At 39.9% G+C, this 205,000-nt stretch overlaps 17 protein-coding genes across 18 annotated transcripts; 13 read left to right on the top strand and 4 right to left on the bottom strand.

Annotated features, from left to right (window-relative positions):
* The first annotated feature begins 5,244 nt into the window (after positions 1-5,244).
* Positions 5,245-7,672, top strand: otx5 (orthodenticle homolog 5). Its single transcript, XM_053320878.1, has 3 exons — positions 5,245-5,344; positions 6,610-6,761; positions 7,034-7,672. Exons 1-3 carry the CDS (start codon positions 5,245-5,247, stop codon positions 7,670-7,672), a joined length of 891 nt encoding a protein of 296 aa, XP_053176853.1.
* A 16,751-nt stretch (positions 7,673-24,423) lies between these two features.
* LOC128360853 (histone H3.3A) lies at positions 24,424-31,452 on the bottom strand. 2 transcript variants are annotated; one of them, XM_053321384.1, is made up of 4 exons: positions 31,377-31,452; positions 26,989-27,132; positions 26,539-26,692; positions 24,424-25,952 (listed from the first exon to the last, which is right to left on the bottom strand). In XM_053321384.1, the coding sequence occupies exons 2-4, from the start codon at positions 27,114-27,116 to the stop codon at positions 25,824-25,826; spliced, it is 411 nt and encodes a 136-aa protein (XP_053177359.1). In that variant the 5' UTR covers positions 27,117-27,132; positions 31,377-31,452; the 3' UTR covers positions 24,424-25,823. The 2 variants fall into 2 exon arrangements, with proteins under 2 accessions (XP_053177359.1, XP_053177358.1); XM_053321383.1 differs by lacking the exon at positions 31,377-31,452 and adding an exon at positions 28,031-28,188.
* Positions 28,977-31,476, bottom strand: h3f3b.1 (H3 histone, family 3B.1). Its single transcript, XM_053321382.1, has 4 exons — positions 31,377-31,476; positions 30,312-30,455; positions 29,984-30,137; positions 28,977-29,898 (listed from the first exon to the last, which is right to left on the bottom strand). The coding sequence occupies exons 2-4, from the start codon at positions 30,437-30,439 to the stop codon at positions 29,770-29,772; spliced, it is 411 nt and encodes a 136-aa protein (XP_053177357.1). The 5' UTR covers positions 30,440-30,455; positions 31,377-31,476; the 3' UTR covers positions 28,977-29,769.
* A 580-nt stretch (positions 31,477-32,056) lies between these two features.
* Positions 32,057-38,977, top strand: nop53 (NOP53 ribosome biogenesis factor). Its single transcript, XM_053320813.1, has 12 exons — positions 32,057-32,301; positions 32,983-33,059; positions 33,674-33,776; positions 34,423-34,625; positions 35,485-35,540; positions 35,809-35,904; positions 36,150-36,251; positions 36,351-36,512; positions 36,966-37,141; positions 37,331-37,397; positions 38,450-38,526; positions 38,658-38,977. Exons 1-12 carry the CDS (start codon positions 32,099-32,101, stop codon positions 38,716-38,718), a joined length of 1,383 nt encoding a protein of 460 aa, XP_053176788.1. The 5' UTR covers positions 32,057-32,098; the 3' UTR covers positions 38,719-38,977.
* Positions 38,978-43,459: 4,482 nt separating this feature from the next.
* Positions 43,460-65,636, top strand: LOC128360627 (gap junction delta-2 protein). The gene is made up of 2 exons (XM_053321096.1): positions 43,460-43,530; positions 64,787-65,636. The coding sequence occupies exons 1-2, from the start codon at positions 43,460-43,462 to the stop codon at positions 65,634-65,636; spliced, it is 921 nt and encodes a 306-aa protein (XP_053177071.1).
* Positions 65,637-97,363: 31,727 nt separating this feature from the next.
* dmac2 (distal membrane arm assembly component 2) lies at positions 97,364-99,550 on the top strand (the record flags this gene model as incomplete). Its single annotated transcript, XM_053321061.1, has 5 exons — positions 97,364-97,590; positions 97,758-97,838; positions 98,192-98,331; positions 98,500-98,662; positions 98,764-99,550. Coding segments are annotated over 5 exons (786 nt in total), but the record flags the coding sequence as incomplete, so codon positions are not given.
* Positions 99,551-101,251: 1,701 nt separating this feature from the next.
* sirt2 (sirtuin 2 (silent mating type information regulation 2, homolog) 2 (S. cerevisiae)) lies at positions 101,252-108,040 on the top strand. The gene is made up of 16 exons (XM_053320626.1): positions 101,252-101,399; positions 101,535-101,581; positions 101,763-101,808; positions 102,659-102,769; positions 102,912-102,953; positions 103,082-103,188; positions 103,497-103,553; positions 103,664-103,732; positions 103,932-104,061; positions 104,169-104,228; positions 104,341-104,396; positions 104,488-104,564; positions 104,682-104,733; positions 104,842-104,909; positions 105,806-105,872; positions 106,776-108,040. The coding sequence occupies exons 1-16, from the start codon at positions 101,384-101,386 to the stop codon at positions 106,914-106,916; spliced, it is 1,146 nt and encodes a 381-aa protein (XP_053176601.1). The 5' UTR covers positions 101,252-101,383; the 3' UTR covers positions 106,917-108,040.
* A 1,718-nt stretch (positions 108,041-109,758) lies between these two features.
* Positions 109,759-121,214, top strand: rinl (Ras and Rab interactor-like). The gene is made up of 11 exons (XM_053320849.1): positions 109,759-110,084; positions 110,344-110,509; positions 114,024-114,135; positions 114,686-114,758; positions 115,025-115,113; positions 115,279-115,361; positions 115,993-116,224; positions 117,110-117,784; positions 117,958-118,275; positions 118,414-118,545; positions 119,937-121,214. Coding segments are annotated over exons 1-11 (2,259 nt in total). The 5' UTR covers positions 109,759-110,082; the 3' UTR covers positions 120,314-121,214.
* Positions 121,215-131,849: 10,635 nt separating this feature from the next.
* On the bottom strand, positions 131,850-141,993 carry meis3 (myeloid ecotropic viral integration site 3). The gene is made up of 12 exons (XM_053320827.1): positions 141,982-141,993; positions 137,461-137,600; positions 136,916-137,090; positions 136,767-136,817; positions 136,622-136,672; positions 136,328-136,477; positions 136,044-136,152; positions 135,405-135,550; positions 134,624-134,700; positions 133,588-133,646; positions 133,391-133,477; positions 131,850-132,049 (listed from the first exon to the last, which is right to left on the bottom strand). Exons 1-12 carry the CDS (start codon positions 141,991-141,993, stop codon positions 131,850-131,852), a joined length of 1,257 nt encoding a protein of 418 aa, XP_053176802.1.
* An 8,322-nt stretch (positions 141,994-150,315) lies between these two features.
* LOC128360414 (thymus-specific serine protease) lies at positions 150,316-156,824 on the bottom strand. Its single transcript, XM_053320844.1, is given in 12 exon segments — positions 150,316-150,940; positions 151,179-151,333; positions 151,539-151,998; positions 152,192-152,356; positions 152,529-152,648; positions 152,740-152,787; positions 153,102-153,179; positions 153,891-154,014; positions 154,756-154,885; positions 155,358-155,457; positions 156,060-156,235; positions 156,764-156,824. Coding segments are annotated over 12 exon segments (1,689 nt in total). The 3' UTR covers positions 150,316-150,868.
* Positions 156,825-159,261: 2,437 nt separating this feature from the next.
* On the top strand, positions 159,262-160,155 carry LOC128359807 (lysophosphatidic acid receptor 6-like). The gene has a single exon (XM_053320131.1). It carries the CDS (start codon positions 159,262-159,264, stop codon positions 160,153-160,155), a length of 894 nt encoding a protein of 297 aa, XP_053176106.1.
* A 5,556-nt stretch (positions 160,156-165,711) lies between these two features.
* LOC128359806 (lysophosphatidic acid receptor 6-like) lies at positions 165,712-166,608 on the top strand. The gene has a single exon (XM_053320130.1). The coding sequence runs from the start codon at positions 165,712-165,714 to the stop codon at positions 166,606-166,608; it is 897 nt and encodes a 298-aa protein (XP_053176105.1).
* Positions 166,609-170,600: 3,992 nt separating this feature from the next.
* LOC128359805 (lysophosphatidic acid receptor 4-like) lies at positions 170,601-171,947 on the top strand. Its single transcript, XM_053320129.1, has one exon. The coding sequence runs from the start codon at positions 170,601-170,603 to the stop codon at positions 171,498-171,500; it is 900 nt and encodes a 299-aa protein (XP_053176104.1). The 3' UTR covers positions 171,501-171,947.
* A 3,739-nt stretch (positions 171,948-175,686) lies between these two features.
* On the top strand, positions 175,687-176,604 carry LOC128359804 (lysophosphatidic acid receptor 4-like). The gene has a single exon (XM_053320127.1). It carries the CDS (start codon positions 175,687-175,689, stop codon positions 176,602-176,604), a length of 918 nt encoding a protein of 305 aa, XP_053176102.1.
* A 9,246-nt stretch (positions 176,605-185,850) lies between these two features.
* On the top strand, positions 185,851-186,753 carry LOC128359803 (lysophosphatidic acid receptor 6-like). Its single transcript, XM_053320126.1, has one exon. The coding sequence runs from the start codon at positions 185,851-185,853 to the stop codon at positions 186,751-186,753; it is 903 nt and encodes a 300-aa protein (XP_053176101.1).
* Positions 186,754-188,782: 2,029 nt separating this feature from the next.
* On the top strand, positions 188,783-189,700 carry LOC128359802 (lysophosphatidic acid receptor 6-like). Its single transcript, XM_053320125.1, has one exon. It carries the CDS (start codon positions 188,783-188,785, stop codon positions 189,698-189,700), a length of 918 nt encoding a protein of 305 aa, XP_053176100.1.
* Positions 189,701-199,544: 9,844 nt separating this feature from the next.
* On the top strand, positions 199,545-200,559 carry LOC128359800 (lysophosphatidic acid receptor 6-like). The gene has a single exon (XM_053320124.1). It carries the CDS (start codon positions 199,642-199,644, stop codon positions 200,557-200,559), a length of 918 nt encoding a protein of 305 aa, XP_053176099.1. The 5' UTR covers positions 199,545-199,641.
* Positions 200,560-205,000: the final 4,441 nt, after the last annotated feature.

Below are 205,000 nucleotides of genomic sequence, written 5' to 3'. Positions count from 1 at the left end.
GCCTCTCTCTCTCTGCTTCCACTTATTTCTGCCCTGTTTTATCATCATGCTCCTCTACTCTTCCCTGCTTCCTTCTACCCCACCCTGCCCGTAACTTTCCACCCAATTTCCACCAGTAAGAATTTCAACCTCCAGAACCAGTGCCTCACAACAAATGCCACACGTCTTCCTCCTAGTCTGTCTGTTTCTAAGCCTCTATCACACACTCACATACACCACTATGGCCTGTTCTATCAACGCCACTACTTCCGCTGTCCCATAATGCTCAGTTACCTTATCAATAGTGATCAATCCAGCCACAGAACTGAAGGTCCTGCTCTCTGTCCCTCTGCAGCGAGCGCTCGGCTCTCTCCATCCACCCTTCCTCTGTCAATCTGGCCACAAACCCCTCTTTCCTCCCTTTATCCCGAGGTAAGATACTTACTTTTCAGATAAAGCATATTATGATAAATCGGCTGAACTCTGTGCGTGTGTGTGTGTATGTGTATGTGTGAGTGTGTAACTGTCACACACACAAAACACTACAAGCACACACAGTGTGCACACAGACATACAAAAATACACTGTGTGTATCGAACAACATGATGTCAGAGGTACTTAACAGCTGGAAAAGTGCGTATGTGTGTGTTTGTGTGCAGGGTTTGTGTGTGTGTGTGTGTATATGTTTTGGGTCTTTTGGGCGTGATGGTTTTTCGTCTATGCCCTGCCATAAATCACTCAGTAATGGACACATGGATGTAAATTTAGATTAGTAATCTTTCCTCTTTACATGTTTTCACTGTCATAAACATCACACACACACACACACACACACACACATACACATACACATACACATACACAAAAAGTCTGCATCAGATACATTCAACAAAGACTGGACAACCAGCACCCAAAAGATGCTATACATTTTTTTTTCATTGTTCTCAACTTTCTGTAAAACACAATAGAAAAAGAAAAATCAAAGGCCCAATTCTATGTGTAAAAAGGCCCTGGAAATACACAAGAGTATGATGACCATGGAAGCCACTCAAACTTAATTTCAATTTCAATTCAAAATCCTGCTTTCATTTTTTTTTTTTTTTTTTGGAGTTATTTGACAATTTAATAAAAGAAAAAGATGAAATATTCAGTATCACACAGATATGCACTCTTGCACTGATCATACAGATAAGGAAGATTGTGTGATCATTTTTTTCTTCTGCTTCTTCTATAGCAATTGTATTGAATGAATGAGTTTGCTTTTGGCCTCTTAGTTCATTGCAGTGAGCGTGGATACAGGTCTGCTAATGAAATTGCATGAGAGAAATAACAGAGCATATGGGCAAACGTTCTCCAGCAAAGTGGGATGGAAGTTAAGGTCAGCAAGGGGAACAAAAGAGTTTGGAGAAAATGAAAACTAAATGAAAATACAATGGCTGTGTTTGCCTCTGGGACGTGTATGCGTGCTTGTTGGAAAATGGGATGTTTATGAAATGCTGTGTGTGTGTGTGTGTGTCTGTGTGTGTGTGTCTGTGTGTGTGTCCGTGTGTGTAGGAGTATAGATTAGATGTACTAAGCCTCTTATGTGCTGGTTGTCCTTAATTTGCTTCAGCTCTGGGTCCTAGTGCGTCCAAACTACCAGCAGTCCTTCATCACAGAGCAATTTGCACACAAACAACCCAGAAAACATCACGTCATGCAACAAGAAAACACATCATCTTCATCTTAAAGAGTATTAATATATAGTACTTATCTGGCATGCATACAATCATGTATGTACCCATATTTAAAAAAAACAAGATTAAAAATTTCAAGTGAAGTCACAAATAACTGAATAACAAGACAACTTAAATTTGTGATAAGAAAAGAAAAAAATGTAATTACTGATTGTGGGTGATAAAAAACACCTGATGTTATGAGGAAATCTCTGTTTTATACCTCCACTATAAGAACTTACAGTATGTGAGTGTTTCAGTGCTTATTGTACATGGGGTGTGACTAAAGTATTACTATAGGAATTTAGGGTGTAATTTACAATGATATTTGCACAGTAGGCCTATATCAAAATATATTATTTATCACTTTAATTCATTTAAAGTGATTAGGCTATTAGGCCTACTAAATCTCTCTCTCTTTTTAATATTGTACAATGTAACAATTTTGTCAGTGTAACAAGACAGACATATTGACAATAATTGTATCATTGTTAACTGGCATGTACAGGACACCATAGAGGCCTCTTGATTATCCAAAATTAATAAAGTGGAATTTACAAGAACTATTTTAATGGATTGATTAGGCCTATTGATTAAGTTAATTAGACGTGAGTAATTAAAACTGAGCACTATGTCTTGGTGTTTTCTACAGAAGTTTTAGTACTTTCAAAAAACAATTAAAGAGTCATTTATCATAAAAGTTAAGTGATTTGGATAGTTATTAGCTATTTGTGGTCCACAGTTGTGTTAGAGCCACTGAATTAAATTAATATGAAACGGTCAAAATAAAAAAAAAAATAAATAAATAAATAAATAGCAAATTTTATGAAAATATACGTTTAAATACCCTAGTGTAGGTGATACATTTGCTCGCGCTCAATATAAAAAAATACAACAGAAGAAGCTGGGAGCAAGTGCGTGAAGAGTGCGCGTGCACAGCACAGCACTCTAGCGCGCGCTCTGAGGCATATCTGAAGTCTCTTTCTATTCCCGCCGTTTTTTCTTTCTTTCTGTCAGTCGGAGGTCTGCAGACATTATTGTCGTCGGACTCCGTTACCTGTACCTGTTGGCGGCTAGTTTAATACAGCTGCCCGAGCAACAACAACAACAACAACAACAAAACCGCAAAAGACAACAACAAACAAACAAACAAAGCGTACCTGAATGTGAGTCAGGTGAGGCGTCCACTGGAGACAGAAGGTATCCAAACGTCTACAGCAACACACACATACGCACACTCAGGCCTCCTACACTGAAACAGCTACACACACTCACCTCAGCAGGTGAAGACATTTTATTTGAGATTTAGAAACGTTCAAACACGCCGGTAAGGTCTCTCTGTCGCTCTGTGTGTGTCTTTATATCTCCGCTTTGGCTTTACAGAGCTAGATAAACCCCTTATACAGTTTGGGCTGTAGCTACATGGGTCTGTGTATGTGTGTGTGTGTGTGTGCGTGCGTGTGTGTGTGTGTGGATTTTAAACTATAAGAAATCCGATTCAATTAACAAGCGCAGAGAATCGGCTTTGGATACTGTGAAATTGTCTCGCCGCAGAGGATGGCACAGACCAAACTAGCCGAGAGAGAGAGGAGTCTGACAACACACACGGTGTCTGACAAAAAAAAACCTGGAGGCCTCTGAGATAATACTGTGCAGAAATAACAAGACGACCAAACTAAATCACTTCACAATTACAGCTATCCTCACCTCCATCAGTGTCGTCTGTATAGAGCTGGAGGCTATAGTTATAGATTAAACGTCTGATAAATATAACTTAATAAATATAACCTAATGTTCTTTCCTAAAATAGCCTTTTCTATATTGACCTGTGGCCTGTTTCATTTCAGCTAGATATTCAAAACATAATAAATGATGTGTTCCTACATAACTTTGTAGCTATCCTACATACGTTTAATATCAAATAGTCTATGTATACGTCTATGTATGTATACATTATAAATGTAGGCTGTGCTAAGAAATTACATGAATCAATTTAAAAAATAATAATTAAGAAAATATTAGGCTTTATACATTAGTATTTATCTTAATACTATTCATTATTATTATTGCTGTTGTTGTTGTTATTATTATTATTATTATTATTGTTATTATTGTTATTATTATTATTATTATTATTATTATTATTATTATTGACCAGTGCATGAATGGACGAATGGGCCGGAGGGAGCATGTTGGGGATCAGAAGGGGATTTAATAGCAGAACAACGCGGTCTTTGTGCCGCTTTTAATCCGGCCTGTACGGCCTCCTCGGCCTTTCGGCTGCTCTGCCTCTGCCTCCGCACTCCGGCAGAGTCGCCAGAGTTTTTTTAAGAGGCCAATTCTGAAAATGGATCAAAACAATAAGGACAATATGAAAAGCATAAGATGCTTATGAGGTTTCATTTGCTGCACTTTATCTTTCATTCACCGCCCTGTGTATGGTCGAGAAGATCCTTCCGAACATGAACCGAGCAAAAAAAATTCTGTTTCATAAATTTGTGCATATTCTTTTTGAATAATTCAGTCTTAAATAATAAGTAATTAATTCATAGGTTTCTACTGCTGCAGTGACAACACGTTGCGTTCATTATACCGTTCAACAAATAAGACATAAAATAAACTCTACAAAAAGCACAATTTTGCGATAGATGATCATTCTGAATATATAATATTTAGTACCACAACCCCAACATGAACACATATTGAAAGTATATGTGTGAATGTGTGCGCGCGCGTTTGCGTGAGCGTGTCCGAGAAAGAGAGAGAGAGGGAAAGAGAGAGAGAGAGAGAGAGAGAGAGAGAGAGAGAGAGAGAGGGAGGGCTCTGCGTGTCTACTTGGGTAAGAAGTTACTTCTAATTAGCCAGCCTCTTCTTGCTCGCCTCATTTGTCCATCCTGCATGTCCACATCCTCTTCTGAGAACCAGGGACCACCAGAGGCCCTTACACTTCTCAGCACCGTTAAGACCGCAGACGGCCGAACTTTCGTGGAACTGCTGCTTTTGGCGACGTCGGTGCGCACCGCAATTACGCACGACTTGGATGGGGAAAAGACATCGCAGGGTTTCGTTTAATTAGCTTTTATCATCTTTTCATTTGGTGTCTTAATTCATAGATTTATGTCAAGTTGTCGTTGTCCTTTCTGACTGCACAGAGGAAGCATAAAACACACTCCCGGGCTCTAAGGCTGCTAGTGGTTTTACGCGTCAGGAGGTTATAACAGGTGTATAGGCTGCCGTCACTTCTGCAGTTACAGAACCGCAGGTGCCTGACTCTAAAGTCAGAATAGCCGACACAGTTAGTGAAGGAAGGAGACAACAAGAAAACATCTAAAACAACAACTCTGTGACAAACAACTCAGGGTAAAAGAAACAACTGAGAGGGAGGGGAGTGATAGAAAAAAAGGAGAGAGAGAGAGAGCGAGAGCGAGAGAGAGAGAGAGAGAGAGAGAGAGACACCCCCTAGAGACTAGCTAGGAGACCCGGCCCCCGGCCAGAGAGAAGAAGAGAGAGAGTGAGGGAGTGAGGGAGTGTTTTAAAGCCGACAGGAGGCATGATGTCCTACATTAAGCAACCCCATTACGCCGTGAACGGGTTAACGCTGTCCGGCCCGGGCATGGATCTGCTCCACACCGCTGGCGTTGGATATCCCAGTAAGTAATATCTTGCTATTGCTAACATCTGACTGTGTGCTTTTTCTATAAAGTTATACCTGTAGTGTCATTGGGTGTTTTCTTCCACGTTAAAAAGTTAATTTTGAGATTCGGGACTTGGAAGAAGAGACTGAAATAATTTTTATGTGCGTAAAATGGTCAGTGAAAAGAGAACAAATTGACTTCTATCTTTTCTCTCTGGATTCATCACTTAATTTCTGCTTCATGAGTACTGTATGAATAGATGTCTGTGATTCTTCAGCCATCAGAACATGTGTTCACTTGACCTATAAATTTAGCGGATTATAGAGTCAAAAAACAATAAAAAATGTGTGTGAATGCAGGCGCAGGCTGTTCTCACAAAGACTTAACATCAAAACAGACTCCAATCTGTTGCTCTTATCATCTAACCTATTTACAAGGGGTTGTTCATTGTGTTTTATTTTGTGCCATAATGTTTCTTTTCATGAATGAACACTTCTTATATTGTTTTGTTGGCCTGATCAGCATCTGTCATCCTTAAGAGGAGAGTTTGAATGATGATGCTGAAGATTGGCATTGATGACAGAAGGCCTGTTACAAAGCTTGGCCTTTTTTGTCTCAGATTAATTCCATATTTTAAGACCACTTTTAAAGATCAGAATCTATAATATGAAGTGGCTTTTGTTCCTTCATTTTTAATGTTTCAATTCAAACAGATTCAATTGTAAAATGTAAAAATCATAAGAGCTTTTGTTTAATTTTATTTGATACAACAAAATACATAAATCATTTACAGACATTATTTGACTCAACATCATGTCTTCTTGTATATGGCACTAAACAGCAGCATGATCTGATGAAAATTATCCCTTAGAATTTAATAAACTTCACTGTAGAGTAATATCTATGTTGGAGTTGTAATTTATTAAATGTAGAATGGAGATAATGTGAAAAATAAAAGACCTATTTGTGCTGGGAAACCAAGAGAAATCATTGAAATAATTTACTTTATTCACAAGATTTACATTTATTTCATTTTGAGGTGCTATTTATTTCATTACAGTCTATTATGAATTTTAATATGCTTTTTAATTTTATATTAGCCTGACATAATTTAAGTGTTATTTTATTTATGTGTGAAATGTTTGTACCAGCACAGATTAATGATTTTTACAGCTATATACATTTTGGTCAGAATCTTTGAAATACCAACACAAAAATCAATGCAAGCATAATATGGATAATAATTCTAATAATAATATACACATATGTTTTTTTTGTAGATACCCCACGTAAACAGCGTCGGGAGCGCACCACCTTCACGCGTGCACAGCTGGATATCCTGGAGGCTCTGTTTGCCAAAACTCGCTACCCAGACATCTTCATGAGGGAGGAGGTGGCCCTCAAGATTAACCTGCCCGAGTCCCGAGTTCAGGTAACAGATTGCAAACTATTATGTATTGATTTATTTTATTCTATTATTTTTATTTAATTAAATTGTATAACTGTGATTTCAGAAAGAAATATGTGAGCATGTGTTAGACAGAAACAGAGAGAGGAAAAGGGAAAAGAAAAGAGATAGAAATAGTACAAAATTGCCTTCTTTTACCAGTTTGATCTTTTACTGTATACCAGTTGATTTAATAATGAAACACTGACTTTATAATTAACTTAACACCTCTCTGATGCAAACCTGCCATCTTCCAGGTGTGGTTCAAGAACCGTCGTGCCAAGTGCCGCCAGCAGCAGCAGCAGAGCACAGGCCAGTCCAAACCACGGCCCCCTAAAAAGAAGTCATCTCCTACTCGTGAGGCCAACACTGAGGCCAGTGCCAACCCCACCAATGGACCCTACAGCCCACCACCCCCTCCTCCAGGCACCGCCATCACCCCCAGCTCTAGTGCTGCAAGCGCAACAGTGTCCATCTGGAGCCCAGCCTCCATCTCTCCGCTGCCAGACCCCCTGTCTGCCTCCACCACCCCCTGTATGCAGCGCACCACCACCTACCCCATGACCTACACCCAGGCCCCAGCCTACAGCCAGAGCTACGCAGGCTCCTCGTCCTACTTCACTGGCCTGGACTGTAGCTCCTACCTGTCACCCATGCACCCGCAGCTGTCAGGAACTGGAGGCGCCCTGAGTCCCATCACAGCCTCCTCAATGGGTGGACCCCTCAGCCAGTCCCCAGCCTCGCTCTCCTCCCAAGGCTACACAGCTGCCTCGCTGGGCTTCGGAGCTGTCGACTGTCTAGACTACAAGGACCAAGCTGCCTGGAAGCTCAATTTCAATGCCACTGACTGTCTGGACTACAAAGACCAGAACTCCTGGAAGTTCCAGGTCTTGTAAATATCAAGAAGTTGTGGGTCGGGAGGGTATGGGATAGGGTATAGGGGAAGATGTGAGGAATCAAATCAAAGCAGGGTGAATAACCCAAATCATTTTTGGTGTATTTTAGGAGAAGGAAGAGAACTTGGGACGCATAAATCAATTAATCATACCAGTCTGAGAACTAATGACCTGAATTAATCTCTTCATATTTACTGTTTCAGAAAAATATGTGTGGAAGTAAACTGATCTGTTGATGCTTGGCTTGGTGTAACAAAGAGATGACAGAATAGTATTTGTAAAAATGAGGCTTGAAATCAAAGAATGGCGGATGAAAACAATGTGGCAAAATCTGTACAATGAGATCACATGAGTTAGAAAGAACAGCAGCTTTGCTGCAGCTCAGTGGATCAGAAGATTGAAATACTTGTGATTTAAATGCAGTATAGCAGAAAACAAAGGAGGCTACTTGTCACATGTTGAATGCATTAAATTGATCCCTGACTCAATAGCTTTGATTAATGCGTATTTTGTACATTTGGTTGCATTCGATAGAGCATTATTCAGAAACTGTTCAACTGGCCTTTACTTGGACCAAAACAGTGCTTCTTCTTTTTTTAATTGCCACAGCACAACAGCAGTTGTACTTTCAGTAACCTACAAGTTATCTGCATCACTAATATAGACAGCCTTTAAACTGATTTAAAGTGTTAAAGTAGAATAACTGGCGAGAGCCCAAGTTTCATTTCTTCCTTCTAGACATGTCTTGTATTTGATGTCATGTATTTCTTTTATAAAGCTGCTTTTCATCAGCAAACTGACTCAAAAAGCTTTGAGCCAAACATTTCAACTCCCCCCACATAAGATACCTAAAAGAGGGGTCTTCGCAGGGTGGCCACTATAGTTTAGTACCATGTGCAAACTGTATAGCTGATGATTCCCAATAGCCTTGTGTGATACTGACCCTCTGCAGCCTGTGTGTGATACAAGCGGAGGGGGTAGAGTTAGTCACTGAAGTGACTGCAGTACAAACCTGTTGCCTTTGAGCATGGTTGAAATCATTAGCAGAATGGCTCATACATTGTTAGTTTAATAGGATCAACTCCAGACAATTTGGGCAACAATGGTCGCATTGTGGCTATTGGCAGCCGAGTACTTTCCACCACCACCACCCCCCACCACTCCATCTCACAGTGTTTGCATGAGGTAAGCGGTTGACTGATTGTTGAAGCAGTTCTTGAATCTACAAATAACTTTATAATAAACTTTTTTTTTTGCTGATAAACTGCTCCAGTGAAGTATATGATGGGAGAGAAGACTGCACCAGAGAAAGGGAAGGGACTGGGCCGCCACGCAGCCCCCCTTTGCACAGAGAGTTCGGTGCCTCTCTCAATTCCAACCTGTAAAGATGTGATGGGTACCACTATATATGTTTGATGTATCGTTTGATTTTTTTTTTGTATTAGACTTAAACATTACTGTTTCTTTTTAAAAACAATTGTGGATTCGTTGAAGTAAAAATTGTGGTAATTTGTTGAAGTTGATATTATTATCAGTATTATTACTATCATCATTAATATTATGTCTTCAGCTGACATGGGTATTGCTAATATACTTTTTTGTCGTTCTTTTGTAAATATTAAAACGTGAAAATGCAATCATGTCTGGTATCAGCAATGTGTTGTTACGCAGGCACTCCACCCGACAGAATCTCTCTCTTTCTTGATTTCTAGAAAACTGCCAACTTTTTATTTTATTTTTCTGTTTGTATTTTTCTGGTTTCTGCTTCTTTTTTTCAAACTCAGGGGTTTATCCAATAAAAGTAGCAGTAATAGGATACAATGCTGTTTATGCTTCTTAATCATTTACTGTACTTTTATCTTTTGCATTACTATAATCTTCTCTGCTTATTTTTTTTCTGACATGAATGAATCTTCTTATTTTGTATATTTCATTTGTCTTCTGTGTTTGACCAGTCTCGCACTACCATGCTAGATAGCTATGATGTTTCTGAGACATTAAACAACTTCATTAAAACTCTGGGGTCATTTTGTGAGTCATTGGACTTGAGTGTTCTTGGTTGCTTTCTGGTATGACTCTGCTGACTCAACTGTCACCAAAGAACATGGAGGCAGAGGTACCGTATACCTCTGACATGTGTTATCCTCTATATCTATGCCCTTAGGCCAGCAATAAGAGTAAAAGGGAATGTCAGACATCCACAGAGGGGAGATTGGGAATCAGTTTCTGGGAGCATTCCACTAATCCATACAAGAGGTTGAGTGGGTATAAGGCAGAGATGAGAGGGAGCAGGGCAGAGAGGACAGAAAACAGATTAGAACTGACCATAACACTGAGTCCCAATGCTCCGCCAGCCACAAACTGAAGTACGAGACATGGGCAGATTTTTCTGGATTGCTAAATGTTTCTGTGTGTAGGCCAGAGGGTCAGCTCCACCAGGGTTGTGAAGTGCACTGGATGAAAGGTTTTAGGGATGATAGTAGCTCACAGCATGCTGAGATGTGTGATACCTTGAAACAAGGGCCTTGGATCACAATGACACAATACACTCAAGAGGAGAAAATATGTTGTACTCTAGATGATTGGTCCAGCCTGGTGTGTATTACCCAGTGCTCTGCTGTTGTTTTTTGCCATGCTAGCAGCGAGGCTCTATGGATGCCAGTGTTGGTCAGTCTCTCCACCACGTCAGTCCAGACTGAAACATTCCACCAATTCCTGCATGGATTACCATAAAATATGTATATTCATGATGCAGGATGAATCCCACTCCAACCACTGTGAGGTTGTGATTTGTGGCTTTGAGTGAAATGTCTCAACAACTATTGGACGGATTGATAAACTAATGTCGGTCCATTTAACCTTCATTGTACTTTTTGTTCAGCAAATGTATTTGATTATAATGTAACATAAGAAACATCAGCATGTAGACATTAACATTTAACTCAAAACGGCACAGTGCTTATTACATCTGCACAAAGATGCTAGACTCTTGTCTTATTAAAGTATTTAAATGATGTAACTTTGTAATATGAAGCTAGTAGCAAAATTGTGCCTGAATTGATTTGATTTGGCTTTAAGTCAACAGAAAACCCTAAGTTAATAAATTACCAAAGAGTTGAGTCCACAAAATAAAATGGTGTAACTACCCACAGTATATTCTTCCTCCCTCTGTGCGTGTGTGTGTAGTCATCGTTCAATGTAATAGAATTTACTTATTTTAATAAGGCTTGCCTACAGTTCTTGAAGCCCTTTCCTAAGTTCATTAATACTTTCATTGTCCATTTTTCTGGCTCTTGTCCTGTCTTTCTCCACTTCTTCAGGACTACATCATACAAAAAGCACAGATGGTGTGGATCAAGATTACTGCAATCTTCCATATGTGAATAAAGACCTAAATATCCTAAATCAACTATTTGAAAACTGCTTCTAAAGGTATTTTATCATTAACTTTGAGTGGAAAACTACACAATGTTAACTTGCACATCTTGCACACATACTATACACGTTGTAATCTACAAAATGCTGAACTGAAATAGTAAAACAGTTAAACACAATCAGGCAGAATTTTAATGAGAACATGAGAATGACTTGGCTTTGTTGCACCTTACTCCTCCGGCTGCTCAGTAATAGCAAGACTCACCTTCTGACTGGGATTTAGCCTGAGAACACAGGCTGGGTTCAAGCTCATGGTGACACAGCAAGCCTGGCCGGCCCAAAAGCTCATTAACAAAGTGTAGGTTGACTAAGTGGTCAGGCTTTACTGGTTGTCCCTTTACATAGATTATGTGGTTTACAACATTTTACACTAAAATTACTGAAAAAACATTAACATGTCACTGATATTGTGAGTGGAGCATCAATTCAATAAGTAAGAGATTCATATTTATAAAAATGAAATATACTGGAAGTTCATAACAGATAGATGGATGGATGGATGGATGGATGGATGGATGGATAGATAGATAGATAGATAGATAGATAGATAGATAGATAGATAGATAGATAGATAGATAGATAGATAGATAGATAGATAGATAGACAGACCCCCTCCTGTGCCATGCAGGCAGTGTGGCCCTGTAATCCCCCAGCAGCAGCATATGGACTCTGAAGCACAGAGACACAGACACAGATACACTCAGGACTTTGAAATATGATTCATTTCTTTCCCCTCTCTAATCCCCTACAAACAAGCTGGTGGCCGGCCTGCTCTGGAGGCACACTGTAATCATGCCACAGGCTGCCAGAGCTGACCAGCCTCTCCATCATCATCCTCCCTTCCCTCCTCCCTCCCCTCATCCCTTCCTCCCTTCTTCCTCCCTCCTGCCTGCCTGCAGTCCAATTTCCTCTTAATCGATTCCTAATCCCAACGCCGCCAAGCATACACGCGCCGAGCACACGTCCAAACACACACACACACACACGCATGCATGCACGCACACACACACACACACACACACACACACACACACACACATACATTATTTGTACAGGAACACTTTGGCAGTCATCATCAAACACACACAAGCAAGCATACACACCCAGACAGTCGTAAACAAAAGACACACACATACAAGTCATTTACACAGACAATGGCACAGAGACACACACATGCTTAAAAAACAACTTTTTTCTGCTTTGGTTAGAAGGAAATAAATGAAAAAGAAATCCAGGATGTGTGTTATGCAGAGATAAAGTAGGATCATGTTGGAGTAGAGGAGGAACATTTCGTACTGTTCTCTGGGACCAAGACCAAGTCAGACTAAGTTACTGCAGCAATTAAGAATATAATTTACAACATGGTTTAGTTTAATTAGGAGCCAGATCACAGGTATATCAGAACTAACTTCATACAGTGCCCATACACATTCATGGCAGGTAAAGGTGTTTACACAACTTAAAATATCAATTGGACCTAATAAAGATTGATAATCCAAAATTTAAAAAAAAGCCATGGTTTTACAAGCATTTCCTACTATTGTAACAATGTGTAAGGCCAGAGAGTGTCACGACTTCCACTTATACACCTATACACTGTCCAGCCCTATATTGAGAACACAAAGACTACCAGGGAGGTTATAAAGTTAATGAGAGGAAAGTTTTAATTGTCATGGTTTTTGCATTAACAACTTTGCAGTCTAATTAGTAGTGGGAATTGATTGTGGTTATAGTTAACACAAAGCACAGTATATGTAAGGCTTTATCAAGTCAAAATATGCCAACTATATGCCAAACACAAGTTAGTGCCAGAGAGCTTCATCATCCACACAACATCGCAATCGCATTGTGAACATGCTGCTCTAAGCAGGTGTAATGCTTAACATCTCATCATCTGAGTGTGTCAGCATGCTAACACATGCTAATTAGTGTGGCTGCAGCTGATGGGAATGTTCCCAGGTATTTGGTCATAAACTGAAGTATTGGACAAATTAAAATTTTGACCTGATGATGGCAGGAGAGTGGAAATCAGAGGAACACCAAATATTAATATTAATATTAATATTAATCCTACATGGGACATGAATGTTTGCAAATTGTGTACTAAGCTATCTGTTGTTTATAAACAATAGGACTGGAAATTAATCTCATTGATGAATTTCCAAATTCATCAGGATTATTGTACAGGAACCATGAAAATCACATTTTGTTCCAAAGCCTTCCTGTAGATGTTGAGATATTTCACTGGAGAAAGTGAAACATTTGATGTGTTGGTATCAGTAGAAGTAATAGAAATGGATTAGAGTAGTGAGTAATGATTCATCCTATGGGCAGCATAGGTATCTGTCCATCCAATAGTTGTAAAAATATTTCAGTCTAGTGTTGAAACAACACACACAGCAATAGAAAAGTTTACCATTTTCTTGTGCCACTAAGAAACCTGAGAAAGTTCAACTGAAAATGAAACCCCTCTTAAAAATTGGAGTGATCCCTTCTCCAGCCTGGAGAGACATGTCTAAAGTCATTCTATTAAAATTACAATATAGAGAAAACAGAGAATTACAACACGAAGCTATAAGGAAACTACAAGGTTGCAGAGCTACAGAGATACATGTAGGCAGATATTTTCAGTTATAATACTATTTTCAATATTTCTAGGTTAACAAGAATGAACATTTTGCAACAAAATGATTCTTGAATTAATAAAATTCAAGTATATTTGTCAGAATAAGCAGTTTGAGTGCTCAATCTTCATATCAGCTGTTAAAACACTAACTGTTCCCCAACATAAAAAACACTTTTAAAATATAATAATAAGAATAAAGTAGAATTATCACCTCTCTGTCAAGGCCAACAAAAACTGACAATGTATAAGCTTCGTAAAAATAGAATTTATGGTACATCTGTTTCATTGGATTGCATTAGGCTGGACAGATGTTCCTAATAAAGCTGCAGGTGAGTGTAAGTCTATAATATACAGTATGGCTATCATCAAATTTTCACAAAATCAATAAATTATTTTAAAAAATACAATAATTTGCACAAATCATTAAATAAGATATGTAATCATGCAATTATGCTGCTAAATCACACACTGCTGCAGTGTAAGTAGGTGTGAGTGATCTGCAGCTAGTGGTGGTAACAGGATCAGTATTACAGTATGAATGGATCAACCAGCTACTGTCAACCTCAGCATACACTTCTGCTAAGGGCTTTACTGCAGATTACAACTTAACACCTAGTTAATATCTCTAATAGTAAAAGTCAGAGTTTAGAGCCACAGATTAATGATATGGTGGACTAAAACAGTTGGATTATGGGAGCACTTGGCATTTGGTGCTATTTAGGGTGCCATTGACTGAATTTTCCTGATATTGGAGGCAACAGGTGGGAATGCTTTGTGTGTCTGTATCAGTGGGTCATACTTTACTCAGTGGGTGACAACTTTGATTACCTCTGCCAATGAGATTGAGTGTTTTACTCAACAGCAGCTAATGGAAACATCAGCTGCATGTAAGCCTGTCAAAATGATTTAAATTGGCAACAAACATTTATCGCCCTAACTCTCCAATCGCAGACTCCGTTTCATTTTTTCGTGCTGCGTCAAACATCCTCTCTGTTTCTTATCTTCCTGTTTTCCTTCGTCACTTCACATGTTCCCTCCTTCATGCCACCTTCCCTCATCTGCCCCTTCCTTCGTGCCACCTCTCCCAGAGTGCCCCCTAGTTCCCTCCGCTCCACCTCTCCTTGCAGTTTGTTATTCTTGCTGATCTAATTTAGAGAATGTCCCAAATCCTCTTAGTGTCCTGCTCCCTCAGCGCAACACTAAGTGAATTAGACGGGATTACTGTCTCCCTCTTCCTCGTCCTCCTCCTCCGCCTTCCCGTCCTCCTCCTCTTCCTCCTCCGTTTCTTCTTCCTCTCTGTGCTGTCACTCTCTCCTCATCATCCCACTTCCCTTATCTCTCCACTTCTATGTCCATCTTTCTGTGGACATTTCTCTTTTCATCGGCAGGATTAGAGTCTCTCCAGATTACAAATTGGTTCCAATGTTCCCTGGTGACAGATGCTCTCGCAGGCCCAGTGCATCATGGGACATAAAGTATTGTTAATTAAACTTTGACCTCTTGTGAATAACACAGATGAAGTCCACTCAACATCAGCATGTACAACCAGAGCAGGAAGATGAAACTGCATATTTCTCATAAAACACAAGTTTCATTCATGCTGTCTTTCTGGCCTGTGATCCAGTCGTGTTTAATATATTCTCATACTTCTTTTTTTACTTCTTTCTACTTTTACAATAAACAATAATTCCAAAGGTGAGTGCTAACCACCCTCCAGCAAAAGGAGCAATGCCACAAACATGTTTTCCATGTTTTGCTTGTGTGACTGTCTGTATCTGTCCTTGGTGTGACAGCAGGCCGGGGAAACCCTGAGGCCAGTCAGGCCATTTTGTTTCCTGCTAGTATGATGTAGAATAATCTGGAGTCTGGCTCTTACTGGTTCACCTTGATCTCTGCCGTGCAATTACAGGGTCAGTTTGAGATCCCGAGTGTCAACAAGGACAGAAACACTGGGACGTAATTGAATTGTTACCGAATTTCATTTCTTGTTTCTTTCTTGATTGTGTTGTTATCAAAGACATTCTTCTGGAATATAAAAGTAGAGGGATTAAAAGCATTTCTCATTCAAGCGACTGGGAAGGTGTCTCCAAGCTTTTGACTGGTACTGGAGTTATTAACAAGCTAGTAAGAAACCACTTAGATCCTTGGTGGACTATTTGTTATCAGTCCATCATTTTTTCATGCTAATTTTGATGTATTTTGATACTACCTGGAATTAATTCACACCAACCTACTTACATCACTCAGTATTTTTGTTTAATTGTTTGTTTCCTAATCCCAATCAAACCCAACAGAAGAAACTAACATGACTTTTTCACATTTTGTGTGTAACTGTACTTTGAATCTTTTAACTTGCTACCCTTACAGATACTTTAAAGTAGTGTTTTTCAATCCTGGTCTTAGAGCACATCTGCCCTGCTTGCTTAGTTGTGTCCCTGCTTCAACACACCTGATTCCAATGAATGGGTCATTATCAAGGTTCTGCAGAGCTTTATGACAAGCTGATCATTTGAATTATGTGTTGGAAGAGGGACACATCTAAAACATAGAGGGCAGGAGAGCCCCAAGAGCAGCATTGACACTTTAACTTTATCTGCATTTGCCAGCTGTGCATTAAATATATGGAATAATGTGGAGGCACGTTCACTGTAATGAAATAATAATAATAATGATACATTTTATTTACATATTTAAGGATACTTTATAGACTTTATAGAAGTTAAAATGATGACAGGAAACAACACAGTAAAAACATTAATCAAACATTAAAAGCTGTTCTCAAATTCATATATGATATAAACTTGGAAACCAAAAGCCTGAACAATAATTGTACTTTTAGTCTGCCAAAAACATTTGAATACCAGCACAATATTTATAGTGAATCAACACAGTTGAACATTTTGGGCAAATAAACAGTATGTTACTGTATTTAAATAATTAAGAGGTACATTACAGGATACTGTAGAAACTAAATAGAAAACTATATGGAGTATTTTGTACTCTTTCACTCTCAGTTGGTGACAAACAACATTTATGTCCCCTGCTTTTTTAAAATTTGAATTACTGCATGGTGAATACATCTTTGATCTTCTGGAAAATTATTTTTTCAAATGTATTATTCTTATAGAGCTCCACTTTTGTCTACAAACACACTTTAGAAGCATTTAGAGCATCACTAATGACACCAGGACCTTTGCATTATTCAATCCCCCTTTTAGTGTAAAACCCTTGCATATCTCCATCCCCCTTCCTGCCTTCCTGAGCTTTCTCCTCTTTCTTTGTCTCAATCTCTCCCCATCTCCCATCTCTATTTTTCTTCTCCCTCGTTCTCGTCCTCTCTTCATCTGTGGGCCATCTGAACGCCCCCCCCTTCCCACTTCTCCTCCCTCACTTTCAGTAATTCCAGCGTTGCCTCTCTCTATTGCTCGCTCGCCCTAATCCAGCTCTGACCTCAATCCCGTGATGTAACGGATCATGTGATGCAGGGAGAAAGAGAGGGAGAAATAGAAAAGAGAAGAGAGGAGAGAGAGGAACGTAAAGTGGGGAAACATGGTCTAATCCTCAATGCTGGAGCCACAGACCAATCACAAACTGATGGGGTGGGGAGGTCAGGGGGTGTCTCCATTAACTTACAAAATATTAGTCAGACACACACACACAAACACACACGGCCACATATGAGCACAAACACACATGCCCCTCCTGGAAACAACAAGTCAACATGTTTGTTTCATCTTTTTGACTCAGTGGCTATTTACATGCCAGTTTGTCTACATACTGCCAACAACAGACACAACGACCTGTCTGTTTATGTCTGATAGAAAGCCTCACACTCACAAATATTTACTGTGTGTGACTGTATAAACATATGCATTTCTATAGGATTTGTTGTACACAAGCCACAGCTCTGTGTACAATACCATGGGTATCAAGTCTAAAGTCAGTTTTATATCACACATCATTTGCAAATCTAAATCCACAGATGTACATAAAATGGGGCTCATACTACAGTGGCCATATGGCCTTTTTGTCAAAATATCATAACACTTGATAGAGGCCTACATAATATACTGCATATTTTAAAACACTAGTAATAAGTAAAAACCTATGGAAGCCCATTCCTGCCACTTAAAAAACAAATATCTTGTAAAACAAAAAGAGATTAACAATGAAAATAAAAGTGTCAGGAGTTAACATAAACAACAAAACAATAAAAAGTATGAATTCAGATGCATTCCTAGGTCCTGTCATGAAAAACAGAACATTTCAGCCTATATCTATAACTTTCTTTTCTTTTTTAAACAATTGTGAATAAATAATTAATGTAATTTTGCTCTATCAAGCACAAATGATAAGAACAAATTTTATCTTTATTTTTCGCTGTTCTTGTTTTTTCCCGTTTCCTTTTCAGCCACCATAACATAACAATCTTGGACTCACTGTTGACTGTGACTCACTGTTTGTTGCCATGTATCATTTTGATATGAATTATATTTTCTAAACAAAGGAGGGGAAACACTTTTTTGCATATTGAAATGTGTTTATTCAGTGTATTCCCTTGTGTTTTTGCCAGTATTGTATCTCATGTAATACCAGTACTAGAAATTAGGGGGAGCTGTAGAGGTGAACAACCGTTCCACAGAGACTCATGTCCTCCGCTCCCTCCCCTTTTGTTTCTGGTAGCAGTGTGACTAGGAAAGCACATGGCCTGCGAGGCACAGGCCAGAACACACACACACACACACACACACACACACACACACACACACACACACACACACACACACACACACACACACACACACACACACACAACATGCTAGTACAACCCACCAAACACATCTCACAGCCACAAACAGCAAAAAGGACTAAGCATTGAAACCAAGTGAAATTCAAGTACATCCAGTGGTGCTGTCACATACATGCAAACACTTGATTCATGTAGACATGACAATTAGTTAAAGAATTTCTGGAAAAAGCATCTTCATATGTTTAGGTTTTGACCCTTGTTGCCCTAAGGCCCAGACACCCTCAGCCTGTAAGGTTTACAGTGGCCTAAAATAGAGAAATTGGAATTTTTGGTGTTCAAGTGCCACTGACAGAAGACCTGAGTCAACTCGAGGAAACACATGTGAGCAGTCTTGTTGGTGCGGCCTAGCCCAGCCAGCCTACTTCTTTCTCTGGCTAGCCACTCTAGTGGAAAACTAGAAACTTACCCTAGCATGCTGCGAACACTGAGTCAAAAAATGCAACAAACTAATTATTCTGTGTAAAAGGGTGAGAGGGTTGGTTGTATTGCTGAACCCACTAACATCTAATTATGCAGCACTTCCCTGCTTTCACCATTTAAAAAAAACCTTGCTCTCTCTTACCATTGTGATATGGCCTGTAGGCTTTACCGATTAGTGAGTTTAAATAAACCGATCACCGATCCGATCACCGATCCGATCACCGATCCGATCACGTCTTCTTTGTCCATGCTCCGTTTCTTAAACTCGACATGCTCCTCCTCGTGTTCCCTGTCCAGGTACATTTGTGGTGTTGAAACATTTTGCAGATGCTTCCCCACGAGGTACTTTAGTGTTGCACTGATTGCAAATAGCTTGTGTTTTATCCGTCTGCCCACAACACCCACATGTTTGTTTGAAACCGACAGCTAATGATTCAAGATTCAAAAAACTTTATTGTCCGTCACATCGTGACAGGGCTCAAAACTAACTGTCGGATTCAAACAAACATGTCGGGGGTGTGGAACTTCTTTGGAGTAAATGAGACAGATAAAACACAAGCCATCTGCAATATATGCAACGGGAGCATCTGCAAAAAGTTTCAACGTGACGACATTGATCGGATCTGCGAATTAAGACATTACAGCCAATCTTACAAATTGCATAAAATGCAAAATATCGGCCGATCTGATATAGCCGATCAGATCAGCGTAAAGCCTAATAGCCTGTATGGTTGAGTCTAACTCCTCTCACCAACCCAGCATAAGTTTCAAGAAGACAAGCTCTGATAGGCCAAGTGTAACTAGCTGCCCAACTGGAAGGAGAAAAAAAACTAAAACAAGTAAATATTGGATTTATAATCATCAGAAGCATAAACTCAGTGTCTACAGAATGCGTAGTCTAAACCTAACATGTTATCAATAAGAACCACATTATTATGGATCCCAGTGCTTTTCTTGGCAAGACTCTGTCTCTGATTGGCTAGAACTCGTTGCCTTTGTTGGTTGGGTTTGTTAAGTTTTAGGGTAAGAATATCAGAGCCAGAGTAGGCCATGTATGTTCTTCTTACAAAACACCATGTAGTGTTTCATTAACAGCAGGCCTTGTTAAACAGTGTGTGTGGCTGCAATGAACCCTGCTGTGTTGCTAGTTATCTACCAGGCTGTGCTAATGGCTGGACGCGGTTAATCCCTGAGAGCAATTCCCGACTCCCTCCGCACCCCCACCCTCAGGTTCCCCAGAACCCCCACCCGCCCTGTCCTTTTGTGCACTACTACACTACCATAATCTCAGTAGTGGTGTGCTCATCTAGTCTGAACCCACTCACCCCCCCTTCACCCTCCCTGTTCCCTCTTACCACTACCCCATCTCTCTCTGATCATCCCACCTAGGCCTCATTTTTTAAATTTTTGAAAAAGACAAACTGACTATCATGACCACTTCATGCAGTAACTGGTTGGTTATTTGTGGAGTGAGTCAGAGTATGAAACTATATATGTACAAACACTTTTGACTGAACAATTGGTTCCAAGTATAGTGGGGCCCTTATATTTTAGTTGCCTACACTAGGGGGGAATGTTTCTGATCAACCCAACTCTGTAGAGGAAGATTTTCATTGTGTTGTAAACCTGCAGTGCAGAACTTTTAAATATAAGCGTCTGTTATATTCAAGCACTTGCCAAACCAGTTCACACAATGCTGATAGAGCCCACCACCACAAATCTCTGTGTTTCACAGTATACAGAGTTTTTGAATCTGGTGTCGATTTTGACATTCCTGTGATGGATGCACAATGCACATGCTCTATGAGCAGAGAATGCACACCAGAGACTTCTGCTGGCCGACCAGCTAACTTCTGGTTAGCGCTCTGCTAACTTGAATAGAGATAAAATAATGTATCTTCAAATGTTATCAAACCCAATAGATTAAATTCTGATAATCAAAAGAGTCATTTTGTGGGGGTTGTGTGACACTCAAAACTATTTATCCCCCATTTTATTGCTGCAACTGTAGTGATGACGGAGGTTATGGCGGAGCAGTCTTAAACGTGTTGATAGCGAGTTTGTAATTATTCTCACTGCCAGAAGGGGGAGACAAAAATCCTGCTGTCCAGCTTTAAGGCAGGGTTATGCTCAAAAAGAAGTAGTTCATATGACATTTGGGATAATGATGCACACTGTCAGAAGGCTTCTCTAGTGTTGTACTCAGTATATCACACAAATAGTTATAGTTGTGTAGAGAATGAATAAAGAGAGCTTGATAGAGTTAAACCCTCCTTACTCTCGCATCTACACACAGCTGGCCAATCACTCCACCAAGTGGGCTGTGGGCATGAATGATGGAGTGCCAGTGTCGATAAGCTAACGAAATTGTTGGATGCAGCCTCTCATATTTCTTATGTAGAGAGGGTGTTGGGGGTGGGAATTTCCAAAGGTGTACAACTTTCTGACAATCATATCTAATGAAGCATACTGACAGCTTAACTGTACACAGACTATGATTACAGCTTCTGTTTCCACATCAAATCAATAAATGTTCAAACATTTACATGTTAAGGTGCCTCAATCTGGTCTAGTAGCTCTACAATCCACCTGTCTGTATCTCTGTTTCTCCACCCAAATACACTCATAGTCTGGTGTGTTCCAGTCATGAAGTATTTTTGGACCTGCTCATTCTGGAGTCTCCTGTTAACTCTAAGGCCCCCCATCAATGCACCCACTATATACGTCTATCCTTCTTCCCTTCTGTCTCTCTCTACTTTATGATGATAAGCCCTTCTCCCTCCTTCCCAAACACACACACACACACACACACACACACACACACACACACACACACACACACTGTACCAGTTGTGTACTAATCTGAGGGTCTGCCTGTCAACGTGCCCCCTTACAACCCCCCACCTTCCCTAACACACACACACACACACACACACATCTCTCTTCCTCAACATCCATCCACCCCGCCCCCTCCCCACCGCCACCCCCTCACCACCACCCAATCTCTCCATCTCTCCTCACCCTCAACCATGCTCCACCCGCTGTTCCCCCTCACCCCCCTCTACCAATCCCAGCACTGTGTTAATCTGGTGCTGGTCTGACGGTCAGCACTTTGAGCGGCAGACAGACAGATTGGCTGTAATCCCCTGAGTGCCACAGATGGAGCGCCACTACGCAGACCTTGGGGAAGGTGAACGCACAGTTGTGCGCGTGCGCACACACGCAAGCACACACGGACAAAGACATAAAATTAGAAAAAAATAACTATGCACGAAATTCTTTAGATGCACGGACATGTGACATTATATGCTCAGTAATTAGAGCACCATGCTGCCTCTGACTGGTCACATCATCATACTGCCACATCACACTCTAGGTTTTTAATGAAATAAACTCCAGATGTACAGATTAGAAAATATGAGAGGTTCATGTTGCAAGTAGAAGTGTAGTGGCAAATAAAAGATAACGTTTGGATCATCGAAGTATTCCTACAGTAGAGTTCAGCTACTTAAAACTTGAAAAACCAAGAACTTGGTGGGAAAAATATTTTTATTTTGTGCTTATAAGAAAATGCAATAATCATAATTCATAATTTTTCAGACTTCTTTTTAAAATAACAAAGACCTGACTCCTGTTCCAAAAGAAATGGTTCTTTGATATCCTGCCATTAATTCCTGAAGTTAGATTAGTTAATGGTTAGCTGCTTTTTAATCCAAAGAAATAAATTATTTAATTTAAAGCATTTGAGACAGGATGAGAAGAGAAGAGTATTTGCTAATAAATCAATATGCTTCACATTAGAACACCATTGTAATTTATTGTAACTCTTAGATGATAGATATTATTGTATTGATGATTGACAGAAGTACAGGGCCTTTCATCCATTGAATATTTGGATCATTGTGAATGATTAAATTTGTGATTCACCAATAACATTTGAACCTTGGATCCAAAGTGACACCGATTTTAAAATCACATTTCCAGATGTCATTCACCCTGACTGTTGCTTTATTATGTGTGTGTGTGTGTGTGTGTGTGTGTGTGTGTGTGTGTGTGTGTGTGTGTGTCTTTGTCCATACATCCATGCTGTGACGTCCATTCAAAACAACAGGATTAAAGGCTGGTGTTTGATTAGATGTTTGTTTGTCTATGTGTGTTTCATTGTAATGAGTATGACTGAGGCCACATGACATTGGTGAATGTGTGTGTTTCTGTGTGTGTGTGTGTGTGTGTGTGTGTGTGTGTGTGTGTGTGTGTGTGTGTGTGTGTGTGTGTGTGTGTGTGTGTGTGTGTGTGTTTCATTGTAATGAATATGGCTGAGGGCATGGCTTTATCCCTTTTAATCAAGGAAGTAGAAGGATGAAATGAAACACTAATGAGGGGAATGATGTCAACCCAGAAAGGGATATTAATTGTAATGCCAGAGTCTCTCATGTGCGTGTGTGATATCAGTCAGCATAATGGGAAACAGGGAATTCATAGAAGTCACTTCTAGGTAATATTTTAACATCAAACAAAAATGTGCAAAGGCCAAGATCCCTTTTAGAATTTCACTTTAAAGTGATTTAAAGACTAAGGTCAGAGATATGTGAATAATACATGTGCATGTGTGTGTGTTTCGCTGTCTAAGGTGAAAAGTTATGTCAAAATGTGCATATTTTACACAGACATTATAGGACTGATTACATATTACCATACATTAAAACTGCACCAATATATTATTCATTTCATCTAATGCACATAAGTGCTGTCCTGCTTCACTCCAAGCTTTTAACACACTGTAACATCAGCAGCAGGTCCACTCCAGAGTTGATTTTACCAACACAAACAAGGTGCTCTACTGCCATCTAGTGTTACAACTGCTAGCAGCATGAGATGAGGGCTCACTTTAGGTGCCCAATCATTTATTTACAGGCCAAAGAAAATATACTTAACTTTTTTTTCTTTTAGAATGTTTTCCATCTATAAGTATGGGCCATGTTATATGACAGTCAAAGAACCTAAGAAGAAAACGTGTTTTTGTGATCCGAGAGTGGTTTTTCCTGATGTGTGAACATGTAGAGGCATGAACCATTTCTTCCAAAGCAGGAAATAGTGACACTTATTGCTTCAGCCTGATAATAAAAAATAACTGGGGGCAATAACTGATCTTACGGCTCTGATTTTGCATTTCCTGGGTTGTTGCTGTCACAGCAATGACTTCCATATGTATTTGAATCTCAAATGTTTGTGTTTGTAATACTACATATATATAATATACATACTGTATGTCCAGTGTGGCTCAATATGTGGTTTATTACTAGATTATCGTCTTCCTCAAAGCCAACTCAATCAAAACAATTACCATGCTTAAGCTTTTATCTTATTACCTCTAACAAATAGATTGCTATAATTAAAAAAAAATAATCTTCTTTTAGTAAGAAAAAATAAAGCAAGTGTATCGACCATTGAGACAAGAGAGTGTGTGTAACATCCATTTATTACCACCTTATATGACAAATCTGGAAATTACAAACATTGTTTAATTGAAACATCATCCTCAACATTTCAAAAAAGAAAATCAAATTGAGCAAAAAAATAAAAATTAAGTTAAAAGGGTGACGAGCCAACCTGAGAAACAGTACACAGATGATCAAACTGATCTGGAGGAAAAAATAGAGGCAAAGGGGGGACGTTTACAGAAAACATGACTATTATTATCTGTCATGTAACACTGATTTACGATACATTTTCACATTTTAATCAGTTGCTTTGTTTTAAAAAATCTTGAGATCTTTTGGTTTTGGAGAACATTACAAACCTTAATGAACCTTTGTTATAAAAAGGTCCTTTATTAGAAAATGAGCCACGGTTAAAAAAGTATCTCTGACACCATGCTTGAGCGCTCGAGCTTTGGGTAAAATAATTAGATAAAACCAATTGGAACACCACAAAAACAGGTGAGGTGAAACTCTTCTGTCAGTCAGGAAAAGAGCATCTACAAGAGGATTTAAACGTTGGTGCCAGAACGATTCAGTAGCTCCACATTTCAGTAGAAAAAATAGTTCAAATCTGTTTTTTTTGTTTGTTTTTGTTCTGTTTGAATCTGATTCATCCCCCCATCTCCATCTCATCCACAAATAGATTGCAGTGAAAAAGAAATCCCATGTGTAAGTCTTATTTGGAAGAAAAAAAACTAACATGATGAATGACAGCGATGATCAATATGGTAATCTTAAATCAACTTCTCCAAAGATGCTGATGGATTGTATACAATTTACTGTGGTGATGAGAGCAAACACTCACGCAGACACATTCAGGGACAGAAAATCCAGCCCCGGCCTACAACAGATGAGACTAACAGTCACCTCTGCATGTTTGACAGCGGAGGCTGGCAGAGCATAGATAGCAGGAGAAGAGGAACAAGTAAGTTCTTGTAGCACCCTGCTGTAGAGAGGAGACAAGAGTCCCCCAGCAGACAAATACCCATCCTCTCCTCCTGTCTGTCCCTCCAAGTCTGCATTGTTCTAGTCCATTTTCCTTGTTATATCCACGCATCATCCTCTCACCCTCACCTGCGTGTCTGAATAGAAACAGTGCGAACCAGGAGATGTGTGTACTTAAGGAGATCTCATCACCAAAGAGTCGATACATGCACAGAAAGAGAGTATCCTAGAAGTCTGCTGCCAAGAGCACTAAGAAAAACACGACTATACACTTTATTCATAATATAATCAGTTTTCCTCTACACACTACTAACACAGGGAGAGAGGGAGGCGGGGAGCGGGTGAGGGGCAGAGGGATGGAGAGACAGACTGGTGAAGGAAGGGCAGGAGGAGGTGAAAAGGATCAGGAGGAGGAGGAGGAGGAGGAGAGGGTGTTTAAGCACGCTCCCCGCGGATGCGACGTGCCAGCTGGATGTCTTTGGGCATGATGGTGACACGTTTGGCGTGGATGGCGCACAGGTTGGTGTCCTCAAACAGACCCACCAGGTAAGCCTCGCTGGCCTCCTGCAGATGAGGGACACAGAACAAGCAACACTTGTCAGCATATCTGAAATGATTAGCTGATTCATTGATCAGTCACTTTTGGTTTTAGTAACTTATTTTGTCTTTACTTTCAGCACTTTCTTAAGACTTAATGTCTAAAAAATAACATTCACTGAAGTCGTAGCTGCATCTGCATAGTTTTATGAACAGTGTATGTACAGTAAAGCCTTCAGCAGACCTGCTTATATGGATACACCATGCATTTTGCACTATCTGTATTGTATATATGCTAATTTACACATTTCCCAATGTTCATGTGGTTATATTTGATGTGTACATGCAGTCAGCTTGATTGTTGTTACTGTTTTACTTTCATAATTTCTTTTTACCATGATTATTATACTGCAGACATTGATTTTAATAGTTTCCCATTGTAATTACACTTTCTTTTACTCAGTATGTGGTACTGCTCTTATCTCTTTTCTTAAAATTGCCCAGCTTTGTAACAGTATTGTAACCATGTACAATATAAAGTGCACTTGGGATTCACAATATTATCGGTTAGTAAGCAATGAGTCCATAGTATGAGTTTCATCTTAACACTGACCTGCAGAGCTCCAATGGCTGCACTCTGGAAACGCAGATCAGTCTTGAAGTCCTGGGCAATTTCTCTCACCAGGCGCTGGAAGGGCAGCTTGCGAATCAGCAGCTCAGTGGACTTCTGATAACGACGGATCTCACGCAGAGCCACAGTACCAGGCCTTCACAATACATTGAAACATTTTGTCATGTAAGGAGGATATGGGGAAACAGTACCAGGTTGTACAAAATTCTTCTTACGTAAACTGCCCTGAAACCACACTACAAAAAGCAGGGTACCTACAGTTTGTTTGATTGAATTTTTTCCGCACTCCTTTCATGTCTAGAAACAACTGATCCGTTGTTTTCCTTCTGATTTTTGCCAATATAATTGTAATGCTCATGATCTGACATACAGTATACTTTTGGCCAAAGTCAGAGTGAAACCATTTGTCTGGGAGCTTTTTTCTGGTCTGACCTGTAGCGATGGGGCTTCTTCACACCACCAGTGGAAGGGGCGCTCTTGCGAGCAGCCTTTGTGGCCAGCTGTTTACGTGGGGCTTTGCCTCCAGTGGACTTACGGGCAGTCTGCTTGGTACGGGCCATGACTACTACAGATCACCTGAAGAAGATAGGAGAAAAAAAAAGGGGGGGGGGGTGGACAAACAAATCAGTGAATTTGGTTGGATTAATGTGCACATGCTCCAAAACGTTTTGAACATCTACTTAAAACTGAATATGCAAACATGGGTAACATACATATAGCAAAATATTGTGCTCATTATTGTATTTTTAAAAGCCCGATAATTACATCTTAAGTTGACATTGCTGTTGTGAGGGACAATTAAGGATACATATTATATAAGGCTTATTAAATTTTAACAAGCAGCTTGAACTAAGTGAACTTTCAGGTTAGTAAACATACAAGTCGCTCTCTATCCGGCAACCATCAATCAAACATGAACGACGATGCTATTGGCTGCTAGACCAATACGTTCCTATAAATATAACATATCAGCCAATCAGCAAGCGGAGTGCTCAAATGGGGCGGGCTGTACGGCTGCCTTCCACTGTTGCTAGGTCCGCCTACCCCGCTCTGATGATGGCGGCGGTTTGATGCGCAAACGGGATAAAGACCCAGGGCAGAAGAGCTAAGGAGTAGCACCTAAACAACTTCAATTTTACGAATAACCGCTGTTCCAGTGTATCGGAAAATGAGAGAACAACAAAGCAGACAGTTCAAGGAACTCATAGATAGGCTTCGGGAAGCTGAACGGCCCCTAACGGCTGCGTAGTACCGAGCTGAACCGGCGCATAATTTGAAACCGAATTTTTCGTCATCTGAACGGCTGCAGGAAAGACTGCATTTCACCGTCGCTTCAGCCGTGTTTGTTATCTTCACACACACGACGGAAAATAACAGCTTTTTCTCTGTTAAATCAGCCCAGAAACGGAACAATTTACTACAGAAAAATACAAAGTTGATTCACACACAGAGTGGCGTGTGTAAAGAGGCTTACCTAGGGGGGAAAAGTGAGTAGAAGTCGTGAGAAATGTTCCGCTTGTCTCTTTATTTTCTTCTTCGTATCCACAATGGGAAGCAGCGTCCAGCGGGAAAATGGCCGCCGCGTCAATCATCTGTCCCCACAATGCAACAGCGTGCACAACATTTCTGTGGTTACTTGTCACTTTGACTCTTTTTTACTGCTCGATGCCAGTCTTTAGTAGTTTTTAAACATCTTGTTCAATAAGTCGGTGTTTGTACGTTTTAGTTTTAGTGTTTAATGGACGCGCGGCTGCTGTTTGGAGTGTTTTTAAACGCTGTGGCGACGCAGAAAGTGGTTAAAAAGTTACTATTAGTGATAGTTTCCACCGCTGTTTTAAAGCGCTGTAACCATTAATTAGATTAAAACTGTCGATCTGTTTAGAAATGGTGTGTTAAAGGATTTGGTGTTTCTTCCAAGCTGGCTGTTTTCTAACTATTTTAGACGATTTAGAGATTTTTTTTAAACTTCATTTAAAAGCAAAAAATCATGAATTGTGTTTTGCATAAGTGTTTTGAATTTAATTTACAATAAAGTGTTTCAGAGAATTTGTGTCTGGATTTTTTTTTTTTTTTTAATAAAAAGAAAATAATTATTCAATCTGACAGAATATGTATTTAGGAATATTATACTATTAACTAATTTAAACTAATTTGTCCATACATTTATTTATTTTTTTATAAAATAGTGAATTACAATATTCTAAAGTACAAGGTAACATACTTTTATTAACCTCAAAAGGCTAACCTAATTGCAAGATTCCAAACTATTAATTTTAGTATCACAGCAAAAACAAAAGAGCATTAATTAAGGGATTAATGGCACTTTGTCTTCACATTTGTAGATTATTTTCCTGTCAATTAACTAATTGAGTTGGCTTCAATGTAAATCATCAGAAGTATATATTCACTCAGACAAATCATTTAACCACAAGAATCTGTTTATTATGTTTGTATGTGAATTTCGGAGTACAAATATTTTGCTTTTAAAAATGACCGAAAAACATAAATCAAATAAACACAGTAGAAAAAAAATAGGTTATCATATCAACCTGAGAGAGGAACAAAAAGTCAAAACATTACCTGGACATAATTACGTGGCTGAAAATCATAATATGATCAGCATAGGTCTGCTACATATATGCCGCTTGTAGTCTGTCAAACCATGCAGTGTCATCATCGCACAATGACGTTTGTAATTGACAACCAGAATCAAACGTTTGGATTTTGATACATTAAACAGTAGAAATACACCATTACTGTAAAAAAAAAGAAAAACTACTACTTTTACAACAAATTTCTATTTAAAAAAATAATCAGAAGACCCATTATATCAATGTGTATGTCCATCTGATGATGAAAATGTCTCAGCCTTAATGCTATTTCCTATGCTCATTCCAAATCACGCACTATTCTTGGCTTGCAAAAACGCCTTATTCATAGAGATTACAAGGCATTCCTGTGAGCTAGCTAGTTAGAAGTGAGGAGTGTAACTGTGATTCAATGTTTCAAACTTACATGAAGATACCTCTAAGGAAGAAACTCTGCTACTAGTAGCACCAAAGAAGACATGATCACACATTTACGGTTATCACAATCATATGATATATATAGAACCTCAAACCAAACTACTAACTAAGTATAGATGAAGGAAAGGGTTGGAAAGAGAGGTGAAGGGACAAGAGAACAGCATATAATACTAAATCAGAAAACATTTTAAGCACGCTCCCCGCGGATACGACGTGCCAGCTGGATGTCTTTGGGCATGATGGTGACACGTTTGGCGTGGATGGCGCACAGGTTGGTGTCCTCAAACAGACCCACCAGGTAAGCCTCGCTGGCCTCCTGCAGATGACAGAGTCAAATATTTAGAGGTGGAATGATACAAACATATCAGATTAAGAATTTTCTGTTTTTGAGGTATACTGACCTGCAGAGCTCCAATGGCTGCACTCTGGAAACGCAGATCGGTCTTGAAGTCCTGGGCGATTTCTCTCACCAGGCGCTGGAAGGGCAGCTTGCGGATCAGCAGCTCAGTGGACTTCTGATAACGACGGATCTCACGCAGAGCCACAGTACCAGGCCTGGAGAGGAGAGGAAAAAAATAGGTGTTTGAATAGGTTATCAACTCCACCAGGGATGTTCTCCAAATTACAGTCCACCTGCACAATATACACTGGCCACACAGTAGTACAAGTACATTAATAAGCAAGCAACAATATAGCCACACTGGGTGTGTGGAGGTTTGAGGCTCTCACCTGTAGCGATGGGGCTTCTTCACACCACCAGTGGAAGGGGCGCTCTTGCGGGCAGCCTTTGTGGCCAGCTGCTTACGCGGAGCTTTGCCTCCAGTGGATTTACGGGCAGTTTGCTTGGTACGGGCCATGTCTACTACAGATCACCTGAGGGCACATAGGAAAGTTTAGTTTAGTAAAAGTACACTTTAATGTCTAATGTGGAGCAAAATAGTTCATAAATACAGGACATGAAGGATGAAAACAGGTGTATTTACACTGATTTAAAACTTTACACCAACATGACGGACACTTCTTCTCAATTTGCCGGCTACAAAATAATTCTTCATGAGGAGCCTAAAATGTTTTCAAACAGTCTCCTAGGCTGCTTATGCAATGACTGTAACATGACTGACAGCGAGGGCATCCTATCATCAAAGACCTTTTTCACGCATAAGCCAATCACCTTCTGTATTCGACCCAGAGGGGAGAGATGTTGTGGACCTTTGGACCAATCACAGCGTGATGATCCCTCAGTTAAACCCCGCCCCTTGCGCACTGAACGTGGGTTCGCTCGTTTCTTCACAGTGCGCGCCCCGGCTCAACACAAGCCTTGATTTTTTATTCAGAATGAGCTATTATACAGGAAAACCAAGCGACACCGCCCTCGCCGGCTGCCTCGTGTCCGCAAACTAACACATCTAAAGATGATGGCTGGCTGCTGGCTAGAAGAATGTAAACGGGAAGGAAAAAACCGTTGTAGCAAACGAAGAGGGTGATGATAAAAACGATCGAAGAGTATAAAAACCGCGGCATGAAAGTGGGATATACTTTTTGGAGAAGACACTAGACATATCAGGGGATCAATTGGTGAACAATATTTTGTCAGATGACCCCTCACTTTAGGCGCATTTCCGAGTCAAATTCGACCAGATCACAAGTGCTTTTTAGGTCCCTGACTCCCCGAGCAGGCAGATAATAGCTCTGCGTTTTCTTTTTCATCGAAAATAAACGAAAAAACACGTCCATCCGACAACTAACCTAACATGAAATGATAGACTGGACTTTTACAGAAATGGTGATACTTACCTTTGAAAAGTTAGTGAAAGATTGCAGCTTTAAATGAGGATTTTATTCTTGAGTGTCTCTAAAGCGTTGTTCTCGCAATAAAACGAAGGGAGGAAAAAAAAGGAAAGAACATAGGAAAGCAATAGGAGACACGTTTCCCATGATGCATTTGGGACAAACATATTACACACATGCAGCAACATGATAAACAACATGAACACACTTTGTGTTCAAAACGGGTGCAACAAGTTTACATTAACCTTGATTATTCAAAGATTTGTTAGTTAAGGTTTTTTTTGAGTTTTTAAAAATATACATATTTTGTGGTATTTTACCTGGAAAGAAAAAAGGCAGCTAAAGCACTGCCAGTACTGGACTGGGACTATAAAGTGAGATACATTCAGCCTGTCACACTTTTAATACTGAATTCACCTTTTTTTTACATTTTGATTTTATTATGTAATATATATACATAATGATAATTTAAACCACCATTAAAATTGCCTCTCATTTTTGCCTGTATCTTTCACACATGTATAAATATAATCACTCTGTTAAAAAATAAAACAAAATAAAAATGATGAATGGACAGAAAACAAGTTTCAACTTTTATTTACATGTTCACCTTTTTAACAGGAGTTACACTGTCTGACCTGCAGGTGGCGCCACCAGCTGCTCCTCACTGAAGAAGAAGAAGAAGAGACGTGTTTTTTATGTTTTCCTCCCATACCTAACCCTCCAACATGGCGGCTAGGAGGCTAAAACGTGTGGCGGCCTCTCAGCCAGGCTATTTGGGTTTAAAGGGCTCTGTGGACACCGCAGAGCTGCTCGGCGGTCGCAGAAAACGCGTGAACAAGAATAAAAAGAAAAACTGGAACAAACACATCGACGTTAATGATGTGGAGGCCTTTTTAGAAGACGTCAGACACCAGGAGAGGACCACGGGGTGAGTGAGCCTCATGTGGGGGATGAAGAAGAGCGTGATACGGGCTGAAAGTTAAACTCAGCTCAGTGAGAAAATGGTCAGCTCTATGCGGGTCACTTTGTGGATGTTTCCCGCATCTTTTGTCCTGTATCCAAACTTTGGACAGATGCTATGCTTGGGTTCAGTCCAGGCTGGTCAGCTGGTGGAGCATGAGGGCCTTCTCTGTTTTTCTGTCGGTCTGTAAAACATTTAAAACATGTAGAAACGGTTAAAATGGTGAGAAAAGCTGCAAAAGCAAACCTAGATTCCTTAGTATGTTCACCATATCATCCTGCAAATAGTTAAATTCACTCTATGATAAGTTTTTGTGTTACTTGTTGGTCACAAACTTCTGAGCATCTATTATAATCTAGCCTCTTTTGATGAGTTGTAATCCAGTTTTTAGAATCCAGGGCAGGACAACAATAAAATCACATGACTGCCATGCTCTTAAGATGTTGAGTTTTATATCTTTTAAAAAGCCAGTTTAGGGATGTGAATGACAAACCAGCCTAGGCTGTAAATGCTGTAGTCTGTGGAGTGAGTTCATGCTGTAATTAAATAAATACATTTTTTATGTTGTTGTGTGTATATATATTGTGTCATGTGAATTCCCTGAATTGTACTTTAAATCTAAAATGTAATCTTATTGATGTATTTCAGGGGTCTCCTGTCTGAGAAGCCAGATGACAGTTTGTTCTTCTTGGATGTTGGACAGCCACAGAGAGTTGAACAAAAAGGTAAATATGTAGTTATACACTACTGTTAAACACCAAATACACATTTCCTGGAACCCATTATATCTAATAATACACAACAACTAAATAAACTACCTCAAATAGGTTTATTTACATTTTAGGTATTTCTTAAGTTATTGTATAGGGACCAAGCGCAATGCATCACACTTTGAAAATCACCGGAGGGGAAAACAATCAGCACCGTAATATGCCACCAAGTGGTGAAACACTAACATAAATGTCTGTACCTAGATGAAAACATTAGCAACATTATCAACATGTCAGAAATTATTTAGTACCCTGTGTCTACCACTTTTGTCCTCTTAAAGGTTCAGTTTCTCAGTTCGTCAGCTTAATTACACTCTGTTTCTATCTAAATTGGCCTTTTAATTGCATTTGTTTGTTTTACTTTTTTTAACTAACTGTTTTACCTCATTGTTGGCTACTGTAACACTTGAATTTCCCTTTGGGATAATAAAGTATCTATCAGTAGTTGGAAGAAATTCTTGATTGGTACAGATATGTAGCCTCTGTATTTCTTCTGACATCCTCTGTAAAGAGATATGTGTTGAGTGTTGTGTTGAGTCTGAATGATCTGTTTTTTTTTCTTATTAAAGAAGAAGAACCTGTCGAGGGGAAAAGGAAGAAAGGGAAAGGGTCGGGTCCTCTGAGGATAGACCTGATCCTGCAGCATGACTCCCTCGTCCCACCTCCTAAAGAGTCAGTATCCGTCATCGTCCTTTGTGCTTTACCCTTTATCCTTTATAACTAGACTCACTCTTAACTGTAAGGAGGGGGGGGGGGGGTTCTTTACCTTGATCACGTATATGATGTATCAAAAATCAAGAATATGAAACTCAATAATGGCTATAATTGGATATAACAGTAATTGGTTTATGTGCTGAATGCATTGGAGGAACAGAGTGAGAGGTTCACCATTTCTGATGAAAATTTATATGTGATGTATCTGTTAAAGTTTTAATTTCTTTTTAAAAATATTTAAACATCAGCCTTGAGCTAATTTACTTAAATAATTGAAGACTGTGTGTGTCCAGTGATGATCTCATCCTTGCGCTCCAAGTATTTCCTTCATGGGAATGTGAAGATCAACTCAGAGGAGCTCAGGAGACAGTTGTGTGAACAGTGTCCTGGGATCTGAGGATTTGCAAACACAAACCGCAGTGTAGACAGTCTCAAATCTAACGGCTCTAAACATTCTGTGTGTTATTCGTTGGTGTATGAGCTTCACCACTTCCTCTAGATTTCTTGTGTTAACTCCTCTCCATCTTATGTCACACTACCCCGTTTCTTTCACCTCGTCCTGCCTCTGAGGATCAACTGATTGTCTTTTCTGCTCTCTCCTCAGTGTGTTGTCCTACCAACAACCAAATGCCAAGAAACTCCGTCGCATTGCCCAGAAGGCCGAGCAGCTGGCAGCTAAAGGTGTGGTGCCACGGAGGCAGAAACAGCTGCTGAACAGACAGCCGGTCAACAGGACGACCAAAAAGGCAGTGACAGAGGCTAACAACAACCCAGACAGAGAGTATTACGACATATGGGGGCAAGAGCGTGAGTTGAAATGTGTGTATGCGTGTGCCTCTTTCTCTCTGTCTGTCCAGTGATGATCCCATCCTTGCGCTCCCAGTATTGCCATTATGGTAATGTGAAGACCAACATGGAGCTCAGATGAATTGTTATGTGAACACTCATCTGGGATCTGAGGATACACGAAGAAATGAAATGGGATGTTAAATTATAACTTGGGAACAGGCAGCACAAGATTGTATAACAATTAATAGTGCAGCTCATGTGCAAATGGAGGCACATTTCTTCTGCTAAACTAAACGTCAAAGTGTTCTGGTCTCTGCCAGCTGATGGTGATCATCTTCAAAAATCCACCAGGGCTTTATTTTATTATCTGCACTTGCGGATGTTGGCTTGTTTGCAGAGCTCATTGTGATGCACATGGCTTGGTGTATCCATGTGTAGTCCTCCCAATGTAGGCCCCCCCAACCAAATGTTGAAAGGGAGAATACTGATGGGAAACTTCATAATATGGAAGCTTACAACAGCTTACATTTGAAGTCATAGTTTTGAAAATGGACTTCAGCAACAGTGTTTGTTCTCAAGGCTTATTTAACGCAAATCAAATCAAATGGGAAGGTTGTACAGAAAAAAAGTAATGACAAACATTTAAACAAATCCAAGCAGTAGTGCACTGTAGTTATGGAGTGGGCCAAAGTTCAGATTAAACAAGACTGAGAGTCTTTAGGCACTCGCAGTAAGGCTAGGAGAAAAGACAGAATCACCAAAGTCACTAGGATTTATGAATGTCTGTACAAAATTATATCTGATTCTGGACCAAAGTGCTGGACCAGCTGATACTGAAACACATGTAAATGCTTATTTAATTTTCTTTGTAAAACAGCCAAAGAAGCAGGAGACGCATGGTTCCTTCAACAGACTGGCAAGAAGCGTGTCAAGGTAAGACAAAGCCTTGATGTGTTTTGTAAGATGTTTAAGTGACGGCTTCAATTTAAAAGTTCTTTTTGTAATACAATTTGATTTAATCAAATGAGGTGCCAGCAGTGGTAGTCAGAATAATATTTGTGTGTGTGTGTGTGTGTGTGTGTGTGTGTGTGTGTGTGTGTGTGTGTGTGTGTGTGTGTGTGTGTGTGTGTGTGTGTGTGTGTGTGTGTGTGTGTGTGTGTGTGTGTGTGTGTGTGACTAAACTGTATCATTGTTCTGTCAGCGACCAGAGAAGTTGAATGAGAAGCCATCGGTGCTGCCTGCTGTGGAGGTGATCGCTCCCGGAGGTTCCTACAACCCAGACTTCTTCTCTCACCAGGTAACACACACACCTGCACCCTACAGACATACTGATGGCTGCAAGAAATGGAGATTTTTTTACAGCTCGTATAGCCTGACCTTGTCCTGGGAGCTCAGGTTGTAGGAGATTATGCTATTTAAAATAACTCAGTTGAAGATGGGAACCAACCATTACAAAAAAGTCTGTTGTTAATGTTAGTTGTTTTCATGTGCAGCTTCCTAAACCTCTCTCCTCTTGCTCCCTCCTTCACTCTGTGAACACAGGCTTTGCTGCAGGAGGCCCATGAGGTGGAGGTAAAGAAACAAAAGGCAGAAGACAAAATAGAGAGACAGCTGGCTGTCAACAGAGAAGACACAGCTACAGAGGTACAGATGATCACTTCAGCTCTTCCATCATGTTTTGGTTTATTCTCAGCCCAGCAGACAACTTACTGATTTTATGTAACGTGTTTGTGTGTTCTGCAGGAGACGATCTATCAGGAGCAGGTGCAAGGCCTGATAGAGGAGGACGAAGAAGAAGAAACGGTCCCTATTGAGGATGAGGACATTGCGGCTGTGGGAGCCATCACGGTGGCAGAAAAGAAGACTGAGAGACAGAGGAGAAAAGAGAGGGCAGAAAAATTGAAGGTACGTGCACATACACTTCAGGCATGTTTTATCTCAAATGTTCACCATTAAAGCTATCACTCAGACAAATTTGGGCTGTTATAATGATGATGATAAAGAGCAGTGGTATGATAGAGGCTGTGAATGAATTGCAAATTTCATTTCTAATGATAGAAAGCATTCCACTCTTGAAAACCTCCCATTTCTAAGAATATACTGCAGTAATTTGATGATATGACACTTCAAACCTAACAGTGCAAGATTTATTCATATCACATTTATTAATATCAAACCAAGAGCTCAGAAGTGTTGTTTGACTGCTTAAAGATGAGAAGAAGACTGCAACTTGTAACTGAAGTTTGTAGATTGTGGATGAGTTCCTTTTTAGAAAGTAAAAAGTTATATAACCTTAACTGCACACACAGTGCTTTTCATTTCCAGATTGACCTTTTCTCTTCTTTTTTCCCATTTCAGGTGCAGCGGCGGCAGGCTAACAAACAGTACACTAACCAGCGGCAGCAGCTTTTCCAGCTTCGCTCCATTAAGGCGTCCATTAAACAGCAGGAACAGCAGACCAAAGCCAATCAGAAAGAACGCCTGGCCAAGAAGGAAGCACAGAAATCTCAGCCCAGACGCCTCGGCAAACTCAAGTAAACACTTCACACTCTGCTCCCGCCTGTTTCCACACATTAAAGTCGTACTGGAATGATTTAGTACTACACTTTTCATACATTTGGAAGTGGGAAGCTTTTCTCTGGTTATTTCAGCAGGGGGCAGTATGCTGATGCTCCTCTTTATGTGCATATGGGTAAATAATTATTTTCTGTCCTTATCTGCAGATTTCAAGCTCAGGACCTGGAGGTTAAGCTGAGTGACGAGCTGGCTGGCTCCCTGCGACAACTTAAGGTATTTGAATATCTGTTGTAGTGTGTTCCCATTCATCCACTTTGACCGTTGGTGTCTTTATCTGTAATGAGTTTTGGGTTCATTTAGTTCGTTTAGTTATCTCTGTATTGTCCTTTTTTAAAGCTTTACCCTATTCCCCAAGACAGTTTTCACACGTGCAGTCTATCCCTGAAGCGTGCAGGAACATTGCCTGCATTGGGTTGTGTGATATTCAGAGAAATCTGGAACACCAATTTCCCTCCTAGATTTAGTAAGGAAAATGCTGTTAAGGCTGGGTGTGAATGAAAGTAGAACCACTGCAAGGAAAAGCACATAAAGAGTTGCGTCCATCTGACGGAGCGATTGAACCAATCACAAGACTCTGCGCGGAGATGTATTTGACAGTTGGGCAGCCAACAGTCTTAAGATATCTTTCAATGTATCGATTGCGTGATTCTGATTCTTGTCGAATGTGAAATGCATCACAAAAACATTGGCACTGGACAAAAAAAAGCCTACTTATCCGCCATGTTCCTGAAAATAAGAAAACAATAAGATGTCTTCCACTGCATTCATGTACATTCATCCCGTCCCAATCTTCTTCTCCTGTTGAGTTTTATGGTGGTTGGCATCGATAAATGTTGCATTATCACTATCTGCTGCACTGTCCCTCGCCCCATCTATTCCAGTATTGCCCAGCATGTGTGGAAAGGCGCAAGAAGGAAATGTTTGAAATGTGTGAATAGTGAAAATTAGTAGCAGTGCCTGAAAGGTTATCCCAGTAATTTACCAGGAACCATGTGTGAAAAAGGCTTAATACTGCAACAACCCACTTTCCCTACAGGGATCATTACAGCTTCATTTGATCTAATTGCCAGTAGGAAGCTCTTCTCTCTTATCTCCAGCTATTATGTCTCTGAATAATACTTAAATCGGCCTTTGTGGTGTGAATGGGATTTTATAATTTGAGTGGGGATTTCATATTGAGTCACAGCACAGTGTCACTTGTCTCACACGGATTTGTCTGGACTTGTCTCTTCCCTGTCACCTCCTGCAATGCTGTGACTCTGCAGCCAGAGGGCAGCATCCTCAAGGACCGCTTCAAGAGTATGCAGAAGAGGAACCTGATTGAACCCAGAGAAAGAGCCAAGTAAGATACTCTGCTTCACTCTTCCATAACATCTCATCAAATGGCAGCAGTAGTGCACTGCCTCATAAGGAGTTCATTGATTAAAATGTACAAATCCTTCTCTCTGCTTCCACCCTCCCCCACTCTCTTAGGTTCAAGAGGAAACACAAGGTGAAGTATGTGGAGAAGAGGGCTTTTAGAGAGATCACTTAGTGCTACAAACCACAAGAAGATGGACAACATGTGAAAGCCACAAACACAACATAATGGAACTGTATATATACAACCCTAATGACTGCTGATGGTCTGCTTGACCCTCACAGATGGTTGCAACTGCAAATTACTATGTCTCATCAATGATATAAACTGAAACAAAAAGTGCTGGTTATCAGTGTGGTGTACTTTTCTGTACTGGTTTCTATCTTGCATTTTTATATCACGTTTCACAATTAAATTAAACCGGTAATATTTCTATGTGTATTGTGTGTTATGTCATTATGACCTTATCAGGAAAAGGTCATCAGGGTTCATAGTATACAGCTGCTGAGGCCAAGTGTCAGTGTGTCACCACTCTGGTCATATATGAGTAAAGGTTTACAGCTTAGGTTAATAACAGGGTCAGTCTCATGTGTTACTATTAACTGCAGGGATATTGGTCAGCTTTATATCTGTCCGTTGTTGACGTGATCTATAGAAATACCAAATATATAAACCTTGTATGCATCCAAAATTCCTGGGAAGGGTTAGCATTAACCCCTTGACCTGTTGAAATCAAGGGGTTATCCATTAATAAAAATTTGAAAATGTTAAAATATATAAAATATATTGTTAAATAAAGTAAAGACATTTCATCAGTAAGTCAATGTGACTGCAGGTGCTGTAAGCATTTATTTAGTTTTCTTTATATTTCTTGACTTTTTGTGTGTTGATATAGAATGCCAAAACACCCAAATTTACATTAAATAACAACAACCTGTCAGACTATTAAAAAGTTTAGGGAAGTTAAGCGTTGATATAAAACTTTTTTTTAAAAAGAAGGGATTAATGGGTAAAGTGGAGTTCAGTTGAAGTAGGTTAATTATAGGCTTTATACTATATATTTTATTTGAGATTGTAAAAAAAAAACATGGTAATGAGGAAGTTGGCTTGTGATAATTGATTCCAACCTGCTGGCTTAAAACCATAATTGCCTTCAGCATCCTGCTGGCGTGAACAAGCACACACACACACACACTCCTGCTGTCCCATGGCGCCTGGAGCCATGCCAAAGCCCCTTATCCCTTAATCAGTGTCAAAATCTAATCTTTCACCTTCATAGTCCACAGAAACCTCCCCATCCACCGAGCTGTCTAAATCAGTTGATTTCCCTCCCCCCTTCACACGACATGGACCACCTCCCATTCAGCAGCTTTTCAACGTCTATGCCAACCACCTGCAGACGAATTAACCCGCAGACTCGTAAAGCCACAGTTTGTCTCCAAGGAACCAAATCCATTACTTTTGTACTTAAAGGATTTAGGGCAGAGTACACTAAAACATAGGACTTTACTGTAAGTGGGGCTCATGTGAATCCTCTATGACAGTAGTCATGCTGTTTTGTAGTGAATGTAGCAGCATGGTGATATTGAATGATTTAATGTTGATATAAACTCAGTGGAATTCCCCCAACATTGTGTGTTTTTGGACAAAACTGATTTCTTAAACCTAATGCCAATTTAATTTGTAATTTACTAATGAAACTGACATTTCTGGATATCTACATTTCCACTTCATAAGCACAGCCTTACATAAAAATGAATAAGAACCATTAAAGGACCAGTATGTAGGATTCAGAGGCATTGTCCATTCTGAGCTACTGTAGAAACTCAGTGGTGCAACATGGTGGGCTCCGTGAAAGAGGACCATTGTTATTTGATATTTCAGTCTAATGGCCATGTAGCTAGCACAAGAACATTCAAAAATAATACACATGGAAAATATATATTTTGCAGGTGCACAAGAGGAGCATAAAATAGCCTTTATAGCCAAATGACTGAGCTGCCATTCCACTACAAGTATATTTGAAGGTTAGAGTAAAGTGTTTTCTTGCTCACTGATGCCAGACAGAGGCAGATTGTAGCCAAGTTGTTTGTGTTTTTCTTTTCTCCTCCTTTTGCCTTACACTCTTCACGTGTGAGACAGTGCTGCCAGATTGTCTTGGCATGGGGTGGGACAGATTACCCGTGTGTGCAGTCGCTCATTACCTCCTTCAGAATAGATTACTCTGTTCTGGGGAGCTGGGGAGTGACAGAGGAAGCCACTAAAAGACTAAGCCTCACTGCAGGGGGATGCTACTGTCTGTATATGTGTGAGCGTATATTGCCGAATGATCCCAAGCTTGTTTGCTGCAAAGTGACAGGCTTTGGCGTGGCGTCCCAGTGTCCCGCTGCCTGTCTCACCTTATGACTGTGTCGGGGCTCACAGATATTAGTCGGGCACACAGAGAGACACGTGGACCTTAGATGAGATTTGGGCTGTAGCTAGCTGAGGTCACAAACTCCAAACTCCAAAAAGATAACATTCATACATGGAAAAATGCAGTAAAGATTGTTCAATTAATTGAATAGTCTATCAGCAGAAAATGAATGAAGTAAAAATCAATTAATTGGTCGATAATTGATTGTTTAAACTTGTAATAACCTTTTTGGGGGTGGTGGGAAAAAATCGTATAATGGTGCTATGCCTTGTTAGCAAAAACTTGCCATTTCACAGAGACCAAGCAATTTTGGCAATAATTATTGAATCATGTCTCTGGGCACCTGATGAATATAAGTCCATTAACAACTCTTTTTTGTAGCTCTGCTGCTCTAACTTTGCTGTAGCATTTTCATAGTAAACATCTGTCCAGCTGCTGCTGCAAAATACGACATGAGAGCCGTTAGAGTGAACTAAAACAGTTAAGCCGTAAACCAAAACAATGAGCTTAAAGACGCTAGAACACTCAGTAGAACAGATGACAGAAACTGCAGAGTTGGATAATCCAATCTTAGCGATGGGTTCATCCCTACTATAAAGAATATTGATTAAAGTGACTTAAATCAGTTATTAAGCAAAAAATATCAAATTTAAGTCATTTTTAGACTTTCTCTGTTTTATATCATCGTAAAAAGAATCTGTCATTTAGACTATTCTTAAAAAAACCCAACTAAGCTGAAAACCCAATCATGATCTCTTAAGAGTATTTTCATAACTATCTGACATTTTATAGACCAAACAATTAAATTACATTTTTTTTTTTAATAATTATGCGATTAGTGGATAATGAAAATAATTATTTGTTACATGGGAACTTAATCTCTTGTGATGTTCGGTCATCTTCCACAAAAAGAGGCGTGATTACAAAGTGTATATGAGAGGGTGAAAGAGCATCCTCTGAGTAATTACTCTAAATCTTGATGACTGTCACTAATTCCACCACACACACACTCATTCCATCACGTTTTCTCTCTGTCGCACACTTCCCCTGTGTCAGTTCAGTATCCTTGCATAGCCCCGGCATGGCACTGCCTCTCGTGTCTTCTCTGTGTGTGTTGGTGTGTGTGTGTAAACAGCACAAAGATCTTCCTCGCAATGAAGCATGCCTATAAATGCACATGAAGCAGAAAGAGAGAAGGTTTTAAAAAAAAGCAAACATAAATGGACAACAAAAATCATGAGGCGAGAGTGTGGTGGTAGCATTGTTGATGGTGTAGCAGTAGGAGATGGAGAGGAGAGGGAGGAGGGAGGATAAACACAGTGATGGAGAGTGAGTGAGAGGGAGCTAGAGGGGGGAGGAGCAGAGAGATGATTCCTCTCTCTAATCCTCTACACACACGCTCGGTCTGGCTGCCTACTGGCTCAGAGAGAGAGACAGAGGCAGGTGGAGGGCGCAAATAGGGAGCGAAACCAAGTGGGAAGGAAAAACAAGATGAAGGGAAGAGAAGGAAGGAGAGCTGCCTCTCGTAAAGCACGCTGAGAGAAATAGAGAGAGGAAGAGAGAGAGAGAGAGGCAGTCAGGTGGAGGACGAGTGGAGAAACCAGAGACTCTCGCACGGTTTCAAGCAGAGGGAGCAGAAGAGGAGGAGATGGTGGAGGAAGAGTAGTGCAGTGCTTCTCTCCAGCGCTGCCTGAGCCAAACCAGGAGAGAGAGAAGGAGCAACAGAGAGGAGGAGGAGGAGGAGGAAGGAATCCCTAAAAAAATCACTGGAAGAAAGAAAGAGGAAGAAATGAAGAGGATGGAGGAGAAGAGAAAAACCAGAGACGCAGATCCCTGGTTACTCCGGCTCACATGAGTGTATGGACCTGAGCCCGGCCAGAGTACTACAAGATGCTGTCAAAGAACGAGTGTGTGAGGGCGGAGTGTTAGTGTGCGGGTGATGGATGTCTGTTTGCACAAGCTGTGGCTGCTCCTCGAAACTCAGTAGAAGTAGATGAGCTCTGGTGTGTGTGAGCGTTAGACCAGTGGTGCGCTCCTGAGTGTGTGTGTATGTCAGGAGGTAAACAGTGTCAGGTGTACTCAGAGGAAAGTGGGAAGACACGCTCACGTGAGCACGTGCATGGACGAAGAATCACACACACACAGACAAACACACATTAGAGTGGGTGTGTGTGCAGCCAGCACAGACAAGCTTCAGTACAGCCATCTCAGGTGCAACTGGGTGTGTGTACAACCGTATAAAAAGAAAGAAAGGGAGCTCACAGCAGCAACGATGGGGTGTCACTGAGCTTCTTCAAGGTTCCTCTTCACTTAAGTTTTACATCAGTTTCAGCGCACCACTTAAAGCCACTCCCTACCTCGCCTAACCCTGACTTGAGAGTCAGAGTCAGAAAAAAGGGACGTTAACACCAGCACTGGTGTCCTGCTGACTGGGAAGCCCACCAGAAGTGGGGTCAGCCTTGATTTCCTGTGCCCAGTGGATGCCTCCAAACTCCAACCATGGGAGAATGGACCATCCTGGAGCGCCTCCTGGAGGCTGCTGTGCAGCAGCACTCTACTATGATCGGAAGGTGAGTTCTCATCAGAGCGCAGCGTGCTATTGTGGTCTCCAGAATAATGCTTGCATGGAGGAAAGTTAAAATGAAATAGAACAATAAGAACAAACAGCTCTTTACGTGTTTCTACACTGATGCATATTACTGTTGTTCATGTGCAGAGTTTGAAAATGCTGAACATGAATCCTTCCAGTCAGTCATTCCTGGTCCAAAGTGGCTGATGGCAGGGAGAGGGGGGCTTTAGCTTCTTTAATCCCTTTGAGTGACATGATGGGAGGGTTAGGCAACCAGGAGAGACACTATTAGCCCAGACAGAGGCTTTGGATATCACAGCTGCCAAAGCGATGTGAGGACATCTCACCTTAAAAGTCCACATTGCTTCCATTCACTATTTCCTACCGTACCTCTCAGTGCTGTTGTCTTTACTCTCCCCCCTCTCTGCTCCTCTCGCACTCTAAACATCAAGTCTGCTTTGGGAGCCATCACGTTACACAAGTGTGCCCACAATCCCCCCCTCACTCCCACCCTCCACCCCTTCCCTCCGATCTCTCTTCTCTTTCTCTCTCTCTCTCTCTCTCCCTCTCTCTCTCTCTCTCTCTCTCTCTCTCTCTCTCTCTCCCTCTCTCTCTCTCTCTCCCCCTCTCTCTCTGTCTCTCCCGGCCTAGTATGAAGTCATTTCACAACCTAAAAAATTTAGTCACCGCTGCAAGGTCACGATTTTGCATTCTTCCACGTGCCGAGATGTCTTGTATTTTAGTTTGAATAACTCATTCTCGTAGGCTGCAGAATGGGAAATTATTCATGAGCGTTTTAGCCACAGAAGCATATCAGCTCTGTTGACAGTATCAGACATGATTTTACATCCAGTAAAAGACATATTCCTGAGTTTGAGGTTTTCTTGGGACGTCTTTGAAAACAGGTTCAGCATGGGTTCATTAGAGACTGTCTGAATTAGCAGTTTAAACCAATCCCCCAAGGCTATACTGACTCACGCCTTCTCATGCAGATCTTGAATTATTGAGTGAAGAAATGTCAGCCAGATTAAGAAATAAATGATGTGTAGAAGTATTCTTTATTTTGCCAGAAGATGAGTCTACTTCTGCTGACAAAGCACTGAATGTGAATTTTGTCATTCGGACTTAGTAAACTGATGTGATTTTGAGCTTTGTTCTCAGCAGTCTGACCAGTGGTTCCCATCCTACTTCTGTAAGGAACCTCAATTCTATCACTGAGTTAACTGGCGAACACTTACAAAGTGACATATTATGAGGATATTTCATATCCCAAATAGTGAAGGCAATAACTGCAGGTTATTGTTTGTGTAAGTTTGTGTAAAATGAGCAATTTGAATGAATATTGAGCACACTATCTGAATATTGCACCAGAGATGAATTTTCCTGATATTTTTAGGAACATTTACTTTATTATTTATTTGTAATGATCATACTTGGTTATTATCATTACTTCAGACCAATTCAGTTTCTTCAGAACGAGGTTGTTTAGCAGACAGTGAATATAGCTTGTGTTGATGTCTTCAACACAAGCTTCTCTTATCCTCATTTATATCTTAAGAAAGCAGCTAAACTATATTTGGTTATTTTCCTCACAGAAATTGATGAAATACCTGTTAAAACCAACAAGAACTTGCAACCCCCCTGTGAAGCTATCATGACCTCTGATGTTGGTCAGGACCCCCAGGTTGGGAACCATTGAGTTAGACTTTCCCTTGGCATTATGATAAATGATTGGTCTGCGTGTGTTGTCCCTCATTCATGAGACACAAGAAGCACAGTGTCACTCATCAACAGGACTAGTCATACTGGCTGCAGGGTCTCAGCATGAGCGATAAAGCAAAGAGTTAAAAAGGGAGGAAAAGCACAAAAAAAGGAAAAATATAAGGGCGCTAGAGGGGGAAAAAATGGGAAATACAAGAGAGTTTAGTAGCAGAGTGGAGAGGGGAAGACTAGAAATCGACTGGTAAGAGTGCAAGATTTGGGAGACACGAAGCAGATGACGGAGAAAGAGTAAAAAGGCAGAGTGAAGGCAAAGGGAGCGAGGAGCAGTTATTCACAGACAAGCGAGCAGACACATGGCCTCAGCCTGCAGGGCGTTGGTAGGAAGCCAAGAGGACTGTCTCGTCACGAGATGGTGCAGCATGTCATGACCTAAGCAGGGCACCCAGGACACCCGGTGGCAAAAAGCCGCAGATCATCTTCACACAGATTATATCCAGACAGTTGAAATGTTCACATGATGGCAATCCACGAGCAGCGGTCACAACTTTTTCAAAATATCATTTGCATGGACGCTACCCTTCAGCCCTGTTCTGTTTCACATGCATTTGTTTAGCCTCAATACATTTGGTTTCCATTTCCGGAGCCGCTTACAGCATCATTTTAGATGTTATTATAAACAGACTGTTTCAGTCAACCAAGAGTGATAGGTTTTGAAATGTTTTCAAATATCAGTCAGCCGTTATATACAGTCTCTCTCTCTCTGAGGAAAGGGTGGTTGCACATTTTTGGAAACTATATAAAAGCTTTTTATTTGTGCAGGAAGTTCAGACATCAGATTTAGATCAACAGCATCTCTTTAGCTAGTAGATACTATTCAATGATTTTCACAAAGACACTGACTAGAGTGAACATTGGCTTGGACTAAGGTTGACATGTTAAAAGATGTAGTGTCACATACAGTACCAGTCAAACGTTTGGACACACTTTCTCATTGATGTGAATGAGAAGAAATTCATAGTTCCCAAAAAAGAACAAGAATCCTACTGATTTTGGAGATCTTTACTTTTTCTAGTGCCATGGGTAACAACCAATGACCATCATAGCTCAAAGCACCTTACCTCAGTGCAGCCTCATGTAGCTTCTAGCATACCTGTAGGATCTTAATCAATGTCAATACACAGAAGACATATATGACACTGATGTGAGCTAGACAGTGATGGAAGAAGCTAATTGTGAAGTATGCAAGTACAACTCCTCTGGTTCTCAATTTTACAGCTGTAAACTGAATTGACTGACATATTGATTGACTGTCCAATTGACCACTTGATTGATTATAGGCTCTCTTTTCTTTATAGAAGTCTTACTAACTCTATGACAATCACTTTAGTGTTTTTCATGGTCCATGAGGTATTTCTTGTATTGGATAAACTACTTAATTAATTAACTATTTGTGATTACTGATATTAGGAAATGAGCCAGTCAACCATTATAACATTATTTTCTGTGTGACAGTCTGTACGTTCCCACAGTAAAGTGCCTTCCCTGCATCTGGCTTTTCTACAGCTCAAAACCATCTAATCTGGGCCATCGTTGCTGACATGAATTTTTATAAACACACGCTAATACTCCCTCAATCCTAAAATCTATTGGTCCCTCCACTGAATTTTCATTCGTCTCATTGGTCAGTGAAGGTGCTGGCCTGCGGCGGGAGGAAGCGTTGGATAGGTTGTGTTGTGTGCATCTGTACCTGAGGCGATGCCAACATGTGTTCCCATGAGTCCACCATGACAACAGCCTGCAGCCCTGAGTCGATTTGTCATACATGAATCACGTACACATTAGTAGGAATGTAACACTTGCTGTTTGTGTAAGATTACAGACGGCTCTAGAGATTCCCTTCCACAGTCAGGGTTCGTGTGTGTGTGTGTGCGTGTGCATGTGTGTGTGTGTACATGAGCACAATGACTCAGACTGTTTGTAAAATGTGAGCTTCGGTGTGCTTTGTGGGCATATCACATGTGCTTGGATGGGTTTCGGTCCTGTCTGTAAGGTGTGTGTGTGTGTGTGTGTGTCTGTGTGTGTGTGTGTGTCTTTGTGTAGTCACCTGCTACCTTTGATTTATATCTGCTATTACGGGCAGTGGGCCAGGTGTAAATCGACTTCCCTGGGACCATCTGACGGACTGTGGGAGCGCTGTGGGACACAGCCTCCGAGGATAAACCGTGATGAAGCACTCTCTACCTAACTACTGTCAACACATCACTCATGCTGTGTCTGTCTGTGGTCCTGCTCCCATAGACTCTAGTCCCATTTGTGAACTGCCATTAGACAGAGTAGGACTGCTCAACATGCAAGTCCATCCTCCCACCTCCCTGATATTGATCTCCAATAATGGAATAGGAAGTGGAGCTTGATAGAAGACGGGGCACTTAATGAAATAGTCTTTACGCCTGTCTATTTGCAATACAAATGGACTCATAGGCTGCAGAAACTGGCATATTAAGTGAGTGATTAAATCTGTAAGTACCTCATTGACTGTTTTGCCCATTAAAATAAACCATTGCATTAATTAGCCAAATACTTATTTTGCAATATAGAAACAGTGTTTAAACACCTTAAGCACCACATAATAGTTACAGTATCTCATCTGAATCAGTGTTGCTACCATACTGGCCCAAACATGAGACATTTCTAATAATAAGATGCAGACCCTTTTCCAAAACTTGCTTTTGGAAAATGAGTTTATGATGATACACAACACTTAACAGTGATTTCCTTAAAGCTCTTCTAAAAGTGACACATGCAACACTTCCACAAAAAGCAGAACACACACACTCCTATCAGGCTCTTTGAAGCTGCTGTCACAATGATTTCCCCCCCCCGGCTGTTAACAGTTTTTCAGACTGTCTTTTTAAGTGCCTTATCATGTCATTCTGTGGCATCTATGATTTTGGGCTGCTTGATAGATTATTTGTTCCCTTGTTTGTTTCTTCTTTTATTAGACGCTTCTGCAGGAATTATGTCCTCTGTGGTCAAAGAGCATGTTACACAAGCTGTCAAAAACTGGGCTTCCGAAACTCTTTTAGGGCTGACTTAACATTAAAAGACTTGCTATAAACAGACTCAAAGAAGCTTGCTAGCCTCACAGCAAAGAACCCTAAGTTATTCTCTCTCTCCTCAGAATACATGATGTTGTCCTCAAATATAGGTCCTATACCTTTTCAAACATAATCCTTGAAATCATTTTATATTGGATCAATATGGAAATAAAAAGGCCTCAGTATGTGTCAAACCAGTGGATTGCACAATGTGTTATGTGAGCATGTCTGAAGAACATACAGTTATACATGTTTATACATAGCCACACTCAGAGGAAGGGCAAAAAGTTGGTCATCATAGCCTTTTACTGGCTGCATCACACTGCCTCTCTGATCTCTCTCTAAGAACTCATGCTGTCTTGACATGATTTATCGTACAAATGGGGATAGCGGCTGTCACTTCTAAAGCATTGATGGTGTAGCATTTACACACAAAAAGTCTCACAAGTAGAGCAAATTCAAAGTTCGCCCACCGGTTCCAGGCGCTGTTAGATGATCCAAAGATGTACCTTGCATACTGAGGTCTTAAAGCTGCTCGGTAGCAATAGATATGGAGTCACTGTTGGAATCCCTGAAGAAGAAGAGATGGTTGAACATGTCTTTGTAACACAGCATGCGTCTGCACGTGTACAACTTACAGGAGGTGATCAAGAGCTGCACACTCAATCTCAACGGAACCCAGCTTGCTCAGCATGACTTCTCAGCACGGCTCTCCTAAGTCAAATGAGGAAGAAGACAGAAGCTGTCAACTCATCTGTCAAGGAGAGCATGTGTGTGCGCCTGCAAGTGTGTGTGCACGTGTAGGTGTGTGTGCCCTATGCACCGTTTCAGCGCAGCACAACACAACGATGAGTCAAAACCAATATTTATTAGTGAACGGTGTTTACTCGGAGTGCCTGTGTTTTGTTGACAGGTACGGCTCTGTCTGTCACATGACCTTTAGATCATTAGGCTTTTATTTAGCAAATCCCCACGGAGCCCTCACAACCCGCACAGAGGTGATGGATGATTTTGTTTGTACAGTATGAGGCTTATCTAGCAAATGTGTGCGATACTGCAGGGGGAGAAAATGAGAATGAGAAGAAAGCGAGAAAAATGCTGTGATATCGCCTGGCTTGCAGCAGATTCTCCTGAGAGATTGTTGAAAAGAAACACTTACAAAAGGCCAAGCGAGACCTCCGACATTATTCATCCCTTCCCTCACTGTCCCTGCTTTCACACTTCCTCCACTCATATGTAATGACCCCCGGGATGCTGTCGGCTGTAATGTCAGTGCTTTCTTCATGCTGTCATAAGAAGCTGGTTATTAAAATGACCTCACACACTCCATAGGGAGATCATGAATCTCTCATGGGAGACAGATGCGTAGCAAATAAATATCATTCAACTACTGATAAAATGTCAAATCAGTGAACACCTGGGTAAAAATAAGCATAATGTCAAAGATATGTTTATTATTGAAGATGCTCCTTGAATGCGTTTCATTACTGTTCATGTCAGTGCTGATAGTGGGACAGATCTACTCAACATGCTATAAACATCTTGGAAATGAGCCCTGGGAGCAGGAGAGAGCAGCTCTGTAGCTGCTCACAGCCTTTCATGACTGGAATACTACAACTAGCCTCCATAGGGACCGCTGGAGATGTGCAGAGTTGTAGCTCGGGGAGAAAGAGAGAGAAACTGCATGTAATTATGTAGCGTGTGTTCTCATTTCTTTTCCACTTACACCTCACATCTACTCCCCCCCACCACCACCACCCCCACCATCCCCCTCTGTGTCTCAGCTTCTTATTCTCCCTCTCTTCATCCTCGCAATCCACATATGCTAAGGTCAGGGTTGACGCGCTGTTTACTTTCCTCATGGATTAATCGATTAAGCTCCTGTTGCAAGTGTGTCTGTGTTCATCAGACAATATGTTGTAAGATAAGCCCTATATCCTCATCTTTAAACGTGCGCGTCATCGCCAATCTTAACATCATTTTTGAGGTTTAAGGTAACAGATGTGCAATAATGAAAAAAAACTTGAGGAATCTTGTGTGTGAGGGAGATATAGAAGGGAATGAAGGACAAATCAATAATGAATTGGAAGGAAGAGAGAATGGAAATCAATAGAGGGCAATGCAGGAGAAGAACAAAAAGAGATGTGTTTTAGTGCTTTAGTGTGAAAAGAATACAACAACTGTAATAAAGAGGGAAGAAGACAAATATATGAGACGAGATAATGGTAAGACTGGCATACAATGGCATGAATGTGAATAGAGAGGGGAGAGAGAGTGAAAGATATGAATGAACACAGGTAGAGAGATATGAGCCGGCGAAAGGGTCACAGGTCAGACTTATTTCACCTTGCAGGGTCTCAGGGAAGAGCTGACTCTCTGAGTCAGTAAGGCTTATAGGTTTAGTGTTAGCACCTCGGTGGAGGGCAGAGCAGGTCAGTGTTAGAGTGATGTGGGGTTTGTTTAACCCAGGCATTATCTTACATACACACTGACACACACACACACACACACACACACATACACAGAGGAGAGCAACTGTGCAACCCTAGCCACCAGTCGTATATTCATTAATAAAGAATATTTTGTTTTTAAAGCTTTAAGTATGGCCTACTGTACCATAGGAAAATGAACTGAGACCTTAAAAATGTAATTATATATTTTATATATTTTACTCCAATTGGACAAATTTTCCTCAGATTCCTTAGATTGATAAATGAGTGTGAAACATTTGTTTCAGTTTATTTGAATATGATGCAATGAAAATCAACTTGCATCACACTTGAATTGTGATAATACACAAGTGATAATACAGTTTGAAAGCATGATACTGTTTGAGAATTCATCCCTTTTGGTGCCTTTAAGGATAGACATCACCTGCTGAGATCTATAGTATGTTGTCAGAAAAATCAATACTCCAACACAGCATCCTAATGAGCAGTCCCTTCCCTCATCTGCATTACCGCATGATGATAACAGTGATGTCAGGCATGTTTCACATCTCTGCTAGTTGATTTTTCTGCCATGTTAGATAGGCGACTGAATATGAAGACTGTCTCTAGTGGAATCAAAGTGGGGTGTTACAATATTCTACCATGGATATGTTAAACATGTAATGAAAAACATTATATGCCACCTTTATTATCAGTCCTTTTAAACATGGTCTAATAAGGCAGATAAAAGGTTTAATATTCAGTAGTATTATATTCATTAAAATGTTATTTCAAGGAAAATGTGTAGTGTAGTATATCATAAATGAGTAAGGTGAACTTATTTAGTATTGCACTTCCAATTCAATTTGGGAGTTTTAGTTCCTAGTTTGGGTAAAGCTCCAAAATCACTCGATCCTACATCTCCCATAATGCAACTGAATGACCCTTATGCCACTTCTTTTAAACCCCACTCCTCCAGTTTTCAATGCTGGCTCTCATAAAATCTCTAAGGCGAGACTAGATAACCCAGATCATCAGGGTCATTTCTACAAACTGGAAATCTTCCTTCAGCGCTACAGGAGTTATTATAAGAACTTCACATGCTTAGGACTCTTCATAAGGAGTAAAATGAACTTCATGTGTAAATAAATAGGTGGAGTGCCTTTTAAAGGTAACTCAAATCATCATCAGATACCAGTGGGGCAAACACAGTACATATATGGTTTGTTTTATTGAGACTAATGCTTCACTGGCTGTGCTCACTAATACAGAATATCTGTCTCTCTTGCGCAGAGAAATAAACTAAATTATATAAAATATGAGGGATACAATTAATACAAATTGCCAACTTTGATCTTTATTTGGTACAGAGAAATGCAGCAGCTTTTGAAGTGTTATCCGTAGAGTCTATCTGTGTGAGCTCATAGCTGTGAGCTTGTCTTATTTATACAATCTGCTTTTTTTATTACACATGACTAGCAGCATTTCTAGGCCTGGATCATAAAGCTGACGTTCTTGTTTTCTTTGATTGATCATTATGTTAGGATAAAAATGCTCCTCTACATATCTCTGCATCTCTCACTCTCTCTCTTGTTCTCTCTCACTCTGCCTCCACACTTTATTTCACTCCATCTCGCTCTTTGAAGATGAAAAGGACGCAGTCTTCTGTCATTGATTTATTCTCCTAATCCCCACCCACCTGAGCTCCCATCATTGGCTGCATTTTCACACTTTATTGAGGTCTCTAATGTATAAGGAGAGGGTGTAAGAGTCACTTAGACCTCTGTTTGTTTTCTCGAGCATGTTTGAGTGTGTGTTTGATACAAGTGTTCCTCAGAGGCAGTATCAGCTTCTGCACAAGCATGAATAAAAAACGACACAAATGCACACCAGTCAAACACCTTACACCTTGCTAAGATTTGCACCATCTACACCAGAGCCAACATACAGTAAGGAGACATCTGATTCACTGCCCTCCTCACACGTGTGCACACGCTCTCATAACCAGATGGTCATCCAAATATACAAACATGCACGTAAGCGAACTTGCAGCGTGGTTACTATATTTACTCATTACTCAGGGGCATAAACACACACACACACACACACACACATGCACACGCGCGAGCAGGTTGCCAAATCTGTCACAGTCCGTGTCTTTGCAGCTGATCATATGAGCAACCACATGAAGTGTGACAATGCGTTCATTCCTCACCACACACACACACATGATCCCATTCACAGATTCTTCAATTAAGTGGTGAAGTCGAGCCGCAGGGAGTTTATTTGACTCTCGGCAATATGCTACATTCACACTGTCTGCCAGCCAATTATGAAAAGGCTTCTTGGTAGACAGTGCTGTAATGCGAAGAAGATAAATTTAGCCTTCGCAACCTGTCGAACAGCAGGACTCGTAGTGTTGGATGCCATTTAGAAGAGGAAGCTGTATCTCCCAACAGGCATCTGTGTGACATTATGAAACAGGGATGCAGCATCTATGTCCTATCAGATGGTGGATAGAAGAGATAGAGCTTCTGAAGCTTTTGATCAAATCTCACAATTTTCCAGAGCAAGCATTTTTAGTTTGTTTAAAGATGTACATGTTCACTTCAACATTTACACTACAACTATGTGACAACTGGGAAAGTTAGTGTGGGGAGAGAGGATGTGTGATACGATCAAAAGCTGCAGAACAGCTTCTCAGTGGACTTTGTGGTGGGATTGGTGTGACAGCTGTTATTTCCATGGTCAAGAATGAACCTTGGATCTCAAATGAACTCAGTTGTATAACTTACAAAGTGTAAAATAACTGACAATGAGTTATAAAAGTCTGCAGAAATATTCAAATTATAGTAAATTTAAATGTCTTATGTCTCTTATTTAAATTGTCCAATATGATGATTCAATTCATTTATGTATATTCAAATGTTGCTTATAACATATAATATTACACCTTTACCATATTCACATACAATAATTGTTTAAGAAAAACAAATACAGCAAGATTTTAGTGTGTAAATCCAAGCTTTCTAAATCACATTTCTGATGTATTTTCTGTTGTAGCCTCTGCTGTAGGTAAGAAACACTGTATAAAATATTTTTGTCAATTGTGTGTGTTTGGGATGTTCCCTTCGCGGGCCATGTGCTGTCTGCTTGTGTGTCATGGAGGCTCCCGGCATGTGCCAGAGCGTCTGATTTGGGTTGGGGCTTGGCACCAGAGATCCGCGGTGGGTGGGGAGTTGGCATGGATGCCACGGCCCTAACTCGGGATTGTCCAAAACCCGCAGATTTAATCCGGATTACGCCCATCATTTTTCTCTCTCTCTCTCTCTTTCTGTCTCTATTTCCCTCCATTGAGCCCCTTCTCCTCCTTTCCCGCCCACGCGCTTCCTCTTTCTCCTGCTAGTGCTTCACCCCTCCATCAACACCTTACAACCGTACCCAAAAAAATACAAAGCTCCCACTGGCTGTTCTGTTGCCATGGTGACCGCTTGTGCCACTTCTTTTCATTCCTGCCATTGATCCGTTTCTGAATGATCACTCAGAGTCGATTTTAGAAAGTCTATTTTTAATGCCTGCCTTCCTATTTAACTCTTACTTGACTGCCTAATATGTTGCCAAGGTAACTGCCACAGTTATTATCAATCCCTTGCATACAGTGCACTTATCTGCCAATGCAGTGGTAGGGAAAGCGGAACACACATAACCTCTGTTAGGATCAAGCTGTTATTTGTTAGCATTTAAAAACACAATGTGAAATGATTTTTCTAATGAGTGTACATCATTTTAATTTACTCATTAGTATAAATAAAATGTTTGCATGCGTGTTCTTGTGTGTGTGCTTGCATGTGTGTGAGCTACAATTGTGTTAGACGTGAGTTATTGTGTGCCTCAGTGAGGCTGATCTTCTTCAATTTATCTCCAGAGCCAGCCAGTCAGTTCACATTCATCACCACACCACTTAAATACCTGTGTGTGTGTGTGTGTGTGTGAGAGAGAGCGAGAGAGAGAGAGAGAGAGAGAGAGAGAGGGGGTTTGTGTGTATGGATAAGTGAACAGTATTAGAATATACTATTATTAGATTTCCATTTTAGCAGCTTACAGATGCAGGATTACACACAGAGGCTATACTATAATAAATAGAACACTGTTACCAACAACCAAGAAATACATACAGTGTAGTAGTACTAAATATCCCTGTGTCTTAATGTTACGCTCCTGGGATTATTTATATGTCAGTGATTTGCCTGAACTGAACCAAACTGAACCTCCCAAACCACCTAACTAGAGATCAAAAGGTGCCAGACTAGACCTTACAGGTAAAACCATTATTACTGTTTGGTATGATAGAAATGTATCTTGATCTTCTCCTGAGAGGATGGAACTAACACTCGGCAATATCGGACACAATCGGCTTTGTGATGCCCCACAACAGCTGGAAGAGTGTGTGTGACTCTGATTAAAATGTGTGTGTGCGTGCACATGTAGATGGAGAGGTGTTCTTAGCCTGCATGAAATGAGAGTATGTGTTGTCTGTTCATGTGCGTTGCAAGCTCATATATTTGTCACACATGAGCGTGATTGTGAGTGTATGTGTGTGTGTGTGTGTGTGTGTGTGTGTGTGTGTGCGTGTGTGTGTGTGTGTGCAATGCAGGATAAAGGTCTGTCAGCAGGGGAGAGTGCAGCCCCCTCACTCCTTCTGTCACTGGCTTGAAGCACCGGAACATCCCTTCTGGGTGTGCGTGTGTGTGTGTGTGTGTATGTGTGAATATATGTGTGACAGAGAGACTAAATGCCCTTGCCGGCCTGCATCCCCAGAATGCCCTGCAGTTCGATGAAGGCTGAGCACCTGTCGAGATGGGTCGAGATCGGTTGTGAGGGATGCCAAACATTACATAACAGTAAATCTGATGCTGTAGAGTATAATTAGCCTGTACAGTATACTTACATATTACACACACATATTACAGTATTGTATTAAGTATTAAGTTTTATCGCCTTGATATAGTTAAAGTATGAAAGTAAAACTAGTGGTTTGTTCCCTATAATTAGTAATATGCATCAGTGTGTGTGTGTGTAGGTGTGTGTGTGTGTGTGCGCGTGTGTGCCTGTGTGTGTGTAAACAGCATGTCTGTATGTATGTCCTTTCAGAGAGTCAGAGAAAAGTGCTTTAAAAAGAGAAAACATAATTTTTAATCAAGAATGGAAAATCTGACCCTCTGTCTAGATGGAAAGTGTAGCAGCACATTCAGCAGATCAGGAGCAGTGAGTGAGGACACAGGAGGCATTCAGGTACACGGTTGAGCATAGGTCACCTGCATTTTGATAGCACTCAGAACCCAATATACAATAACTGTAGTTATACACATAAAATGAAGGAAATGCTTCCATGGAGAGTTCCAAACCAGTTTGTCTCATATGCTACGAGATCATAGTCATTGTTAAGTGCTGCTACAGACAAAGCACAGAAAAAAAAGCACAGCCACTCAAATCCAAAATGAAAGCACAGAGCTGATCGATCCACTTTATTTTAGGATGCACATCATTTTTTTTAAAGGACCAGTGTGTAGGATTTAATGGCATCTAGCTGTGAATGTAACTGAAAACCCCTCCTCTTCCAAACATGTACGAGAACCTACCGTGGCCGCAACACACCTCGCCAGTGTTTAGTTTGTCCACTCTGGGCTACTGTAGAAACATGGCGGTGCAACATTTTGGGCTCTATGGAAGATGACCCACTCCCTATGTATATATGAAAGGCTCAATCTAGGACTACACAATTATTTAAACATACTTATGATTATTATATTCTATTTCTGCCAAGTCTGTTCTGCCAGATGCCACTAAATTCTACACACTGCACCTTTAATATGTGGCCCTCAGTACAGGTTAAATTAAATGAGAAAAGAACATTAACTATTAGAGTATTTATTATTTATAACATCTGTGTATAATAGAATGTTTATTCCAATCAATTTCAAATCAAACGCATTAGATTGTTTAATTATTGCTACAAGCCAGCTAACTGGTGGTTAGCATAGCATAGGTTACTTCAAGTAATATTGCTCACTAGAAAACCATTATTTTTTGTGTGGTGGTAGATAAAATCATTTCCTGAGACCTGAGAAAAGTGTCATGTAATTGTCAATTTGTGAGAGCTAATCAACTAGCATTAGCTTCAGATCTATACATAGCACATCTAGCTCACGTCTTCATACCAATCCCACCACGCTATGTGCACACGGTTAGGTCCACTGACTTCAGCTTGCCTCCTGAAATTGAATTCAGTGTGAAACTGCAGTGAGAGGCAAACCCGGTTCCAGACCTTTGACTTCCTACATCCCCAATTTGTTAAAAAAACTGCAGTGCGGAGAAACTGCAGTCTGTGTTATTACCAGGATACATGAGAAGCACACAGATGTGAGGCTGTAAACAAACGATGTGAGACGGCAGGCTGATTGGTGAATATTTCAGAGACGTGGACTGAGGTTGGGGGGTAAATTACAGAGAGATACAGGTAAGAGATGTAATAAGCAGTAGAGGCAGAGCGGCGGCAGGGATAGCAGTGCAAAAGAGGGGGAGGGGAGCGTTTCGTATATAAGGCAGAGCTAAGCAGTGAGGGAACAGGTATTGATGGAGGCTAAAGGTGAGGGTCTGAAAGGATTAATATGTCATTGTACTTGTTTACATCACAGTCAAGAGCAGCCAACACACTCTTCAGCCTGTAGAGACACACCTCAGACTTGATCTTTTTGTTGCTCAAGATATTTATTTAGAGATATTTCATTTTCAGACCATATCAAAAAGAAGATATTTTCAACAACCAGTCTTTTTGGTGTTTTTTGAAAAATAATTAAAAGAGTGCCAGTACGTTTCCTGTCTGAATTGTCTTCTTAGTAACTACCACACAGCAACATAATTTAGTTTAATTTGCTGTTTCAGTGAACTCTTCTTCAGGCTTTTGCATAAAGTAAACTAACAGGCTCTTTGATGGCACCCAAGCCACGCTCTAACTGTTGCAACAAATTTGCTCCACTCTTCATTAGAAATACGCTGTTCTTTAGTTGACTTAGCTGCTAGTCGGCACACTTCTCTCTCTCTCTCTCTCTCTCTCTCTCCCTTCTGCCCCTCGCCTGTTGCCGTGGTAACTAGCAGAGGGAAGTTGAGTGGAGGGGAGATTGAAGGGAGAGAGGGAGGGAGGGGAGATGAAAGAAAAGGAAAAAGGGGGGGGGGGGGGGTGCGTTGGGTTTCTGGGTAAAGGAACCACGGATGCTCTCCTTTATTTTACTTTTTTTTTTTTTTTTTTTTTTTTTTTTAACTCTTTCCTGTTACATCTTCCAATTTCTCCAAAACATCCCGCTCCTTATCGATCCCTGGCCAATTATTTCCCATCCTCTGCCATCTCCTCATTATTCTCCCACATTTTCTTGGTTAAATCGCCTCCAACCGTCTCCTAAATTTCCATCTACATCTCCACAGAGAACAACATACTGTGACCGTTTCTGGTGAACAATATACTCCAAAATGCCTTAAAACGACAACGCACATGGGTATTTTTTTGTATTCCACTCAAAAACATGCTGTTTTCATGCTTTTCCTCACTAACCCCCAAAACCCCCCAGCTCTACCCACACTGAGCCACAAACAATTCCCATCTCTCTTCTACTTCTATTTTTACTGCTCTAATACTTTCCAATCTCCATGTAAGCAGCATTTAAGGATTCATTAAAAGAAGCTGACATTAAACATAAAGAAGGATCTTCAATAATAATATGAAGGGAACTGTGCTGCTAATGGCATTTGAATTTCTCTGAAAGTTGCATATGTAGTGTTCTGGGGCAGCAGCAACATTTTATACTGTATGTGTGTGTGTGTGTTTTTGTTTGTGTGTGTGTGTGTTTGTGTTTGTGCATGTGCATGAACATGCGTGCATATGGAGGGGGCAGATGGAACTGGATTTCTCCTGTCAGAGGCAGAGTCTATGAATATGTTTTCACGTTACTGCACATGTTTAATTTTTGACAATTAACTGCCCATCCGTAATGAGAGCTTTGAATATGACAAACGCCCCCTTAGCGCAAGATATCCGTTGTCAGATAATGAGGAAGAGAAAGAGAGAAAGAGGACGGGCTGGGGACATACTATTGCTGGAGGAGAAGAGGCGTTTTTTGAGTTGTGTTGGCATAATGTTTTTGCATAATCGTCACCGCCTGTGTGGTAACAAGGCAGCATATTAGTCAAAGGGAACAACAAACACTGTCTGCTGGGAACAGAGGGTGTGAGTGTGTTGAAATGTGCTAATACACTATATCTGCCATATATGTCTGAAGCATATGTGCACAACATAAGGCTGAGACTAATGATTTTCTTGATTATTTTTTTAACAATACTTGATAAAATATGAGGAAACAGAGAAATGCCTGTTACAAGTGCCAAGACTCAAATCTTATAATTATATTTACAATGATATGACACACTTAGTAAATGTTTTTGCTTGATAAATGACCAATCAAGTATCAAAAATGCTGTGATTTCAATTTCTGCAACACAAATATAGTGTAACTGCACGATTTAGGGAAGGCAGCTGGTGAGTGTAGAGCGTATGCACATTTTCCACACCAAAGTGTATTAAGTGGACTTTGGGATGGTGACTTCCATTTCAGTGGGAAACCACCGTGGCAATTGAATCGCCTGCTCTGGCTGTCTGCAGAGAAAAGAGGGAATACAAATGAAAGAAGAAAGATGCACTGGAGAGGAGAGAAAAACAGGTGGGGGTTGCTGTGTGGGGTATGATAATCTAAAGCTATTCGATGGCATTAACAAAAAAAACAAACACAAAAAAAACCTAATGCAAGAATCCTCCCTTGGCCCAGCCACAGATTACAGCAGTGGGTTTGCGTGTGGAAGCTATTATATAATTCATTCTCTATGATGAGATTTTCCTCCATTGCTGGTTTTCCTCACTACCCCCCTCTATCTCTTGCACTCTGTCCCAGCACTGGCAGGTTCCTCTTTTAATTTAAGGAGAAGATGTCCGAGCCACACTGGGGGTTTTTAGTGACTTTATAATCTTTTTATCCCTATCTGGAACTAATTCATCTTCAACAGCAATTTGATGTCTTTTTTAGTAGCTATGCAGTCACTTTTAAACAGTGTAATCTCACTGTCTGGACAGTGTTTTGCAGTATGGATATATGAATGAGCGTGCATGTGTGTGTCCATACAGTCTATATGCGTGTGTGTGTCTCTATGTGCACGAGTGCACACGTGCGCACATTTAGTGCAGCACTCTCTCACTCTGGTATTGTGAATTCTCTGCTCACTAAGCTCCTTAATGGAGTCACTACAAGGGCAAAAGCATTTTCATTTTTTTTGCATTTATTTTTTTCCCTCTCTCCCTTCCTCCACTTCCATGTGGCAGCTGATCACAGGTGGGCGGATTGGTAATAAGTCTTTTATTTTTCATTTTGGAGGTTATCATCAGTGACCTGCCGTTTTGATGAGAGATACATGTGAAACGCGCACCGTCAGACTCTGGAAAGGATTAACTCTGCCCTTCGACTCCACATCTGTGCCACACAAGACTGGCAAAGCCACTGTGCGATTGGTAGATTACCCTTTACACAGCCAAATGCCATCTAATGATTATCTGGCAACATCTAAGGTGCAGTGGCAAGCCCCCCCACCCCTCACTCCCCCAGAGCCACTGACCGGTCACAATGATGCCCAGTTAGACTTTTAACAGATTTCCCAAGTCAGTTTTATTTAATAAATCTGTACTGACTGTACAAAATGTGACCATCCTCTCTCCCTATAAAACACAGTGGATTGGCCTGAGGTGAATTTGATACAGTCGCTTGTTAGTTTTATCTACTAGATACAGATTTATCCAAAGGGAGAGTTGTGGGTGAAATAGAGGTTATGGTGGGACATTAAATGGAAAACTGCCTCAATGAGGCACAAGCGTACGAGAAAAGTCCCGGTTTGAGACTAAACCTGATGTGCAAACTTTTGAGATAGCTTTATCATTTTTATCACATAAACTCTGTATTGTACATTAATTCACGGCTTTTAATGAGAGCGAGGATTGTGCAGCTTCCAAAAATCTCAGAGTCAATCTTCCCTTTAAAGTGATGTTGTAATCAACAGACAGTCCTTTCATTGCTTCTTGTTATTGCTTTGTAGCGATATATGCAATAAAGCCAGAATAATCTAATTTTATTTATGTTTTTCTGGCAATGGGACTGTTTTTATTTAGACCTCTCAACCATGACACCATAACTGGTTGACTTATGGTTTACTGTTACAGTCTGAGAGGCATTTACAGTGTATTGTGAAGCTTTATCTCTTTAAATTTAAATGTTCTGTGTTATGCACGTTGACCTTTTCTCAGGAACGAATTGCTCGTTCTGCAGCATGCCGTACTGCCCATCAGCACTGTCTGCAAAGCCATTTTTATATGTCACAATCTATTGACTTGTATGCACACAAAACCCATAAATCCATGATAAATGTAATGAGGTCAGGTTTTGATGGGCTACTGTAATGGCATGTACTCTGACTTCACATGCAGTAATGACAGCGATTTATCATACAGTTATTTATGGGATTATCATTAATATAAATGACGGTGATTAGTGAGAGTTGATCTTATGCACAACTCAGCTTGAACTCCCTCATATCTGCGGTATTCAACTTCAAGGCAGCAATCAATCAACAGATTAACAGTGATGTCCACACCTGTCTACAGTGAGCAGCCTTGCTCCAAACTTATTTTAGTCATAGATTACAATATGAGACAACCAGCAGGCTCATGTAGACCACAAGAAGTAAAAAGCCTGCTATCTAAAGTGCTTGCTTGCTTGCTTTCAGATCTGAAAAATAAATGAGGAACTAAAAAACAAAGAGAAGGATGTTTGCAAGAGATGAGAGGAGAGCAGAACAGAGGGGAAGGATAGAAACCTGTCATCTATCTGCTCTGTATGTCTAGCATCGTGGGAAGCACACAGACTCACTAAGTGTACAGATATGTCAAGTCAGAACTTGTAAGCAGCATATATAGTTTGGAAGACAAACATACAGAGTGAACTGAAGCGAACCTATTTTCAGATATATAATAATCTCTTTGTCCTGCCACACCCCACTCAGAAATAGCACCTAATCTGCAAACAGGGTTCAACTCAGTCCCACCTGTTGCTAAGGCAGTGAAAGGACAGAGAGCACATGTGTTGTTTATAACAAGTCAACAACTGAGACTGAGTACTCTGTATGATTGTGTATGCAGGAAACAGATCTAAACTGAGGTTGCCATGCTAACTGAACTTAATAGTGCTGAAGAAACTAAAATTAGATGACATCTAATGATGACGTGTCATTTGTCCTCTTTTTTTATACCTGTAACACTCACATAACACAGACACACACACAAACGCAAACTTAATCTTGAATCACATAATGGGTTGTGAGTTTTGAGGACCCACAACAGCTCCACTCATATGAACAGTTTTTTCATCTCAGAGTATTTACTCTGGCTGATATAAAGGATTTGGAACTGTCTTCTTCTCTGGTTCCTGTCAGGATGAACAGTGACTAAACGTTGACACAGTGTCCCTCTCCGTCATTAGTACAGTTTTTTCCTCCTTTCCCAGCCTCTGTGACTCATTTTTTAAAATTCGATTCACCATGCCAGAATGTCAGATTAACGATATTGCCAAAGCAACAAGGATCATACAAGACTATTTTGTGATGGGAAAAATACAAGTCATGAACTAAAACAAATAAATAAAAAGAACAAGACAATTGCAGAAAACAGTAAAAAACGTGTTTTGTGTATGTGTGTGTGTGTGTGTGTGTGTGTGTGTGTTTGTTTGTGCCTGTGTGTGTGTGTTTGTTTATGTTTTTGCATGTATGAGTGGTTTTGTGTGTGTATGTATATGCATGCTTCTGTGTGTGTGTATGTGTGTGTGTGTGTGTATGTGTGTGTGTGTGTGTGTGTGTGTGTGTGTGTGTGTGTGTGTGTGTGTGTGTGTGTGTGTGTGTGTATTACAGGTCTACTGTATGTAGAAGTAATTAATGTTTGTTTAGGATCATTAAAGAAACAATTAAAAACTAAATATGAATATAAAATCACAAGTATCACATGTAATAACCGATAACGTGGAGAAGTAAGTTAAAAGGCAGAGTGTGAGTTGTGAGGAGAATAACTACAGCTGTCATGTGTTCTCTGTTATAATACTGCAACCTGACATATCTTGCTGCTTCTATGGTGCTGACAATATCTTCTCCAAGAAGATGTTGCATTTTAGTCAGAATATCAAAATCTTGGAATGTACTTTACATTTTTGTAAGGACCTTTATTCTCATGTCTTCATATGTAACACTGTAGCAGGAAATGTTGCTCCACCTCTCTATATGGACAGCTGACAGGCCTGTCTTCTCCAAGCAGACAGGTCACTGAGTCTGTACATTGTTAATGTCTTTCTCAGTTTCTGATCAGTCATGGTTGTCAGATAGTCTGCCACCATGTACTGTCTGTTTAGAGCCAAATAGCAGTGAAGTTTGCTTTTAGTTCTTGTGGTATTTCTCCAAAAGTTAATGTTATTTTCTTTAGCTAATAATATTTTGATTGGGCCAGATTGTGTGAGGGCTGTCTTGAGGCCTTGTTAGAGGAGGTGAGCTTCAGGACCAGCTGGAGGGGACTCAAAAACTTCAAAGTCCTTCCTAAAGCCATCTGCTGTAATTTTACAATTTCCTCCTTCCTCACTTGACCTTGAGTCTGACTTTTTTAATGAATATTCTGCATCCTCCATCATATATCTCCTGTATTTCCTCCCTAATTATCTTGCCCTTATATGTCCAGTAATGAAGCACACAGTTTGTAACAGTACAGTTTGTCCTATCTGGAGTAGTGTTTGATACATTCTCATTAAAAATAACTTATGGATGGATGGAAGAATGAACAACAAGAACCTGCTAATGAACTGGAAACCTGCTAATGCTAGTCAATCACAATATTTCTTCAAGCTGCTTTCTATTTTCTCTGTATTCAGCTGAGTTACTGAGGAGGGAAAAAGCTTGTTAGCTCAGTCACTAATGGACCGACATGTTTACACTGTTTATTGGAAAGGTGTTTTTTGTACCATTGACTTCTGTCTTGTAACTGTCTGGAAATGATTCCTCTTTAGTGCAGTAGTTTATATTCTAACAAAGGAGGGCTGAATAAAAGAGCTTCAACCGCTTGTTCTATTTTGGACTCTACTGCTCTCCGTTTCCTGGAAGCTCACTACTGAAAACACAGTTATTGATGGTATTCTGCAGCACAAATTTGCATTTCAAAGTTCACAAATATTTAACTCAAGACAGAATATTTATGCATGTATTTAGATTATCCCCACGAAAGAATCCACAGATTCCTTTGAAATGAATTGATGTTATAGGTCACTCTAAATACTGATGTGACCACTGACATTTTTGACACTGTGCAGTAGAGCTGAAATGATCATTGATCATTGTATTAGTCGATTGAGAGAAAATTGATCACCAAATGTTTTGGTCATTGATTCATTGTTCAAGTATTCCATGGAGGAAAAAATGATGCTGTGTCTATATAATAGCAAAATCACCTTTCTCATCAGGAAGTGATAGTTAGTGTGATGGTTACTTTTCACTATTTTCTGACATTTTACGGGACAACCAATTAATCACAAAATTATGAACTGAGAACTGATGCCCTGTTAGACATCTTTCCTCTTTTCCAAAGCTGATCTTGCAAAAGTCTAGATTAATGATCTTCAAGGTGTATACTTACATTCATCCTTCACAGGCTTCCTTATCTCTATTATTCTTATTTCCTGCTTTCTCACACTGTTCTCTAACACTCAGCACATCTTTAGAACATTTGCTGGGAAGGATATCTCAGGACATCTCATCCTTCCTAATACAGTAAATCACAAATGTCTCTGAGTGTATGAACCCCATTTATCTCTCTCTCTCTCTCTCTCTCCTTTAGGATTCTGCTGACAGTGGTTGTGATCTTTCGCATCCTGATCGTCGCTATCGTCGGTGAGACCGTGTATGAGGATGAGCAGACCATGTTCATCTGCAACACCCTGCAGCCTGGCTGCAACCAGGCCTGCTACGACAAGGCCTTCCCCATTTCCCACATCCGCTACTGGGTCTTCCAGATCATATTGGTTTGCACGCCCAGTCTCTGCTTCATCACCTACTCTGTCCACCAGTCGGCCAAGCAGAAAGACCGGCGCTATTCTTTCCTCTATCCAATCATGGAGAGGGACTACGGGGGAAGGGAAGGAACACGGAAGCTCCGCAACATAAATGGAATTCTAGTTCAGCATGGCGGAGATGGCGGAGGAGGGAAAGAAGAACCTGACTGCCTGGAAGTGAAGGAGATCCCCAACGCTCCGCGGGGCCTCACCCACGGAAAGAGCTCCAAGGTTCGTCGGCAAGAAGGGATCTCCCGCTTTTACATCATTCAGGTGGTGTTCAGAAACGCACTGGAGATTGGCTTTTTGGCGGGTCAATACTTCCTTTATGGCTTTAGCGTGCCGGGGATTTTCGAATGCGACCGCTACCCGTGTCTGAAGGAAGTGGAGTGCTACGTGTCCCGTCCCACGGAAAAAACGGTGTTCCTGGTGTTCATGTTTGCGGTGAGCGGCATCTGCGTGGTCCTCAACCTGGCCGAGCTCAACCATCTGGGCTGGCGCAAGATCAAGGCTGCCATCAGGGGCGTCCAGGCTCGCAGGAAGTCCATTTGTGAGATCAGGAAGAAGGACATGGCGCATCTGTCCCAACCTCCCAACCTGGGTCGCACACAGTCCAGCGAATCAGCCTACGTCTGATGATGAAGAGAAGGAGCTGCGCCGGTGAAGAGGAGGAGTGGAATGAATGTGCAAGAGCGAGAATGAATTAATTATGATTTTTAATTTAACGAAGACGGCATGGAGATCAAACAAAATGACGTCTCCTCTGTGATGATGGAATGAAACAGAATGTAAAAAAGACCAAACCTCCCGCTCTGTCACTTTAAGAGTCGAGAGAGTTCGAGGAGGAAGAAAATTAAAAAGCATAAAAGGAAAAAAAAGTTCTGTCGTGCAAACGAACATGATGAACATATTTTGGTCTCATAGGGAGATATTCCAACTGCCATTTTATACTTTTGTCTTTTTTTTACTAATTACCACATCCCCTGGCCCTCATTTCTTTTATTGGGAGGAATAAATCCTCAAGGGGCTGTAGAGCGAAGGACTAAAGATGAGAAGAAGAGGGGAAGGGAGAGGACAGTAGGGGAGAGGCTGTTTTGTATTCTTTGGGGATAGAAGATGACAGTGGTGTTTGATGCATCCCATGGTGCTTTTGCTCTGGACTGTGTCAGCCTCAATGTAAAAAGGAGGACAGGATAGAGGATGGGACAGGGAGGATGAGAAGCAACATCATTAAAAGAGGAACGGAAGAACTGTCAAAGTCATGACAGACTCTAGAGAATGAAGGCAAGTTTGTGAGTGCGAGAGTGAGAAGGAGGGGGACGGCACACTCTGGGAAAACATATGAAAAAACCGTGGAGGGAGAGAAGAGAGGGAACGTTTTTCTTTTTCCTTCCTCTCCTAGCCGGAGACTTGAGACCGAAGCCAAAAGAGAAAGGGGCTGCCTCTGATCAGTGTCAGCCTCTCCTCTGCTGGAAAATCGTCACGAGCCAAAACCAAGAGTAGAAGACTGATGATGTTTATGTTTTGTCTCTTGGCAAAAGATGATTTTAACACAAACACATAGCTACTACCATAAACACCTTTTTTTCTTTCCTCTTCCCCGTCTCTCGCTCTCTCTGCTCCACGGTTGGCAGCCGTATAGACTCCGGGGGCTTCGGATGACAGTAATGACTCTTGCTGCTTTCCTTCTACGTAAACTTTGGAGAGGAACTCGTGAACAAATGGACAAACAGCGTGTAAACGTCAGTCTCCTCTGAAGCACAAACCAAACGTCCCCCTTTCCAACATTCCAGTGCGCTGAGAGACGAAGGAGAGACCGAAAGAAAGGAGATGACAGAAAGGGAACGAGAGGAGAACAGATCACTTTAAACAAATTTTATAAAATATATCATCATGAGTTTCTTTTTTTTTCTTTCTTTTTTTTTGAGAAAGCGATGGTGCCATCCTTGAGATATTTAATTAATGTTGAAAAGTTATATAGAGTATATCACGGTAATATTATTTATCCATTTAGAATATATCCAGATAGATTTATTTATCTTTGTGGGTGGGTGGGTTGGGGAAATCATGTTGCTGTTTTTTCAAATGTATAAACTGTCTGTCTCTTTTTTTTTTTTCATTTATTCATTTTAAAGCATTTCTCACTGATGGACCTGATTAATGACATGTATGGGGAGGGAAGGGATAAGAGCTTTGTGAGCTTTGTTTTTGACACTCTTTGAGGCTGTGCAACAGATTTGTTTCTTTGCAACCATTTAGAAAAAAAAAGATAATTGAAGTTTGTAACTTATTTGCATTCTAAATGCAGCAGTTAGACTTAACATCTACATGTGTTTTCTACAGAGAGTCTTGGTTTTCTTCTAAATCAGCTGCACAGCTTCGGGCAATTAAGGCCTGTGAGCCATTTGAAAAAGGCATGTTTACACGACGCAATGTTTCTCGAATGATCAAACTATGTAACCGATGAGTAGTAAATCTCTAGGGACAGTTGTGTTTTTGAATCTCAGTGGTTTCATTTTGCATTTTATTTCCTGACTGGATTTCAGCATGCATGCCTTGTAAGAGAAAAGTTAAAAGAATGACATGAAAGAAGTAGAAAAACATAAAGATGACAGAGAGTGTTGCACCTTGATTAATGCAGACAAGTGGGAGAGTGGCAGACTGAAGGAACTCTTGTTGGGATAAAGGCTGTGATGTTGTTGGACACATAAACAAACACAGTATACAAGCACACACTCACACAAATGCATAATTTAAAATAGAGTGCTAACTGCAAGCCTGTGAAACCAGATATAGGGACAGTTCACTGGTCTATATGTGGTAAAAGAAAGTTGAATTATTTAACTGACATGGACACACATAAAAACTGACTGGACCAGCATCCTGTCGCCATGTTCATCAAATTAAATAATTTTCATTGATTTTGGTACAGAGAAAAAAGATATGAGGAACAGTGACAGTTATCAGCAAACTGAGAGAAACGCCACAAATGCTTTTTAAACCTACTTTAAATATAGCTGAGCATCAAAAGCAAGAACTGAACTCTGAAGCCAGCACTGCCCCAAATGCACAGAAGTCTGACAACAAAACAGATCAGTGCTCTGTGCTTTAGCCATCACATTTAGGTGTCAGCAGGGAATCTTATCTACAATCTGCAAACTGATTTGCCTTATGTAGCTCACATGAAACGTAGCGATAGCTTATCACTGCCACATTTGGGGGTTTGATTCCTAAGAGACCACCCAATGCACAAACGGTCTGTCACATAGAGCTTGACATTTTTATATATAAACATTAAACCAAATGGCAAGATTACAGTTTAATTACACTATTTTGGTTCCACTGATTCTTCCACCAGATTGGGATATCAATTCTTCAAAATGTGAAGGAAAAAAACGCCTTTACAGATATACAGTAATTTAGATGATTTCACTTTTTGTTGTAGCCACTTTCCTTCAACTTGCCTTATCTGTTTGTGCTTCAATTAGTGACTTCCTACATTTCCCACAATGCCTTTGGACAACTCACACACAGCGTTTAAGAAAGAAAATATGTTGCACCAGCACAACTAAAAATAAAGAGGGGAGTAGATTACTTTACATTCTGTCAGCAACAAATTAAACATCACCTGACTGCAAATATATCAACAATAAAAGTGCAGTTTCTATAAAGTCTCAAAGGATCTAAAGCTGATTTGATAGTGTTTTTCAAAATGTGTCATAAATACCATTTTAGCTTCACAGAAAACATGTTGCCAGGACATGTTGTTGTCGTGACCAAAAATAATACTCTGTAAGTATCTTACAATCTGTAAGCAGAGCTGCAGTAGGTCTTGAAGCTACAACAACAGCTGATGAAGCCAAAGAAATCCCCTCCCCAACTCTCTCTTTCTCCATTCACGACCACTGGTATAATCTCTGTGATTCTTACAGGTGATTATCCCCAGATTTAGACTCCTCTGAGGATCTCTATGGGGCTCAGTGGAATCGGTGCGGTCTGCAATATGAAGGACAAAGACGCTGACAGGGCACACCTCAGAATGCCTAATAATAGAGTTTGAGTCTCTGCTTCCCCCTTTAGTTACTGGGAACCTGTACTTCTAGTGAAGGCTTAAGCACTGACCTTGAGCTTAAAGGCCAAGCCGATGTCCTGTACTATACACAGTTCCTGCTGGAGAGTCACTGGTCAGTACAGCACTGATCTAATCTCCACAGAGCACAGGTCAATGCCGATGTGAGGTTTATTTTTAGTGAATGGTCAACATAAATTCATTCTAGGAAAACAAGTCAATCTGAATGTGGGAACAGCAGTTTGAGTTCAGTTTTCCTGTTGTTATGTCTGGTTTCTTTCAGGTCAGAAACACACACGCACGCACACACACACACACACAATGTGAGGACATAGAGGGCCATAAATGTGTCCTGGTTTTCTATGGTTTACATTTATCTAGCATTCATTAGTGACTCGTGAGCTGGAGTTATACAGTCCGTGGTACACAATGTCTCAAAGTAAAAGCAGGCCCCAGCTCTTCCAGCAGTCCGCTACTCTCCACGGTCTACTTTTCTATTTGTCAATGTGAAATGAATTATGCAACTTTTTTTTTCTCATTTGCTTATCTTTTTGACTTGTGGATTCATTTTGTTGTCTGTTGCTCTTTCTGTGCAGTGACATATCAAAAAAAAGAAAGATGTTTTTTTCTATGTAAAGGAACAAAAAGTTTTTATTTCAATGTGTAAATCAAGGGTAGAAAGATGAAATGTAAGACTAGCAGAAAATATGTTATATTTCCTCCCTTGCCAAAGTGATATGCAAAATTTTATTCATTTTCAAAGATTTTTTAAATGCATGTGTAATCGATAGAGTAAGCATGTTTCCATGTTTTCTTCGACAGAAACTTTTAAAGAAAGACTTTTTTAGTCCAAACTTTGGAGCGAAGCTATTATGTCCTGATGCCAAGTGTGTATATTAATGACCAAGTTCTTCAAATGGTACGGAGCCAGGCAGACCAACCAAACCATACCAACTCAGTGATGTTCAAACTACCTATTACGGTTTATCAGTCTCAGTTTCAACTCCCAAAAGATTTTGAAGACCCCTACATCCAGTAAATCTTCTACTATAAGACATTTGCACATGAATATATACCTTTAAAAGCGGTTTGTAGAAGATATTCTGATTTACAAGCTAATCAGTCAAACAGGGTACACAGGAATATAAGCGTGCAGGTTAGAGGCTGGCAACACATTCCAGGGTTTAGTCCCTAGCACAATGACCAATTAACCTACAATTTATAGCCTACAATTAACCTACACCTTTTAGTGTGTTAAGTATAGTTGAATCCTCAGTGAAACTCCTTTTGGACACAACTTATTTTTGGGCACAGTACACTGACAACAGACTCAGGAAAGAAAACAACGCTGATCTTTTACAACAATCTTTTGTAGTGAAACTGCTGTTTCTAAGTTACCACACAAGAATGCTTTTATAGAAATGGTACTAAGACATGTCAGCATACTTTCCACTCACCATCTTACCTTGTACTGTAAAACCCACCCAAGAAAAGTGTCTTCAAGCCTGATTATTTACCTTCTGGTGCTATCAAGGTTGGACCCTTTACCAAAAACACCTATTAACACACATTCCCTTCCGTCCAGCACAGTATTGTCCCACATACCACAGATATAGATGTAGCAATGCAGGTCTCCTTAAAAACAAGCTGTTACTCTTGACTGTTATTAACAAATGGGCATGTCCACAAAAGCCTACAGCGACTAGTGGTTAACGTTGTACTAAAGTACAGTAGCAAACAGCTCAATTCCTCAGGATTGCAGCATGTAATTGAGCTGTTCCATTAATCAACAGATCTCACTGAACATTACTGTTTGTACTGCTGACACAAGGACCTTAGATGACTTTAGTAATTACATTATGTAGCCAATCCTAAAGCACTGGCGGCCCTTCACCAAGTTTTGGAAACGCCCCTCTTATACATTCAAGGGCTGATACTTATTACAAGATATAAAAAGCCATAGTTTAAAAAAAAAAGATTTTAAAGTTGGTGCATCACTTTAAATGATGCATTGTGCACCTCTGAGTAAGATGATGCACATTCATTTTTAGTCAATTAGGCAACCATTTTGCATTTCAATTGAAAATTAGTAGAATTGTTTTACACGAAAAGATTTTTACTACGTTTGATGTTATGAAGGGAAAAAAAGTGAGTTTTAAAGCTCTGTCTCCCAGATGTTCAGTTTCCATTTTCATTTTATTCTATGAACTGAAATAAACTGCTTCCTCCTCCCCTCCCCTCCTGCAGCCCTGTCTGATACGGTGCTGCTGTTCTGTGGGATAGATTATAACCATTTCAGGGTTCAGGAAAGGACCTCTCAACCTCTCACTAATCTGTCATGATATCAATCGTGATTGCTTCATCTAATTACGTTGAGTGGCAGATCCATGCAGAGAGGAATTTAAACCACCATCCGGATTTAACCAAACAGCCCCTTGCATCTCTCTCTCTCTCTCTTTCTCACCAGCGCTGCCACTACCACTGGCAGCAGGTTCATGCACGTGAGATTATGATTTGACTTGGCTTTAGCCTCTGTCTCCAAAAATTCAGTAAATTCCAAATATATAAAGTTGATTCGGGCAGGTTTGATTTGAAATAGGGGATTATGCACCAATGCAACAGTGGAAAACAATGGCTTTTAGTCATACAACAAACCTCAAACCCACCTCTCACCTTTCCACAGGCACCTCATGAGCTTAGACCAAATCACCTTTATGTCCTGACGTGTGTCTGTAAACTGTGTGAGAAGCTGTTTGTTTCCATGAGAGAGATGAATGGTGGTACGTCAGGGGAGTGGGGGAGCAACATCAAGTTTAGCCAATATTTGGCATCCTAGATGGTGATCAATATTTAGGGGATCAGAAAAATTGTTAAAGATCTTAGCCCTAGAAACTTGACATAGCGTCAGCATAGCTTCTGCAGTTATCTGTGACATCTGTACGGATTAAAAGATGTGGACTGAAAACAGGAAGAATGAAACACACACTCAAACACACTCACGCTTTGTAAACTTCATCTGAAAATTTTTCGGAATGCAGATTTTATGGTATACCTGACGGACCTTTGTTGAAGGTTCACTGTATATTTCTGACTGGTGTACTGTATGTAAAGACTGAATAAAACCTTGAATGTTACATCAAGTCTGAACTGGCATCGTGCTGTTAATTCATGACCTGTAATCGGGTGTGTTCATGCATCCATGTGTGTTGTGTTCTGTACTGTGCAATGTGTGTGCAGCAAACATGAATGGGTAAGTATCTGTTCACGTGGGACTGATGTATTGACTGATTTTATTAAATAAAAAAGCTTTCTGTGGTGTGAAACCGAACAAATGTGGCTACAATACAGATCTATATATAGCTTGCTGAAAACAATATTTGTAGAGAGCTGTGTGCAGCCCAGCTGGTTGGTGTAATGACATTTCTGAACTCAATAGGTGACACTGAAACCTTTCAGCAGGATTAAAACCTTTAGACCATGGCACAGATGAGAGGAGGCGTGTGTGAGCGTGTGGTAACATTTTCTCTTAAACCCCCCTCACAGTTGGTGCACTCTTCATGTGCATGCATCAGTATGCGCGTGCCCCTGAAACACTGAAACTCATGCATGCATTATGTTACTGAACCTTTTTGTGTTATGGTGCATGCATGTTGTGTGTGTGTGTGTGTGTGTGTGTGTGTGTGTGTGTGTGTGTGTGTGTGTGTGTGTGTGTGCGAGTGTGTGTGCACACACACATGTGTGCATGTGTCCAATCCCCTCCCACCTTCTCCAGCAAGGTCACATGGTGGCTGCGCTGGACTGGGATTGAAGGCTTGTTGCTACGGCGATAAGCCAGCCGGTAATATCTCTAAGCACAGGCAGGATTAATCTGCCGACAGATGGCTGGCTGCTCAGCGTCACTTCCTGAAACACACACACACACACACACACCCACACACACACACACACACACACACACACACACACACACACACACACACACACACACACACACAGGATTCATATTCACCATCATCATTGTCCTCTTATCCTTTACCATTACCATCACATTCACTTCCCATGCATGCAAAAATCTACACACACACACACACACACACACACACACACACGCACACACACACACACACACACACACACTTACACACACACACACACACACACACACACACACAGGATTCATATTCACCATCATTATTGTCCTCTTATCCTTTACCATTACCATCATATTCACTTCCCATGCATGCAAAAATCTACATGCACACACACACACACACACACACACACACACACACATGGCCAGCAACTGCACATGACCATTATTCTCTCTTTATTATCATCTTCCTTTCACTATTATAGAAGCCACTCCCCCAGATGCATCACCTATATCATTATCATCATTACTGGAGCAGCCTTCATCATCACCATCATTACTCATCATTCTCATCATGACCATCCTCATCCTCACTCATCACTGCCACCTTTCCTCCCTGCCTCATCATCATATCCATTACCACCACTATCATCTCAAACACCATGGTCATTACCTAAAACCGCCTTCATCCCATGAGGATCAATACACCAAGCAGCTATTAAATCACCCTGTGTGCCTCTCTATGCAGCTCCCTCATTCATCAACCCTACCTCGTGATAATAGAAGCAGGACCTTAGTTCATGGTTCACAGGGCCTGCAATTCATCCACAAAGAGTTCTTGATTTACTTTCTTGAGAATTTCCATAAGCTCAAAGGCGAGTTTATGAAAATTATTACTCACTACTGAAGTGGCTGCGAATTATATTGATCTTTTATGTGATACTCCTGCAGATATTTTACCCTCCTCTCATGATTTTATTCTAGGTGCTTTTAATAGTAATTAAGGTGGCACAGTAGCCCCACTAAGATTGTAAAAGAATATCACTAATCTAACACCTCCATGGAGAGATGGAAAAATGACCCAATTAAAAAGAAACTGTCACACAGCAGAGAGAAGATGGAGAAAGAAAAAAATAACTGTCAATCACCAAATTTTCAGCAGACTATTTACAATAAGGCAATCAAACAGGCAAGACAATGGCAGTGATAACCAGAACACCCCCAAGATCCTCTCCTCAACCATCGACTGTCTGTTTTTGCAAAGTCTGGCAGTATGTCTAACAACTCCAAATGTGAAGATTCTGCAGTAACATACACACTATCAGATCAAATGTACCTCAGTCTCATTCTTGTGGATGCTGAAATGCTTGACCCAATTAAAACCAGCAACCTGTTTTTTAGATCACATTCCCACATCCTTGTAGAGGAATGAACATTTGCTTAATATTGTAAATTATTTTCTTCAGATGGGTGTCTTCCCTACTGCTCTTAGGATCGCTATAGGTAAACCACTTCTGAAGAGAAGCAATTTGAATGCCTCCAAACTTAATAACTATAGACCAGTATCCTATCTGCCATTTTTGTTTGTTTGTTTTTAACCAGTAAATGACTTTATGAACTCTTTATGACCTCAGGTCCAATATGGATATGAAAAATTCCTCCATATAAGTATTACTTGACTTAAGTGCAGCTGCTTTTGATACAGTAGAACACTCTAGACAGACTTCACAGTTTCATTGGTATCTCTGGCATCTCTCTTTTTAAAACATCTAAATTTTGGTGTTCCTTAGGGTTGAATTTTAGGTCCTATCCTTTTTCATCTTTAAATGCCACTTGGAAACATCATGAAGAGGCACAGCATCGATTTCCATAGCTAGGCTGATGACACAGCTTTACGTTGTCATATCTCCTGATGATATTTTAGATATCAAATTATGGACAACAGATAATTTTCTACAGCTCAGTCAGGACAAAACTGAAGTCCTGGTCATTGGTACTGAAGCTCAGAGAGACAAACTCAGTGTGAAACTGCATGCACTGGCACTCAGCTCCTGTCAACAGGTGAAAACTTTAGGGGTCTCTTTAACTCAGATTTTGATTCCTACACTAGAAATATCACTAAGAATGCATTTTATCATTTGAAAAACATCGCCAGAGTGTGACCACTCCTCACTTAAGCCAATACAGACACACCTGCAGGATTGTATACTGTAATACACTATTTTCTGGTCTCCCTAAGAACAATATATCACAACTATAATTGCTTCAGAGCTCAGCTGCACGTGTGTCGACGAAGACCAGAATGAGAGCACACATTAGATCAATTTTAAAGTCTTGGCACGGGCTATCTGTTTGCTTCTGAATTAATTTGAAGATCCTTTTATTGGTTTTGTAAAGCTCTTAATGGTCTTAGTGCTACCTATTTATCAGATTTGCTTTTATCCTATGAACCTTTGTAACCTATAGGTCTTCTGATAGCGGCCTTTTAATTATCCCTAAAGTCAGAACAAACCTCGTCTCTGGTCCTCATCTCTGGAACAGCTTTCCTGAAGACCTGAAGGCAACAGAGTAATTGTATTGGGGTTTTTTTTGTCTAAAGTACTTTGTGTTACATTGTATTTGTATGAAAAGTGCTATACAAATAACATAGGCGATGCAGTGAACACCCAAGACGCATTTAGCTGCTCTGTCAAAGAATCCACAAAATCAGCAGACCGTAAGGGTGCTGGCAGAGCATTTCATAGTTGGAGTGCCACGACCTTAAAAGCTCAATCACCACGGGTCTCAAGGCGGGTTATATGGGACAGACAGCAAGTGTAACATATTTGACCTAAGAGAGCAAGCTGATGAATATGGGTGCAGTAGATCAGCCACATATGCTCTGGAATGCTCTGTGCTCAAGTGAGGATGAGAATTTTAAAATGGATCTCATAATCAACAGGGAGCTAGGGAAGAGATTTAAGTATAGGGATAATATGAGATTGTTTCTTTGACCCAGTGAATACTCTTGTGGTAGCATTCAGACGATTAAGAGCAGACATACTAAGTGAGGAGAATAGTGCGTCACAGTAGTCGATCAGAGATGAGATAAAGGCATGTGTAAGCATCTCTAGATCAGCAGTTGAAACTACAGATCTGAATATACTAATACAAGTGGAAAAAACAAGAACTGGGCAGCTGCTTTACATTGGTGTCAAATGATGAAGATTGATGATTACCCCTAAATTACCCTGCTGAGGGTGAACGGGTTTATTCAGCAAGCAGGCTGTCGATTGGTCCTGTGTTTTTTTGCATCTCGCTGTACCGACTGATGCAACAAAATGCAACATGCATCAACAGAGCTGAACATCAGAGAGATATAGCAGTTTAATGGCTCTGGAGGCTAAACTGCCCTATTTGGCTGAGATGCACCAAATGACATAATAATCATTATTATAACTAAAACAAACATTATTGTTGTTCCTGCTTTTATTCATCAGTGTTATGCAGTGACATTTTTGTCTTGAAAAGAGACCAAGAACACATTTTCTTCCCTTATGTATTTCTTTTTTGTGTGTGTGAATTAACATGTCGTCAGTTAAATGTGAAATGATGTGACTTCTGTGAAAACTCCACCTATTGATAAAGACCGTGAGATGCAGTTGAAAAATCGAGGTTGTAAGTAGACCTGAGGTTAAGATTTTCTGTCACGCTTTGTCAGTTAATCTTTATTATTAAGTAGGTGATTTACTCAGCAGTTATGATTAATTTGCATGTTCCCTGAACGCTAGATCAAAGTGACTGTTTCTTAATTAGTACTAATAAATTAGTTAATTAATGTGGAGAACATTGCATGCCACTGTATTAGTAGTGTGATTACAGTATGTGCTCAGCATTATGTATAAGTTAAGGTTCATTTATATAAACATTATTAAAATTAGAGCTAATTTATAGATTAGGGTGATACAAAGGGAACTGTGCGCTCCAGATCTCATCATTCCAAGTCAATTGATTTGGATTTGTGGCGATCAGTAGATCTGCTCACAGAGATGTATTTGTGCATTTCTTTTTGTAGAGTCATTAACTTGAATGAACTATCATTACTTCAACACACAATACAAATTTGAACCATTTATCAACTTCAGACTATTTCAACGGGAATGAAGAATGGGATCCCGAAATGAAGTATGGCATTGTAATAGCTGTGTTGAACCATCCATATTCATACAGTTCTGCTCTGTCAAATATGAAGCCAAGTCAATAGAACTTTTCTCTTCATATGCATTATCACAAACAAAACTAGTCACAACCAATGACAGCCACTGCATGATCCACAACTATGTCTCCAAGCTTCCAGCAACACTGCCTTTTTTTATGGGGATGCACAAATTAATTTGCTGTATGCCTTTCAGCCACTTTTCAAAATGCCTTTTGAAAATGTACAATTCTTCCATAATATCTTGTATAAATGCCTGCACAATAAAAAAATATTATTACTGATGATATTTGTGAGCTATTACCTCAATATCAATATTGTTGCTGGTGCTTTCAAAAAATATTTAGATTTTTGATAAATACTAGTTACAACAGTCGAAAGTTGAATGAAAAGACATCACTTAACTATAATGCAACTTTTAAAATCATATGATATTACAATGTCCAATACCTAAGACATTATCTAGTCTGGCATCACAATATTAGTCTAATATAGATATACTGGCCAGCCCTACTTTGTACTAAAAATTCTTTAAGATAGTTGCATGTTAATTGTTTCTGTGAATGAAGCACGTGTACATTGTTTACAGTGACTGTGGCCTCAGAGGCAGAGAGAAAAATAGCTGAGAGCGGAAACTGAAGGAAGCTGGTTTCACATCAGCAGCCAGCCTTCAGATGAGTCAGTCAACCAGTTACTACACACTTTAACTCCAATAAGTGTTTTTATCTCTGCACCTCTTGGTTAAGTTAGCATGTTCTATTTTCTAAACTGAGGCTCTGGTCCTGCAGCCTGCTGCTCTACATGATGTGATAGAGCTGTGGGCAAAGGAAGGAGATAAGAAAGTCATTACCATAAACATAAACCCATATGTGACACTGATAAAAAGTGCATAAGAAAGGCAGGAGGAGATGAAGAGAATCGGGGAGTAAATAAAAACTGAGCAGAGCAATGGAGAGTAGTGGTGGTGAGTTGGTTTGAAGCTGTGCAGAAAGGAAGCAAAGAAGATGCGAAGGAGGAAGTGTACTGTAGGAGCCATACTGTCTATAGTGAAAATAGGGGAAAACTAGACTAGAGAAGAAGGCTTGAGGAAGAAGGAGACTGGGGTGGCCTCAAGCCATTTTTAGCAGGGTAGGAGGAGAGGGAGGAGAGATGCAGAGACTGAGGATAAAGCCCGGAGGCAAGGAAAAGGAAAGGAGGCAGTGGAGGAGGAGTAGCACAGCGCAAGGATGGAAGGAATGTTAACAAGCAGAGAAATTAATGGAGAAAGAAGAAAGTTGGTTAATTAAGAGATGATGAAGTGAGAAAGAGACCGAAGAAGGTGAAAAACAGATGGAGTGTGGAGGAAAAGGTGTATGGAGAAGTAAAGAGGGTGATGGAGAGAGAAATGGAGGGGTGTAAGAGGGCTGCTGCAGCCGCAGAGCTGGAGTAAAAGAACATTGGAACATGCTGGCTGTTCTGCCTGGCTGCCTCTGCTCTGTCTTCAGGGAGGGCAGCTGAGGAGGAGGAGGAGGAGGAGGAGGAGGAGAGGAAGAGGGTGAGGAGAAGTGGGGGTTGCTTTAGGATTGAATACAGAGCAGATAAGGGAATTGGGGAAGGAGAGGGAACAATTGAGGAAGGGTTTAAGTGAAAGAAATAAGGAGCAAAAGGCGAGGAAATGCATCATTGAGGATGATGAACTGGCTGTCAAGTTGTTAAAACAGAAGTGGCCTTCTGAGAGTTTAGAGGGGGAGCAGAGAGAGACAAATGGAGAAAGACTGGGCGGGTGTAGAAGCACCCTGAGAGGGGCACTAAAATGTAAAAACAGAAAAAAAAGGGTAAATGGAAAAGTGAAAGAAAATAGAGGGATAGAGGGAGAGGATAATGAAATGGGAGCAGAGATGCCCGAAGCAGTTTAAAGAAATAGTGAACAGTAAGACAACGAAAGACAAAGTAAGAAGGACAGTAAGTCAGGGAAGGAGGAGGAACAGAGAGAGAAGAAGAAGAAGAAGAGGAGGAAGGAAAAAATAAATAAGGAGAGGGGAGGGAATCGTCTCAGAGTGACTGTGAGACGGCGAGGCAGTAGCTCTGGGCAGGGTGAGAGGAAGTGATGCGTACACTAACAGGAAGGAGCAGATCTCGGCGGCACGCGCCAATCAAACACCAGTCCTCCCAGGCGCCATCCTTGACCGCCAGCACAAACACACACACACATTACACCAGCATGCATACACACACACACACACACACACACACACACACACACACACACACACACACACACATTATGAAGTGTTGAAGGGGATCCTGGCACAGCTACGCTTACACACACTTCCACAGACATCCACATTATACATATACTGGCAGGAGCTTCCTGGGAACTTGCATGAAGTCCTCACTCACACACACACACACACACACACATACACTCACTCACTCAGGATCCATGTCTGGCCTGGTCCTTAAGCACCACTGAGCCACAGTCACTTCAGACTCACACGCACTCTACATAACATATTAAGTGAGATCTATGCATCACACAGTGAAGAGCTTCATGTGAAGTGTACATCACACACTATGTATAAAACTGTGTAACTATGTACTTCACATGTCACACAGCAGAGTTACCATTACTGGATATTATTAGGATTGGAAGTATTACATTCAAATGTCTTGTTTCTTAAATTGCTCATTTAAAGCAGCTATAATCAATATTTTTATGATAAGAATGAGTCATGGAGGAGTTAATGAATAATTACCGTACTCGGCACATGTCCTCCAAAGCTTTTGGGTGTCTTAGAGTTTGATTTCTTGTGGTTGTCTGATCCTCAATTTAAAGTGTTCTGGTCACTCAAACTGCTCTCATACCATAGTTTCCAGTCACAGCATCCATTTTCATCCTTTTCAAAGGATCTATAGCAGCCATCTTCAACTCATTCCACAAAGGGCCATGTGGCTGCAGGTTTTCATTCCAACCAAGCAGGAGCACACCTGGCTCAATTCATTTAATCAGCTGAACTCACTCTTCAGTCAGCTGATTGGTGTGCATGTGTGCTCCTGCTTGGTTGGAATGAAAACCTGCAGCCACATGGCCCTTTGTGGAATGAGTTGAAGATGGCTGATCTATAGATATAACAATATAGATAAAGATTATTACTGTATATTTAGCTACAGTGAAGTGGAGATCTGGTTTGCTGTTCAAACAACAACAGCAGCAAACGGGAACTATAATTAATGGAAGTAAGAAGGACTCATGTTAATGTTAAATAAATTGAATGAATTATATTTGTCCTGTAATGTGAGGCTGAACCTAACAATCAGCATGCTCTGTGCAGATGTATTAAACAGCTAGTTGAAGTGTTAAAACAAATCATGTATGTATGTATAACCTGGACAGCTGCTGCCAACACATGAGCTTAAATGAGTTGTGTGTTAATGAAGTCCACGTAACAATACGAATTTGAAGTGTCCCACCCTAACATGTTTCCATGGCTTTAAATGGTAGTGTCTTCTGCAAACTGGCTTCACTACTTCCACTGGAGTGAGGTCTCAAAGGACACTAAAATGTTTAGTCCCATTTGCTATCTTTGCTTATATCCTTACCTCATAGTTATGAATTTCAGTCACTTTAAGGGAGTAATTTATGTCAAAAACACTTACTACAGTTGGTTGGCTCTGTTGGCTTTTCTCTCAGTCATTCAATTAATGAAACAGTTTAAACAGATTTTTGGTTATTAATCATTAATAAGGGAAAAGAAAGAAAGACAGAAAGAGAGAAGAAAAGTACGGTGTGACACAGAACAACCTCACATCAGAAAGGTTAACATATGCATGGTGATATTTTACATCATGTATAAATTATATTGTTGAGACTATGCCTTGCACGGGAAAACGTGAGGATGTAACTAACAATTTATTATCCTATGTACACAGGATGTGATAACAAAAAAAAAACAAAAAAAAGGAAAGAAAAAAGTTGGACACCAAAAAATAAACTAAAGGAAGTTTGTTCTGACATTGGCAACATTTAATCACTTGTAATGAAATGATGAGAAATTCCACTTCGACAAATGATCGTAAAGATCGGTCAACAATACACAACCTGTTCATCATGGAGCTGGACCATAAATGTAAACAGCAGCAGCCTGCCAGGTCCCATCACGCTTTTTAAACACTGTGTAAGCCACTTGGGACACCTTCTGTTCTCACATGGAAGCCGTGTGACTGGGATTTATTTATTTATTTACTTTTAACTCATGCTTATTGGCCTAGATTATTTAATTTGTAGACAGACTTAATAAGAACTATACCATAATATTCACATGGGATATGAAAGAAGTACTTTATCTTGCTTATTCCATTAAATCCTCTTATGTGACCTTCATGGTATTATATAGCTTCAAATGGCAGATTGGGATGCATTGCACAAATATGGCATATTCAATGTGGAATGTCCTTTGAAGCAGCCTGATTCTAAATATCTCCAACAGGCCCTTACAATGCATACTGTTCAAGTCATGAACATACATGCCACTGCCACTACTGCCACTACTAAAAACAATAGATATTTGACATAGAATTGTATGTTGTAATGTGCTGGTGAACTTAATTTGAAGCTATGACTGGCAAATTAAGAACATATTTTTTAATAAACCTTTAATCTAAGTGCCTTTAATCTTTTTGCTTCCCACACTTTATCCAGGAGCCTTACACTTCCAAAAGCTTGCTTGCGATAAATATCTTTTTTGTCATCACAGTTGTTGAAATGATTGCACAATGAAATCCAGGATAAAGTCAAAGAGCATGTTTTATAAATGAGTCCCCAGTGTTTCCTTACATAATGCCCAGGAACAGAGGGACAGTGGACATTAGACAGGAGCTCTTTATAGGACCACTGGACTTTGACTATAAGTGCTCTCAGAGATACAGCAGCAGGATGATTTACACTGACAAGCACACATACAAGCGTGCACACAGTTCATACAGAATATATACATCTGTGTAGAAGTACACGTGCATTCACCCGCCCCTGTTGCCTTTGAGCGCACCCTCCTCCCTTTCCACACATAAACAAACCGGAGAGATCCACCATCCATCTACACGACACACTCTCCTTATATAATCCTCACCACTAGAGATCATTACGGAGGTTTTAAAGCTCCAATCCGTCACTTTAACAGCATCTCGAGTCCCTGCCACTTTGTTTAGGGTAAGCTGAAGGATCTGGCACAGACAAAAAAATCTTGGAAGCTGGTGTTAACGATTGTGCCAGGAAAAGTTGCTCTCGTGACGTTATGCACACAGTGAAGTTTAATGCATTACAAACCTGTGAGAGAACACATAGATGAAAACCTGAAGGGCAATCTCTCCTCACTGCACATTTTAATCACAACATCCCATCAAACAAATCAGGGTAAGTTTTTTAGCAACACTGGCTGGCAATGGTAGTCAGTCCGACTGCTGGATTTTGATCCAGACTAAAATATCTCAATTATTGTTGGATGGGTTGCTATGAACATTCGTAGAAACATTCACGTTCCCCTGGGAATTATTCCGACTAACTTTGATGATCCCCTGACTTCTCCTCTAGCGCCTCTCAGGATGAATTGTGATCATAACTTTGATTCATGACCAAATATTTGTAGTATTAACATTCCCATCAGCCTCAACTGTACTTTGAGGATGAATGCTAATTATCAAATGTTGGCATGCTAACACGCTAAAATGGTGAACATGGTAAATATACCTGCCGAAAATCAGCACGTTAACATTGTATTGTTAGCATGTTAGCATACTCTTAAGCTGATATTATGCTTATCTGGACAAATGTGTATACATGGGTAATATGTATATGTTTTTAATGAATACTGACATGATTTATAAAGGAGAACATGTACAGTATTCATTGGAATATAAAATAAAGATATCTTGTGAAAAAAGTCAAAAGTCTAGCATGAGCTTAATTGGTACTGTGACACCATTTAAACCCATGTGTACTCCAAATAAGCCCACATCATAATTTATTTGCAAAATATTAAAAAAAATTGATTTCAAAGAATTAAAGACACAATAAAACATAATATATGTATTCAGTAACATGTTAAATATTAGAAAATGAGGGAAAAAACCCTCCTGAGCAAAATCTTAAAGGTCTGATTTCAGATGTAACCCCCTTTGTGATCATCAACATTTTCCTATGTAACTGTAGTTACATGTTTTTTATCAGTAACTGTAACCGATTACAGTTACATTTATTTTGTATTTAAATAACATAATGCTGTTACAGTACATGTAACTAGTTACATTTGACAGATGAACAAAAGGTTTTTGCATGATTCTCACATAACATACACACACATATACAACATACAACAACATTCATAACAAAATGGATTAAATTTTCACAGCAGATAATAAGCAGTTATGTGTTTAAATCATTTTCTTCCTAAAGTGGTTGGTTGTGATAGTATATGTCTCTTCAACTAAATATTTTCCCCTGAAATTTTCTAAATTAAAGGACACCAGTGGCCAAGTCATCTGACTTTGGATGTAGCTATAAGCCAAAGCTCCATCGATAATTCTCCCCCTTTAGGGCGATCAAAGTAAGACTGGATAAGCAGACAGATGGACATATGAGTCAGCTGCCTCTTCAAAAGGAAAAAGCTGAATGTCAGGAAGAACTGGGAAGCTTTTAATGATATTTGTGTGGGGTTGACCTGAACTCAGAGGTGAACACGGTGAAACCAGTCCATGTAGATTACTCGTGCATAGCTCAATCTGTCATCATATATTCCACACACGTTATACATTTATACATATTCATCTCCAAATGCTTGTCAGGCCTGAGGACAAATCAAGTGTCTCTTCACCTGAACAAAAATGACACTGTGACACTGGATGTCATGCATTATGTGATATCACTGTACAAGGTATATAAATATAATCCGTATTCGTCAGATAGAGTGATGGGAAGTGAGAAGAAATGATTGACCTCCCTACTGTAGTCTACTGAAGCCATCAAGCCTCTTCTGAATCACAGCACAGTATAGACCACCAGCAAGAACAATGCGGCACCATAGCATGACTCCACTGTCAGTCACTGGTATAGTACACATCTTCAGCATGTCTGTTTGTCCAGCAGATGGTGTGTGTGTGTGTGTAAGATGAAGAGCTGGAGATGTTGGAGTATATGCATGGATGCACACACAAGCATGTTCTGTCATATGTTTGTGTATGTGTGTGTGTCTGTAATGCTTTATGATTATTCTTCCTCAGTAAGGTCTGGTTTTACATTCACCATTTATAATATTGTTTTGTCATGAATATTTTACACATTTACATCACATTTCGACTTTGGATTTCCTCTCGTCATGTATTATTAAAAAGAGCGATGTTCTTCGGATTCAGCTGGGTTCATTTTGAAGTAACTCAGTGCACTCTTGTTTGACACGAAAAGATATAGTGACATCTTATGTCGAGTAAATCAGCGAAAGTTGCAGGGATAAGCTTGAGGGAAAAACATGGCTCTGGCAAACCTGAGTATAATAGTATGAAGTATGATATGCTGTTTGTAATGCTGTACATACATGTACTGGATGACATCTGCTTTTCAGCAGATCTGCAATTGTAAGGTAAGTATACTATTTGCTGCAGCTGTGGCCAGGGTTGAGGTGGGCTCCAGCTGTCAAGATGAGTGTGGCAACAATGGGACTGAATGTAAGTCAAGAAATCAAAGAACAACACTAAGAATTAACCAGTGAAAAACCTGTTAGAAAACACCAGTGAAAAACAGGAGAAGAGGATGAGACTTACACTCTGCTATCCCTTGTATAACACAGTTTCAACGGTTAAAGAGCTAACCATTTTTCTTACAAAACAATTTCACCCACTGTATGGGTCACAGAGAACAGGCTGCCTTTGAAAAAAGCAATTTCCTCTATGTAAATTTACATCAAGACACATATTTTTAGAAGAGATAAACATCAATTTAAATCAGTGGGAGAGTGTGTTATTCCATTTCTTCTCGCTCTACTGTCTGATGGATACACTCTGATGGCCACTGTGGAAAAAGGTTGAATAGATTTTAACTTCCAGACTGACATCAATTTCACACTTAAATTCAGGTGGTGTACAATTTAATTGACCCTTAGAGATAAGGTGCTAGAAGGAAGAGGAAGGGATGTATTAAAGTCCAATCAGACTGAATGTGAGCCAAGTAGCTCATTGTATATATGGTCAAATGTATGGTCTTTTTTTTTAGAAGAGTACACACAGGATAGAAAATCAGTCAGTCCTATCTGTTTAGGAAGCTGGTAGTGTGTTCTTGTCCCTGCAGGAGAGAAGCACGTGAGATGAGGGCGCAGGGGAGAAACAGATGATAAGGATGAAAAAGGTGAGGAAAAGGGATGATAATATCACAAAAGTCAAAACCTCAGACCATCAGAAAGCATTCAAACACCACTTGGGAACAATTATATTTTGAGAAATGCATTTTTCTGTTATGAAACATATCATCATAAAACTAATTCTATTGTGTGCATAAATTAGTGTCATGAAGAGATTTGTCTACAAAATCAGCAAAAAAAAAACCCAACAAAGAAACAGGTGGCTAAAAACAGCTGATGTCTTTTCAGGCTTGTAGAAGTGGAGAAAGTCCAGAGCACAGACCAAATGTAACTTGTAGAGACAGACGGGACAGGAAGGACAGATGGAGGTGATGGGAGATGGGGATAAAGGGAAGGACGACAAAGATGAGTAGTAAGGCTGATGGCTGCAATATGTGCTTCCTCCCTTCTGCTGTCCAACTCCTAGCTGGTGCTCGCATGACATGATGATCCTCGCTGAGCATGTATTACGTATGAGCCACATTAATTAGCTTTCAACCTCTGTGCTTTAACATGATGAAGTGGGCTCTGATTGCACGCATGGATGGATGGAGGACGGGAGGTGCAGGAACAAGAGGAACAGAGCCATGGAGGGAAAGAGACACAGGATATGCTGAATTTGAAAGCACAGAAGATGTTTCTTCATTTTTGTGTTATTACTGTGAAATGAACTCTTGGATACCTGATGAACTCGCTTTTCTAGGCGTGCTTGAACTACTGTCTGATTTCAATATGAACGAGTGAGGCAGGGAGAGTGATGAAGAAGAGGGTGAAGCAGATTAGTATTAGTGAACCACATGGATGGATGGGTGCACGGGTGGGTGAAGGATGAAGGAGTAAATTGAAGAGACATTATGGGTATGTCAGAGGGAATAAATGAGGAGAGGAAGAGGAAGAAAGGATGGTGATAAAACTGCGAGGGCAGGCGTATGAAGGACAGAGAGAGGAAGACAGACAGTGATGTTGAGAAGTGGGTCTGCACCGTAGATAAGGATTGACTTTGTTTACACTGCAATCTGTTTGTACGAGTCCAATCGTATCCTGCAACCATCATAATGAGCAATACCACGACGTGGAGTTGTTTTTCGTGTCAGAATAAGAATGAGGTACTCTGTATAATCTAGAAACATCAATTTGATGCATTGCGTTTTGTGGGGAGTTCACCCAGAAGTCAGATAAAAATCAGTGAATCACAAAGTGACTTCTTGAAGAGTAAAAATAACAAATAGCTCTCCTCCCGGCTAATATTTTCTCTCCCTCCCCACACTTTGTCTCTCCGTATTAAAAAAAACAGAAACAGACCCACATAACACTATCTGAACAGTAACTCCTCCCCCACCCCCCCTACTGATTTCCTAGCCCGTGAACTGAAGATCAAACTCAACAATGAAAATAGATAAGATGTCATCAGGCTGAATGGATTCACTTGAGGCCAGATCTGAAGAGTTAAGCTCGTCTTAGTTTTGTTTTTAGACTTCTTGAAAGTCAGTTGCATCAAAAGAGACTGCCTATTTTAAACAATGAGCTTTTTCAACTGTTTCCATAACTGTCAGCTGTGCCCCAAATTACATCCAATTTAATGGAGCTCTAATCTAATTTAGCTTTCCCCCCCAAAGAAATCTCAGCACATAGTTGTAGTGAAATCTGTCTATCTATCTATCTATCTAGCTATCTATCTATCTGTCTATCTAGCTGTATATATGGCCCTTAACTACACCATCATTAAGTCTCACTCCGGCTCTGAACAGCAAAACAGCTCCAATAAACCCACTCAACACTACCCACCCAGCACTAAATGACAAACTTAGCAAAGAGCATAGTGAAGTGTTAACTATCTAATGAGCAAAGATTTAGCAAAACTTAGCTAAATGGAGAGTGAACATTGGATTTACATTCCTCAGGTGGCTAGAAACACTCCAAATTAATGTTAATGATACTGTGACGCTCTGTTTGCTAGTGTGTTAGCCAAATAAACTTTATAAGATGTTTATATGTCCAGTGTTGTGTTTATAGCTTGCTCCACTGGACCTAGACAGTTCAAAAAAACATTCATGCAGTGTTAACAAGTAAAGTCAAGTTAAGTAAAGTCATGCCAACCATAAGCAGCAACTCTGGGCTTCACATCGGCTCCATTACAAACCAGTGGTGATGTCACACCTCGGTACCTCCATCTTTATATACAGTCTAACTTCAACAGTCTATAACTGATTTTTAAGTAGCTAAATCATTGTTTTATTATTACTTAGTGTGCTATTACTTAGATTTTAGGTTTAACCGCCAGCAGTGGCAGCTTTGCATGTTACCTCAGGTTATTTTACACTTCTTGGTTTTCTATTTCTGAGGTGTCTTAGCTTTCAGAAATGATCATACTCACCTTTCATACTCAGAATTACAGCTGAACCAGATGCTTGCAACTTCAGCCTGTACAATATGACACAAATAAATTGTAGTGGGACATTGACGAGTTGATCATTCCAGATTTGGGCAGGCTACTGTATAAAAGAAGAAGAAGAAACAATTAACTGTCAAACTTTTGACATTTGTTGCTGTGAAAATAGCACCATTTATATCTCGAGGGACTCCTCACAGAATTGTCATAGCAAAGAAATCTCAGCTGCAGCTAATGAATTGAATTATCTAAACACTCTTATAAGTCAGCATAATTGTCAATATTAGAGAAGTCAAACTAACCCACCAAGCTGCAGCTGTGTTTACCCTGCTGTGACTGTGAAAAGGGTCAGGTAGTGACATATCTTGTTATTGTTATAAAACCCCAAATCACAAGTTTGTCTCAGAGGAATTACTGACGTCACTTACAGTCAGAGCAAAGATGTTGCTGCTTTCACAATATGAGTGATGGGAAACATCCAGACAGTTATAGCTCAAGTATTTCTATCATTGGGCAGCTCCAGATGGCGACTGCCAGATTAACTTTTGTAACTGAATTAATATTTATTAAGCTATGGCTTTGCTGTTCATTTGAATGTATGAACTGTGGTTTGAGATACACCCAGTCACACTTCATTGGCTACTGCTGCAGTCAGTTACATTATGTTTGGAAATGGAACCCAGGATACAACTTGTTCAACAACTAGACCAATAAATATATTGGTGAAGTGACATCTGAACTGTAATGATACCAGCCGTGGGAAAGAATAACAGCCTCAGAAGTTTTATAATGAATATTTTATGTTATTACATGCAACAAGTTTAATCTATGAAAAACACATGCAAGTAAAGCCCAAAACTACTTTATTCTGGTCATCTCCAGGGATATATTTGATTTCAACATTAAAATGATTTTTGGGAAAAACGCAGTTGGATAATCTTCCACCAGATTTTCAGAGACTTGTGCAGTAGAATGCACTGCAGAATCAATCAGTATTTTGGACAGGGGGGTTTGGCTCAGCTTCATCAGACATCCTGCTGTCAGTGTGACAGGAGGTTGTCATCTCAGTAGTAATCAGCTTATCACCTGAAAGAGCAAAGGGTCCCGGTTTTAGGTGAGGGGTGGAGGCTTGTGGGAGGAGACAGAAAGATTGGTAGATTATGTAATAGCTGACAGTCTCCCCAGAATAGATTTAATGCATTTATCAATGGCAGTTTCAATGTACATGACACTGACTCTGATATACACACACACAGAGCTCCTACTTTCCTCTTGTTCCTGTCATTCATCTGATTGAATTCACAATGAACCAATTTCATTCTGACATTGTGGTCTTGTCCTATAAAACAGTCTTCCCATTCATACATCTTCTTCTTTGGAAACCTAAAACTAGACTCACTAAAACACACCTGTTTCCTCTGTCCTACTATGTATGGTTCAAACATAGACTTGTTTTAACCATCTCTTTGCATCCAGCTGGTTTTTATTGTTATTGCTCCAAATGCCTTATGTTTATTTTCTATTTCATTATGTATCATTTTCTTTTTGTGTTCTCTGCAAGTTTTTGAGATACTTTTGTGTGATAATGCACTTTAAATAAATTTGACTTGACTAACACCAAAGTTACATTTCAAAGTTTTTATATTAAATTTAGCTAGGGTATGAATGATGCTTCATGTAATTGTAGAATTTGCAGTTTTCATTGGCAACAAAATAAATAATATTCAGTGGTTGGCTCTCATGTTCAATAATGTTATACATTAATTTCAAACTAATGCCAATTCAAGCACACATAATTGTCACCAGCTGTAATATTTAACTAAAAGTAATCATATAAATACATCAGGATCACCAATAATGACTTTAAACTGTTAACATGTGTCATCAAGTAAAATCATCAGTCATCATCTACTAGAAATTAGAAACTAGGCTAGACTCAGACAAACTAAAAAGACGTTCTCTAAATCCAATGCATAACATTTCAAGCAGATCTGAATAACATCTTCTTATCTGATAATAATATAATATTAGCATAAAAACACTACTACTGATTAAAACACTTAAACTGGCAATTTAAGGCCCATAATCAGTGTCGACACTACCAAATCAGCACACTACAGTAAAACCCTGAAAGCATACAAAAAATGACACAACTTTATATTAAATCATTGTTGCAGTGTTTCCATCATGTTCTGTTCTCCAAAGTAATTATTGCAAAAAGTAATCAATACATTTACACACAAACATAATCAGCATTAATAGATTGTTGAGTCTTCAACCCATGTTTTTGCCTACAGTAAAGGGTCACCACCAAATACACATTACTAACACATATGATGCAAAATTTACATTTAAACTCATCAGAGCAGAAGGAAAGAAAAGGTGGCATTAATAAATTGTCAATGTCATGATCCTATTAAAGTGTCAGTGAGCCGTAACACACAGGGGACCCTGTAACAGGATAAACTAATGCCTTCATTAATATTATTAATTACACAAGTGCATTTTCTGCTGTGAGGAAGGTCTGCTGTGGTCCTCTTCCAGCCAGAAGATGCTGCAGGGCCCTGACAGCATCACCTACAGGGTAAATCCACCTGCACATATTGAGTCTATACATATACTATAACAATATAGTACACATAGTATTAAGTTTTCAAAGCCAAAAACTACACATCCCAATTCAGTTTTACACATATATTTTAAAAGTTGTAAGATTTTTACATCACAGTCACTGATCAGTATTTGGGATACCTCTGCAGTCCTGTCTGAGAAACTACAACAGTGTGATGTATAGCACCCTTGCTTGTAGCAATGAAGAGGCATTTATCGGCTAGTTTATATGAGGAGAAACATAGCCTGGAGTGAGTTAGAGCTTATTTAATCATAGTTTGAATGGAAACAGATATTGCCTGGTTGACATGCAGCCCAGAGTCCATTATCAGCTTAATGAAGCCATAGCAGAATAAAAAGACAGGACCATGATTGATGACACCAAGAACCGAGAGCCAGAATATAAACATGTTATTAGTTATTCATGATTTGCAGCTCAATCTTGGAGTCATTTTAAATCTACTGTCCCCTTTCTCTCCCGCTCTCCTTTTCTTTTTGACATTCATACACACATGTACTGTATGTACATTTATGTGTGTGTGTGTGCGTTTGTGCTTTTGAGCTGAATATGTGCTTATACGCACTACAGACTCATCTCAATATTCTGCTGACAAAGCCAGAGAGAGTGAAAGATTAGGGAAGAACGTGAACGGAAATGATAACAAATGAGCTGAATTTATACATTAAAAACCTGACTTGCAATTGTTGTTAAAGAGAAAAAATGGCTCTAGGTATGAAGGGGAAGAAGAACAAAGGAAGAGAGGAATTCTTTTTTTTTTTTTGAAGGATGTGGGAAATGAGGGAAGATGGGGAGAAGAATGAGCTGGAACAGAAAACCCTGACATGATATAACATTACTGAAATGTATAATAGATCAACCCTTTATTAAGCTACATCTATTTATAGCCTTAATGTAAAAGACGTTAATTATTTTCACTGTGTAACATAATGGATCCACATAATTAGCCTATACCATTTCAATAATCTCTCATAAATACAGACTTGTATTTACTTCCAATTAACTGAAATGACTCATCAAAACAACCCACAACAGTGAAATGCCTATACATGAATTCAAAGTCTCATTCACAAGTCGAACAGAGATGGCAATTCAAGCAGAAGATTGGAGGTTAGCGTCAGTTTACAACTTGCATATGATGTATCATAGCTCATGTAGCTGCTGTGCAGAAAAAGGCCCTTTATTTCCTCTGCATTATTCATCTGCTGCTATGTAGCTGACACTTTGAAAACTCTCTCCAACCTGATGGGAATACTCATACAGTGTGTACATATGTACAGTAACAGTTGCTGTCTTACAGTGAGAGACAGGAGAGGAAGAAAAAGATTCACATACCTCTTTTTACGTGATACCTGGAGTGAAAGGTTTATATACAGTGATTCATTTACATTTATTCAATACATTTAACACAGACAGTGCAATTTACAGGGTGTTTCATTAGTCTACAGTACATGACTGTGTGTGTGCATCAGTATCTTCAAAGGATTTGGAGCAGCAGGCAGTAACTTTTAGTTCTAGAATGAAGTCTCAGAGGAAAATCCAATCCTAACCTTGCTCTGTTTTTTTCAATGGTTCACATCATCACAGGAGCGGCTCACTCAGGGTCAGACACACACACACACACACACACACACACACACACACACACACACACACGAGAGAGAGAGCTGATCTCCAAAACTGCAATATTTAATGATGTTTGGACCTACAGTATGTCTTCATCTGATAAGATCAATTTTCTACTTGTCTAGTATGCATGTGCTCAACACCGTCTGGTTGAAGAGCTGTGATTTCAGGTGTATCAGCATTTTCCAGCTAAATGCAGTTTCTATCCTCTGACATGCTCCGCCAGCTTATGCTATTTTTGGCTGAAGTGCTATTCTGAGTGACGTCTCCCTTCAAGATAATGGTGCTGTATAATTGCACTGCATGTACTGTATAAGGACGGGGTGGGTGCGTGCAGTTTGTCACCATGGTAATTAATTCTGTCAATGGAAATTAGCACAGATGTGTGGAAAAGAGAGATAACAAGATGATGATTACGGGCTCATGTGCAAGCGCATGCTCGCACGTACACACCCGGTATACAGAGGTGTTTGAATAATGAGCGAATTTAAAAGATAAGAGGACACACATCACATTAATAGTCCGATATTGATATGGCCTGGCACTTCATTTTGCCAAGAACTCTGCGTTGTGTTTGTAGATGGTGAAGGATGAGACAAGGACAACTGCTGTCTTGCCAGCTGGAGGGAATTTATTCTTTCAGAGGCTGTGAAGAACACAATAACATCAGTACAGCATCTTCACACGTTTCAGGTTTCTACATGCACACCTCTCCTCAGCAGGGCCTGCAGCCAACTGTGTAAATGACGCGTGTGCCACTACTACGGCTGGCAAGGCAGCTGTTGTCCTCGTTTCTATTTCTCATCATCCAAAAATACAACGCAGACTTCATAGCAAAATGAAGTGTAAGGCCAGACTGGCTACACGCACTTTATTACAGAATATATGTGTGTATGTATGTGTGCATAAAGCAATTACGCTATGCTGTGCTGTGAGTAACTTAAGCCTCAGCATAGGAAAATTGGTTCCCTCACAACACTGAACCCTTTAATCCTATTAAATCATATAAATTTGACATCACATTTTCCATTAAATCCAATGTCAAGCAGGTCGACAAACTGTTCGCACAAATAAAGTCGATAAATTCTCAACTTCTACGTAGCATCATTTGAAGCATTGATTCAGTCATTTTTAGTTGCTTCTTATGCCCTTCGGTGCCCTCCAGTTGCCCTCCTGGTGACTGTCACCGTCCCTCAATGTGAGCATTAAGCAACTGGCCTAGTACGACCGCCCACTAATGGCTTTCCTGCCAAGACTGTAGAGATTTACAGACTCCGCTGGCCTTATGGGAGCTGGTCAAAACAAAGCAAGCCTGACAGCCTCTAACGGTCTTGAGAATGCAGCAGTGGTTTGTGCATGTGTATGTGTATGTGAGTACATGAATACGTGTGTGTGTGTGTGTGTGTGTGTGTGTGTGTGTGTGTGTGTGCGTGTGTGTCTTTAGGTCTGTGCAGAAACAGAGGGAAAAGGTGGAAGCAGGGAGAAAGAATGAGAGAGACAACCACCAGCTAATGGCTTTCCCACAGGGCCATCACTTATTGCAACTCACAGTAAAAAGTGGGGAGCCACGGGGAAGCAGCTATTAGAAAACCTCAGACCTCATCTCCTAACAAGACTGTGAAAGCAGTACCGCTTTTTCTGCTTAAGAGAAATAAAATAGTCTTAGTGTCGAACATCGGATGATAGCGGGCTACTATCATCTGTTCATAATTGTTCAAGCCTTCTACTCAGCATGGTGTGATACTGCCAGTATACCTCCACTGGGAACCTGTTAAACTGGCAATATTTTTATAATATAATTAAAATGAGACATTACATGAGTATTTTTACATGTGATACCTGCCATACATTTGTTGCTAACTACTTTCACTTAAGAACAATTTTGAATTTGAAATGTACTTGAAATGGAATATTTTTACAGTGTGATTTTGCTACTTTAATCCATCTATTCAAGTAAATGATCTGAAAAGTACTTCCACTACCCCTGACCGCACTATGGAAGGAAGAATGAGAAAGATCAGCAGAGCACAAAATGTATGTATGTCATTTGGAAAAACATGTCACGATCCTCTGCTTTGGCTGTGTTAACAAATCCCTAATTGGGTAGTTTTGAGGAACTGGTTCACTGCTTTTGCATTGGATGTGGATGTAAACAGATAATTCTATATAGAAAGAATTTTACCCTCTCAGTCCTTTAAGGTCTTGTGTTTGTTGTTTACATAGGAAAGAATAGGAAAGGCATACTTCATGTAATGCCCTGATTCTTTGCTTTTTTAAATACTGTTAGTGAATATTTGAAACACTACTTTCTTTATGGCACAGAATAGCAATATATGTGTTTGTAGACTCTTTAAACTTCCTGCTACTGTATGGTTTGCTTTTCAAAAAGCCATTAAGGCACAATCAAAAATTCATGAGTATAAACAAACATGTGGATATGAAGACAGGGCATCAAACCACATATAAACAATACCAACAAAATCCCCATCAATAATACACAAAGTTGGATCTCAAAGACAAAACTTTTGATCTAACCGCAGTGATATTCTTGAGGGTTGATAAAATTAAATAAATTGCCATCTCACACAGACAAAGATTGATGAGTTTCCAACCAGAACTGCATAGAGAAACAAATTATTTTCAAGCTCAAACAGATGAGAGTCGATGATCATCAATCTCAATGGATGAAGGAGTCAACACACACAAACACACCCAGAGACATACCTGTGCGCACACACACATACTGCTGCTGTCATACCATTAACATGCTGGTCTTGTAAGCAATCCATCTGTACCACAACCCATCCCCTAATCAATTCATTCATCCCCCCTGCCACTTATTCTTTACTTCATTGGTTCATATGTTCATTCGACCAACCCCTCAGTAATGTGATTTTCTCAGGCTCCACACAGACCAATCTTTCCATCACATTTTCCATAACTCCAGCTAATACCAAAAAAGTAATGAATTGACTTTATATACAAATATAAAGTCAGAAAAAAAGACTTCATATTTACATGTTAATGTAATGTTTAAATACAAATCTTCATGGTTTTTCATGTTGTGTTTATGTTGGTTACTGTTATATTATATATTGGAAACAAATTCACAGAGCTTGACAAAGCTTTCATACCAAACCCCTCTTTTTTTCCTCGTCGTCCATTTGGCTCTTCTTTCCTCTGTCACTCTTCTGCAAACATACATGAGAAGTGCTAGCCGTGAGCTCCTTTGCTAATTGTTCGTACCAGCAGGTGTGAGCCGTCTGTCACATCACACTCACTGCGAGTGGTGGGAGCTTGGGGAGATCCGTGTGTGTGTGTGTGTGTGTGTGTGTGTGTGTGTGTGTGTGTAGGTGTGTGTGTGTGTGTAGGTGTGTGTGGGTGTGTGAGAGAGAGAGAGAAAGAGGGAGAGAGAGAGAGAAAGAGGGAGATAGAAGTAATGTGGGTGTGGTGTTGGTGTGCTTGTTTTTCAGTGACACATCTGTCAGATAAGTGCTGTTTCAACCTCCCAAAGGTATTGAGTAGAGAGTCCAGATCATGTTTGGAGGAAAATTGAGCAAACAAACCATATGGGCCAAGAGATGTATTATAAGATTTTTTTTTTAAAGGCAGCAGATGAAGACCACAATCTTATGATTATGTTAGTGTTTGATATTTGATGTGCTACTCAAAATAAAACAGAATTAAAATTACTGCCGTAGTGGCATGCCTGTTATTGTGTTTACTCTGGATCTGTGGGTGCCAGACGATCATCTTTATGATACAGTTATAGTCTTGATCATGCTGACACTTTATCTCCACCAGCTCATTCATGAAAGGAGAATATTGATGTAGGCCTATAACTCTGAAAATTACAGATAAATAGTTACCCTATTTACAATGCAATAAGTAATGTAACGATTTCAATTATTTAATCAAAGTAATGTAACTTATTACATTTGATTACTTTTCTCATTTCTAATGAATGTTTTCAACTGTTGGGCTAAGTGTACCCATTAAGTACCAAAATCTAAGTTCAGGTGTTTTTCATGGATGCTGACATGATTTATAAGGAAGATAATTACTTATAAAGCAAGATTGATCTCTCATTTGAAAATATATTTATAGTTCATGTAGATTTTGGAATATAAAGTAAAGATATATATATAGTAAAGATAGGCTTAATTGGTAGATTGGTACCATTTAAGTCCATGTGTGTACCAAATAAGCCCACATCATGATGTATTTACAATATATTTAAAAAAAATAATGTTTTCAAAGAAAAAAAAACAGCAAAATATATATTCAGTAACATGTTAAAATATATTTTTTTAAATGAGGAAAAAACCCTCCTGAGCAAAATCTTAAAGATCTGACTTCTGATGTAAGTAACTGTGATTACACTTACTTTTATTTTGTAAGTAAATTACGTAACACCGTTCCATGTATCGCCTTAACATTGAACACTACTCCACTTTAATAATAATAACCATACCAGATCAGGTTAGATCAGGTTCACCTGGTCAGTATCAGAGACGCACGTGGAGCGACACCCTGTGGTGAAAGTTATGAACAACAACTGACTGCTAAAAGCGCAAGGAGGAAGCGTGTCCCTTACAGGTTACTGTTGAACGCTGCTATCATGTCGGCACCCTTGACAGTAAGTTACCCTTCAAATTTGGACTAATTACTCGAGTTACCAGACTAGTTAATATCAGTTATGTTACCTTTATTAAATGTCAGTGTATAGTCTGTTACATGTCAGTGTTTAAAGGCTCTGTTGTTTACTAAACGCTAACTCGTGTTAGCTCCAGCATTAGACTGTGCAGCTCCAGCATGCTGAAGGTATCAGGTTTATTAGATAGAGTTTAACCATATATTTAGTTTTTGTTAAACGTGTTAGTGACGGTTTTAGTGTGTATTTTTGATATCTGAAACCATTAACCTCTATGTTCAGGTATTCGTCAGAATAAAACTGTCTCTCAAGGCTTTAGCAGTGACTATAGCTTCTGTGACAGGATTTAATGAGTAGAATAAAAGGTTCAGACGTAGCGTGGTTAATATGAGAGACAGCCGGAGACTCCTCTATCTTATATTATTTACTTGCGAGTCAGTATTCACAGTAATGTCCTCTCTTCTGTGTCTCTGTCTTTTCTTCTCTATCTCTGTCTTCTCCTCTGTGTCTCTGTCCTCTCTTCTCTGTCTCTGTCTTCTCCTCTGTGTCTCTGTCCTCTCCTCTGTGTCTCTGTCCTCTCCTCTGTCTCTCTGCCCCTCTGCCCAGGCTCTACACAAGTGCTGCCAGAGGTCAGCGCTCCTCCTTGTTGCCAGGCGACCATGGAGCTCCAGCTCAGCGAGCCCACCTCCTCTACACACGAGGCTCCTGCTGTACCTCGCCCAGCGTTACTACGACGTAGAGATGCTCATGAAGTGGAGTTCAAATCTGAAAAGGAGAGGGCTTCAGAAGAAGAACGCGTAAGAAACACACACACACACAGTATATAATGCTTCATGTTTAGTGCTCTGTGATTTTTGATGTAAGGAGGCGATGTAGATCCATCACTGATCAGTGATCCCCAAAGTTACCGTCATTACCTGAAACCGTAGAGAACCATCACTGATTTTCCTTCTGTCTTTCACAGTTACTATGGCTACACTCAGAAGTTTTATGGGGGAGACATAGCAGCAGCATATTTTATCCTGAGTCTGAAGGGAAGATTTAGGTAAGTGCCCTGTTCACCGGCCTCTACACATTTTGTCGTACAGATGCATATAAAAATGTGCATCTGTATGTGCATATTTTTTAAATTGATGTTCATGTTAGCTGCCAGGCTGCACATGGAAATAAAAAATGTATAAAATAGTTTATACAGTTTATATTTTCTGTTGATCTACTAATTGATTAGTAGTAACGTATACTGTTTTTTTCATATGCAGCATTAGTGTGTCTTGTAACATGTTTTTATATGATCTGTTGTGATGCACATCAGATGTAAAAATGACAGTTTCAAATATCCCAGATGTACTGCTGTAATCCAGTTTTCATGTGATCATCTGTGCTGTATCGTGTCCTCAGGTTTCTTGGCCAGCCAGCCTGGTTCCACACAGACCAGAGGGGCAAGTTCAATTGGGATTTCTTGAATCACAAAGACACCCCTCTAGAGGAAGTAGACCTGAGCTACACAGTCATCAACTACACTGGACTAGGGAACCTAGGTACTGAGCTCCAACTCAGCCTTGTTTGTCTTTATTTTAGTTTCTTTCCTTTCAAAATCTCCTCTTCTGCTATAACCTCATTTTCTTACTCTTACTCTGTTAGACACTTTTACTGTTAATTAATTTCAATCATATTCAGTGATTGTCATCTGCTTTGTACTCCCTCAGAGCGCCAACGATCTTTGCGGACTCTGTCCTTGCGAGGGTGTCCTGAAGTAGACGACTGGTTTCTGGCCAGGCTGCATATATTCCAGGACTCCCTAGAGGAATTGGACATCTCTCATTGTCCACGCATCACTACAGGCGGCCTGGCTGCCCTGAGGAATCTCAAGTAATTCAATTATCCAAACTGTCACAGTGTAGTCTAGTGGCTGTCACCAGTCACCTCTGTTATTAAATTCTTCCTTTTTGTGTGATATGTGTATGCTGCAGGGGACTGCGGCGACTGGACATGTCATCCCTCCCAGGGATTTCCAGTCCTGGATTGGTCGCCATCCTTCTAGAGGAGATGTTACCACAGTGCCAGATCACAGCCACTGGCTACGACCACAGCTTGAAGCAGGAGGAGGAAGAGGAGAAGGAGGGGCAGATGGAAGCACAGAGGTAGGGTGTGGACGGGGACAGGAATCAGAAGAATTGAGAGATACACGCAGAAAAAGAGAAAGTCCTCCAAGGGAACTCTGCTGTTTGATCATGTGCTAGTCTGGGAGAGAGAGAGGGAGCGAGAGAGAGAGGCGGAGTGTTGATGGAGAAAAGAGAGAAGCGATGAACTGAGAAAAAGAGAGACTATTGTCCCGTGCAAGTCTGATAATTGCAGCAACTCAGCCATCAAGAATCTTTTTTCATTACCTCACCAGGCCCAGTTTAAGCTAATCACCCAGAAAGTCAAACACAGAAGATATTTAGAATTTTACATCTACGAGTCTTGGTGCTCTCCCCATAAATTAGTCTTTTATAAACCCAAATTAAATTGGACACTGAAAACATCACCAGATATCATCATGGGGAAAAGACAAAATAAACTAGAGCAAGTGTGAAAGGAGAAATGGACTACCTCAAGTTTGTTGGATTACTTGGCATCATCTCTCAAGGTATAGAGTATCACAGTCTGCTTGGTCAAGTATGTCATCTTCCCATCAACTTATTGTCAAGAATGTGAGCATTTATGATATCAAATTAACTATTTAAAATGCAAAATCATGTTTCTGTCTCAAGAAAATTGCACCTTGTCTACATGTATGGTAGTCATTTGTTGCTGAAATGTAAATATGTAAATATACTGAATAAAGATTTTATTGTCCAGAATCATAACTCTGGTAATTTTATGACATTTCTGTGAATCTTTACATTTAACACACAAAGGAAACTATAATGACCACACATTGTAGTGTGGTTGTATGTATTTCTAATCTTCAGCATGGAAGCTTATGTGAGGAAACTAAGCTCATAATCCAGTGTAAGCCTTGTACTGCTGCAGTGTCCGACCCCACAGTGGATGTGTGAAGACACCAGTTAGACTGAGAAGAAAGTGAATGAGGATGAAGGAATCACTACTGCTTTTGTATGTAAAGGCACCATCTACGTTGATTTAGGTGTTTGTTTTAATGAGAACTGTACTTACAGGAAATCTGTGAGCCATTATTATTGCCTACCTTTTAGTAGTGGGAAAAGTGCTGTTTATACATTTCTTATGTTAATCATGTTTATATACTAGAACGTGATATTTAACAGAATAAATAGGTAGGAACCAATCATGCTGCAGCAAAAAATCATCAGTCTTCAGTGTGTAGAGGAAGTTAAAGTACTAAAGTAGTGATATGTTCAGATTCTGCTGATGTAATATGAAGCATAAAATCAGGACAAACCTTTTGAGAGGAGCTCAAAAGGTATATGATCTTTATTAATTCTACAGCCACTAGGAATTAATGTTCATTTCTTTTGGATACTAGCAGATGTCGAAATGGAGGGAAATGAGGTTGCAGTTAAACTTGCTAATAGTGCATTAAACAAAAATTCTAATGATATTTTAGATATTTGTTTTGGGAGATCAGAAGCAAAACCACCAATTCATCACAGAGTAATCACATCTTGGCAAATCTGGAATAATGACACTAATGGTAGAGATTTTTTACAAAATTCAAAAGTCTGTCAGAGTGAGAAGTAAGATTAGCACATACATGACTCAGTGCTACTTTATACATCAACAAGAGGACAGTGTCAGGTTAATGTGCTGAGAGGATGTAGGAAGTTCAGTGCAGAGGAAGATGAAGGGCAAGGTGGAAGTTATGAGAGGCAGTAGAGCGTCACAGGTCTGTTAGAGACAGAGGGAAAACAATTGCAGGTTCAAAATCCTTTATTTAAATATTTAAACAAAACAGGTGTAATATCCAGACCATAACCTTTAAGTCGTGATGTTATACACTCCGGTACAGTAGGTGGCGGTAGGCACCTTTGATGTGGGTGTGTAGTCCACCAGGAAAACTATTTATGTATACATTGTTGCTGGTGGGGCTCCGTTCATTCCTATGAAAGTTGTTCAGTAGCGCACGAAGCCAAAAAAGCCATTATTCACTGTAAAGACATAAGCATGCATGATAATAACACATTGTGTACTTTGTATCCATAGAGCAAGCTTACTAGAGACTTCCGCCGGTCGAAACGGCTACCTTCCGGTTTAGCCCTCCGACTATCTAGACTGCGTATAAAACATTTAAACAGCGCTGCTCTTCTATACTTTCAAAACGTTATCACACCGACTGGAACAAACTTTGACAGTGAAACGAGTAATTTCACTGGAGCTATGACGCTCAAACAACGGTTTGACCAATATATTAAATTAGCTTCAAAACCCAGTTCACTTCCTTGTGGGCTTGGGTCAAACCAAAGAAGAAGAAGGAGAACCAATCAGCGCTGTGTGAACTGGGTCACAACAAACACGGACAAAAACAAGACGAGCTGAGAATTAGCTGTGTGGCACAACTTGTTAAAAGAGCGGAATTAAATATCTTGTCAGTCGGACCCTTGTTGTCGAAGGGTCTCAGTAGACGGATAAATGTCTGATGCAGCAGGTAAGGTGGCTGTCTGCTCTGAAAACTGAGTCACAGTTTGACGGTCGGACCGTGTTTCACCACTCTAGCTATCGTTGACGCGGAGAAACATTTGTTTAAGGTGTGCTTCTGTTTCCATTTTTTTTCCATTTGTAGGAGCTCCTAGAAGAGAAGAAGAGGAGGAAGTTACACCTGAACCAGAGGTAAGACAAACTGTTGACATACAGCAGGGAGTTCATGTTAGCAGGTAGGTGCTGCTGGCTGTCAACACACACACACACACACACACACTAAAACTCATCTGTTAGCGTCTGACACAGCACAATGACTGCGCACTGCTGCTCAATATCAATCATGACATGTCAGCATTGTTTCCTTTTGCAGGAGCAATCAGACGACAGCAGTGAGGAGGAGGAGGCTGCAGGAGAAAGTATGTGGAAACAGTCACATGACACATCTGTAACATGAAATAACATACACTCACTGACCTCTTCATTAGGTACACCTGTGAAACCTAATCCAATCCAATACAACAGCTCTGCTTTACATTCTACTTTTTTGAAGCCTATATATTTTCAATTTTTGTTGACATTGTCAAAAAGGTGATCATTCTGCTACATGATTATTATTGAGGCCATAGCGGCTGATGGTGGTGTATTAGGGTGCATTGTATTGAGTGGTGTTCCTAATATTCTGTCCACTCCATTAACATGCATGAAGGGGGCTAAATATTAGGAAGGTCATTCAATGTAATGCACCTCAGTACGCCACCACCACTTAGTACGACCTCAGTAATAAACATGGATAAACTTCAAAAAAAGGTAGAATTTAAAGCAGAGCTGTTGTATCGGATTGAATTAGATTGCACAGGTCTATCTAATGGCCAGTGGCTGTATATATGTATTGTGTGTGGGTGTGTTCCTAATATTTTGCCCCCCTCATGGCAATGGAGTGGATGAAATATTAGGAACACCATTCAATATAATCCAACAATGTCAGCAAAACCTGAAAATGTATAAGCTTTGTAAATGTAGAATTCATGGCAAAGCTGTTTAATTATATTGTTGATTTTATTTGCATGCATTATTTGTGGTCTTCAATGAAAATAATTTAAATCTTGCAGTATAACATAGCATTTCTTGTTAGCCAACCCACCCTGTATAACTGCAATGGTCATCTAGACATCAGACTTCTTTCCCCATATCTCCAAAAATAATAGCTGTGAACAACAACATTGTATATATTTTTTAACTGTATTTTTGTGTCTGTGTTCCTGCCAGTGGACTTCCTGCGCAACCTCTTTTCCAGCACCCTGGGCCTCGGCTCAGCGGAAAAAGTTCTGGATGATCTGACCCTGGAGGGAGTGGCGCAATACATTAAGAGTGGCAAATGTGAGTTCTTGTCTGCATCTTATGCTCCATCCATTCAGCTCATCTATAAGGGCTTAATGTGTGGATTGATTTAGTGCTTTCAACCCTTTTATCATAATGCAGTTACACTGGTTGAGTCAAAAGCTGCTCTGCTTCCACACAGGTAAAAACATCCTCTGCATGGTTGGAGCTGGTATATCCACATGTGAGTATCTCAGCTTTAATATCACAGCACAAAAAAGTATTTCTATAAGTATCAAACAACTTTAACTTCATTTTCATGTTTCCATTTGTTTTCCAACCTGTAACTCTAAACACAATCTCCATTCACAGCGGCTGGGATCCCTGATTTCCGCTCTCCTGGAACTGGGTTGTATGCGAACCTACAGAAATATAACCTGCCCTACCCAGAGGCTATCTTCCAGATAGATTACTTCAAGGTTTGTTAAAGATTAGGATCGCACAGTATATAAGGGCTTTCTCAGAGGAGCTATTATTTGAATTTAACCTACATGATTAAAGTTAGAACATTAATTGTATCCTGATTATTTAAAAATTTAACAATGAAGTGAGATCTTTTGGATTCATACTTTACATCAGCTTATTGCCACGAGTGAACATCATTCAATCAAAGCCCATATTTCAGTCAGGCAACTTTCTGTCATTAGAAACAAATGTTTTATGTGGCATTACTTTTCTGATCCTCACTGCCACCTTTTAAAATGTTTTTCTCCACCTTCTACCTCAGAAACATCCAGAGCCATTCTTTGCCTTGGCTAAGGAGCTTTACCCAGGACAGTTTAAGGTTTGACACCCTTCACTTACAATATCTTGAAAGTGTAATCTTATTAAAAGCACATTGAAACATTTTTGTGTAAAATATAAGTTCATGTGGTCATTTTCATTGGTGTTTAGCCGACAATCTGTCACTACTTCATGAAGATGCTGAAGGACAAGGGGCTCCTGAAACGCTGCTACACACAGGTGGGAAAAGCAGACTGGCAGACTCTCCACTTAACACACTGTACATGAAGTCACTCGACATTGATGTGTGTGTGTGTGTGTGTGTGTGTGTGTGTGTGTGTGTGTGTGTGTGTGTGTGTGTGTGTGTGTGTGTGTGTGTGTGTGTGTGTGTGTGTGTGTGTGTGTGTGTGTGTGTGTGTGTGTGTGTGTGATCATTCAGAATATTGACACCCTGGAGCGTGTTGCCGGGCTCGAGGGAGACGATCTAATTGAAGCTCATGGAACATTTTACACATCCCACTGTGTCAGCTTCTGTTGCCGCAAGGAGTACAACCTGGACTGGATGAAAGGTGTCTTTGAAGTTCGTTAACATTTACATTACAACACCAAGACCCCTAGATTATTGAGTTTTTTTTCTTGCTGTTTTTGACTTTAACCTACTCCTTTTGCCTTCTAGAAAAAATCTTTTCTGATGACATTCCCAGATGTGACAAGTGCAGCAGTCTTGTCAAACCAGGTCAGGCACACCACTTATTCTCTTTTTTTCTTTATAAAACACAACTGCTAAATATGCTATATAATATCCATCATATCACTGTCATCTGTGTTCCTCACTTCTGTTTACCCAGATATCGTCTTCTTTGGAGAGAATCTACCTGTCCGGTTCTTCACTTCAATGAAGATGGTGAGCAGATGGTTTGCAAGCGTACAGGTGTTTTGGAGTCGGTGTGATGTAATAAACTCTTTGTACTATACATTCTGTTTTTAACTTTCAGGACTTTCCTCGTTGTGATCTTCTCATCGTCATGGGGACGTCTCTGCAAGTGCAGCCGTTTGCAAGTCTCGTCAGCAGGTGCCGCAGATCAAACTTCATATTCCTGAAATCTAACAGCTAACGACATATAGCAGTCAATGAAATATTCTGTAAATGATTTTGTGTCTCAATCATTTCTGGTTTTGTGGCATTCAGGGTTTCAAAAAGCTGCCCCAGGCTGCTCATCAACATGGAGAAGGCCGGGCAGGTGAGCATCCAGGCCTACATCAACTAATTTTCATTCATGTTTTTTCTGGTGTTGGTGTGTTTCTTTGATTTTCTATACAGGATTGTGTCTGTGCTTGTCTCTGTGCAGGCTGACCCTATGATGGGGTTGCTTGGTTTTGGAGGAGGGATGGACTTTGACTCAGAAAAGGCGTACAGGTGATAAAGTGCTGCAGCAACTTCTAATTTACAGTTTTTATGTTTGTCCTCCCATCACAGTTTATATCTTATGTAAAAACAGAGCTGAATTCAGAAGGTGTGAGATGTGCTAGTCCAGTACATACAATATTATGATTTCCAAATACACTGGATCACATATTGAGGGAAAGGTTTTGTTTGATGATGATGAGAACGCTTGGCCGAAAATTGGGCCGAAATGATCAATAATGATAAAAAATAATATTTTTATATTAAAGGTGGGCGCCCTCTGGTGTATGCACCACCAGAGGGCGCAAACATAGTTCTCCATGATGCTGATTGAGCAAGATACTTGTATTCTGTACTACATTCTTGCATCAATTAACATTGAACAGTTGAATGTTACAATTAAAGTAGTTGCTCAGTAACTTACTTAAACTTACTCAATAATCACCCAGTCACTCAATAGTCATCATACAATTCAAAAGCAGTAGTTTTGCATTCATGGTGGTATTGACAAACCACCCAGTCATTTCTGACAATGCATGTCAGCAAAAAAAAAAACAACCTTTAAAACCACCATGAAGGTGAAACTGTTCACCTGCAGCAGCAGTACTGCGTTGATGCTCAAATGTGTGTCTAAAACCACACACCGAATAAACCATAGCTTCAAAGTGAAAAACATGTAACTACAGTCCAAAGGGTTAGGGTTAGGGTCATATTTTTATACACATTTCTGTTGCAAATTGTAAATGACTGATACATCAACAGCTTAAAGAAGGGAAAAATAAAAATGGGATCTGTATCCATTTTAGAGACAGTCGGTATTAAAATATTGCTATGTGCATTAGTATAGGAGTGGTACAGTGCGAAGGCTGTGCAGATTCTAACACAAGGGTCTTTACTCCTCTCTCCAGAGACGTAGCTCACATCAGTGCGTGTGATGACGGCTGTTTGGCTCTAGCTGACCTGCTGGGATGGAAGGTGAGTTACAGAGTCGTCTTGTGTGAATCCAGTGCACATTTAGGGAGGCACGTCCTGTCTTTGTTGCTTGAGCACAGTTCTGTTGACTGTAGGGGCACACACACATCAGTAGATTGCAGTTTCAGTAGAGCAGTTAATACTGTCGTCAGTTCTCAGTCAAGAGTTATGTAGGCCCAAGGCAACCAGTACAGTAATTAAGTCACAACCTCATATCAGTGTCATCATGGCTGTCACTCAAATTTGAATTACCAATACCACATCTCTTATTTGATCCTACATATACTTTATAATATATGCATGACTTAAATGAAATATTTGGTGAAAATGAACATACAAACAACACATATTAAGCATTTCTTCCATGTTAAGATGGATTACTTTTTATGAAAACCAAAATATGGTATTTTACTTGAATAAAAGTATAAAGCTTGCTCATATGTTGACCAGCCAGTGTTATAAGTCTGCTGGTAAATTCATTGGACTCTATGATATTTAGCATGACAATGGTCTAGTCTTAATATAATGAGTATTAGTGTTTCGATAATTGGCTTTCTACCTGTATTTATAGAACTGTACTAAAACGTCAATATGAAACTGCACTTACAGGCCTATATATATACACAGGAGACAATTTAGCACGCTTCGCTTGTTGCAGGCAGAACGTGGTGTTGTGTACAGCTGCAGCAGAAGCAAAAAAACCTGAGACCCTTTGAAATGTCATGGTGACTCTTTTTTGATTTTCCTGTGTGAAGTCGTCTTTGCATGTCAGCACCGTACAAGGGCTGTGAGCTATTTATTTTTTTAACCGAGCTGTCGCCAGTCTGTCCTCCACGTGTATCACATTAGTCACGTTCTCTGTTTTGCCTCCGCTTCTCTCTCTCTCTTTGTCTCTCGTCTCTGCAGGTGGAGCTGGAAGAGCTGGTGAAGCAGGAGCATGCCAGGATCGAAAGTCAGGACAAGCAAGAAAAGGCTGGCACGAGCAAAGGAGCTGCGGCCAAGTCGAGCTCCTCATCGGTGGCACCAGAGCCCAAAAAGGAAGAGTAACTAATTAGAAAGCTCCCCCCCTTTTCTTTAAAAAAAAAAAAGATTACAAGCAACGTTTGTGATGTCACAGTTTGGAGATGGCCCTCAAAGGGAGAATATGAAGCAGAGTTTGTGGTTGCAGCTGAAGCTTCGGGTGCTAGGTGTCTGTGAAATACACAGACAGATGCTCATTGTTCATCTGCGGACATTTAATTCTTCTAAATGAACACACGATCTGGCATCCCATGCTTTTGTTTATATCAGTTATTTGCACTTTAAAATGCTCAAATGCTTCTTTTGATGAGCACATTAATCTCTATCTGAGGTAGTTCATCTGTGCACGGGCAAATTTTTGCTGCAGTAGACTGTGGCATTTTTTCAAGTACTTACACTAACTGAGCAAAGATGGTGGTTATTGGGTGTAAAACCTCAGCAGTGTGATCATGTCTGTGCTTTATTCTTGGTAAGCTGGCATGTTACTTCCACACCAGCTGAGTAGAGCTACTGGACTGATTTGGCTGAGCCCCTTCAGCTCTCTTCATGCCATCAAGGTTACAGATTAATTTATGAACAAGTTCCCTCTCAAAAGATAACCAGGCTGTATTTTATTTAATATATTTTCCAATATCCAAAATATGTTGGTCTGATTGGCTAGCAACCTCATAAAATTAACATAGATAATAAAAAAACTTCCTGGTAGAGGTGGTTGTAAATATAACAGTAGGTTAATATGCAAAGGGTTATGTAGAACTTTTAAAATGTAATTATTTTGTGACCTTCTACTGCTGTTGGAGCTCATTTCTGTAATTTCCCTTCATGCAATGTTCCCACATGTTTACGAAACTAACGTTTTCTTAATCTCATGGAACACACTGTTCATGATGTGAAAGAAGCAGTCATTGGTTATTTTCAAATCTTTGGAGACACAAGCAGCTTGGAAACATGGATTGCTGAAGTAAGTTGTAAGTGAATAAAAGTGGCTATGGTTTCATTGGAAACTGATTGGGCCGATCGGTAAGCGCATGAATTGTTGCGTCATCAAATAAAAAAAACTACTTGGAGTGAACACAGTATTACTAACATCTTGTATAATAATCATAATGGACAATGCAAAAGTCATGCAATAAATTTTACCTTTTTAAAGCTCATAATTGTTTACTTTTGTTGAGACTGTGTCAGAGAGTTCATTTATCTTCATACTGTTAGCACTCAACCATATAGAGGTATATTTTATATGCAGGCTTCGACACTGTTGCACAAGTTAATTAATGATTGCGTTAGCTGCCATGAAGTTCTATCATACTATCATGCTCCATATGAAATGCCACAATCTTAGTTATACAGTACAACTAGATGGATAAATGAGCAGGGGCTATATTAGCGTATCACTGATAGTAACATGGGTATGAACACATGCAGGCTGATGAGTAAGAAGAAATGTCATTATAGAAACAAGAAGCACAGTTTGAGTCAATTTAAACAGTGGCTTGTTTGCAAAGCTGGTCTACCAGAGAGCACTGATAAATGTATCTTTCAAGTACAAAATGTTAGTACATATCTATAAAAAAAGACCATCATTTAAGGGATCCTAATAAAAAATGTTAATGATATATCTCAGACCTTTTCAGTGCTCAAATGTTGAGATCTGCATTGGCCTTGAGCTATATTATACATGTACCATAGCTCCTTAATTTGACTCTTGCAATCAGTAATTGAGTGTCTGTTTGGAGTAAAGCTTCAAACAAAGTATAAATGGATATAAGTAAATATTGAAGATCTTGCTGGCTCAAAAAGTCAATTTTCAGAACAAGAAGAGTTAGATATGTTGTTGAAGTTTCATGTAGGTCCAGAATTTAATCAGCTGTGTCTTTTGAAATTTTACTTCAGTGTCACCATTTGAAGTGATTGCTATCATAATATTTTAGTATATCAGTTGCACAATTGATAAGTTGAGGTAGTGTTATTGGACAATTTGGTTCCACTTTGCTGATGTATAATTTACTTTTTGAACATTGAACAAAATACATTACAAATTGAGTCATTTGAAGTGCTGATCCTGACTTTTTGAAAGTGTTTGCCTGGTGACAGAGCTTAATTACAGTTGTGTGTACCGTTGTACACGGGTGTAGCTCTCACACATCAAGGCCTGTGGTTAAAACTAATATCATGTGTGATATCAATGTGGCTTTATTCATTTTAAAGTGATCATTACCATCCAACACTATTATTTATTAGTTAATTGTTATTACTATTAATTATTATCTGGTTCTGGCTTTACTTCATTGGTACCAGCTGTATCACGCATTGCCATCTATTGATAATAGTGTTGGCAGAGCATGGTTTAAACAGAAAGTGACTGTGCTGCAAGTAAAAGGAAGACCATGCGACGTCTTTCTCCGGAAATATTGACCAACCAGCAACACCTCTGGTTGCGGTTTCTGTGACAGGCAGGGCTTTCGGACAGCCAGTAACCTGCAAGTGCATGAGATAAAATAGACATGAAACCCCCTGATGTAAAGTAAAAAAATCCAGCCTTTGTTCTGTTTCTCAACTCCTTTTGCTCTATATTTACATCTCTAACTGACAGACTAAAATTTGATTCTGTGTGTTCCTCTTCAGCTGCAAGATAAAATCAGTAACATGTGATAAACACTGATGATTTCACAGTTGTGTTTCTCAACTGATATGTCTTTACTATTCATCTTTTCAGAGTAAAAGACAGATGGTGCTGTAGAGAGAAAAAAATAGGCAGTGCTCTTTAAAAGAACACACAGTAAGAAACTGTCATTTCTCTGTTCACACAGTGCACAGAGCTAGGTTAACCACATGCAGACTTGAGGGATGGGCAAAGACAGTGCTGTGATCAAAGATCAGCTGAAAAGTCTGACATGAAAATTGAAAGTGCATTAAAAGCCAGCATTTGTGACAGAAGGTAGACTGAGACAAACGTGGCAGCCATACAGCAGAGATCTGAAATGTGAAAAATATTACAGGATACAGCAAACATCTTGACAGGGTGTTACTGAGGAGTATGTAAGCTTCCTATTTTACCCCGGTTTGAGCTCTGAAGCAACGTTTTGGGCCAAGCAGAAAGCAGGAGTTCAAGTCAGAGAAGATTGCAACATGTGGAGAAGTTTCCAAATAGTCTAGAGGAAAGTGACTCGCATGAACTGAACCAGCCCAACACATGTAAGTATCGACCATTTTTATGCTATCATTAAACGTGTGTTTGACTGTTTTTTGAATAATTGTTTTTTTGTTATTGTTAAAATGGAATGTCCAAAAAAGTCTAATCTTACAGCTTCTACCTACCTAATAAATCAATATTGTAACCTTGTGATTTTTTATCTTAAATCATAAAGGCAAAAACAGTTTTATCCACTTGTGTTGCTAATTGTTGATTAGTTTTTTTACATGCATATAAATGTGTCCATATGTTTGTTTCCAGGGCGGTTCACAGTCAGGTTAATGGGACGACAGCCATACCGTGGAGGAGCAGCAGGAGGAGGCTGTCGCTCCTGGAACAGCTGAGGGGCTGTCAGGAGGCCTGGTGCCCCGGGCCACCCTGGGACAGAGAGGCGGTCCATGCTGCTATCTGTGGAACACCTGCTGGGGTGAGCTGTCCTCCTCCTCAATAGAAAGATCAATCAATCAAGTAGTCTTACCCTTTAGTATTTAAAGCAATGTGATAAATTACATCTAATGCAGTTTCACTTGTTCAGAGAATCCACTGAAATGAGTAAGATCCACACATTCAAGCAAATTCTTGGCTTTTCTAAATGTTTAACATTGCCCATACATTTGAACTTTTTAAGATAAATTAATTAGTGAGTGGAATATTAAATGTCTGTGTTTTAACACACTGGAAGGCATTTAATGGAGTCCAAACTGCATCCAACACTGTATAATTGTTGCAGCCTACATTCTGGTTGTTCTTCTATCACAATCCCAAATTCAGAGCACTATGAAAATCTGATGAACTGGCCATTAGGCTTCCTGTCCAAATCTTACTCTTCACGTCTTGGCCAGAATCTAAGATCTATATATATATATTTCCATGTCCGATCCAATCTTTCTACTTTCCAATCTCTCTCTGTGTCCTCTTTTTGAGTCTCCCTTTTGCTTCCCCTACCTGTTCCCTTCATTCATTCAATTTATATCATCCCATCAGCGCTTGGTCAATTTCCTACTTACCCATCCATTCAGCTGTTATGTGAAACTAAGGGTCTCAGTTACATTTGCAAGCCTTATATCGCTGAATGACATATTGAATACATATTGCAAGGGTTTCTATGTGCTGCACTTCAATTTTGAATTTTCTCTAACTGCAGAATGACTGAGCACTGACATGCACATCTCTGCACCACAAAAGTAGTTCCTTTTTTCTATCTGACATCCGATAACACAAAAAAACACTTCTTAAGGGGCTGAATGCAGAAGTAGTGTTGAATATAAGCGTGCGTTTATTAGGGAAATGAAATAACAAAATGGATACGGCTCCTACAAAGACAAAATGTGAGTAGGAAAGAAAATGGTAGATTGCATATGTACTGTTTTAAAGATGCATAGTTTTGATATGCAAATGATTACTCAGAAATACAAAATTTTAACTAGCAGATATAAGTCATAGACTTTTGAGGATGTGGTCACAGGAAACAGTAAAGAGTGTTTTGTTTTTTTAGTGCAAATACTCTTAAATGGAAATTAAGAGTTGAACAGTGTCTTAATGTACATTACAGTTGTAGCACAGTTGAGTTCAAATTCTGAGCTAAACAAAAAAGTTAATTTGTTCATTTCTGCTTGATGGTTTCCAACACGCCTTCCTATGGATGAAATGTATGTGTCTAAATGTTGCTGTTACCAATCAGTGGTGAAATAATCGTTTGTATAAACCATAGACTGTATAGACGGTATTAACATGCCATGATGTGTGTCTGTGTGTGTTCAAAGTTTGGTGACTTGCAGTGAACTCGTCTCTATTTCTGTGCATACTGAACATAAAAGCCACTTCCTCTGTGCGTGTTTAAATGTGTGCTGATGCTTGAGACCTTTGAATTCAGTGGTGGTGATGTAACTATATGAGCGAGCTGTTGGTTTACTGTGTTTGGGATTGCATGCGCTTTGTTTTACCTGAGTTAATTATGTGTCAACCTACAGTTTATTCTGTCTGAGTCACTGTTTCCAAAAATGTAACACGATCGGACCCACAGACTTTGCAAGAACATTTGTGAATCCAAAGCAAGGTTTTAGTGCATGATGTGACAATATTGGTTGTTAAAATGATGTTATGATATTTAGACCATTTGACTTTTGAGTCAAAACCTCAGATCAGATTAGATTGATGCCTGGCAACATACCCAAATGACCTCACAACTGTCATTAGATTTTAATTCAAATGTTGCAAAATTCAGATTGGTGCACGGAAACATGTGACATCACCATTTTCCAAGTCAGCTCCTCCCATCTCAAACCAGTATGAAGAGCACAGAGAAAAGAGAAAAACCGACCACAAAGCTCTCTCACATGAAAAAAACAAGTGTGGTAACTTTGTAAAAAAAAAAAAAAAAAGGGTTATTGTGTTTTTTTGTAGAACCCCGTTACTTATGGTGAAACAACTGAGAAAACAGGTTTTCAGGGCCTCTCATTTAACATTACGTTTTTATATCTAGATATATAGAAATATCCATTTGGAGTAGCCCTTAATGATATTTTTGCAAGAACCTTTGCAAATGTATTAAAATTGAAGTAAAGATGCAACCATGCCAGTGGCTTTTATTTAGACACAGGGGTGCTTTGAGCTAAATGCTAAAGTCAGCATGCAAACATGCTAACAGTGACAATGTTAACATTTTGCTGTTCAGCATGTTCACCATCTTAGTGCTTGTTAGCATGCTAACATTTGCTAACTAGCAATTAATAGAGGCTGATGGTATTTGTTCATAAAGCACTAGACAAATTAAACTGTTGACCTGATGATGGGATTAGATGATAACTTCAGGGATCATTACAATAAAATCTGAGGAGTACCTTCATAGCAAGTTTCATGACAGTAGAGACATTTCATTCAAAACCTTGCATGTCAACCTCATGGGCGTGCAAGAGGAAAGACAGGGGGGTCACCAAAGTCAGTACACTTCTTTGACTGGAGACCATGAATGTTTGACCCAAATTTCATTACAATCCATATAAATAGTTAGTGAAATATTTCAGTCTGGACCAAAGTGGTGGACAGAGTGACCGACTGACAGACCAACATTGCCATCCATAGAGCAACATAGCTAGCATGCCTAAAAGCTGGTACAGATGGTTGTAAAGTTAAAGACCAACCAGACCAGTTACAGATTGGGTAATGCTGAAGAAAGGAAAATCCGGAAAAGATTCAGACTTAAACCCTATTGAAGAGAATATATGAAGAATGAAGAAAGTGATCACATCTTACATTTAGGTCAAGTGACCTTGTAAAAAGCAGTTTGACATAACCATCTCCACCCAAGGCCCAGCTAGCTTTCCCCCTAGTTTTCAATCATACTCCACTGTCTGCAGTCAATGAAGTTGTTGTAGAGATGGATCAAATCAATCAAACTCTTCTGTTGAAAGTCAGTAGGGTCATCATCAGGTGGACCGGAAGCATTACTGCCACTGACAAAGGCTTCATTTTAAATAAGGCCTTGCATCTAAAAATGTCGCAACGAAATATGAAAAAGTTGAAGGGCTCTTATGCCACTGTGCGTACACACTCAGATAGTATTCATAGCCACTATGGAGTAATATCAGCTTAATGTGTGGGCAAACAGCGCTTAGTACTTTGCACTTCTAAACCCTTGGAAATTTCGTCACATCAACAATCTGTCATGATTCATTATCAAGTTCACATTAATCCAGGCTGTCATGGAAATAAATAGTGTCTTAGATGCAGTATTGCTGCTTTTCCTCTCTTGTTTTAAATTGTCAGCATTTCCTTTTTTCCCTTTTGTGCTTACACTTTAGTGTTTCTCTTCTTGCTACCTCGTTGCCATGGAGCCCCGCTGTGTAGTCGCCAGTGGGAACAGTTGAAAGAAAACGCCTTTCTGCTCAACAAGCTTCCGTAACACTTCACATACTGAAATGAGTCAATGTGTCTCCCTCCAGAGTTTCCTTATTGTGCGGGACTCTGCGACGTCTCAGCCCAGCCTTCTTTGTGTGTCTGCTGGAGGACAGGATGAAGCAGTTCTTGATTATTATATCAAATGCACAGGCACAGGTATGGACCGACTGCATGAGAGCACACAGTTCATTTTGTATGTGTGCGTATGTGCAAATGGGCATGGCTCAGCTCCAACTTCCTCATATGGTGCTTTTACTGGTTATTTTATGAATCATTACTTCTGCCACAACTGACAGACTGAACTGTGATCCAGTAGCCTTCATTTCTACTGTTGAGTAAAAGTGTTAATTCAGCACAGAATGCAGGCACAGGTGAGAGTAGATAATTAGATATGAATGAAACCATACACACCTCCAGGGCACAGTTAACTGTTTTTTTTAAAGAGTTGACTCTCATCTTTGTTTCTCATTTGACTGACACTTTATGCAGAAGCAACCTTCTCAGCATTAGAAACCACACGCTATCAGAAAATAACAGACTTAAAATTGATGAAACAGATGGTCACACTGGCTTTTTTTTAGAAGTCCCCTTTTAGGCTTCCTGGTTCGGGCGTCAGTATGTGTACAGGAAAGTCATTTTTCGACAGAACTTTTTAGAATGAAAGTACAGCAATGCTTCCCACTCTCTCTCTCTGTTTCTGTATTAGTCTTCCAGCTCTCTGACTCTCGTCTGTCTTTCTCGGACTTGGCTCAGCTGGTGATCTTCTACTCTTTGACCAGGTAAGGACTTGCACATTGACCCAAGGTAAATCATATTATAGAGATATGATAGGCAAACAAGCCTACAATAAGCATACATTGAATTGCTGCTACACTGCTGTTATTATGTTTGTTTTTTACTGCACTTTTTTATATTTTACAGTTAGTTAAAAAGCTAATCAGTGAACGTTTGGACTACTACAGAGCTGTGACCGTTTTACTGTCTATGCAAATATGTGAGATTGGTCTGATTAATATTATCTTCCTCATCTCTTCCTCTCCGTCAGAGATGTGTTGGCTCTTTGTCTATCTTTTCCTCCGTGGATCTCTAGTGTAACCGAGAGGAGCAAAGTTCGTCTCTCTCAGCTTGAACCCAGTGAGTCCTTCCATATATTTCTTTCTCTTGTAGCAAAAAAATCTGCAAAGAATATTTGCATTTTCTATTTAATTAGTTTAATTTGTTGCCAACTGACTTAACTAAAGTGCATTTGGAATCATGTAGTTTGATAGATATGTAATTTATAATACCTCTTTAATGCAGAAACTTGGCTTTGTTCACCGGCTGACTTGCAGACTGATGAAATGACTCACAGGGAGCCAAGCACTGTAATGTGCTCCATACAGGTTTGTGTGTTAAAGTACAATGATATTACAATGACTTCCTTATTTCCCTATGTTTGCAAGTGAGGCAGCATATTTCGCAATACCTTAAAGCTGCATGTATCAATATTTGTTTTATTAATCATGGATGAAATGACTCTGTGTAATGTAGAAGGGGTCACCCAGCTCTGCAGTTTTACTCAGTTCTGCAAAGCATTTGAGCATCTTTAATGCTCATTGTTTTAGTTTTTTCCAATATCATCAACTAATTTCTAGCTAATATACATCAGCCAGACAAAGCTAATGGCTAGCTGGTAAACATAGTGGAGTATTTAGCACTTAAAGGGCCACATATTTTTCAGGAGTTGGCGTGGAGCAATAAAGCCAAAACGAGACCTTCATTGGGTCTTCATAACTCCAGGACTCCAAATGAAGGCTAATGTTGCTCTTTGTCTGCTGGTTGTGTAAATAGGCTTCTGTTTGCCGTATAAGCTTTATAAGGTAGATAATATGTCAATGCTGTGCTTACAGCTTGTACAGCTGCCCCCAAATGAAAACAGAAATATAAATGAATCCATTAATACACTGATGGTTTACAGTGTTGTCCTACCTTCCCAATTCATTACAGTGTTTGTGTATATGTGTGTTTCTTTAGCTAACATCAGCCAACGGAGCCCTGTGTGTCATCAATCCCCTCTACCTTCGTGAACATGGAGACGAATGGCTAACAAGTAGTACACCTGATGTTAAGTCTCCCACACAGCCATCAAAATACAGGCAAGAGCGACGCCTAAGCACCACCCGTAAATGGGCAGGGGCGGGGATACAGAGTAAACGAGCCATCTCGTTGGACCAGGAACCTTCTTCTGCCATTTCTGACAGCTCAGGTCAGAACTTGTAACTTTTATGCAGAAACGCAGAGTTTCTTTTTATAATTCTGTTGTTGCTGCTGCTCTACTCACCCAAATTCTAATAAAGTTCTTAGTCACCTTCCTGTAGTGATGTTTGACCACATAGTTAGTTATTATATTTCTTCTCTAGATTTGAAGACATCCACAAAACTGCGATGAGTTTTTTCCCTAAACAATGCTCCAGTTATCCACTGACATCGCTGTGATTACTTTAAAGAAATAGTATGATATGTTGGGGCAGAGTTTGATAAGGAGATAAGACTTTATATGTATGCTAAATATGAAGCTAAACAAAACAAGGAATTTGCTTAGCTTTGCATAATCACTGTAAGGAAAGGGAAACAGCCTGCCTATGAACATATAATTTCTACTAGAAATAAGGTATTAATTAATAAAGAATATAAGTTCTGGTGGTTTATTTTGTTTACAGGGCTAGGCTAGCTGTTTTTGCCCCTGCTTTCAGTCATTATGCTAAGCTAACAATCTTTTAGCTGTAGCTTTATGTTTACCATACAGATATGGGAGTTGTAGCTCTCTGCTAGAAAACAAACAAGAAGAATGTCAAACCATCTCTTAAATGTGGACTATTTCACCACTATCTCATAACAGATAAAACAGACACAGGCTTTATGTAATTTGGTTTAATTGGCCCTTCAAATACAACGGTAAATCACACATGCAGTTTCACTGTATGGAATTTCAAAAGAATTGTAAAAGGTGGTCAAACAGTGTGTTTTTGTGCTCCAAAACATTATTACTTCTGCCATATCTGTATATATTAGTTACTATGTTCAGGTTTTATGTGAGTTCAGTTAATTCACCGCCCATGTGGTGTTCATAATCCCTGTTTTCTATGTCCAGGTCTAATCAGAGCAAAATCAGCAGATTCACCACCAATCTCCATACCAGCAGGGGTGGTCCTCAGGAGACCCAGCCGTGATGCTACCCCCAGCCTCACCAACAGAGCGAGCACTGGGAGCATGCCCACCTCCCCTGTCAGGTGTGACAGCCCAGCATCTGAGCTGCAGCCCCATGGCAGCCCAGTGCCCCAGTCTCCTCATAGGGTCTCCTGGATTGAGGATGGAGTCTGGCTGCCTCCACCCAGGCCTTCCTCCTTCCTCCAGCCCCCGTCACTGGAGCTCGATTCATTGTCAATCAGCAGCATAGAGGAAGAGCAGGAGTTTCAGACACCAAGCCCTACACCCCACTGCCCGTCAGCACACCGGTTGGCTGACAAAGTCATACATCGCCTCTCGGCGGTAGGCCAGGCTCTTGGTGGGCTCGTAAGTCAGAAGAAAAGACTAATCAATCGTGTGCAGGAGATGAGCGAGCGTAGAGGTGGGGCATTTGCAGATGCTGTAAAAGGATTCGTGGAGATGACGATGAAGAAAGGGGCTGATCCTATGGGGGTCACAGGGTCAGAGTTCTTACAGGAAGTGAGGTCATCGCTCACGTCACTTAGGGAGACATTGTTGGAATATCCAGAAATCCAGGCAATGTTGGACTGCATGACTGACTTAAATGACGCAGATATAGGTGAGTGAGCTGACTGTCAGTTTGACAATACATTAATATAAATGTACTTTTCAATACAGAATTTGTTAATATGATAACAGAACATATAGGTAGATTCAACTCATTGGGTCATTGATTAGTGCCATTGCCTCCATCAACAGGCCTCTAACTTCTCCTTACTTACCTTTCTTTAGACTCTGTGGTGGAGCTCGCCCTGCACAAGGTAGCTCTGAAGCCTGTGGCCACACACCTTTACTCCTGCATTCACATCTCTCGTACCAATGACGGTAGCCTCCAGCAACTTAAGAACAACCTGCATGTGCTGGAGGAGTATGGGGTGAAGGGGCTAGGGGGGTCAGCGGGAGTCGGAGTTCCTGACTCCGTGACCCTGGACCGGATCCAGCAGAAGTGGGCTAGTATGCATGAAGCCTACTCCCCGAACAAGAAGGTCGAAGCCCTGCTCAAAGTCTGCAAGAGTATCTACCATAGCATGAATTTCAATGCATCCTCAGGTAGCCTCACATTTCGTTAATGCCCAGTATAGAAACAATTACTTTTGTCCATGCGGCTGCCTGTGTCCAACTGGCACATTTGTGTTTGAAATCACAGTAAAGTATCTATAAACTATCCTGTCCTCTCCTCTCACACAGGTACAGTGTTTGGAGCAGATGACTTCCTGCCCTGTCTGACATGGGTGCTGCTGCGTAGTGAAGTGGTCACCTTACAGCAAGACACAGACTACATGATGGAGCTGCTGGACCCCACACAGCTACAGGGAGAGGGTACGGCAGACACACTCATTCTCATACACAAATTATTACCAAAACACGTTGTAGTGGACAAGTTGGTTGATTTGTAAGATGCCTTGAATTTAACCGTAACTGCTACATTAGTGGAGATTTGCACATTACCAGATTAAAACAAACTAGTTCTAAAGAGTAGTTAGAATAGCTCGACCAATACTGGATTTGGGGTTCCTATCTGCACTTATTGGACAACGTATTCACAGATACCGATCTGAAATAGGTAATGTTGGTCGTACAGTGCAGCTGGAAAGTATTCACACCCCTTCACTTTCCCCACATTTTACTATGTTACAGGCTTATTCCAAAATTGATTAAATTCCTTTTTTTCTCATCAATCTACACACAGTACCCCATAATGACAAAGAGAAAATGTTTTTTTTAGAAATCTTTGGAAATTAATTAAAAATAAAAAAACTGAAATATCGCATGTACATAAGTACTCACACCCTTTACTCAGTACTTAGTTGAAGCACCCTTGGCAGCAATTACAGCCTCAAGTCTTCTTGGGTATGAAGCTACAAGCTTGGCACACCTGTATTTGGGGTATTTCTCCCATTCTTCTCATGCAGATTTCCAGAGATGTTCAATCAGGTTCAAGTCATGGCTCTGGCTGGGCCACTGAAGGACATTCACAGACTTGTACCGAAGCCACTCTTTCATTTTCTTGGCTGTGTGCTTAGGGTCGTTGTTCTGTTGGAAGGTAAACCTTCGCCCCAGTCTGAGGCCCTGAGCGCTCTGGAGCAGGTTTTCATCAAGGATCTCTCTGTACTTTTCTCCGTTCATCTTTCCCTCGATCCTGACTAGTCTCCCAGTTCCTGCCGCTGAAAAACATCCCCATAGCATGATGCTGCCACCACCAGACCACTGTGCTCTTTGCTGCAGACATTTTTTTGTACCCTTTCCCAGATCTGTGCCTCGATACAATCCTGTCTCGGAGGTCTATAGACAATTCCTTTAACTTCATGGCTTGGTTTCTGCTCTGACATGCACTGTCAACAGTGGGACCTTATAAGGGTGTATAAATACTTATTTACATACGATATTTTTTTATTTTTAATACATTTGCAAACATTTCTAAAAAAAACGTTTTTCGCTTTGTCATTATGGGGTATTGTGTGAAGATTGATGAGAAAAAAAGGAATTTGATCCATTTTGGAATAAGGCTGTAACATAACAAAATGTGGGGGAAGTGAAGGGGTGTGAATACTTTTAGGAAGGACTTTAAAAAGTGCAAATAATTCCTGTTCTCCACATGCAAACAGCTCATTTAACAGATTGTTTCTAACTGATTATAGAGATATAGGTACTGCTTAGTCATAATTAGATCTCACCGACTGTCTTGCTTTCTACATTCCCCTTATCAACAGGAGGCTACTACCTTACAACTCTATACGCCTCTCTCTACTACATCAGCAGCTTCCGGCCACGCTTGGCTGCCCGTCAGCTCAGCGTTGAAGCCCAACACTCTCTCAATCAGTGGCATCGCAGGCGTACTCTCCACTGCAACCAATCTCGTCGCAGCAAGAACCGACGGACCATTCGCAGACAGGCATGCCGTGACAGGAGCTCACTGGACTCTGAACGAAAGACTGAGAGTAAAGAAGAAAGTGAGAAAGAAAAATGTTCTGTTGATGTTGATGAGTGTCAGCAGAACAAATGCTCTGCAGATGCTGAAGCAGGCGACAGCGTGAGGACAGCAGCAGCAGACTCTGCTGGAGGAGATGAAGACAATGGAGGACTCTAAGGCTAAATAGGAAGAAAGGATCTGAGATAACTGTGTGACTACATGTTGGGAGGTGGTGAAATTATCTCGACATTTTTTCGCTTGGTCAAACCCTGCCTGAAGCTCTCACATAAACTCAGCATATCCTGTCATGCGCATATGCCACAGAGAGCTATAAATCAGTGTCATTATCACACTGAATTATTAAAGGTTGTGTCACTCATACTGTAGTACAGTATTTGTTTGAGGATCAGCGGTCAAGATCTAAAAGGGAAAAAGAAAGGCAAAAAAGAGAGGTATTCATGTTTTGTGGAAACCACAATAAAAAAATTGATTGTTGTTTTCAGCTGATACTTGGGTGACTTTTGTACATTAAATAACTGATCACATTGATCCATTAATAATATATTCCCAGTCACCAGCCATCAGTCCACTTTTTCCTCAGAAATGTTGTAAACATAAGAAAGCTTAGATCTTATTTGATGCAGAAACATGTTCATGTTAAGGTGCTTTTAAATTTTTTAATGTGCAAAATGGGTTGGAATTCTTTTATATGCTTATTAATTTAATGTAATGTAATTTTTGATTTGTGAAACATTAATATTAAGGTAATAATATGCAAAAACAATAAATGAATAAGACAGATAGTTTTTGTTTTACGGCAGCTTCTGCTCCTACCAGAATTTCCTGCAACATCAGACAAAGGCAAATAACGTTAGCGCTTAGCTAGTGAACACAGTGGAGCATTTCACAGCTAAAGATGCAGATATTTCACTCAGGGGATGGCGGAGACCAAAACAGACCTAAAAAGAAAGTTTGGATTTACTTTGATCATTCGACCAGGTAGATAACTGGTCAAATATCTTGTGAAAGATGTTTTTTGTATGCTTGTGGAGTTCTTCTGCCTCAAAGATGATCTTAATTTTTTTTAAACTTTAAATAATCTTCACCATCATGACTTGATATTAAGTGTGCTTTTTTAAGTGTTATACACCGTCAACTGTGTTAACTATTCCTCACTGACTTTGTGAAGCTCTGTCTTTCTTTTTCACCAAGAGTAAATTTATTCATGTTAAAATACCACCTTAGCTAAGCATTTTCTAAATTTACATCTATGTACTGCTGCATCGTTGTAAGTCTATTCAAAAAGCAGTAGTGTATATCAAAGGTTTTACCAAGACAATACACCTAGAAATAATCCAAAAATGTGTGTTTTCCCTTTGTACCACTAGAGGGCAGTATAAACCCTTTTGTCAGTTGCCTGTAACCTCTTGACTGTAAATGTTTTTATTAGCGATCTGCAGGGTAGAGTTCACAAGTTATGTTTGAATTCAAGCACCATATCCATACAGGGAAATATCAAGAATAAAATCTGGTTGAGTTTATACAATTTTCAAATATGCTCAGAAACAATAGCAGTCTGTCCAAGTGGTAGACTCCATTAGATTTGTTTTTAGAAATTCCTTCTCACACAAGAGTTATTGATGCACATATGCACATGTGACAACCTCCCTCACACACACACACGCCTAGATTTATTGGTGTACCTAAACTCCATTAGGACTACAGCAGTTTATCAACCAATTTGTGAAAGACTATAGTGTCGGCATAGGTCAGTGTAACTGTTTGTCAAGCTGTGGAGCATAAGCAGAGTAGACACACAATATCTCTGCATAATATCTTAAATAGTTAACCAGTTTTACATTGAAATTGCAATGTGAAATGCAACTAAGAGTTTATCAAATTTACTATCATTTGTTTTCATGCAGAGTATTGAATCACCTTTTTAAAATCTATAAGAAAAAAACGCTTGGAGATTGCGATCAAACATCAAGGCAAAAAACAAATATGATAATATGCAAATGTAAAGGCTCCCTCCAAACTGGGCCTGAGTTCTCCTTTCCTGAATGTTTCAGAAATTTAAGGCCATGACATCTTGGAGGGTGGCTAGATGGTAGAACCAGCATCCTGATACAAGCCCCACTGTCCACCACTCAACTCTACGATGTTAGTCCTTTGCCAGGTTGGTTCTGCCACCGCTCATTCCGCGGATGTTACCTCTGCCTGCTTGGAGATGTCGGCTACCAGGTGCTTCCTAGCCGGGCCTCCAATTCCCAGCAGTCCATAAGGTCTCCTCAGCAAATATCCTAAAAAAAATCAATACAACTGCCTTCTACCAACATGTTCCAGGCCTTGAAGATGATGCTGCCTCCATCCTCTCATCCCAACACACCGTAAACTTGGTAAGAACCACCTCTTTGTAACAGAGGACAATACTGGGTCTGAAGCTAGTATGGATTATGTCCTCTGGAAATTTCAGCCTCTTCTTAAGGTTAGTCTTTCCACATCCCTCAGTAACTTGTCATAGGCTTTTGCTCCTCTCTATTGCTGCGTTCTCTCCTGACCTGAGAAAGAGGGCGAAACAATGGCCATTAGAACATTGTTTTGGCTTCTGTTTTGTTCTATTTCTTTCTTGCCTGCTCCACCCCAGCATCCAACTGTGTTAGAATCTGTTTTTCTCGCCACCAGAATTTCTCATCCGCCAGACTTGACCGACACAAGGACAGGACATACTCAAGGTTGTCCGGCCTTCTGCGGAGCGTGCAGCTGGGGCTCTCAGTCAACTCCCCCATGTGTGGAGGTTTGATGGAGTAGGCAGGACCTCATACACGGAACACAACAGAAACTTGATTCGGTGTCCATCCATGTTCCAGATGTCTTGCAAGGTCAGTGCCCTCTATTGCACACTCTTTCACCCAGACCATACTGTGCAAAATTAACTACTTACAACAGTAAAACAGATTACATCATAGATTCTAATCAGGTCTAACTAGATGCCAATGAATGCATCAGCCAAGAAACAAACAAAATAGTTGTAGTTGTACTTGCAATGTCTTAATTTACCTATGTTTGAGAAGTTGGAGCTTTAAGGAGTAATAAGGAAGCATTATATTAAAAAATGTAAAATTGCAGCTGAAGGTGACACAATTATAGGAGTTAAAGTTGTGATAGAAGTTTTAGTGCTGAAAGGAGTTGAAGAATCAGAAGTGTTAAAGCACCAACAGAAATACATTTAAGAGTTAAGAAGCACTGGAAAGCTGCAGAGACGTCAAATTAATTTCGGGGGGCATTATTGCACAGAACAGCGCTGTGGGTTTTTCCATTTCTAACATTGCATTCGTAAGATATCTACGAACATGAGAAAGGATTACATACCAAAATGCAGTTTAATGAGCCACTGACCACTTGTTTTATGATATACAGGACAAAAATCATCCCTATGTTAAGCTTGTAAAAGTGTTGCAGAGATCATTGAAGTTAAAGCAGTTAAGTTGAGGAAGTAGTAGACGTTAAGCTACTAAAACCTGCTGCAGCATTAAATCTGAAGCACTGAATGAAGATATAGTAAAATTTAAGGTTTGAGCACTGAAAGGAGTTGAAGCAGCAGTTGAAGTTGAAACACTTACTATAAAGTAGTTGTGTGTATGTCATGTTTATTATTTTACATACCTACTGTTATGTATGTATGCATGTAAATGCATTTCAGCATTTAAATTGTGGCAAAAACTGCTTTTTCCCTTTTAAAAACACTTATATCTTCATTTTGTGTTAGTGGCAACGTAAGCAACTTAATGAGTGTAACAAGCCACCTTATATTCGACTTCAGTAGTCCAAGTCAGTCATATCAAGTGGATATCTTTTTAGCATCAAAATCTCTCTTTGTGTTTCCCTGGTGAGTTGTGGTGGAAGTTTAGTAACAAAAAGAGGGAATTTAGCAATAAAGTTTTTGAAATTTGTCTCATTTGAATGGCTGAAGCTTCATATTGGCTCCATATAAACATTTAAATACATTTTTGCACAGGAGGAAGACTAACTACATTATGAAGGGATCTTCTAATGGTCAATATGAACTGTATTACAGCGATGGAAAAACCTATTTCAATGCTCTTAACAGCAGTTGAAGTGACAATAGCAGTAGCAGAAAATTAAAGATTTGAAGTGTAAGCATATAGAAGTGGAAGTGACAGTTTTGTAGTGAAGCACTTAACAACAGTTGAATTATAATGTCAGTTGTAGTAGCAACTGATGTCGATGCATTTCTAGAGAAAGATGTATGTAAAGCTTTTGAAAAACATGTGGCAAAAGGATTGAAGGATGCAAGTAGCTGAAATGACAGAAAAAGATGAATAATTAATGAGATGAAGCCGCAGTTTAAGTGGAGAAGTTCAATGTAACAACTTGTCATTTCATTTAATTGATTAATACTTTTATGTTTTGTTTTCATTAGATAATATTTCCAGCTCTACAATTTCCTGTTATATTGATTTCTTTTTTGTCATTATTATGCAATCAGCAGAGCGTAGATTAAGAATACTCAATGAATGCACATACATTGGGCATGTACACATGTAAATAGTTATACAGGGGGCCTCTTATGTAAATGTGCACACTCACAGCTTCATGTACACACATATGGAACCGTCTCATCGTTGCATTCTAAATGACCGAGCCAATCAAATTTGCCTAATGAGACATCTGGCATTCTGCCTGCATGTGGATGTCAAGCCCAGAAACAGCTGGGCTTTATATATACACACACTCATGCACACACTCTTCTCACACTTTATCAGTGCTGTTAGATCTGGACTGACAAAGAAACAAAGTGGTGCATTCTGAATCTCATATTTAATAAACGCACATGCAAGCATGCAGCAAAATTTAGAGAAGTGTTGAGGAGTGTCAAAGGGAATGTGGTCAAGACTATATGCTGACCAGCACCTAGTGTCACACACTCGCTCTCCCACATGCAGTTCTTTCACACGTGATATATTATGCATACATGAGTGTGTGTAACGCACTCACCACAGCTATAAATTAGATATATGGCAGTGGTGGCGGCAATGAAGGAGGGGGTGCGTAAGGAAGAGAAGAGGAGTGTGTGTATGTGTGTGTCTGTGTGGGTGAGTGTGTGAGAAATGAGGAGGGGGAAGGGGGAGGGGGGCACAGATGGCTGTGGCCTGAGGCATTTGAGGTACTGCAGCTATGAGGGCTGCAAAACACACACACACACACACAAGATTAAGTGTGGGGGGGATTCTCATGTATACAAATGCAAACACTCAAACATATACTGTATAGGAGGGGAAAGGGGTGACAAAGAGTCACATACAGTACGAGCACAAAGTGCCTTTATTTCCACATTGGTTTCATTTCAGGAGTTAAGAAAAATTCACAACGCTTCTGAGTCAATAAACTTATAAAGAAAATAGGAAGAGGAGCTCCTGTATTACCATATTCGGTTTATGTTAATTTTAAAGTGCATTATGTACAACCTTGCACAAAATAAAATGTATCATAACGATCAATCACCTTTTTAAAGGGTCACTCCACTGATTTCACTTTTGATTTTGGCATTTACGTTTTCTCAGATTTTTGCAGAAAGCTTGCATTAAAAAAATTAAGGTGTGGGGTTTGTAAGAAGCGGGCATTTTGAAGACAGGGAGGGCTCATTTGTCTTGAGTTGCATTATGGGAAATGTAGGATCCAGTGTTTTTGGATCTTTACCCATACTAGGGACTGAAAGTACAGATATCTAGCCTCTGCTGCTTGGATTTGGATTTTTTTCTTCTTCTTTTTTTCTCCATCTGCTGAGCTGGCTAACTTCCAATTAGCTCTGTTGATTTGAATAAGGATAAAATATGTGTTATGGGACTGAATGGATCAAATTCTGATAGTGAAACAAGTCATTTTGCGTGGGCCATGTGAAACAAAACAATTTATCCACCAGCATGATAGAGTAGCCTACAGCAGACTCTATGATATTAGCACGTGTTTTTGTAATTACTCTCACCGCTGTAGCAGCCCTTTAAATGAACTTCAATTCCTGCATTTGGATGGTAAGCATAGTTTTGAGGCTTTGTATCTAACATTATAAAAACATAAAGTAACAAAAGCACATTTCATCTAATGTGTCATGTAAAACTTGTGCTTCTGATGCCTGTCTCACTTTAAGCTTAGAAATCATGTTATGTTATGTTATGTTAATCCGTTCAGCTGATGAGTGAAGTTTGAATGTGTCTTTATTGTCCTGCCCTGTCTTGTCCTCATCTGTCACTCGTCCCCTATAATACATGTAAGTGTCTTTGTCTTTACTGCGGCCTTTGAGCGGCTGTCACCATCCAACAGCTTGCCTCTGTCACGGGCCGTTCACACGCCCACAATAAAACTAACTCCTTTTCTCTTTCTCTTTTTAACCCTCCCGGTGTTTTTTCATTCCCTCTCTCCATCATTCAGCTCCTCTGTGCTCCCTTCCTCCTTTCCCTGCTGCATTCCTCCCTTCCTTTCTCTCTCTCCTTCATCCTTCACTCCCCCCCTCCACCCCACCCCTGCAGCCTCTCTCTCCCACTTGTCTGAACTCTGACAGGTGCGTAATTGAATGATTAATGACCACCAGAGTACACCCCCCCCTCCCACACACACACACACACACTCACACAGACACACACTTTATGTTAAAATGAAATTGTACATATTTATGTGCACACATATTCGTGCCCAGACACATGCAGGCGTGCACATTTGTACATTACACACGTGTATTCATTTTGCTTCAATAGGCCAACGCTCAAATGTTCAAATTTGAACCAGTAGGAGTCTTGAAATGATGGAAACATTATCAGGAATGTAGCAATACATTCAGTGAAATATATATTAAGACAGTCTGGAGCAGTGGTAGCAATCACACTTTTTTCATTTCAAACTGTTTCAGGTTACATGATTTTATTTTTTTTAACATTTCCCACAAAAATGCACCATTTATTTTAATCATTTTCTCAAAATTTGGCCAAAAGCTCACACTTATTAAAGGTAGAATGATCTAATGCAGTGCCACACATGCTACAGGCTGCAGTACATTACATATTCTCTTCTAACCACAGGACAGACACATACTGTAAATACATTCAAGCACTTTCTGCCTCCCATATACTACCCTCCATTTGTCAACATAAAGGTTGATTTTATGCAGTGTAATTCCCACCGTCTAATGGAGGCTGTGTCGGTGAGAGAAGAAGCTGGCAGCGGACTCCATCTATGTGAACCAATCATAAGCTGACTATGAATCATATTGTGTGAGTGAGAGCTGTACTGATGTATGAATAAAGCTTGTATGCAGCTATTTCTCTTATTGGATCCCTGCCTCGGGGTGTGATGTTGCAGGATCATACATTGTTGTCAAACAGCTGGAGAGGAAAAAGAGGAAAAGAATACTCACTGACATAATGCTATTTGAGAGGTCAAACATCTGATGCTAATATTTTTTTTTACATATTACTGCATCATTTCACAAACATTTTGCATAAGGATACCTTTAATTTGGTTATTAAGAAATTATTGTAATGAGTGGGACATTTTGCAGATTAACTCTTAACAGGTATTTAATAGTAGACATGTAAAGAAAATGAGTATGGGAAGAAGTCAAAGAGTTTTGGTTTAGTCTCTTCCTGTAATTATTTGTGTTTCTTTCAGTTCCATTTTTTTTCAATCTAACATTAAACCATACAGAATGGACGGTTAAAGCTTCTCTTGCTTACTTGTAAAAATGTATTGAACAAGCAGGCCTCACACAACATTCAGGTGTAGTCAGCATTACTTCCACTGTATGTGTCACACTCTAAGCACTCCTTGGAACAACACAAACTAGGAACAACAATTCTATTGTTACAAGTTGGTTTACTCTCTTGATGAATTTATGACTTATGAGGATTACATTAGGTGGAAGAGCTCCGAAATGATGCAATGATCTTGGTTGTTTTTCCAGCTTTATGATGCATGTGTCTCCTCTATACTGACCTATGCAGGGTTGTGAGGCTTTAAAGAATCTGATATTGCAGATTATAGAATAGTGCTATACAATGTTAGTGGGGGTTTATAGATTTGTTCCTGTAATTCAAGGAGACATGGGCTGACTGCCAGGGTCAGCACAACTGAAAAATGTGTGAAATGATTCAACTGTATAATCGCCTTATTAAAATGGCAGAGGAAAGAATAAATAAGGTGTTTCTGTGGGGTCTCTGTGGGCAACAGAGATTTACACAGTATTTTAGGAGATACTCTGTGTATCTACAGGAATAATTTGTTTTGTAATGTTAACTTCAGCAAAAGTAGTTTTTTTAGTTAAGTTTGGAGGAAAATGGTTTGGAAATATCTTGTCAAAGCCAGAATTGAGGACATATATCAAACAAATATGTGTCATATATTACATCTCGCTGTGATTTTGTTGCTTTTTAAAGTTTGTTGTTTAAAGTTAAAAGTATAGTAAGCACTTTGACCCTGCTTTATATGGCTTAAATGTAAATAAGATATAGATTTACCTTTTCGTTTTTTAAAATGTTTTATTTAATTCATATCATTATGCTTTGTTGAAAAATTACATTCCCTCTTTGTCTTGCTTGCTTTTCAGAGCAGATGATCAGCAGAATCTGATCTAAAGAAACATGCAAACAGAAATTCAAACATTTTGGACAACTTGTGTGTGAAGCATCAGATGTGAGCACACTGAGAACTGATTAGTTGTTTTAGAACATCATGACAAATAAAAAATGATTCAGGTTTACCCATATTGTCCCACAACAAGCTTTGTAGTAAACCAGAGTAAACGTTCCAATATAAATATGATATAGAAGCACAGTTTAGATTGACACAGTAAAAAGAAGCACTGCTGTACATGACAGTGTTGTGGAAAAGACCAGCAAACAAACAGGACTGTGAGGAGGTGAAAGAGTTAGTGAGGGGCCCATCCTGACCACCACGGCCTACAGGAGGTGGTGTGTAGAGGGACAAAGAGAAATGAAAAGTGGTGCTAAGGTCAGGACCCGGGTGCCAGGGAGAACAGCCATTTCCTGTTGACCTCCGTTTGAACTCTGGCCCCTGACCCCCTCTCCTGCTCCAGGCCGAATGGGGGGGGCAGGGTCAGCAGGGTATTCAGGGTTTGTTGTGAGTTTGAGGTGCTATGGGTGGATGTTGGATGCCAAAAGGTGGAGTTATGAATTGATGTTTGATTTAGAGAAAGGGGGGGGGGGGGGGGGGGGTTATGCATTCTTGACAAATAATGTTGTCTTTAGATTATGAACAAGTAAGAAAGAGGAATCTGAGGAGTGGAAGACATTATTTTTATTTTACATGAATGTGTGAGCTGACGTCCAGCTCTAAAACTAACATCTGATCTTTGTTTCTGTCTAGACAGGGAGTGTTGCTTTTTTTTTTACCACACTTCACACAACCGCAAGAAGCTCTGCTCTTTGCTGTCAGGCATTAAACAAATTGGACTTCTTTCCAGCCTGTGATAATCTATTTTGCATGACAGATCACTGCGGCTGTGGCCTGAGGCCTCCGTCAGAGAAGGGGACGGAGTGACATGACTTATGACTCGGGGGGGAGGAGGAAGAAGATTACACTCCTGTGAAAATGAATGACTTAGATCAGGGTTCATGCGTTTGAACTTCTCATGACATATTAAAATATCATAACTTTTGCTGCCTGTTATTAGCTTTAATATTAATTGCACACAAGTAGAGTAGAGGTTAGGAGTAAAGAATAGTGAAAGAATACACATTATATACAGGCTGATTAAGACTTCAAGGCTGAATAGACAAATTAAGAATGTGAGGATTTCAAACAGCTTAGAGGAAGGAGTGTGCTCAGTGCTGCTATGTTTCTGAAAAATGCATGTGCTTTTCTGTAGAAAATTGCAAATCTGCAACAGTTTTGCTGATAATGAACCACTTCTGATTCATATTTGCACTGAAGTGACCTTCAGTTTCTACATTTTCTGTCTAACTGGTCTAACAGTTCAAACTCTACATTAAATACTAATACTATACTGTATACTTCATGCTAAACATCATGGTTATGAAGAAAATGAAAAACGGACTTTTGGAAGAGAATATGTTAGGTAGATTACATTTTTTAGCTTTGGGCCAAAAGACGTTGTATTATTTGTTTTTATTTGTAGTCTAACATAATATGTGAAAGTTGTGTTTTGTAAGACATGTTTCACTGCTACAACTGTATTTATGGAGCCTTTTAAGTGTGTGTGGACTGGGAACTAGTTTGCATAAATAAAAGAAATGAATGTATAATTGTATTTGTACTGACAAGATTTAAAAAACACTCCAGATCTCCGTGGATCTTAAATATCAAGCACATAAATATGATTAAAAATAATATGTAGTAATATGTAGGATACAGTAACTTGTCACCTGCAGTTTCTGGATCTTTCTATCACCAGTTTCTCTATGTACTCATATCTCTTACTGCTGTTAATAAGCAGAGGATGAAATTAACTACAGGTAGAATCACACACACACACAGATGAGCCGTCGACAAGTCTTACAAAAAAACATTTTAATACTTTAATCGTAACTGTATTTCCCATCATCATTCAGAAATGTTTCAGCAGTCCGAGCAGAGCGGAGAGGGAGCAGAATGTTTAAAGAGTCCTTTGGCTGCAGCTCCCTTCACACTGCTGTGACAGACAAAAATGTACTAGAAATGCTTACAGAAGTTTGTGTGTGTGTGTGTGTGTATGTGTATGCGTGTAAATGGCTTTTAGTGTACTGTGTGTGTGTGTATATGTGTGTTTGCATATGTGTGTGTAGGAAGGATCCTAAGGTAATGGACACCTGTTGGCATCTTAAGGAGGTCAGTGGTACTAGAGCGAGGCAGACTGGAAGTCATTCATAGTGTTTAGCTTCATGCTGAGGAAGAGCACTAACATTTCACAAAGCTCATGTGAAGCTGCATCTGCCTGGAGTGGCACACATAAATATAAAAATAGAATAAGAAAAAACTCAAAATCAGCTTTAAATAAAGTGTGTATGTGTGAGGGTGTGTGTATATTTGACAGTCATGTGTACAGGAAGACAGGGAGTAGTGAAGAAGGCGTGGTCACAGGATCAAGTCCCATCCAGTAACGTCCATGTGCTGTGGGGGAAAAGTCTGGGCATAAATATTCTCCGGGTAACTGTCTTCCTGTGGTTCAGCAGGCATGATGGGAAGTGTAGTTTAAAGCATGTGTCTCACCCACAGGACACAGTGGAGACATTTGGAGAGGAGGAAGCACTTCTACTCTGAAAGAGGTATGGCTTAAACCTGTGGGTCCAGACTTTGTGTGTGTATGTGCGTGTGTAATGTATTGTTTATGTCTGTGTCTGCAGATGGATATGGGTGTGTGTGTGTATGCATGTGTGTGTATGCATGTGTGTGTGTGTGTGTGTGTGTGTGTGTGTTTTAAGTGGAACAGCTACATTGAGGTCACTGTCTTTCAGTGGGGAATGTAAACTTTCGGAGCAATGTGTCTTTTTTCTTTAAATAGTGTACTGTATGTGTCATTACACATACGCAGCCGTGCACGCACACATACACACACACACACACACACACATACACATACATATACATGCACACATATCCCACCATACACACATGCACACACACACACTCATACATTAATTTCCCCTCACACACACTCATACACACAACCCAACTCCCCCCACAGCTAGTGTGCGTGTATGTCCAGTCCCTGCGCGAGGAGTGGCTCTGCTGGGTGTGCGTGCGGCGGCGGGTGGAGCAGCATGGCGGGGTGAGGGTGTGGGCCCGGGTAAGGGTGGAGGGACGGTCCCGGATGGGGAGGGTAGCCTGGTTGGGACAGCAAAGCGCCGGGGTAGTCACCCTGCAGAGAAGACATCCCTTGGAGACCTGGTGGTGGGAGAAGTTGGGGGACAGAGAGGATGGATTTTACATTTTCAACATGGATAAAGTGGAATCAGTTTTGGGATTCAGCTCCAGTGATGTTGAAATGACCCAAAGGGGAAGTAAGAGTGAAAAGGTTTTTTTTTCAATCAATGATTTCTACTTTCACAAAATCATGTTTTGACCTGTATTACAGAGTGCAGACTATGCGGGTTTTGCATAAATATTGTAATGGAAACTACTACTACTACTACTACTACTTTTTTTTTTACTTAGAGATGAAAAATCTGCCATCGTAGTGTGTTTTCAACTGATCATATCACTTTTAACCCCTTAAGATACTGTTTCTCTTTTTGTTTTTCCTTAAATAGCTTAAGTAGCTCAACTCTTATACAGTATATTTAGTATCTGCTTGCACCAGGTCTTAATTAAAGCTCTAGTTTTTACAAAAGCATCAATCAATCAAATAATTATATTCTGGATGTTTTAATAATGTTTTTATACACATATTCCTAAAATTCATTTTGACATATTTGGTATTTTTTTGGATACTTTGGCATCACTGCTACATTTAAAACAAACTTCTATGTTTGGCTGCATAATTATTCATTTGACACACTGCTTGAGGTTTTAAACAGTGTCAGATAACATAGTAATCGTCTTTTATTACATATTTAAAAAATGTTTGTCAAATTGTGAGGATCTGGTTTATTGCAGTGATTCTTGGTAGCGGCTAACCCTTTGTTTACATTTAATGACAATCAGCAACTTTCCACACAAGTGTAACATATTCTAAACTACTAGAAAAGCATAGTGAGGGTTAAAAAGTGAGCGTATGTTTTTATAACTTATTGTTTATTTAAGATTTCTACATTAACGCACTCCACTTTCATTCTTGTTCTGCAAGTCATTGTAATGTCTACGCTGTTCTGGTCTTTTCCTTTAATGTACTTAAAGAATATGACACATTCTTATTTGTAAAGCACTCAGCCCTAAGCACATTTGTTCCTATTTAAGACATAAATCCTAAAAATCTATCATTTCATTTTCAGAAAAAGGCTTGAGAATTTCCCAAAACAGCTGGGTGCTGTAGTTTTTCTGAAGATATTACTTTAAAAGGATTTTTGGGCCATTTTTCATCAGCAGATTTGATGCATAATAAAAATTTACAGCAGCAGGATGATGTACGTGTGATTCATTCATATTTGAGGTAGTTTCTTTTATAGGATTTTTATTGGAGAAACATTTAAAAGAATATAGAACATCAGCAGCCTTGTCACAGAGTTTTGTATGTTGAACTCTCTCAGTATGTGATAGTGAGCAGTGTGTCCCTGCATGCAACTGTACCTGCTGTACGAAGCCCGAGGTGGGCCTGTCCGTCAAGACCGTAGCCCCCAAGAGCTGCTCCCTCTGGGCTGTAGGGACCACCCTGACCTGTGGGACAACACACAGCGTCAGACACAGTATACAATAAACTCACACTCACATATATACAAAGTTGTTTACTGAGCGACCGGCCAGCTGACTGACTTATAAACACCGACCTGAGCGATTTGACTGGTCAATCATCGGCTGAACAATTCTCCTCCTGGCATTGATGAACCTGCAGGAGAGAGAGATGTAAAGAAAGAGCAGGAGAGAGAGGGAGAGAGAGAGAGAGAGAAAGAGAGAGAGAGAGAGAGAGAGAGAGAGAGAGAGAGAGAGAGAGAGAGAGAGAGAGATCTCCCGTTAATGGAGAAAAAGGCTGACCGGGAGACTATTAACCTTTTCGCTTTTACAACCACTTAACCCTTTCAGAGGGCAGAGTAAATCAACGTTAGGCCAGAGCAGGTATTGATCGCCCCTGTGATAATTGATTGATCTCCATTGATTGGGTCATTGTGTTTGTGTGTGTGCGTGCTGCAGCAGAGATACAAATAAAAACTCCTAAGTTATCATATTACTAAATCTATTTTTAACATGAACACACATTTCATATGTTTGAGTTTAGAGTGTTTGTTTGTTTGTGAATCTTCGATGGACATCCAGAAATTTGAGAAAGAACTAATTGATCGACACCATTTAAATGCTTGGTGCATGTGTGTTTTCCCTGTGCAGATACATGTGTGCCTGGGGAGTTTGGGTGCAGTAAATAATCTGATTATTTGATATTGATTTGCTATTCTGTTTTATGAACATGGAGTAAGTGGATTTTACTGCCATGCAGCTACTGAAAAAAATGCTTAGAAGGACATTTCTCCCTCTTTTACTAACTGCTTACTTTTAGAGTAGATTACAGTTTTCTCTTTAAGTCTTTTAAACGTGCAGCCTTTTATTTAATTGACATTTATTCACACAAACATGCTCAATAAAGAGTTAATAAGCAAAAAAAAAAAAAATGCAACTGAAGCGAGTTGTAGACTGAGATAAGTGAAAACACTGCTGGTTTTTGCAGCGGATGATCACGCCCATACATTATTGACACGGCAGCAGCCACAATGTTAATTTAAATGTTGACGCTTTCAATTTAAACAAGACAGTTTAACTGATTATTGATAAGCCAGGGGCCAGAATTAGTGTATTGATTGGGAGTGCACTGACCAGTTGTTGACCTGTAAGATGGTCAGTCCCGTGTCCTGTGACAGCTGCTTCTTCTGCTCCTCAGATGGGTACGGGTGCTGTAAGAGGACACAAAGAACTACAGTTTAGAGCTACTCTCTCATGTATGACGTTTTGCAGCTTTCTTCATTAATGTGAATAAATATTTGTGCGGATCAATAGGAGAATCATGTGAAGGCTCCTTGAAGCTTTAACTGAAATCTTAAATAGTCATGTATGTGAAATGTCAGGGTTTTAAACAGGGTCAGGGATTTTAATGATCTGAATTCACATCTACGCTCATATTTTCAACCCCATCAACCCCCCTCACTCTTTCTTACAGCATTTCTCTCTATCTCTCTGTCTCTCTCTCACACACACACACACACACTTTCTACAATAATTGGAGTGGAGCAACATTTGACCTGCCTCATTTAGTAGCTAATTATCAATCAAACCAACACACCAGCAATTACTCACTCCATTTCTATCACTTCCACAATTATTCAATAGCGAGCATATTCACATAATCACATAATCCTCTGATTTTTCATTTCATTTAATTGACTTCCATTACACACTCGCTTCACCTCTCTGTCTATTCTTGTTAGGGATGTTTTACCTCACACTAAATCCTCTCTTTCGGCAATTAGCCTCTCATCCAGCACTCTACACTACCTTTCTCTGTTTTCTTACATTGTGTAGGATGGTTTAATTATTATCCAAATTCAATATTTTCAAGTGTAATAATTATGAGAACGTGATGAAGTTGTGCCTCTCTCACCGACAGATGCTGGAAAAGCCACGCTCTCATGATGTTTGTGGCTACTTTAGGGAAGATGCCTCTCTTCTTGTTGTTCCTCCTCTCTCTGTCGGACTCGTCATCATCTCCTGTACTGGGGGAGGCTACTCCTCCGTCCAGACCATCACCTACAGGGAGACCACACACATATTGTACCTGAGCCACTGTGTATGTACATCTACTGTATTATCAATTAGGGTCTAAATAAAGCATGCTCACAATGGTGTTTTTGCTGATATTTTGTACATTTGACCATTTTCAAACCAGAAATTGTAACAACTCTCATGATTTATCCAAAATTTTCAATTTAGAAATTTAATTAAAATCTCAATTTAATCTATTCTTATATGAATTATCCCTTATTTTGGTTAGGTAACAAATGCTGTGATCAATTCTACAACCACCGGGATCATATTCATTTTAACAACAGACTGACACAAGGTTAATATCAGCTATGGGTCTAACCACATTATCATCTACAGTGTTATAAAACACTTCACATGCATGTAGGTCTGTATGAATGTGTGTGGTTTTGCAGATGTGACTGATGCGCTCCTTTGTTTCCCTGCATGCATCTTTGCTGTGAAGTGTTTTCCCTCACAAACACTGTTTTCCATGTACCTGTGTCGCTACAGTTGTCTACTGTGCTGAGTGAAGGCAGGCCACATGTGCCTGGTGTTCCCAGAGGAGTCGTGGCACATTCATCTGGCTCCCGTAACCATGACGCATTCTGCAGGGAGAGACAGAAGGAGAGGAGAGTAGAGGTAGAGTAGTGGGAAGATGGGGAATTCCCAGCAGGAGGAGAGAGAAAAAGGTGACATGAAGCATGGGGTCATTATTCAGACAATCAGTGGATGAATACTACACGCTGCTACTGCTCACTGTTTGAGTATTGCTTGTCTCACCTGCTCTGACAGACTGGTGCAGGATCCAGTGAAGTCCTCCATGTCAGACTTGGAGCCGCCCTCCCGATCATCCAGGACGAGGTCTGTGGGCATTTTGCCCTTCAGACAGGTGATGTAGCGGTGGCAGAAGTTATCGCACAGGTCATGCACCTTAGAAGACAGATATTAAGTTATTAGTGTGTGATTTTAACACCAATTCCTAATTATTGCCTACATGGAAAAAACTTTGCATTTTTAACATATCAAAATGTGTTTATGCTGGTATTGAAATTTTGAATGATTTATCTCACCAACCTTCTCTAACTCCAGTAAATGAAAGCGAAGAACCTGTATGGCCTGGATCATCTGCACAGGGAGAAGGATGCAGATTAATTATCAACAATCTATGAGTGAACATCTATGAGTTTCTTATACTAGTATATCAGTTGGTGCATCATACCAAGTTATCCAGCTCAGGATTGGAAGAAAATATGGGCTTCTCGGAACGAATCTGCAACACAAATAAAACAAATTATTAAAAAAAAATAATCATAAAACAGGCTGTTGTTGACCTTTATTCTGTGATTGGCTTTTACAGCTGCCACTCGCCTGTTTAGCGAACACGGCGATGTCATCGTTGAAGGATTCGGAGGAGCAGACGTCGCTGTGATTGGTCATGCCGGGGAGGTGGGAGGTGGCTGAGAGGGAGGTGGAGTCTCGAGGGGAGCAGGTGGCGAGCTCGCACTTCTCAAAAACTAAGGCCAGCAGTGGGAACAGTGGGTGACTGCACACACGCACACACACACACACAAACACACACACACACACACATATACACAGTTAACATACTAAACATAAACACAGTAACAGTTGACATATAGCACACACACGATACATTCACAGAAGGTGTTACATGAAACTTAATAGCAAAGTATTTATAAAATTGGCAGCTGTAAACACTTCACATACATCTTCATATACAGAATACAAATGTACACTGTATGTTAATTTGCTAAAAGTGCATGTGTAGTTAAAACTGTTTTCTGCCACTGACAGGCTCCATAAATCATTGTGTGCACTACATCTAGGGTTTCCAACACACACACACACACACACACACACACACACACACACACACAAACACAGACACTCACCCATAGATCTGGTCTTTGTGGTGTTTGAGAGAGTCGGGGATGGGGGCTCCATACTGTGGCGGAGGAAGTGGCCTGACATCGTCCCCGTACCCCCCCATCGACATGCCCTCCGACCCTGAGTAGTGCACCAGCTCTTCATACTGAAACACAATTAGATTGAAAGACAGAAAACATGAGACACGTCTGACATCTGCGCTGTCTGACATCAAATCTTATTGTGATTTTATTACGGGGCTGAGCTGTCAGGCGGCTTCACTGACTCGGCTTACTGGACAGACCTGCCGCTGTGGTTTCACATTCACACCAGAGTTTTGTGTTTCCTAAATGGCTGTAGTGGTGTACTTTAGAATTATAATTTATTGTTACATGTGCGTCTCTCTGCATATATTTGTGTATATGTGTGTCAGGGCTGCAACTAACAATTCTTTTTAACTATGGATATATCTGCTAATTATTTTCTGGATGAATCAATTAATTGTTTGTTGTATAAAATGTCAGAAAAAAGAGAAATAAAACATCTAGGTTGCATTTTTAATTAGCTTATTTAATCAAACCAACAGTCCAAAGCCCAAAGATATTAAACTGACGATAGAGGACTAAGAAAACCAGAAAATAATCATATTCAAGAGGTTCAAATGAGTGAATTTTTGGAATTTTTGTTTAAAGAATTATGAAAGTATGAAAATGTGTTGCTGATTAATTTTCTGTCAGAGTACTAATGAATTAATCAGCTAGTCATTTCAGCTCTAATGTGTGTACATGCATATATATTTGTAGACATTCACGACTGTAATGCTGCAGTGGGAAAACCATAACCTCCAGTAATTCAATAATTGCAAGCACAACAAACACATTGTCTACAAGAATCAATATTCACAATTTACTTACAATATGGTTGCTACATATTCCCAAGGTGTGTGTGTGTGTGTGTGTGTGTGTGTGTGTGTGTGTGTGTGTGTGTGTGTGTGTGTGTGTGTGCGTGCGTGTGTGTGTGTGTGTCACTGCAGCTGTGTCTACTGTACAATTCAGTTGTGTGTTTGTGAGCATCGTGAGAAAGCTATGGTGATGTCTTTGTTGTTACTTAAGCTTTTGGAAATGGTGCCACTTTTAGGATTATGAAACTCTTTCCAACACAATCTGCAAAAACGCACTGAAGCCCTGATATTTTTTTAAGAAAAGGTGTTTTTCTTATACTGTATTTTTAAAAAAAAAGTCTTGTGTGTGTTTTTTGACAACACACTGGTCCTTACAAGACAAGCAGGGTGGGAGACAGGGAATGGGGAGGAGGTGAGATCCTTGGTGAAAGATGGAGAGACTGTAAGCAGCTAATATTGTCTCCTCCTTCTTAAATTCAGACTAGACAGAAGCCATGCTGAGATGTCCTCATAACCTGCTGTGCAAGCTTCCCTGGGGCCCACTCACACACACATGTACTGCACACTCACAGACAACAATGACACACATGCACAGACATACAGCCAGAGACAACAGCACTTACACACATAGCATCATGAATATACATGTCTGGCTCCCTGGTTTCCTCTCTCACGCTCTTTCTCTGTGTTATAGAGTTAATTTGTGCTACGCTGCAGCTTCTGTCTCTGAGGCGACGTTGCTCGGGTCAGCAGATCCGCTTCTGTTTCTCTTTCTGCTGGATTAAAGAGCCTCCCGTCGCAGTCTCACAGGGCCACTATGATCACAGACAGCACCTGCTACGTGGCCTGACACAGACACCTTCTAGTTCAGTGTTATTTTAATAAAGCCATAAAAGTTATCATGTGCTTAGCCTAGTTTTTCTGTGGAGACTGTTCCCTGCAGGCTCAAGAGGTTATGATTTACTACAGAAGTGTGTGATAGTCATCAGTGCTGGTGGAGCAGTAACAGCGGGGACAGTGATTCCTTTGAATTCACTTAAACATTTATTTATTCTTGACAATCTACTATATTATCAGATGTCCAAGTAGCCAACAGAGGCTGTGTCCAATGTGAGATGATTTTTGTTGTTATTTGTAGAGTGCATACATAACTAAATTGTGAGGAAGTGAAAGTGGTGAGACAGAAACTGTGATAAATGTGATTATTTTTCACAGATTCTCTCTGCTGAGCTCTGGGAATTAAATAATAGAGAAATTAAATTATTCCTCTTCATGTGCCAGCACTGCCTTCCTGGAAACCCCTCTGCAGGACCCCTGGAGGTCTCCGGACCCCACTTTGGGAACCACTGTCCTAAATGGCTTATCAAATTGTTGTATTTCAGAGTCCCATATGGCCACCGGGATCACAGAAAGCACCTGCTCTGAGGCCCTGGTCCGGGACACCTTCTAGTTTTATGGAGGCTGGCTATTAACACAATCACCGATATCGGATTGCGCGTCTCTCTTTACGCACGGCACCTATCGGGTTTCTATGCGTCAAGCGGATCAAAGCGCACAAGTTCCACAAGACAAATTCCGCGAATTTACCCCTTTTTAAAAAAAAGTCACGGAGCTGGTAAACAGGCTTCAGATGGCAGGACAACATATTCATTACACGTTTTAATTGCTTTATTTCAACCGACGCAGAAAAGTTATATCAGGCCTAACACGAGTGTTACTTCTGCCTGGAGGACAAATCATCAGAGCTGAAAACATATCATGAGCTGCACGAATCTTCCATCGTTCTGTGCGTTTATGATCGATAAACACATCACATTTGTGAAAGAAAAAGTAAAGAATTATGACAAAATCGCGTAAAATCGATTTGTTTTATATTTCAGACATTCTTAAATGTAACTGAACTAATAAACTTCCTTAACTACTAAATAAAGAATGACAACTCTCTTAAACTTTGCGCACATCTAAATTCGATGGATATCGTGTAAAAATGCTGCCATTTTTTCAACATTAAATAGTTTGGGAGAAAACAAGCTCAGTTATTCTTGTTTCAGTGCATCGGTTTAGGATATAAAACGATGGATGTGTGTATGAGGATAGTTTTAATTCTAATAGTTCAAACATCCAAAATGCACTTCCATAAATGTGTCTTAAGTGTCCGTATTTTTCCAGCAAACAAGGCTGAGAAAAACAAATGGTTGGCACAAACTTAACGAAAAGGGCAACACGTTTTTTTTTACTAATATAATGTATTTAAAGGGTAATTACGCAAATTGTTTCACGTTCAAAACATTTTTGAGCGTATGAAAAAGAATCACGCTACTTCTCAAAACACATAAAACTAGACCTGTTGCAGATTCCACTTCGAGTTTTGCAGTGTCACAAATAACTTTTCCCAACTCTCAAACTCAGTATCCACACATGTTTTTAACACACATTACAGCAGTAATCTCCATTTGATTTTTCTTTCAATCTCGCAATAAGGAACTGGAAGATTGGAAGCATTAAACCTTTCCAAATAATCCAGCCATATAGATTTGACAGTGAAATACACAGTAACATCCGTGCTTGTCTTTTAACAGCCAGTAATCCCCTTTACACAACCTAGAAATGTGTAAATGGCCAGTATGTAAATTTATATTAAAATCTCTACTTTTTAGTTTTTAAATAGCTTTATTTAAATTCAGATTTTAAGCTGTTTTGGTTGAGTTGGTGCTGCATCTGTGTGTGTGTGTGTGTGTGTGTGTGTGTGTGTGTGTGTGTGTGTGTGTGTGTGTGTGTGTGTCTGTGTGTGTGTGTATGTGTGTGTGTGTGTGTGTGTGTGTGTGTGTGTGTGTCGTCTTATTTCTCCTCCTCAGCCTTCTCTCCCTGCTCTGTTTTCATACAGCAGTGATTTTCTGTCTACACACTGTACATCTCTAATTGCTCTCTTCCACTCAGAGGTCTCAGCCCGCCTGCTGCCCGTCAGCCTCTGCCTGTTTCTCCACCACCACCATGCCTCTGAATCACTGTAGCAAAAAAACTGACCTACTTACCGAGTTGAAGAGCTGCTTCTCTTCTCCTCTCCTCTCCTCTCCTCTCCTCTCCTCTCCTTTTAATGACCTACACTCCTCTCTCACCCTTATGTGCCATTATAACGCCTGACTGACATTACACAACAACAAAATATTTTCAGGAGAGGATGAAGTCTCAAATCCAAACCAACACTTCCTCATCACTTGCTTTGAGAGACTGCTGCTGGCATATTACAAGTTCTGTATTGCATGGATGTCTTAAAAAGGCTGAAAGTTCATTCTCATCGTTTCTAAGCAGCTCCACAAATAGAGATTTAAGGAGGATATTTATGAATAGTTCCTTATATTACACTCTCAAAAATGATGCTTTACGCAGCTTACATGCTGGCATGTTTTTGTTGTGATTCCCTAAACCTAAAAGTCAATGCTTGGACACTCCACTAGTCTGTTTCATTGGGCCTTGTGGTTTTGTGCGTCTGCAAAACGCGCCCAGAGACCCAGTAGTGCAAACAGGGGGATTCCCAACCTTATTCTTGACATTTTTCTAATAAAGTTAAGCTCTTCTGCTCAGTGATATGACATCAGTCTCCACAAATAAATCATACAAAACACACACAAACACACAGCAGACCTACCCTCTTCTCCATGCGACTCGACAGCCAGTCCTATACCGGAGACGATGATGCGCTGCTCGGCTAGTATAGCGAGCTGTGCTCCCTTCCTCTGTCCCCTGGGCTGCTGGATATAAAAGTAAAGATGCTTTGTTATATTCAGTAGCAATTAAGTTGGACATCAAGCAAAGGCTTTCAACAAAAACAGAGAGGCTGAGAGAAAACAGTGAAAACCTGCTCCTCGTCTATGTGTGTGTGTGTGTGTGTGTGTGTGTGTGTGTTTGAGAGAGAGAGTGTGTGTGTATGCGTGTGTGTGTATGTGTGTTTACTCCGAGACCATCGCATTTTATATTACAATATGATGATGGGATTGGAGATTTTATGGACTACTTATATCCTTCCCTCTGTAAGCTTTATAATGCGCTTAGCGGTAATAAACGCTACAATAAAGCTCGCAGTCTATTAAATGCTATTGGCTGATGGACACATTGTTGCTAATAAACGAGGCTCCATGAGTAAATTGAATAAAACGTCCCACCGAAACGTAAATGTTGGTCGTCTCCAGTCCTGTTCGGGCCGTGTCCGGTGTAGTCCAGAAACCTGGAGAGAAAAGGAGCAGCGGCTTTCTGCAACGCCTCGCCTCCGCCTGGTGCGCCTCTCGGTCCGGCTGGCAGCAGTCGGGATGCTCGGTGCTGCCTGTGGAAGACAGATAGAAAGCGTCCCTCCTTTTTGGCTCCTTGTGCTCGCTGTCCGCGCAGCGTACGGCGACAGGCTGGAAAATGTAACTGCTGGGAATGAACGATGGTGTTTTCTGTCTCAAGAAGAGAGGAGGAGGAAGAGGAGAGGAGGAGGAGGAGTGGTGATGGTGGCGGTGTGCGGGGAGGTTTCGGAGGGTCAAAACGCGACGGGGTCTCTTGCCCCCCCTCCCTCTATATCCATCCCTCCTCCTCCTCCTCTTCCTCCTTTACTCCTCCTCCTCCTTATCACACACAAACGCCAGAGAAGAAGACCCCCTTCCTTGCACGTTTTCTTTTCTAAATCTGGGTTCTCCGGTGAGCTCCTGCGCTGTTATCATTCCTCCATCATCCCTCCATCCTTTCCCTTCTTTCTCCTCACCCGTGCTGCAGCTGCGCTATTATCATCTCGGGATAACTCGGGAGAAGAATCGTGATAACACACACACACACGCACACGCACACACACACACACACAGAGAGAGAGAGAGAGAGAGAGAGAGAGAGAGAGAGAGAGAGAGAGAGAGAGACGTGCAGCTTGCAAAACAGCTGTTTTTTAACATGACAAGCAGTGATCCTTAGCGTGACTTCAAATGCAGCACATTAAAACGATGCTATCGACAAGAAAAAATTGCACAACGAGAACCCATCAGATATTGTTTTGTTTGCATGAGAGTTCATTTGAAGGCCAATTGGAAGGAAATTCAGTTTTAAAACAACAACAACAACAAAAACAGAGTTTTAATCAAGTTGACCCTCATGCCAGGTCATAAATAAGTTTGAAGCGTGCTTAATGATAATAGCCTTCAAAATGTTTTTTTGTATGTGTCGGGTCTTGCCTTTTGACACAGCCCAAATGTCCCCTCTGGCCCTTTTTTTGTTGATTGTCAGAAGTGAGAAAACACAATCATTACCGTGAGAAAGTTTAATTTTAACCAGAGAGTGAAAGAGCTTTCACATGTCTGTGGAATAGCTAAACTCCCAGTCTTGTGTTGTAAATGACACCTAAGTAACATAATAATTATTCAAAATGCGCCTCTTCCCCCGGTCCCGCTGCGAAGGGCCAACAGGCGGCTGCACTTCAATCAGCAGCGGCTTGGCGGGGAACAGCAGGCCGGGGCAGGCGTCTCCGTGGGCGGCATGGAGTTGGAGCGCAGGGCCGCTTGTGAGGGCCCGCACCGTTCATGCAGCCAGGGGTCTTTCAACTCTGCGGGGTGCTGGTTTCCTGCAGGGGTGATCACAGAGCTCAACCCCCCGCATACACTGAGCCGATAACACAGCCATGAAACAGCGTCAATGGGCTGGAAAAGGCGATCCAAGGCTTGTTTTCACTTTGTTAACAGGTTGAATAGAAACGGATTAACATTTCAGAGTGTACCATCTGACGGATTCATGTTTACACGCAGGGATTTTCTTCTTCTTTGCGATTCACAAAGAAGTTGGGGTCTACTTTACATGTTAGTTGGGAAGACTTCCTGAACTGATTTCAGTGTTTTTTCTTCAGCTTGTTGCCTGGATAGAACCATAAATTATCAGCCTCTCTCTAACATTGGGGTAACAAACAGTTATCTAAACGCACACTCATTTACATCACAAATACTTAAAGGATCTGTCATTTCTATCACATCACTGTCTGTGACACAACACCTATCAGCATAATGACAACTCGTTTTAACACAACATATGTTGTTAAGTGTGTGATGAATGTTAACAAAAGTGATTTATACTGTGTCAGTGAATACACACGTCTTAAAATAACACACGATTTGATAAAAAAAGACAACAATAACTAAAATAATAAGAAGGTGGAATTTGACTTAAAATGAATAAATGTTTCATGTTTAAATTGTCTCAGCACTCATCAGAATCTAGTTTGTCCTCACAGTGTCTTTTCCTTTGCTATTGATTATGCTGCTTCAAGAGAGACAGTTTTCTTGATACTTAATGACTTCATTTTATGAGAATTGCATATAAACAGTAAAACATGTTTGAATACAATATATTCTCCATATTTATTATACTTGTTTTGGCTTTCTTTCATTGCAGTTTTATAGCAGTTTGATCAAGAAGCCAGAGAGTCTCAGGGGTCAAACATCAGTAAGATCAAAAGGGATATATGTTTGTTCATACATGGCACATATCATATATGAAACCTAAAATATTTCATTTTTGGGTTTAATAATGCTTTATAGTCATGTACGTAATTTGTCACTACTTTAATTCTTGTCTATATATTGTATTAGGAAAGTTATATCAGAACGAAAGAAAAAAAAAGTATTTCAAAAGAAAAAAAGGGTTGATATTCCATATATTGTTATTATTATACAGCATATGGCATCACAAAATGGTAAAGTCTCAATTATTTGCTTCACTGTGAAATAAAGTTTTGTTTGATGCTTTTAGACAATTTTCTGATTCCTTTGTTCTAATGACTAAAGTTTTCTAACCTAATTATCTAAATTCTATCTAAATTTTAAGCATAATATTCTATGTTTTCAGCAACATATCTCTTGTGTGCTTTCATACTGTTAATAACATTTAAACTCCTTTTCATTGACAGTAAAATACATGAACGGCGACTGATTAAAAACATAAAGAAAAGATTTATTATTTGAGAGATAACTTCCACATTCATTGAGCTTTACAGGATTAGAGCTCCACAGTAAGAACAGGCACCTCTCCTGCACCACACAGCTGAATATCAGTCAGGCATTTTCACTGTCGGACCATTCTGCATGTCAAGGCTGCTGCAGTTATTTGTCACTCCCTGTCAAGGCCTTGTGAGTGTGTGCGCTCCGACTAGCATGCGAGTGTATTCATGACGGTGGACACAGTGATATGTGTATGTGTGTGTGTGTGTGTGTGTGTGTGTGTGTGAGTGTGTGTGTCCGAGGCTTACTTGTTTGCTTGCATGCTGGTGGGTCAGTGTCAAGGTGGTCCTCCTCTAAGTTGGGCCTCACAGCAGGTGATATCAGGGGCTAGAAAACAGGAAGCAGGGAGGAAATATGAGTGTGTTTGTAATTGTATGTATGTTTACCTGCATGTGTGTGTAAGTGTGAAGCAACTTCCTGTGTGTAATTAAAAATAGATAGATAGATAGATAGATAGTTGATTGCACACAAATTCAGCAGTTGGTGAGTTCATGGCCGAAAAACAACCACCTCTAGAAACCACTGCTGCCCTCAGTTTGATCACCTTGCTACACCAGTCTAGTGTATTTGACTCTACCAGAGAGAAAGATGGAGGAAAGGCTAGAAGGCCACCCAGCCTTGTTGACTTCAGTGACTCTGCCATTAAGAAAATGTGGCTGCCGTGACCTCTGGAAAACCTCACACAACCACCCAAAACATCAGAGAGCTGTGACCCTCCACCGCCGCTGCATGAGAGAGAGAGAGAGCGAGCGAGGGAGCAGAGGGATTGAGGGAAGTAAAGGGTGAAAGAGAGGATGAGGGAAAAGAAACACAGAGGGGTAAAAGTGAAGGGTGGTTGGGGAGGGAGGGTGCAGAGTGCATTTTTATGAGCCTGTGCCTCTCCAGTTTCTGGGTCGTCTGGCCGTGTAGACATAAATTTTCTCCCCCTCCCTCCCTCCATCCCACCCTTCATCTCTCCCGCTTTCTTCTGGCACGCTCGCCAAGCAAATCCACCCTTATCGACCTGCTTCTGCAGCCTGTTTGCAAACTTTTCCTCCAGTTTCTCTCCCCCCATCCGACCCATTCCTCTTCCTTTATCCCCCCTCCCACTGTTTGTACCTGCTCAGGCAAGGCCTCTCACTTCATTCAGCTTGCCGCCATCTTTCCATCCTCCCTTCCAGTTTCCCCTCTGCATCTCCTTTTGTTTATAGTAAGCCAACACTACCTTTCTTCCTTCTGTTATTTTCTCCCCCCCCCCCCCCCCACCATATAGATGGAGATTAACTGGGGAGCTCAGCGCCATCCGTCCTTGTGACTGTTTGTTGTTAAGGAGATGGATGGAGGCTCCCTCTGCCAGCCCCACGCAGCCGCAATTACACCAGCCGCCATGATGGATGGAGGGGAGGGAAAGGGGGGTGGCGGGGTGGGAGATGGAGAGAGGGAGATACGGAGAGGGGCATCTATCACGCCCCTTAATCTACCTGTCACTGCACAGGCTTGGGGGGTGAGGGGGAGTGTGTGAGGGGAGGAGAGTCGGCTTTACTCTGACTGCTGGTCAAAGGTTTATTTCTTTTCTTTACACTGAATTTGTTCCTTCACCCTTTTTTGGGGAGAATTAGGCCTGCGAGGACTGGATTCATTAAATGTCCTGATCTGTCCAATTGATTTCACAGAGTTTATTGGATTACAATTCACAATGTGTGTGTGTGTGTGTGTGTGTGAGTGTGTGAGTGTGTGTGTGTGTGTGACAGGCATCAACAGGTACATAAGATGCTTTTGCCCTTTTGCAGAAATGCATGAATTGCATGGAGACACATTTCTAAACAAATGTACACACTACCACTCGCCCCATAAATATGCAAATGACACACTAACACACACACACACTCCTACACTAAATTGTTTATCATCTCATCTGCAGTTATTGCCCTCCACCCACCCACACACACACACACACCTCTGCAGCATCTTCAGCTCATCCGCATACCTGTTGAAAGCATCTAAGACACCAGTGTCAGTGACCTATGATCAAATGAATCTGCATACATTACCTATAATGCCACTCCCTTTTTCCCCACAATGTTGCAGAAATATTATGAAAAGTAATCTGAGGCCTCTACCCTCTACCCCTCCTCCTCCACCTCCTCCTCCCATCCCCATATTCCTCCTCCACCTCCTCATCTGTCCCGAGGAGTGAGAGATGGGATGGAGGGATTAATACTCTTCCGCCCAGCCCTGGGAATGATGGATGGACAGATGCAGGAAGGGAGCAGAGGAGGAGGAGGAGGAGGAGAGAGATTAAAGGCGAGAAGTCTGAGGGTTCATAAATCCAAAGTGGGAGACCTGGTCCGTATCACACACTAATAAGATCTGCAAGAAATCCATGATCAGGGAGAGAGTGGGAGTGAGAAGGAGAGAGAGAGCGATGGGCAGTGGTGTAATAGCATTAGATGTAATCTAATCATGGCAATAAGATGTGAATGGATGAGTGTGAGCATGGTGATTATGCAGAAGAGAGATGGCGGCGCGTTGATGAGGCTTTGAGGCGTGAGGACGGGCCTCCTTATTGGACAACAGATCAAAAGTCTTCACTGGGGGAGACGTTCTTTCTGCTGTGAAGACTCCACAAAAACACTGTGTTCATTACACTTTTTGTCTCCTTTCTGTCACTGACCACCAGCGAATGAAAACAGGACAGTTTCTAACAGCTGAGGGTGAAGCTGGTTGGTTCTGAGGGTGCGGAGGTGATGCAAAGGGTACTACATGGGCGCAAAAAGCTTTAATTTGATGTGAATCAGGAAGAATATGCGTTTATTGAATCTTCTTCCGTTATTCATTCATGCACTTGTGCACTCAATCATGTGAGTGTGTGTGTGTATCAGGTTTTCCTTATGTTGTGGGGACTCACCTCCCTTATGAGGACAAAAGGCAAGTTCCCTTAATGTAAGTCATTAATTTTAGATTGAAGACTTGGTTTAAAGTTTAGGGTTATGTTAAGGTTAGGGTTAGGTTTAGTCATGCCGTGGTTATGGTTAAGGATAAGTCTCCAGGAAATTAATGTTAGTCAATAAAATGTCCTCTGAGGTGATGGAAACATAAGTGAGTGAGTGAGTGTGTGTGTGTGTGTGTGTGTGTGTGTGTGTGTGTGTGTGTGTGTGTGTGTGTGTGTGTGTGTGTGTGTGTGTGTGTGTGTGTGTGTGTGTGTGCGCGTGTATGTGTGTATGTGTGTGTGTGTAGTGATGTTGGTGTGAAAGAGGGAAGGGGGGTGGGGGGGCTCATCACGATGCTAAGAATCAACTGTAAAGTGCATGAAGTGCAGCCTGACCTGACTCGGATCTGATAGAGTGCTCGCTCACCTCCCTCCTCTCCTCCACGACCCCGCCACCCCTCCGCTCCAACCTCCCCGTCCACCAGGCTACATTTTTCATGGCCCAGCTGTCTGAGGGTCGTGATTGGTTGGCTCGGTAGACAGATAGCCGATAGGCCCTGATTAATAGTTGAGGCCCAAGAACTTCCTCATTGATCAACAGGACAGGCTGGAGGAGGAGGAGGAGGAGGAGGAATGGTGGAGAGAGAAAAAGCATGCCCTGTCGCTCTGCAAGTTCTGGTTGATAACCCTGATAGTGGCTCTAGGAGTGTGTGTATGTGTGTAAGTGTGTGCTTGTTTGCAATAGCAAAAAAAAAAAGATGGGAGATGAAAAAAGTACTTCAGATTTACTTTCTTTCCATCTGTCCTGCTCTGTCTTGTGTGTGTGATAGAATAATGTGACTTTTCCATGAATAAGAAAGTATTCGGGAAATGTGTGTTATCAGACGGAAAAAAACACACAAAAATGTATGAGATGTATGAGAGGCCTTTGTCCATTTGTGTGATTATGTGTTTATGTGCTGAAATATAAAATACAATCATTCAAATGAGCTTTTAATGTATTTTAGTAGAAAATATAGATTTTCCAGGTACGTGTGAGAATGAATATATAACAGTATCTAGGTATGTGTAATGTGTGTGTGTGTGTGTGTGTGTCTGTATGTGTGATTATGTGTGTGTGTGTGTGTGTCCCCTCCTGCTGCTCTGTCCAACCTCTAGTTGATTGATGATCTCCACTCCCATGGGGTTAGCGGGGTCATGACCTCCCACTTCTGACCCCCCTACTGAGAGGGTCACTCTCTCTCTCACACACACGCACACGCACACACACACACACACACACACACACACACACACACACACACACGTGGAAACAGATGGCTTAAGGACAACTGGCGCTTCTTCACCTTTCTCTTAGAAACTCTCTCCATCTCTAAATAATTTCACAAACAACATAACTATCTCACATCCACAGATACCACATTCCATTTCCCCAGTAACTCATGAACAAATTGGCTCAATTAATAGAAACACATCTGCAGTAAATGTTTCAAATTGACCTGATTAAAAGATCTTGCTGCCTTTCAACAAAATCTAAAGTAAGTATAGTATAAAGTATACATTATGTAAATAACTTTGCTTTAAGTCTGCTTATTTAGCATTTATCAGTAGTACACAAATATTTAATAAATGGTTTACAAGACACTCTAATGCAAGCTGCTTTAAGGACACATTAAGTGTTTTTATTTATGTGCAGTATTTGTCAGCTATTATAATATTACTGTGAAGACATATTTTACATTATTACAATTGTGTTTCATTATATTATCATTCATTATCTGCCAGCCTCCACTTGTGGCTGCTCACAAGAGGAGATACAATTGTTAACAAATACATTAATTAACACTTAGTTGCCTTAAAGTTCATAATTGACCTTGGCTTGAAGCTTGAAAAACAATCTTAGCGTTAACTCCACTTACTGAAAATTTTCCAGACCTTTGATCCATATCTGTTTTTTTTTAGCAAATGGTGTTTTCTCAGATATACAGTATATCTGTTACAACTACACTGTAGTGTGTTATAAGCAATGTTTTAAATGTTTGCATACTGCTTACAAAAGTGAAGTGTTACCATATCCTGAGCTTTGATATGAAGCACAGTACCTGTTTGACATATATGTAGCAATATCACACCCTAGTGGTACAAAGAGATCATGACGACTGATTAAAAACCATAAGATTATATTTTACTGGTTGCACACTAAAGAAGCCATCAAATTATATTGTGAAAAACAATAAATCTGCTAGTTAAACTCAAAACCTTAAAAATCCTCATAAACTTCCAATCTAAAGAAGTCAAGAAATATGCAGCAGATAACAAAGAAACAGCAACACATAAGAAACTCTTTCAGCTTTCCCAGAATATCAGTAAACACAAAAACATCAATCAAATCAACCAAGAAATTCTAATAATGACACAAAACACATAAATGTTGAGTGTGCCGTGGTATGAGATGGTCGAGCGTGGACAGTGAGGGATGGTAAACAGGAGGAGCTTAGGGAGGAAATGGAGGAAGAAGAGGTTTATGTAAAATAAGATCAGCCAGGAAGGGCTTCTTATTAACTATGTCTTATCAGTTTTAGTGAAGAGTGATAAGAGTTCATCAGGTTATAATCAGATCACACTGTTCTTTTCTCCATCTTCTCCTCAGCAGCCGTCTTCAGCCACCTGGCCACATGTCTCTCAATCTCCTGAGAGGTGGAAGGATGGGATAACAATGTACTAAAGATCACCAAACGTATATAATTGAATTGTATTTCATGTTGCAAAAAGAAGAATAAATGTTACTACAGTATTTATATTGTTACTGTATGTAACTATACAGAAATTGGACCTTGTGGTAAGGATTTTTGGTCAAACCTTCTGGACTTTATGATCTACATCTTTTGTCATGCAATACATAATGCCATTTCACTAAAGCGTACATACCTGTTTGGCCTTCTTGAGTGAGTAGCGGTCTGTGATTCTTCTACTGGACATATCAGCACAGTGAGCAGTGTCCCTAATGAAGACAGTCTGGTCCTCCTCTCCTTCCTCCGTCCTGTCCTGGATGACTGACAGCTCCTGCCAGGGGTCTATTCCACCTGTTGCAACAGTGATAGAAATTTTTCAATATCAGTAAAATCCTGCATCACTATTATAATATTTAATCATGGAACAACAGGCGCTCCTACCATACATTTCTAACATACATAACTAACATATGTGCCCATTTGACTTGACTTTACTCCTTAGGTTTAGTCATTTGCCACAAAGTAACAATGCTTGGATGGTGAAAGCTTGTCTCACCATTGACATAGAGCACCCTGCGTGTGTGTGGATTGTCTCCTCCATAGTAGGTGTTTGTGAAGGCGATGCGTCCAGGCAGGGAATGCTGGGAAATGCCAAACAGCATGGGACAGAGCCTAGTTTCTGACTGCAGGGTCACCATCCCAGAGAATGGACAGGTGGCGTCCTCACAAGTCTGGTCTACACACATACACACACATGGAAGTTCAGGATATGATAATAATTATTATAATTATATAATTATATTAATTATAGTTAACCGTGTGTGTGTGTGTGTGGATGTGTGTGTGTGTGTGTGTGTGTGTGTGTGTGTGTTACAGAAGCCAAACTCGGTGCAGGCCTGGTACATCCACTGTCTCTCTGTTCTATGGCCTGACTGAAGCGACGTGTTCATCAGATGCTTGACTGATTTCTCATAGGACACATCCAAACACGGTTCCTTATTGATGGAACGGTAGATCTGGACAGCATACAGCATACACACACACACACACACACACACACACACACACACACAAAACATAGAAAACACTTCCTTGGCTGCATAGTTCAATTTAACATCCAGGGTGACCACAAGTCTGTTGCTCACTGTATGAGTACATACAGCTCAACAGGGACACCTGGTGGATTTAACTTGTGCATGTCCACCGTACCTGCGACAGTTTAACAAGGCGGTTGTAAGCTTCCATCTCTTCCTCATAGGCTGTGCTTGTATTGGTTATAACATCACAGACCTCTTGAATAGACATGAGCACTCCTTCCTCATTGTACTGCACTGTTCCCATGAAGATATCGGCCAAGTTTTGTATCAGTTCGATCTATAGTAAATTATAGTGAACGTGTATTATAAGAGAATTATTGCACACTCAAAAAAATATCTAAAATAAAAAGTAACGTAAAATAGGGAAGATCTGCCTTATAAAGAGATTATGCTGAAGCCTAATAACCACCTCTTCTCTCAAACAAACTCATAGAAACCAAAGCCATCACCTGATCATCAGGATTTTCAGCAAACTGACAGCAGCCAAAGTCCAGGGCCACCTGGCTGGCATTACCACCCATCAGGGCTGCCTCTAAAGCAGCAAAGGCTTTCCGCACAACAGCCAGACACTGCAGGAAGAAGAAGAGGGGGAATTTTAAAAAATGTAACACGCATCATGTCTTTCAAATTATTCTCAGACAGGTGGGTTAGGGTTCACACCTTTCCTGAGCCACCAACTGCTTCATTCATCAGACCCAAGCCAACTATCTGAAACAGAAGTAATCACAGATGTGTGAATGAGAATTATGGGTATTTAAAGGAACCACATAGTACTCGGCTAAACACTGTTAATTAACAATTCTGTATATTATATGTATGTATAATATGCAGGGCCACAGCTACCACTGAGGTTATCAGTATATTTATGGCAATTTAGATGTGATTTAATTACCTTGGGAAAGTGTTTCCATTATATGATTACTTACATATCACATATGTTGGATTTGTAAGGCAAATTCTGATACATTTTAGACTTTATTATTAATATGCAGATATTGAGATAATAGATTATGCCTGTTTACATTGCTGTAGGCCGAGAAGTCCAACTTCGCCTTGACAGGAGCGGAGGAGGCCACAGCTCCGTACACCAGATGGGGAAACTGCACATGGATATAAGAATGACAGATAGATGAATGACAAGAGCTGAGAATGATGAATAAAGAGAATGATGGGAAGAATGAATAAATACATAGGTAGTCAATCATTCAATACAAGACTGGGTTTTAGGCTCTTTTTTAAAGGGTTAGGGTTAGGGTTATACAAGAGATGGGCAGTATTTAAAGATAAAGCTGTTAATATTCTATATGTTCACATTGCGCTGGCACATAAACATGGGCAAGCTGTTCCCACATGCTCATTTCTGCTGCCATAAATACTAAATCAGTACTAAATCAGCAAGAATAACCCCTAACAAATACACTATTTACTCCTGTTTAAGTAACATTTAAATCTGAACAAACAGGGTAGATGACTATGAGTCATCTGCTGTTAGGGTATGAACAAAAGAGCCTTTATGACAGAACAAGGAAATACTGAATTCCTACAATTGTCAAGCGCCACTAAGTTATCAGTGGATTTCAAAACAAAGATTTGGATTTGATATGTTTTTGTGAAATGATAAAGTACCAGATAAAGATAGTCTCCGACATGAAGCAATGCTGTTTTCACATTCAAAGATTCCTTCATTCTTTAAACAGCATAATCGATTAAAAACTGTTAAAATCTTCATATTTGTTAGATGACATAATAAAAGGGAGAGGAGCCTTCAGCCCTATACAGATTTGAGGTTATATCTGGGTCCAGGTCTGCACCTTCCCTCTGAACCAGGCGGACAGAGCTCCAGAGTAGGAGCCTCCAAAGCAGATCCAAGTGTTCTTGCTGCTCAGATTGAAGCTTTGACTGATGTACTCGTGGAACACTGCCAAGTCTGCTAGCCTGAAACACCAAAATTCAATTCTTGACACAGGTGAATGTAGGTTACAGTACATGTTAACTTACAATGTGTTTGACTTAGCTCAGTTTTTGTTAGATGCTTATCAAGTCTGCTTGACACATATATGAGGTATTGGCTTATTTTCTGTTGCGCTGTCCCTTTTGCTTGTGCTTGTGCTTGTGCTTTGTGAGACTATGTAAGATGATTATTTTTGGGTGTATGACAAAAAGAATATTAATTCATCCACGCACAGTTTTTCAGAAGAACAGAAAGGGAGACATAGAAAGAAATAGACTGACTAATTGAATGAATATGGGAAGAGAGACATGTGTTCCAGATTTTATAGTAATTTTTTCAGAGTAGCTTATAATTCCATTTCTATGAGAAGTATTGAGGCAAGGCTGTTAAGTATACTGAATCTATAGGTAGGGAGTTGTCCGTAATTTACAGGATGTTGCGAAACCTCTGACACAAGTGCTTGATCTTTTTTTAAACAATGTTGTTAACGCAAAACAAAATTTCACATGCAATATAAATAGACAGAGGGAGGGGGAGGAAATGTAATGTGGGAGAGAAAGTGAGAAATCATATATTTACCAGAAATGGACACACACACACACACACACACACACACACACACACACACACACACACACACACACACACACACACACACACACACACACACACACACACGCACACATGCACACACACACACAATGGGATAAAGAGCCAACACTAACGCCTGCTGGCTGCTCAGGTCTGCCAGGTTCTTCGTTTTGAGGCCATCAGGGTTGATGCTGTCACCATAGAAACGGTGCTCCAGAGCCAACAGCAGAGCCCCATGTTCTTCAGCCATGTCAACATGGTGACCTGGGAAAACATGGCATGGGTGAAGCAGATAAGATTCAGTGTGCAGCAAGGTTTAATTTTGAAGTGTGACTACAATATATGAGGAGATTAAAAGAGAGTGCAACTTTTAAAGAAGGTAAAAATGTGTGATGATTTTCCCTCACTACCAGGGCAGAAATGTTCTATATTTCCTAGAGATCTGAGTCTGAAGAAATGTTATGAAAATGGTAATATTCTTATTCAAAATTATGGAAAGTGATGGGAACATACAAAGAAATGAATGTGAGAATGATGTAGATGGTGTTATGACAGATCAAAATGTAGGGCAGGAAAGAAAGACGAAAAATGATGCTTGTGAAAGAGTCATCTTTCTGACACAGGATATGATGCTTCACTTATCTTGTTTCCACTTTTAATATTTAAAATCTGAGAGTCAGCCTGGCTTTTTGTTTTTTGTATCTGACTGTGTGGTACGTGTTGCATCCTCCTGCACCTGCCAGAACATCAAACTCAACGATGGGCCCTTCTCCACCAATGAAAAGAAACACTGGACCATCAGAACGCTGCCAGTACGCCTCGTTCACAAAGAACCTCTGGAAAAAAGACAGACAGATAGAATAGGGGAAAGAAAAATAGAAAAAAGAAAGACTGAAAGGTTTTATTCACATTTGCACAAACCAGCAACAGTGCGCATTCACAGCCTCAGTGCAAGTAATCCTTTATTTAACACTGCAATGGACAAATTTGCACATTGGCAGCATCTAATGGAGTGAGAGCTAAATGAGCTAATACATATCAATACATGCTGTCGGGAAACGTCACCTTGTCAGTGTCTGCTGGAGCTGGGGAGGTGAAAAGGTTCAGCTAGTTTAGATTTCTCTGGATGAAGCACATTCACTGCAGCACAGTTTAGTGGATTATTTTTGCTGCAGCTCCATTTTTGATAAGCTGTTTTATCAATTTTACTGCATTAGGAGGATAATGAAAGGTCTTCAGAAATAACATTTTGTTTGATGCTTTAAATAAAATGTTGCCTTTGTGTAGGTTATAAGATCACAGAGAGGAGTTCAAATGTAAGTCACCTTTTTATCTCACAAACATCAGGTCTTCATCATGTCATAATCTGCACCGTATACTCACACCCTACAGGTCAACGCAGGTTATTGAAACATGAATGTATAAAGTTTTTATGTACCTGAGGAAAGGTGCTAATGTCCTGTCGGCTGAAGTGGTTGAGCTGCTGGTGAATCTTGCCCTCCTTCACATGCTGGAGAGGCTGGTGACCACTGGCTGTCTTCATCAGGAGATGCTGCTTGGCTTTCTGCATCTGGAGGTTACGCACACGCTCCTTGATCTTCCTCAGAATCTGGCCTGCCATTTAAAAATAGCCTGATCAGTCCTGCATGATGCGAGCCATCACAGCAAACCTGCTGGCCTCCATGCAATACTGGAGAAGCTAGATCTTCTGGCTAAGAAGCTGAGAAGATCTAACTAATTCTATAAGAGGAATCCTATGTGGATTTATCATAGTGTTTATATTTTACACAGGGTCGGATGTTTGTGTCATCTGACAAAATACTGTAAACTAAGCCTTTGAAATCAATCATCTATTTCAGGAACTCTCAGTATGCAATATTAGTTTCCCAAGAGAGTAACTGTCACTACCAGCATCCGTTTTGCAGACATGGACAAAAAAAATCTCCCTTAAATTATCAGCAAAGGATTTCACCTCAGCTTTGCCATTTTTGTGCAAGTATGATTTCAGCTTTTCAACAACCTTGGCAAGTCGTGTATATTTCTTTCAAATTTTGATGATTAAAAAGCTCTGAAGTAATGGATTTCAGGACAATGGATAAAACCAAATTATGAATCAAGAAGTAACAGTCAGCATTAACTCACCAGCGTCAACAAAGTTCAAGAAGAGCAGAAGGATGAGAAAGCATGTTGGTGACAAAAGCATCTTTACCACTAAATAAGGAGACTTCAAGATAAACTTAATCTACATCCAGGCAGGAGGACCTCCACCACTCCTCCTCTCTCTATATACTGCTTGGTAGACGCTGCATAATCAGGTGATCTCTGAAAAATGACCTGTGCATGATTATGCTTTGCATGTGGCATATCATAAGAACAGAGTAACACTGTGTGTGTGTGTGTGTGTGTGTGTGTGTGTGTGTGTGTGTGCCATATATAAACTGCTCAGCAGAAAAGAGCTTCAGCTTGGAGATGTAATTTGATCTCTCTGCCCTGTAATGGCTTTTTTTGTTAAGTTACAGGAGCAGATTTAGTCTTTTCCTCCTCCTGTGTCGCATCAGTTTGTACAAACAATGAGAAGGACTGCCACACACACACACACACACACACACACACACACACACACACACACACACACACACACTGAAACCGGTGTCTTCAATGCTTTCAACGGGTATTTGGCTGAAGATGCTGCAGAGGTGCATGTGTGGGTGGATGGCAATAACTGCCGATGAGATGATTAACAACTTAGTGTAGCAGTGTGTGTGTGTGTGTATGTTAGTGTGTCGTTTACATATTTATGGAGCAACTGGTAGTGTCTATATTTGTTTATAACGGAGCATCTTATGTACCTGTTGATGCCAGTACACACACACACACACACACACACACACACACACACACACACACACACACACACACACAATACTTACTGAGTGATAGTGTTGACAATAAAAAAAACACACAAATCTCACTTATTATGTACATCATCACAAAACTGTGCCTCAATTTCCTTCAAAAACAAACACTGTCATCTTGATCTTATCTAAAAATTAGGTTTACTGCTTCGACATTTTAAAACAACATAATAACACTGGACTTAATTTCTTGATATTTGCCAAGTTGCAAATTGTCACTGACAACATAATCAATGTTATCATTTTCCCCCTACAATATCCACTTGTGTGATACAAAATCCACTTATAGCAACTACAGCATTATTCAGCTTTTATGGTTATGTTCAGGCAATAAAAAAGTTATTAATGCCAGAGAAGAATTGTGGTTATGGTTAAATATTAAATACCTAATTCAAGCATGAAGAACAGGAAATGACATGTTTACTTTATTAAAAAAAAGTTTGTGGTGGACACGCACATCCAAAAAAAAACAAAAAAAACGGCACACTGTAGCTCCTTCCTGAGTCTGGTGAAGAACATATTGCTGCTGGTGATGTCCAAGTGAATTACCTGCATTGGGAGCTACAATGTTTACTTTATTAACATTTGACTAAAATTAAAATCTTTCCTTAACCTTAACCAAGGTTATTAATGCTAACTACACACAGGATGTGAGCCACAGTAAGTGGTGATGAACTTGTGTGCTTCGTACGTTCACTATCCACCCTGACCACCTCCCATTTCACCTCAAGTGCTGAAAAGACATTGCAAGGAAACATAATCCCAACAGCAATTAATGCTTCCCTTCAAAATGTTATTGGCAAAACAAATGAATAGTATTGTCAAAGTCTGCTCTCCTCCTGACCTGCTGTTCTGGTCATTTTCCATTCACCCCACTTCTGCATTTTCCCTGTTACTCATCATACCTGCTATTGAGCAGCAATAAAGGTCACTACCACTTCTACCTGTGGTGTTTATGCTGCAATTGCAAAAATGTTCAAATATATAGATGTTGTGTCTTTAATTTGTGTTAATCTTGCAAAGAAGTTGTTCTGAGGAAAACCCATAAGTGTCATTGCGTTAACAGGTTTTCACAGTTTAGTTTAGATGAAATATTCTTACAAGGTTACAATGGTTTTGATGTGTAAATTTGAGGTTGGTTAAGATGAGCGTGCATTTTTTTTAGATACACTAAGCTCAAGCATCTTGATCATCTTTAGTGTTAAAATGCAATGTCCTCTGTGATGTCTCATCCATTACCCACATCCTAAGTACTGACAAGAGTGGCCTGGGAATGTCATTAACTCACTCTACTAGGTAGATTTTCTCAATATACTGACAGTCACTATAAAATTCAGGGGGGATTTTTTCACTTCATAGTTTCGCTTTCAGACCATGGATCATTTTCAGCAAAGAACTGAAAGTTGTGCTTTGTGTGATCAGTTGCTATTGTTGATATGAAAATCCCTATTACCATAAAATTTGATGAATAATTTACTGGTTAACCATAAATGTCAGTTTGATTAAAAAATATATATCTTTAAGTAGGTAGTAACAAGATATTACATTTTACACTAAACATACAGAATAGCAATGTATTTTATATGAACATCAGTTTGACCACAGTTCCTGTTGAGTCACACAGGTTTCCCGCTCATAAAGAGTAGAAGGAGGAACTAATTTGTCATTTACTCGGCGTCAGTGTACAACATCACACGTGTACAGTGATTTTCTCATCAAGTAGACATGAACAACAATGTGAATACAACCGGGCCACAGCTGGGTTACGCTGTGATGTTTGGATCTGTTATGGTGCTGGGTTTGCCTCTCAATGCTGTGGCACTGTGGATTCTGCTTCGCCGTCACAGCCTCAAATCCCCCAGTGCTGTTTTCATGGTCAACCTGGCCATCTCAGACCTGCTGCTGGTCATCTCCCTGCCCATGAGGGTCTACTTTTATGCCACAGGTACCTGGCCTCTGAGCTTCACTGCATGCACCTGGATTACAATGCTCTTCATCAACAACATCCGCTCAAGCTCCATCTTCATCACCTTCATCAGTATAGATCGGCTGCTGGCTGTAGTTTATCCTCTGAGGACACGCCATCTGAGAACCGCTTCCAACGCCTGGAAATCTGCTGTGCTCATTTGGATTTTTGTGATTGTGGCGAACATCCCAGAGAGAATGATTTTTTCTTCAACACACAAAAATAATAATAATAATACCTGTTTTGAATTTCACCTCCAGCAGCAGGCTTTAACAGTACTGGAATACATTCAGCCTGCTTTAGTGTTTATTCTGCTGACCATCAACATTGTGTCCACTGCTTTGGTGTCTTGGACTCTACGCAGACTCACTGACTCTGCAAGGATCAACAAGAAGATGAATGTTATGCTGATTTTTGCCATGAACTTGGTAATGTTCACCATATGTTTCGTGCCTGTGTCGATTGGTGTTATAATTTGGACACCAAAATTTCTGTATTTGATATGGCTTGCTAGTGTGAACTGCTGTCTGGATCCACTGTTGTACTACTTTTCTTTGGATTCCTTCTGGAAGAAAAAAGAGGATGCGGATTCTAGTCCTGAACAAAATTTGGGTACCAGCACTCCCAGAGATCACCAATTAACTACTCTTTGACATGATGAACTTTATGTTTATCACAACAAGGGACTAGAAAGCTAGTGACTGGAACTTAAAAGTAAGCTTTTATTCCTTTTTTTCCCGGATGTCTGTAAATGAAGATAGCTGGTTAAATTGTTGTGATGGTTCTCAACACCTTCCTTCTCTCATCTCTCATTGTATCCTTGGCTTGCTTTACATAGTTTGACTCTGTTCTTGTCTGTTATTTAAATCATTTGATGTGATGTAGGCTTTTGTCTTATTTGTGAGCAATTCAGTCACAGAGAGAGCAGCCTTTGAATCCTAAGCCTTGCCAGATGGAAGGCAGTCGGTGTAAGCCTGCAGCAGACTGTAAATATGACATATTTGAAATGATCCAAAAGTGAACACTGCAAATGAATTGAGAATTGGCAGAGTAGTCTATACCAAGTATCTCTGTCTGGCTTCATATTGACCTAATATTAAATGTTGCCTTGTTAAATGAGGCCATGGTTATCTGTTTTCATCTCCTACCCACACCCATCATATGTGGGAACCCAAATATGATGTGAACATCCTGATAGCTGTGGTGGTATAGCAAAAAGGTATGATGCAAGAGCCAGATAAGGATAATGACATTACAAAAAGAGTTAGCTACTTATGCAATACCTTACAGAAAATAATTTCACAGCATAGAGGCCATAATCCACGTCAGAAAATTACATTTATCACTCATGGTTAATGTATTATAGAGGCCCAGAAATTGACACACTCATACTGTATCTTTTTGCTAAAAAAAAAAGCATGTATGGAAACTTTTCTGCAATTACATGTGCATTATTTTTCATACATATGGTAGCACCTCAAATCAAGATAAGAAGATCTTTTTCTGTGGTTTACCAAAATGGTTTCATGTTGGCATCATTGGAAATGCACATCAACAAGACAGCTTTCAAAACAGTCAAAACCTTATGTAGACATTTTAAAGGGTCAGTTCACCGAAAACAGCAACACAGTTGGTTTTGGTGTGACAAAATAATTTAAAAAACTCAATGGTCCACTCACTACTACAACCACTTGTTACATTCTGCACTCGGGTAGCTGAGAGGTCAGATTAAAGTATGTAAGTGCACATTTGAGTTAAGATTATTTTGTCACACATACTTTTCAAGGTCAAGAATGAACCTTGAAAGTTCTTTTTTTTTTTAATTACTGAAATATTCTTCTCTATGATTTCTCAATACAATGGAGGTGAACATGATTTATTTTGTTTTAACTTTTCAATAAAAATTCAAGCGTTTCAGGAATTTGTGTGCCTGTTTTTGTAGATTTTAAAGATTTTTTAAATAAAGGTCTCTTCACCTCTGCAACATATGTCTCAAAACTTTTGCAACTTAAACTAAAACTAAGTTCATGGCAAGATACCACGAGATGTCAGTAAGATAATACTGTATGTGTAGAAATAGAAACATTTAAATAGTTGACTTGACTTCATTCTTGATCTCAAAAATAGTAGTTTGATCATATCCAACACCAGATCATCTTTGACCATTTCAATATTATTTGTTTCCTTTTTTTTGGTCGGGCTCCTCACAAATAGACACGCTCTCTTGATGTTGATCATTATTGTTGTCGTAATGACAAGAAAAGCAAGTATCATGACTGACAGTTTCATTTCTCAGCTTGACGGCTGGGAAACTGACGATTGGTCAGCATGTCACAGCGCTGTGGTTATTTTGTATCAACTGGTATGCGGGGGAAATGATCACTTAGCGGAAAATGGACAGCGCTGGCTGTAACCAATAGTCCAGTGGGGAAACCAAAAGAAAGAAAGAAAAAGGACGAGAAAAAAGAGGCTGCAGTTTTCTTTTTTAAAGTTCTGTGAATAAATTCTTATTTGCAGTAAGGAAACTTTCAGTGCTCTCTGTGATGGCTTGAGTCTGAGCCTATGAAGGATCTAGACTTTTAGTGCCTGATCTCTGACTTGGCAAAGGAATAGGCAAAGAAGAACTTCTGATGGTAAGAACCATTGTTCTGTGTGTGCTTTTAGTAGTAGTATTGTCTGTTGTGATTGGGTGACCACCTAATGTAAAATATAGTATAGGCTATATATAAATATCGTGGATGAATTTATTTGCTGTTTGCTTAACGTTTTTTGCATTACTGTGGTGTGATGATATGGGCCTGTGTGTGGTATTACCACTGGGAAATAGAAAAGAAAGAAGAAAAACAGACAGGAAGTTAAATAACATAAAAGTTTTACAAAAAGGACATCAAATCTAAATCACAAGTAAAGTGCAACTCTGACATGATCCACAGGAGGATGCTACAGTAGCTGGGGAAATGACTAGAGATGTGCCTTTTCGTGTGTGACAGAACAGAAGTAGCCTAATCACAGATGTGTGAGTGAGAATTATGGGTATTTAAAGGAAACGGATCGTACTCGGTTAAACACTGTTAATTAACAATTCTGTATGTTATATGTATGTATAATATGCAGGGCCACAGCTACCACTGAGGTTATAAGTATATTTATGGCAATTTAGATGTGATTTAATTACCTTGGGAAAGTGTTTACATTATATGATTACTTACATATCATATATGTTGGATTTATAAGGCACATTCTGATACATTTTAGACTTTATTATTAATATGCAGATATTGAAATAATAGATTATGCCTGTTTACATTGCTATAGGCCGAGAAGTCCAACTTCGCCTTGACAGGAGCGGAGGAGGCCACAGCTCCGTACACCAGATGGGGAAACTGCACAAGGATGTAAGAATGACATATAGATAGATGAATGACAAGAGCTGAGGATGAATAAATACATAGGTAGTTAAATTCATATGAGGTCAAATGTGTTGTCCATTTTATGACCTGTGGGGATTATGCAGAAAAAAGAAAGCATTTAGTGCCTTTCACAAACTAAAAACAAGTGAATAGCATTGTCACAGTCTGCTCTCCTCCTGAAATGTTCTGTTTATTTTCCATTCACCCCACCTCTGCTCCACTCTGCCAATCAGTAACAAGTAACCCTGCATTTTCTCTGTTACACATCATACTTGCCATTGAGCTGCAATAAAGGTTACTACCACCTCTACCTGTGGTGTTTGTGCTACAATTGCAAAGATGTCAAAAAATGTATACATGTTGTGTCTTTATATTGTATTAATTATCACTAAAGACTGCTGCAATAACTCCTACACTCAAGAAACCTGGCGCCGATCCAAATGACTTGAACAACTTCCGTCCCATCTCTAACTTGCCATTTCTCTCCAAAATACTTGAAAGAACGGTTGCAGCTCAAATCCACACCCATCTGTCAGACAACAACCTTTATGAACAATTTCAGTCAGGCTTCCGTCCCCTCCACAGCACTGAGACAGCCCTAGTGAAAATCACCAATGACCTCCTGATGGCATCTGACTCTGGACTTCTATCCATTCTGGTTCTCCTCGACCTGAGTGCAGCTTTTGACACCGTTTCTCATGAAATCCTCCTGGACAGATTAGCCTCCATTGGAATCACTGACATCCCACTGGCTTGGTTCACATCATATCTCTCTGACCGCACTCAGTTTGTTCAAATCAAAAACCTGAGATCCGGCTCCTCTCCAGTCTCTAGTGGTGTTCCCCAGGGCTCTGTCCTTGGCCCCCTCCTGTTCATTATTTATCTTCTGCCTCTTGGTCACATTCTCAGGAAATTTGACATACAATTCCACTGTTACGCTGATGATACCCAACTCTATCTTTCCACTAAGCCTACTTCCACTCTGCCACCCACAGCTCTATCCGACTGCTTACTGGAAATTAAATCATGGCTCTCACAAAATTTTCTTAAACTTAACGGCGAAAAAACTGAGGTCCTCCTCATTGGTACCAGATCAACCCTAGCAACACTCAACACTTTCTCCATGTCCATCGACAATACCACTGTTCCTCCATCCCCTCAAGTAAAGAGCCTGGGTGTCATCCTGGACAGCACACTATCGTTTGAAGCCCACATCAATAGCGTTACTTGGTCTGCATACTTCCATCCCACGTAACATCAATCGTCTCCGTCCCTCACTTTCACCAACCTGCACCACTATCCTGGTAAACACCCTGATCACATCTCGTCTGGACTACTGTAACTCTCTCCTCTTTGGTCTTCTCCACAAACTCCAACTTGTACAGAACGCAGCCGCTCGTATCATAACCAGAACTCCCTTTATTGAACACATCACTCCTGCTCTGCAGCAACTTCACTGGCTCCCTATCAAATCCTGCATTGACTTTAAGATTCTACTCCTCACATTCAAGATCCTTCACAACCTGGCACCATCATATCTCTCTGAACTTATTCACATCTACACACCTTCTCGAACTCTCCGATCCTCCTCTGCCAACCAGCTCTTCGCTCCATCTGCCAACTTAACCACCATGGGGTCAAGAGCTTTCAGCCGATCTGCCCCTCGCCTATGGAACTCTCTCCCACCTGACATTCGCACTTCAGACTCTGTCTCTACCTTTAAATCCCGCCTGAAAACACACCTATTCAGAGTGGCCTACTCTATCTCCCATTAACTATGCAATCTTCATTCTTGTTTATTTATTATATTAATGCACTTTGAAGCCACGTTCATATTTATTTTTATTTTTATTTATCTATTTATTTATTTTCTTTCTTTATTCTTTATCTCTGCACTAAATGTCACCTGATTTGTATTTGTTTGATGTACTGTTTTTGTGTTATATGTGCCTTGTAAGGTGACCTTGAGTGCTTTGAAAGGCGCCTTTAAATAAAATGCATTATTGTTATTATTATTATTATTATTATTATTATTAATCTTGTAATGAAGTTGTTCTGGGAAAACCTATAAGCACCATTATTAATTGTAGTAACAGGTTTTCACAGGAGTAAATTCAGCTCAGTTTTGTGTGATGTCTGAAGGCAAGTTTAGTTAAGATGTGAGAATACATGGTTTTGACGTGAAAATTTGAGGTTTGTGAAAGTGAGTGTGCAGTGATGCAATTGTGTTTAGTGTTCTTCAAAATGGATCTCAAGAAATGTGTCTTAGCAATCGAGAAAAACTAATATAAAATTCAGATCCAGTCTACCTCCAACAATAAAAAGAGCTCCAAAATATACTGAGCTACAGTATCTTGTCTTTAGTCTTTTCTTAGAATTTCCTGTGTGATGTTGCACTCACTACCCACATCCTAGTACTGACAAGAGGCACTGTCTGTGAGAATGTAATTTACTTACTCTACGAGGTAGATTGTCTTACTATACTGATATGAATCACTATAAGGTTCAGGGTTTTTTATTTCTTTAGATTTTCACTTTCAGACCATGGATCATTTTCAGCAAAGAACTTGAGAGTTTACTGGTTGACCATAAATGTCAGTTACCTTCAAACTAACAAGTTTACATTTTGCAGAATATACATTGCTCATTTTATATGAACATCAGTGTGACCACAGTTCCTGTTCTGAGTCACACAGGTTTCATGCACATGTAGAGCAGAAGGAGGAACTAACGTGTAATTTCCTCGGTGCCATTGTTCAGTAAAGCACACGTGTGCAGTGATTTTCTCATCAGATAGACATGAACAACAGTGTGGATACAAGCGGGCCACAGCTGGGTTACGCTGTGGTCTTTGGATCTGTTATGGTGCTGGGTTTGCCTCTCAATGCTGTGGCACTGTGGATTCTGCTTCGCCGCCACAGCCTCAAATCCCCCAGTGCTGTTTTCATGGTCAACCTGGCCATCTCAGACCTGCTGCTGGTCATCTCCCTGCCCATGAGGGTCTACTTTTATGCCACAGGTACCTGGCCTCTGAGCTTCACTGCATGCATCTGGATTACAATGCTCTTCATCAACAACATCCGCTCAAGCTCCATCTTCATCACCTTCATCAGTATAGATCGGCTGCTGGCTGTAGTTTATCCTCTGAGGACACGCCATCTGAGAACCACTTCCAACGCCTGGAAATCTGCTGTGCTCATTTGGATTTTTGTGATTGTGGCGAACATACCAGAGAGAATTATTTTTTCTTCAACACACACAAATAATAATAATAATACCTGTTTTGAATTTCACCGCCAGCAGCAGGCTTTAACAGTACTGGAATACATTCAGCCTGCTTTAGTGTTTATTCTGCTGACCATCAACATTGTGTCCACCGCTTTGGTGTCTTGGACTCTACGCAGACATCTCACTGACTCTGCAAAGGTCAACAAGAAGATGAATGTCATGCTGATTTTTGCCATGAACTTGGTAATGTTCACCATATGTTTCGTGCCTGTGTCGATTGGTGTTATAATTTGGACACCAGAATTTCCGTATTTGATATGGCTTGCTAGTGTGAACTGCTGTCTGGATCCACTGTTGTACTACTTTTCTTTGGATTCCTTCTGGAAGAAAAAAGAGGATGCGGATTCTAGTCCTGAACAAAATTTGGGTACCAGCACTCCCAGAGATCACCAATTAACTACTCTTTGACATGATGAACTTTATGTTTATCACAACAAGGGACTAGAAAGCTAGTGACTGGAACTTAAAAGTAAGCTTTTATTCCTTTTTTTCCCGGATGTCTGTAAATGAAGATAGCTGGTTAAATTGTTGTGATGGTTCTCAACACCTTCCTTCTCTCATCTCTCATTGTATCCTTGGCTTGCTTTACATAGTTTGACTCTGTTCTTGTCTGTTATTTAAATCATTTGATGTGATGTAGGCTTTTGTCTTATTTGTGAGCAATTCAGTCACAGAGAGAGCAGCCTTTGAATCCTAAGCCTTGCCAGATGGAAGGCAGTCTGTGTAAGCCTGCAGCAGACTGTAAATATGACATATTTGAAATGATCCAAAAGTAAACACTGCAAATGAATTGAGAATTGGCAGAGTAGTTTATACCAAGTATCATCTCTGTCTGGCTTCGACCTAATATTAAATGTTGCCTTGTGAAATGAGGCCATGGTTATCTGTTTTCATCTCCTACCCACACCCATCATATGTGGGAACCCAAATATGATGTGAACATCCTGATAGCTGTGGTGGTATAGCAAAAAGGTATGATGCAAGAGCCAGATAAGGATAATGACATTACAAAAAGAGTTAACTACTTATGCAATACCTTACAGAAAATAATTTCACAGCATAGAGGCCATAATCCACGTCAGAAAATTACATTTATCACTCATGGTTAATGTATTATAGAGGCCCAGAAATTGACACACTCATACTGTATCTTTTTGCTAAAAAAAAGCATGTATGGAAACTTTTCTGCAATTAAATGTGCATTATTTTTCATACATATGGTAGCACCTCAAATCAAGATAAGAAGATCTTTTTCTGTGGTTTACCAAAATGGTTTCATGTTGGCATCATTGGAAATGCACATCAACAAGACAGCTTTCAAAACAGTCAAAACCTTATGTAGACATTTTAAAGGGTCAGTTCACCGAAAACAGCAACACAGTTGGTTTTGGTGTGACAAAATAATTTAAAAAACTCAATGGTCCACTCACTACTACAACCACTTTTTACATTCTGCACTCGGGTAGCTGAGAAGTCAGATTAAAGTTTGTAAGTGCACATTTGAGTTAAGATTATTTTGTCACTTTTTTTTAAATTACTGAAATATTCTTCTCTGTGATTTCTCAATACAATGGAGGTGAACATAATTTATTTTGTTTTAACTTTTCAATAAAAATTCAAGCGTTTCAGGAATTTGTGTGCCTGTTTTTGTAGATTTTAAAGATTTTTTAAATAAAGGTCTCTTCACCTCTGCAACATATGTCTCAAAACTTTTGCAACTTAAACTAAAACTAAGTTCATGGCAAGATACCACGAGATGTCAGTAAGATAATACTGTATGTGTCAGTGTAATATGTGTTAATACAGTAGAGCCTTTAAGAAACTGCTGTATTATATTGTTGACTATTTCACAATGGCATAAACATGTTTTCAATTTAAATAGAACCTTTAGAAATAGAGACATTTAAATAGTTGACTTCATTCTTGATCTCAAAAATAGTAGTTTGATCATATCCAACACCAGATCATCTTTGACCATTTCAATATTATTTGTTTCCTTTTTTTTGGTCGGGCTCCTCACAAATAGACACGCTCTCTTGATGTTGATCATTATTGTTGTCGTAATGAGAAGAAAAGCAAATATCATGACTGACTGTTTCATTTCTCAGCTTGACGGCTGGGAAACTGACGATTGGTCAGCATGTCACAGCGCTGTGGTTATTTTGTATCAACTGGTATGCGGGGGAAATGATCACTTAGCGGAAAATGGACAGCGCTGGCTGTAACCAATAGTCCAGTGGGGAAACCAAAAGAAAGAAAGAAAAAGGACGCGAAAAAAGAGGCTGCAGTTTTCTTTTTTAAAGTTCTGTGAATAAATTCTTATTTGCAGTAAGGAAGCTTTCAGTGCTCTCTGTGATGGCTTGAGTCTGAGCCTATGAAGGATCTAGACTTTTAGCGCCTGATCTCTGACTTGGCAAAGGAATAGGCAAAGAAGAACTTCTGATGGTAAGAACCATTGTTCTGTGTGTGCTTTTAGTAGTAGTATTGTCTGTTGTGATTGGGTGACCACCTAATGTAAAATATAGTATAGGCTATATATAAATATCGTGGATGAATTTATTTGCTGTTTGCTTAACGTTTTTTGCATTACTGTGGTGTGACGATATGGGCCTGTGTGTGGTATTACCACTGGGAAATAGAAAAGAGAGAAAAAAAACAGACAGGAAGTTAAATAACATAAAAGTTTTACAAAAAGGACATCAAATCTAAATCACAAGTAAAGTGCAACTCTGACATGATCCACAGGAGGATGCTACAGTAGCTGGGGAAATGACTAGAGATGTGCCTTTTTGTGTGTGACAGAACAGAAGTAGCCTAATCACAGATGTGTGAGTGAGAATTATGGGTATTTAAAGGAAACACATAGTACTCGGCTAAACACTGTTAATTAACAATTCTGTATGTATGTATAATATGCAGGGCCACAGCTACCACTGAGGTTATCAGTATATTTATGGCAATTTAGATGTGATTTAATTACCTTGGGAAAGTGTTTCCATTATATGATTACTTACATATCACATATGTTGGATTTGTAAGGAAAATTCTGATACATTTTAGACTTTATTATTAATATTCAGATATTGAGATAATAGATTATGCCTGTTTACATTGCTGTAGGCCGAGAAGTCCAACTTCGGCTTGACAGGAGCGGAGGAGGCCATAGCTCCCTACACCAGATGGGGAAACTGCACAAGGATGTAAGAATGACATATAGATAGATGAATGACAAGAGCTGGGGATGAATAAATACATAGGTAGTTAAATTCATATGAGGTCAAATGTGGTGTCCATTTTATGGCCTGTGGGGATTATGCAGAAAAAAGAAAGCATTTAGTGCCTTTCACAAACTAAAAACAAGTTAATAGCATTGTCACAGTCTGCGCTCCTCCTGAAATGTTCTGTTTATTTTCCATTCACCCCACCTCTGCTCCACTCTGCCAATCAGTAACAAGTAACACTGCATTTTCTCTGTTACACATCATACTTGCCATTGAGCTGCAATAAAGGTTACTACCACCTCTACCTGTGGGGTTTGTGCTACAATTGCAAAGATGTCAAAAAACGTATACATGTTGTGTCTTTATATTGTATTAATCTTGTAATGAAGTTGTTCTGGGAAAACCTATAAGCAACATTATTTATTGTAGTAACAGGTTTTCACAAGAGTAAATTCAGCTCAGTTTTGTGTGATGTCTGAAGGCAAGTTTAGTTAAGATGTGAGAATACAAGATTTTGACGTGAAAATTTGAGGTTTGTGAAGATGAGTGTGCAGTGATGCAATTGTGTTTAGAGTTCTTCGAAATGGATCTCAAGAAATGTGTCTTAGCAATCGAGAAAAACTAATATAAAATTCAGATCCAGTCTACCTTCAACAATAAAAAGAACTCCTCAATATACTGAGCTACAGTATCTTATCTTTAGTCTTTTATTAGAATTTCCTGTGTGATGTTGCACCCACTACCCACATCCTAGTACTGACAAGAGGCACTGTCTGTGAGAATGTAATTTACTTACTCTACTAGGTAGATTGTCTTACTATACTGACATTAATCACTATAAGGTTAAGGGTTTTTTTATTTCTTTATATTTTCACTTTCAGACCATGGATCATTTTCAGCAAAGAACTTGAGAGTTTACTGGTTGACCATAAATGTCAGTTACCTTCAAACTAACAAGTTTATGTGATTAAAAAAATATCTTTTTTAAATCTTTGCACTAAACATTTTGCAGAATATACATTGCTCATTTTATATGAACATCAGTGTGACCACAGTTCGTGTTTTGAGTCACACAGGTTTCCTGCACATGTAGAGCAGAAGGAGGAAGTAACGCGTAATTTCCTCGGTGCCATTGTTCAGTAAAGCACATGTGTACATTGATTTTCTCATCAAGTAGACATGAACATGACTGTGAATAGAACCGAACACCTGGGTTCCGCCGTAGTCTTTGGATTTGTTATGGTGCTGGGTTTGCCTCTCAATGCTGTGGCACTGTGGATTCTGCTTCGCCGCCACAGCCTCAAATCCCCCAGTGCTGTTTTCATGGTCAACCTGGCCATCTCAGACCTGCTGCTGGTCATCTCCCTGCCCATGAGGGTCTACTTTTATGCCACAGGTACCTGGCCTCTGAGCTTCACTGCATGCATCTGTTTTACAATGCTCTTCCTCAACAACATCCGCTCGAGCGCCATTTTCATCACATTCATCAGTATAGATCGGCTGCTGGCTGTAGTTTATCCTCTGAGGACACGCCATCTGAGAACCACTTCCAACGCCTGGAAATCTGCTGTGTTCATTTGGATTTTTGTGATTGTGATGAACATAGAAGAGATGATACGATTTTCAAAAATCAAAAATAATTCTACCTGTTTTGAATATGACCACAATAGGGAGCCTACAACAAACCTGGTTTACCTTCAGTTTGTGTTAGTGTTTATTCTGCTGACCGTCAACATTGTGTCCACTGCTTTGGTGTCTTGGACTCTACGCAGACATCTCACTGACTCTGCAAGGATCAACAAGAAGATGAATGTCATGCTGATTTTTGCCATGAACTTGGTAATGTTCACCATATGTTTCGTGCCTGTGTCGATTGGTGTTACAATTAGGACACCAAAATTGCCGTATTTCATATGGCTTGCTTGTCTGAACTGCTGTCTGGATCCACTGTTGTACTACTTTTCTTTGGATCACTTCTGGAAGAAAAAAGAGGATGCGGATTCTAGTCCTGTCCAAAGGGAACAACATTTGGGTACCAGCACAGAAAGAACTCAACAATTAACTATTCCTTTGACATGATGAACTTAATGTTTATTATTACAACAAGGGACTACAACGGAGGTGAGTGGAACCTAAAAGTATGCTTTTATTCCTTTTCTTGATTAACTGTAATTCAAGATAGCTGGTACTGTATGCTTACTTGTAATTTGTGTTTATAGATATTGTTTTTAAAGCTATGAATGGCCTAGCTCCCTCTTACGTTGTTGACATGCTCTCTGAAAACATCCCAGACCCTTGAGATCATCAAATAAAGGTCTCCTCACCATACCTAAAATAAATACTAAATCAGCTCATGGTGCCTTCAGCCATTATGGTCCTACTCTTTGGAATTCTTTACCACATGAACACAGGTCTGTTACAACAATGTCTTCCTTTAAAAGCAGACTAAAAACATATTTTTTTTCCAAAGCTTTTCCCAAGGTTAATGGGTAAAACCTTCTTTTTAGAAACAGTACTATTATTATTATTTCTTTTAACAATAATAATAATACTTCTTACCCTACACTTATTGTAATATCTTCAACTTCTAATTTTTTTATGCTGTCTTATATGTTCTTATATGTTTTTATATATAACATCTTATTTTGTGTTTTATTTTATTTGTTTTATATATGTAATGTTAATGTAGTGTTATATATTTTTGTCATGTATGATTTTTACTTGTTTTTAAGCACATTGAGTTTACGCCTGCTGTTTGTAATGTGCTATATAAATAAATTTGACTTGACTTTACTTTAACAAACTGCTGTATTATATTGTTGACTATTTAATCATGGCATAAACATGTTTTCAAGTTAAATAACACCTTTAGAAATAAAAACATTTAAAAAATTGAGTTCATTCTTGATTCTTGTTCATTCTTGAAATAGAAAAGAAAGAAGAAAAACAGACAGGAAGTTAAAAACAATTTTTACAGTTACAAAAAGGACATCGAATCAAGACCACAAGTAAAGTGAAACTCTCTTTCTGTGGGTGGCATGACACGGATAAGCGTCCTGACGCTTCATCGCAGATAACTGTCTCCACCTCCTTTTTAACCCACGACTTATCACTGCTGTGACAACTGAGGAGATATATGCCCTTCCCATTGCACAGGCAGTACATGAAGAGTCCCAGCTGATGCATGTTGTGCACTTTGCCGGTCACCACCATCTCTGTGCAAAAACAGCAAGCTCACTGGAACATAACCAACACGAATACCAACTCCAGAGCTTCTTTTTTTGTTCTTTTGTGCTTTTTCATGACAGTAAAGTCAAATGTGAAGGCCTTAAACAGTTCATGACATTTCCCACAGATTTGAAAAATAGAGGATGCTCATGAAGATTGTCCATGATTGAACTTGTGTTACCTTGACGTTGATAAGGAGCTCCCAAAGGTTGCGCGGCGGCATCACTATAGTGGTGTTGAGCTCTATAACGTAGCACTTGTCCAGAGCAATGTCATGGTAGGCGGTCAGTCCCTAGAAACATATGGCAGCCTATTAAAGACTAGACTAGGTATTTAGTTGTTGAATTATTTTTTCCCACCTAGCGCCACAGTGAGGTTGAAATTTTAGTTTTGAAATGCCTTCAACAACTACTGGATGGATTGCCATGAAGTTTAGTACAGACAGAAAAAGAGCTGCAACTAACGGTTATTTCCCATTATTGATTGATGTGTCAGTTATTTTCTAGATTAATCTATTAGTTGTTTGGTCGATAAAATGTCACAAAATGGTGAAAATGTCAGTAACTCCTTCCCAAAGCCCAACATGATGTCCTAAAACATTGTTTTGTGCCAATTAACAGTCCACAACCCAAAGATATTTAGTTTACTGTCATAGAAGACTAGAAATCCAGAAAATATTCATATTTAACAAGCCATAATCAGAATTTTCAACATTTTCTTCTTAAAATGATTTATGGTTTATCAAAATAGTTGCCTATAGTTGCTTGTAGTCTCATAGAACTGCTAGAATGACTGTAGACTCTTATATATTAAATTGTTGTTGTTTTTCTGGCATTGGTTTAAACAGTCTAATGAGTTCATTTCAGTAGATTTAACTGGGTTCTTCATTGTGTGTTCTCTACACAAGCTGTGACATTGCAGAAGCTTATCGAAACAATGCCACAGCAAATGTGTGCCGTAATCAAAGCTAAAGGTGGTCAAACTAAATATTAGAGTGTGTAACCTTTTTTTTTGGCCAGGCAGTGTACATAGGTAGTTCATTCATATGAGGTCAAATGTGTTGTCCATTTTATGACCTGTGTGGATAATGCAGAAAAAAGAAAGCATTTAGTACCTTTCACAAACTAAGGGATTCAATACATGACTGGGTTTTATGCTCGTTAAAGGGTTAGGGTTGTACGTGAGATGGGGGACTTTGCCGTGACTTTCCCCCTCACTCACTCTTCTCACCAGAAATTTGCCTGAATGGCACAGACTCTGAGCCAATCAGATTGCACTAATGTGCCTGAGGATGCTTCACTGGACCTTTTTTCTGTATAAACAGTCATCTGGTGCGAAGTGCATCTAACGCAAGTGAGTGGATGTGTGTCGTAGAATGTTCTATAAATTATTTTATTTCTAGTTCATAGTTTGTAATGTTTTAGCAGACCTAAGTTCATATTGTGTGGCTACATATTAGCCATCATTGTTATACAGTTATTAATGTACAGTACTAGCATATTGTGTTAAGTTTAGTAGGTTTATGTTGGCTGTGTATAGACAAGATAGCGGACCAGCCAGCCGCTTGTTAATCTGCAAGTTTAGTAGGGCAGGGCACATCAAACACCAAGCAGCAGGCTACATCAGCCATGTGGCTTAATGCGTTGCATGTGTACTAATGGCCAATAGAGGGCAATGTGGTAGGTACCACGGATGGCCATTAACCAACTCCTCCAAGGGACTGTACCGTTTTAGCATCAGTAATGTCTGTTTACAGCATAACTACATTTAACTGATGTTGTTACTGTTCAACTTTACATGTGTATTTTATTTATTTATGTATATATACACTGATCAGGCATAACTTTATGCCCACTGACAGGTGATGTGAATAACACTGATTATCTCTTCATCATTGCACCTGTTAGTGGGTGGGATATATTAGGCAGCAAGTGAACATCTCCTCAAAGTTGATGTGTTAGAAGCAGGAAAAATGGGCAAGCGTAAGGATTTGAGCGAGTTTGACAAGGGCCAAATTGTGATGGCTAGGCGACTGGGTCAGAGCATCTCCAAAACTGCAGCTCTTGTGGGGTGTTCCCAGTCTACAGTGGTCAGTATCTATCAAAAGTGGTTCAAGGAAGGAACAGTGGTGAACCAGCGACAGGGTCATGGGCAGCCAAGGCTCATTGATGCACGTGGGAAACGATGGCTGGCCCTTGTGGTCCAATCTAACAGACGAGCTACTGTTGCTCAAATTGCTGAAGAAGTTGATGCTGGTTCTGATAGAAAGGTGTCAGAATAAACAGTGCATCACAGTTTGTTGTGTATGGGGCTGCATAGCTACAGAACAGTCAGGGTGCCCATGCTGACCCTTGTCCATCGCTGAAAGCGCCAACAATGGGCATGTGAGCATCAGAACTGGACCCATGACATCTCTTAGGGCTGTGCCCGGCCAGCCCCATGGGTGAAGGCCCGGCCACCAGGCGCTCGCGGCGGAGCCCCACCCCCAGGCCTGGCTCCAGGGGGGGCCCCCGGTGACCCACGTCTGGGCGAGGGCAACATGAGACCATTTATTGTGTTCATCATAAGAGGTCTCTTTGAGCTACCCTTTGTCTGGCCCCTCCCCCTGGACCTGTTTGCCATGGGAGACCCTACCAGGGGCATAAAAGCCCCCGACAATTGAGCTCCTGGGGTCATTGGGACACGCAAACCCCTCCAATCTTTTTTTGGATTTTCACTTTCAACCATGGATCATTTTCAGCAAAGAACTTAAGAGTTGTGCTAATTTATTGGTTGACCATGAATGTCAGTTACCTCCGAACTAACAAGTTCATATGATTAAAAACATATACCTTCTTTACAAGGTATTACATTTTGCACTACACATACCAAATATACATTTCTTATTTTATATGAATGTCACAGTGACCACAGTTCCTGTTTTGAGTCACACAGGTTTCCTGCACATGTAGAACAGAAGGAGGAACTAATGTGTCATTTGCTCGGCATCAGTGTTCAGTAAAGCACACGTGTACAGTGCTTTTCTCATCAGATAGAAATGAACAACAGTGTGAATACAACTGAGCCACAGCTGGGTTACGCTGTGGTCTTTGGGTGTGTTATGGTGCTGGGTTTGCCTCTCAATGCTGTGGCACTTTGGATTCTGCTTCGCCGTCACAGCCTCAAATCCCCCAATGCTGTTTTCATGGTCAACCTGGCCATCTCAGACCTGCTGCTGGTCATCTCCCTGCCTATGAGGGTCTACTTTTATGCCACAGGTACCTGGCCTCTGAGCTTCACTGCATGCACCTGGATTACAATGCTCTTTGTCAACAACATCCGCTCAAGCTCCATCTTCATCACATTCATCGGCATAGATCGGCTGCTGGCTGTAGTTTATCCTCTGAGGACACGCCATCTGAGAACCACTTCCAACGCCTGTAAATCTGCTGTGTTCATTTGGATTTCTGTGATTGTGATGAACATCCCAGAGAGAATTATTTTTTCTTCAAGAAACAAAAATGAATCTACGCCTACCTGTTTTCAATTTGACAACCACAGCCGGCAACATTCTCTAAAAGGACTGGTTTACCTTCAGCCTGTGTTAGTGTTTATTCTGCTGACCATCAACATTGTGTCCACTGCTTTGGTGTCTTGGACTCTACGCAGACATCTCACTGACTCTGCAAGGATCAATAAGAAGATGAATGTCATGCTGATTTTTGCCATGAACTTGGTAATGTTCACCATATGTTTTGTGCCTGTGTCGATTGGTGTTCTAAATAGAAAACCAGAATTTCCGTATTTGATATGGCTTGCTAGTGTGAACTGCTGTCTGGATCCACTGTTGTACTACTTTTCTTTGGATTCCTTCTGGAAGAAAAAAGAGGATGCAGATTCTGGTTCTGTCCAAAGGGAACAAAATTTGAGTACCAGCACTCCCGGAGCTCAACAATTAACTATCCCTTTGACATGATGACCTTTATGTTTATTATTATCACAACAAGGGTCTACAAAGCTAGTGACTGGACCTTAAAGGTATGCTTTTATTCCTTTTTTTCTCGAATATCTGTAAATGAAGATAGCTGGTTAAATTCTTGTGATGGTTCTCAACACCTTCTTTCTCTAATCTCTCATTGTATCCTTGACTTGCTTTACATAATCGCATAGTTTGACTCTGTTCTTGTCTGTTATAAATGTTTTGATGTGATGTAGGCTTTTTGTCTTATTTGTGAGCACTTCAGTCGCAGAGAGAGCAGCCTTTGAGTGCTAAGCCTTGCCAGATGGAAGGCAGTCGGTGTAAGCCTGCAGCAGACTATAAAGATCTAGATGACCTCATCTACAGATTTGAAATTATAAGTAAACACTGCAAATGAATTGAGAATTGGCAGAGTAGTCTATACTGAGTATCATCTCTGTCTGGCTTTATATTGACCTAATATTAAATGTCATATGAGGCCATGGCTATCTGTTTTCATCTCCTACCCACACAGATGTGAGATTCGCATAGCTGTGGTATAGCAAAGTGGTATAATGTAGATGTAATGTAGATGTAATGCTAGATAAGGATGACGACATTAGAGAAAGAGGTCAAGTTAACTACTTATGCAATACCTTACAGAAAACCATTTCACAGCATAGAGGCCATAATCCATTTCAGAAAATTAAAGTTTTCACTCATGGTTAATTAATCTGTTATAGTGGCCCAGATATTGACATGCTCATACTGTATCTTTTTGCTAAACAAAGCATGTTTACTTGAAAAGCATGTATGGAAACTTTTCTGCAACCACATTTGCAATATTTGCAACAATGGTGATGGTAGCATCTTAAATCAAGATTACAAGATGTTTTTCTGTGGCTTAGCAAAATCGTTTCATGTTTCCAAACAGTCAAAACCTTTTGTACACATTTTAAAGGTCAGTTAATCTCTGTGATTTCTCAATAAAATTGAGGTGAATATAATTTATTTTGTTTTTTGTACTTGCACTATTAAAACTTTTAAATAAAAATTCAAGTTTTTCCAGAATTTGTGTGCCTGTTTTTGTGGATTTTAAATAAATGTCTGTTCACCTTTGTGACATATGTCTCAAAACTTTTGCAACTTAACCTAAAACTAAGTTCATGGCAAGATACCACTAGATGTCAGTAAGATAATACTGTATGTTTTTGTGTAGTTAATAGAGCCTTTAAGAAACTGCTGTATTATATTGTTGACTATTTCACAATGGCATACAAATGTTAAATAAAACCTTTAGAAATAGAAGCATTTAAAAGGTTGAGTTCATTCTTGATCTCAAAAATAGAGATTGACAAATGTCTTAACTCAAAGTCCACTTACCAGCTTCTTTCTGGAGCTCTCAATCACATCTCACAGTCGTCTTCATTAGCAGATGGATTTGGCCCAGTTGACGTAGATTGGAAAGAGGTCAAAGCCATTGACCAGGAGCACAACAATTGAGGAAGCAATTCACATCCAACATCAGACCATCTTTGACCACTTGGTGATGCTGCAGTCTCTCATGTGAATCTGCAACTGTTAATCGCTATCTCTACAACTACCCATTGTATGATTTAAGAAAATATTTGCATCTCCTGAGTAGGATAAAAAAAAAGAGGACAGTCACCTTGACAACACATGGAGACAGTCATCTCCCCATACAACAGTAATCATCTCCCCATACAGTAATCATCATACAAATCCCCAAAGAGGAGAGGTCTCGAAATTATGATTCATTATTGGCTTAAGGACTTTGCCACTGTGGCGGGTGGGTGCTGTTCGCAGCTTGTAGTGCTGCCGGCAGTGAATACAGTTGAGTAGGGGAGTTCGTCGTGTCGATCAGCCCTATATCAAGAGGGGAGGCCAGACACCTCCTTTAGGTAGCGAGGGACCGGGGAGTAGCCGTGCCAATTATCTGTGCTCTCCTGCAGTGGCTATGGCTGTGTCTCAATTGCGAGGCTGCATCCTTCGAAGTACGCGGCCTTTGCGGCCTTCGAAGGATGCAACCTTCTGAGGAACCTCCGAAGGATGCATCAACCGTTGTTAAATGAGGCGGTCTAGCCTTCGAGGCATTTCCTGGTTGCGTCACCAGCTGTTCCCGCCCATAAGACGAGAAAGACGTCTCGACCGAAAAGACGGTGAAAAAGCTGACAAAATTATAAGAGAGAAGAAAGGAGAAGAATAAAGGAAAGGAGAAGAAAGAAGGAAAACACACAAGAAAGAAAGAAAGAAGGAAAACACACTAGAGAAAGAAGAAAACTGACAAGAAAGAAAGAAAGAAGAAGGAAAACACACAAGAAGAAAACTGACAAGACAGAAAGAAGAAGGAAAACAGAAAGAAGAAAACCAAGAAAGAAAAAGATGACGGACATTTTATTTTATTTTTGACAAACTTTTTAATGGAGGAAGAGGAGAAGCTCCGCCAGCTCCGTCTCCGCCGCATTTTATATATTATGCTGCAGCTAAGAGGGGACCAAGAGGTAAACCTGTTATTTTAACCCACAGTAATGTTATCATGATGTTACCAAACACCCTGAATACCAGCCCAGATGATGTCCCACTGACCACAGAAGACAAGGTCTTCTGTGGCATCCCATCCAGCCCAGCAGCACTGCCAGGGAGTCCTGCTCAGCCCACACTGTAAATAGTTATTTCTGATGTAATTTTTGTAAATGTTAAGACGTTATATTTCATCACTTCATAATAAAAGAAAATATTGAATCCCTTGTTCTTCCTGAACAGTAGCACTTTATGCCGTTTGTTAACCCTGTTATAAATTGTACTTAAGTTGTAAATACTAAATGGAATAGACAACGTGTAACAATTGACAATATTTTTTATTTTATAACATTAACATAAAATCACCACTTCTTTTTCGCCTGGTGGGGCTGGCCCTTCCCCTCCAGGCCCATCTTTTCCAGTATTGTTCTAAACACAGAGCCTCGCAATTGAGACACAGCCTATATCTGTGACGCCGACCACGCCAACCGACTCCCCACCTGTCAGCTGAGCAGCCTGTTCTGCGGTGCCGGGCCCAGCTCCATTGCCTAGACCCCACGGGGGGGTCTCGTCACCAGATCGAGGCAGGATAAGTCCTGTATTTTAATGACTTCTATATAAACTTACTTGTAGTCTGAAAGTCTGAATGTTATATGTTTTCCTGTCTTAAGCAAGCTTTTAATGAATTGACGTCAGCCTGCCAGCAGCCCTGTGAAGGGCGGCTTATTGTTCTTGCAGCGCTCTACCGCCCCCGAGCGTCGGGAGTGGGGTTCGACCCATTATGTTGTAGTGGTCCCTAAGGAGCCAGTTTGATTGTGAGCTCCCATTGTGTGTAGTGTGATACCTGTTGAAGCTCCTGTGCAGTGATTTGTATGCAGTGTCCCCTTTTGGGTGTGTTCTCTTGTGTGCAGTGTTGGTGTCGCCGGATGGTGGAGTACCTGCCTGACCTGCTGGAGCTGCCCTCACTGGCCTGCCGGGTGCAGACGTCCCTAACCTGAAAATTAATTGGAAATAAAGATTTGTCTATTTTTATACATATCTGTCTGTGGTGGGTGCTCTCTGACCTCTATTACCGGACCAGACCGGGTTACCAAAGGTGGTGGCAGCTTGATGCTACTCTGAACATCTTAAATACACAAAAATTATTACAGTATTCTCAAAGTGACGGATGTGGTGGCAGTCCTTCGCCTCGCGCTTGTTGATGCCTGCGAGGGAGAGACAAGGGGGGCGACACACAGAGAGAGGATGAGAGATGTTAGTTTGTGCCGTGCTTGCTAAACTTCTGATCACAACAGTTTGCAGCATTAATGCCCTCTATCCCTGACTCCACAAGCCGTCTATCAGGCGACTAACGAGCTTTTTAACACGAATACCAACTCCAGAGCTTCTTTGTTGTTTTTTGTGCTTTTTCATAACAGTAAAGTCAAGTGTGAAAGCCTCAACTAGTTCATGACATTTCCTACAGAAGATTTCAAAAATAAAGGATGCTCATGATGATTGTCCATGATTGGACTTGTACTACTTTGACAATGGTGGAAGTGGAAGTGTGAAAAACTAAAAAATGAAACTAAGAGCATACCTATTCAGTGTGACTTTTGATTAATAATTTAATAGTTTAGTTTTTTTATGTAATTGTGCTTCTTTTTGATGTTTTAATTTGTTGTATTATTATTTTAAAAAATATATTTATTATCATTTTATAGTTTTATCTTCTCATAAATTTCATTTGTCTGCTTTCCTAACCTAGCTTTAGTCCAGCTTTTATTAAACTTCATCTTCTATTTTATTTTCCATTTGTCCTTTTACTCTGTTTTAACCTAGTTTCTTTGCTTTAACTTTTAATAAACCTTTTTTATTACTCTATATTATTTTACTTATGTGTTTAATTATTATTTATCTATTTCATTATTTATTTTTACTTATTTTAATTAAATTCTTAAACATTTTTTATTATTTTTATTTTATCTTGCGTTCATTGGTCTCAGTTTTTGTCTTTAAATTGTTCTTTGTTTTTATTCCTTTTTTAAGACATGTCACTTGTTCTGACTTATTATTATCATATCTTAAAGAGCTTATAGTACCTTATGTACCTACTAGAACACTGCGCTCCCAGTATGCAGGCTTACTTTTGGTTCCTAGTATCTCTAAAAGTAGAACAGGAGGCAGAGCTTTCAGCTATCAGGCTCCTCTCCTGTGGAACCATCTTCCAGATTTGGTCCGGGGGGCAGACACCCTCCTTACATTTAAGAGTAGGCTTAAAACTTTCCTTTTTGATAAAGCTTATAGTTAGGGCTCTTAGAGTTCTTAGCTTATGCTGCTATAGGCTTAGACTGCCGGGGGACTCCCATGATGCACTGAGCTCCTCTCTCCTCCTCCCTCTCTCTCTCTCTATCCATCCATCTATATCCATTAACATTCATGTAGTATTAATGCATTCAATAACCTAAACTTCTTCCCCGGAGTTGTCTGTGCTTTCTCGTCTTACAGGTAATCTGGGCCTGTAGACGTCCGGATGACAGATTCCAGTCCCAGACCTCTATCTTCATTGTTGATTTTCATTGTGCTTCTCTCTTCTATTCTTCCTTTCTCTCCTCTCAACCCTAACCGGTCGAGGTAGATGGCCGCCCACTCTGAGTCTGGTACTGCCTGAGGTTTCTTCCTGTTAAAAGGCAGTTTTTTCTTGGCAAGCACTGTTGCCAAGTGCTTGCTCATGTGGGAATGTTGGGTCTCTTTAAAATTAAAACCTGAAGAGTTCGGTTTAGAACCTGCTCTATGTGTAAAGTGCCTTGAGATAACTCTGTTGTGATTTGGCGCTATACAAATAAAGATTGATTGATCTTGTCAATCAGCCAACTGTAAAACACTTTGAACTATGCTAGTCTGTATGAAAGGTGCGATATAAATAAAGTTTTCTTCTTAAAAATGACTCAAAATGATTAACCTATAACTGGGTTCTTCATTGTGTGTTCTCTACACAAGCTGGACATGTCAAACGTGTTTCTGTGTGTGTATTTGTGTGTGTGTGCTCTCACTCTGTGGAAGTCATGGATGATACCAGCACGGTCGCTGGGCACAGGCACAGTGATCTTCATAGAGCACACTGCAGTGGAACAAGTTCTCTGGGATCTGCACGCACACACACACACGTGGAAACTGATGGCTTAAGGACAACTGCGCTTCTTCACCTTTCTCTCAGAAACTCACTCCATATCTTCATGACTTCACAAACAACATAACTATCTCACATCCACATTCCATTTCCCCAGTAACTCATGAACAAATTGGCTCAATTAATAGAAACACATCTGCAGTAAATGTTTCAAATTTACCTGATTAAAAGATCTTGCTGCCTTTCATCAAAATCCAAAGTAATAGTATAATAAATTTAGGCACATATATGGCAAACTATTTTACACTTTTTTAAATAAATGGTTTACAACTCACTCTACTGTAAGCTGCTATAAGGACACATTAAGTTTTTATTTATGTGCAGTATTATAATATTACTGTGAAGACATTTTATATTATTACAATTGTGTTTTCATTATATTATCATTCATTATCTGCCAGCCTCCACTTATGGCTGCTCATAAGAGGAGATACAGTTATTAACAAATACATTAATTAACACTCATTTACTTGAAATGTCATTATTGGCTTTGGAAATAGTAGCTTGAAAAAAAATCTTAGTATAAGGTCCACTTACTGAAAATTTAACCAGACCTTTGAGCCATATATGTTTTGTCAGATATACAGTATATCTCTTACAACTACACTGCAGTGTGTTATAAACAATGTTTTAAATGTTTGCATACTGCTTACAAAAGTGAAGTGTTACCATATCCTGAGCTTTGATATGAAGCACAAGAAACCTGCTTGACATATATGTAGCAGTGGTACAAAGAGATCATGATGACTGATTAAAAACCATAAGATTATATTTTAATGGTTCCACACTAAAGAAGCCATCAAATTATATTGTGAAAAACACTAATGAATCTGCTTTTAAAAAATCCTCATAAACTTCCAATCTAAAGAAGTCAAGAAATATGCAGCAGATAAGAAACTCTTTCAGCTTTCCCAGAATATCAGTAAACACAAAAACATCAATCAAGAAGAGGTTTGTGTAGAATATGTTTCCTAATCTCCTAAGAGGTGGAAAGATGGGATAACAATGTACTGAAGATGCTTGACTGACTGACTGAGAGAGAGAGAGAGAGAGAGAGAGAGAGAGAGAGAGAGAGAGAGAGAGAGAGAGAGCACAGAAAACACTTCCTTGGCTGCATAGTTCAATTTAACATGCAGGGCAACCACAAGTCTGTTGCTCACTGTATGAAGAGTACATACAGCTCAACAGGGCCACCTGGTGGATATAAACTGTACATGTCCACTGTACCTGCACCAGTTTAACAAGGCAGTTGTAAGCTTCCATCTCTTCCTCATAGGCTGTGCTTGTATTGGTTAGAACATCACAGACTTGAATAGACATGAGCACCCCTTCCTCATTTTACTGCACTGTTCCCATGAAGATCTCAGCCAAGTTTTGTATCAGTTCAATCTAGAGTGCAAGTGTATTACAAGAGAGTTATTGTACACTCAAAAAAATATCTAAAATCCAACAACCTCCCCTCTTAAAAAAAGACCCCTCTTAAAAACCAAAGCCATCACCTGATCATCAGGATTCTCTGTAATCGGAGAGCAGCCAAAGTCCAGGGCCACCTGGCTGGCATTATCACCATCAGTGCTGCCTCTAAATCAGCAAAGGCTTTCTGCACAATAGCAAGACACTGCAGGAAGAGGAAGAGGGGGAATTTAAAAAATGTAACACGCATCATGTCTTTCAAATCATTCACAGACAGGTGGGTTAGGGTTCACACCTTTCCTGAGCCACCAACCGCTTCAATCATCAGACCCAAGCCAACGATCTGAACCAGAAGTCATAACATGTGTCATTCTTTAAACAGCATAATCTTTTAAAAACTAATATTAAATCTTTATATTTGTTAGATGACATATCTTAAGAGAGGAGCCTTCAGCCCTATACAGATTTGAGGTTATATCTGGGTCCAGGTCTGCACCTTCCCTCTGAACCAGGCGGACAGAGCTCCAGAGTAGGAGCCTCCAAAGCTGATCCAAGTGTTCTTGCTGCGGAGATTGAAGCTTTGACTGATGTACTTGTGAAACACTGCCAAGTCTGCTAGCCTGAAACACAAAAATTCAATTCTTGACACAGGTGAATGCAGGTTACAGTACATGTTAACTTACAATGTGCTTGACTTAGCTCAGTTTTTGTTGTTGTTTTGTTTGGATGCTTATCATCAAGTGTGTTTGATGCATATACAAGGTATTAGCTCTTTTTGTTCTGTCCTTTGGGTGGATAACACTTGAATAAAATAAATACCCATTCATTTATTCATGCACAATTCTACAAATAGAAAGGGAAACAGACAGAAAGCGTCATCAATGGAAAATACATGTAAAAACACAGTAGCATTCACATATTTATGTATATACACATAGAAATTGAATGAATGAGGAGAGAGAGATGGTGTGAAGGACAGATTCACAGTATTTAATACGATTGACACATGTCCTGGTTTTTCCTTGAATGTCCTTATTTTTACCATATATGGACATAACCACGCACGCACGCACACACATGCACAGACACACACACACACACACTCTGGGATAGAGAGCCCCGTGTGCTTCAGCCATGTCAACTGTGTGACTACAGTATATGAGGAGATTAAAAGAGAGTGCAACTTTTAAAGAAGGTAAAAATGTGTGATGGGGTGATGATGGACAACAATATGATTTTCCCTCACTACCAGGCCAGAAATGTTCTATATTTCCTAGAGATTTGAGTCTGAAGAAATGTTATGAAAATGGTAATATTTTTATTCAAAATTATGGAAAGTGATGGAAAGCTACAAAGAAATGAATGTGAGAATGATGTAGATGGTGTAAGGGAATGTGTTATGACAGATCAAAATGTAGGGCAGGAAAGAAAGACGAAAATATATGCTTGCGAAAGTGTCATCTTACTGACACAGGATATGATGCTTCACTTATCTTGTTTCCACTTTCGTATCTAAAATCTTTTTTTATTTTGTTTGTATCTCATCTGTTTGACCAGTCTGCTGTTTGAAAATGTGTGGTACCTGCTGCATCCTCCTGCACCTGCCAGAACATTGAGCTCAAACAAGGGTCCTTCTCCCTCAATGAAGCGAAAAACTGTCAGGATCCCTGTATTTTCCTTTTGGTTCCCTCTTTTTCCTCCCCGTTTGTGGGAGTGTGTTTTTTTTCTGTTTAGTTTTCCTGGTCCCATTGACCATTTTGTTTCTTCTTCAGATCTTCTCTTTCAGACCATGGATCATTTTCAACAAAGAACTGAAAGTTGTGCTTTTGTTGATATGAAAATCCCTATTAACATAAAATTTGATAAATCATTTACTGGTTAACCATAAATGTCGGTTACCTGCAAACTACCAAGTTCATATGATAATATATATATTAGGTAGTAACAAGGTATTACATTTTTCACTACACATACTAAATATACATTGCTCATTTTATATGAACATCAGTGTGAGGACAGTTCCTGTTTTGAGTCACACAGGTTTCCTGCACATAAAGAGCAGAAGGAGGAACTAATTTGTCATTTACTCGGCGTCAGTGTACAACATCACACATGTACAGTGCTTTTCTCATCAGATAGACATGAACAACAGTGTGGATACAACCGAGCCACACCTGGGTTACGCTGTGATCTTTGGATCTGTTATGGTGCTGGGTTTGCCTCTCAATGCTGTGGCACTGTGGATTCTGCTTCGCCGCCACAGCTTCAAATCCCCCAGTGCTGTTTTCATGGTCAACCTGGCCATCTCAGACCTGCTGCTGGTCACCTCCCTGCCCATGAGGGTCTACTTTTATGCCACAGGTACCTGGCCTCTGAGCTTCACTGCATGCACCTGGATTATAATGCTCTTTGTCAACAACATCCGCTCAAGCTCCATCTTCATCACCTTCATCAGCATAGATCGGCTGCTGGCTGTAGTTTATCCTCTGAGGACACGCCATCTGAGAACCACTTCCAACGCCTGGAAATCTGCTGTGCTCATTTGGATTTTTGTGATTGTGGTGAACATCCCAGAGAAAATGATTTTTTCTTCAAGACACAAAAATAATACTAATAATACCTGTTTTCAATTTGACAACCACCGGCAGCATTCTATAACGGGACTGGATTACATTCAGCCTGTGTTAGTGTTTACTCTGCTGACCATCAACATTGTGTCCACTGCTTTGGTGTCTTGGACTCTACGCAGACATCTCACTGACTCTGCAAGGATCAACAAGAAGATGAATGTCATGCTGATTTTTGCCATGAACTTGGTAATGTTCACCATATGTTTCGTACCTGTTTCAATTGGTGTTATAATTTGGACACCAGAATTTCCGTATTTGATTTGGCTTGCTAGTCTGAACTGCTGTCTGGATCCACTGTTGTACTACTTTTCTTTGGATTCCTTCTGGAAGAGAAAAGAGGATGCAGATTGTGGTCCTGTCCAAAGGGAACACAATTTAGGTACCATCACTCCCAGAGCTCAACAACTCCTTTGACATGATGAACTTAATGTTTATTATTATCACAAGGGACTATTAAGCTAGTGACTGGACCTTAAGAATATGCTTTTATTCCTTTTTTCAATGAGCTGTAATTGAAGATAGTTGGTTAAATTCTTGTGATGGTTCTCAACTGTCAGTGTGCACTATTATTAAAGAAACTGTTCAGCATTCTAAAACATACGCTTATTTGGTTTGTTGCTTTGCTTGTACACTAAATTGAAGCTATTGCAAGCAGCTTCAGACCTTATCCAGGTCCAGGTCTGCACCTTTCCTCTGAACCAGGCAGATAGAGCTCCAGAGTAGGAGGCTCCAAAACTGATCCAAGCGTTCTTGCTGCTCAGATTGAAGCTTTGACTCATGTACTCGTGAAACATACATATATATATATATATATATATATACTGCTTGGTAGACGCTGCATAATCAGGTGATCTCTGAAAAATGACCTGTGCATGATTATGCTTTGCATGTGGCATATCATAAGAACAGAGTAACACTATGTGTGTGTGTTTGTTTGTTTGTGTGTGTGTGTGTGTGTGTGTGTGTGTGTGTGTGTGTGTGTGTGTGTTTGTGTGTGTGTGTGTGTGTGTGTGTGTGTGTGTGTGTGTGTGTGTGTGTGTGTGTGTGTGTGTGTTCGCATGCACCATATATAAACTGCTCAGCAGAAAAGAGAGCTAGCCTGGTGATGTAATTTGATCTCTCTGCCCTGTAATGGCTTTTTCATTAAGTTACAGGAGCAGATTTAGTCTTTTCCTCTTCCTGTGTCGCATCAGTTTGTACAAACAATGAGAAGGACTGTCACACACACACACACACACACACACACACTGAAACCGGTGTCTCCAACAGGTATGCGACTGAGCTGAAGATGCTGCAGAGGGCGAGTGGTAGTGTGTATATTTATTTATAAAAGAACTGTGTCCCCATGCAATTCAGGCAAAAGCATCTTATGTACCTGTTAATGCCTGTACACACACACACACACACACACACAAACACACACACATAGCAATACTTACTGTGTGATAGTTTTAACGCTAAAAAAAAAAACCCACAAAATTTCCCTCACAGAGAAAAACTGTAATCTTATCTAAAGAAATAGTTTGAGGAACAAGAGAAGAGTGGGCACACTGCAGCTCCTTCCTGAGTCTGGTGAAGAGCATATTGGTCACTATCCACCCTGACCACCTCCCATTTCACCTCAAGTGCTGAAAAGACATTGCAAGGAAACATAATCCCAGCAGCAATTCGTGCTTCCCTTCAAAATGTTATTGGCAAAACAAATGAATAGTATTGTCAAAGTCTGCTCTCCTCCTGACCTGCTGTTCTGGTCATTTTCCATTCACCCCACTTCTGCATTTTCCCTGTTACTCATCATACCTGCTATTGAGCTGCAATAAAGGTCACTACCACTTCTACCTGTGGTGTTAGTGCTGCAATTGCAAAAATGTTCAAATGTATAAATGTGTATTCATACAGATTCAGTTCCTGTTTGATGTCTCAACCATTACCCACATCCTAGTACTGACAAAAGGGCACTGTCTGTGAGAATGTAATTTTCTCACTCTACTTGGTAGATTGTCTTACTATACTGACATTAATCACTATAAGGTTAAGGGTTTTTTTCTTCTTCAGATCTTCTCTTTCAGACCATGGATCATTTTCAGCAAAGAACTGAAAGTTGTGCTTTGTGTGATCAGTTGCTACTGTTGATATGAAAATCCCTATTACCATAAAATTTGATAAATCATTTACTGGTAAACCATAAATGTCAGTTACCTGCAAACTACCAAGTTCATATGATTAAAAATATATATTAGATAGTAAGAAGGTATTACATTTTTCACTACACATACTAAATATGCATTTCTCATTTTATATGAACATCAGTGTGAGCACAGTTCCTGTTTTGAGTCACACAGGTTTCCTGCACATGTAGAGCAGAAGGAGGAACTAATGTTTCATTTGCTCGGTGCTACTGTACAACATCACACGTGTACAGTGCTTTTCTCATCAGATAGACATGAACAACAGTGTGAATACAACCGAGCCACACCTGGGTTACGCTGTGATCTTTGGATCTGTTATGGTGCTGGGTTTGCCTCTCAATGTTGTGGCACTGTGGATTCTGCTTCGCCGCCACAGCCTCAAATCCCCCAGTGCTGTTTTCATGGTCAACCTGGCCATCTCAGACCTGCTGCTGGTCATCTCCCTGCCCATGAGGGTCTACTTTTATGCCACAGGTACCTGGCCTCTGAGCTTCACTGCATGCACCTGGATTACAATGCTCTTCCGCAACAACATCCGCTCAAGCTCCATTTTCATCACCTTCATCGGCATAGATCGGCTGCTGGCTGTAGTTTATCCTCTGAGGACACGCCATCTGAGAACCACTTCCAACGCCTGTAAATCTTCTGTGCTCATTTGGATTTTTGTGATTGTGGTGAACATACCAGAGAGAATTCGTTTTTCTTCAAGACGCAACAATAATACTAACCCCACCTGTTTTCAATTTGACAACCGCCGGCAGCCTTCTATAACAGGAATGGCTTACTTTCAGCCTGTGTTAGTGTTTACTCTGCTGACCATCAACATTGTGTCCACTGCTTTGGTGTCTTGGACTCTACGCAGACATCTCACTGACTCTGCGAGGATCAACAAAAAGATGAATGTCATGCTGATTTTTGCCATGAACTTGGCAATGTTCGCCATATGTTTCGTGCCTATTTCGATTGGTGTTATTATTAGGACACCAGAATTTATGTATCTAGTATGGCTTGCTAGTCTGAACTGCTGTCTGGATCCACTGTTGTACTACTTTTCTTTGGATGCCTTCTGGAAGAAAAAAGAGGATGCAGATTCTGGTTCTGTCCAAAGGGAACAACATTTGGGTACCAGCACAGACAGAGCTCAACAATTGACTACTCATTTGACATCATGATGTTTATTGTTATCACAACAAGGAACTATTAAGCTAGTGACTGGAACTTAAAAGTATGCTTTTATTCCTTTTTTCAATGAGCTGTATTTGAAGATAGTTGGTTGAATTCTTGTGATGGTTCTCAACTGTCAGTGTGCACTATTCTTAAAGAAACTGTTCAGCATTCTGAAACATATGCTTGTTTGCTTTGTTGCTTTGCCTGTACACTAAATTGAAGCTACTGCAAGCAGCTTCAGACCTTATCTAAACACAAACACTGGAAAGACTTACCAGCTAGCATGGCTCTGTGCAAATGTATATACAGTATAGTACATAACTTACCTTGGGAGACAGCTGGATGAGGACATTACGAGATCTTGTGCAAAACCATCTAGTCAGGCCACTCAGTGTCATGAATCCAGCTACCACGCAAGGTAGGATGGCAATAAACAGATGGTTCATCCAGTTACCTGCCAAGAATTTTTTGTATAAGTTTCCATAGACAAGTTCTCTGATGGCCCTGTGTAACAAACCATCTGGCCTGTCAGGTGAGCACATAACACCACAACTTTAAAATCATTACATAAACACCTTCCTTCTCTCATCCCTCATTGTATCCTTGGTTTAATAGCACAGTCTGACTCTATTTTTGTCTGTTATAAATGTTTTGATGTGATGTAGGCTTTTGTCTTATTTGTGAACACTTCAGTCACAGAGAGAGCAGCCTTTGAGTCCTAAGCATTGCCAGATGGAAGGCAGTGGGTGTAAGCCTGCAGCAGACTGTAAGTCTGCTGCAGGATCTAGATGACCTCATCTAAAGATTTGAAATTATCCAAAAGTAAACACTGCAAACAAATTGAGAATTGGCAGAGTTGTCTATACCAAGTATCATCTGTCTGGCTTCATATTGACCTAATATTAAATGTTGCCTTGTCAAATGTGGCCATGGTTATCTGTTTTCATCTCCTACCCACACTCATCATATGTGAGATTCTCATAGCTGTGGTATAGCAAAGGGGTATAATGTAGTACTGTAAGGATGACGACATTAGAAAAAGAGGTTAACTACCATTTCACAGCATTTTAGCTATAATCCATGTCAGAAAATTAAAATTTTCACTCATGGTTAATTTATTATAGTGACCAAGAAATTGACACGCTCATACTGTATCTTTTTGCTAAACAAAGCATGTTTACTAGAAAAGCATGTATGGAAACTTTTCTGCAACCATATGCCCAGTGTGCCACCTATGATAGCATCTCAAGCTGAGATCTTTTTCTGTGGTTTACCAAAATGGTTTCATGTTTGCACAATTGGAAATGTACTGCACATCATCAAGACAGCTTTCGAAACCTTTTGTGCACATTTAAAAAGGTCAGTTCAAAAGGTCAGTTCACCGACGTTCTGCACTCGGGTCACATGACACAGGATCAAGCTGCATTCAATGACTGTGAGATGTAGCTGAGAGGTCAGAATAAAGTGTGTAAGTCTACCTTTTAATTGAGATTATTTTCATGCTTGTCGAGGTCAAAAATTAACCTCCAAAGTTAATTTATTTGTCCAAGTTATTGAAATATGTGATTTCTCAATATAATTGAGGTGAATATAACTTCTTTTGTTTTATGTACTTGCACTATTAGAACTTTTCAATAAAAATTCAAGTGTTTCCACAATTTGTTTTTGTAAATTTTGTCTGTTCCCCTATGCAACATATGACTCAAAACGTTTGCAACTTAAACTAAAGATACCACTAGATACCACTAAGATAATACTGTATGTTTTTGTGTAGAGCCTTTAAGAAACTGCTGTATTATTTTGTTGACTATTTCACAATGGCATAAAAATGTTTTTTTAAGTTAAATAAAACCTTTAGAAATAGAAACATCTAAATAGTTGAGTTCATTCTTGATCTCAAAAGTAGAGATTGACAAATGTCTTAACTCAAAGTCCACTTACCAGCTTCTTTCTGGAGCTCTCAATCACATCTCACAGTCGTCTTCATTAGCAGATGGATTTGGCCCAGTTGACGTAGATTGGAAAGAGGTCAAAGCCATTGACCAGGAGCACAACAATTGAGGAAGCAATTCACATCCAACATCAGACAATCTTTGACCACTTGGTGATGCTGCAGTCTCTCAATATGAATCTGCAACTGTTAACCGCTATCTCTACAACTACCCATTGTATGGTTTAAGAAAAATATTTGCAAAAACAAGTGGATGCAGTCTATTGCCCCATAACGTTTACTCCATTGCCTAAACACTGGTACACAAGTGACCAATGTAACCTTCTCCAACTTCTACCATGTGATGCTTTTTAAGCAGAAATGAAGAAAAGCAGATAGGGTAGCAAGGAAGCGTCAAGCAGGCAACAAGGTAAAGATGCAAGCAGGCAACTAGTCATCAGCAGTTACATGTTTACATTACAGAGATCATGAGGAGGGAGAAAAGGGAATAATAGAAATCTATGTGTAATGTTCACTCAGAAAAACAGGATTTCATGCTTTGCACAGCTGACTGTGTTACCAGAACACTAGACACAAAGTAATCTCCTGAGCAAGAGAAAAAAAAAACAAGAGGACAGTCAAGAGAGAGGGGAAGGGGGGGGGGGGGGTAAATATTAATATTAAAGTGCAATTCAGACATGATCCACAGGAGGGTGCTACAGTAGCTGGGGAAGTGACTAGAGATGTGCCTTTTTCTGTGACTGGGAAGACACGGATAAGCGTCCTTCTTCTTCTTCCGCTTCATCGCAGATAACCGTCTCCACCACGAAAGTATTCTCAAAGTTACGGATGTGGTGGCAGTCCTTCGCCTCGCGCTTGTTGATGCCTGCGAGAGAGAGACAAGGGGGGCGACACACAGAGAGAGGATGAGAGATGTTAGTTTGTGCCGTGCTCGCTAAACTTCTGATCACAACAGTTTGCAGCATTAATGTCCTCTATCCCCGACTCCACAAGCCGTCTATCAGGCGACTAACGAGCTTTTTAACACGAATACCAACTCCAGAGCATTTTTATTTTTATGTAATTGTGCTTCTTTTTTATGTTTATTTTTTGTATTATTATTTTAAAAATAGATATTTATTATCATTTTATAGTTTTATCTTTATTTGTCTGCTTTCCTAACCTAGCTTTTGTCCAGCTTTTATTAAACTTCATCTTCTATTTTATTTTTCATGTGTCCTTTTATTCTGTTTTAACCTAGTTTTTTTTACTTTAACTTTTAATAAACCTTTTTTATTACTCTCTACTATTATTTTACTTATTTGTTTAATTATTATTTATCTATTTCATTATTTATTTTTACTTATTTTAATTAAATTCTTAAACATTTTTTTATCATTTTTATTTTCTCTTGTGTGCATTGGTCTCAGTTTTTGTCTTTAAATTGTTCTTTGTTTTTATTCCTTTTTTTAAAACATTGTCACTTGTTCTGTCTTATTATCAGCTTGTCAATCAGCCAACTGTAAAACACTTTGAACTATGCTAGTCTGTATGAAAGGTGCAATATAAATAAAGTTTTCTTCTTAAAAACGACTCAAAATGATTAACCTATAACTGGGTTCTTCATTGTGTCGTCTCTACACAAGCTGGACATGTCAAACGTGTGTTTCTGTATGTGTATGCGTGAGTGTATTTGTGTGTGTGTTTGTGTGTTTGTGTGTGTGTGTGTGTGTGTGTGTGTATGTGTGCTCTCACTCTGGGGATAATATGAAAATTTAACCAGACCTTTGAGCCATATATGTTTTCTCAGATATACAGTATACCTCTTACAACTACACTGCAGTGTGTTATAAACAATGTTTTAAATGTTTGCATACTGCTTACGAAAGTTAAGTGTTACCATATCCTGAGCTTTGATATGAAGCACAAAAAACCTGCTTGACATATATGTAGCAATATCACACCCTAGTGGTACAAAGAGATCATGATGACTGATTAAAAACCATAAGATTATATTTGAATGTTTGCACACTAAAGCAGCCATCAAATTATATTGTGAAAAACACTAATAAATCTGCTTTTTAAAAATCCTCATAAACTTCCAATCTAAAGAAGTCAAGAAATATGCAGCAGATAACAAAGAAACAGCAGCACATAAGAAACTCTTTCAGCTTTCCCAGAATATCAGTAAACACAAAAACATCAATCAAGAAGAGGTTTGTGTAGAATATGTTTCCTAATCTCCTAAGAGGTGGAAAGATGGGATAACAATGTACTAAAGATGCTTGACTGACTGTGAGAGAGAGAGAGAGAGAGAGAGAGAGAGAGAGAGAGAGAGAGAGAGAGAGAGAGAGAGAGAGAGAGAGAGAGAGAGAACACAGAAAACACTTCCTTGGCTGCATAGTTCAATTTAACATGCAGGGCAACCACAAGTCTGATGCTCACATAGGTTGCTCACTGTATGAAGAGTACATACAGCTCAACAGGGACACCTGGTGGACATAAACGGTGCATGTCCACCGTACCTGCGCCAGTTTAACAAATCAGTTGTAAGCTTCCATCTCTTCCTCATAGGTGTGCTTGTATTGGTTAGAACATCACATACTTGAATAGACATGAGCACCCCTTCCTCGTTTTACTGCACTGTTCCCATGAAGATCTCAGCCAAGTTTTGTATCAGTTCAATCTAGAGTGCAAGTGTATTATAAGAGAGTTATTGTACACTCAAAAAAATATCTAAAATCCAACAACCTCCCCTCTTAAAAAAAGACCCCTCTTAAAAACCAAAGCCATCACCTGATCATCAGGATTCTCTGTAATCGGAGAGCAGCCAAAGTCCAGGGCCACCTGGCTGGCATTATCACCATCAGTGCTGCCTCTAAATCAGCAAAGGCTTTCTGCACAATAGCAAGACACTGCAGGAAGAGGAAGAGGGGCAATTTTAAAAATGTAACACGCATCATGTCTTTCAAATCATTCACAGACAGGTGGGTTAGGGTTCACACCTTTCCTGAGCCACCAACCGCTTCAATCATCAGACCCAAGCCAACGATCTGACATAACATGTGTCATATATAACATATAACATGTGTCATTCTTTAAACAGCATAATCTCTTAAAAATGAATCTTCATATTTGTTAGATGTCATATTTTAAGAGAGGAGTCTTCGGCCCTATACAGATTTGAGGTTATATCTGGGTCCAGGTCTGCACCTTTCCTCTGAACCAGGCGGACAGAGCTCCAGAGTAGGAGCCTCCAAAGCTGATCCAAGTGTTCTTGCTGCTCAGATTGAAGCTTTGACTGATGTACTCGTGGAACACTGCCAAGTCTGCTAGCCTGAAACACAAAAATTCAATTCTTGACACAGGTGAATGCAGGTTACGGTACATGTTAACTTACAATGTGTTTGACTTAGCTCAGTTTTTGTTGTTGTTTTGTTTGGATGCTTATCATCAAGTGTGTTTGATGCATATACAAGGTATTAGCTCTTTTTGTTCTGTCCTTTGGGTGGATGACACTTGAATAAAATAAATACTCATTCATTTATTCATGCACAATTCTACAAATAGAAAGGGAAACAGACAGAAAGCGTCATCAATGGAAAATACATGTAAAAACACAGTAGCATTCACATATTTATGTATATACACATAAACATTTAATGAATGAGGAGAGAGAGATGGTGTGAAGGACAGATTCACAGTATTTAATACGATTGACACATGTCCTGGTTTTTCCTTGAATGTCCTTATTTTTGACAACATTTACCATATATGGACATAACCACGCACGCACGCACGCACACACATGCACAGACACACACACACACACACACACACACACACACACACACACACACACTCTGGGATAGATAGCCCCATGTGCTTCAGCCATGTCAACTGTGTGACTACAGTATATGAGGAGATTAAAAGAGAGTGCAACTTTTAAAGAAGGTAAAAATGTGTGATGGGGTGATGATGGACAACAATATGATTTTCCCTCACTACCAGGCCAGAAATGTTCTATATTTCCTAGAGATCTGAGTCTGAAGAAATGTTATGAAAATGGTAATATTCTTATTCAAAATTATGGAAAGTGATGGAAAGCTACAAAGAAATGAATGTGAGAATGATGTAGATGGTGTAAGGGAATGTGTTATGACAGATCAAAATGTAGGGCAGGAAAGAAAGATGAAAAATGATGCTTGTGAAAGAGTCGTCTTACTGACACAGGATATGATGCTTCACTTATCTTGTTTCCACTTTCGTATCTAAAATTTTTTTTTATTTTGTTTGTATCTCATCTGTTTGACCATTCTGCTGTTTGAAAATGTGTGGTACGTGCTGCATCCTCCTGCACCTGCCAGAACATTGAACTCAAACAAGGGTCCTTCTCCCTCAATGAAGAGAAACACTGGACCATCAGGACGCTGCCAGTACGCCTCACTCACAAAGAAGCTCTGGAAAAAAGACAGACAGAGAAAAATGTATACATTCACACAAACCAGCAGGAGTGTGCATTCACGGCCTCAGTGCAAGTAATCCTTTATTTAACACTGCAATGGACAAATTTGCACATTGGCAGCATCTAATGGAGTGAGAGCTAAATAAGCTAATACATATCAATACATGCTGTCGGGAAGCGTCACCTTGTCAGTGTCTGCTGGAGCTGGGGAGGTGAAAAGTTTCAGCTAATTTTGATTTGTCTGGATGAAGCACATTCACTGCAGCACAGTTTAGTGGATTATTTTTGCTGCTGTTTTATCAATTTTACTACATTAGGAGGATAATGAAAGGCAGGGCCAATTTTAGACCCTCTTTAAATTTGATCTCAGCACCCTTAAAAATAAATAAAATATTATGGGGTTTTTTTCTAAAACATTATTTTATATAACTTTAATTATTTTGCAAGCCTGTCTCTTAGAGATGGGACAAACACTTATACTACAGGTTCAAATGTTTTTTTGAACAGGTTTAATGTACTGTGGAATCGCCCCTGATGAAAGGTCTTCAAAAATAGCATTTTATTTGATGCTTTAAATAAAATGTTGCCTTTGTGTAGGTTATAAGATCACAGAGAGGAGTTCAAATGTAAGTCACCTTTTTATCTCACAAACATCAGGTCTTCATCATGTCATAATCTGCGTCGTATACTCACACCCTACAAGTCAACGCAGGTTATTGAAACATAAATGTATAAAGTTTTTATGTACCTGAGGAAAGGTGCTAATGTCCTGTCGGCTGAAGTGTTTGAGCTGCTAGTGAATCTTGCCCTCCCTCACATGCTGGAGAGGCTGATGACCACTGGCTGTCTTCATCAGGAGATGCTGCTTGGCTTTCTGCATCTGGAGGTTACGCACATGCTCCTTGATCTTCCTCAGAATCCGGCCTGCCATTTAAAAATAGCCTGATCAGTCCTGCATGATGCGAGCCATCACAGCAAACCTGCTGGTCTCCATGCAATACAGGAGCTAAGAAGCTGAGAAGATCTAATTCTATAAGAGGACTCCTATGTGGATTTATCATAGTGTTTATATTTTACACAGGGGCTGATGTTTGTGTCATTTGACAAAATACTGTAAACTAAGCCTTTGAAATCAATCATCTATTTCAGGAACTCTCAGTATGCAATATTAGTTTCCCAAGAGAGTAACTGTCACTACCAGCATCCGTTTTGTTTTTTCTCTTCCAGCTCAAATTTGACAACTGCAGACTTAAATTATCAGCAAAGGATTTCACCTCAGCTTTGCCATTTTTGTGCAAGTATGATTTCAGCTTTTCAACAACCTTGGCGAGTCGTGTATATTTCTTTCAAATTTTGATGATTAAAAAGCTCTGAAGTAATTGATTTGAGGACAATGGATAAAATCAAATTATAAATCGAGAAGTAACAGTCAGCATTAACTCACCAGCACCAATAAAGTTCAAGAAGAGCAGAAGGATGAGAAAGCGTGTTGATGACAAAAGCATCTTTACCACTAAATAAGGAGACTTCAAGGTAAACTTAACTTATGTGTGTACCATATATAAACTGCTCAGTAGAAAAGAGAACCAGCCTGGTGATGTAATTTGATCTCTCTGCCCTGTAATGGCTTTTTTTTAAAAAGTCATTAAGTTACAGGAGCAGATTTAGTCTTTTCCTCCTCCTGTGTCGCATCAGTTTGTACAAACAATGAGAAGGACTGTCACACACACACACACACACACACACACACACACAGACACAGACACAAGCTGAAACTGGTGTCTTCGATGGTTTCAACAGGTATGCGACTGAGCTGAAGATGCTGCAGAGGGCGAGTGGTAGTGTGTATATTTGTTTATAACGGAACTGTGTCCCCATGCAATTCAGGCAAAAGCATCTTATGTACCTGTTGATGCCTGTACACACACACACACACACACACACACACAGCAATACTTACTGTGTGATAGTTTTCACGCTACCCCCCCCCCCCCCCCCACACACACACACACACACAAACACACACACACAAACACACAAACTTCACTTGATGTACATCATCACTAAATATCTCAACTCTGCACCTCAATTTCCCTCACAGATACAAACACTGTAATCTTATCTAAGGAAATAGTTTGAGGAACAAAAGAAGAGTCGGCATACTGCAGCTCCTTCCTGAGTCTGGTGAAGAACATATTGCTGCTGGTGATGTCCAAGTGAATTACCTGCATTGGGAGCTACAATGTTTACTTTATTAACATTTGACTAAAATTAAAATCTTTCCTTAACCTTAACCAAGGTTATCAATGCTAACTACACACAGTCTTAGGATTTAAGCCACAGTATGTGGTGACAAACTTGTGTGCTTCGTACGTTCACTATCCACCCTGACCACTTCCCATTTCACCTCAAGTGCTGAAAAGACATTGCAAGGAAACATAATCTCAGCAGCAATTAATGATTCCCTTCAAAATGTTATTAGCAAAACAAATGACTAGTATTGTCAAAGTCTGCTCTCCTCCTGACCTGCTGTTCTGGTCATTTTCCATTCACCCCACTTCTGCATTTTCCCTGTTACTCATCATACCTGCTATTGAGCTGCAATAAAGGTCACTACCACCTCTACCTGTGGTGTTTGTGGTGCTGCAATTGCAAAAATGTTCAAATGTATAGATGTTGTGTCTTTATATTGTTAATCTGTAATCTGTAAAGTGTTAATCTTGTAATGAAGTTGTTCTGAGGAAAACCCATTAGTGTCATTGCATTAACAGGTTTTCACAGTTTAGTTTAGATGCAATATTCTTACAAGGTTACACTGGTTTTGCTGTGTAAATTTGAGGTTGGTGAAGATGTATCGTGCATTTGAGTTCTTGCAAATGAATCTCAAGAAATGTGTCTTAGCAATCGATAAAAACAAAGTATAGATGCAAATATTAAATTCAGATTCAGTCTACCCCCCAATATACCCCCCAATATACTGAGCTACAGTATCTTGATTATCGTTAGTATTAAGTATCAAGTAAAATTTCCTGTGTGATGTCTCAACCATTACCCAAGAGGCGCTGCCTGTGAGAATGTAATTTCCTCACTCTACTAGGTAGATTGTCTTACTATACTGATATTAATCACTATAAGGTTAAGGGGTTTTGTTTCTTCTTCAGATCTTCTCTTTCAGACCATGGATCATTTTCAACAAAGAACTGAAAGTTGTGCTTTGTGTGATCAGTTGCTACTGTTGATATGAAAATCCCTATTACCATAAAATTTGATAAATCATTTACTGGTAAACCATAAATGTCAGTTACCTGCAAACTACCAAGTTCATATGATTAAAAATATATATTAGATAGTAACACGGTATTACATTTTGCACTGCACATACTAAATATACATTGCTCATTTTATATGAACATCAGTGTGAGCATAGTTCCTGTTTTGAGTCACACAGGTTTCCTGCACATAAAGAGCAGAAGGAGGAACTAATGTGTCATTTGCTCGGCGTCAGTGTTCAGTAAAGCACACGTGTACAGTGCTTTTCTCATCAAGTAGACATGAACAACAGTGTGGATACAACCAAGCCACAGCTGGGTTACGCTGTGGTCTTTGGATCTGTTATGGTGCTGGGGTTGCCTCTCAATGCTGTGGCACTGTGGATTCTGCTACGCCGCCACAGCCTCAAATCCCCCAATGCTGTTTTCATGGTCAACCTGGCCATCTCAGACCTGCTGCTGGTCATCTCCCTGCCCATGAGGGTCTACTTTTATGCCACAGGTACCTGGCCTCTGAGCTTCACTGCATGCACCTGGATTACAATGCTCTTCCGCAACAACATCCGCTCAAGCTCCATCTTCATCACCTTCATCAGCATAGATCGGCTGCTGGCTATAGTTTATCCTCTGAGGACACGCCATCTGAGAACCACTTCCAATGCCTGGAAATCTGCTGTGCTCATTTGGATTTTTGTGATTGTGGTGAACATACCAGAGAGAATAAGTTTTTCTTCAAGACGCAACAATAATACTAACCCCACCTGTTTTCAATTTGACAACCGCCGGCTGCCTTCTATAACAGGACTGGATTACTTTCAGTTTGTGTTAGTGTTTACTCTGCTGACCATCAACATTGTGTCCACTGCTTTGGTGTCTTGGACTCTACGCAGACATCTCACTGACTCTGCAAGGATCAACAAGAAGATGAATGTCATGCTGATTTTTGCCATGAACTTGGTAATGTTCATCATATGTTTCGTGCCTGTTTCAATTGGTGTTATAATTAGGACACCAGAAGTTATGTATCTAGTATGTCTTGCTAGTCTGAACTGCTGTCTGGATCCACTGTTGTACTACTTTTCTTTGGATTCCTTCTGGAAGAAAAAAGAGGATGCAGATTCTGGTTCTGTCCAAAGGGAACAAAATTTGGGTACCAGCACTCCCAGAGTTCACCAATTAACTACTCATTTGACATCATGATGTTTATTATTATCACAACAAGGAACTATTAAGCTAGTGACTGGAACTTGAAAATATGCTTTTATTCCTTTTTTCAATGAGCTGTAATTGAAGATAGCTGGTTGAATTCGTGTGATGATTCTCAACTGTCAGTATGCACTATTCTTAAAGAAACTGTTCAGCATTCTGAAACATACGCATATTTGGTTTGTTGCTTTGCCTGTACACTAAATTGAAGCTACTGCAAGCAGCTTCAGACCTTATCTAAACACAAACACTGGAAAGACTTACCAGCTAGCATGGCTCTGTGCAAATGTATATACAGTATAGTACATAACTTACCTTGGGAGACAGCTGGATCAGGACATTACGAGATTTTGTGCAAAACCATCTAGTCAGGCCACTCAGTGTCATGAATCCAGCTACCACACAAAGTAGGATGGCAATAAACAGATGGTTCATCCAGTTACCTGCCAAGAATTGTTTGTATCAGTTTCCACGGACGAGTTCTCTGATGGCCCTGTGTAACAAACCATCTGGCCTGTCAGGTGAGCACATAACACAACAACTTGAACTCCAACTAAATCTCCAATCTGACTTATTTGAGTCTGAGAAAGATACAATACCACAGATTTAGGGTGAAAATCATTACATAAAAACCTTCCTTCTCTCATCCCTCATTCCATCCTTGGCTTAATAGCATAGGTTGACTCTATTTTTGTCTGTTATGAATGTTTTGATGTGACGTAGGCTTTTTGTCTTATTTGTGAGCACTTCAGTCACAGAGAGAGCAGCCTTCGAGCCCTAAGCCTTGCCAGATGGAAGGCAATCGGTGTAAGCCTACAGCAGACTGTAAAGATCTAGATGACCTCATCTACAGATTTGAAATGATCCAAAAGTAAACACTACAAATGAATTGAGAATTGGCAGAGTAGTCTATACCAAGTATCATCTCTGTCTGGCTTCATATTGACCTAATATTAAATGTTGCCTTGTCAAATGTGGCCGTGGTTATCCGTTTTCATCTCCTACCCACACTCATCATATGTGAGATTCTCATAGCTGTGTTATAGGAAAGGGGTATAATGTAGGAGCTAGATAAGAACACAGACATTAGAAAAAAAAGGTCAAGTTAACTACTTATACCAGAAAACCATTTCACAGCATAGAGGCCATAATCCATGTCAGAAAATTAAATGTTTCACTCATGGTTAATTTATTATAGTGACCCAGAAATTGACACGCTCATACTGTATCTTTTTGCTTAACAAAGCATGTTTACTAGAAAAGCGTGTATGGAAACTTTTATGCAACCTCTTGCGCAGTGTGTCACATATGATAGCACTTCAAGTCAAGATAAGATCTTTTTCTGTGGTTACCAAAATGGTTTCATGTTTGCATCATTGGAAATGTACTGCACATCATCAAGACAGCTTTCAAAACAGTCAAAACCTTTTGTGCACATTTAAAAAGGTCTGTTCAAAAGGTCAGTTCACCAACGTTCTGCACTCGGGTAACATGACACAGGATCAAGCTGCATTCAATGACTGAGATGTAGCTGAGAGGTCAGAATAAAGTGTGTAAGTGTACCTTTTAGTTGAGATTATTTTCATGCTTGTCGAGGTCAAAAATTAACCTCCAAAGTTAATTTATTTGTCCAAGTTATTGAAATATGTGATTTCTCAATATAATTGAGGTGAATATAACATTTTTCCAGAATTTGTGTGTCTGTTTTTGTGGATTTTAAATAAATGTCTGTTCACCTTTGCAACATATGTCTCAAATCTTTTGCAACTTAAACTAAAACTAAGTTCATGGCAAGATACCACGAGATGTCAGTAAGATAATACAGTTTTTGTGTAGTTAACAGAGCCTTTAAGAAACTGCTGTATTATATTGTTGAGTATTTCACAATGACATAAAAATGTTTTTTAAGTTAAATAAAACCTTTAGAAATAGAAACATTGAAAAGGTTGAGTTAATTCTTGATCTCAAAAATAGAGATTGACAAATGTCTTAACTCAAAGTCCACTTACCAGCTTCTTTCTGGAGCTCTCACATCTCACAGTCGTCTTCATTAGCAGATGGATTTGGCCCAGTTGACGTAGATTGGAAAGAGGTCAAAGCCATTGACCAGGAGCACAACAATTGAGGAAGCAATTCACATCCAACATCAGACCATCTTTGACCACTTGGTGATGCTGCAATCTCTCAATATGAATCTGCAACTGTTAACCGCTATCTCTACAACTACCCATTGTATGGTTTCAGAAGAATATTTGCATCTCCTGAGCAGGATAAAAAAAAGAGGACAGTCACCTTGACACATGGAGACAGTCATCTCCCCATACAACAGTAATCATCTCCCTATACAACAGTAATCATCATACAAATCCCCAAAGAGGAGAGGTCTCGAACTTATGATTCATTATTGGCTTAAGGACTTTGCTACATGGAAAATCCTGAACTAATAGAACTAATAGATTAGTAGGCTATTGCATCACACTTGGGCGAGGGGGGGGGGGGGGGGTGTAAATATTACCTGTGGCACAATAGAAAAGAAGGAAGAAAATCAGACAGGTAGTTAAATAAAAAAAAACTTTTACAAAACGTACGGCAGCGTATTGCTGCCACGCCAGGAAAAAAAACGGATTAGTATCACATTATAACGTGAAACGTGATAGTTTTAACATAAAACTTTTCACGTTATAACGTTAGAGAGGCCCCGTTTACAAACAGACCTACAATCCACTTTCTCTCTTCTCTTCTCTTCTCTCAGCGCAGGGTACACTGTCAGCCAGCACTGTGCTGACAGGGACAGGGAAACGTTTCACGTTATAACATAATACTATCACGTTATAACATGAAAGGTTTTACGTTATAACGTGATACTGATCCGTTTTTTTTTCTGGTGTGGCAGCAATATGCTTCCGTAAAAAGGCCATCAAATCAAAATCACAAATAAAGTGCAACTCAGACATGATCCACTGGAGGGTGCTACAGTAGCCTATCTGGGGAAGTGACTAGAGATGTGCCTTTTTCTGTGACTGGGATGATGACCCGGAGACCTGCAGATTCAGACCCGCACATTCAGTGTTCCAAGCTTCACGAACAATTAGAACTTAGTGTTTTATTTGGACTTTGCCCTGTCGAAAATCCGTAAGGGCGCTGAATGCTCCAGACTGTGTGCAGTTGCAGCTTTACAGTCAACCAGTAGGTGGCACTGTCAAAAAACCACAAGGGGTCTGAACGTGCGGGTCCATAACTGCGAGGGTCTGACTGTGCAGGTCTCCGGATCCGCAGCGACATATTGTTGGGGATGACACGAATAAGCGTCCTTCTTCTTCTTCTTCCGCTTCATCGCAGATAACCGTCTCCACCACGAAAGTATTCTCAAAGTGACGGAGTGTGGTGGCAGTCCTTCGCCTCGCGCTTGTTGATGCCTGCGAGAGAGAGACAAGGGGGGCGACACACAGAGAGAGGATGAGAGATGTTAGTTTGTGCCGTGCTTGCTAAACTTCTGATCACAACAGTTTGCAGCATTAATGTCCTCTATCCCCGACTCCACAAGCCGTCTATCAGGCGACTAACGAGCTTTTTAACACGAATACCAACTCCAGAGCTTCTTTGTTGTTTTTTGTGCTTTGTCATGACAGTAAAGTCAAATGTGAAAGCCTCAACCAGTTCGTGACAGTTCCTACAGAAGATTTCAAAAATAAAGGATGCTCATCATGATGATTGTCCGTGATTGGACTTGTAGCCTAGCTACTACTTTGACAATGGTGGAAGTGTGAAAATTTTAAAAAGGAAACTAAAAGCCTACCTGTTCAGCGTGACTCTTGATTAATCATTTAATAGTTTAAAGTAGTTTTATTTTTATGTAATTGTGCTTCTTTTTAATGTTTTATTTTTTTGTATTATTATTTTTAAAAATATATATTTATTATCTTTTCATAAATTTCATTTGTCTGCTTTCCTAACCTAGCTTTTGTCCAGCTTTTATTAAACTTCATTTTCTATTTTATTTTTCATGTGTCCTTTTATTCTGTTTTAACCTAGTTTTTTTACTTTAACTTTTAATAAACCTTTTTTATTACTCTCTACTAAAACTTATTTGTTTAATTATTATTTATCTATTTCATTATTTATTTTTACTTATTTTAATTAAATTCTTAAACATTTTTTTATCATTTTTATTTTCTCTTGTGTGCATTGGTCTCAGTTTTTGTCTTTAAAATGTTCTTTGTTTTTATTCCTTTTTTAAAAACATTGTCACTTGTTCTGTCTTATTATCAGCTACAGAAGATTTCAAAAATAAAGGATGCTCATGATGATTGTCCATGGTTGGACTTGTACTACTTTGACAATGGTGGAAGTAGAAGTGTGAAAAACTAAAAAGAGCCTACCTGTTCACTTTTGATTAATAATTTAATAGTTTAAAGTACTTTTATTTTTATGTAAT

Source organism: Scomber japonicus, chromosome 6 (assembly GCF_027409825.1).
Source record: "Scomber japonicus isolate fScoJap1 chromosome 6, fScoJap1.pri, whole genome shotgun sequence".
In the NCBI taxonomy this organism is placed as follows: Eukaryota; Metazoa; Chordata; class Actinopteri; order Scombriformes; family Scombridae; genus Scomber; species Scomber japonicus.
Note: the sequence above shows the minus strand (reverse complement) of the source record. Positions and strands in the feature narration are given on the sequence as shown.

Coding starts and splice junctions, on each gene's coding strand:
- otx5 (XM_053320878.1), top strand. CDS start 5,245: ATGATGTCCTACATTAAGCAACCCCATTACGCCGTGAACGGGTTAACG. Junction 5,345..6,609: donor CGCTGGCGTTGGATATCCCA/GTAAGTAATATC, acceptor TTTTTTTTGTAG/ATACCCCACGTAAACAGCGT. Junction 6,762..7,033: donor TGCCCGAGTCCCGAGTTCAG/GTAACAGATTGC, acceptor GCCATCTTCCAG/GTGTGGTTCAAGAACCGTCG.
- LOC128360853 (XM_053321384.1), bottom strand. CDS start 27,116: ATGGCCCGTACCAAGCAGACTGCCCGTAAGTCCACTGGAGGCAAAGCC. Junction 26,693..26,988: donor AAGAAGCCCCATCGCTACAG/GTCAGACCAGAA, acceptor TGTATTGTGAAG/GCCTGGTACTGTGGCTCTGC. Junction 25,953..26,538: donor CAGCCATTGGAGCTCTGCAG/GTCAGTGTTAAG, acceptor CCTCATCTGCAG/GAGGCCAGCGAGGCTTACCT.
- h3f3b.1 (XM_053321382.1), bottom strand. CDS start 30,439: ATGGCCCGTACCAAGCAAACTGCCCGTAAATCCACTGGAGGCAAAGCT. Junction 30,138..30,311: donor AAGAAGCCCCATCGCTACAG/GTGAGAGCCTCA, acceptor TCTCCTCTCCAG/GCCTGGTACTGTGGCTCTGC. Junction 29,899..29,983: donor CAGCCATTGGAGCTCTGCAG/GTCAGTATACCT, acceptor TGTCATCTGCAG/GAGGCCAGCGAGGCTTACCT.
- nop53 (XM_053320813.1), top strand. CDS start 32,099: ATGGCGGCTAGGAGGCTAAAACGTGTGGCGGCCTCTCAGCCAGGCTAT. Junction 35,905..36,149: donor CAGACTTCTTCTCTCACCAG/GTAACACACACA, acceptor CTGTGAACACAG/GCTTTGCTGCAGGAGGCCCA. Junction 36,513..36,965: donor AGAGGGCAGAAAAATTGAAG/GTACGTGCACAT, acceptor TTCCCATTTCAG/GTGCAGCGGCGGCAGGCTAA.
- LOC128360627 (XM_053321096.1), top strand. CDS start 43,460: ATGGGAGAATGGACCATCCTGGAGCGCCTCCTGGAGGCTGCTGTGCAG. Junction 43,531..64,786: donor CACTCTACTATGATCGGAAG/GTGAGTTCTCAT, acceptor TCTCTCCTTTAG/GATTCTGCTGACAGTGGTTG.
- sirt2 (XM_053320626.1), top strand. Junction 103,733..103,931: donor TGAAACGCTGCTACACACAG/GTGGGAAAAGCA, acceptor GTGATCATTCAG/AATATTGACACCCTGGAGCG. Junction 104,397..104,487: donor TCTTCACTTCAATGAAGATG/GTGAGCAGATGG, acceptor TTTAACTTTCAG/GACTTTCCTCGTTGTGATCT.
- rinl (XM_053320849.1), top strand. Junction 114,759..115,024: donor ATCTTCTACTCTTTGACCAG/GTAAGGACTTGC, acceptor CCTCTCCGTCAG/AGATGTGTTGGCTCTTTGTC. Junction 117,785..117,957: donor CTTAAATGACGCAGATATAG/GTGAGTGAGCTG, acceptor ACCTTTCTTTAG/ACTCTGTGGTGGAGCTCGCC.
- meis3 (XM_053320827.1), bottom strand. Junction 136,818..136,915: donor TCGCCGTGTTCGCTAAACAG/GCGAGTGGCAGC, acceptor TTTGTGTTGCAG/ATTCGTTCCGAGAAGCCCAT. Junction 135,551..136,043: donor AGACAACTGTAGCGACACAG/GTACATGGAAAA, acceptor GTCTCCCTGTAG/GTGATGGTCTGGACGGAGGA.
- LOC128359807 (XM_053320131.1), top strand. CDS start 159,262: ATGAACAACAATGTGAATACAACCGGGCCACAGCTGGGTTACGCTGTG.
- LOC128359806 (XM_053320130.1), top strand. CDS start 165,712: ATGAACAACAGTGTGGATACAAGCGGGCCACAGCTGGGTTACGCTGTG.
- LOC128359805 (XM_053320129.1), top strand. CDS start 170,601: ATGAACATGACTGTGAATAGAACCGAACACCTGGGTTCCGCCGTAGTC.
- LOC128359804 (XM_053320127.1), top strand. CDS start 175,687: ATGAACAACAGTGTGAATACAACTGAGCCACAGCTGGGTTACGCTGTG.
- LOC128359803 (XM_053320126.1), top strand. CDS start 185,851: ATGAACAACAGTGTGGATACAACCGAGCCACACCTGGGTTACGCTGTG.
- LOC128359802 (XM_053320125.1), top strand. CDS start 188,783: ATGAACAACAGTGTGAATACAACCGAGCCACACCTGGGTTACGCTGTG.
- LOC128359800 (XM_053320124.1), top strand. CDS start 199,642: ATGAACAACAGTGTGGATACAACCAAGCCACAGCTGGGTTACGCTGTG.